General features: G+C 44.6%; 2 protein-coding genes and 1 pseudogene across 4 annotated transcripts; 2 read left to right on the plus strand and 1 right to left on the minus strand.

Moving 5' to 3' along the window:
* Nucleotides 1-1,372: 1,372 nt before the first annotated feature.
* Nucleotides 1,373-3,183, plus strand: LOC135897819 (uncharacterized; annotated as a pseudogene).
* A 6,666-nt stretch (nucleotides 3,184-9,849) lies between these two features.
* Nucleotides 9,850-60,538, minus strand: dbo (Kelch-like protein diablo). The gene is made up of 9 exons (XM_065426531.1): nucleotides 59,868-60,538; nucleotides 57,467-57,739; nucleotides 52,204-52,362; nucleotides 45,553-45,763; nucleotides 42,181-42,364; nucleotides 38,180-38,323; nucleotides 28,957-29,090; nucleotides 16,317-16,525; nucleotides 9,850-14,272 (listed from the first exon to the last, which is right to left on the minus strand). The coding sequence occupies exons 1-9, from the start codon at nucleotides 60,144-60,146 to the stop codon at nucleotides 14,081-14,083; spliced, it is 1,785 nt and encodes a 594-aa protein (XP_065282603.1). The 5' UTR covers nucleotides 60,147-60,538; the 3' UTR covers nucleotides 9,850-14,080.
* Nucleotides 60,539-60,748: 210 nt separating this feature from the next.
* Nucleotides 60,749-226,660, plus strand: alpha-Spec (alpha spectrin). 3 transcript variants are annotated; one of them, XM_065426522.1, is made up of 48 exons: nucleotides 60,749-60,847; nucleotides 70,673-70,956; nucleotides 83,144-83,269; nucleotides 86,103-86,243; nucleotides 87,213-87,296; nucleotides 87,407-87,511; nucleotides 95,557-95,648; nucleotides 97,475-97,619; nucleotides 100,272-100,388; nucleotides 101,260-101,433; nucleotides 101,531-101,632; nucleotides 108,564-108,812; nucleotides 108,976-109,053; nucleotides 109,149-109,304; nucleotides 113,571-113,713; nucleotides 116,196-116,370; nucleotides 123,779-123,847; nucleotides 126,804-127,047; nucleotides 133,017-133,207; nucleotides 135,298-135,447; nucleotides 139,297-139,389; nucleotides 150,750-150,884; nucleotides 153,486-153,746; nucleotides 157,672-157,863; nucleotides 158,327-158,563; nucleotides 159,370-159,551; nucleotides 164,633-164,732; nucleotides 165,625-165,666; nucleotides 176,653-176,801; nucleotides 178,234-178,423; nucleotides 179,345-179,448; nucleotides 181,446-181,608; nucleotides 186,417-186,686; nucleotides 189,987-190,300; nucleotides 192,659-192,887; nucleotides 198,050-198,196; nucleotides 202,872-203,130; nucleotides 206,216-206,292; nucleotides 208,961-209,097; nucleotides 209,752-209,824; nucleotides 209,925-210,221; nucleotides 212,354-212,466; nucleotides 212,562-212,579; nucleotides 216,213-216,267; nucleotides 216,439-216,635; nucleotides 217,360-217,413; nucleotides 221,859-222,153; nucleotides 226,041-226,660. In XM_065426522.1, the coding sequence occupies exons 2-48, from the start codon at nucleotides 70,714-70,716 to the stop codon at nucleotides 226,167-226,169; spliced, it is 7,296 nt and encodes a 2,431-aa protein (XP_065282594.1). In that variant the 5' UTR covers nucleotides 60,749-60,847; nucleotides 70,673-70,713; the 3' UTR covers nucleotides 226,170-226,660. The 3 variants fall into 3 exon arrangements, with proteins under 3 accessions (XP_065282594.1, XP_065282593.1, XP_065282595.1); XM_065426521.1 differs by having other exon boundaries at nucleotides 60,756-60,874; XM_065426523.1 differs by lacking the exon at nucleotides 165,625-165,666 and having other exon boundaries at nucleotides 60,756-60,874.
* The last annotated feature ends 47,758 nt before the right edge of the window (nucleotides 226,661-274,418 follow it).

A 274,418-nucleotide genomic window follows, 5' to 3' on the forward strand; every position in this document is an offset into this window, starting at 1 on the left:
TGGCTATATAACGCCCGGCGCGACCCTGAATTTCATAGCACCATGTGTGCCGCCACCACACCGAGGCTTTAGCCGCCGCTATCATCTTTCCATCGCAACGCATTTAACACCTGGCAGTTATACCTCAGCCTTGGACCTACGACCGAGACAGGCCCGATAGGCGGATGTTGTTCGGATCTCGAGTTTCGCGTGTCGTTTTGCAGGCCTGGTAGACGGTGGGGTCGTTTTCTGTACTGGCGTGGTTTCTCTGCGCTCGAGGGCTCCCACGACAAGCATACTTGGTATCTCAGTCTCGGCTCATACGCCAGACCGAACCAGCGTCAGTGTCGATGGCAGGCAGCCTGTTTTAAAAATCCATCCATCTGTCCATCTTCTTTTTTTGGAAAAGCACCCCTGGGCCCTGCATCCGTCACCTGCTCTTCTGTCCTACGATAATCTTCGGAAGCAGTGAGCTTTTGCATTTATGAAGAGATTTTCGCGGCAAAGGTTTTGTGCTGACTACTCAAAAAGGCACAAACAGAGAATTGAAAAAGGACGTAATTTTCGCAGTGTAAAGACCCTCAATGTCGCAGCTCTCAAAAAAGTCCTACTTCCTGAAGAAGCTCTCCGAGTACGAGAAAGTGACTTCATCTGTCAGAATTGTTACCGTCGGTTCAAGGAAGACATAGATAATATGCAGGCAGAGTCAACCAAAACATTCGAAGAATTCCGCCCTAGAGAAGAAATCGTAGAAAATTTAAACTCCAGTGTCAGCCTTACCTCCGAAATCTCGCCCCTAAAGCCACTGAGCGCTCTAAAAAAACGCCTCAGACTTTCCTATGCAAAGCGACAGCAGGAAGAGGTGGCAAGAGCTATGGTGACGAAAATACGATCAGGGATACAGGCAGCATATAATATCCCAGAGACTTCGCGTGCGTCACAAGAAAAATGTGCGCAATGCACCAGCTGGGAAGACAACCTACATGCTACCTACAATAGGTGTATGTCCTTTCAGGAGCGTTGCCAGCTGCTGACACTGCTACCACGCAACCTAACCGTGAAATATGTGCAGGAAGTTATTCCAGAGGCAACGAGGTACGTTATTAAAAAATCTAAGAAGATGGTGGATGAAGAAGGCGTATGGTCAACACAGGAGCGATATACAAAATGTAAGCTACTACACGAAGACATTACCACCGTTTTAGAATATTACACCATGGATGAACTCGATTGCTCTAGACAGACACCGAACAAAGAGGATGTTGTGAGAATAGAAAAGGAGGGAGAGAAGGAATGGGTACCTAAATGGTTCATGACGCGGTCCTTGCGAGAAGCATTCCGCCTCTACAAGCAAGCTCACCCTGCCTCCCAGGTTGGCCTCACAAAATTCATATCTTTGCGTCCTAAGTGGGTGAAATGCTCGCCACAGTGGCAAGTGTGTGTTTGCGTGTGCTGTGCAAACTTTCAGTTGTGCCTTGTGGGACTGCATAATGCCTCCGGAAGGTCGCTTTCTCCCGATGATATGCAGAGTCTCTGCATATGCCAGGAACCTACTGCGTCATGTTTCCTCAGGAATTGTGAGCACTGTCCACGAGATGGCATTTTCACTTTGGAAAATTTTGATATGAGCAGCGAGGACGAGGTGTTGATTGCTTCATGGGAATACGGTGAACTAGTAAAAAAAACTCTGACCGCTTCATGATTTATGAGAGAATTTCTAAGAATGACCATGAAATGGATTCCCCACAACTATATCAGATCTGTGCAAGCAAAAGCAATACATACAGAAAAACAGAGCTGCGAGAGAGGTGCAATTGCTTTGCATTTTGATTTCGCCGAAAACTGGACAGTTGTGCTTCCAGACGCAGTACAAGCGTACCATTGGCAGAAAAAGCAGGTCACCGTGTTTACTTGCGTTGTCACGTCAAGAAAATCGACTCTGAACTACGCCGTTATTTCCGACGATATGTCTCGCGATTCAGCTCATGCATGTTTGGCTCTGTCGAAAATCAAAGCACACCTCGAAGACAACACACCAATCTACACTAAGGTAACACATGTGAGCGATGAGGCTCCCGCTCACTTCCAGAATAAATATCAATTTCATGAGCTACAACACAGTGAATGTCAAGAGACGAAATGGATGTTTTCGGCCACTGGACATGGCAAAAATGCTTGCAACGGCGTTGGTGGGCTTGTGAAACATCGAGCATCACACCACAACTTGCGGAAGCCTGTAAGTGAGGCCATACAAACAGCCAGTGGCTTCGTGGACGCAATTCAAGGAACGCTAAAGAACATCACCATTCTGGAGCTCCCACAGAGGGAGCTTGCAGACTTTCGCGAAATGAAGAAGGAAGAATGGAAAACGGCAAAGAAAGTGCCTGGAGTTCAGACGCTCCACATGTGGGAGTACGTTCAATCAAATGAAGGCAGTGCATCCTACGTTGCCTCCACCGCTGCTTTGGAATGGAAGAGTCTGTGATCTGGTTTTTGCTTCGGGCTGGACCACGGTGGAAGAAGTTTATTCTTCCACCGTGGGCTGGACAATATACTGTGCGCATACTGAAGTCAACTGCTGCCGTTTATTTCTTGCTACGATTTTCTGAATTGCAATCTGCACATAAAGCGTCATACCATTTGTAAACTGTGTCCCGATAAAAATTCCTGCTGATTAAAAACCTTGCAGATAAATTGTCCCCCTCAGAAGACAACGTTTTGTCTCCTGACAGTGCCCTGTAGAACCATTGAACACAGAGATAAACAGATGCAGGTGCGGACACGTCGGCTTCATAAACACATTAATATTCATTTTTATATATAAAAACTTTTCTAAGCACCGATAAATTATCTAATATTTTTAAAGAATCGATTACATACCAATGTAACTTAGGATGATAAATTAGGCAATACAAAAAACGTTTGACCACCGCCAACCAGTTCTTGAAACATAAGGTGAAATCGCGAATTTATTCCCATTTTGACGCATCAAGAACGCCGCTAACAAGCGAATAGACGCTCTACAAACATATAGGATCGTTCGGATATTGTGGTAAATAAAATGTAACCAAGTTCAGTGAGTGCTAAAACAAATTTCTGAGAGTTACTATTTCTAAGAGGCAGTAAAAAGCAATTCTAGATAACAAAAACATGAACTCAGTTTTGTATTCATTTTTATATTTTAAAACGATATAATGCAACACCTTTTTGGTACCTTACAATTAACGATTATTGAGGATTATTCAGGCAAATTTTAATGAAATTCGAGGGTGATGCTTTTTTCTTAATCGAATTCAAAGTTGTCACTTTTTTGACGTTTTTGATCTTCGGCCAAATTTGAGGCCATATTGAAAAATATCTGTAAAGTGTAAAACTACAAAACTTGCCTAAAGTGAGTAAAAGTAGCTGGAAAATACTGAGAAAAAGATTAAGTGTGGAGATATTTACGCATCTTGCCCTGAGGCTGCCCTGAAAAGTGCCTTTTTTGCACCGAATAGCTCCGGAAGCAAAGTTTGCGATTTTTTATTTAGAAGATTGACACAGCGAAAAATTGTTTTTTTATTTGTTCATAGAGTACATGTTGCGAAAAGGTAGCGAAAAAATACTTAAAAGCAGAAAAAATTTATTGTGCATGCAGTGAAGCTCCAAACTTGCAACTTTGCGAAGTGGCAAGAACGACGTTCTCCACCTCTTGTGACATACGTTTTTTTTCCGAGAAAACTATGAAGTTTCTTGCAAAACTAAGGTTCATTCCTTTGTGTGGACACATTTGCCCATCGTATATAAAAATTTCATTGAAAACGAAAAATGGTCATGGGACCTCGATTACCGTTTTTATCTGAACATGCCCATATATATAATCTTTACATACATACATACATACCTCTACTGCATGACTGCCTTCCCACACGCACTTTTTAAAGCGAAGCTTTCTTTGTGTCTTCCTTCAACTTTTGCACCGCTGCTGCTGTTTCCTTGCACGCCGCGTCAGGCGGTGGTTCAGAGCGCATGGCCTTTGCCTTTCCTCAAAGGCATTGCAGAAACTGCAGTGCTTACTTTTCTACTAACGTGCAAGTACAGAAGGGACGTGGATAGAACTGTAGAGAGGAGTGGGGAGAGAAGGCAGAGAATGTGTAGAACTGACAGAGTTGCGAAATGAGTGAATAACAACCTTGCCTCTTTTGCAGTTCCCATACAGGGGGAGAGGGTGGGAGAGGGAAAAGATGGCTTGAGTAGTCAAGGAAATGGAAGTTGTAGGCAAACTGAAAGTACGCTATAAAACGCTTCTTCTATTTTGTAAAAATAAACACTGTGCAAATTTGTCAAGTGGACAGCTGACACGGTGTGCAGACACAAAGCTGCATTAAAACTGTAGGGTCTATTGACAATGCGGAAGCAGTCGCACGTCAAATGAACGCTTCTGTGCCTGCTGCGGTAGCTTGACGACTATGGCATTGCTCGAGGTGGCAGGTTCAGTCCCGGCGCAGCCGTATTTCGATGGGAGCAAAATACAAAAATCCTAGTGTACTTAGATATAGGTGCCTGCTAAAGAACACCAAGGTGTCAACAATAATCTGGAGCCTGGCACTATCGTGTGCCTCATAATCTGATCGTGGTTTTGGCACGTACGGCCCCATAATTCAACTAAAGTTTAACACTTCTGCCACAATGTGATGTGCCATGTGAGGCAATGATAATGCTCAACCCTCTCGGAGGTTATGAACAATGGTGAACAAGAATGCCTCCAGCAAAGACGTCTCCCTGTGTGTTCTCTGTACTACACAGACAAATAGCGGTGGTGCACGCAAGGTAACATTTTACATCAACTCGCCACTCTCGTATCAGACTAAATGCTGAAGAAATTGCACATTTGCTGTCAACATCATCGCTAATTATTATTTGTCAATCAAAGCAAACAGCATAGAAAGCTTCGTTGCATTGATTCCGTGAGATCTGCATATTTTTTCCACTTTGACACTCCTGATGCGAATGCATTAAAACAGTAAGCCGCACACTGGTGCACAAATATGTAGGTATTTTTGATGCAATATTACGTCCACAAGCTGTACTTGTAATATATGCAGTTATTCTGTACAAAGTGCTACAGATCAAAAGCAACTGCACTGTGAAATGCTTGGAGTGATTGCTTTCACTAGTGATTGACTTTTTGAAGGACAATGCTGATCGAGGCTTTCAAGTCTTCTCCGTCGATGTGAAGGACCTGTACTATTCTATTGGTCACAATGACCTGCTGTCAGCTATTTCGCAGACAATTGATGAATTTGATGTCACCCATTTTCAGAATCATGCTGGGCTGTCAGTAACCAATTTCTAGAACTTTTGAGCTTTTATTTGTCATCAACGTTCATTACATGGAATGACACCATCTATTTGCAGAAAAATGGAGTATGCATCGGTTCGTGCATTGCCCCCCTCCTCAGTGATTTATTTTTAGCTCGCCTAGATGTCGCCATGTCAGTGAACCTTAATCAGACTGTTTTTAAAATATTTCATTATGTGGGTGATTTTTTGTTTTGTATTCAGTGTTCTCCGGCTGGTCTTGAGACTGAGGTTGCCATGGTGGTGCCAATAGTCAAAGAATGCCTTGCGCCCCTTGACGTTACTTACAAGCTCCCACAGAATCACACGATCCGGTTTTTGGATCTGCACTTAGCTTGTTCCGATATTCACACGTGTTGGTGCTATGAACCTTGTGCTAACAAACCACTTTTTTCATTTCATTCTGCTCATTTTAAGTTGGTCAAGAGAGGCATTGCTAACCTTTGCCTAAATAAAAAAGTCGTGCCACCATACCGTTTCGTCTAGCTTTGCCTCTCAGTGCGAACGGCTTTCGAAGGCTGGTTATCCTGTGTCTCTACAAGTGTCGGTAGCATAACGGATTCTAAGAGAGTTTAGAAAAGACAACCAGCACAGAGATAATCCTGCAACTAATCCTGCTAATTCAACTAATCTTGCAGGGGTAGGACAAGCATTATTCCTTATGTTCACACCGTCTCACATAATCTTAAGAAAATCGCCAAGTGAGCGAATATTTGTGTAGTGTTTTCTGCCCCTAACAAGCTTATGAGGATTTGCAAGCTCACTAATCCAAATAAGGAGGCTCCTCCTAGCTATGATAACAATCATAAAAAGAAGTTCGTTAATTGCACACATTGTGTTGTTTATTGTTTTCCACTCAAGTTTGAAAAATGTTACTGAGTGATAGGCTGTGCAAACATAGTTACAATGCTAAGAATTGTATTACAGCTGGGGGGTTTCTTGTGCAGCACTGCAAAACGTGTGGTTGCGAACCAGTTAGAGGAATGCGTCATTGTAGGTCATAGTCGTAATCAGCTCACAAGAGAAGTCATCGAAGCAAAGGCTGTCATAGGTCTGGGCTATGCATCTGTAAGCTCGCCTTCATTATCATTATCAAGCAATGAATTGGCGTATCTCAGACTGCCGCCACAGGCTGTCTGAATGTGCTTTCATGTGGTTACTTTCGGTTTTGTGTAATCTCGATGTCACATGGTTCGCTGAGTGTATAAGTAGCCTTCTGTGTCGCAAAATAAACCATCAGTTGGAAGTTAGCGCTCACTCTGTTCTCCGTTCCCTTTCATTACCCCTTCCACCTTCCTTTTTGCTCTTTCTGAGCTGCGCTACAAGCCTAAAACAGTCATGACATACCAACTCGCCCAAATTGCCACGCTTTTGACTTGGAGTGGCACTTCTACGACGCCTTGCTTTCTTAGCTTCCAAAGGCTTGCCTGCTATGTATGAAATAGAGTATGGAAGATACGCATACTGTGCAACTACTTCTGCACTATGTCACTTGCAAAGACATTTGCCTTGTAAAGAAAGCCTGAACACCTCTAAAGTGAACTACCCTTCACTTTTTGTCCAAGCCTCTTCTGTTTTCATGGAAATGGAATGAAATAAAAATAAAACATCATCTCACGAATAATGGAAGCTTCACCATATTATGACAAATTCTGCAATGGCTAAAATAAACAGGGCAACGAGGTTCACGCAGCCATGAAAATTCAGATTATTTTTCACTAACTTGTTATAGCCAAAAATGCTGAATCGCTTGGGGTGGAATGATTCTCAGCAACTGCATTGTAAACGTTTTCAAAAGATGTTGTGGGTTGTCTGTATGCCTGTACTTCTGTTCGTTTTTGTTTTTTCTCTCTCTACACAGCATAGCCGTCTTAGACTGAAGCACATCTTTTCCTACCTTTGACATTGAAAATTAGTCCTCTTTCACACAATTGTGCACACACAAGATAAGCACTGAAACGTCTCCCTGATCCTTACCACAAACTGAAATAAGTGCTCTATATGTTTAGAAAACATTTATGTAGAATGCTCTTTTGCTTCATATTCAAGAACTCTGCACTTCTACGAGTTTTAGAAACATTGCTACAGAAACTTCCTGTTTAGATGATGAATTCTGTTAATGATTACACATCATCCATGCATTGTTGTTTTAATCTGTGTTCATCATTGCCAGCATGTTTTTATAAGCTACTGCTGCTTGCAAAACAATGTGTAGCCCTCCTCTGATGAAACGGTGACCTCAATAATGAAAGAAGTGTGAACCAAGGAGTGGAAAGAAAGATGGTGGTGACAATGACCATAGGAGGAGGAAATGGTGTCATAAACAAGGGAAGAGAGTGTCAGCATTAAAGTATTGTGTCAAAGAAAGCATTGTGAAGGTACATCACCATGCAGGAAGGAGTATTTTATGCTCACAACCACTTTTAAGCTGGATATAAATGGGCTTTATTTTTTTTTGTGCATTTTAGCCTACCTTTGTTTTGTGTGGTTAGTAGTGACAGCAGGCATGACAAATTGATTACATACTAATAATCAGTTAAGTTGCCAGGCTGTATTTTCAGCACAAGGTTACTTCAAGTAAAGCAGATTTCTCTTTTCTGATAAAAAAAAAAGCTGTAATAGAAAATTTTGGGAACTTGCAGCAAAACCCTGTAAAGTGGCTGAGGTGCACTTTATACCGTTGGTGTCACTGCCGATGGTTGGTGGTGCTGTTATTGAAGTTGGCTGAATGGAAAGAGCACAGGCTGCAATTGTACACCACCAGAATGATGGAACACGCGTAAGGTTGCTAGATAAATCCAAGTCATTGATGACACTTGCAGGCAGCACCCATGCATGGCGATAGCTTTTGATGGTAAAGGGGCTGAAATTCAAGCTGTCTGGCACGTCAGGGTCAAGCTGTAAGAAATGTTGTAAAATGAGAAATGGTCAAAACAATGCAGTGAAATGTCAATATAATGAACTGCAGGGGACTGTAGCAAATTGTTATTCTGAAACGTCATTATAGTGAAAGCCCCAAAATTAACCATTCTACCCATCAGTTGTCACTGTACCAGTTATATATGAAAATGTTGCTTTTGGCTTGTGCCGTTTTCCATAGATTCTGCCACTATGCACCACCGAATAGTAAGAGTCGTACGTGTGAAAGAGACGCCGAGAAAACCATTGACAAAGATGATCTAGTGCCTTCATAGCGCAATGTTTCTTTTTATTTCTTCTTCACATTCCACGCCATGGAAACTGCAACTGTTGTCTCAGCAATCGAAAAAAAAAATCCCTTTCCGCATTTTTCTTCTGTGGCGCTGTCTCACATTTTCCAAACCCATGTGCCACGGTGTCCGCTTCCTGCACCTTGTCTCGATAGCCTGCTGTTCCAGCTGATACATGGAGATCAAATACCCAGATTTCAGAATATTAATTCATAGTACTGAGGTGTTGTTAACATGACACGGTAACTGAATAGCGATAGTAATTCTGAAAAGTTATTTTGAAGTTCGTAGTACTGAAATAATTTTACATTCAAACTGTAAGCAGTCAGCAGGGCATTTCTGAAAAGTTTGTTAATCTGGTGTTCATAGTAGTAATGTTTCACTGTATCTTGCCAGCATAAAGTTTTCACATAAAATTGTATGCCTTCAGCACCACACGCTGATTAGTATATCCAAGCAAGTGCACCATGAAAACTGAACTGGCATCTCGCCAGATCTGTAAAAAAAAAAAAACTTTGTTGTGAATGTACCCAATGTGAATAATCCACCTGAAGCACATGTGTGAACATGAAAATAGCAGCACAAGTTCAGCTAAAGAAGAAAATTTACTTTCTGTAGGTATGATTACAAGTGAATTCTCTTTTCCCAGCCTCTTGAAGAAAGTTTTGCTGCTTTTCCTTTAATTTGCTTAACATGCTAATGGAGTTCGCATGTGGCAAAGATGGGCTACTCTCCGTAGCGTAACACTGGAGCTATGAAATTTGCATGCTTGTTTGAAATCAGATTGCTACGCATGTTGATGGGATTCTGCACTACAGGGGCCACGATATTGTGCAGCATATTGTGCAACAATGTAAGGAGATGTGGTAATAAGAGTTTTTGTGAACACTTCTATCATTGTGCAAACCACATTTCACTTTATATACTTTTTTGTGGTTGCCAGCAATAAAGCTACAAAAAAAGCTGAAGCATTTTCTTTTCTTCAAGTTAACTGCTTTGCCCACACACTGCACTTAAGCTGCAAATAGCCTTGCAAAGAACAATGAACCAGAACGAATAATGCGATACATGTTGTATTAACCAGAAACAACAATGGTAAAGCTAGTGCTACCACACTGTTGCTGAAAGTTATCTTGAAATTCCTTGACTGGGTTTACTTCCTGAGAATGCATGTGGCAGCAGAACGTTCATTCTTTTTGCAGCTTGTCTAGAGTGAGAAAATGAAATATTTGAATGTTTGTCATCTGCTATGGGCAGATGGATGACAAACCTTGCCAAAGCCATTTTCAAACAATCCAAAAGAGTAACAAACAAAGACGCATCGTGTGAAACATGTTTAATTGCATGAGCCGATAAGAACACTAGTAAAATGCTAATGTTCTCTGATGAAAAGAGATTAGCTCTATAGTAATCTCCTCAAATGGTCTACATTGCCACACTAGTTCATGTCATAATGTATGTGAGCACGACACATACATTATGTGGCACGCATGAATCAAATGGATTAGTGCAGCAGTACTGTGAAGCCTTCTCTGTTGTGAGCAGCTAAAGCTTCATGTAGCATGCGCACGTTAACAATTTTTCTTTACAGTGAGAAAGCATTTGTAGTGCTTTGGTGCATTTTTTGCACAAGTTCCTCAAACAAAAGCCAATAATGGCACCTAAGTAAGTGCAACAAGTGATGGCAAGAAAAGCATGCAGGATGGGGAGCAAGAGGCACAAAACTTGGCAGCCTTGCAGTGAGCAACTTCAAAATGTGAATGCGGTGGTATACAGCATTTGTCCAACTTCCCCAAGTTTACACAGAACCACAGGCAATTATGTACACTGCAGGCCAGCCTAACAGAGCTCAGCGAGAAAGCATCACATTCATTTGCAGCCCACCACCCCATACATTTGGTTGCAACAGTTAATAAAAAGAAGTTCAAGCATACAACACGCCACTTGCTTGGTCATAGCACAAAGAGGAGACACATGCTCCACAGTCTGTGGCTCTCACTTTCCAAGTGAAACAGTTGTATTTCAATACAAACAGCAGCCATGATGTCTGCAGCTGTGTTCACCACCGGCAACAAATGTGAAGGGATGCCCAGAACTTTGGCGTCCCAGCTTCCATGGCTTTTTGTCACAAATAAGGGAGGCATAAATACAGTTCTTTGCATACACACAATTTTTTACACCAACAGTTCAGAATAAACGCAGTTTCTGCACTTTATGCACATTTCAATGACAGTTACTGGGGGAGTAGAAGGCTTTGTCCATTTCCAAATTTCACTACAAGATCACATTTTTTAGTCCGCATCATTCAATACAACACTTGTCATTGCTGCTTGGCTTATTCATAAAAAAAACACAATGACATAGGAGCATAAGCGAGTTGCTGTATGGACATGGACTGGTCTCACTGCCTGTTGGCAACTAAAGAAAACAGGAAAACTTCATGGGCTTGGGTGTTTCATATTTCAATAATGCGAAACCATTTTGTGATCTCGACTAAGGCAAGATGAAACTAAATTTTCACATCAACCGTGACCTTGCAAAGTTGCCCTACCACACCAATTATCCACACACTTTTTTTTTTTTTTTTCAAGTTGCTAAGAGGTGGTGATGCTAGTCCAATTTATGCAGCAGCTCTCTTATGCTCATATGACAGTGGTGTTGGTTCATTTTTTTTCCGGACAAACGAACCAAGCAGTGATGCCAAGTGTTACACCAAACAATTCCGAAAAAAAAAAAAAAAAAATCTATTTTGTAGCAAAATCGAGAGCAAACTGAGGGTAAACACAACATATTTTTTGAAATTAAAATAAACATGCAGATCACTATTTTCCATTGTTCATGCACAAGAAGCATGTTTCTCTAGCACTAGTTGCTCAAACACGGAGTTTTGTCTGCCATTTCTCCATTATTAAGGGGCTTGTCTGGCAGCAGTTCACGAGCTCTCAGCAATACTCAAAAATGTGTTACCACTGCAATTTTCTGGCACATTCAAGAAAAACTCTAGTGCTTCTACATGTGTGAGCTATTTCTTATATTTGGAAGCGAAAAGACACCTGGCCATATTTTCATTGAGCGCATAAGGAAATGAAAATATACCTGGTCTTTTCCTGTACATGCTGTAATGCAAGAAAAAAGTATTTTAGTAAGACAGTTTTTTTATCTCAACTAGAGCTTGAGAAGTGCTTGGAGGAAAATCAGCATATGCTTCCTCCAAGCACTGTGAAAAGAGAAAAATTGGCAAGCTTAACAGCAATTACATTTTACAGTGACAGCACAGTGAAGCTGACCTGAAAAGTGGGAGACACATGTTGCACTGTTTGACAAAGTGTTCAATAAAGGGTCGGAAGCAACAGTTTTGTATGTCACATCCATAGGCAACATCAAGAATGAGAGCGCCACAGTTTTTGAATTCTTCTGTTACTGCAGAAAAACAATTTTTTAGGGATCTATGAAACAGCAATTCTATTTTATCACTACAGACAATGCTTTCGCATATAATGCAGCATTATAACCTGTAGAAAGCTAATTGGCGTTTCCAAATACGTAAGTTGCAAGGAAAAATAATAAATAGATAAACATTTGAGCATCCGACATTTTTATGGCTGTTTGAAAAAAGATACTATAAATATTGATATATCTATATAAAAAAAAAAACTGATGTAAAAAGAAATTCAGAGTAAATACATTTCACAGATAAATGGATAAAAAGAACACTTTTCACAAAACAGACTGCACAGAACTGTTCTTTCAGTATGAAACACAAACAGGTTAGTCTTTCCCGTGGCCATGCCATGCGGTGAAGCAGTTCCTCTACTTCGTAGGTTAAAGGTAGACTGCATTTCTGATTGTCAACATTTGTTTTATGATAGACTTTGCTCCAGACAGTAGATGTCACATTAGTGCCGCTTGTACACCTTCCTGGGTTAGTATTGATGATCTGGTACTGGTTTTAGAGCAGAAAGGTCATCATAAATCTTCTCTGTTGGGGCTTAGCAGCTGCTATAGGAGCTCAATTCAGAACAACTAGCTGAAGTTGGGGCTTTCTGAAACTGCAGATATACTAACCATCATGAAAATGCCCAGTTCTGCATGTAGGACATGTGGCAGACCTTTTGAAATGTGCTTGAGAGGAATAAACCAGTTCGGGTTGAAACCTAAACTTACTGGCAGACAGCTGCCGACATTTACTTCGAATTACTGGCCTTCAGCAATGTGAGATCGTTAATCTGACTATGTAGTGTCATTCCAAGACTTGCTGCTTGATCTGCTGATGCTCTGATCACTAAAATTTCAGCACTGGGGGACCATAATCAAAACCTGCATGCATATTTTTTTTTTTGGAAGTGGCAAAGGGCAAAATTTTGCCAAACAGCTCTAAAAGCTGTGCCAAAAATCACAGTTCTACCACAAAAACAAAAAATCCAACATTCTTAAAGCCCTTTTACTAGACTACTTAATGAATATTGCTATGTATCTCGGAAGCTATTTTAACATGCTGAAATTAGTGGACAAAATCATCAATCACTAGTCACATATTCGAATAGGTGGGGTAACGAATGAGCTGAGTAAACTCAAAAACATATATGGATGGTAAAATAATGTTAAAAATTTGCTGCAGCTAAAAAAATCGAGCATCAATGAGCAAGTAATATCTCTGGTTCTAGACCAACATAGCAGCTTCACAGGTCTGTGCAATGCCACTGGGCTTCACACAGTTTTACATCATAGCTAATATGCATGTCCAAAATGGTCAACCACTAAAATAATTTCTTTGCTACTCATTCCTAATGTTTATGCAACAGACGCTAAAACAAGTGGCTTATTGTTCTGCTATTTTGTACAGAACTAGCTCTCCAAAATGCCAAATATGGGTAGTTAGTGCTGCAGTGCCTGTACTAGTGCAGAAATTACACCAAAATTGAGGAGACTGCATTTGTCATTGTCTGTAAAGTAGAGTAGGTTGTGCATAGCAAGGAAGTTTAAAAACATTTCCATGTACTCTAAAAACATTCATACACATTGTACACTGTTTTTGAATCCTCACTTCATAGGCACCAACAGCAGTGCAGTAGTGAGTATTAAAAACCGGTTGTCATGCCATACAGTCATACATGGCAATAATTGTGCAGGCCTAGCCATTAGTGCTAAAGCAGGTGCAACTGCTTTAAAACACAACTGCAAATATATAGCTCCCTGAGAGCTAAAACAAGAAAAAATACTTAAATGGTCTGTAGTCTCAAATACACACTTAGTTTAAAAATATACACTACTAAAAAACATATGCAGGTGTGGCACAAAAAAACTACCTTTTAGCAACTCAAGAGAGCATGCATCAATGCCTGTCAGTACCTATGAAACATGACCACATAGTAGTACACAGCAGAAGTGGCCAGTCAATGTTTGGTTGAGCCTTGTAGCTAACTTCAACTGCTGGCATGCAATTTAAAATCACCAAGGTGCCTAGTATGAAGGTCAGAACCTTTCAACCTATTTAAAGTCTCTGAATGCACAGGCCCACACAATGGTTTTTGGGCACCCCCAAAGATTTGGTTTCACCAGTAGTGCGCCTCATGCTGTGGAAGTCTTACAACACCGACTCCACCTCCAAGACGCCTGTAGTTCATACTTCCGCAGAGTTTCCACTGGTTCTGTTCAGGGTCGTACACTTCAATTGTCTTCAGGTATGTGGTGCCATCGAATCCACCGACAGCGTAAAGAAGTCCATTCACTACTGCCAGTCCAACCTGTAAAAGTACCACATTCCATGGTGTAGAGATTGTATAGTTTTAACGGCTCCTACAGTCCCTGAACAATAACAGCAGTGCACAGAGGTCAGTACCAGAACTGTGGACAAAACAATTAGTGTTGCCATAAACAAGAGGCTGCCCATAAAAGTAAATGCAGAGAGGCACATCTTGTAAGATCTCGCAATGTATCAAAGTGCACAGACTGAGAAAGTGCTAGGGTGCCACTATCACGGGCTTTCCATCCAACACAGTATTTCAGCCGATTTGAAAACATCACAGTTTTGAGGATGGCTCTAGCATTCCACAAATGGTAGAAAGTGCTAATCTGCATGCACTCATGCAATTTATGACAGGGATCATGGGATTGTGGGGCTCTTGGTACGATAAAAGTTTATACTCGCAAACAACCTTCTGCAACTATGCAGGCTAAGCTACAGAACCGAAGCACACGTGTGAGACAGCTGCTGAATATAGTCCCGAGTTTGATTGCAGCTCTTAAAGTAATAAATATAAAATGTCATTTAATATACTTCTTGTATTTGTTTAAAAATTATATGTTAGTGTTCACGTTTGTTTTTGACCAAAACGCAATGATGCTAAAATAACTTGCGCATCCATCCAAAAATGAGAATCTCAATGAGTATGGCAGTATCACTTCCTCCTGCCTGACCATGAATTTGACATTGCTCTCGGGGTGTGCATTACACTCACAACAAATTAATGGGACAACAGGCCTTTGCTCTCTTCCATCCAGCCTATACCATGAACTTTTGAGTGATAAGTCACTTTTGAAGAACACATTGCAATATCCAATGTCACTAAACCTAGTGACACTTGTCGCTATGAAAACACATGTAATAGCATTATGTAGTACACCACACTTTGTCTTTAATATTATTTTGCTTGGTACAATATGAAACAAATGAAACTATTGCAGTTTTTGCCAGAAGCTTTGATACCCACCACGGTAGCTTAGTGGCTATGGTGTCGTGCTGCTGAGCTCGTGGTCAGGGGTTTGAGCCTGGCCGTGGCAGCCAAATGAGGACGAATTGCAAACACTTGTGTGCTTAGATTTAGGTGCACATTAAAAAACCCTTCTATGACATGCTTCACAATAATATTGTGGTTTTGGCACGGAAAATCTCAGAAAAGCTTTGATTTTTGGCCACGGTGACGCTGTAGGCGGAGAAACCAAAACTATAAGTGACCTTAGGCAGATACAGACTACTTGGTGCTCTAACACAAGTGCAGAGCCTTCGTTCCCATAGCCTTACCTAAACACTGAAAGTTGTCCAGCAATTTATTTTTTTTTTTTGACGGTATTGGTAGTGCTACCATGAGAATTTGAATGTTTGAAATTGGCACACACTCTCTGCACAAGAGTTGTCTGCTAAGCTTGCTGTCTGCAGCACAGTACAGCTGCGATAAACCTTTTTGATAAATCTGTTCGATTGCCATGCTGAGCACATGATGGGTGCTCAGTGAAAACAATTTTCCTGACAGTACAGTAAACTTCTAACTGAGCGACAGAGGTGGCTGAAGATACAAACGGCGTAATTTTTTTGTAAGCATATGCCTATAAAAATATTCCAATGTACAAAACATTGGACTCCTTACATCAAGAACAAGGAGCACGCCACAATGAGAACTGACCATCTGATAGGTAATCTAACTAATCTAGCTCAAAAAACACATTCACACATTTCCCCCACCCTTCCCAAAAATCATTTGATTGGATAATTTATTTAAGCTAATCTCCTGATACACCATAAAAACTGAAGTCATTCTTGTGACCCAAGAGAGTATATTCATCTTAGCAACGCTAGTGTGTGAATGTCTCTTCTCGCTACAGGTGCACGGTACTCGCAGCAACATGTTTGACAGATAACACGTTGGAAGGCGTTCCCTTATCGTTATGTGGCCTATCATACAATGACTTCAGGTAGTAGTGCCATAGTCAGTGCATAAGCTAGCAGAAACATGGTCTACACACTGCTGTATGCAGACAAACTAATCTCAACCACCATCTGAAATTACTGACCCCAGACCGCCGTGAAGTCATGGCCACTATTGGTTGCCACTGGTTCAACTGTGGATTGTAGCGTTCTGCGCTGCTGAGCTCTGTAGTGTCATCACGACCTCCAACAGCATAGATCATGTTGCTGTAAACAGCTGAGCCCAGATGCTTGCGCCTAGTGCCCATGGATGCCACAGAACTCCAGCGGTTGGTCCGTGGGTCATATCGCTCCACTGAAAAAAAAAGGGCAAAATCCAAAATAGAAAAATGCACAGAAACATTACTGGCTTTCTACAGACATAGCAGTAGCAGACCTGCGAACCTTAATATTTAAAAAATACCACTGCCAAAGCAAAAAAATCATAAAAATTTGCTGAGAAGTACTTAAAACTGTTTTATAGATAAGGCGTACATTGTTTATTAGAAAAGAAATTAGCTGCATCACAGAAAAACAGAAATGTCTATGATGTCTATTCATGAAATATTCATGCACTGGCAGCCAAAACACCTGCTGTTTTACTGGGGGTGCTGCTGCCAGTAGGTCCGAATAATTGAACGGGTCCCAAAAGTGAGGCTCTGAAAAATAACTCGGTCACTGTATATCACTCGGTGACTGAAACTGGTTTCAACAGTCACTCGGTGACTGTTGAAACCAGTTTTGCCCTAAATAGGCCGCGAATGAAAAATCGTCAAATTAGTGGCATCAATACAACAATCGCAACCTATAGAAATAGATAATTTTATGATAAAATCGTAAATAGAAGTCTGCACAACTAAATATCATTGTTTAAAGGCAAGTTTACTAGCTCCCAGCTTTAAAGGGCCCCTCACCAGGTCTGGCCATTTTGAGCTGACAAGTGTAGAGCATACAATGTGCAATAACGAGTGTGTGTGCAAAGTATTACATCACTACACGCCGCGGAAAGATCAGAAATTTTAAACCGGATGCCATTTGCTTTTCTCCTCATGGTCGCCACGCTCCAAGCCGGAGGGTGATGTACACGTGCTAGTGCGCCTATGTACACATGTCTGTGCGGCGACGTCGTTCGTGGGGACACATCACTTCGAGAATTAGTCAAGAAAACATCTGTTATTTGTGCAATATGCTGCTTGAATAGATGAATTAAAGCTTAGAGAAATAATAAAACACACAAACCGAATGTATGCGTGTATTTTTTTTACTTCACACCACAGCAAGAAAGATGTACTTCCGTTTTGTCTGCTTGTTCCCGCGTTGTGCAGTCATGCGCGCAGACACCAAAACTATGTCATTTTCTACCGTGTTCCAGCGCACGATCATGCTCTGTGATCTGCTTGTGTCTGCCTCAGTATTCGTGTAGCACTGACTTATACCGTTAGTCAGGTGTCCTCATGCACAGCACGCAAAATTGTGCGCTGCGGGAAACAAGACAATCACAACAGCTCGCATGCGACGCCGTCAGCGGAAGTGCGCCGTGCTGCAAAAAAGCGAGGAGAAAAAAAAAAAAAAATTGAAGGCGGGGCCCGTGACGTATAAGTCACGCGATCCTTGAGCTCCGGTATGGGAGAATGCAGGGAAGGAATTTTGCTTGCGGAGGCTAGCCGGGGCAAGTGTAGAGACCGTGTAGGCTTGCGGTGTAGCTTGCCTGATGAAATCATGGGTTCGCGGCACTGAAATATTTCTATCGCAGCTATTAATAAGCCGATCTGAAAAATTTTTGAGGCAGAACGCTCCCTAGAGGACACGCAATAACTTCCAATATATAACCGAAGTTTGCTGCGTGGCCCGGTGAGGGGCCCTTTAACACAAAATTGCTATTAAGTGTCAACTTCCATTCAACTTAATAGGAGCTCACCGATGCCTGTATGCGCTCTTAATTTACCCTAATAAATTTCACAGCCCTGTATTGCCAGCACTATGATGGTTCATGTGCAACACATAAACTTGTGCTCACGGTGCGGAGTTATCCAGTGGGCCTCACTGGTGAACAGGGCCAGGACACGTGTTCTTTTCAAACATTGTGCAATGAACCACTCTTATAGCCATGGCTGATGAGCAAAAAATGTCAGCTGTGGCCGGTCCACACACACAAAAAAAGAAGGAAAACATGAGCATTTCTGGATAACATCAAACACATGGTCTCAGTCGCCATTTTAAATTTTGACAAAATTAATGCATATTGCATACACTGAACCCAGAAACACAATTCTGAACTTAATGTAAAGAAAAAGAATTTATTCACTTATTAAGTAAACATGCTACCAAAGGTAATCTTCAGTAAGTTTTTATGATTTCTCAATTTCAGACCTTTACAGTAAAAGAGAACTAGGTACATGGTCTCAGTGTTGTCAAGAATGGCGAGTTGCGCAACAAGATTGCCACCTTGCCACCCGATTACGACAAGGGGTGCAAGACGCGCACCTCTCCCTCTCCGTCGCTGCAGCTGGGAGGCGTTCAAAGAAGCGGCCTTTGCGTTGGAATCCGCCGCCTTCCTCCAGCCCCTTCGACATTGTGACGGGACTAGTTCGGTGCGTGAACAATGATTCCGGAGTTCCCCAACGCGGAGCTGATTTGAAACGCTGGACAAGCTGCCGTGGGGACGACGTATTTTGAGCGTCTCACGCTTCGGCCTAGCACGGAACAACGAGCGACCCTCGATCAGCGCCGATAGTTTCCCGGAACGGCACCCCGCGCGGTTGCCTCTGTGTACAGAGCGCGGTTGCCTTTGTGTACGTAAACTGATCTTCAGAGCAGCTGCGAGTTGGTGATGTGTAAACGAACAGTCGCCGCGTCGTAGGACCGGCGGATCGAGTGTATAAAAACTGTGGTTGTGCGAATGCTGAGGACACACTTCTCTTGAGCAGTCATGTTAGACTGAGTCACTTCTCTCATGCAGTCCTGTTGGACTAATACTCTTTTTCTCAAGCAGTCATGTTAGACTGATTTAATTTCTGTAAATAAACCCTTTTCCTCGTTCTCGATGAGAAGCAGTTCTTCACTTCATCAACGATCTCAGCGTAAATAAGTTGGACGACGGCATGGGCCAGCTACCTCCGAATTCATGCCGTACTCCAATCTTGGCAAAGGACCACGGACGATGGGATTGAGCCCCCAATCCTGACAACTGGCTGACAGCGGTGAGATGGACTTTGCGACATGGTGCTGTATCTGCGGTGAGTGCTTGGTTTTTGCTTTGACTCTCTAGGCTTCATTGTGTGGTTGTTCTGTTTAGAACAGTACGGAAGCTAGATTGTTGTGTGTTAGCTAGGTTGTGTTTTCCTAGCTAGATTTAGAGAGCAGAATCAAGGCAGTAAAGCAGCAGTCATGGAGTTAAGGACACTGCTGAGAGACGAGTTGTTGATTGTGGGTGAGGAACTGGGCCTAGATGTACGCAAGGAAATGCTCAAATCGGAATTATTGGAGCTAATTTCCAATCAGGCCAGTGAGCAAGATATTGAAATGGGATTGGAACTTCTCAAAAAGAGAGAGAAACGGGAAAGAGAAAGAGAAGAACGGGACAGAGAAAAACAAGAGAGAGAGGAACGCGATAAAGATCGCGAGTTAAGAAAAATGCAACTGGAACTTGAAAGCAAACGTTTGGAGATGTCTCAAGGAAGTGAAGGCGCTCTGGGTCGATCAAGTGAGGCAGAATCGTACCGCATGGACAGGCTATTAAAGCCATTTGAGGTCGGGACCGACATAGGCTTGTTCCTAAGCAATTTTGAAAGGACTTGCGAGAAGATGAACTTCGGCCCGAGTACATGGCCACAGCGGTTGCTGTCTATGTTGCCGTGTGAGGCGGCGGAAGTAACCGCCAGACTGAGTGTGCAGGATGCATATGATTATGCAAAAGTTAAGGCTAGTCTCCTGAAGAAATACCGCCTTTCAGCCGAAGCTTTTCGGCAAAGGTTTAGGAGCACAGGCAAGAAAGATAGCGAGGGCTATCCGGAGTTTGCATATAGCTTAAAGGCCAACCTAGTTGAGTGGCTTAAAAGCGCGGAAGCGTACGACAGCAGAGACATGATCATTGAATGCATGTGTCTAGAGCAGTTTTACAAAACCATCCCTCAAGCTGTGAAACTGTGGGTGCAAGACAGAGGTAATGTAAACACTGTGGAAAGGGCGGCTGAATTAGCCGAAGAGTACGCAACCCGTAGAAAATTGAACGCCGAGGAGGGAAACTGGGACGGTCGAAATGGACCGCGGAAACCATTTCCGTTCAAAAAGGGTGCGCAAACTAGACGATCCGAGCCTGTAGACATAGCGGAAAAGCCCGCAGAAAAGAGCGAGGAGAAACTTAACGGAGAAACCGCACAAAAAGAACAGAAAAGAAAATTCAAATCTGTTAGACCAATTCGCTGTTACAAATGCCACAAACTGGGACATATAGCTGTAAACTGCGAGAAGTCTAGCGTAGTTTTTTCCTACGTGGAGGAAAAGGATGAGAATATGGAACTTTTAAGTCCATATCTCCACGACCTGCAAGGTAATGGAAAACCATGCCGAGTGCTAAGAGACAGTGCCGCCACGCTGGACATTGTCCATCCGTCTTACATGATGGTAGATGACTTCACCGGAGAAGTAGCGTGGATAAAACAGGTTGTAGAAGAACACAGCGTGTGTCTGCCCATGGCCAAAGTCAAAATCAGTGGACCATTCGGGGAACTAGAGACTGAGGCTGCAGTTTCCAAATTTTTGTCACTGCAGTATCCCTACATCTTTTCGAATCGGTCGAATCAGTTACTGCGTGACAGAGGGCTCAAACTGGGAGAGGGCATAGTACAGGCATTGACCCGAGGCCAAGCTCGTAAGATCGCGGCGCTTTCGGCTGAAAATGCTCAAGCTCCTCCAGCGGAAGCAGAAAAGGGCATAACTTCAATACCCGAATCCGAGCTAGGCCCGAGGGACAAAAGAACAGTTGAGGAGAGCCTGCCAGCTGACCAGCTCAATGAGAGCGTAGCACTAGAGTGTCAGAGTTCTAGCCTGCAGGAAGAGCAAGTAGACGCGCTTTTGACAGTGTTTGCACGAGTTGGGTTTCCAGCCGAAATTCAGGCAGATCAAGGGTCAGTATTCACGAGCGCACTGACTTCCACATTCTTGCAAAAGTGCGGGGTAAAGTTAATACACAGTTCTGTCTATCACCCTCAGTCAAACAGTGTAGAGAGGTGGCATTCGGTGCTTAAGCGAGTTTTGCGTGCGCTCTGTTACGAGCACAAGGAGGACTGGGAGAACTGTCTGCCGGCAACTTTGTTTGCTTTGCGAACGGTTCCACATGAAGCGACAGGGTTCTCACCAGCAGAACTAGTGTATGGGAGGACACTCCGTTCTCCACTGAGAATGTTAAGAGAGATGTGGGAGGAAAGAGGGGAGAGTCCAACCGTGGTTGAATACGTGCTAAATTTACTGGAACGGCTAAGCGCAACCCAAGAACTAGTCGGAAAGAACATGGCACTAGCTCAAAAGAACGCCAAATTCTATTACGACAAGAATGCGAGGCTTCGTACGTTTAACGCCGGAGACCAGGTAATGATCCTCAAACCTTCAAGAAAGAACAAGCTTGAAGTTCACTGGGAAGGGCCCGTTAAAGTGTTGCACAAACTTTCAGATACCAACTATGCTTTGAGAATGCCCGGTCGCAGGAAGGAAGTGAGGATATATCACTGTAATTTAATGAAGCCGTATGTAGAGCGGAGCGGAGTCGTTAACTATACCGTCAAAGAGCCGGATGGCATTGGTACCAAGTTTAAGGAGTATAGGGCCACCTCCAACTCTGAAATCGGCCTAGAAGAAGTAGTAGAACACTCGGTAAGCTCGCATGCTCTAAGACCCGAGCAGCTAGATGAGCTAAAAGGGGTGTTAGGGGAATATATCGACAGATTTAGCGATCGGCCGGGTAGAACCGAACTGATAACGCATGAAATTGAGCTGACCTCTGCCGAACCAGTAAGATCAAAACCTTACAGGGTGTCTCCAAGACAGAGAGAGATTATGGAGGCAGAGATACAGCGCATGCTAGAGTTGGGAGTTATTGAGCCCGCTGAGAGTGACTACACGTCACCGCTAATACTCGTAGAAACCCCTAACAAGGACCCTCGTCCGTGTGTTGACTACAGGAAGTTAAATGCGATCACTAGGGATCAGCTGTACCCGATACCCAACATTGAGGAACGGATTGAAAGAGTTAGCGCTGCTAAATACATTTCAACTATAGATCTCGTGCGGGGGTACTGGCAAGTTCCCCTTTCAGAAAGTGCCAGCCGCTATGCCGCATTCATCTCGCCTGTAGGCACTTTTCGCCCTCTCGCACTCAGCTTCGGGCTGAAGAACGCGCCGTTTAGCTTCTCTAAGTTAATGGATATTGTCCTAAAGGACTTGCAGGAGTTCGCCTTACCTTATCTTGATGATGTGGCCATTTTTTCGGACAGCTGGGAACAACACGTATCGCACCTCAAACAGGTGTTCTCACGGTTGAGGGAAGCCGGCTTAACGATGAAAGCGGAAAAGTGTAGGTTTGGTTGTTCGCAGGTTACTTATCTGGGCCATGTTGTCGGTCAGGGCATGAGACGGCCGGCTGAGCTGAAAATAGCTACGATTGGAGAATTTTCTCAGCCGCGCACGAAAACGGACCTTCGTTCATTTTTGGGACTTGTGGGGTACTATCAACGGTACATTCCGAATTACTCGCAATTGGCAAGTCCATTAACAGACGCCCTCCGAAAGGGAGCACCGAGTAACGTACACTGGGATAAGGACAAGGAGAACGCTTTCCAAAGTTTGAAAACGCTATTGGTTTCTCGCCCTGTGCTTCGCGCGCCAGACTACACGAAGGAATTCATAGTTCAATGCGACGCAAGCGACAGAGGTATGGGCGTGGTACTTAGTCAGGTCGGCGACGATAACGAGGAGCATCCTATCCTCTACGCCAGCCGTAAACTAAATGTAAGAGAGGAAGCCTACAGCGCTTCAGAGAAGGAATGCGCTTGTTTGGTTTGGGCCGCCCAGAAGTTGTCGTGTTACTTGTACGGAGCGAAGTTCATCTTCGAGACCGACCACTGTCCTCTGACGTGGCTCAATCAAATGTCACACAAAAACGGCCGCTTGCTCCGATGGAGCCTCACTCTCCAAGAGTACAACTTCTCCGTTAGATATAAGAAGGGAAAGTTGCATAGCAATGCGGATGGTTTGAGCAGGCTAATTTGAATTCTGCGTTTGAGGGTCCCGCCTAAATTTTGGGGTTACTAGTGTTAGCTTTTCTTTAGGCGAAGAAAATCCCCTCTCATTTAGCAGAATTCCCTCCATGATTGCTGAATTGGTCAGCAGGAATTTGCTTCAGAAATTGGCATAGTGAAATGTAGCATTTTTTTTTTGTTTCTGCACTTATGTTGTTGTTGTTTTTTTTTTTGAAGCCTAGCGTGTCTAAAGTGAGAGCCAATGCACGTCATCTCGGCGCAGAGCCGTGTTGTGGGGTTCATTTTGCAGTTGCCTGTCCTTGTTGGATGTTTTGGGGCGGTGACATCAATGCACAAGTGGTCGCTGCGAGCCAAGACATCAATCCCCCCCTGACCAGCAGCCGTTCTCTTCCTGCCTAGCGGTTGTCAGCGCTAGACAGTCGAGACTTTCCGGCCCATGGAGGCGCTGTCAAGAATGGCGAGTTGCGCAACAAGATTGCCACCTTGCCACCCGATTACGACAAGGGGTGCAAGACGCGCACCTCTCCCTCTCCGTCGCTGCAGCTGGGAGGCGTTCAAAGAAGCGGCCTTTGCGTTGGAATCCGCCGCCTTCCTCCAGCCCCTTCGACATTGTGACGGGACTAGTTCGGTGCGTGAACAATGATTCCGGAGTTCTCCAACGCGGAGCTGATTTGAAACGCTGGACAAGCTGCCGTGGGGACGACGTATTTTGAGCGTCTCACGCTTCGGCCTAGCACGGAACAACGAGCGACCCTCGATCAGCGCCGATAGTTTCCCGCAACGGCACCCCGCGCGGTTGCCTCTGTGTACAGAGCGCGGTTGCCTTTGTGTACGTAAACTGATCTTCAGAGCAGCTGCGAGTTGGTGATGTGTAAACGAACAGTCGCCGCGTCGTAGGACCGGCGGATCGAGTGTATAAAAACTGTGGTTGTGCGAATGCTGAGGACACACTTCTCTTGAGCAGTCATGTTAGACTGAGTCACTTCTCTCATGCAGTCCTGTTGGACTAATACTCTTTTTCTCAAGCAGTCATGTTAGACTGATTTAATTTCTGTAAATAAACCCTTTTCCTCGTTCTCGATGAGAAGCAGTTCTTCACTTCATCAACGATCTCAGCGTAAATAAGTTGGACGACGGCATGGGCCAGCTACCTCCGAATTCATGCCGTACTCCAATCTTGGCAAAGGACCACGGACGATGGGATTGAGCCCCCAATCCTGACAGTGTGGAATCTGCAATCACCTTTATTTAACAATCTACAAATGCAATTATAAAAAGAAAATTGTAGATATACCACATGACACATAATAACATTAATTTAGGAATTTATTTCTCAAGCATTAAAGTGTGAATAATGAAATTTGGGTGGAAATTTATACTATATTCAGACTGATTTTCGTGACTCTGGCAAAGATCTTTCTATATTTAAATTCCACTCAAGTGTAATTTGGAAGGTGCCCCAGAGAGCCACTCATACTTTTCTTTAATAAATCACCTTCCTTTAAAGCTGCAGAAAAAATTTGGTAGAGTCGTCATTGCTAATATGGAAAATCTAAACTTGGTCAACTTTTGTTCACATGCTCCAATCACGGGTGGTTTCAAATTGTATTCAAAGAAAGCGGAGATTATTTTTTGCACTTTCTTAAGTTCAGATGCAAATTGAATCACTGTCCTCAAACTTAAGTTCTCTGCATAGATTTTCTTCAGTTGTTCAGTAGGCATCAGTGCCGCTGTCTGGGTGAAAACAAATGCTTCTTTTTAAGTTCGCAACTCACTCTGTGTACATGCTACACAAAAACCCAAGTAGAATATTTTGTAATGAGATGGTGATACTGACCACCCGCCGTGGTTGCTCAGTGGCTATGGTGTTGGGCTGCTGAGCACGAGGTCGCGGGATCGAATCCCGGCCATGGCGGCCGCATTTCGATGGGGGCGAAATGCGACAACACCCGTGTACTTAGCTTTAGGTGCACGTTAAAGAACCCCAGGTGGTCGAAATTTCCGGAGTCCTCCACTACGGCGTGCCTCATAATCAGAAAGTGGTTTTGGCACGTAAAACCCCATAATTTAATTTTTTTATGGTGATACTGACCCTTCTGAATGGACTACTTCTAAGGGTACCCTAGCATGGTGCATAAACATTTGCACACCATAATGTATAATAGTTGATAGCTTATTAGTCAGAGTAAATTAAACTGGTGACATTTCCATGCTTGGTATTTTCCTAAGCATCTGATTAGTTTATCTGTTTTGGGTGGTCCTTCATCCGACCTGATCTGTGCAAGATCCCTGTGGTAATAATAAACTAGATTGGACACATTTGTTGCTTTGAAATTTGTTAGATGAACAAATTCAAGACATTTTTTATAGGATCATGGAGCATGTCCATGGCTTTCATTTTCACCATGTATAAGAAAATTAAAGGCGCCCTTTTTTGAGGGGAAATGGCTTTCAAAATCTGACATATTCACTAACCTACTTAGATCTAAGTGGAACTTTCAAATAGAATATATATATATATATATTCTGGGGTTTTACGTGCCAAAACCACTTCCTGATTATGAGGCACGCCGTAGTGGAGGACTCCGGAAATTTCGACCACCTGGGGTTCTTTAACGTGCACCTAAATCTAAGCACACAGGTGTTTTCGCATTTCGCCCCTATCGAAATGCGGCTGCCGTGGCCGGGATTCGATCCTGTGACCTCGTGCTCAGCAGCCTAACACCATAGCCACTGAGCTTTTCAAATAGAAGGACATCTTACCATGGTCATGAAAACTGACCTGGAAATAGTATGTGTTCTTGCTTGAAAACCTCTGGAGAAATAAAGTTCTAAATTAATGCTATCATTTGCATGTGTGGCCTATTTGTGGGAAATTCTTTCTGGGAAATTATATCCATAAACATATAATAACCATTTAAATTCCACGTAACTCCTGTTTTGATCGGAAAAAAGATAGTGCTTAGAGACAGTATAGAAAATTGAAAAATTGCTTAATTCGCTGAAGAGGGCCTCTGGCGTTAACAGGGGCTAGATTTTCTTGTAGGCGAGCAAAAAAAGTTTTTTTTTTTTTTTTTATCAAGAGCCCTGATGCCGGGGTGCAACTATGGGCTGTCCAGAGGGCCCACGATGCGGCGGTCGGGCAAGGCCTGACTGTCCCAACGTGGGAGCGGCCCGCAGCGCGCTGAGTCGCGTACCTCAGGACCTTATTAAAGTTTCGCATCCATCCATCCATCCATCCATTTTGTAAGGCCAAGTTCAGTTTCGTGTTCCAAGGTTCAAAATATGCAACATCTGTAAACTTTAGCAGAATTGAAGATGGTTACCTGTACAACTTGTTCAATCTTATCTGAAGATGTCTTCATGCCTTTACAATTTCTTTTTAATAAATAATTGAATGACAAGAAATCTTACAATAACTCAGTTTTTCATTTCAGCAAAATAGAATGGTTAATACGGACATGCTATTGCCTCATTAAAGCAATGGCCACAGACTACCCTGCTTTACCTGCAACCTACTTATGAATGTATTCCCCTGCTCTTGCATTTTAACTGTGTGCAGTGGAATCTCGGTGAACGGAAATTGCTCAAAAACGAAACTGCCTCTTAAACGGAACACCATCCTCATGGTTGGTTGGTTTTGTATTCATGTAATTCTATTCAGCTTTGTCTCTCAGTAAATGAAACTCCTGATAAATGGAACCAATTTCCCCGGTCCCTTGAGGTTCCTTAAAATAGAGTTCACTGTAGCTCATTCCGTGGCCACTAGTGCATGCCCAGACCCTATGCAAGCTAACAAGAGGTTTTCTTTTCAAGTGCATCTTGAAGACAAGAGTGTGCGCTCAGCTCTCACACATTCATGGTGGGAATTTTTCAGGAGTCACATTATTACTCACTGTGCAGCAATGGTTTCTCCAGCAACTGGAAGTGTACTAGCTTCTAATTTTGTCAGTTATTGTGCACTTCCGGCCAATGTAGCTAGTGGATAGTGACTAGGTGTAGAGCCCATTTCTGTGTTGAGCATAATGCCCCAGTTTGAGGATTTCTTATATGTATGATTTACCATTCATATACACCCAAAACATATATATAAAAGAAACCTGTTCTTAACGAGTAGGTGTTTTCGTCAGCACACATGCAAAAGTATTGCTTGGAAAATTTATTATCAAGGATCAAGAAACATGACTATGAGCAAAGTAATATGCATGAGCCTCTGAATTCAGCTCCATGCACTGAAATACAGATATTAGCTGTTGAGTGTGATTCAGTCTTAGTGAATAAAGCATATACAACTGTGACTTGGACAAGTAGAACTTGTATTTTGCAATACAGTCAAACTTCGATGTAACGAAGTTGTACTTGCAGCGAGAAACTTTGTTAAATCGTGAACTTCATTAATTCGAGGTTTTAAAGTTTCAGCAGTGAAAAACAGCTTCACCAATTTCCAGAGCACTCTTGATGGATAGTATCTCGTCAGTAAGCACTTACGAACAAATTGCAAGTTAGAGCCATAGTAGCGCAGTTATGAGTGCCAGTTGTGTGCGGTGCAGATTGCACTGAGAGCAATGCATTGGCATGGCTCACGGCATCTGAGATTTGTATGTGTTGCATTGCACCAGCGGCATGAATAATTTTTTTTTTTCCGATGCCCTGACTGACTGCAGACATCATCAGATGGCACACACAAATTAAAAACAAAAGTGTAAAGGATACGGATATTTGTCCTGAGAAAAACAGAAGTTTGTGAAAGGCCGAGCATTGATGGCAATAGCAAAGACAACTACACAAAGTAAGGTTTGCAGTTTTGCGTCACATGTGCTCAGGCAAACATGAACATATCTCACTCAATGACTACGAACTCGCTGTCACAATGCGAGCCCCTCCCCCAGCATGTGTTTGAACACATTTCTGTGTGCTCACCCCGTCCCCATTCTCCTTCCACAGAAGGAATCATCAGCTCTTGTATTTCTCCAAGCACTCCAAGATGCCCCGTGTCCCACAGCCTCCGCCAGTTGTTTACCAATGCAACAAATGGCACAGCGGTGTTTCCTTTATACCGTGTCCCGGTGCGCATGCTTTCACAACGTTTTTGCTGCTCAAGGTTTTCATGCAGTAAGCCGACAATTTGTTTTTTGCTAGATTTACTAGCCATACAGGCTCCAAGTATAAGCTTGAAATGGCTGAAAACTTAGTTAAATCGAGATCATGTCACAAAATTACTTTGTTAAATTGTGTAAAAAGGTATGCAATTTACTATGGAACTAAGATCGGGAAATGAAAATTTGTGTGAAGTGATTAGGGTGAGTACAACTCAGGCATGAGAGATGGGGTCAACAATAGAATGTTCTATAAGTTCGAGTAGTGCAGAATTAAAAGTGGTTTTATGGGCATGCATACAGTATGCAATCATAAGAACACAGATCACACAAACTAATTTTTAAGCCCAATGTGTGATGAACAGTACTAGGTATAAAGTAGCAATGCAATATCTTACCCGTGTTGAGTGGAGATGTGCCATCTGAGCCACCCATGGCATAAAGGTAACTGCCCAACACAGCCACAGCCACCCCAAGCCTCTTCGTGCTCATAGGCGCCACTTTGGCCCATCGATTCGTCTGTGGGTCATACCTGTAATTGGATTGCAGTGTCTTCACAGCACAGCACACTTTGCCATCATGTATAACAATGAAGCAACGACGAATAAGGCAGCCAATGCTAGCGATATATAGAACAAATAAATTGCCTTGAAGCTGTAATTTCATCAAGCTGAAATAAATGTGACAGCCTTTTCTGCGCCATCATGCACAGTCATACTGATGATAATGATACTATATGGTTCTACACTTTGAAATTCTAAAAAAAGAAAAAGCACATTAAATACAACACTGCCATACACTTTTTCCTCTCATTACATGACTCACAGAGTCTTCCAATTCTAGTATGCATCTCAAGTTTATGCGGAATAGCATCAGATACATCAGCATGATGCACTTAGCTGTCATTTCATTTAGATAATGTGTAAGGAAGAAGAATGCACTAGAAAGTTCTGTCGCCATTGCGTGTCTCAGAGCCAGGAGAAGATCAGCACACTAGAAGAAGCACTGCTGCCATCGCGTGTCGCGTGGCCAGTTCGCCGATCCAGCTGAGCTATTGCTGCTGCCGCTGTGTTTCTGGCTGTTATTCAACAAGTCCAATAAACTCTGTCATAAATTCAATGCCAGAACACATACGATCCATATTTAAAGTCAATTACCTGGCACAAATCATATACTTGTTGTTCCAGAACTGCCACGCACTTTCTTTTTCAATACTTGTTTTCCCACTGAATTATTTAGCAAAGTTTCCATAAAGATGCGCGGCACAGCCACACCAAGTTTTGCCGGGCTATAAGAGGGGCTGCAAAGAAATTTCACTGCATGGCGGGTTGGCTTGGTAGAGTTGGGACATCAGAAGCAGAGTTACAACGAAGGTACCGAGATGAGCTGGTAGGGCTAAGTGTTATACTGATATGCTATTACGTTAATAATTTCCATACTTGTACAGGTAAGCACAGCTCTTCACGGAAGTTTTCTCTTTTGTGCAATACAGGATACATTTATCATTTGTCCACAGTTACAGACTCAGATATATGCACTACAAGGCTTGTAGATTGTGTCTGAATGAGCAGCTTTTTGGTGCTGTTGGCCTCACTGGTTTTCAAGAGAAGTATCTTCCACAGAAAGTAGCTGGTTTGTCCACATTGCAAGAGAAGCTAAAAAGTATGCAGGTGCATCATTTTTAGACAGTGAATGAAATGAAATTTACTTTATACTTTCTGCTCATCCCAGCATAGTGCAGGATGTAGAAGTGATAGGTAAGGTAAAGTGCAGTGATCATAGGTTAGTGAGGGCTAGGATTCACCTCAATTTGAAGAGAGAAAGAGTAAAATTGGTCAAGACGAAACAGGTAAACCAAGAGGCAGTAAAGGTAAAAGCAGACAAATTCAGGCTGGTACTTGCAAACAAATATGCAGCCTTGGAACAGAGAGATGATGATGACATAGAGCTAATGAATGAAACCGTAACTGGCTGGCTTCAGAGGCAGCTATTGAAGTGGGAGGCAAGGCACCAAGGCAACCAGTAGGCAAGCTCTCCCAAGTAACAAAAAACCTAATAAAGAACCGACAAAGAATGAAAGTGTCCGACTCAAGAGATAAGATAGAATTTGCGGAACTGTCAAAACTGATCAACAAGGCAAAAATAAGTGATATTCGAAACTATAATGTGAGAAAGACTGAAGAAGCCGTAAAAAATGGACGCAGCCTGAAATCAGTGAGAAAGAAACTTGGCATAGGACAAACCAAGATGTATGCACTGAAAGATAAGCAGGTTAAGATCATCAGCAATCTCAAAGATAGAGTAAAAGAAGCGGAAGAATTCTACACTGACCTGTACAGTACCCAGAGGAGTCAGGATACCTCCATTAGAAACAGTAATGAACAGGGTACAGAAACTCTTCCTATAACTAGCAATGAGGTCAGAAGAGCCTTGCAAGACATGAAACAAGGAAGAGCGGCAGAAGATGGAATAACAGTTGATTTAATCAAACATGGAGGAGACATATTGCTTGGAAAACTGGCGGCTCTTTACATGAAGTGTCTATCGACTGCAAGGGTCCCAGAAAACTGGAAGAATGCAAACATTATACTAATCCACAGAAAGGGAGACATTAAAGAAATGAAAAATTATCGGCCCATTAGCTTACCCCCAGTATCATGTAAAATATTTGCCAAAATAATCTCCAACAGAATAAGGGCAACACTGGACTTTAGTCAACCAAGGGAACAGGCTGGCTTCAGGAAGGAATACTCTACAATGGATCACATCCATGTCATTAATCAGGTTATCGAGAAATCCGCAGAGTACAATAAGCCTGTCTATATGGCCTTCATAGATTACGAAAAGGCATTTGATTCAGTAGAGATACCAACAGTCATAGCGGCATTACATAATCAAGGAGTACAGAACGCTTACGTAACTACCTAGGAAAATATCTACAGAGGGTCTACAGCTTCCTTAATTCTACACAAGAAAAGCAGGAAGATACCTATAAAAAAAGGGGTCAGACAGGGAGACACAATCTCTCCAAAGCAATTCACTGTGTGCTTGGAAGTATTCAAGCTATTAAACTGGGAAGGCTTAGGAGTAAAGATCAACGGCGAATATCTCAGCATCCTTTGGTTTGCCGATGACATTGTTCTATTCAGCAACACTACAGACAAGTTACAACAAATGATTGAGAGAGAGAAAAACTTTATTAAAGAGAACATTGACAAACTTGCAAAAAGCTGCCTGAAGCAGCCACATATTTTTCATTCTTTAAAGAATGATGACTTATCATTCTCTGGAGAACAACCAACCCTTGCTGTGTGCCTGTCACCAGTTATGCACACAAAGTACAGCACTGATGAGATCCTCTGTGGATAAGAAATGCGCAGCCCGACGTTTCTGCTTGCAAAACTATGTGCTGCTTGCAAGCTTATTTGATGTGGACAGAGAAGTGGCAAAAAAAAAAAAAGTGTTTGGCAGTAGAACACCCCCTTCCCTGAATCCAATGTTTAGGACCTCTATGTTTAGGACCACACTCCTTGCACCAAATGGGCACAAGGAGTGCGCCATTTTCGGAGAGAAAGGTAGGAGAAAGGTGCTGCTCGACGCCTCAACAGGCAGAACATTGTGGCCCCACCCAAAGCGTGCCTCTACCTCATTTCAGGTCATGTTAACCATAACTATTGATGGGGATCAGCTCTAAAAATTACAAGGGCAAAGAAAGAGGGGATGAGCACATGCTTGAAACTTGGGGGCATTACTACGCTCTACCTGACCTTTATGTCAAAGAGCTTCTCATTTGTGGTACTCGACCATACCGTTGACCACACCACGCTTCATGGAAGAAAAGGATTCCGAAAATATTGCGACTTACCCATCTATAAGCCCCTCCCCCCCTCCCTTTTTTTCTTCTTTCCCTTGTCTTTGACTCTCATTGTGTAAATAAACTTGAGGAGCGCTTGTGATTGGGCTGGTTCGTACACGTTAAGAATGAAAACAGCACAAAAAATGGGACAACAAAGAGAAACACAGAAGTAATGCCAGTTTACACCCAGCAAAATATATTAAGGGCAGGAGCACAGGGCCAAGGAAACTAAGAAACAGGTACAACAAACAGGTAGGAGGTGAGGCCGGTGAATGGCCGTGATATCCGTGGAGCAGCGCTGCCTTGAAAAGGTAAACAGAAATATAGGAACGTTAAAGGGACACTAAAGGTTACCATGAAGTGAAGTTAAAGTGATAAAGCAATGCTCTAGAACGTCTAAGGCATCAATATAATCGCAAACAGAGCTTTAGTAACCGAGAAATTGAGGTAAATGCATGACACAATTTGAGACCTCCCAGCGACATTCTGGTACGAGCCCGATGACGAAGGCACTCATCATAGGTTATGTCACTAGTACTCAGCTACTCGTATTAAAAAGATTATCTCATTAGGTTATAAGACGGAAGGAAATGCTACTTGTCTGCTTCTGTTCGATTCTAAGAAAAAATAACATTTTGACGTTACCCTTCAGTAGTAGTATGGGTGGTCGAAAGGTTTTGTTTTCGCTCGGCTCTGCACCGCGCGCGCTTTAGAGTTGCAGTTATTTCGTTACTGCGTCGTGCTGCGCTGGTTCTGGTGGCTTGCGAAACTTGCGTTTGGAACAAGCAGCGAGAATATCACGTCCATGTGATGTCGTGGGATGCGCGAACGGTCCGCGGAACTTGGCCAAGGGCAATTGCAGCGGGGAATCCAACGTTACTTATCACTGTGTGCCAACGAGTGAACCTCTCCGTTCGAAGTGGGTAAGTGCCGTACCTCTGCCACAGCGCGTTGGCAAAGAGCCGAAAAATTGCACAGTGTGCTCGCTGCACATTCGTCCAGAGGATTACGAGTTCAACGCCGACTTACTGAAGTCGTGTGGAGTGCCTTTCAAAGCAATACTTTCCCGTAGCGCTGTTTCGTTGGTCTTGCCTGCATTATCCGAAGAGCAAGAAAAACTGCAGGTCGAAGACGGGGTGGTGAGTGTGGCGTTTGGTTTTCATGAAGGAAAAGCTACAAATGTGCGAATATGTACAGCCATGACATACAGTTGCCGTCATAGTAGTACGCAACGACGCCGGCAGCACGAGCCCTCAGCAGCAGGTCACGTTCATCAGTGCTGAAATCGCTGAAGTCGAGCCCAGCATCGCGAGCCAGTGTGTCGTTGTCAGGGTCGTCCAGTGTGTCGTTGTCAGGGTCGTTTATTGCAACGAGCGTCAAAGTTGGTGTAATAAAATAAAGAACCAGCTTATCGTCGCATGCTTTCCTTTCCGCTAGCCACCATAGTTCCACTTTCGCGCTGCTGTCGGCTCTGTCTTGGCTCTTTTTCTGGCCGCACGTTTGTATTGTGCTCTGAAAAGCCGTAACGGCGTCTGCGGGCGCCGTTTTACACACCAACGGTGCAACGTCACTATGAGACCATGACGTCACCACTCCTCGATTGGAGGGCGGGTGATTTGAACTGTACTAGAGATAGTAAGCAGATGCTTCAGAACACATTTTCTCTTAAAATAAGTATTTTCTTCACATGAAACAAGCGTTTTAAGGTTTCTGGGATGGTATTTCAAGAGTCCACGTTGACTTAATATTAAACTTTAGTGTCCCTTTAAGGGCTGCTGCGCCTTTCAACCCAGTGAATGTTGAAGAGTGAGACAGTGACTGATGGAGACGAGTTTTAAGGAGGGGCTGGGGTTACAGATACAAGAAGGGGGGGGGGGGGGGGTGATCAATGTGCATAAATGGCGCCAAGAACGAAGGTGGTGAAAAATTGGGGACATAAGAAGACTGCCACATCACTGCCTGATCGCTCGACACCAGAAGGCCATGGCCAGTCGCTTAGCTGCGGTTCACCTAACCCGTCGTAATTGGTGCTCCTTGCTACTGAGAGCCAATCCTAACAAATCGTCTCTGCAGTCTTCAGAACAGCCAGGTGTCAGCAGATAGAACACTTTCAAATCTCTCGGAGCTGCTAGCCCTTTTTTTACCAAATAATGTAAGGTATGTAGCTGGGGCCAAACTACTCACTAGAAGATCTGGTTGGAAAACAACATTTATGGGCTGCAACAGGTCTCTTTTTGCTCTTTGCCTTTATTTCCAGCACCTTTGTTTCTCTTTGCTTTTTCTGTGTCAAGTTATGATTGAAGGAAATGCCAGTCCTTCTTTCATTCACAAAAAACAGATAGATGGCAGATTTTTATAGACCATTTGCAAAAATCTATGTTTGCTGCCTTGCCAGGCTGTTTGGCTTTTTATTCATATTGTTTATTTCATACATACAGCCGATCCCAATGGGGATTCTAGCTCTTATCTACAGGCTCTATTCCTCCCTTTAAGTGTCGTCTTTGAAAGGAAAGGAGTGCAAGCTCACAGGCTTTAGAATTTCTGGCAAAATTTGTTATCCTCATGGTTCCCGATCCCACACCTACCGTAGTTGCCAAAAGGGAATACAGTTGAACCAACTTATAACGATAACGGTTTTAACAATATATCAGTTATAACAATAAGAAGCTGCTGCACCATCAAATTTTGCACGTTTTCCATGGCGAAATAACCCACTTACTACAATGCCCCCATGCGGGATTATGGGTTATAACGATGAAGTCTGCCTGCTGGGTGTCCATGCTGAAAGGTAATGAAATGTGAAATCCTTCAAAAGAAAAAAAAGAGAAATTCGAGCTGCTGCATGATCACCCTCCACCCTAACAGCCGTCACGCACTCATTTCACAGCCTTCTCCGCATTGACAGCCTCATGTGCCTCTCTCCCGTCGCCCTTCCACCCCTCCGAACATGAACGGGCTGTGCCAATAGCTCTACGCTGCGCCGCCCTCCGAAACACGAATGGACCGCGCTAACTGCGCTGTGTTATGACTTTGCACCGCTGCACCACTATTACGACTTTGTGGTCCCGTAGCGCTCGTCACCCGTTTCGTGACAGAGCGTTGGTAGCGAAGACTCCGAGCCAGGCGTCGATGAGAATAACGAAAGGGATTTTATACATTATATACAGGTCATTGTACAGGACAAGATCGGATCGGCACTGGGGCTGAGAGCTCAAACAAACGCGACTGTTCCCGCACGGCGACGTCCGGCGAAAACGCGTGACACATCTCACCCCAGTCTCCCGTCGGCGGATCCTGTTTTTCAGGTGGCGCGTCGCGTCTTTTATAATCCCCGAGGAACCATTGTCACTCAAACGGCCCAATACAAAGTCACCACTCGGCGGTCGTCCGAGAGGTCCAACCAGCGACCGCGCTGGCCACCTGGTTCAAAGTTCGCGCGCGCGGTGACCTCCATGCAAGAGGAGGTGCGGCGCCGGGCTGTCTGGCACTCGCTGACACGTCTGAACACGTCGCCTGCCGATGCTTCTCCCGCAGGACACCGCTGCCTGACGGCTCAGCATCTTGACTTGTGAAGGGAGAATTTGGGCGCTCGCAGGATAAATTCTGCATCTTGCAGTTTCGGAATCCGGGCTTGTGGTAATGGCACAACAGCTGCTCCCAGATTGCTCATGAGCCCCTTATTCTGTGCACTTCTGTCAACGGTTCAAGTCACTTATGCTCCTCTTTGTTGGTTCTGGCCTCCTGGCCATGTGGTTTCTCAGCCTTGTTTGACTAGCCGCTGAAACGGAAGATGGCCGATCCGCCCACTGATTATCAGCAATGTACAACACTGCCGGTGAAAAAGTGCACTGCTATAGATTTGTAAACGAAGTGCTTCTAACTGATGAGGCGATCGTCGCGAATGCGCTTGCATCAGATAGTGACAGTGACAGCAACAACGGCCGTGATGACGCGGTAGGGCAGGCTGCCTCAATGCTGTCCTCGCAGGAAGCCCTGCAAATGATTCAGTCTTTCCAGGACTTTGTTTTGGCGAGAGACCTTCCTCTGCGCTATGTGGATCATCTGGTTGCCTTGGAGAAGGATGTCAGCAAGCTTCGTGTAAAGCAAGCAAAGCTGACGGACATATCATTTTTTCGTGCAAGCTAGAGAGAAGTACGTGGCAAGATGCTTGTGGTGATCTTGCTCCAGTGTTTCTTCCGGATTTCTGAAGCTGAGAGGCTGCCATGGCAACCTTCTAAAATTTTTTAAAAGGCCCCTTTTGAGGTCACCAAAGCGATGCCTTGGTGAAACTCACATGTCACTTGCCACCCGTTACCCCACTTTGCAGTTGTTATAGCAGTGCCATTCTTGAACAATGACAGCAGTGGCTTGTTACATGCGATCCAAGCACGCAGGAAGCAGAGTGTAAGCAGTTAAATGAGTCAACGCAGTCAGCAGCCGGATAGAGGAAGGTGGTGGGGAGGAGCACTGGCCTCCCAATCATTACAGTTTTTTTCACAACAGCTCTGTCATCCCCCTATGTTGATATTTTTCGTGCCACCCAGTCATAAAAATGGAATTTTCGTGGTACTTGGATATATTCATAAGTGGGTTCAACTGTATAATGTTGCCATTCAAGAGCCTTTGCTACCACTGAAACTAGATCGAGTAGTGGGGTTGGGAGTGGTAAAGACAAAGCTGTTCAATTGTAAGAGTACGTTGTTTGGCTAATTTGTGAACAAGATATTGGGGTTGAAAAATACATCTCGCGGATGCATAGAATGTATCCACATAGGGTGGGCGATGATGGGTTACTTTGTTCACTATATGTTTGTAAATGCTGCTGCTTATAGAAATGCTTTGAAAAACAAACAGCGCTAAAAATGGGGCTAAACAAGAAGACACAAGACAGTGCACTGTCTTGTTTCAGTCTGGTCCTGTTTTTAGCATTGTTTGTTTTTCCAAGTCATGGACCAACTAGGCCATCAACATGTGTTATATAAATGCATCAATTTGTAAACAAAATGTTATAGTCTCTTTTTTTAATAATTTCCAAAGATAGCATAAGGATGATAGTATAACTCATGCGAAGTGGCTGCATGCCCAAGTGGTGAAAAACTTTTGTCAGAAGTTAAGCGAAGTGTTCTTTTGGCAACATAAAAACGTGCATCCTCATTGTTAATGCATGCCTTTTCCGGGGAATGTTAGGAGTTAGTCTTTGCGTACTGTACAACCCGCGCGCATGTGCGTGCATGTGCGTGCGTGTGAGAGATTGAGTGAAGGAGGGGGAGGCGTCAGCGGCGAGTGAAGAACTACCCCCCCCCCCTTCTCTCCTCCAAATAAAATTTTGGCTATGGCAGTGTGTACATGCTTACCTCTTCCAAGGAACAGTGGTGCATTCTTGTATCTTGCTTTCCTTAATACTATCCTACCTGATGACACATTGTCTTACTGGTCTTATAAATGTACACAAATAGACGCTATGAATACACCTTGTATGTGTGAAAGTTACTCAGAAGCAGAAAACAACAAGTAAGAATGAAAATGGTGCTCAGTAAACTATCATCACATCGTAAAGACGAAAAGAACTGCGACTTCAGACGAAGAAGTGGACAGGACGAACGGTAGTCTTACGTCTCGTCTGAAGTCATGGCTCTTTACATCTTTAATCATGTCGGACCAAATGGCCCAAAGTTCACCCCTCTTGAACCAATCATCACATGTTTGTCACACTCATCAAGTTTATCAATATGTGTCATGCGAGCAGGTCCTATTAGCATACGCACCTTTCAACAAAATTGAGACATGACACGCCATCTTGACCTCCCACAGCATATAAGTAACCATCAAGTACAGCCACTCCGACACTTGTACGGCAGGAGCTTGTCGGGGCAACATCACTTGACCACTGATTTGTTTGGGGATCATACCTACACCAAAGTTGAAAATGCTGTATTAGCAGGATACAAGTAGAACTCTCAATGTAGATAACAGTGCAAATGAGAAATCATGACTGCTTTTCATTCATGGCCAAAGGGCCTGTCAAATATACTCTCAGCATAAATCCAAATGCAAACAAGCCAAATTACAGTAAAACCTTGTTGATACGTTCTGGTTACGTACATTTTCCCGGCGCCAATGTTCGCAATCGAGAACACAAAAAAATGACCCAATAGAGTTAAGCTCACTTTTTACCGTTTCCTGCGTTCTAGGAAAACATGATTTTCCGGCACCAATGCTTGTAGGTCACCAAACTGCGATTGTATAATACTGTTCCGACCGCTAGATATCACATAAACAAGAACATGCACGGGGCACGCGTGATCGAGGACAGTACATAAGCCACGTTTACATGAATGTGATAGTAGCGCATCGCATTTCCAAGCGCATTTAAGGCGATGCGACGCCGTTCACATGTATTGCATTAACTCTCGCGAGAACGCCGTGCCACACACATGAGTGGACTAGTGCCCGTAAATCTACCCTCACCTGATGCATTAATGCGATGCGCCTTCCTAGCGCACTACCGATGTTTACGTGAATGCAATGCACTAGAAATGCGATGCGCCACTGCCACATTCATGTAAACGCGGCTATAACTGCCCGCAGTGGCAGCTTCACCGCAATACTCACCCGCCCGTCTCACATGAAAATGCCGGCGCGCACTGAGTTTTTCATTTCGGTACCAGCAAATCTCCGGAGTCGTCGCATGTGGCATTCACAGCTATCACAGTCAATCCTATTGTGATAAGCATCTTCGCCTATCTGTTTCACAGCGCGTGGTGCTTTCGGAAGCGTTAGCGCATGCTTTTAATAGGCGATAACCAGAACGCGCCACCGTTCCCTGCTGCAGACTGCGATCATATACATTTTGAACCGCTAGATCCCCTGTGAACAAGAAAAGGCGCGAGGCGCGCGGCGCGTGATCGAGAACAGTATATAGCCGCCTGTCTCACATGAAAACGACAGTGCGCACACTTTTATATTCCAGTATCAGCAAATCTCCGCCCGGGTCATCGTACGCTGCATTCACAGCTATCGCCGCCAAACCTAATGCGATATGCATCTTTACCTATTTGTTTTATAGCGTGTGGTGTGTAGTGCCATTGGTAGCATACTGCACGCTTTTAGCAGGCAATATAATCCAAACGCGCCACCGTTCCCTGCTGCAGGCGGCGCCATGTGGGCATCACGTTTCGCTTCGGTAGCATCCGGCATCGCCCACCAGCTAGATTTCGTTTCGGTTTCCTGTCGCCCTCTTAAAACCACACGCAATAGGAAAACAAAACGCGTCTTGGGCCGCTGGAACACCACCAGCTCGATGCGCGTCGGTGTCTCATGCCGCAATGATCCGCGCGATGCTTCGCGTTGCATAGATGTCAACAACAGTTTAGTCCGGCAAAATTTAAAAAAAATTCGGATTATACGCCTTTCCCGGTTAGTACATTTCTCTCTCGCTGTTTAGATGTATGAACGAGGTTCTACTGTATTGCAATTTACAAATTGTAGCCGGTGACTTCTAAAGTGATATCCACTTGGAACGAATTCTGAGGGTAACACCAGTTTCAAGACATGCATTCCTAAAGGTTGTGAGAAAGTGCAGCGCTGTTACTGGCCCAACCAATTTCAGAGCAGTAAAATGGACTTTCAGAGCAGGTTTATGAATGCAATTGCAAGCTATATTATATGGGGCTTTTACAGTGGACAATGCATGTGAAAGCAGTAAGTGGTCACTGGTTCATAAAGTCAAACACTGAAAATGACCCCCCTCCTCCTCCTTTTATCGTAGTCCTTACTGTGGTCTGCGACGAAGTGGTGGTGTCCTAAGATGTGCTTAAAGAAGAAAGGACAGAAGCACTTAGACATACTATGTGCAGACTTCGGAAGCGTTTTGAAAATCTTCAGCGTGATCTTGCTCCTATAAATGTATCTTTAAGACGGAGTGCTCTTTTGAAAAATGGTACCACCAGTGGTGTGAAGTATTTACTTTTTTTCCCTGTGCTGTGATTTACTGACAATAATCTACTTAAAATATTGCGATGGTCAACACTGCCAGAATGGTTCACTTTCGCTCGTCACCGAGCTTGATGTGCATTCTGCACCATCATGAATTGCAGATATATGCACATGACCTTTGACTGAGCACATGTAAGGCTGTCAGACTGGGTTGTGATCAGCAAATTCAGATTGGAGCTTTCTGCCTACACACAAGCTTTCACCATTCCGTCCAGTAAGTGCAAAAGCAAACTTCGCAAAGCGTTCGCAGTAGTTGCTGGCATGTCACCCACAGTCCCAATCTCAGCTTCCGGCCGCCAATCTATCCCGTAATCCCAGGCCTAATCAACGTAGAGGTTTACTCATTCGAATATATAGGACGCCATCTCACGACGACGACCTGCCCGCCACGTCAGCTGGCAGCATATTTTTGTCACGGCCGTTTACGATACAGCAAGGCTCGACCAGAGGCACTTTGTCAGTATACAGAAGTGAAAGTTGTCGTTTCATGTTGAGTCGACCAAATTCTTGGTAGAGGCCATATACCACTATTCTAACGCCATGAAATCACCACACCAAGAAAAGTGGGAGATAGGCGACAAATTGAATAGTGAAAAAGTTGTTTATGGCCACCATGTCTGCGCCAATGTGCACGTTATGTTCGAAAAATCGAGCGAGACACCATACGTCTGAAGCTTCGGTCACCATTTTACATTGGTCACGCAGAAGCGCGGGATCTGGCTCAGCACCAGCACGTTTGCTCGTTCCTGACAGAATATCGAGGCTGTCCCGTTGCCTAAGCATCCTGCACGCATCAGGGTGGAAGGTATTGAATATAGACAGCAACTCACGGAAGAAGCAACAGTGCGATCCCTTGACTCGGCCCACCGCAGAGCTAATGCAGCCGCTGGACCACGTCATGCCACTTAAGGTGGTGCGGTAAAATGGCATTTGAGGGCATAGTTCAGTTTTTTGAAATCATAAGCAACCCTTTCGGTGTAGAGTGGGCGCAGATTTCCAATATTATGCGGAAATGTAGCGGGACGTAGCAGAGTTCGCCTCTCAGCACAGTTCAGTGCAATGAGCAGCGGTAGCATACCTGTGCAGAATTGGCATTCCAGTAATTTCTAAGCTTCAATGCATAAAATGGCATTTTGTTAGAAAAGCCAATGGAACAACAGTGCATTTTTAAAAGGTCCGTGAGACACTCTTTTTGAAGTCGAGAAATGCATTTGAAGTTAAAATAGACTATTTGATATATACTTTGCAGCAAAAAGCACTTCAACGTGTTCAGTAGAAGCAAAGTTATCAGCAATCAAGGATCACCTTTGATCCCCTTCGCGATGCTCCCGCTCTTTCTTCAATGCCTTGCACTGATGAGGCTACAGTGCAGTGGGGCGGTGCCCACAACACTCTGCCTACTGACCATAACTGCAGCACAGTTCAAATTTGGTGCTGTAGTGCTTAATTTTTAATGTAAGCATTAGCTGCAGCAAAAAAAATTTAATTATTGCTAGGTCAACATCAGCACAGGCACATTGCTGCAGTATGTAACATTGCTTTTAGAAAACCAAGTATCTTTTCTTACACACTGGAATGAAAAGTACAGCATTCACTGTTCAAAATTTTGTAATGGTTCATTCGCATGCAATTTGCCAATGCTACAAATTATGCATTTCATTGGGCATACAGACGACAAAAGCCATACAATTCCTTTCCTAGTCACTTTTTGTCCGTTTTAAGTCACCATGAAAAGCACAGACAATAATACAATAAACATGAATATTCTAACCGTTCAATGCTGTTAAGATATGACTGGCCATCGTGACCACCAACAGCATAAAGAAGGTCATTCAACACTGCAACACCAACACCACACCGACGTTTGCTCATGGGTGCCACCATTCGCCACTCGTTAGCCTGAGGATCATAGCGCTCCACACTGGCAATAGCATCGCCACTGCACCATCCACCCACTGAAAAAGAATAAATTACTTTAAATAGGCCAAAATAACTTCTAAGTGCTTTGTGTACTAAGACAAAAGAAAGCATACAACACTTAATTTTTAACCAACACTATTTTTCTGAACGATGGGCTGCTTCAAACTCTAATCTGCACAAGCTTATTTACAGAAAAGTCTCAGTTATATCAGATCACTGCTAACCAAATCCATAAAGCATTTGAGTGATGTTGTTAACAAGGACAAGTCTTGTCTACATGATAATACAGACAGAACTATTTAACTCTGCATCAATGCAAGCACCGCCTGAGGTACTGCCCATTAGTTACCATAACAGAGCACCAGCTGAACAATAAAAGTACTAATGAACCAACGCAGTTATAATGCTAAAGCCATTTTTATTGTAACTAGAAACTGCTCTCCTAAGTTACTTGACCATGCATTTAATTTGTGAATAGTGCAGCCAGGGTAAACGAAAAACATGTACTGCCCATAATGCTCATAAAACACACTGCTGCTTGTCTTATGAGGAAGACATAAAATAAGGTTACAACAGGGGAACGAAGACAGAGCTAGAGTGGGTGAGATACTTTCACAAAGTAATTGCTGAAAAGAAGATTCTGTAACTAAGGAAGCCTGCACTCAAGCAAGCGCAGCTTTGCACTGTGATAGACACTGAATGATCACCATAAATGCTGCTATGGTTCACAACACTGTCAAGTTTATAACAAACTACTGTGCCAAAGCGGTCTAAAACATGAGCAGTGGCACTGTGCTCAACAGCAGTACAGTTATATATGATAAAGAGGGTGCCTTTCAACCCCATCCTATTGCTTAAAGCCCAGCTGCACTTATCAGGTGATGCATACACTTCACGAATAGGGTAGCCTGGTTATGGCTGGCTGCACCACATAAGCAAGAGTACTGGTAAGAGGGAAGTGGTAAGTGCTCAAGTCGAGTTAGCCTCACAAAAGATGGCAGCAATGACCTCCAAGTGTCACATGGTGTATGTGCATCACATGGCATATGTGCTACAGTTCAAGTTCATATATGTTAAAAAAGATGCCACAATGTCATGAAGTCAGAACTGTCCATAAACTAGAGACAGATAGAATTTTATTATCCAGTGGCGGCCAGCAGCCTAGTGGCCTATGCGACAGCACACCATATCAGAGAGAAATATTTTTTTTGCACATCACAAGAATAAACAAAATAGGAAAAAAATAACATGATAAAAATAACAACAGCAAGAGTGTAAGCCACAATTGTACCACAAAGACATTATGTTAATCATAGGAAAAACAAAATATGTTTTCCATCAAAATTATTATTAATTAATTATTAATTATTATTATATTTATTAAAGTTTTCCATCCATCCATCCATCCATCCATCCATCCATCCATCCACCCACCCACCCACCCACCCACCCACCCACCCACCCACCCATCCACCCATCCATCCATCCATCCATCCATCCATCCATCCATCCATCCATCCACCCACCCACCCACCCACCCATCCATCCATCCATCCATCCATCCATCCATCCATCCATCCATCCATCCATCCATCCATCCACCCATCCATCCACCCACCCACCCACCCACCCATCCATCCATCCATCCATCCATCCATCCATCCATCCATCCATTCCATCCATCCAATCCATCCAATCCATCCAATCCATCCATCCAATCCATCCAATCCATCCAATCCATCCATCCAATCCATCCATCCATCCATCCATCCATCCATCCATCCATCAAAACTGTTCCTAGCCTCTGCCAACAAGACAACTTCATAATTTGAACCCTGCAATCTTGATTTTGACTTTCCCAGTCAAAACAGATGACTAATTTCTTACTAAAGTATTTGTACTTCCGAAATTCCTATCACAAACTAATTTTTGGTAACCTGCTGATATGAAAGCCAATTGCAACAAAATTTCACACAGCTTATAAAGCCTTTTTCTTAATAGTGTAGATACAAAAAAGGTTCTCTGCAAAATTTAATGTGGAAGGTGCAAGTGAATGCACCACAAGAAGCTAGAAAAAATTACATTTGTGATACCAAAACTGAAAAACAATGCCGGAAGTGAGGCAGAACCCAGACCCTCTCCGAAAGTGTCCGAGGTGTCTGCTAGTTCACAAACAGAGCAAGTGCCTGTTTTGTGTTCACAATGTTTTCCACATTATTAATGGTGATAAGTGCAAAGTAGTAGCACATTGGGCTTTGTAGATACAACATATCATCTCAATATGTACTATTAAAGGCTGGGTGATGGAACTTGTTCACATTTTTGATGATGTTATCACTACTCAACACTACTCTGGTCATACCAGTGCTTCTTCTTTCCTAGCAGGCAAATGCAGCTTCTGCATCGATGTGAGCTGCTCTCACTGGCACACCTAAACAGTTATGCCTGGCTCTACAGATCATATCTACCTTGTGCCACATAACACCTGGTACTGGCATTTTCGACTAAAGGGCTATTTAAATGCTATTAAAGAACTACAAGATTATAAGCCCGATAGATCTGCCACATGAGTGTTTCAGTAACTACTATGCTAAAATGTTCAAGTGCAGTAAAAGACACAGATGCACTAAGTTGTCACACAGAAGCACTTGTGTGTTCACACCCTTCATCAATGTCTTCTCTATTGCACATAAATGTCTTTGCATGTCTCACCGACAAAGTTAAACCCCTAGGTTCATAACTTAAACTACATTGTGAAACCTACACTGGATGAAAAGAAGACAAGGCGGACAAAGTGTTGAAAATCAGCGCTATGTCCGTCTTGTCTTTGTCTGCCACAAATCTGCCATCAGTAATAGGACAAGGGTTAGAGACGCATCCTCATTGTCTGTAGACATGCCTCCAGTGAGTGCTAGTGAGCACAGCACAGCTGCTTTGGTACAAGCCCGCTCCAGCCACATTCACGGTGGCCAGCAGGTTTTTGCAGATGGGACATGAACGTAACACTGGCCATGAAGAATGATGTGGTACACATAACTGACACGGCATTGAGCAAAGTAGCTCAATGCCTTGTCATTGAGCAAAGTAGCTAGGTTAATTTCAATGGAAAAAGTAATGCCTTAAACAAAGCAAAAAAGCAGAGGAAGAAAGAAAAAAATAACCAGAAAACAAGTTCACTTTTTTTTTTATAATTTCACAGAATAAACACAAAAGCTTTATTTACCTGCAAAGAGGACTTCACCTCTACGCACAGGCTTCCTAGGCCTAGTGCGTGGGCCCTGCATGAGTGGCCTTTCCTGGGGCAGCAACAGGTAATTCTTGGCTTCATCCACCAAGTCGCGACACACTTCATCGCTCTTAATGAGAAGATCTGAGCCCACTGTGCCCACAAGAAACTTTGGGCTGAGCAAAGGGAGCCGAACATGCTGAAGTACCTGAAAGAATTTGCAGCGCCTTCTAAAGTTTAGCGCCACTATTCAACAGGTTGCATCAAGGCCTAACCAATACACAGCATTTTTATTCTCTCAACCTTAAAAGAAGGTTTTACGCTTACTCCAGCTTTATTCATACTGAAATTTTGCAACAAGAATGCATCTTTTGGTCTACATATTCAATACAGTGAAAGCTCGTTAATTCGAACTTCGATAATTCGAATTTATGGATAATTCGAACTGTACGATTTGGTCCAGCCAAGCTCCACAGAAGTCTATGTATAAAAAAGTTCGTTAATTCGAACGCCAGAAGGTTCCCTCACGGATAATTCGAACTACGCTCGCCTGGCACACGGCCAGAGAAACGCGCTTTCTGCCTACACACAAGGCGGTATTGCCTCCGAAATTGAGAGAACGGCTTGAGAAGGCAAAATTGGAAAAAAATCTAACCGACGCGGGGTCAGCCAGAAGGCAGCGGCGGCTGCCGCCTCTCCGTTCTACGTATCCTCCGAGACTTCTTGCCCGTTGCGAATCTCGGAGGCTTTGCAAATCTTGTACAGCTGCTAATGTTATGCGGAGATGGCACGGCAAGCGCCAAAACACAGCAAATCAAGTACGTCGCAGCTGCGCTTGCAATCGAGAACCAACGAATCAGGGCCTTCGCCACGTTCACATGTTCAGCGTCTTTGTCTCGGCAGTCTTCATCAGTTGTGAATCTCTGTTTTCAGCTTAGGAGGTATTGGCCGTCGCTATTCATTGTGATGGTGTCAAGCCTCGGCTAACGTTCGTTTCGGTGGATATCGGTGGTGTGGCACAGTCGGACCCAGAGCTTCGACTTGAAGGTGGCGTGTGCCCGCGGCACACGCCATCACTTTGTGACAAGCCAAATTTCTGACATGCCCTACTGCTTCCAAATCGCAGTGTACTGTTGCTCTCCTTCACTTTCGTTAGTTCGAACTTTCGTTAATTCGAACTGAAGCGGCTTCCCCTTGCGGTTCGAATTAACGAGCTTTTACTGTATTACATTTGGCACCTCTGCTTGTCTGGTTCACACAGAAGAAAATGAAAAAGCATCATAAACGCCTTCACCATCAGAAAAGCGAGCTGTTGCAGAGCTGTGGAGTGGTTTTGCTATCCGCCAGCAACTAAGAGTCCCAAGCAATCAGGTAAACAATGATACAAAGTGTTCTACTGAACAATGCAGACCAAAAAATATAAAGTTGTTGCAATATTTCAGTGTAAACAAGGCACTGGTAAGCGTAAAATAAGTTGTTTGAATAACAACGCAGGTCATTGTACATGGCTTAATCTTATGCTCGGAGCTAAAGAATGCATCATCAAGTGTACTACTTAGAAACCAACTTGTTTTGCTAGGTATAAAGCCAAATGCTCTTGTGCGCATGCATAGTAGGTTAAAGCAACTCCTCTGACTATTATCAAGCTAGAACTAAAGATGCACTCACATTGACAACAGACACAGGTCGCACGACTCACTGTGACTGCTGAACAAGGAGCAACACAAGACTACAGACGTTCACACTGGCAAGCATGATCTATGAGGTGCCACCTCGGATGGGTTCTGTTCGTGCTCTTATGCTTGTTCATGCCAAAATATTTTGCACTTTTACGATTAAACAGCATGAAAGAAAACATGGGTCACCAATAGGGGCATGTTTGCTTGCATCTTGTTCACCTCCTGTAGGCAAACATTTTTGCCATTCACACCAACAAGCTGAGCTCAAATTTGTGCTTCTTGTTTCAAACATGCTTGGCTCGCTTCTTTTCACTTGTCATTCTCTGGCTCTCGTTGCATATTTTTATGATGATCTTACTGCACTGTCTTAAAATGTACCATGATGGTGCTGATTGCGCTGTAAGGGAGTGAGAAGCCAGAGCTGCTCACTCCCTAGCAAAGTAAAAGCAGCAGTGCTGGAGTGTCTCTGTACTCGGGAAGTTGTACGTGAAATTTTAGCACATTCCAATATCCTCTTACAACACACTGCTGACTGGTTCAGCTGTTTTGTGACTTACGTCGCAGAGCTGAAAAATTGAGAAGAGAGCTACTGCACAAAAAGAGTTGCTTTTCAACCAAAGCAACAAACTGCTACCGTCACTTTGTGACCAAGTTGGGCATGCGACATGTGCAACTCACTAGTGTGAATGCCTCATAAAGTATCAAACGCATGGAACATGTCTTTTACATGTTTTCAGTGTGGCATTGGCTGATCTTTGTGTGCCCCTTTTACATTTCACAATGACCACAGTATAATTTCAGGTGAAATGTGTTCGGTCTAGTTACCAGCTGAAGTGAATACATTAGATAGCCTTGAACACCCCATTGTGCACATTTTGGCTGTAATATAGCGTTCTAATCTTGTTGCAAGAGGTGGATGCATCAACATTACGTAACGCCACACTGCACATGTGCTAGAAATATTTTTCATGCTGTTGTCACTTTAGTGTTTTGAACTAAGAAAATTCTGAGAAGTCTAAGGAAAACCCTCATGAAAAACTTCATAAAAAAAAGTGTGTGTGCTAGTGTGGGGGGGGGGGGGGGAGGGAGGGGCAGGTGAAGGGGTATCAATACAGCTTAGAAAGGCCATATAGCATACAAACACATTTGAATACAAAGAGCAGTACAGAAATGCTAGTGAAGTAAATATATAACTTAGTATTTAGAGAGGAAACAAAGAGGCAATATAACTTTAATATGCAAATGTGATGCAAGCAAAAACCAAGTGCCATCATCAGAGCATATTAATTCTTAGAATTCAGAACAGACTTCCTTCCAATGCAATGTATATACAGTAACAGGCTACTCTAATCACCAACTGCATAAAAAATTAATGGCATTGCGTGAAAGAAACAAACATGTTACCTCCTTCATTATGTTAGCAATGAATTTGCATTGCGACATACAAGGTACAAGGAAAAAAGCAATGACACAGCGCTTGTGCTGTCCCTTCTTTCCTAGTCCCTTGTGTGTCATGCTACCAACTCGTTCAGCATTCCCTCACTTTATTAGGATGATTACTGCGTAAAAAGACAGTAATGGGCACAGATTCCCGCAATGAGAAATATGACAGTATGCATGGAAAGTGTGGTAGTACCAAAAAGTTCGGCGAATTATTTAAATGCTGCACCACAGGTTTGACATGAAATAGACTGTGCAGTTCCATTCTACACAAATTTTGTAATGTTTACCTCTGATAGAGGCATCAGAAGATGGGGTGGTAGAGTAGGCAATGATTGTGCTGCTAATCTTGAGGGGCAACTGTTGCTGCAAATGTTCAGGCCAGACAGTGCAGAAGCAGCTGAACCTCTGTACTACTACGTTTGTGAAGTGTTTTCAACGCCCCCAGAGCTTATTTTGAAGCCAGGACAGAATAAACATTTTGAAGCAAGCTTTTAGACGTCAACCATGTATTAAGTAACAAAGTATATGTCTCTAACCTGTATAAATATTTCTTTAATTCTGAAAATAGTTTCCTTTAAAGGTTCGAATACCAAAAGCACTGCCTGTCATTAAAAATTCTTTTTTTATGGGCCTCACACAAAAATGCTTGAACAGAAGAATGAGTAACATTGCAATGTTTTATGTGTTGGCTTAAGTTAAAATCACTTACTTAATTTCAGTATGTTGCGAAGAAAAGACAGCATGTAAGGAACCTTACATGCAAGGCCAGAATGGAAGACAGGCAGAATGGATGGTGGGGAGACAGGCGGCCCATCCATTGTCTCCCCCCCCACACACACACATTTGCTTTGCTAATACTGCCAAAAACACAGCTGACTAAAAGTTAAATACTTGCAACTACTGTCATTTTTGTCTTTATGTAAAGGTTGGGTAACTACATTCCGTTGGAAATGTGTTGATATAACAGAAAACACGACCAAATTCAAACAAATCCCATCAGTGATGGGTTTGTCTACTATTTTGTCACACAACTTCAGGAAATAAAGGGGTATTCACAGCAGGCAGAAATTTGACCTCTCTGCTGCAAGGATAATGCACCCTGTGACTCCCGTGCCACACCTTCATCAAGCGGTGCGGCCCCCTGGGTGTTTGCTCAAGATCTACAAATGCTCCCCCATCGCTGGGGATGGAGCAGTGCCCAGCCTTCACATGAGCATCTGCTCGGCGGCGGCAGTGCATGATCTTGGTGCTAGCGGGGGTGGAGGAAGAGAAGGTTTGCTGGAAACGACATCATGCATGATTCCTCCCCTGATCCCCGGGATAAGACTTTGGTGGGAACACTACCTAAGATGCTGAACACAACGCCACGCCATGGTGGTCTCTTTTCAATTAAAATTACCATTCATCAACTGAAAATGGAGATGCAGACTAAGTTAAATAATTTGCCAATACACAAGCATTTTCGTTGTTTCACTTTCAGGCTTTTGTAAAATGCTCATTGAGTATACTACACTACAGAAAGATATTACAGCTTAATTGAAGCAGCATGACGGCACAAGAAAAAAAAAATACAGAATTGGCTAGGTGTTGTTTTGCATGTTTTCTGTCTTAATCCCCATTCTGCTCTTTCAATTTACTTTCAACATGAAGTAAAGTTGTTGCTACTATAGAATGATGTTACTTCACAAGATATACACCTTGAGAGACTGGCAAGCTGATAGCCCATATCTAAGCACTCCTAGTAAATCAAAAGCCTATGCTCCTTAACTGTTCCTTGTATTTTCTTTGCCTTCTCTCAAGTGAAGAAGTCCTGGTGAGAAAGGAAGAGCAAAAACATTGACTGACCTTCAATGCCTAAAGTACCCTACCTTTATGCCAAAGTTGACTTTTCTGTATCTACATTTACTGAGCTATTAAAATGAATTAGCAAATGCTTAATGGTGTTTATAACACATGGTTAGTGCGAAGATAACAGGTTTCTACAGGATAAAATGCCTTCCCATTGACCTAAAAGAGACACTAAATGCAATGACTGAATCTATCTAGACTCCTGCATTAGTCTTCTAGAAAGCTTGCAACATTTATTTTATGCTAAGGGCTAACTTTAGCACAAGAAAAATTGTGACCAAAGGAGCCTAACAATTCCACAATTCAAATTGCCCATTACAAACATGGAAATTTACATGGGACTCTATGCAGTGCTGGCAACATTGAAGGTCATGCTCTACTGGGTTCTGCTGCTTACTTTGAGACAGTGCCCCAGGAAAATGGCACCATGCTGCCACAAATAGCACTGACAGTGCTATTTGTGGGAAGATGTAACACTACTGAGCTCTGTTATAAATTTCAGTAAAATTGCCCAAACTAGGTTTCCTTCTGCATTAAATACAATATATATATATATATATATATATATATATATATATATATATATATATATAAACAAGAAAAGAAGGAGAATTGAGGGGCTTGATTTTGTTAATCATGACCATGTAAAGCCAACAGACAATGAAGCCAAGGAAAGCACTGAGGAAATAAGCTGTAGTTGAAATTGAAATGTAGAAAATAATAAAAGAAGGGGAAATGAAAGTGGATGAAAAGAAAATGTGTCACTGGTGGGGGCCAAACCCATAACCTCTGTATTACACGTGTTGGACTACCAATTGTGCTACGGTGACAACTATCAAATCGTCCAGTAACTGGGTATTTGTGTTTACTAGATCTAGCCCTAGGAGTGTTAGCCAGTGCTACTCAGAGCCAAGGTAGGCGGATATCGAGCATCCCTTATTTTGCCAGATGGCATCAAGTAACACGTGATCTTAGGAGAACGGGCACGTGGCTAATAAACCCTTGCATGATACCTAATGGCATCAAGGCTGCCAGACCCGAGACCCTCACAATGAATAAACAAGAGAAGAAGGGGAACCGAGGGGCTCGATTTTGTTAATCATGACCATATAAAGCCAACAGACAATGAAGCCAAGGAAAGCATAGAGAAATTAGCTGCAGTTGCAATTGAAATGTAGAAAATAATAAAGAAATGGAAATGAAAGTGGATAAAAGGATAATGTGTTACCGGTGGGAGCCGAACCCACAACCTCTGCATTACACGTGTTGGACTACCAATTGTGCTACGGCGACGGCTATGAAACCGTCCACTAACTTGGGTATTTATGTTTAGCAGATCTAGATTCCCCTAGAAGTGTTAGCCAGCGTCATTCAAAAAATATATATATTTATGCACGTGGTCAGCTACAAATTGGCATTTATATATGGGATATTTATGGGGGCTCTTACTATACTTTCAAAGTGGCGATAAGAATCCTGTCCTATGTTTACGTCATTTTCCCACTTACAAAAGCTCTATTCCAGATAAAACTGATGCTTTGAACATCTCGTGTCACTAATCTACCATCATTGCTTGATTAAATGTATTAGTGTCCATTTAAAGGCAAATTCTATTCTTGTTATTAGCTTAAACCTTTGGGCAGACTGAAGAATGGCAAACGAATACTTTCAGCCTCACCTGTCCCAAGTTCTGTCTCCTTTCTGTAACATTGTATTTTACCCAAGACATGACTGCTGAGAAAACCTGTTCTTCACTCCGGACGTTGAGTTCGTCACTTGATATTATGTCTACCAACTGGTTGACTGGTAAAAGAAGGAATTCTTCACTTTCCATCACCTGCAATGTAAAACAAGGCACTGGTAAAAATAGTATAAAAATAAAATCAAACTTGCCACGAGACATTATAGTGTCAATCTAGCAGTAAGCTTAAAAAATACAAAAAGGAATAAAAGTCTCAAGGCAGTATAAGCGCGGCTGTTCTTTTTTTCATTTTTGCAGCAAGTTCTAGCATTTATCTTTGAGCAAACCAAGACCCATCAGTTAAGGGCACCAAGTGCTCTCATAAGTATACAAATCAACATCTAAGATAGAAATATGTGGTAATGCTGCAAATCCAAAGTTAATCTTTTTGGCAGAAATTTAAGTTACTTTTAGAATAAAACAAATCTGCAGGGACTAGAATAGCGCTCGCTGCAGGATTACACAGCAACTATTCTAAATGCACATGCCTCCATAACCCCATCTGTGTGCAAGATGTCATAAACAGCCATGTTGCAGCACATGCAAGTCCAGTGCAAAAAGAGGAAACAGTGGCTGAATGCTGAACTTGGTAGCTTGGTATGACTCATGTTAGTAAAAACAAACCATTCTGCTCCAACTTTTCTGACGTGCATAGTTGCATCCCTCAATTTCAATAAAATATTTTTTTAGAAGGTCGACCTTTTCCTTTGCAAGCACAGCAGTGCACTGAGAGTGCCACAGCACTGTGAGCCCCCTGCTTCCCGTCATCTGTTATTTGTATATTTAAAATAAATTGCACAATGCAAATATGCCCACATATCTACTCTTACTTGTATTTCGTTTTTTTTTTTCATGAAAAAGCTAAAGAAAACATGTTCACAAGCCTCTATAAAATAAGGTGAATGCTGTGACAAAGCCTGCTTCCAACAGCTTACCAACTATATTCACATTTACACAAACACATTTTCTTTGTTAAAACAGATCTAATCTCTGCTCTGCCCCAAACAGTTAAGTTGTTTTACGCTAAATTCCATATGAAAATACAGACATGGCTACTCTATTTATGGCCTACAAGGAGGTAGAATGGTTCCAGAGTTATTAGAACTACATAACACAGCTTTATAATCATAGTATGAAAGAACAAGCATAAGACCAAGTTCCTTCCATCAATATACTGAGAGTGAAATATATTTGAGAACACGTTTTAGTGATGAAAAGCTGTCAAACCTTTCGTGAAAAGCAATGCGATTGTACCAAACTTTGCCGTAATAGTTCTGCAAAAATCCGCAAGGTGGAGAAGTAATTAATAAAGAAAAAATGAGACATCCACCCAATTGTAGCAATCGGATGGATGTCTCATTTTCCCTTTATTAATGTACCAAACTTTGTACACAGCTCACCAAGACTCCTCTATTCAAATTCATTCGATCACACCACTATTTTCAGTGATGGCTTCGATACAGCCCCATGACCTCATGTAGACCTTGATAAGGTGGTCCTTTTGGCAGTTGGTCATTGCATCCAAAATGGAGTGTTTGCTGTTCTGAGGTTTTTAGTTTGACTCTCTTTTAACTACATCCCATATATAATGGTCCATCGAGTATAAGCCCAGAGAGATGGGGAGGGGGCACATAAAAGTGACGTGGCCATGGAAACTTTGGATATCCAATCTTACATCATTGAAGCCATGTGTGCAGTGTTTATTGTAAGACATGTCGTCATCCTTAGACGACATGCTCAATCCAAAGCTGTTTACAGAACTTCTCAACACGTGTAGTAGCACTGGCTCCGAGGCTTTGAGGTAAGAAGTGGAGCGACATATGGCCCTTGCAGCTGACAACTGCTAAAATCATGGCAGATTACGGAAACTTGGTTTTCATAGCAGTGGAAAATTCTTGGTGGCTAGAACAAAGCCATCTGGCACTGCTTTTCTCTTGACTACTTAATCTTGCAAAAAGCTATTTTCATCTTGATAGAACTACAGCATGTCTTGTTGCTCAGGGTGCTTGAGCTTGTTCAGCAGGAACTTTCTCCTCTCAATTATGAGCTGCCCTCTTTCTATGATTTAGGACTTGGTGGATGCCTGATGATATGCATATCAACACCTATTTTTTTTTTTAACTGTTCTAATTCATTTAGTGATGATCTTACTTGACCGACAAAGTCAGCTGTCCTGACCATTTCCTTGTTGACAATTCCCTTTTGGCCACAGAAGGCAGATACCCTTTTGAGTTGAGCAGGTATTTTTCACTTCGAAAACAAACTATCTTTCCATGTTTAAGAATGTTACAATTTCCAAATTTATGTGGTCGGCGGCAAGTATGATGAACAGAGCATGCCTTCTCATTTCTTGCTTGATGCTGAAAGCTGCCATCTTAATGTAAATAGACAAACGATATACAAAGGCTGTTGAAGTCTATGAGAGTCTGAATCCCCACAAGACTATCCAAGAGCAATAGATGAATGTATGCATTTTCACAGAATTAATGGTGCAACAAATTTTCTTGTGTTTTTGAATATCTGCTGCACCCCGTTACTAGCCAGTAAACTATACACAGGACAGCAAGCAATATGCACAAATTTACAACACTCCTTGCATGTTTCGACAAGTTATGAGAACTTAAACACGATCCACAGTGAAAGACAGTTTTAATGTCTGAAAGCTACGCCTGGTTCTGGGGGATTCCATTATGGAGAGCTCTGAACTAACTACTGGGAGTTCATCAATGTAGATTAAAATCATACATGGGTATTCTTGCATCACCCTCCAATTTTAATGTGGTTGCTATAGCCTGTAATCAAGCCTATGACCTCATTTTCATTAGTAAAACACCACCGAGTTACAGTAGCTAAAGGGACTCTAGATAGTATGTTGTATTTAATTTGTTTGCTTCCAAAAAGTTGAATCCAAATTTCCTACACAATGTTTTACAAGTTCTATGTTCATTCAAACACATATTTCTTGAAAAACACAAGTTCAAGAAAGATGATTTGTGCTTCTTATGCTCCCAGCGATGCAAGGATGGCAGCCAATTGTGAGCGAAGTGCTGGTGGTATTACAATATGTTACTGCAGCCAATGGAAGCCTTTGTTTTAGCTTTATGTTAGCTTAGCTGGGTACCATTGCTGAAAATGGAGATGGATAGTACTCATGCGAAGTGCTCAGCACATGGCTTCTTCCTTGAGAAGTTTGCCCCGAGTGCACACAAGAGACAAGAGTCAGAGACTGAGTGTGGTTTCCGTGTGTCAAGAAAGACTCCAGCAGCTTGCAGACTATGTTATTCTAGCATGCACAAATGGAGGCTGCAGTTAACATCCCTTCCACGGCACACTTCAACACACAATTTACAATTTATTATGACTATGATTGTCAACACCAACAGTTAATTCTCCCATTAGCTTTGAATCCCGGTGTTTCTGGAAGGTGGACGTTCCTCACAGTTCTGATTGGATCGACTGCACTACTTACAATGTTCCAAGTCATTTCCAGATTTTTTTTCTGCAGTAGGCACAGGTGTCATCCTGTTGCAAATATTTGCTTTTGTGATGTTTTTGTCTTCAGGCAGCCAGCTTGGACCTCAAAAGGCAAGGCGCTGCTCTCTGTGTTAGAAATTTTCTTTACAGAAATTTTATTTCTTTTGTCGTCTTTGTAAATCTTCATGGACAGTTTTTCTTTCCATTCTCTGCATCAAAGTTACCATTTCCGTTTCTGTCACTTGTATTTATTGCAGGTTGCCTACTTGTACTTCCAATTAGCCTGTACATGGTTACCAGCTTTCTTGATCTCTTCTGACATTTTGTGTCCAAGCAAAAGCTAGATATTTGTGCACTCCAGCTGCCTATCCACATTCCTGAATCTATCTTCAAATCCAATTTTGCTCTGCGCTTTTTTACTTCAATGACTTCAAAAGAGGTCCAATCCATGCCACGCTGCAATGTTTCGTTTGTGGTTTCATTTATTTTTTCATGGTATGGAAGTTGAGGTGCCACCTAGGATCCACACTGTACATTAAAGCAGGTACATTGATAGGGGCCAAGGCCAAATTTTGCACATGAAGCTGTTAATCAGGGTGCTGGTGCTGCATCTTCATTAGTCTATTCTTTTTAGAGCATCACAGATAAGTATGCTTGCATAAGTATGCTTTGTATGAAAATGGAACAAAACACGATTGAACTAAATGTCAGGACAATCAACAAAAATATGGTGGCATCAACTAATCACTTTTATGTTATCAACTTGTGGCTCATAGCAGTTCATACCAGCATCTATGGAGTCGCCATCTGTCTCCTCTCTATATTTGATAAATTAAAGCTCTGGAACACAGCAGAATGGTAAATTAACAACCTATACAATGTGACCTACGGCATACATACAAAACTGAAATTCACTTTATAAAGTCCGTCCAAAAACCAGTATCACAATCTTTCTACATATGTTACAACAAAGTTTACATGTCTTAACAGATGCAATAAGCATCAAAATAAACTTTAAAATAAACTGTCATCAAAATAAACTGTAAACCCCTTATGGACGAGTGCTGCCTGCAGGCAATGTACAAGATTTTTAAAAATTATTACTTTGCTTAGTTTCGGTATTGAGTACAAAGTTTAAGGCTAAATGTCTTCATCAAACACTGAATGACAGGCCACAAGTGTCATTTGTTGGTTTATAGCCGGAACACAGTACAATGAAGAAGTCTGGCATGGGCATTGCTTTGTTTTGAAAGCACGATCAGAGGAGACTGATGCAAGATATCCGGCTGCAGTGGTATCACATATGTGATGTAAAGCAAATGAAATGTACACCTATGGGTCACATATGATGAAAGGTATCTGTAAAAATTCCAAACAAGTCATAGGTGGCTTGGGGTGAAGCCTACTTCGTTTTCTGCCTGGTATTTTTCTCCTATTGCTGAAACAGTTTCCGCAAAATACTTTTTCTTAATTATGATTATTTTCAATGTGTTCTGCACATTTAAATAGAAAATAAATGTTATTTTCATGTATTTATATGTGCCATCCTTAAAGGGTTAACATCTGCAAATGCTGCACTGCATGCAACTTTTCTCAGCCATCTAGTAACTGTAAAGTGGGATTTCATAACGAAAGAATATTGCAGATCATATGCCAAGCCACACTTCAATTAAAGTGTATGCATGATAAGGGTATAGCGGCCACAAGCAAGAAACCATAAACATGCCTCTTGAAAGTTGTGCTGTGTAAACTTGTCCGCTATACGCAGAAGTTCACGACACGAATGTGTGTCAGCAAATGCACGGATGCCAAGGCAGTTGGTTGGGTCCAGTTGCCTTTTGAGAAACTCGCAGCAGACATCCTGAATCTCTGCCATTTGCAAGAGGCAGGCCGCTGGCAGCAGCATCTGTACGTTGCCTTCCTCCACCACAATGTGTGATGTGTAAGCAAAGTCCATGAGCAGCTCCATTGCGTGTTCATCTATATCTCGTATTGTCACCTAGATGAAAAGGAGTGAGGACATGAGCACAAGGAAGCAGTCGCTAAATGCAGCAGAGTTAGACCAATGAAAATTCTTAACTTCAGCTTCTATTCAGGAGAACACAATCAGAAATAGGTTTCAGCAATTCGGCCATGTGCATACTATTTTAAAGACTTCATCAAACATTTGCCAAAACTAATAGCACTTCTATAAAGCAACTTGAAAGAATGGCAAAATACTGCAATGTAGAATGGATGACCACTAATTGTATCAATTTCTCAACATAAAATAGATATAGAAACTAGCAACAAATATAGTTAATTTAGACTGGCCAACTTAGATGGGAACAAAATTTTGTTGGATCTGTGAGCATATGCCAAAGTGCATTCTTGTGCCCTCTGACAATGTGACCTCTTAGGAGTTGAGACATGTACTCGTACATGTGCATCCTTTGCACGCCTGTGCCTGCAAATTTACTCGCTTCTGGAGAGAGAGTTGTCAGAATTGAGAAAGATGCATAAGATACTTGGGGCCAAATGATGCTGAAAATAAAACTGACTGGTGAGTTGCATATAGTGGCACAGTTACGTACGATGTATTTAGTGCCTGAACTGTTTGCATGGATGCCCCTTTGGCTGTCCTTTTGACTTGTGGCCTACAGTAACATATATTTTCTTGCCAATATTCATGGTGCTTGAGTAACAATGCAAATAGAGGACATAGGACAAAGTAACAAGTGATGACAAATGTTGACAGAAAACTGGTGTGGTTTCTTGTGAATGGTACCCTTTATATGTCACAATAAACCAAACAAGAAAAGATACTGAAGAAGAATGGCAGATTGGGCGAGTTGGTGGTTTTCCATAATGTTTAAAAACAGCGCAAAGATGTATACCGGACAACAGAATAGAGTATGGGACACACAGCACCGTGTGTATCCCATCCTCTATTCTGTTGTCTGGTATACATCTTTGCGCTGTTTTTAAACATTATGGAAGAAACGGTAGAAGTGAAGTAAAAGCAAAATCACATGATTACAATCACCCCTAACACATGCTTGGTTTTCCAAAAACATCCATTCTTTGTCAGAAAAAGCTAGTAATCTTTTCACATCTATAGCATCTCGTCTAAAGTTATTTTTCTGCAAGATGTTTCTTTATTTTTGTGGACTGGCCCACATAAGAGGAAGTTGTTAAGTCTCTTCCACAAAGTGTCTTTCCCCCCCCAAAAAATGCAATGCACAGCCTGCTTACAGAAAGAAGACCTATAATCAATGATCAATCAACGGCCCCCCCCATGTGAAAACCGCCTCTCCAGCAGTTGCCTAGGCACTTGCATCGATGAGCAGACTGCAGCACATATGCTGCGCTGTCACGTACCGGAACAGCTGCACAACACCAAGCGTTATCTTATGCAGTGCTTGCTATTTTGATGGCATGCTGTTTGCATAAGTTCAATTGGAAAGCATGCGGGCACAGAAAGGCACACATCCACTGTGCCCTGCCTCGATGCCAAGAGCACAAGAATGCAATTAGGGATGCGCTCGCCGATCCCGCACAATTTCTTCACCATCTGTCCATTGGCAGCAGTGAAATGCTTATGCTTAGAATAGCTTGCCTATAAAATGAATTAATTCATAACAAATAATCTCGGGGATTAAGAACATGCAACTACAAAGATCAAGTCTTTTAACCTCTCTCCTCTTGTATACTTTTCTCAACTTTACACGTCGTAAGGGCAACTGGTTAATAAAATGACTATAGAATTCTCAGTTCAGCACTTCAGCTGTTTCGCGCAGTATATGGTTGTGAACGTCCTGTTGCGTTTTTGTGGGCAGGCCGTTTTCTCCATAAACAGCACTTGGATCCCACAATACTTCGCTCCCATAGTGAATATTTCCAAGCGGGCTTGAAGCATAATGCGTGATCAATTTAACTGGCCGTGTAGCAGCTCTCAATCAGAATTGAGCGTGTCGTACATTGGTTCCAACACGGTTGAAACTACTTGTGTGGCAGGGATATGTATTCAGATGTCGTATTCTGACGACAACGGTGAAAGTAAAGCCGCCTTTAAGGTAAATTTATGTGGTTTGACAATTCAACTAACTGCACATTTGTTGCATAAGTAACGAAACCGCAAGCCTTACCTCAGTCTGCCGACTTTCCGCCAATTCACCGGTGAACATTGCGTGAAAATATGGGCTGCATGCCGACAGAACTATTCGATGAGCGAAGATCTTCCTGTTTCCCACAAGCAAAACGACGTCGCAAAGCTCTCGATGTAGTCGAAGCAGATTGATGGCTTCGAGCGTGTGCCTAGAATGCTTTTCGGAAGTATACTCCAGCCTCGCGGGCGACGTTGAACTGTCCAGATCCGTGTGCAGTATTTCGCCCATGGTGCTTCGAAAGCAACGAATATCGTTCATATTCCTCAGGTCTTACATCGCACAGCGCACCCCTCCGTAGCCCTTTTGGCGTTCATTCGGTGACTTGAAAACACGACATCAAATAAAACCACGTCATATGTAGTTCCTACGCCCGAAAGGCTTTCCTTTCAGGAATAAAACTACGCCAACCTCGCTAGGACGGTTGCCAAAAGAGCAATAGGTCAACGCCTCACAATTCCGGTGGCCCGATGCATGGGTTGACACCTGAAACAAAAGCTGTACGTCCACACCTTAACAGAAAGAAAACTCGCGAGAGAAATCAGATAAATTTATATTGTGTTTGCCGATAAAACTGCTGTCGCGACATCCCTCACGTAAGTAAAAACACACGCATGACCAGTGCATTACATTGCTGGCAAGAAAACCAAAACTACAAAACCAGCAAGACACAGGTTGCCAATCGCTCCAGTTTGCAAGTTAGTACATATATATTTAAAAAATCAAATGCATGATATAAAAACCCATTTACTGCATTAAAAAATATAAGAATAAGCACTTCTCAAAAGGTTATTTAATCAAGTGTCATCGAAAGTAGATTTGCGAAGCTAGTGTCATCAAGCGGCGCATGCAAAAACAAAAAGTAGAACCAAAAAAGCTCGGCGCCAGACTGAGCGTCGTTGCACGGCCGGTGCTGCGGATTGACCTCGCCGAGTGTCGCCATTTTTCGGTGATCAATACCGGTGGGTATCTCACGTTCGCCCTCGAAAGTAAGTTTGCGCTGTTTGAGAAAATGTTCTGGGGGCTTGCATGAAAAATAGCGTGTCCCTCTGTAGTAGTAATTTGATAAGTATTGGTAGCGTGAAGCAAATAGTGCAGTTTGTAGAAATGATAGCAGTGCCGCTGGCAACGCCCTGATCAGGGATGTTCAACTCGAGCCTCCGCATCAAAAACCTGGCTTATTTTCCTAAAATAATACTGGCGACAGCTTGGCCGCACGGTGAGCTTTCCAGAGGTATTACTTGATCAGTTTTCCTGTCCGGGTGAGGTGCTGGGGTGTGTCAAATCCACGAGGACTCTCTGCAGTGACCTTACTCGCAAGTTACGGAGCTGTAGCTGAGCGAAGCTTCGCTCCTGGCGCTCCATTTTGTGAATCCTTATTTTTTGTAACTGTGTATTTTTCTGATGTGCAGCCTTAAGGAGCTATAGAGGGGGATAAATTAACAGCTGGTGAAGCTAAAGATTAGTTTGACAGCGTGGAGGGGCTATTTTGTACCAGAACCATGTAATGGTTCGTGGCCGGTCTTCCGGGATCGTGGTTGGGCGCACTGCAACTTACCCAGCGGAAATGCGGTCTTTGTGAGCACGCTGTAGTTTATCCGGTTTTAATTCAATAGCTGAAAGTTTTTTACACGATCTGCCCTTTGGAGCAAGGTCTAGTGGCAGTAAGTTTTGTGGAATGCATTAATCGCTTGCATCATCGCACATGCTGCGATGTTTGGGGTGTGTCTCTGGAAATACTCTTCCGCTTGGTTTGATAGTTTGCGCGCAGATTTATGACCATCTTATTAAGTTGCTTATGTGTGCAAACACAACGTATGAATTCCAAAGTATTTTCGTATCTGTAATCGAGCGCATAACTTGCGCTACTTATCGATGCAAAGTAGAGCGGGTGCTGCAGCTTATCGTAGTTTCCGTTACCCTGCACAGGGCTTTAATTTCAATGTTATTGGTTTTGAATCATTTTTTGTTATGTGTATAACGTAGCTTGAATAACTTATTCGCTTTTCTCCGCAATAAGGCCGGAGATAAAGCGATCGGTTGGAAACCCGCTATAAATCTGAACTGGCAGCCGACAGGAATGTCGCCGATGGGAGTATCCTCCTCGGCCTTCTCTCTCGTGGGTGTGTCAGTGCAGTCGTCGTGTATTCTGCGGTTGCTGGTGTAGGCAACGGCAAACAGATTAGGTGCGTTTCAACTGAAATATGAAAGTTGGTGCTTGTCTGCATTTTAATGTCTTGTAACTACTGTATTCAATGCAGTAGTTGTGGTGAGAGTTGTGTATTAAGAGGAAGTTTTATCTATGAATCCTCTATTCAAATACATGTGAATGGAGAAGTTATTTTGCTCAGCATTCACTGAACAAATTTGCTGAGGATTGTTAAATTCAAAAGAAAACATCTTAATCTGCCGACTGTTGGGAGCAGAGTTTACTAAGCCAATTAGTCTTTTAAAGATTGTGGAAATTTGAAAGAAATGGAGCATCAAGCTGACTATTTTACTTCGGCAGTTAAAAAAATATATATATAGATATCACAATATTGGGACAGTTTAAATGGATAAAACTAAATTGAGATGTTAAGCGGACAAAATTGAAATTTTATACACTTCTCTGAAATATGCCACTAATTTATTTATGGGCTTTTACAGAACTCATGTGATCAGTAATAATGTTCTGTAAACTCGCATTTTGCCACTTAAGATAAGCCAATGGATATAGTTTACAGAATTGATATACAGAGTTGGGAAACTTGATTCATTTTTCAACACTTTACCAGCTGTCGACAGTATTGAAAATAATTTGATACCTCAAATAAGATTTCTGCATTCAGCAGTTGGTAGAATATAACTTTCTTTTAAATGCAACAAATTTCATTCAAATCAACTTGCACTTTATGGCCTCAAACTAAAGTTGCTGAAATAAGATGAGTTTTTGGTATAACAACCAGTTGGTACAGACCTTGCAACTGCTGGTGAGCACTTAAGTGCATGAAGTATACATTAGTAACAGTTAAAGCTTTCCTTGTGAGCAGCATTGGGAGAAGTGAGAAGCAAGCTTGTGGAATTAGTTCAGTTAATGAGCTCTGATTGCATTGTGGTTACCACATATCTGTCGGCATTCTTTCATGTGATGCTTGCAGTATATTATAATGTAGAAATGATTCTAGACACTAGGTTTATTGGGATGGGGGGGGGGGGCAGCTAATAGAAATGCTGCCATAGCTTACTTGGTAATTCATAGCCTACGGCAGGACATGGAGTGTTCCTTGTTCACCAATGGTTTGTCTTGCCTTTTTGCTTTATCTCTATTCTGAATAATATGAATAGGTCACTGCAATTAAAGCACATCAGCCCTGTAGTGCATTCCTTGATACTCATATTTGCCAGGACCAGTTAATGTGCCGCTTATCAGCTTTATTTGCCAATGGTTCTGAATATGTTGAAGGCCACATGCTCAAGCATTTATTCGATTTACTGACTGTTACTTTTTTGTAGTATGTTGAGCATTTCACTAGGCTAACACCTCAAGCATTGTTACTAACAATTGTGAGGTCTATGCAGTATGTGCCCATATAGTCTAATACTGTTAGTTGTGGCGTGCTGGTACTGTTTTTAAAGGGACCCTGAAACAATTTTGATGATTTTGTACAAATGTACCGAGTCCTTAGGCTAAATCCGTCTGATGATTAAGTCGCATATAAGTACTCCACATGAGGCGTATAATTTATTGTAAAGTATTAAAAATGTACGTTGCTACCAATTGCAGTGGTGCCGCTCCCCTGAGTTTTCAGCTACCCCCTCACAATTGACGTCGTTAGCCAGATTGATGTCAGTAGGGTGAGCTATTCGATTGGTTACCCAGGCTGCACCATCAACAATTTTTCCAAATTTATGGTGAGCAAATGTTTGCAATAGTTGGAATGTTGGGTAATTTGTTTCTATAAACAAAATTAACAGAAAGAGAATATAAAGTGGCAACTTATCACTACACTCAAGCACTTCCGGCACAAAGCAAGTGTCGTCTGCTTGTGTTACAACGTTCTCAGTGTTAACGCTAGCTGCACAGTCAGTGTTGGCCTCAAGCTTTCTTCTTGTGAGCACCATGGTTCGCCCGTGTTGCATTGTGGGCTACAAACATGGTTATCGGTAATATGTCAAGCTGCGACATGTGTCCCTCTGCAAGGCAGCGCATCGGACTGTCGGTATCCAATCGGCGCCAGGATCTACGTGTTTGCAGCCATCACTTCACTCAGGAGGATTACTACCACATAGAGGATTTTAGCATGCCCTGTATTTGGGTAAACGCAAGCGAATGTGAACTGGGCATTTTACCGTATGAGCATAGGCGCATAGATGAACAGCTTGCACGGTGCAGCCACCTGGTGGCACAGAGCTCAACCAGACACACGCGGAGCTAATATAGCATTAACCAAGTGTATTCTACTTTGTTGCTAGCGTAAATTTTTGGCAGGAACGTAATCATGAACACATTTTCTTTTTAAATGTTTAAAATGTTTTACGCTTGGTTACAGCAATAGTAGCTCTGTGTTTGGTTGGTTAAGCTCAGCGCCACCAGGTGGCTCAGGCCACTCACATTTACGCTAAAGCCGCTTCACCGTAGCAGTAGTAGTATGGAGGGGCTTTAGTTTACACCTCTGCCTATCTGTCAAGATGCCCAGCTTGCCTGCAATTACCAGAATACTGGACACGCTCGACGCTGCGACAGAACATCGCAGCGTCGATCTTGTGGATTGATGATCTTGTGGGAGATTGACGGCTAGGGGAGAGGTTTGAGAGGCTTCGCGGGCTGTCTCGAAGACAACCAGAAGTAGACGACACAATGTCGCATCATGGTGCAAGCCAGTGAGGGTGGAGCTTAGCCCCCATCACTCGGCGAACTAGTTGAAGAGTGAAATCATGGCTAGAGAGGAGGATAACTTTTAATCTTCTGTAGCTCTTCATATAATATGCTTCACTAATACCCCTGTCACACGGGCACTTGAAAGTCTTTTGAACAAAAAGACTTCTCCCGAAAAGGAGTTTCACCTGCAGACACACGACAGGGAGTGATCTTTTTCAGAAATGTTTTTTTCTGGAAATGGAGTTCGTCATTCTCTTTTACGGCCGCCGGACTTCATAGCTGCCGCCATGGACAGACCTCCCAGACGACTTGCGCTACTCTGGCGCCGTCTTGTAGCCATCACTGCTGCACTACGCTTTTTTTCTCACGCTTTCACCATACCCTCCTCCTCCAATTTCCTGCTTGTGTCCTTCATCCCCCGCTGTGTTCCACATGCACTTCGTATTTTGCTGCTCGGTTGCGCCGATGCTCGCCGCTGAAACAGGTGCCTTATAGCTGCGCTCTAAAACAATTTTCTGGCATATTTCCAGCTTTAATAATTCCATATGTTTAGTACAATTATATGTTGTTTATTCTATGTTTAGTACATTATTATAGCATATATTGGTTGTTGCATTTCTAATTGGCCATTTCTCCATCGCAGCCAGCAGGCTTTTCGCTCGAGTTTGAGAATTGAAATTAATTGCATGGCATATAACATTTACCTCCTTAATATGTGCTTGTTTGCCTTGTTCAGATACACACAGAGCGTGCCATAGTTCGCAACTTATCACAGAAATTTTGGTGCTGTATGTTCTGGTCATGGCAGTGGACATCGGCTAAATCCTCCAGTCCAGTTAAACTTCATTTCACAATATATTGCCTGGCACAGACTGTCTTGTGCGGCATGTTTAAAACGGAGCAAAGTTTGGTGTCACTGCCTCACTAATTTGGAGATCGCGAGAGGCAATGCGTGGGTGACGTATGGGCGTTGTACAAGGAATGCTGAAAAGGAAATCTTCTTTTGTGGTGTTCTTGAAATTTTGAAAAATGGTAACAAGAAGTAAGCGTGCAGCCTTGCTTAAATTTCTCTTGCAGTAGGAAATATGTCTTTATACCATTTTTGTACTTGTTAACACCCTTAAAAATCTCCCTTCAAACAGCTAGGTAGATGTTTGACTATAGTGGAAAAGTGTACACAATATCGCAACAAAGTAAAGGCTGGCAATGACCAGCCAGCCTTCACTTTTTGGCAATGGGCTGTACATGTAGACGACCAAGGGGCTGCATCTTGCCCAACAAAAGTTTTTGTGTGTCGTGCTGTGTGATCATTTTGACTGCCAACAGGTCGGCGGTCAAATAGTAAAATAGTTCACAATATGATGCGTTGCCTGGGCCTGCTATTTGTTTTAATTGTGACCTCAGAATCTACGTTGCCTGTGCGAATGTGACTAAACTGCTTTTAGAGACATGCATTTGAGTACCTCTTTAGCATACTCTTGGTTTCTTAACCAGCTGGGGTGTAGAAAAAACTTCCATGCAGTTCAGAAGATTAAAATTTCCTTCTTTTTAATGTAGTAGCAGATATCAAATACTTGTATTTATAGAAATTGACCTTTCATGAACAAATGTCAGAAACTATGGAAGTCTATTCAGGCTGGATACATTGACAAAATTCAAATTCTCTTTTGGAAGTACAGTTGAACTTTGATTTTGCTTAGTGGCTATGGTGTTGTGTTGCTTAGCAGGGGATCAAATTCCGCTGCATTTCGATGGGGGTGAAATACAAAATGCCCATGCACCACGCATTGGGTGCACATTAAGGAAACTTAGGTGGTCAAAATTAATCCTGAGTGCCGCTACAGTGTGCTTCATAATCAGTTCGTGGTAATTTGAACCTTGATATTGTGAAATCCAATTTTATGCATTTACAAATCTTGCACATTTTGATCCTCCATTTGTATGTCATGCATTGTCATGTCATGTCACTTCAATGCATTGACCCTTTTCGCGGAGCAGTTCTAGGAAAACGAGATGGTGCTGTGCCACATGTGGCCTCAGCAACAGCACATGAATATGAAACCATTACCGCATCTACCTTGCTTCTATGCGATATTAAGGCATAGAATAAATCTATGACCAAGCTCATAGACTGCTGCTACATAAGGACAGCCTGTGTTGCCGGCTCTTCGCGATGCACAACTTTCCCCGAGAATAAGACTTCACTCATCCGCCAGCATTGTATCACTAATCTCTGAAGAAAGGACTTCAACCTAAGAATGTCAGCAAGAGTGAGTACCGCTCGTTAAACAATGACAAAGGGAGTAACGCTGCTTCTTGTCATAGTAAGTTGCACGTACGTTATCTACACACATCTGCCCTAACTGGCATGCAAACTTATTCCCACTCTGTCACCAACTTATCAAGAATAAGTGAATGGGTGCACACTTTAATATATGCGCACTCTATATGCACAGTGAATGACAGGCTACACCGACGGCAGGCAAATAGTCGAAGCTGAATATTTCATGACGGTCCACAAGAGTAGGCGAGTTACTAGCGATAATACATATTTGCTACAAGGTATTCCAACACACACCCGCCGTGGTTGCTCAGTGGCTATGGTGTTAGGCTGCTGAGCACAAGGTCGCTGGATCGAATCGCGGCCACGGCGGCCGCATTTCGATGGGGGCGAAATGCGAAAACACCCGTGTACTTAGATTTAGATGCACGTTAAAGAACCCTAGGTGGTTGAAATTTCCGGAGTCCTCCACTACGGCGTGCCTCATAATCAGAAAGTGGTTTTGGCACGTAAAACCCCATCATAAAAAAAAAAAAATTCCAATACACAGAACAGCTACGTTTCAAGCCTTGTGCGCAGTAAAAAAAATCTATCGGAACTGAGCACACCCACGAGTGATTGGGCAGAATATAATCAGATAGTGACTGCACCGAGAAACTTGACTGAGTTGGAAATGTGGCAAGCCACTGCTTCAGAGTGTTTGCCAAATAAAGAACGAAGAGCAAGACATGCTGATCCTGATTCAATTCATAAGCAGAAAGTTTAGATAGCTTGGAATACATATTTATCCCAGCATTTAGAACAAGCTCCATATAAGCTGTGTGCTGCTCGTGCCATTTGGACATAACTTAATTAGCTCTGAAAGCGCTTTCATATGCTCACTGAAGCTGTGGCTAAAGCTTCTTGTCGTCCACCCAGTCACTGTCTACGATACCTCCCTAAACAGAGGCTGCACTGGCGTCATACACATCACATTGTAAACACAGAGGCAGCTGAGGCAAGCAGTCGACGCGTCACCACATCAAACATGGCAGTGCCCATGGGATCGCTGCGAAAAGGGTCAATATTTGCAAACTCATTTTTAAATATTGCTCTAAGGCAATGCCAATAAAATTTGTAAAAAACAAAAAAACAAACAAAAAAAACATAGTAAGGTGCATTTTCTGGTTAGTCATGTGCGATGTAGGGCCACGAGACCCTATATAAAAACCCAATCCAAACCTGCAAATCCAATGATATCTAATTGACTAGCATTTTCTTGCATTTGGCTTTGCCTATTGCTGTTTGTCTGCTTGACTTGCTGCCTTGTGTGCCTGTCTTGCCAAAAAAATATGGGCCACCTAAGCAAATGTGGTAGAAAAAAGCTAAAATTACTCACTGTGATGGGCAGATAGAAGTTTGTTGTGGCTACAGAACATGAAATTGTGTTGAGTAGTTTGACAATTGTAAAAGGTAAGAACTCCATCCTTGAACCTAGTTCAGATAACAAGTGCACTGAAGAAGTTGCTCAGGACGGCTCTGCATTAAAAACTGAAGCTCTCTTTACCTAGTTCCTAGACATATGCTTAAGAAGCCTTCCCTTTGGTGGAGAAGTGTATCGGCAAAAAGCATGTTCATTGTTGGGTTACAAAAAAATTAAAATGTAGCGTGGGGTCACCTGTAACTAGAGGTGGGCAAATATAAACTTTTTGAGTATGAATAGTAAGTATTGAATATTGAATCAAATGTTGAATTGTCAAACACGCACTTTTATTTACTGCAGTAATATTTATTTCATTATATTTAGGCATCATGCTTTTACTGACTAAGGAAAAAAAGGCGGGTAACTATCAGGGGCAGTTAAGATCAGATTTAAACAGATCACTAATTGTCAATTAGAACTGCACTAATAGCCTATCAACATCTTTAGGGCCTGGTTGCAAACCAGCTTTCCAAAAACACTAAATAAATGGTTGGCAAGAAAAGATTGGAAGTTGTGAACTGAACAGAAAATGCTGTGGAAGGACTTCTGTGCTGTAGACACATGTAAAATGGTCCATTGCAAGGAAAACATCACTGGTTATAGTGCAAGAGATAAATTTGCTACGGACATGACTAGACTGCCAAAAACACTAAATGACATATTACAAGGAAAAATCATGGGTTGTCATGTATGCTTCTGCTGCGAAACCAAAAACAAAGCTTGCATTACCCATTTTATTTCTGAATAGTTTGGAAAACTTTTGTTGTTGTTTCACTTCTGATAATTGCGATTCGAATACAAATGGCGTGTAATATTCGATTTGTATTTCAAAATATTCGCCCAGCCCTACTGCTAACCCATTTGTGACAGGATGAGCAATGTGAACTGGCTTGCAACAGGTGCCTGATTGCTGGAGATGGTACATTTTTGTTTCACGATGTTGTAAACTAATGTGGGGTCTCGTAGAATGAGTAAAATATGAGGTTCAACTGTATTGCACAAGTAGCAGCTTGAAAGAAATTATTACAATAAATAAAAAAACTTTTCCATCACCAATGGGTGCTGTTAGCCTTTGGTAAAAGTAAAATATAATTTTAATTGTTTTGACATCACACCTGACACATTTGATACTTGCACCAGTACTACTTGTACCTATAACACTACATAGCTGCACCAATAAAATCCGGCACTGTTTTATTTGGCAAATGAACAGTTTTGGCCACATATAATTTCATTTTTTAAAATTAATTTTTATTACTTTTTTGCTTTCCTGTGTTTGTGCTTTACACTGTTCGGTGCACGTTGCCTTTTGGCTTTTGTTAGGACACCTAATCGGGTCAAACTGTTGTTCGTAGCACCAACAAATAAATCAAGCTAGTTTCATCTTGTAAAGTACAAATATATATCTTGCACATCTTTTTTTCTTTTTTTAAAAACTTGTAGGGCCTTGCATACAAATTTTCAGTCATGAGCTTCTGTACTTTGGAAAGAAAAAGCCACTTGGGTCAAATCCATGCTTGTAGTCACTAAAGTCCGGTTGCCTTGATGGAAACTGAATAGGTGATTCCAGTGCAATTTTCAAATGTCTATTAACTAAGATTATTCACCAATACTGTGCCTTGAAAGCTTTTGATTGCTTATAAAGGACTTGTGAATCTTTAAATGCTTTTGTTTGGCAGACGATATTGCTTACTGAGAGTCAGATAGAATGCAAAACATTTATTGTGAATTTTGTGCCCAAGCTGTGGTGACTGCCAAATTTGAGATGCTGAAAGACACCGCAGTGGTGTTTGTTTTCATGTATGTCAGTCTTTCTTCATGCAGGGATAGTCTACAAGGATTGTAAGCTTGTCATTTATTATGCTTTTCCTAAACAAAAACAAAGTTAACTGGACTTGGCTAGACATTGCTGTGATAAACATCACTGGTGTCAAGATAGTGTCACGAACTGTCTTCCACTTAATGTTGTTTTTTGCCTTGCCAAATGTCTTCTCTCGCTAAGTGTTGTCTTGTTGCTATTCCAGACATCCAGTCTACCTAGCTTGCCTAACTATTTTCACTCTAGTGTCCCTTTAAGCACAATGTGCTCTTCACTTTACCAGTGTCACTGGTTTCCTTCAGTCAGTATCTGTTGCAAGGCAAGCCTTGCTCACTCTTCTAGTGAATGGCATTCTGCTTTTCAGGCTATTCCCTGGCAGGCTGAAGCCACCAGACGCAGGGAGCCATGGATGTCCAACCAAGGGACATCAAGATTTTGGAAACGGTGGATGACATCCAGGAGAGGCGTGAGCAGGTCCTGGGTCGTTATTCCCAGTTCAAAAGTGAGGCCCGCCACAAAAGGGATCGACTTGAGGAGTCTCGCCGCTTCCAGTACTTCAAGCGCGATGCTGACGAGCTCGAGTCTTGGATTCACGAGAAACTGCAGGCAGCCTCGGACGAGAGCTACAAGGATGCAACAAATCTTCAGGTTAGCATCTGGGCATGGCATACTTGCCATTGTAGTATTGTATAACACGAGCACTTAATTCAGGCATCAGCGTAGTTTACAGCCTGAAGCGAAAAACTCGGTTGCTCCTTGGTAAAAGAAAGTTTGTTGAAAATTGTTAGCTGCTGCATAAACTCTATCATACAGCTAGGTTAAAGGGTTGTGCTGGAGGCATGAATATTCAAATTAAGTTCTCGGCAGATCTTTGCATAGGCTGTTATATTCTAGATTTGTATGGCCCTTTGAAAACTTTGGAACTCCTTGGATTATAGAAAAATCCATACAGGCTCAAGTTATTTCAGCCGTAGCAGTGTGCCTTTCATTTCTTGAAATCTGCTAATACATGAACAATTGTTGTGAATTAGGTGTTAATTAGGTGTTTTGAAAAGCTTGCGCAAGACAGCCATAGGCAAAAGGCATATCTCACGGATGTCGTATCTCACAGTTGTCATAATGCTAGGATTGTATCCCATGTTTGCACTTTTACATCTGCTACAGCTGCACAGATCTTTTCAAAGTTGAATAAATTGGCACCCTTTGCTAAATCGAGTGTTACACCTATCTATTATAATTTTTGCTTTGTATTAGCCTTTAGCTCCACCACTGGAGTAGCCAGCGCTCTTGCCAACATGGCGTTCTAGGTAGGATCACAAGATGATAGCTTGTTTGTGGCATCCCTTACAGTGGGAGCAAGCAACGAATAAATCTTTGTTGTAAAGCTGCATTCTTACTGCATTTTTGTTTTTCTTGATTCCATTGATCATGGCTGATTTGTCGCTTGGAGGTTTGTACTACGCCTGCTCGTCAAGTGCTGTCCAGTTCAAGCTCGAGGAAACAATGGCTGACAACCACATGCACACTATGGAAGCGTTTATTATGCTTGCAACTAATACTTTGAGCAGGCCAGTTAGTAATATTTAACTTCACTGAAGAATTTTCTACAAAATTATGCTTGGTAAAGAGGGGTTTCAGACTTGCCGTCTGGGGTGTAGGTGGCCTTGGCATCTGCCACGGCAGAAACAGCTAACAATGTGCACAGAAACGGGAACGTTGGTGGTAGTAAAAAGCATTTATTGAAAAAGAGAACGAACGTTGAAGCTGGTCAAGTTTCTTATCTCGTCATTGGGTAGGCTTCTTAGTCCACACACTCTCCAGCAGCAATTGCCTGCTGTACCTGCCCTACTAGCCGGAATTGGTCATGTAGATCTGAGCCTGTCAGTGCTGCTTTCCACTGATAAGTGGTGAGGTTGAGAATGGGTAGAAGGTTGAGTGTATGTGTGCACGCCCGCACTGTGTGATACAAGGAGGTGTATTCATTACATTGTGGACATCTATATGAGTATAGAGTGGGATGGATAGCGTGGTCCATATAGCCAAGATGGGAATAAGTATTAGTCTGAAGTTTTTGCCAGGTCACAGCCTCTTCACAAGTTTTTTTTGTGGGAGTGGTAGGGTACGGTGAGTTAAGCGATAGTGTAGTAAGAGATGAGTATAGGTAAGTGGTAAAGGCCCCAGGTAAGTCTCGGCCAGGAACTCTTATCTGCTGTGTCTGGTTGACATGAACTTGGGTGCAGGTATGTGCCTGCTTATAGACTTGTGACCCGGAGTCCATAGGAGAACATAAAAGGGGGTTGGTGTTTGTAGCGAGTTATGTGGTGAGCATTGTTAAAAAATCTTGCCGCTGGTGCAGTGGCATGGTGCTTGGGAGCCCGAAAATACGATAACGCAGTCCTGTTGCAGCTGAGCCACTAATGCTAGTGCAATGGCTACCTCCTCTGCTTCCGTGCAACAATTTCTTTTCCCTCACCATCTACTATGCTCAGCGTGTGCTGAGAGTGGAGAAATGGTAGCGGCATCTGCCTAGAGGAAGTTGGGATGGGTTCCATATTTGCGAGTCAAAGCTTACGCCCTAGCTTGTTTATGACCAGCATGATGCGTGGGTGCATTTTTCTTGGGATAGTTTGGATATGCATTTGGCTGCGGAGATGAGGCGCAATCTTCAGGGGCTTCAGAAGTGTGTAGAGGATATCTTAGTTGTTCAAGTATGTGTCGTCTAGTGGTGGATCACTGTAGGCTCCTTTTGATTAACAAGGTGAGCTTTGATAAGTTTTTGGGTAGTATTGTGAACTCCAGCACTTCTAGTCAGAATGTTGCCGTTCTGGGTGGCAGTCAAAGTGCCTGCTTGTAGGCTGTTCGCAAGAGTACGTTGAGGGCGTTGAGATATACTGTCTTCAGTGGGAGATAGAATATGGAATATACAAGGGGACGGATAATGAGGGCTTGTATGATTCGCAGGATGTCGTCCTTCTTGAGGCCACATATCCTGTCAGTGATGTGAGATACCATTCTAAGGACCTCCATGGTGGAGTGTTGTGGGTATTGGAGAGTATGGCCGGCTCCCCCATCGGGCTGCATGTGCAGACCAAAGATACGGAATTTTCTCACCAGGGGGATTGGGTTGGTACCATTGTAGAGTGTAATATCGGTTGGTATAGGGCTTGCTTTTCCTCGCGGTTTGCACATTAGGATAAGAAGTTCCAATTTTTCTGGAGCGTACTGTAGTCCACTCGGTGTGGCATAGTTCTGTACACTGTTGACTGCATGTAGTAAGAAATCTTGTGCACCTACAGAGCCACCAATTGACAACTGACATTGTCCATATAGTAATGTCATCTGCGTAAAGGGAGTGTTTGATGCTTGGGATGGCATTAAATTGGAGTAGTAGTCCAATGATGGCGATGTTTAGGAGTACTGGTGAAAGCACTGCGCCTTGAAATGTGTGCTTGTTGGTTGTGTAGACAAATTGCATCTGCAAGTTGTCGATGCCAATGGTGGCTGCACAGTTTGTAAAGAAGTCCTTGATGTTATGTGTGTTCTCTGAAGTTAGTATTGCTCAGGTTGTCTGTAATTGTATGGTGTACCATCTTGTCAAAATCTCCCTTGAGGCAAGAGTGGCTTTTGGGCTATTGGTTGTAACGTGGATTTCTTCCTTCAGAATATCTTGGGTGGTAAGATGGGTCGAAAACCAAACATTGTGTCTGGGAAGAGATGCTGCTCCTCTGATGTAGAATTCTTTGTGGACAATGTGCTCAAAGTGCTTTCCCCGACATGTCAGTGATATGGGGTGTAGGTGGCTGAAACGGGGCATTTTACTCAGTTTGGGAATTACTGATTTAGGCATGCTGCTTGTCTCCCAGTGTTGGTTAAGAAGGTCGATTATGGCCTCCAGGGAGTTGTCAAGGTTCTGAAGGATGTTATTGCAGATTCAATCGTGGCCAGGCGTCGTGTTAGCAGTAAGCTTATTGAGAGCTTGCATAAGTTCGGATGAAGTGATTGGCTGGTTCAGTGTCTCGTTTGGAGACCCTGTATATTCGGGAGAGGTTTCAACAGTTGTGCTTTGATCTCTGATCTACTTGTCTTAAAGATCTTGAAGGAGTTGGTTGTTGGTTCCAGGGTAGTTGTGAAAAATTTTCTTCGTAGTGTGCTAGCTCTCCCGCTTGTTTTGGGTGTTATCGAGAAGGTGCCATAGACGTGCCATGTCATCACTATGTGCAGAGTACCCTGTAGAGCAGTGCACATGTGACCCCAGCTCTGGTGTGTGAGATGGTTGGGGTATTTTTCAGTAATTGCAGTGAGGGCCATGATGCAAGTAGGTGACTGTTGTTCTTTACCAAGCTTAGCCACTTTGATTACTCTGTTTGTGTGAATTCCTACAGGGATGCATTTGGATTAAACTCTGGGTTTCTTGTGTCTTTAGTCCTTAGCCAGAAGTGCATTGTCTGAGTGTTGCAATCTCCTGATGAAAGGTGTCAAAATGGGAAATCATTTCTTCACACAATATGTACACTTCCTGTCCTTGGGAGCTGACAGTTAACTCAATTTTGTCTGCTCAAGCTCATACAGCAAATCTCGGAACAGATGTGTCTGTAAGTCGTCGCTAGTAGTCATCTCAATGGAAATGGGCTCGTTTCCGGTACTTCCAGCAGCTGGTGTATCAGGAACGTTTACAACAGAGGTGGGTGAATGCTGAACTGGTTATGTGCGGAGTACTTGTGTGGGTTAGTTCGATGATGTAGTCCTGTACGTAACTCCCTTATCTCAGCGCAAACCTCTTGGACATTGTTCCTCAAGGCCTGCTCTGTTGTGGGGGCACTACGCATAGATGAATTAATTGGTGTTGCAAGTTTGGGACATTTTGGGAGTAGTTGTGGAAAGCAGCGTTCTGCCCAGCTCACCTTGGGAGCCCCAACTGGGAACATTGATCAAAGTGCGTTTGCGGTCTCTGGGAGTGGCTGTTGAGCATGTCTGCTCTCAACGAGTGCTGGCAGTGTTCCAGCGGTGGCGGAGACTTCTACATGCACTGCTTGCAGGGCACCATAAAGTCTCTGGCGACGTTGGGTGCATCTCGCATGACATGCCTAGCTGGCCTGCATGGAGTATTGTGAGCGTAATAAATGCTTTCCAAGTGTAGACGTCATTGTCTACCATTGTTCCCTCAAACTGGAGTGCAGTCTATATACCAGGAGAAAACTGTCTACGAATGTTTCCAACATGTAGTTTTAGTATAAGACATGCTATGTAACCAGAGGCAGCATTTCACAAATACTAAATAGTATACTCCATTTCATACATAGCAGGCAGCGCTGCAGAAGCTATGCAAGTAGTAGTGTGGTCATAGATTTCTTGCATGTGTTTTGCAGTGCAGTTGTTTTTGATCTGGATTCTTTCTTCGAAAGTACTTCATATATTATGACTACAACTTGTAGACACAAGTTGGTCAAATTTGCATATTTGTGCACCTTTGTGCTTCCAGTATGTGGCGCACTATGTTTTGGTCACGAGTGGAAATAATGCACTGTGGTCGCTGGTTGCAGGAACATTTCGTTCACTCTTTTCATGATAAATAGGTGATGTTTGATGCATTTCATGGGATGAATGTGATATTTTGCTACATAAATGTATGAGGCTTAATTTAACATTAAATTACAGAGATGGTGTGCCTTTATTTTTCTTTCATATGTGGTGCACTATTTTTGGTTGGGGATGCGAACAGCGAGAGGTCTCTTTAGCCTTTGTAGCATTGCCTGCTATGTGTAAAACGGAGTGTAGGTGCCATGATAAGCTTGGCTATTCAATCTGGTAAAGAACTTTGCAGTACAGTTTGAGGAAACCCTTGCATGAAAATACTTGTGCTACACGTTAGCTTCTAACATTTATGCAATTATATCAATTGAACCCTATTGCATTGGCATTCCTATGTGTTACGCAGCTTACAGAAGCCAGGGTGTCTGCCAACTAGGAAAACCGGGAATTCTCAGGGATTTTGAGTGGTCTGGAAGAACTTCGGGAAGACACAGGGAATTTGTGCTTCTATCAGGGAAAATTAGCTATAATTTTATTGAAAGGGAACGAAAGTTGCGGTAATGCTGGCTTGAGTAACAGACAGGAATTGTAACGAATCATCTTTGACGCTTTGTCGTCGGCTGGTGAAGTTGCCAGCATACAGTCAACGACCAACTTTCCGGATGCCCGATAATTGGGACGGCTTCTGGGATGCCCGATAATTGGGACGGCACTATCGAAACGTCTGAAATTTCGGACACGGGAGCCCTTCGCTGTCCAATTTTCCTGACTTTTTGCCGCGACCGCAGGTCCGAAACGGCATTAATCCAAGCCACCACCACTGCCGTTTTGATTACCTTGCCGCCTCGAACCGGTGCTCTCACACACAGATCCTCTGGAATCCGTAGCCACCACTGTGGCAATGCTAGGCCTAGCTGCTTTGACCTTCGCTATTGAAGGGACACTAAAGGTTACTATTAAGTCAACGTGGACTGTTGAAATACCATCACAGAAACCTCGAAACGCTTGTTTCATGCCAAGGAGAGGCTTATTTTAAAGGGGTGGAGACATCAAAATTTTCGTTCATGCGTTTGTTGATTCAAACGTTGCATCATGCTTCAGGGAGCACGATACACACAGCAGGATTCTTATATATCCGATAAATAATTTAATAATAGCATTATTATACCGAGCGATTTTGGTTTCGGTTTTTGGGCTCCGGAGGATGCTGTGACGTCACAGAGGAGGAAACGCAACATGGCTTGGTCACGTGGGCCACAAAAAATAGTGACGTAAAACTATGCTGCGTCGTCTGCTTGCGCATACGCGTGCTCTGCCAGCAGAGGTCAACTGGCGATTCGAAGTGCATGTTGCGATTATTATAAATATTGCGAAGAGCGACAACAACGGTAAGAAAATATTGCGGCTTGTGAGAGTCGGTGATTCATTCCGAAGTGCCGTAAGCTTTAGCTTCGAAGTGAACCGAAAAAGGCCTAGCCACGATATCGGTGGCGCCGAACAATCAGAGGCGGTGAAGCTGCCGTCGGTGCATAGAGTGACGACTCCTCGGACGCTGATTGGCCGCTTCGCCGTACGGCTGCCGCACAAATGGGTCCAGGGCCCGTGCTTTCTACAACTAGGAAATCTCGCCGTTCGCGAGCAAAACCGCCGTCGCACGGGGGCCCGCGAAATGGCAAACGGCGTGCGGCGAGTTTCCGTGCCGGTAACGTGGACGGGCCTTCACATTGAGAAAGGCCAAGCGAAGGAGAGACCGCTCCGAGCTGCCGAACTATGCGACTATGTGAGGAGAGAAGCGGACAACACGAACGCCGCATATCCTGGTCCCTTTTGGAGTCGGCCGGCTACTGTTTTACACTCAAACGGGACTTTTACGGGCCTTTGAGTGTTTTACACTCAAAGGCCCGTCGGCACTGCAACTCGCCGCACGCAGTTTGCCATTCGCGGGCCGCCGTGTGGCGTTCGTGTTGTCCACTTCTCTCCTCCTGTGTCCGTGTCTGCACGCCTTACCCCTTCTTTGCATTAAGAAAGGATTTCTATATGCCTGTAGCTCGGTCATAGTGGAGGCTATGCTCGGTCGCTCGGCTCAGCAGGCTCCGTAATCGGCATTTCATCGCTACTCATCATACGTCACGTTTTTGTGCTGGTGTGCTATGACGTCAATATTTTCGTTCCTCCTCTGTGACGTAGTAGCTGCCGCGCTAGCGATGGGTCTGGACAACGAGAAGGAGTTTTTAATGATTTTTTGGAGCTGAATTAAAATTATTTTGAAATGTTTGCAGCGTCCGATACCTCGTTCTGGGTGTCCTTGCATACGGAAGCAGCCTACAACATGCATTTTATAGCCTCAAAATTTGGTGTCCCAACCCCTTTAAGAGAAAATGCGTTCTGAAGCGTCCGCGTACCTCTAGCGCAGTTCAAATCGCCCGCCCTCCGATCGAGGAGTACTGACATCACGGTCTCATAGTGATGTTGCGGCATCGGTGAGTAGAACGGCATCCGCAGACGGCGCTACGGCTTTTCTGCGCAAAACGCAAACGCGCGGCCAGAAACAGAGCCAAGACAGAGCCGACAGCAGAGCGAAAGCGGGAGTATGGTGGCTAGCGGAAGGAAACGCGCGACCATGGGGCTCTTGCATTGCCCAGGGGGCGCTGCGAGAAAGGTGCTAAAAAGCGCCCTCTGTCCTAAAATGGGTCGTACCAAGCTCGGTCGTCTGCTTCGGAAAGCACGTTTACAATATAGACCCGCCACTTTCGGTTGTGTTGTAGCACGGCCTGCTGCGTATATCGGGCGCCGAAAATTTTTTCAGGGGTGGCACGCTGCGTAAAGGCAAGAAATTATGCAGTGCCGAATACGTGTACGCTGTTCAAGAATTAGGCGGCGAAGTTTTAGCACGGTGTCAATCGCAAGTGAAGCGAGTCGCATACGAAGTGGAACTACAGGTAAGGTTTGCACGCTGCTAGATAGATTCAGGCGTACAAACGCGAGGAAATGCATGCTATAAATGAATCCACAGCAGCGATAAGCAGACATCATGTGTATGGAACTGCTCGAGCACACGACGGTACGCGCCGCGATGTACGTACTGCTCGAGCGCACAATCGTACGCGCCGCGACGGCAGCGGTCTTTCGACATGCTGCCAAACGGCGGGCCTCCTGCAATCTTTGTTGATTGCATGCCGCTAAACTGATGCAATGCATGTGAGCTCGCACGTATGTGCGAATCGCGCTGCAGCGCGAGCTGGTGCGCTCCTCGCTTGATGTAGCTTTTAATGACAGCGCTCGAACATTGATGTGCTGCAATCAATATTGCCTTGCTGCGCTGCCTCAACATGCTGGCTTGAGATCAAGGATGAGCGCATTTAACTCTTAACCTGTGCTGCTCGTAGAGTAGTAGTGAATTGTCATCGAATGAGCCCGACCATTTGTGCTCATTTGCATTTCACCACTTCGCATCGGTCGAATTGTTAATTGTCGCTGTGGCCGGGTCTAGAATCGTGAATTACCAGCCATGCCTGCTGCTATGTCGGTCCGCTGTCGGTACTGTAGGTGCAAAAGACCGAAGTTTCGAACGCACATAATCAAGCAAGCTTCAAGACAGGCGAAGCAGTCAGCATGGCACGAAGTTTCGCTTACTCAGCGCGACGAACTGCAGCTATGCAGCGCGCCCGACGCTCCACTTCGCGAGGCCTTGAAGGAAAACGGTAGAATCTGATGTTGGGATTCAGGCCTTCTTGTTCACGGCAGCCCACGACGCAGAAGTAATGACGGTGACGCCTTTTCGAGGCTGGGCTAGGTCTCTCCTTATCGGCACCACTGATTCCTTCTGCCCCCAGCATTACGTCCCGCGGCACACGGAGAGTCCGTTTTCGTTAAACTATAGGCTGCGGCGAGCTCGCGGCGTGGTCGGCGTGGTCTGTGAGAAGCGACGACCCTTTTCGCACTCGCAACAGGGCAAAAAAAAGTGCGAATCGACGCAAAACTTGGCCTAGAAACGTGCTTCGCCACAGCCAGGGCTCAATACGACCCAAGCTGGCACGACCAAGATGTTGTTTCCCGCACCGCCACCAGGCGCCGCTACTATACCTCAAACTCCAGCGCAAGACGCCCATTAGCTGGTACTTCATTCTATGACGCAAACTTCGACGCTCGTCGCAGTGGACCCTGACACCGACAGATTGGCTCGCGAGGGTGGGCTCAACTTCAGCGATTTGAGCACCCACGAGCGCGACCTGCTGCTGAGGGCTCGCGCTGCCGGCGTCGTTGCGTACTACGACGGCGGCCTCGACACTGGCTCTCCGGAGCGGGAAAGCAACGAGGGCTTCCCACGACATCACCCGGATGTGGCATTCTCGCTGCTTGTTCCAAATGAAAGTTTTGCGAGCCAACAGAACCCTCTCAGCACAACGCGATAACGAAACTACTGAAACTCCAAAGCGTGCGCGGCACAGAGTCGAGCGAAAACGAAACATTTCGAACAGCCATATTACTGAAGGGTAACGTCAAAATGTTATTTTTTCTTAGAATCGAATAGACCTAGACAAGTAGCATTTTTTTTCGTCTTATAATCGAATGAAATTACATTTTTAATACGAGTAGTTGAGTATTAGTAACACAAATTATGAGGAGTGCTTTCGTCATCGGGCTAGTACCGGAATGTCGCTGGGGGGTCTCAAATCGTGTCATGCATTTACCTCAATTTCTTGGTTACGAAAGCTCTGTTTGCGATTATATTGATGCCTTAGACGTTCTAGAACATTGCTCTGCCACTTTAACTTGAGTTTCTGGTAACTTTTAGTGTCCCTTTAAGCTTCTTACCGTTAGGTGCCGTGATTTTCATTGAATTTGCCACTGTCAGCAATGGCACAGACTCCGCCTTTGAGGTCCTCGCGATTGGCTTCGAAGCTCGGGAAGCACGGTGCGTTGCATAATGCCGGTACTGACAGGCCTTCAGAGCTTTTTTGAATACGCCTGTGGCTGTTTGAGCCCTTAAGGGCAGTAAAAGACATACATTCATTTTTTCCAACTGACCGATTTTTCGGACGTTTTCGCTGCCCTTAGGGAGTTTGAAAAATTGGACGTTGACTGTACAACTGACCAAGATGCTTCAAATGGTCCAGGGGGCGAATGCACGATGGAAGGAGGACAAGAACAGAAGGGCCTTACGCATTGAGAAATGAACGGGAAAGGAAGTGTGCTGCCACCACTTGGAAAGAGTTTGAGCTCAAAAAATAGTGTTGGCTGACGCCATGATGCAGGTGTCCCTCATCCAAACCAAATAAACTGTTCAAAGCAGTGAAACGTGATACTGAGGCGTCGTGCCCGGGCTGAGAGTATGTCGGGACAATTGAGGTTGGCTTATAAGCTGTTGAGAGAGAATTTCAATTGTGACAAAGTTCGGGCCTCTTACCTCTGAGCTTGTTATCAGTTAGAAATAGCTCATATTTGAAAATATTTGCTTTGTATGCATCTCCTTTTTATATGTATTTGAGAATGTCCAACTCAATTTGCAATTTTTTTTTGAGACATTTTATTTGCTGTGCCTTTTACTAACCCCTACCTTCTATTCTTTTTTTGAATAAAATAAAGGCTACTCCTTAGTATTCAAACTGGATTAAATAGTCTTTGTTTTCAAATTTTTTCACATGCTTACTAGGGAGTGACAGCATCGGGCGACAGGGTTTCAACTCATCCTGACATTAAACATAGACCTACGTCACTGGGAATTTTGCAAAGGCACCCAGGGAAAACGCGGAAAACTCGCGGAATTTGGAAATGCAAACTTAGTAGACACCCTGTGAAGCTAACTTGCATAGAGTAGTAAGGATTAATAGCAGTTTAGGTTACTTCTTCGCTTGTATTGGTTACTGTGACTCAGCTTTGAGCATAGCCTGTTCATTTTATGAGCCCATTGCAAATTGCAAATTGAGTGGCATAAAATTGGTGGATGACTGTTATAGCTCATGAATTCAAGATACACAATTATCTATAGCATCTGTAAAGAGAATGGTTGCTAAGAAAGTTAATTAACCATTGGGATGTGCTTTATTTGGCAGAGCCTTTTTATAAAAGCAAATATCTTTTGTGGCCTGTTTAGTAATCTGTGAGCCCCCTTTCTCACTCGCAGCACAATGAGCATTTTCAATTCATATATACTGCACATCACCCTTGTGTACACTGCAGTTTTTCTCGTGAATCGGTACCAACTAGCTCTGCTTTTGAGTCCTATCACCTGTTGCATGCTAAAAATCGGAAGTCATTCGGAAGTGCTACTAGAAGATAGCTTTATTAAACGACTGGTTCAGTCATCTTTGTTTGTTGATATTCCACTTCATTGCTCAAAGTTGGTCAAAATTATTGTACACTTAAACTGTATGCCAAGTGCTTGTTGCAGCTTGCACTACCACTGAAATGAAATAGCTACTTAGGTGTGCAAACGATGTGCAAGTATTTCATATGGCAATAGTGGTCGCCTCCTTTCCACAGAAGCTAGACGTTCATGGAGCTGCACTGCTCCAACAGGTTGTGGATGCTGCATTGTGACTGCTCAGTGCATGCAATGCACAGTTTGTACTGTTCATGACAGGTAATTGGGTAGTGAGTGATTTAATGGTTGCGCAAAAACTTGCAAATGTCTAAGAATTCTGCTACCCCTGTGGGATCAAATTGAGTTCACGATGTGGAGGCACTGCATCCTACCTACTGTACTTTATTCTAGTTTCAAATTTACCAATCCTAAACTGGATGGAGAATGGAAGGTGAAGAGTCTGTTTAGACTTAGACTGTACTGTTGCAAGTTTTTTCTGCGAAGGATGCTGAGTTGTCTTCTGACATGCTTAAATTCTCTAGGATAGTTGTGCTTTGGTCCAAGATAAACGTTGAAAATATAGATAGACCTGAGGAACCTTGTGATAGGCATTGCTGTCTGATAGATGTGACCCTGCTTCTTATGTGCATGAAAGATGTGGTTGCCGATTACTGCTTAGTGTTGCCTGAACAGTAGTTTCCTCCTACTATAGCAAGTGCATGTAAAACTGATCAAAGTGATGCGAACCATCGGGTGGGGGCTTTCTTTTTCAAACTCAACAACGATGTTGCTGAATGCTACTTAATGTTGCCTGAGCAGCAGCTGCCTCATGTTATAGTTAATATATATCTAAAGCAGTGCATTGGGTAAAGCCAACTGCATGTTTATTGTCTACAATGTGTATTCAAAGTCCTGCTGAAGCACAGGGCATTAGGTAGGACGTTGTGAAATATTCATTGTATTCCTATGAAACTGAGTACTTGGTTGCTTTCTTTTTTGCAGGCCAAAATTCAAAAGCATCAAGCTTTCGAAGCAGAAGTTGCTGCTCATGGCAACGCCATCGTGGTACTCGATAATACAGGAATGGAAATGATTGGCTATGGTCATTTCGAATCGGAAAAGATCAAGGTATGATGTGCTTTACAAAGAGCTAGTGATATGCATTATAACAGACATGCTTGTTTGCAACAAAGTTGTAAAAGTTGCCCGTCCTATGTCAAGTTCATACTAAATATTATGGCGGCCATAGGAGTGTAATAACCTGTCTTCCAAGAATTGTTTTGGTCTATATAGGCCAATTCCTTTAAACCATGCTTTGTTTCATATGGCCTTCTCAATGTAAGTTGCTGAGCTGTTATCATTGCTTGGAAGTACTGTGCCGATATAAAATTTTATTTGCAAAAGGCTTTCTTCTTTTTTTTTTCCTTTATATCAGCATACTTTTACACTTAAACATCTTTAAGGACCAATATGCTGCAGAATTTGAAAAGGCTATAAAGTCGCCAACCAATAATTAAGCATGTTTGAATTAACCGGTCTGTGGCACTGCCACTGGCCCCATAGACCTAAGTTATAAGGATGAGCAAAATTTCAGGCACCTTACATCATGCTGTGCGATAATTAGGACTCCGACTGTACAACTGAATGCTAATCATGCTGTTGACTGGAGTAGAAATACTGATATTTTCATTTTGATACATTGCTAGCCTGTTCACTGGTGCATCCTTAAAGCTGAAGCTAGTGAAGGCTAGTTGATTTATACTGTTTTGCAACTCCTTTGCAGCACTGCCGAAGGTACGAGGCATACACAGGCAATATCCTTGCACAGCGGTATATAGGTCTGGGCATAACTGATTGGTGGTGTGCTTAGAGAGTTTTGCTTTTTCTTGGTACCTAATATCTTAGATCAATACATGACGTGTTAGAACCTTTGCGCATGTACATCGTATACTGCGAATTACTGTGGCGATGACTGCCGGTAACCTCAATAGCCACCCTAACCGTGATTATGTAGTAACGTTTCAGGTGCCCATACAGCACAGACCGCCCACTTTGATCTGAATACGCACTTGTTACTGGTTCTCCGCGCTGACAGCAAGAAATAAGTGGTAAAATCGGTCATCACTTAGTCTCACGCTGAGGGCAAAACGTTATGTATGTTTAGCTATAATTATTGAGATCAGCTGTTTGTTTTGACATTGCTAGTACAGTCGAACCTACTCGTAACAATATTCAAGTGCCACGAAAATTTCATTGTTACAACCAATAATTGTTATAACCGGGTTAAATGAAAAAAATCAAAATAGGGGGATGGCAGTTCATTTGAAGTTCTCAGTAGATAAAGTGTCATTCATATAAGCAATAAAGAGTAGGGGCTCAAGAATGTTCCCTTGTGGCACACTGTAAGGGATAAATTTATATTTTGTGTTCAAACTGTTACGGCTAAATACTGAGACTGATGCTGGAGATAGTATGACAAGAACCTATTTGCATGGTCACATATTTTGTTGCTCAAGCTTAGCTAAGAGTACAGTATGGTGAACGCTTTCAAATGGTTTTTTGAGATCTAGATATATGCCTAAACTGCCTCTTTCGCATAAGACCTGCACTTATAAATGCCTTTTGTGTTGATGAAGCCAGTTCTGTTGATTTGGCCTTCAGGAAGCTGTACTGTGCTTTATAAATAATCTGGTATTAGCACAGAAAAGTGTACAGTTGCTTGTGCATGATTTTATCCCCAGTCCTTTGAAAAAACCGGTAAGATGGAAATCGGTTTGAAATAATTTTGTCGCCAGCCTTGTGAGTTGCTATCACCTTTGCAAGCTGCATTTCCTTTGGAAAGCGACTGTGTTTTAGAGCTAGGTTATAAATTGCAGTTAAAACAGGTCCAATTATGTCCTGAACAAATTTAATTGGCCTTATTTGCATATTATTGCTTCATTTGACTTGTAATTTTTCAGGCTTTGCTGGATTGTAATTTCTAGACTTTCAAACGGCTACAAAATGATCATTTGAAACATTGGAAAGGTCTGTGCTGTCGACAACTGTGTTGTTTCAGAGCATGCTATCAACATTTTATATATGTGTTGGGCCGCTAAGCACAAGGTCGCGGGATTGAATGCCGGCCACGGCGGCCACATTTTGATGGGGGCGAAATGCAAAAACACAAGTGGATACTTAGATTTCGGTGCACGTTAAGGAAACCCAGGTGGTCCAAATTTTCAGAGCCCCCCACTACAGCATGCCTCTAATCAGATTGTGATTTTGGCACGTAAAACCCCATAATTTAATTTTATATTTACCTTTTATATATACTGGTATGTTGTATGAGGCTGTTTAGTCGCTCCCAGAACAGAGCAGCATTATTTACCACATTGTTCAAATAGGCTTGATTATACTCTTAAGGAAGTTCAGTTCAGGTAGCTCAAGGAAAAAGTTGCAATATCTTGAATGACATTGTGGTCTGACTGCTGCACATAAAGGAATATTAGGCGCAATTGTTTGTGACAGTATTGTATTGTGACTAAGCAGGTTGATTACCATTTTTAAAAAGCCCACTGTGGTGGCGTAATGGCTTTGGCATTGCACTGCCAAGCTTGAAAGCCTCGAGATCGAATTGCGGCTGCTGTGACCGCATTTAGTTGGGGCGAAATGCAGAAGCTCCTGTGTACCTTCCAGAGTACATGTTAAAAAAAAAATTACATGGTCAAAATTAATCCGGAGTTGCCCAATATGCGTGCCTCATAATTGTATCGTGGTTTTGGCATGTAAAACCCCACAACTTAATTTACCCTTTCAAAAAACTTTTGTCCGCGAAGGATTATGTCAAACATAAAAAGGCTGTCTGGTGTGGCGAGCTGGGTATAGTGTGAAGGGCTGGGCTAGAATTTTTTTATGTCAAATACTGAAGTCATGGGAAGAGCAGGTGTATGACTGTTTTTTTTTTCCCCCAATGTGCTAGCAATGCCTTGATGAGCTTCATCGGCTCTGGGAGCTTCTCCTGAGAAAATTGGCAGACAAGGGACAGAAGCTGCAGCAAGCATTGGTATTGGTACAGTTTCTGCGCCATTGTGATGAGGTCATGTTCTGGATCAACGACAAGGTGAGTGTGTGTACAATGTGTGCTGCACTATTCCCCTGTAGTGGTTGTTTTTCTGATGGCCTGACTATTTAAACCCCAGACAGCACGTATGCTTGCCAGCTTATCGCTATTCGCACGCCGGGCCTTGCGAGGAATGGCAGTTAACACCTACAATGCCAGGACGTGCTCACTTCTAGCTAGGCACCTTAGCAACATCGCTTCATATTGAGCTTGTAATATACATGTATAGTGCTTCTAAATGTTTATCAGACCCATTAAATTAATTTTTTATTTAACTTGGCATAAAAAAGAAAGTGCTTCCACAGCCAATGAAGGAAAACGTTGGTCTGCACCACACTGCAGCTACGTAGCTACCGTGGCGAGTCTTCACCTTGCCCTGGTGAACCTTCTTGATGGGGAGATGCTCCGACAGTTGTATTGGGCCTGTCGGTCACAGGCTTTAGATGCGCAGGGTGGCGTGCGCTAGCACAGGCACTTGTATCTTACTGGCTCAGGTGTCCACGCATGTACGCGCTCCTATGCTCATGAGCCATCTCACATTGCTCACGGACGCACATGGCATAGAGGCGCAAGTTAATGCATGCTGGCAAACATGTGTAGCCTTGCCCTAACTCTCAAGGATGAAATAGGTGGAATGAAATTATTCACAGCAGTAAAGCTGAATCTCGCTGATAGTTGGAGTGAAAGTGAATGTCACCGACACTTAAGAAATGTGAAGTGGCTTGAAAAGGCAATTTAAACGTATAGTTACTGCTGCTTAGGAGTGTAGCTGTAGTTCAGCAGCACTTGCAGTCATGCAAGTGCCAGCCCATGTTGTTTCTGTGTTCCTTTCCTGTCTCCATTCTTATTGCAATCCACAAACTTCGTAAAGTTCTTGCATTTCTGTTCGCAGATAAAGAGCACCATAATAGGGAAGTTGTTGTTGCAGAATTTGCTTGTTGCTTCTGTACCTGATTGGGGTGTGTGCAGGAAACGTTCGTGATGGCTGATGAGTTCGGTCAGGACTTGGAGCACGTTGAAGTCCTTCAACGCAAGTTTGACGAATTCCAAAAGGTGCTGTGTGTGTTTCTTCTTGCAAATTATTTCAGTCTACAATTCTCGTGTTGTTTCTTTGTGATATTAATTTCTCAATGCAAAATATCCATTTTCTTCAATTATCATAGGACATGGCCAGCCAAGAGTTCAGAGTGACTGAAGTAAACGAACAGGCGGAGAAGCTTATCAACGATGACCACCCCGAACGAGAAACGATCAGAAAAAGGCGAGAGGTAGGAATGTCTCTTAGACAGATTTTACTTGCACTTGTATTGTGAAAGATGGATTTTATGAGATGTTAGCTTTCTGTTACTATGGTTGTTCGTCTATTGTTCAGATTTAATGCATCTTCCTTTTGAGACTTGCTCGAGTGAGCTATTAATTAGTTTAGGCTCTGTCCCATGGCCTGACAATAAAGTATTTGATTTCAAAGGTTTTTGTTTAAGAACTGGTGAAAAACTTCACTTGCCAAGGGTGTACAGTTGAGCAGAGATCTGTGAAATCAACAAAACCGAAGGGCATCTTTATGTGTAAGGTTATGTTAATGTATTTTTTTTGTATTTAATGGTATTTGAAGCACTAGAAGCAAGCTTCATTACACAGTATTGTGCTACGGTCGACTTCTATTAATTAGACCCTGGTACAACCGACGAAAGTGATAGTTATCTGCCAGGTCGAATTAAACAAGGTGCAGATAAAGCACCAAAACGCATTGTGGGTTCATTTGGCAGTATTTACCTGATTTTAACATGCCCTCGAATCAAATTCACGTCTGCTGTCTATGTGTCCAAAGTAGAAAACTCATGTAGAGATGACATTAAAGTTGCTGAAGAAAGCAGAAATCTAATGTGTACCCGATATTTTAGCAAGCAAAATGGGAAAGGGCAAATATGTATTGTACGGTGGCCGTTTTTCTAAAGTAAACTTTGCTGCACGGTTTAAGTCAGCTTCACTGCAGTACGACTGTGTTATGCAGTAAAGCATACAAGCTACAACGCCATTCGGTTTCGTACCTGATTGCACCGTGAAGGCGATTTCTGGCCAAATTTTCTTCGTAATAAAATGCGCAGGTTAGAATTGAATAAATACTGGAATCGGATGTCATGAGCTAGCGTTATCGCTTCAAAATCTTCCTTGGGCAGGCCTAAAATGGGTGTTTTGAGGGGAAATGACAAGCGTTCAACACATTCACTGTCTACTAGGCTCCTTAGACATACTGCCATTAACCCCACAGGGGCATCTGCATAAGCAGGCGTTTGGCATGTTGTGACTTCACGTACCCGAGCTCATGAGGGTTGGACCCACCTGCGTTTAAACGTGCGTGGCTTAGCCATGTCTGGGGTAAAGGGGATGCTGGGGGTTGAGCCTATGCTGAGTGTTGGGACCTTTAAGGCTCCTCGGCGGAGACAACACATCCGTTTGGCCTCGGCTTCACGTAGACAGCACCCCTGGACTGACCCACCCAGGGGAAATCGGCAGTTGTCTTTTCCTGTCTCTCTCTCTCTCCCCCTCCAACCTTCGTCTTTCTCTCACATTCCATCTTTCCTGTCTTCTCCTGGCTTCCCTTTCCTTCCAATTTTTCCAGGCAGCAAGGGTTAACCTTGTGTGAATAGCCAACATAGGTTATTTCATATATGGTTATAGTGATAACGTACAGCTGGCGTTTGTGGGACATGTTTTTACAGTCCCTGTAGCATCTCCTTGTAGGGCTCCACAGTGGGTGGCTGGCGTTATTGCCGAAAATTACATTCCTCAATGGCAAGTTCTTTCCCCCCTCTCCCTGATCTCCCTCAGAAAAGAGGGCGCACCGAAGATGTATTCCAGTTCTTTGGACGTCAAAGACTCAACTTCCCACGATTTCACATCATTCACTCGGAAAGATCAGAGAAACAAATACGAAAAATTTCCCCATTTCTAGCCTTTAACTGAGGCTCTTGGTCCCTTATCCCTGCTGAAATATGGATCCATTTCCTTGTAGGTGGTTCTTGCAGCAGAAGCAGATTCTGCATAGAACTTGTCTATGCACTGTGTCTGCGGTTCCCTGAATTTCTTCAAGTGCTTATGAAAAGTCTTATGATGCAGGCCACGATGGGACACGTTCATCGCTGCCCAAAAGTCATTGAGGGCTGTTTGTCCCTTCCCTATCTGTTTTGTTGCCGCAATGGCTCTTATATTCACGTCAAAGGCCATCGAGTCATCCTGACGAGCAGAACTCCACGAGCTTGCAACTACTCCACGATGTAAACATGGCAGCTCAAGCTTTGTTACAAGTCCAAGTTGGGTGCCTCCTTGAACCTTCATCCCAGTTGTAAAGCACTGCTGGCACGGGCTCCCGGATTGCAGGTCGCCTAGGGCATCCATTTGCACAAGGGGAAATTTTTCGCTTTCACTTGTAGCAGGGGCAGCTTCAGGATCGCGCTTCCATTGCTTGAAATTTTCACTTCGTCGCTGACATAGTACGAAGTCCTTGTTGCACAGCAGCGCGTTTCTTATCCGCCGCCTCTTTGTCCTCACACGTTCGGAAATGTGTTTTCAAGTGCACAGTGGACGACGCGATCCGAGGCACTGTCCGAGGCAGATGAAAGAGAGGATGTGGAAGCTGCTGTCACTAGGCGCACTCGTCACGACAAATTCTTGTGCCGGTGCAGCAGGAGTCGCGTTGCTAGAAGCGTCGACGCAACCACGCTCTTGCATAGATGAAGCAGAAGCTGCCCCACAGGAACCATCGGTGCGATCATCTTCAGCGTGCGGGCGAGCTTCATAGAACGCTTACTTACACCAAACACGTGTATGTCTTGAGTTTCTTTGGGCGCATCGTCGCCGACCGCACAACAATCAGCAGGCTAAACACAATAACCGTCTCGTAAAGATGGTTGAAAATCGTCTTGTAAAGACGGTAGAAACTTGGAAAATATGTGAATGGCTGCAAAGATAGATGATGGCAAGCGGAAAACACAAAGGGTGCTGGCGATGGAGGAGCCGAAGCAGATGACAGCCGGACGCATTATGCAGGAGACCACTACGTCATTGCACGCAGCAGCCAATGGCAGTCGTGGGCTCCCCTGTGTCCCCCGCATCCTTGAGGAGCGCTCGCGCGCTTCGCCCGATCTCAGCTTCGCGTCTCAGCCGCGGGAAACTTGAAAGCTCTCGTGAACCCTCCAATCATGAGTGGTTTATGCCTCTCTCACGCTGCCGCCACCGCCGCGGGTGGCGGGGGAAAAAAACTACAAGAATGCACGAACAAAACAATACCAAAATGGCGGCGCTCGGGAGAGCAGTGGAGAAATGGCGTTCGCGCCAAGTAGGGGCATTTTGAGCGCTCGCTCGCCACTCGAGGGCTGCCAAGGCTTGTATAAACTTTATTTGAAATGGTTTTGCGATGAATTAGGTGTTGATATTTGCAGAAATCGTTGCTTTTAAGACATACTGTCCGAATATGTGGTTTTCAAATAATCGACTTTTTCGCGATTTTTCGGTTTTCAAAGGACATGTTGCCTGGTGGAATGAAGACTGTAGAGATACACAAAAGAGGCAGAATAAGGCATGGGGCATATGGCATAGATCACCGAATACAGAAAATCTAATTGAATTTAAACACATAATCTTAGGGAAGGCGGATACGACTTCAGACGAAGAGAGAAAGCCGGGCGAGGTTCCTTTCACGTATCTAAGTGGGCAGACGAAAATGGGTTTAAAGTTAACCCCCACAAAAGTTCATGTGTTTTTTTCACAAAAAAGAGGCATGGTTCCAGATCCAAGCTCAGAGCTGTTTAGAGAAGAAATACCTGCGTTTTTAGGCGTAATACTTGATGCGAAATTGACTTTCATACCACAGATAAAATATCTCGAGGCAAAATGTTTGAAGGCAATGAACTTACTGAAAATTTTATCACGCACAACATGGGGCAGTGACAGAAAGTTCTTAATGAACCTCTACAGGAGCCTCATCCAACCACGACTGTATTACGGTTCCATGGCATATCGCTCTGCCACGCCAAGTGCATTAATGATTCTAGATCCTGTCCACCACCAATGTATTTGCTTGGCCACTGGTGCCTTCAGAACAAGTCCTATTGAAAGCCTGTACGTAGAATAAAATGAGTGGTCACTTAATCTGCAAAGAACATACACTAGTTTCACATACTTTCTAAATTTTACTGCAATCACGAACACTCTTGCTATGCTACAATTAATGATATCTCATATGCCACAGTTTTTCACAATCAACCCTCTGTGAGACAGCCTTTCTCACTGCATGTGAGAGAGCTGAGTGAAGAAAGGGAAGTCCCACTTCTCGAGCACCGCCTAATGCCTCCAGCAAGCAGCTCTACCGCCTTGGGAGTGGCGGGTGATAGTGTGATATATCATTCGTAAGAGTTGCAAAATATGCACCAGGGGCCATATAACGTAAAACTATTCCAATATGTTTTTACTCCAATCTCCTGATGTCAAATTTGCGTAACCGCGACGCAAGCATTGGGCGGACATCCGCAGGGTTGTCTTGACAAAGCAATCAAATGCGCGCCTCGTTCATAGGTCACTTTTGTTTGCTTGAAGAATGAATAACATTGCCTGCACTGAGTGGCTTGTCTTATCTAATTGGCTCACAAGAGGCGAGGAGCATGCTCAAGTGGAGAGGGATTCGATGGGGGCCGAGCCACTTCACTGAATATCGATAACCAGATGAAGAGGGTGGTGCCGGCGTCTGCGATTGGTCCGCTTTCTCTTACTTGGCTTGTGGTGGTTCGTCGACGTATGGCGGGGGCATGCAACGGAAGCTTAAGAATGACGCTAAAATGCATCCTCAGCAAAGAAGAGTTGGCAGAATGAGGTTGTAAACGTGCCGAAAGTTCTCAAAAATGTTACACGGCCACGCAAAAGGTTTGATTACATGCAGATAAACCCATGCTCTCCGGCAGGGGCGAGTAGCGAGTGCCGGGGAGATCGGCGGCAGCCATCTTTTATTCCTTTCGGAACGGGGCAGCCTGCGGCTATTCAGAAAAAAATTCAGTTTTGTTCGTCATATTAATGCATCTGTAACGCGTACGCGCCGCTTCGACGCGGTAAGTTTTTGAGTGGGTGCAACACGAAAACTCTTGACCAATAGCCGATGGCTAATGGCAAAAAGGTGTCAAATCAGAAATAACTATTTTTGTTTTGTTCGGTCAAATTATGCATAATCAGTGTGTGCACGTCATATCAGATATGGAGCCATCGCTGTTTTTGTGAAGACCCGTGACAGGTGAAGTGGGGGTGGTCCAAAAAAGTTTTTGACCAATTGCGGTGGGCTGATTGCAGAATTGGAATAGAAAAGTTTGGAATAGCTTAACGTTAAGCGCCCCACAGCTCGAAATTCGATTGCATTTCCATGAAATTCAGTCGAAGTATTGTCGTCCTGAATTCTACACCGATGCATCAGTCTCATGCTGGCGTATCTTATGTGGCTGTTGGTCCCTCTTTCTCTGAATCGGCTGTATTGAGCCCTCATACAAGTATCTTTACTGCTGAAGCCTATGCAGTACTGTCTGCGGTTAAACAGATAAAGAAATTAAAACTACAGAACACAATAATATTCACGGACTCATTAAGTGTTGTTAAAGCAGTGGTGTCCTTAAGGAAACGCAAAAATCCTATTTTCATTTAACTTTACTTCTAGTTGTGCAATATTTATTCATCTCGTAGACATGTGACAATATGCTGGGTTCCTGGCCATAGATGCATCGAGGGTAATGTGATGGCAGACCAAATGGCCACATCAATTACATCGCAAGCTATTAATCCTACTGCTGCTATTTCTACCACAGATCTTAAGCCTTTTTTTTTGTGAATGAAACTGCGAAGCCACTTGCAACGCTTGTGGGACAATGAAACAAATAAGCTGCACTTGATTAAGCCAAAGTTAGGTTTTTGGCCCTCCACAACAAAATCACGGCAAAAAGATGTCCTATTCTGTCGTCTCAGAATAGGACACACATTTGGGACCTATAATTTTCTACTTACTGGAAATGAACCTCCAAGCTGTGGTAGATGCGGAGAGAGTCTGACCGTCCTCCACGTTCTACTGGAGTGTTGGAAAGCCGACGCTGATAGAAAGAAACCTTTTCCTCTGGCATACCGCTATTGTGTCCCACTTCACCCGGCTATGTTTCTTGGTAAAGAACTGCTTTTTAACAACAATGCAGTCCTCGGTTTCTTGAATGATGTCCTACATGTTATTAGTCCCTTACTTTCGTAGCGCTTCCTCTCTTCAGAGGATGCCACTGCGATATCAGTATTATATATAGCACATGCCTCCAGACCCTTTTGTCTGAAGGGCTCTAATGAGGCAGTAGTGCTCTAGTCAATTTTAGCATCTGACATTTTTTGAATATTGTATAATTCTTTTGCAATGCATCTTAATGCTCATAGTATGTACACGTCATTTGTCATCGCCATAATCTTATTACACATAGATTTTACGCACTTTAGAGTGACCATATTTAAGGCCCCTTTACAGCCCTGTCACATCAATTTCATAGAACTTGTAACTACACTGCCAACTCATTACCACAGACATGGTGCTCTTTGGCCATACCTGCCCCTTGCACCATTAAACATCAAACATTCATTCATACATACTGCCACTAATCATCATCAGGCTATTTTATGTCCACTGCAGGACGAATGCCTCTCCCTGCAATCTCCAATTACCCCTGTCCTGCGACAACTGATTCCAACTGCCATATACTAGTTGCTATATGGGTCAGGCACATTCATGCTGACTAGTCAAGTTTGGATTGTCCGGTGAAGGCCAATTTTAGGATTGAAATAACAAAAGTCTGGGCCCATAGAAGTGCATGGGTGCCAGCCAAGATCTTCGATGTCGCAGACACTTGCTCGCGCAAGAAGTGCCGGCAGCCACGCGCTCCTATTATTGCGTTTCAATCGCTGGGCACTATTCGTTGGCCGCAAACTGCCAGCATAACATGTTTCTTTCGCGGCAGGGTGGTTCGGTGCGATCGGGCTTGATCGCCGAAAATTCACCGTGTGTCAACCATATAAGATTCGCATATAAGATAGCATTCTCGTGGGCGGAAAGGGGTCACTCCTACCCCTTTCCCCCTGTTGAGCTCTTTCTTTCCTCTTCCGCTAGGTCACGTGGCCCCGTTTTAGCGAAGTCTGGCAAAGATGGCACAGGGTCCGCATAAACAGCTTCGCTGTTAAAGGAAGTGGAGTAAATGCTGCTGGAAATGGAGAATAATTCCGTGTGTTTTGAATGACTCTTCTACAGTTGTCAGACTAGCCACCTGACATAGCCACTTCCCTGCTGTGCTTATTTGGGTGTTTTTCTGACCTTCCGCGGTGGGCACAGTATGTCTAGAACCGCGGCGTCCCGCGCTCTACACAGTTGTACGGGACATGCGGCCACACATGGTTACACAGCTTCCCTAATAACAATACGAGTCGGTTTTGGCACTTGGCAGAGCAGTAAACTAGGGATCCAAAAGAGCTGTGATTGTTCCACAAGTATGTATTTCTTTAATTCTTCCAGAGCTAATTCAAGAAATGCTACTAGAAATATTTTTTTACACTTTCGCTTGTTTACTTGTTCTTGGCAGTGTTCTTGCTCTTCTTTCCTGCATGAGTCCATTTAATGTGGTTCCTTGTTTGCCAAGTAAAGGAGACGTGCATCTCACAGGCGTACCTGTGAGATACACCTTATTTCATTTCTCTTTTATGTGTTTACGCATCTTTATGGTGAATGGTGGGAATTATTCACATTTGCATTGAAAAGTTACCTTGTGTTGCCCCCCTGAAAAAAAAAAAAAAAGCCTGGGTACATGCCTGGTAAGCATGCAATGTTTATAGATTTTTACAGTACTGTGCAAAATTACGTCTTATGTACTTTAAACAAATCTACTGTTGATACATAACATTTGTCTTTGTCATAAGAAAGCAACTGTGTAGCAATACTCCATGGAATCATGTAGGAAGACTTCTTTTTGGAGAATGGCTGTCATGTGTAAGATTACATGCAACATTAGAATTCTTGAATACAGCTTTTAATTGTGAACATATAACTTTGCAGTGGTAATGTCACTACTTCTAGACAGCATACTAATTTGCTGGGTTATTTTTAAGATTGTCTTGGTTTCTTTCTATTATTATTATTCAATAGCTTTTCTAGAACTTTCACAGCTTTTCAGTATCTTGTGCCTCGAGCAGTACCAGATTCTATCAGTTGCAAAGTGCAATGCACCTGTTGTATTAAAGCTTTACGTTCTACCATTGCTTCCAGGAGCTAAATGAGGCTTGGAACAAATTGAAGTCCCTCACTTTGCTGCGGCAGGAGAGGCTGTTTGGCGCGCACGAGATCCAGCGCTTCAACAGGTTAGTGCAGTGTCTCACGTGGACTGTGAAGAAATACTACATGCATTTTTCATTTGTATGTTTCTGTTGTACAGTAACATTTATGGGATTTAATGTCCCAAAACTGCACAGTGTGCTATAAGGAATGCTTTAGTGGAGAGCTCTCAAATAATTTTCGCCACCTGGGGTATTGTTAATGTGCACCCAAAGCATGACTCGCAAGTGTTTTCGCATTCAGCCCACGTTGCGATGCATCCACTCTGAACCCTCAAGCCCGCTACCTCATGCTCAACACCAAAGCACCATACCCGTTGAGCCATCACTGTAAAAGTTGCAACTGTTAGATCTTACACAGTCTGTGCTGGATATACCGAATTGTCTGTATGAAACATTTGCAAGATACCCTTGGAAATCCCTTGCAAAATTATAGCACTATGCTATGTGTATGTTGACCTCCGTTCATTGCCACATAAAAAAAAAAAATTATGGGGTTTTAGGTGCCAAAACCACAATCTGATTATGAGGCACGCCTTAGTGGGAAACTCCAGAAATATGAGCCAACTGGGGTTCCTTAACATGCACCTAAATCTACGTACACAGGCGTTTTCGCATTTCACCCCCATCGAAATGCGGCCCCCAGGACCGGTATTCAATCCCGTGACCTCGTGCTTAGCAGCCCAACACCATAATGACAACAAGATGACACCGTTTTGACAGATAGTGTCAAACAAGGCATTGAGTCGGAGGCCAGTACATACCGATGAGGAAAACTTAGCAAGGTGTATGTAGCAAGTGTTATCTGCGCTCCATTATGACGGATTTGCTTTAGTTAGCTTCAATGCAACGCAGTTGTGTAATGTGGGGAAGCATATTAATAAGGAAAGAACTAATTGCCATGCAGTGAAGCATACTACCTGCAGCCAATCGTTATCAGAAAGATCGGGGGCCACGCTGCTTCAAGAATGTAAAAGGCCTCCCGGTTTGATACGCGCATTCCACAAGAAAGCATGGATGGCACTCGATTTTTTTACTCAGTGGCTCCAGGCATGCGATGCTCAATTGGACATATTTGCACTGCCAGGTTTGTCTTGCAGAGTTTCTGTGAACGCCGTTTTAGGGTTCCGTGTGCAGTCAAAACGACTCTGACCCCAGCCTCCACTTAGGCTGATTTTTTACATTAACTTAGATTTGAACTGTCTTCCTGTGTTTAATGCTTCAGGTTGTGTAATCTCGAGTTTTGGAGACACATTCAAGCGAGAGGCAGACGAAGCATTCGATCGCCGCTGCAAGTGACACTATTAATTGCAGGGGTGGAGTCGACACAAAAGCATGGCTAGCTTTAGTACTTTGTACTACCAATGTGAAGTTATCGTCTGTATTGCATGAAACCGTATCTTTCGTCGCCTACTCTACAATTCAGCAAAATTTTTTTCTCATTCATATTTGCTTTTTCTGATTGCCTGATAATATGAAATTTGCGGCCTCTTCCACGTAATAAAAATTCATCGGCAACTGTGCTTTTACATATGTTGAATTTTAATAACGAAATTTCGATATTACGAAGCAAATTGCCTATTTTAATGACTTTGTTATAGTGAAGTTTAACTGCATTTCGAATTATTGATACATTGAACTATTTTGCTATCCCTTTCGAGTTGATATATCCATCGTTGACTCTATTGTAAAATTTTCATAATGTATTTAGCACCACTCCTACTGTGGCTCTTAGAACATTTCATTTTTATCTCCATCTGGAAGAGGTGCAAATACTATTAGTACTTTTGAGTGCTTTCACTTTAATTATCTCTAGATACTGTTTTTCACTGTGCAAATGTTGATGCTTGCAGAGATGCTGACGAGACAATTACATGGATAACCGAGAAAGATGTAGTGCTGTCATCTGATGATTATGGCCGGGACCTGGTGAGCGTGCAGACTCTCCAGCGCAAGCATGAGGGCATCGAGAGAGACCTTGCTGCCTTGGAAGACAAGGTATGATTGACACATCTTTTCTGTAATAAGTCATAGGATGTAGTAAATACAGTCAACATCCAATTTTTCGGACTTTCTAGGTGCTGCAAAAATGTTTAAGAAAGCGGGCATCTGAAAAAATGAATGCATGCCTTTTACTGCCCCCAAAGGCTCAACTCTCCTCAGGCACATCCCGAATAGCTCTGAAGGCCTGCCCGCACACGTAGAGTAAAAGCCCGTTAATTGACAACTTGTTAATTTGACATGTCAAATAATTCGAAGTAGCTGCCGCAGTTCGTCCAACACTGTATTGAAAGCAGTATGTAATGCATCCCGCTAATTCACACTGAAATTTGCACAGTCGCCGATAATTCGAACTCCGTGAGTGCTAATGCACCGAAGCACGTTGCCGACATAGCAACTACGCTGCGCAGCTTTGCTCTTTCCATCTGCGGCCCTTTGTTTAGGCCTGACTGCAGAGACGCATTTGCAACTTGCCAGACATGGCCAACGCCTCTGTTGCAGGTCTGTTCTCTCCCTCTCTCAAGACCTTCAAGATAAAACTCTGACGTGGCGCTGCATTTTTTTTTCTTTTTTCATGTTGCATCTTGGAGGCTTCGCTCTTTCTCCGTGAGGCGTTCTGCCGTGAAGCGGCACCAAGTAATAGACAGTTTTAGTTTAGCGTACGTAACTATAGCATAACGCTATACGCTATGATATAGCGTACGCTAAGCAGCGCACATTATCTACAGCTTTAGTTGGCCGGTGATATCTTCGGATCTCAGAGACCATATGCCATCGTTGTGGCTATTTCGCGCCTGTAGCGATAGGTGGCGCTGACATCTCGAACGTTTCTTTCGTTAGGCTTCGATTCGTTCGAAACGAGAAGCGATCTGGAAAACACCACGACGTTATCCATAATACTCTGTCGTCGAAGCGGCCTGACACTAAGCGAAAGCCATTTACACAGTCATTTGCTACGAACGAAGTGCATTTTACAAAAGCAACGCCAAATTCGGTTCGAAGCGGGCAGCCGGGACCGCCGCCATGTTTCCCGCAAACTCCGCAAACCCCGCAAAAACGCTAATGCTAACTCGTTTGCGTTGCGTACGCCCGCTATACCTGCTATTTCGTTTAGTGTTCAACGCATGCACAGTGACAACCCGCTATTTTTTAGCATACGCAATGGTATAGCGTACGCTATACTAAAACTGTCTAATGTCTGAAACATAGCGGCTTTGACGTTTATTGGCACTTGCAGTACCAAAAAGCATAGCCTTTGAGATTCATAGCTATTACTTTAAGGGAAAAGCATCCCTGGGATGCGTGCTTAAAATGCCGCCTATACGTATAGTGGAACTCGGCAGCCTGCAGGTGGTGCAGCTACGAAAGTACAACGGAGATCACTATCGCAGCAGGTTGTGGTGTGTTTCGCAAATCGATATTATAAGCTTAGCTCTTGTTCCTGTGGCAAGCGTTGGTGGCAAAAACGCGTGTTTTTAGTCTGTTTTCGGCGCTATCCCGCTTGTGCCGTGCCGGCCGAAATGCTGTCCCCTCTAGACTTCGACAAACGCGCCGTCAGCTGCTCTCTTCGAAGCATGCGCAGAGCGATCCCCAACCGGCATGCTGCTTTGAACGGCTGTCTGCGTACGTAACGTAACGGCATGGGCACTTTTTTTCCTCCACGCCATGCATTGTGGGTCAGCGCAGTCGGCGACGAACGCACGGATGGAGCAAGAGCCATCTTGATGTCGGACCGTGTTGGCCACCTCCAGTTACGTTGACCGCCCGCTTACGTTGGCTACGCCAGCACTTGTAACTATAAACATTGCTGTTCTTGCAAACGTTACGTAGCGTGCGTGCACACTCGTGCTATGTCGGATTACATAAGCACCTTAACCCAGCGATATCTTTCTCTGACTTTCATTAGTTCAAATTTTCTATAATTAAAATTTTTGTAGTATCCCTGTGGGATTCGAATCAGCATGCTTTTTTTTGTATTAGGCGTATCGGTCCTTGTACTGCGATAGGAAACGGTGGATGCACATGTGTGTAATTAAGGAATATTTATTCTGTCCTGTGACTGTCCCTTTTTGAACTGAATATGCTTCACCGCGTAACGCTGTTGTATTGTGGGGAAGCTGAATTTTTGGAACTGGCATTATGCAACGCTTAACCCTTGCTGTGTGTTCCAAACTTCAAAGCCATCAGCGAGTATGACAAAGGCAAAGTCAGCGCCATTGCTGACAGTGGCAAATTCTTTAAGTGAAACACGCTGCACCAAACAGCAGCAAAAAGTGTAGTAGCGAACGTCGAAGCAGTTAGGCTTAGCATTTCCGCGGGCTGCTACGACTGACAACAGATTGGTGTGCAAGAGCATTGGTTCTAGGCTGTGAGATAATCGAAATGGTGGTGCTGGTGGCTTCGATTAATGTCATTTTGGATCTCTGGTCATCGCAAGAAGTCCAGAAAATTGGACAGCAAAGGGTTTTGGCATACGAAATTTCAGACATTCTTGTACATTAGCTCTATGGGGGGTTACGTTGCAATGTCGCAAAGGCGTCGGGTATGTCCAAAATATCTGTCGTTGACTGTACTGGAACACACATACTTTTGTTTTTCACATCAATTACTTCGAAGTGGTTGGTGCAACTGGTATTACTTTTATTATAGGTGATGACCTTGGGCCAAGAAGCTGACAGGCTCTGCAGCATCCACAGTGACCATGGGAATCAGATCAGGGGAAAACACGCTGAAATCATGGCCACTTGGGAGATGCTCAAGAGAAAGGCAAGTACAATCTCTGCATTGCTCACTAAAACAGTGCTGTTTGCCTGTTAACTTGTTCTTCTACATGCCTTTAGAATTAGTGCTTAACTGCTAGTAAATAGAAGTCAGTGTAACATGCTTTGCTGCTTTTTGCAAAGTAGCAACATGACCTACTTGCTTTAGACAAGGTATAGTACAATGAAGCTTTGTACAGTAAAATATTGCTATTGTAAACTCATACTTGCTGCAAAAATTTCACTTGATCATATATTTTGTCAAGACTAAATTTCTAAGCTTCAGCACTCAACATTGCTTCATAAGTTCCTAGAATAGCTGTGGTGGGTAGTATATTCTCGTTAAAAATTTATGAACTAAATTGTGCAAGAAACTAAAACCTAGAAATTATTTTTAATTCAATTTGAATGAGGTGAGAAAAGGCAGAATTTGGACTGTGAATTCTTGATGAATGCAGTGCTTAAATCTGTTGTAAGCAGGCAGCTGGATGCTTTCTATCATTGTAATGTTTTTCTGGCTGAAACATGGGACAGTTTTACACCATCATTCTCCATTCCAATGTTTGTGATAAAACAATTTGTGGAGGTTTCAGGATTCATTCTCAAGACACTGACTGCAAATGAAGGGCAAGACTAGTAATACTCCATGCAGTTCTGTTCACACATTTTGTATTGGCATACTGAGTACAAACTACTCAGTGTGCCTGTTCTGTCCCACCATGGTGAGATTCATTTCAGGTTAGACTGTTCTGTATTGAACAAATTTTAATTTCCCCTCTGATATTGATTAGATGCAATGTTTTGTGGATCATTTGTACTTCTAGTGTGCCACCCTGTTGTTTGCCATGTCTGCCTGAATTGTTAAAATATTTTTCTAGGCCCAAGAAAGACGGCGACGTCTGGACGAGTCTTACCTGCTGCACCGTTTCCTGGCAGATTTCAGAGACCTTGTGTCATGGATTCATGACATGAATGCCATTATTTCAGCAGATGAATTGGCTAAGGATGTTGCTGGTGCAGAAGCCTTGTTGGAACGTCACCAGGAGCACAAGGTGCTTTGTGTTTTTTAGTATTTTAGTCTCCTTTTAAGCGGAGCATGTGACGGGTGTAATTGCCCATGTCAATGTTCCATGTGCTGTCTGGCTGCAGGGTGAAATTGATGCCAGAGAGGACAGCTTCCGTTCAACTGCTGAAGCTGGACAGATCCTGCTAGACCAGAAACACTATGCAGTTGATGAGGTAAAAGAGAAGGTAAGAAAATTTTTTTTTTACCCTGTTCACATATTGCTGCTGCTTTTGTGTTTCATATGCAGTAGAACCTCGTTCATACGTTTTGGAAAAAAAAAAAACTGAAAAAAAACCTACTTACCGGGAAGACAAACGATCTGAAGTAACTAAAAAATTAGCAGACTCAACTACTGTTTACATCTACGTAATGCAAAGCGTCACGCGGATCGTTGCGGCACGAGATGCCGATGCACGTCGAGCTCATGGGGCTCCGGTGGCCTGAGACACATTTTGTTGTTTTCCTATTGCGTGGGTGATGGGAAACCGTAACGAAATCGAGCTGGTGGGCGGCGTCGGATGCCGCCGAAGCGAAACGTGGTGCCCATATCGCACCGCCTGCAGCAGGGAACCACGGCACATTTGGATTATTGCCTACTAAACGCATGCAGACGCTGCCAATGGCACTACGCACCATGCCCTGTAAGACAGATAGGGGAAGATGTTTATCACAACAGGGTTGGCGGCGATAGCTGTGAATGCAGCATGCGACGATCCAGGCGGGGATTTACTGGTAGTGGAATAAGAACATGTGCGCACCGTAGTTTTCACGCGAGACGGCTGGCTATATACTGTTCTCGATCACATGTGCCTCGTGCCTTTCCTTGTTCACATGGGATCTAGTGGCCAGAAAATGTATAAGATCGCAGTCTGCAACAGGCAACGGTGGTCCGTTTCGGTTATCGCCTATTAAAGGCGTACGCTACACTTCTGACAGCATCATGTGCTGTGAAACAGATAGGCAAAGAAGCGTATCGCAGGAAGTTTGGTGGTGATAGCTGCGAATGCCGCGTGTGACGACCCCGGAGATCTGCTGGTACCGAAATGAGAAACTCTCGTGAAAACACCGGTGCGCACTCAAAAGGGTGGCCGAGTATTGCAGTGAAGCTTCTGTGGCAGTCAGCCGCTATATACTAGTCTCGATCGTGTGTGCCTCGCGCGATCGAGAACAGTACATGGGGTCTAGTGGCGGAAAATGTATCATACGATCGCAATTTGGCGACTTAACTGAATGTTGGTGGCGAAAAATTGTTTTCTGGTAAAAAATTAGTGCAATGAGTGCAACCAGTAAAAAATGAGTGCAATTTTATTGGGTCATTTTTTGTGTTCTCAATTACGAACGTTGGAGCCGGGAAAACATGCATAACGGGAACGTGTCAACGAGGTTCTGCTGTTTGTCGATTGCCATGGTAAATTTCATGTGCATTAGGCTTCAAAGGTTTGAGCAAGTACTATATTACCATAGTTTCTAGATTATGAATTGCACCTTTGTAGAAGTTGTACCCCCACTTCTTGCAAGTTTCAAAGAAAAAGATTGGCATACAAGTTGCACTGGTATATAAGATGCACCTATATTTATTCGGTCCACAAATGAGCCACAAATTACCACAGAAAAAAAAATTTTCAACCAACACTCCGCTTAGGTGCAGTAAACGAGTATTTATTACACTTAACTAGAAGCCATTGAATGAGTCGGCCTCTGACGCAGTGTAAAAAACTTCAGCCGCTTTAGCCAGTAGCAAACTATCGTTGGCCTCTGAATAACTCTCGCACGACATTGTAGGCACATTGCTGGCATTGCCTCTGTGGCTTGGCATTCTCAGGATGAACATGCGAATGATCTCAACACACCTGAACCAGCCTGAACCCACACTTGCAAAGTGAAATGGTGACTGGAAGCACTGCAACATCTCACGCGTGCAATGGATGATGATGATAGCCAAGTGGTTCTTTTTTGTAATGGGTATATTGGAAGCACTGCAATATCTTGCGCCAGTAACTGATGATGATGATAGCAAAGTGATGCTTTTTGTAATGGGTATACCTTGGGTGCCACAATGTAACAGTAAAAAAAATTATTCCACCTTTTAGGTATTTATTGTCTGTTTCATTGGTTGAACTTTTTTTTCAAGAAAAACTAAATCGTATAAATTTGTGTAGTGAACACACTCGCGTAACAAACGTACCCCTAACTTTGCTCTTTAAAATTTTGATTTTGTTTTTCTCTACATGATATTCACAACCCCAATTTGGTTCTTTGCCAGTCCCACGATCGAACAGCCATGCTGTAGTTATTCGGAGAAACTAAATATTTTTCTCTCGCACATGTGTTTAGAGTAAGTGCACTTATTCTTAATGCCTGCCACTGTGTTACAAATACTTTATAATACCATGTGAGAAACGCTGAGATCACGTAAACCAAATTTTACAGCTAACTCATGTCGGTTGCACGTCCATGCTAGTGGCAACCTTGGCGGCACATAGTCGGGGGCGGTGGGTTTGATAACGGAGAAGCTCACGGCAAGGCCGTGACAAGAGAACACTGTTGGCAAGCATGGTGTAAGAACAGGCTGTGCATTATCACAGTCACTTGGGACCTGACAAAAAGAAAGATGGCAGTAACGCTTAACCTCTTCTTACTGCATGCTTGACGCCAGTGTTGGCACAAAGGCACCTCCCAGACTTGAGGGAGTAAAAAATGTCCAACCTCTGCAACAGCAACTTTACTCTTGTGTAATAGGAGACTGCACAATACACAGCCAAGCCAAGCCGGCCACAGTGCACAGGAGATTCCAAGTGAAGGAGCGGCTTTCACTTGGTCAGCATAGTGTGCCTAGTTCGGCGTGGTGTTGAATTTGCGTGTCTGATTCTCACATTTGTGCCTGTCTTTGGTTTTACTCTGTGCGATGGGCCGTAAGTCGAGTTAAACACCTGCTGCCAGACAAAGAGCTTATATGCTCAAAAAACACACTGATCAGACGTTATAAGGACCGAGGTTAGGTGCACTAGAACAATGTGTGAGTCAGTGAGCAAAAGACCTGAGAACCACTAGGACCGATGGCGAGAGCCGAAGAGGTTCTTCTTTTTTTGTTCTTTTTCCATTTCCTTCAAATCTCGCAGCATGAGGCACAAGACACACGCGCCAGAGCGCACCATTTATAGAAGGCAGTGGAGGGAGATGATGATGGCTACTAGAGCTATCAATAAACTTTGACATGCCGAATAGCAGAATGGTCAAGGATATAGGTGCGCACAAGCATGCTTGTCAAAACAGCAGGGGCCAAAAAGCAGCGATTCAACGATATGCTTGCGATTATGGCAGACGGCGAAAAGCAGCTGGGAGAATGAGCTGTTGTAGAACCACGATGTCATTTAAGTAGCCAGAGACCTGGACGACAGGTCTGGCAATTCCGATGCAGAGTGACTTGCAATAAAAATGCTCTTACGGTGTGCAAATAGTATATGCACTTTTATTTTCGCGGCAAAAGTAAATTGTTCAATGAATTTTCCAAATTATTACTGTCTTACATTTCAGTTTTTGCTATTTCAAAAGTTTTCATAAAATTTACCCTGCATACTCAACTTCGGTTTGGTTTTTCGAGAAATAAAAGTACATTCATTAAGCGAGTATATATACAGTATATTTATTATTTGTTAAGTACTGCTGACCTGCTGTACTATTTCAGGCCTTGGGCAGGAGTGGGTATTGAATACGAATTTCTACAATACTGTAATATGCACTTTGCAACAGAAAGAAAAGATTGCATGCAACCTGCAAGAAAGGCATATCTAATACAAGGCGGACAAAGCACTCTGAAGAATGCACATAGTGTATATAAGAATTTACAACACAAATAACAGTGAATTATAGCGTGACTTCCAGTCACAGAGGCATCTGCATCACGGAGGCCACGCTGGCAGCCTTCACTGTATCTACCCTACTACAGCCACTGCGCTGCCTACACGGCGAACCCTGTGAGCTATTCGTACCAACGGTCACTTTATTGTTGAAGCTTGTATTAACAAACAAAGAAAATGCACATACAGTAAAGCGTTGTTAAATAGACACTGTAGGAGTTGAGGGTCTGGCATGTCAAAAGGGGTAGCTGGCCCACGCCGTCGTCCGACTCATCCAAACCAAGGATGCTGTTGAAGGGAGGAACATGTTCTCATCGAGAACGAGGAGTACTGGCTTTATTTACAATACCTACATGAAAGTAGAGAAGGCTACATCTCAATAGCCTAGCATGTCTGAATTGAAGCACCCATGACGAGCCAAAAAAGCCCGCTTAAATCCCCTTTGTCCTCCCTAGATCTCTAGGTCAGGGCAATCTGCCGTCGCCTTTGTCCAATCAGAGCGTCCAAAGTCGCCGAAGGATCTGCGTTTGAGGGCGAGGGTGTGTGCAATCACTCCGGCACCTTTGTTTACTGAAGACACAGAAAGGGGAGGAGTTTCGTAGATAGGGATCGTCACACTTGACTCAAATTGGCGCATCTTGGTTCCTGGGATGACCTTGCAATTAGCTCGAGCGTCTGTCAAACGACCTTGGCGGCTAACAGTGGCGCTGAGGAATCTGCATAGAATGCCCTTCTGCAGGAGTTTCTTGCTTCCATCGTCTGAGATGGCAGCAGTAAACCATCCATGAACACTCGATCTGCCAAATGTCTCGCCTTGTTGTTGCCGCAGGTCTGTCTGAAGGAACACACAGTTAGCTTCACAAAGCGATTCTTCGCTGAAGGGCAGGAAAGGCTAGAAGGTCACTATCCCGCTGACTGATCATAACAACCCTCGCTAATTAGCAAAATTGGATAATTTGTATTTATTCTCTGGTCCCGGCACATGTATGCATTATTTAATGGAATCAAACTCCCTAACTCTGACATATTTGGCCATACATAGGTTAATTCGGACAACTCTTGGAGCGCTGCAAATGTGCCACACAAAAGCAGGAGCAGCGCTAGCGTTCAGCTGAAACAAAGCGGCAGAGTTCGCATCGCCGTGCATAACACCACTGCCTGCGTGCCTTCATAACTGTAGTCTCCATCCATGATAGTGTTGATAGCGACCACTGTTTCATCCGCATTGGTTGCAGAAAACAATAGTTTCTTTTGACTCTGTGACATTGAGTGCAAAGCAATTACACAAACACGGCAGAAGCTATCAAGGATGAAGAGTGCCGGCTACATTGCAATAGACAATCTGTTGGTGACCAGCTCACCGACGAAAAAATAATTAAGACATGCAGGCAGTAGTGAAATGCATGTCTCTGATAAAGATGTGTGCCACGACCACACTGCAAAAGAAATTGTGAGGCCTTCACCGTTTCGAGAGCTAATCAGTCATGAGATGATGAGAATCCCAGCTTCAGCTATAATAGAAACGAGGTATACCAATTCAGTAAATAAAAGTGTGTTGGTATAGTAAGCGTTTTCATATTTTCTTAATACCCTCTATAATTTGACATTCAGTTAATTCTAACATTTTTTTCTATGCTGTGAAATGCGAATTAATGAGGTTTTACTGCATTGGTTGCACTAACATGCATGGTTTTTGTATACTATATGACTCGCTGGCGAAACTATTTTGGGGTAAAAATGCAACTACATCTTCAGCAGCAGCAGCCTATTTTATGTCCACTACAGGACGAAGGCCTCTCCTTGCGATCTCCAATTACCCCTGTCCTGCGCCAACTGATTCCAGCTAGCGCCTGCGAATTTCTTAATTTCATCACTTCACCTACTCTTCTGCCGTCCTCTACTGCACTTCCCTTCCCTTGGCACCCATTCTGTAACCCTAATGGTCCACCGGTTATCTAACCTATGCTTTACATGACCTGCCCAGCTCCATTTCTTTCTCTTAATGTCAATTAGAATATTGGCTATTCCTGTTTGCTCTCCGATCCGCACCGCTCTCTTCCCGTCTCTTAATGTTATGCCTAACATTCTTTGTTCCATCGCTCTTCTCGTGGTCCTTGACTTGTTTTCGAGCTTCTGTGTCAGTCTCCAAGTTTTTGCCCTATATGTTAGCACCGCTAGAATGCACTGATTGTACACCTCTCTTTTCAGTGATATTGGTAAGCTTCCAGTCAGAATCTGACATTGTCTGCTGTATGCGATCCAACCCATTTTTCTCCTTCTGTGAATTTCCTTCTCATGATCAGGGTTCCCTGTGATTAATCTACCTAGGTAAACGTACGTCTTCAGACTATAGAGGCTGACTGGCGATTCTGAACTCTTGTTCCTTTGCCCAGTTATTCATCATTATCTTCTGCATATTAATCTTCAACCCCACTCTTATACTATCTCTGTTAAGGTCCTCAATATTTGTTGTAACTCATTCCCAGTGTTGGTGAACAGGACAATGTCATCTGCAAATCAAAGGTTCCTGAGGTCTTTGCCGTCGATCCTTACTCCTAAGCCTTCCCTGTTTACTAGCTTGAATACGTTTTCCAAGCACGCAGTGAATAGCACTGGAGAGATTGTGTCTCCTTGTCTGACCCCTTTCTTTATAGGTATCTTCCTACTTGTGCAGAATTAAGGTAGCTGTGGAATCTGTAGTTCTTTTCGAAGATATTTATGTAAGTGTCCTGTACTGCTTGATTACGTAATGCCTCTATGATTGCTGGCATCTCGACTGAATCTAATGCCTTTTCGTAACCTATGAAAGCCATATAAAGAGGCTGATTGTACTCTGCGGATTTCTCGATTACTTGATTGATGACATAGATGTGATCCATTATAGAGTATCCCTTCCTGAAACCTGCCTGTTCCCTTGTTTGACTAAAGTCCAGTGTTGTTCTTATTCTATTGGAGATTATCTTGGTGAATATTTTATATGATGTAGGAAGTAAGCTAATGGCTCTGTAATTTTTCAATTCTTTAAAGTCTCCCTTTTTGCGAATTAGTATACAACTTATCACCAGAGATTAGTTTGCATAATTGCCTAAGCTCTTTGTTAGATTATCTTATTCGTCATTTATGCTCGAGGCAACATGAGTGTACAAGGTTTCAGATGAGGCAGCAGTGTGGTTCCTGTTTGCTGTTGATATTGTAGCATGATTGAGCTGATGCATGTTGTCTCCCAAACTAAGTTGTATTCTTGGCTTCTCACATGCAGTTGGGCGTCCTGGAAAACGAGAAGAGTGTCCTCCTGGCCCTTTGGGAAGAGCGGCGCATCTTATATGAGCAGTGTATGGATCTGCAGCTGTTTTACCGGGACACAGAGCAAGCAGACACATGGATGGCTAAGCAGGAGGCCTTCCTTGCCAACCAAGACCTTGGGGACTCTCTCGACTCTGTTGAAGCTCTCTTGAAGAAGCACGAAGATTTTGAAAAATCTCTCAATGCACAGGAGGAAAAAATCAAGGTTTGGGTTGCCTTCCTGTATTTGTGCCCTATTGATTATGCTACATGTATGCATATTTTTACATGGTCACTAGAGCCACCTGTAGCAGTACTAATTAGGCAGCCTAGACCATGCTAAAGTGCGTTCAAAAAGTATATTGACTGGCCTTTCTGTTTTCCTTCAGGCATTGGACGAGTTTGCAACCAAGCTCATTGAAGGGCAGCATTATGCCGCAGATGATGTTGCTCAGAGGAGAGCAGCTGTAAGTGTTTCATTATTTTTGATGACACTTCGTGCATATTGAAAACTCTCATATTTAGCAGCAAACTGCTTCTTGGTACTATTTTCTTTTTGTAGCTTTTGGAGAGAAGGAATGCCTTGCTGGAGCGCTCTCACACTCGCCATACCATGCTGGAGGAGTCGTATCGTCTGCAGCAGTTTGAGCGGGACTGCGATGAGACTAAGGGTTGGATCAATGAGAAGCTCAAGATTGCCATGGATGAAAGCTATCTGGTGAGATGTGATTCCCTGCCCCATGGTACACCCAATTTCATGCACGTATGTTTTCCCTTATGGTACAGAATGCAGGCTTGCAAAACGCACACAAGAACAAAAACAACACACACAGACTATCAACCGAAAGGTTGCACAGTTGACAGTCGAAGTTTGTGTTGTCCTTCTCGTACTTGCATCCATGTTTTGCATGCTTGCATTTTTGTACCGTGCATGGAATTAGTGAACTGTTCATGAATTATGAATTCAGAGGGGGAGAAAGTGATGTCAAAAAAAGATTCTAAGCAGAATGAAATGTCCACTAAACCACCAACAAAAAAACCTTGCAGGGGCTGAAGAGCAGTAAAAAAAAAAAAATTGTTTAAATGAGGAAACCCGCCATTCAAAGGATCAAGGGGTACTGACATATTTTCCAACTATTAATTTCTTACGTTAAATGAAACTCCTAGACCTCTAAACCCAGAAAAAGAAAAGTGACAAGCCTTGGAATGCCGTTAATAATTTCATATAACAGTTTTTCTGCAGTCAGTTTCGGTTTCATTTCCAGGTGGATACTGGGAATGATGTCGCGACACAGTATGTGAGAGTTGGATATTGCGACACTTTGGCACTGGCTCTGACTCGCTCAGTTGCCTCGTATGCTGCCACTCAATGTGAGGGCTGATGTAGCAGCATAGCAGATGAGCAAGTATCGAAATTTTCGAATGTCCTGCTGCCATGTGACACCATACTCTGTTGTAGCGTCGCGACACAGTATCCTGCAGAAAAATGAAATCAAAACTGGCTTTGGAAAAGCTATTACAGTAGACTCCCTTTAAGACGAACTCTAAGGGACTATGAAAATTTGTTCGTCTTATTAGAAAAATAATTGGCAACATGACCAGGTGCATCCAAATATCTTACTTAAAAAAGTTAAATGAAGTAGACTTAGAAAGGGGGAAAATGACATAGGATAGGAATAAACTTTATTTGACCAACGGTTATTGATGATTGTGCCCGGGGCTAGGCTGCCAGGGGTCCATCGCCTGAGGAAAATCTTTCGAGATCCTCGGCAACGGCCCTCCCCCGCTGGACGGCCCAATCCTGGTCTTCGACAAAAAGCATTTATTTAGCTGAACTAGAAAACCATCTTCAAGTGGTACTCTTGCTTGACTTCATTGTCAGTGATGGATGTTACGCGCTTCTGTACAAATCTGCGAGCAGCCACAAACGATGTCATCTCACCTAATGACATTTAAAATCCTTTTGTACCTTTGTGCTGCTGGAGAAAGTTCACTAGGGAGTTCAAACAGGCATCTGCTGCCTCACAGCTCATCGGCGCAGGCTCTGAGCTAGCGAAAGTACGAAGGAGCGCACTGAGCGTGAGGCAAAGTAGTGCCACCTAGAGGAACGTCAAGGTGATGTTGAGCGATGTGGGGAAGGAGAAATGAGGTGAAGCGTCGCGGAAGAAGGTAGACAGAGGCGTGCTGGGTTGACCTCCTCTCGCAGTTGCCATGGGTTTTCTTTGCGATACGGACATACCAGGTTTGTCTCGTGATAACATTGTCCTCGTGCGCTGTGCACTGTATATGCGAGTGAAAGTGTGCAATGGTGAGCAGACGATGGTGGTTCAATCTTGTGTGTGCGAGGAAGGAAAGGAGAAGCGCGTGGTCTGTCATCGTGCACATGGCGCAGGGGGAGAGAAAGGGGGTGGGGGATTGTACTTTGGCCACGTGTGGTTTCCTGGCTTTATCTTTAAAGTGATCTGCTTTGGGGGGCACAGTCTAGGTGGAGTGATGGCTCGCAGCTTTGCATGTGCTGTGTTCTTGCCACTCAATTTGCATTGAAGAGATAACAGCATGAAGGTCACTTCACTCGCTGCTGCTGCCACGATTCCTCACATCAGCGTTATGACAGTGAGTGTACTCAGTCATCGATTGTGATTTGTTCATGTTTACCTGTACATGCTGACACCATGCTTGTCAATGTAGTTACTGTATTTACTTGCATAATTAATCGAATTTTTTTTGTCAAGAAAAAATTGATGCAAATTTCGGGGTGTGATCATTACGCTGATTAAATTTCCCGCGAAAAGAAAACATTTTTTTTAATCCCGTGTTTACTGCGGGATGACAACAGGTCAACAAATAGGCGGCTGCCGCTCTAACAGTCCGTGATACCAAAACAAAAATGGCGGCTAGTGGACCAAGCCGAACATGCCGAACGCGATTTTTTTTCTTCTTGTGAGCACACTATGCCCATTGAAAAAGTTTCTTCCGTATCAATAATGAATAATTTCGATACTATCGGCAAGTTTGCAGCAATAACGTAGCCATGACCACTTTGAGGGGACAGAAACAGAAGAGCGCGCTTAGCTGCCAGTGACGGGAACCTGTGGCAGGCATACTGCAGAAACTGCAGCATTTGTCTTCACCACTATCTTAATACGGCACGCTTCCGCTTTGGGTGGGTGAATATCTTGGCTGTATTACAAGTGTCGGCGTACCCGCCGCGGTTGCTCAGTGGCTATGGTGTTAGGCTGCTGAGCACGAGGTCGCGGGATCGAATCCCGGCCACGGCGGCCGCATTTCGATGGGGGCGAAATGCGAAAACACCCGTGTACTTAGATTTAGGTGCACGTTAAAGAACCCCAGGTGGTCAAAAATTTCCGGAGTCCCCCACTACGGCGTGCCTCATAATCATAAAGTGGTTTTGGCACGTAAAACCCCATATATTATTACAAGTGTCGGCGTATGAATAGGGTACACTTCTAACGTATCAGTGTAACGTATCAGTGTAAAGCGTTGCCGATCACGATTTGTTGCGTGCCTACGAGTGCAGACGAGAAGAATCGAAAAGCGTCTTTTTTGTTGTTGTTGACCACAACCATTATAAAGCCTACAAATAATAAAGCCACGGCAAGTTTGGTTGTAGCTTTTTTTTTCATGGAAGTACGGAAAGTGACGGAAGAAACCAAATGGGGCATCTGCTTAAGAATGTTCGGTGCGTGCAGACCACTTGGTATGTCTTGAAGAGTCGTTCGCCTAGCATTCGACAGCATTCAACAGATAGTAAGCATGATCATCATTAGCTAGACTTGGCACATGACATATCGCTGTGGCAAGTTCGGGGGGTGATCATTACACGGGAAAGGAAAAAAAATGGAATTTTGATGACAAAATTCAGGGGTGCAATCATTACGCGAGTGCGATCATTATGCAAGTAAATACGGTAGTAAGCGAACATTTACAAGGGGGCATTCTACTCTCACGACTGCTGCGTATGGTGTAACCACGCGAGCCTAGTCTTGAATATGATCTACGATGCAAATAGTATAGGTATCTAGGCACACTGAGGGCCGATAGCTTCATGTGTGCTATAGCACCCATGAGCTATAGCACCTCAATGCGCCAATCGAGCCACCCTAGCCTCCAGGATCAGCAATGGTGGCAGTCACTGCGAATGGTCGTCTTAAACAAAGAACGTCTGAGGTGGTTCGTCCTACAGATTTTTTTTGCATTGAGTCTATGGAAAACCAAACATTCCCATGTTGTTTGTTACATGTGAGAATTCGGCTTAACCAAGTTCGTCTTAACAAGAGTTCACTCTATATTATAATTGTGGTTGTGACGCGCAAGGGCTGGGGCAAGCGAGCCCAAGACCTGCGACGAGGAGCCATGGTTCTCGGAGGCCGGGCGTGGGATCAACAGTAGTTGGCTGAGCGGTGAAGAGGTGGCGTGAGTGCGGGGAAGACAGCGGTGCGAGCGTGCGAGTGTGCGAGGAGAGAGTGGCGAATGGGAGAACTCTGAGTGTGGTTGTGTGGTGGGGAAGGTTGGCATTCGGGAAATAAAGCGGAAGTTTGGGACAACGTGTGGCGTGTCGTCGATCGTGACATGGTGCTCTGAGACTTGTCACTGTGGTTTCTATGGTGCAGATCTCTCGGTCCTTCATTTAAAAAAAATGAATTGTTGACAATATTTCAGTAAGAAACAATTTGGAAATTACCCCTTCTGTTGTCCATGCTTGCTTTTGTGAGCATCGTTAAAAATAATTGCTCCAACATGTAATGATTGGGCATGCTTCCCGCTGAAATGTTACCTGTACCCATTGACAGCATTGTTTCAGCAGCATGACCGAGTGCAAAAAACAGCTTTATATTTGAATTTTTTAACCTCAGCTTGTAATGATGTATAGTTTGAAACTTGGTCATGCAGTGTAACATGGTCATGGGAAAAGTTTTCTTGCTTTTCTGCATTCTTCATTAACATGTTTGTTTAATCCTTCCAGGATCCCACCAATCTTAATGGAAAAGTTCAGAAGCACCAGAACTTTATTCAGGAGTTGAACGCCAACAGAAGTCGTGTGGAAGACATCACAAGCACTGGCCAGGAGCTGGTTGATGCAAACCATTATGCATCAGACCGTATCAGGTTGTTGCTTTGGGCAGTTTCACACTCGCTTACATTGTCTTTTATGCCATAAACCTGTAATTCATTTCTGTGCCTTTTTCTGGGAACTTTGCTGCTAATAAGCTGACTTAACAATAGTCCTCGTTTTGTTTTAAAAATTAATTTGGAGTCCCTCACTACAGCGTGCCTCATAATAAAATTGTAGTTTTGGAACGCAAAACCCCAGAATCCATTTCATTTTAAACTCGAGTGAGCATGCACTTTGATTGCTAAGTATATGAACTATGGGTGTTGTCAGATAACCACTGCAAGAAGTATGATCACACATGAGAGCTTCGAACTGTAGCCTGTGTTTCACTATTGGTTGAATTTATGTTATTGATGTGCTGCCTGTGATCCTCAGTACTTATTGTGTTGTTTCTGCAGTGTGTTAATTTATATTTAGTTTGGGCTGCTTCTTTTAGCTGTGGCACCAGTATTCATGGGTCTCGTAAAGTACTAGAACAAATTTTGCAGGAACCACAGGAAATAAGATAAATTTTTCTATTTATTGAAGCATAGAAGTTGATGCATATCTCTGACGTACAAAAACACGTCACCACCAAAACGTTCTCTTGTGTGTACCATAGCGTTTGGTGCATTGTAGCATTTGGGGCCATAATTCAATGATTCCAACTTCTAAAAATACCTTCACCAAAATTTTATCACAAGGTCCTTGAAGTTTAAAAAAACAAACAAAAACTCTTATTTTTCTGTTTACAGAAGCATTCACCATGTTTATATCCATCTGCAGTTTGCTTTGCAGATTTCTAAGTGTTCATTTTAACTGAAGGGCTCCATGCTTTCAATGTTTTTGTTGCACACAGCGTTTGATGGCCAGAATCATTAAAGTAAAAATCCTGTTGAGTCTTACATGTAGACATAAAGAGCGAAGAAAATTGCAAGGTACCTTCTGAAATTTGTGAAGCCAGTAAAATGCAAATAAATGAAACCTACCAGCCTGAAAATATCTGACGTACCTTGCCTTTCTGTACATAGTGTTATTGTACTGTCAAGAAAAACCTTGTTGGATGCACATATTTATGCTACTTTTCTATCACTTTGCTTCAAGACAGCCTTGCAACACTTTTATAAAACCTTTTGAATGTGACTAGTATTAAAGAGCATCTCTTTGGGGATCTTGTTCTACAATGTTTTTGGATACACCTTTTATTACCAATGCAGTTATGTATTAATGGCTGCTACCATGCCCTTGCATCCTCCCCCTCTATTTTGTCGTTCCTACTGCACCTGAAGCTGTACACTGCAGCAGCATGGAATGATGTCCACCACAAGCCACCTGATCTTGCACCGAGCTTTCTTATTGGAATGGCTATAAGATCATGTAGCATGAACCTCCATCGCATTGCGCCCAATCTGAAGCTATGATATTTGTACAGTGTTACTGTTCTCTGCCACATATGTTGCTACCACCCCACCAGTGATTAGACTTACCTGCTCTTACTTTTGCTCCTAGCTACATGTACAGGAGGAATAAGTCTTTGGCTCAGGTATTCATGGTACTATTGTCTATCAACTATGCAAGCTTATTTACCATGTTATAAAAGGGTCGCAAGGAACCTTCAATTAGCGTTTGCATTTTGTATGCACTAAAGGCACTTTTGTGCTTTTTGAGAACGTCTGGCTTGTGCGAGCGCCTTTGACTCTGTAGTGCTGTTCGTGCACGGCTCTCTACCCCCATTTCTCTTTCTCTCCCTTTCTGTTCCCCTTCCCCCAGCACAGGGTAGCCAACCAGACTCTTATCTGGTTAACATCCCGGCCTTCATTTTATATATATCTTTCTTTGCATTTTGTAATCATGCAAAGTGTAATACTTTCCTCATAAAGTATGTTAACCTGAGTTTTGGAAGAAAACTGTGTTTCTAGGATTGAAGAGAACTCTTTTGCACATGAAACACTCAAATTTATAGATTAAATGTTACGTTAAACCACTCGTTTGGAACAATGTTTTCTTGCATAGTACCTGGTGCTAGAAACTCAAGAATTCTGTTGCAAGCCACTTTCGTGCTCTAGTTATCTCTTAATCATGATTGGTTAGGCTACGTCTGAAAGTTTGGGCATGTAAGACAAAACCTAACGTAATTTTTTCATGTACTACCTGTATCGAAAATTTAGAGGGTGCAGAAAAGAAAGCTTAATTTCCTCAAATTCTAGGTGCAATGCGTGAAATTCAGATTCGCAGACAGTAGTAGTATATGTGACAAGCCTGCTACTCATTTAGGTGGTGAAAGCAGGTGTCAACATTTAACATTTACTTACAACCAAAATGTGATGCTCAAAATACAAAAATTCTGAGGCCGCATGGCTCACATTGTGCCACTGTTTGTGATGTGTGCAGCAACAGCTGTGCAATTGTTCTGTAATTGCTTTGTACTGTAGTGATGATTGGTGTATTTTTTTAGCCATGTATGAAAGTAAAAATTGAGCATTCCTCTCATCACAGCCACCGGATGGAAGAAATCATTACCCTGTGGCAGTCTCTGAGCAAGGCCGCAGATACCAAGGGAACGAAGCTGAGTGAGGCTTCAGCTCAACAGCAGTTCAACAGAGGAGTCGAAGACATTGAGCTTTGGCTGTCCGAGGTTGAAGGACAACTTATGTCCGAAGACTGTGGCAAGGTACTATAATTAGTTTCCTGTGACCATTCTGCATGTACAGTTAAAGCTCAATACAGTTGCCGACCAATTTCCCAGACCTCACGGGGACCAAAAAATAGTTAAAAAAATCAGTCCAAAAAACTCGTTAGCCAAGAAAATAAAATTTATTAGGCTTGGAGCGGCTTAAAAAAATTTCTACTAATTCCCTTCCTCATACTATGCGTGGAGGCGATCAGACTTGCTTGGATTTGTGCAAGAGTGATGTCTGCATATACAGGCGACAAAGCGGCACTGTGTTCATCTCTGCCAATGGAGTTCGCTATGGAGATCAAGGAAAGTAGTCATGCTTCTTTGCAATATTTGGCTTTCACGAATCGCACAAATGCAAAGCCACACAAACACACAAAAACGCAACATCTCCTAGCCGCACCTGCTCAGTGGACACACCACATGCGAAATAGCAATCAAAACTTTGGGGGGGGGGGGGGGAATGGATCCTGTATGAAGTGATTATGATGATAGTGCAGACCGAAAAAAAGAAGGAAAAAGGAAGTGCCATCCCCTGGACCATTTTGTCAGCCAAGGAAGAGCAAGTGTGGCCTTGGAGATTGGGGGATGGCCATGCTCTTTGATAGGTGCATTCGATTCGCCTACACCACTTGAACCGGTTCACGAGGTGCTGCACCCTGCCTTTCGTTTCAGCAGTGCAGCAATGGTGCCCTCTGAACCACGCTGCTTGTTTCAAAAGGTGCAGGACTGGTTCATAATTTTGCTGCACCCACTCTACTGTTGGTGCCGTCTTGGTGCAGACGTACAGGTGCGAATCAGCTGTGCAGCAGACACAGCACACAAGCCCAAGCGCCATGCCCTGCTTACATGCGCCTGCTGTGTGCATATATCTGCCGTGTAATACATCTGCAAGTGCGGATGTACTTAAGCCTCGGAAACCGATCATGCTAGCATTTCAGAACCTCCCAAACTTACGCACTTCATGTGCATTATACTCCATTCCATACATAGCAGTCAATGCTGTCAAGGCTAGAGAGACTTGCGATGTCTTCGTTCGCACTTGGGTATAGTTCAATGTTTTTTTACCGCAATTGTGCGCAACCATTTTATGTAGGGTCAGTATTGAATGAAAGAAGTTTTAAACCTCGGAAACAAACACACTGTGGTATATGGCTGCTAATGCATTGTTTTAGAGCATTTTTATTTTTGTTCCTTTCGGGTTTATTTGCAACCACTCACGAGGAGCCTCCACGTACATGTGCTCGCGTAAGTGAACGCTGTTGGCGTACAGTGCAGCATGGATGGAACGCACGGAGTGATGACTTTTCTTGGCCGAACTTCTGGCATAGCTTTCAAAGCGTTGACTGCTATGTATGGAACGAAGTATAGTCGGACAAAACATAACACCTGCACCACCTTTGCACCTTGGCATTCATTTCGAGTGTTGCGCTGTGCCTGCACCTCAGAAATTTAGATGCACAATTTCTGCACTTCTCGTGAACCACCATGAACTGGTTCACAGTGGTACAGGCGAATCGAACTGTCCTAATAGCGTAGGCCTCCCTATCTTGAAGGCTATAGAGCAGGCTACTGGAAGCCAAGCCTGGCCAAGCCACTGGAAAATCCAACATGGTGGTCTCCAAGATTGGGTAGTGCGTCTCGGAATGAGGAATTTAGTCGGGAAAACTTTAGGGCCTAAATTCGTCTGAAATATCGGTCGTGAAAATGCATCAGCTCTTTGGGAGCCCTGACGGTGCATTTATAAAGTCCGGAATATCCAACAAATATAATTTTTTAGTCCAAGAAATCAGTTGTCTGCTGTATTACAGACTTCAATACAACGAAATCCTCGATATAACATGTTTTACTTTACATTTACTTCATATAACTTAATGTCCACAGAACACTATGTATTTTTAACCTGAATATAAGCATGTTTATCCACAATTTCAATATAACGAAATTTCACTGCTGCTGCAAAGTAAGATCGTGGCAATAAATTGAAACAACTATGGGTCTAAACAACTGTCTCCCTCAGTTGTACCAATGGTGTCAGTGATGGTATCCACGTTTTCACAAAAGAACACGGCCTATATATGAGCACTTAATTTATGCGAGCACAGTTTTCTCTAATAATGTTTGTGGCACGTGCAAAACTGCAACTATGATGGAGTTAAAGAAAAGTGAGAGTCGGAAATAAATTAACAGCCTGGTAATATGTTATCTTTATCACAGTTGCCGTTGTTCAAATGGTTCGTCTGCTAACATTGACTCGTCTCTGGGTGGAACAACATGGCACATATGCGCAGATATGTATGTTTTGCTATGTTTTGACATTATTTCATATCAGGATACACCTTTTCCACAATATTTCGCGCTAACAACGATCTACGTCTGTAGACCTTGATGTAAACAAGTGCATCGCTTTAATAAATCCCGCATGGAAGGCTGCGCTCGAAGACTACTTCAATATACGAAATGTAAAAATAATGTTCAGAAAGAATACAAAATGCGAGCTCCAAGTCCAGAAATCGGCAACAACAAACTCCAAGGCAGCTGTGTCGGCAAAGGGAACTCGACGTGCCTTTATCGGCCGCACTGTTTGCACACAGCGCACTCAGGCCTGCTCACCCAGTAGTCATTGAGTGCTTCATGTCTGCCAGTTACGACATCTTGCCCCGAAGCCATTAATAATGATTTGCGATCCACAAAACGCACAACTGACGCGTACTCAACGTGGGTGCAGGTACACAAATCAACCGGCGAAAGCCCCGGCACCTTTCCAAAACGTTTCCAGCAGTATGTGGCAGAGGGCAGCACAGGAAAATGAAAAAGGCAGATTGCTCCTACGATGTTGAAGTGAAGCTTTTTGCAGTATCCGACGAGTTTTAATGCTGTGTTCATTGGTCTAAGTTGAGAGCAGCAGTTCGGTTTGGGGGGGGGGGGGGGGGTGAACATAACATTCAGTGTTGCACCGCTCTGGGCGACACCCAATGGTTATGTTGGCAAACCACGGCGGCTTCGCTTGCACTTATCACAACAGTATGGTAGACTTGGCCACTGTGAGGGAAATCTTAGTTTGCACGGCATCAAACCGTGTGGTCATCTGCTCTCAAATTAATCAAAATTGTTTCTTTTTTATTATTGAAATTTGTTTTAAGACTGCCCGATTATTTGGACATTTTTTGTGCCCCCTTCCATGTAAAAAAAAAAAAATCTGTCTGCACTTGTACTTTAATAAAAGGTTTACTTTCAATATCTTGAAATATCAATATAAAGTATAAAAAAGTGCTAATTTTACAGACTTCGTTATATCTTGAGGTTTAACTGTATTATCTAGTGACTGTATGTTTAAGGGACACTAAAGGGAAACACTAAATCAGGCTGAAATGACCATACTACTAATTCCGAACTTTTTTGATTCTTCGGCAGAAAGATAGCTTATTATGGAGAAAGTAGAAGCCAAACTGTAAGCCCAAGCTTTAGTGCTGGTTATGGCTGGTTATGTAGCATTTCTGCATATTTGACAACGTTGTGGACAGCAGGAGCTTACGGAGGTTAGCTAGTCAACAGGGGTGGCATTGCTGCACCAGCCTGTGCCAAAACACTAATTTCAAATGAAGTTGTCAAATTTAGCAGGATGTACTTGTTCAGTGGGAAGTACACTGCCATAGACATGCATTGGCTAGCTCTTAGCCCTGCAATCCAAGCCTAAGCAATCCATTTCAGCATTGGAGTCTTTGAGTGTGGATGTGTTCGGTGGCATAATTGTAAGTAGGCCGCAAGAAAATGAGAACCATTTTGTGTTCTACGATGCATTACGAATGTTTTATAAAAGTGTTACGCATTTGCGTATATGGGGACCAACTAAATATGATTTGAACGGGTGCTCATTTCATTGGGCAGTCGGGAAGCAGTCACGCTGAATGAATAAGGTTGTACAGTCTGCTCAGCATGTAGCTCATCAGTTCTGTTATACATTTTAGCACATGACTTCCCGCCCTATTGGTGCATTTGTGTCTATTCATGGGCAAATGCCACATGTGTGATGTTCTAAATCTATTTCACATGTGCACCACGTCCGGTTACCGGCATGATAGTGAAGCACGCTGAAAAACGACTTGCTTGCTTTCATGAAACTTCTTGGACACAAATGTCCAATAGCAACCTTTATTGTAACTCAAATTTGCACTCGGGCAACGCTATTTTCTGCCCCGCCACACCACATAAAATCTGGCTCTTGCCGCCGCAGATTGCAAGCCAAGGATGTCAAGTTCCATTTTCAGTCAACCTTAGTGGCCAAATTGTGGTTGTAATTAACCCACTGTGGTTGCTTAGTGTCTTTGGTGTTGCGCTGCTAAGCACGAGGTCGCGGGATCAAATACCGGCCATGGCAGTCGCATTTCGATGGGCGCGAAATGCGGCCGTGTACTTAGATTTAGGTACACGTTAAAGGACCCCAGGTGGTCAAAATAATATGCAGTCCTCCATTATGGCATGCCTCATAATCATATCGTGGTTTTGGCAAGTAAAACCTTTGTGTGGGTGTTTGTGTGTGTGTATTACACGTTCAGTGGAACCGCTAACCTCTGAAATTGTGTTCACAGCAATGATGTTCACGGCTAGACTTGCACAGATCGAGTCCAAAAATTTTAATGAAACATCATTCAACGCACGAAATATTTTTGGCTGTTTTACAGTGCCTTTATGGTGCCTGTGGTGGAACCACGAATAAGCCCGAATAATCATAATCAAGTTAATTCAAAATATTAGTCAATAACTTACACACCTGCCGTGGTTGCTCAGTGACTATGGTGTTAGGCTGCTGAGCACAAGGTCGCGGGATCGAATCCCGGCCACGGCGGCCGCATTTCGATGGGGGCGAAGTGCGAAAACACCCGTGTGCTTAGATTTAGGTGCACGTTAAAGAACCCCAGGTGGTCGAAATTTCCGGAGTCCCCCCACTACGGCGTGCCTCATAATCGGAAAGTGGTTTTGGCATGTAAAACCCCATAATTTAATCTTTTTTTATAATAACTTACATCTGAAAGCCAGGGAACATTTTTATCCCTTTATTGTTTTCAAGAATGTCTGAGCTTTTTATCGACAGGCGATGTGAAATACTGGCAAACATGCAGTGACCAGTATGTTACTTCACACCTTTATTCTGTGGTATTCTGCCATCTTGACTGAAGCTCGCTATGAATAAAAAAATTATGTGAGGGTATTACGCGAACAGGGTTCACTGTACCTTGATAGGTGTTGTTCATAGTTGCCACTGTGAATATTTCTCATTCATTGTGCACAGATATGTTTGATTAGATAAAATTTAAATTTACCTAATCGATGAGCTATCAATGAAAAAGTTGTGGGTGGTGTTGACAAATGCCCAATAACAGCATTTAAAATAACCTAGGATTTGTGAATACTTTTTTAACGAGAAAGAAAGCTCTTGAAATAATTAAAAAAGATAGTAAAAAAAAATGCTGCAACCATGACAATGCTCCTGTGCCGCAAAGATAGCATCTCTATGCAAACCTCATCAAAAAGAGACACTAGGACCGAGCTGCCATGCTTTTTGTCACTGTGTTGGCAGTTTTTGGCGCGCATCTTTGGTCCCTATCAAATGCAAAGGAGTGAGATCTTGTAACGATTTGCTTTCCGAACCGTTGCAAGGCTGTGGCCCAGGTTTGCACGTTCGTAATATACACAATTCACTGATGATGATGTTTACGTCTGAGACCACTTGTATTACTGGTATGGGGACGTGTTGTCGCATATCTTTTAAACAAATTTGCAGGTAGGAGGAAGAGGAGGCATTTTCTTGTTTTTATTAGTTGGAAAAAAAAGTACCACACAAGACCTAGGTCGCTGTATATGCTGTTATCGGTAATTTATCGACATATTCCACAACTTTTCCCGTAGCACCATGAATAAGTAAGGTAGTACAAGTCAGTTCATTAAAATTAAATATTAGTTGTGTGCTCACGATAAAAAAAAAAAAATCGGCTAGCAATAACACAAGCCTATCAACATAAAGTGGGCTCTGTCACTGAAAACCCTCGGTTAATTTTTTCTTGGCCACTTCATGCTTCATGCTACAGTCAGGTGGACGACAACTTTTCCCTGTCATGAATTTTGTTTGCCATGCAGGCTTCCGCAGAACTGATCTGCCGTAACCTAATAGTGTTCTGCAAAACCAAATAAGGAACATCTTTTCTTCATATGCCTATATGTCACTCTTATTAACCTTTACCAAGCTGCTCCAAAATGCATATTTACTGCTCTAAAACACAATTCCTGCTCCAAACCTGTTCCAAAGTGCCATGTTTGCTGCTCCAAAACTTCTTTGTCCACTTCCATCCCCATTCAAGTTCTTACTTATTTGAAATGCTTTGTAATCATTTTGAATTGTTGCTACAGTGTGACATCATAGGGAGTTGGCCAAGTCAGCGCTGTTTGTACAGTTAACATATTTGCTATCCTAAAAATGTGATCTGTAAGTCCGGCTTCACATTTTCATTTAGTTTCCTGTCAAGAAGGGTGTCTCGAAAACAGTACGGACTGTTGCTAAGGAAAAGCTTAGTGGAAATGAACTATTGTAGGCTGTGAGTTTTGCTCCTATGGACAACAAAGTTGTCTTTCAGTTTCCCTTTATATTAGAAATTAAGTTTATCAGAAATATATGTATTTCCCTCATCTACTAATTATTCTGCAGGTCTGTTTAAAAGCTGACAAGGATGGCAATGTGGGCACGTTGGTACATATTGACCAAAGGTGGCTGAGTGCAGGGAAACACGTGGACAATTGAAGCCACATTGGACGCACAAGCGCTTTGTCACTGTGCTCAACCACCTTGGTCAATTTAAAAGCCTTTGCTGTCCCAGTGCCTCATTGTCTGCTCGCTTCATATTGTGAATAAAAGCTTTGTGCACCCAATGATTATTGTAACATATTGTACTCGTCCTTATTGGTAAGCTTGAGCAGGCTTGTTCTCAAGTGCTACTGTGTTAGCAGAAATGTAACACATGGAGGGGACTTTTACGTGTGAGAGTTTTTTTAGAAGTAATTTTTATTAGACAGTTCTGTTGGGATGCTGCTGTCCTGAGAGTCATTTAGCCGGGGAGTGAGGTCATAGCAGAAGTTGCTATGATTCATGTCATGCGAGTTCCATATTTATGGATGTGGTGCATGTGTGGGGCCGACATGGTACTCAGTTTTTAGTTTTTTTGTTAATATATAATATACATTGAAGAATATGCAGTGTGCAATTATGATCCTTTGCTCATGGACAGCAGACAAGGGTTGCTGGCAACATGTTCTATTTTATGCTAAAGTTATGTATGCTAAGATTTCCATATGGAAACTTATGGGAATGCAGCAATGTGCAGTGACTGATGGCTTTGGTATTTTCTTTTAGGACCTTACAAGTGTTCAGAACCTTCTAAAGAAGCATGCACTTCTGGAAACTGATGTCGCTTCTCATTCCGTGAGTAGCTTATATTTCAACTTGTACTTTCCATCTATTTGCCGTTCTATAAACCCTTCTTTTGCTTTTCAGCCTCCTTTTAGAATGCAAGTATTTGTTTTGAAAGCTATATTAGATTGCACATGGGCTTCTTTACCTCCTGTGTTGTAGACTATGTTGATTTAGCTTTTGAGCATTGCAGTCATCGGTGTTTGGGCAGACGCTTTCAGAGTCTGCTGCTCAATAAGTCAGTCAGCCTGCACACTTATTTTGCATGGCCAAATACCAAACTAACATTCCTGCGCACAGCAATTGGAGAATTTTGAAATGGCCATGGATAACTGCATTTTTGTCTTTAGAATATAGATAACATTGGTATGAGTGGAACAATAGCCTTAGTGGCTTTAGTGGAATTCCATGCATTAACTTGTCAACCAAAGCTTCTTTCCACCATAAGATTTTCTGTTTCAGAGAGAAATACTGCCTTCTGCTTGAGCAACACGTTCCTTGTCCAGGCATTTGCATTGCCAGGTGCACATGATGCACTTTCAGAGCACTGCAGACGTCGCGAGCGACTGATCGTATGGCTGAGACGCCGCCCCTATGTCATTGTTTATGAAATTGACTAGAAGCATGACCCCAAAGCCAACTTTAACTGATGATGGACCCTTTGCCTAATGCATTGTTTTCGAATAAGTTCTTCGAATAAGGCTTTTTTTGAAGCGACATCAGCCCATCTAGGCAAGTACAAAAATTCATTTATATGAACTTCTATATTTGGAGAACATACTAAAAAAAACCCGCCATGGTGGTGTAGTGGCTAGTGCATTGCGCTGCTGAGCACGAGGTTGCGGGTTCGGTTCCCAGCTACAGTGGCTGCATTTTGACGAAGGCAAAATGCAGAAATGCTCATGTACTGTGCATTGGGTGCACAAGAACCCCAGGTGGTCGAAATAAATTCAGTCCCCCAATACATGCGGCATGCCTCATAATCAGATAGTGGATTTGGCACGTAACACACCAGAGTTTAATTTTAAATTTAACATTCCAAGAAAATAAATTATGTTCATGGAAAAAGAATGTTGGCTTCACTGCATGGCTTGTCGGTATTTGGAGCGTTGTTGAAAGAAAGGATCTAGAAAAACTTTTTGAACGAAATTCCCTGTTCCCGGTTCATCACCAAGCAATAGGCTGTCGTCATTGGCATGTTTATTTTGGAAGGCTTGAGTTTGTGCTACACCTTGTTTTGAAGTATATTACATGGAAGTGTCTCTTCAGTCTTGACACCACACTCAGGTTTCCTTTTTTGAGTTTAGAAGTCCTTTTAGATCTTTTTGAACACATATAGCAGCATTTTGTAGGTTTTTAGCATTTATATATGCGGAAGAGATGCAACTTGAGAAGCGATGAGTCACTGTTAGATTGTCCGACTTATTCAGAAAATTTTCCACCATGAAAAATGACCGACCAAGGATGACGCCATTTTTCTTGTTGGCATTGAAAATAATGTTAAATGCCTTTTATAGTGCCATCTATTAATTTAAAAGAACATACCTAGATGCATGGAGCTTATCTTCGGTGGCAGGAATGAGAGCAGAGCATATGAGCTCAGCTTGTCTGTGGCAAGTACAGGGTTAAACTGCAGCTGCACAAGAAGTTGATCCTAAGGGAGTTTTACAAATATGCAACTATGTATGCCATAGACACGTATAGGTTGCCTCAGTTAATTAGATCAGACCCTCTAATTGACACTCATTTTTTAAGAAAAGCAAAAGGTCAACTTATATGCAGTGGCATACAACAGCAATTTTAGCACAACTATATTGCAGTTGTGGAATATAATTATGTTTAGCACCAGTTTTAAGATGTTTGTTTCAAAATTCTATGACATATCTTGCAGTTCTATATAGTTCTGTCCCACAGTGCTTCAGAGATGTTTTCTGAACATATGGTACCTGGAAGGATAATGCATCTTGCTGCTGATATGAAGATCGATATCTCGGAAGTGGTGCTTCTTTCAAAATTCGTATTTTGTTTGCATGCATCAAGCACTGATTGGCTTAATTCTACAGTTGCAACATGCACATCAAGTTGCCCATATCATGTCAGATTTCACTTTTATAGTGCAGCACAGTATGAAGAATCAGGTGAGTTAGGATGCTTTCCCGAAATCTTTGTTCACCAGGATTTGTTTAGCACAGGCAACTCAATTTATAGGTGGTTTTGGTTGGCTTCCGAGAAAGAGAAAATAAATGGAAGGCAAGGAGGTTAACCAGGACTGAGCCCAGTTGGCTACCCTACACTGGAGGGAAAGGAAAAGGGTGAGAGATTAAGAGAAGGGAAAGTCCACTGTGGATATTGCTGATGCAGTAGCAGTTTTCCGTTTATATTACTGACGGTCACTCAGCCTGGATCAAAGACGGTCACTCAATCTGGTAGCTTTCAAAAATTGCCACTGTGTTTATGGCTCATTCTCTCGACCCATCTATTCAACTGTGGCTGTTACCTGGGCTTCTGCAAAGTGAGGAAACACTGCTGTGCTGCTTACACCTGGGCATTGCATTCACCAATGCATATAATGTTTGATTGGAATGGCTGATAGCACAGAGTGCAATGACTGCGCTGTCAAGGAGACTATAGAACACAACTGTGCTACTGCCCATCTCTAAAAATGAGACATGACCTCTGCACAGCTCCAAATCGGTTGGATCGAAAACCATTCACCTGAACAAGATTCGGGTACCATGGCCTCGCATATTGCAGCTAGAAAAGGCTTCCGAGAAGAGTTTTTTTATTTGCAAGTCACAGCTGTACATGGAATTCTCATACTGAAGCTTTTTGAAGAGCATCTTAGTTGCAGTAGCTCCATGTGTAGATACACCTTATTCTTGGTAAAAAATTTTTTTATGAAGGCAGACATAGTAAGCTTATTTATTAGTCACTGCAGAAGTGCTGCATATGGTACCTCTGTGTGCAGGATCGTGTGGATGGCGTGATGATCCAGGCACAGCAGTTTGCAGATAAGGGCCACTTCGATGCACCAGCCATTATGGCAAAAAAGGCAGCCCTCGTGGACCGATACAATGCACTGCAGGCACCCATGGCGACGCGACGCCAGAAGCTGCAAGACTCCTTGCGCGTGCAGCAACTGTTCCGTGATGTTGAAGACGAAGAAGCCTGGATTCGCGAGAAAGAGCCCATTGCTGCTTCCACTAACAGAGGTACCTTCTGTAAAACAAAAATCCACTTTTGTGAATCGCATGCCAAGAATTTGCCCACTACCCGCAGCAGGGGCTCACTGGCTAATGTTACTGTTGAGCATGAGGTTGCAGGTTCGATTCCTGGCCACGGCAGCTGCATTCCAAAAGGAGCAGTATGAAAAAATTCTAATTTTCTGTGCTTTGGGTGGGCCACCCAGCTGGTGAAAATTAATCCTGAGCCCACCGCTACAGCATGGCTCATGGCCCCTACTGTGCAGCTTTCAATTTTAACTGGCCTACTTTGTTGTTTGTTGCTGATCTTGGTGTATGCTGGCTACTCTTAACATGTAGCAAAGGGTTAGGTCAGAATAAAGTAAACTCTTGCAGTGAAAGATTTTAAAGCACAATGCAGAAATTAAGGATGCAGTATCCGAACTGCCTGTTCAATTCAGTATGAATCTCATTAGGCAATCATTGTGTTCTTGTATGACCCAGTATCCTCATAAGAATTGGTAATGCCTATGCACAGGTGTCCTAGTACTTGCAAGCGCTTCCTCCGAGGTGCTTTAATCTATTTGAGTATCGTTCTTCATAGTTTCATTGTGCAGTTAAACTTACTGTAAAAACCGGACTGTAGGTCGGACCGGAATATAGGTCGATCCCCAAACTAACGAATTCTAAAAATGAAAAAAATCTTTTTCAGTGGCAAAAGTACCGAAAGACATGACACCCTAACCTATAAACAAATGCAACTCAGCGGGTTGCATAATGGTGACAGTATTTATTTAAATGCTGCTCGCATGTGCACCTGGCCAAGTTTTTAGCGATATTGCGCGACCATCGACCCGCGTGCTTGTCAGCACCGTATTAACGGCGCTGAGCAGCGAAACAAACGAGATACGCGCATGTGTACACATGCCCTTACTTTCGCTATTTCGACGCTCCGTGCCGTGATGATAAAAGGTGCTGACAAACACGCGGGTCGACGGTCGCGCGATACTGTTAAAAATTCGTCGGGTGTACAGTACACAGAAGGGCACGAAGTCTGCAAGCGCTACTCCGAGTCAGAGCAACACGTTTGAACAGAGTCGGATTACGAGTGCTTCTCGCTGTCCAGTCCATAGGCGCGTGCGATCGCTACCGCTTTCAAACGAATGCATTCGACAACAGGCAGCGATCTTACACGCAGCTCTCGGACGGACTCCGCAACCTTGCCTTCCAGTTCTGCAGTCCACTGCGATCCGGCCACGAAATGACGTTTTCTTTTGGTTGCTGCAAGTTTTAATACATTGCTTTTGCCTCCGCCACTACTGAATGCTATTTTCGGATACTCCAATTTCGCGCTGTGCCGCCAGGTTGCCGTGGGCTTCCGCGTACTCAATCGCCTTTTTCTTGAAGGCGACGGTGAATTGTCATCGGCTTCCGTTCATTTCGAAACAAAATGAAAATGCAGCCTTTAATTAATAAAACTTTGCGACAGTGGAAACGCAAAATGCTGGTGCCACAATGTCGCCACGCCATAGAATAAAGAACCAACGCCGCGCTGCTGATGATGGCGATGGCGAAGGCGGCTGTTTACTTCATCCGCCCATTGTTGCAAGACTTACGTAGTTTTTCCGCCAATGTCCGGTATAAAAAGTCGAGGGTCGACTTTTCGCGATGATTTTTTGAAAAAAAGTTCGACCTATATTCCGGTTTTTACGGTATATGTATTGAACTTCAGTATAACGAAATTCTTGATGTAACAAAGTATTCAACTTTCAGTACCGTAAAAACCTACGTATAATATGAATCCGCATATAGTACGAGGCGAAATTTTTGGGATGCGAAATGGAAAAAGTTTTATCCGCATATAATACAAGTTAGAAAAACTCGAGGAAAACATTTATTTAAATTGCGCTCTGCACTTCAGTCACTGTCTTCCTCAGCTGCACTCTCTTCGGATAGTTCCTTGTCGGACATATCTTCCCAGAGGTACTCTTCCTCTATGCCATCGAGCACGTTGAGATGCTGCACTTCTTGATTGCACGACGCACAAGGTCCTCTGGTATGCTGGCCCATGCGTCCACAATCCACTTGCGTAGCATGGCTGGCGAAGCCTGCTACAGCTGCCCTGTCCGCGTCACTGCAGGTTCACCTGAGCGCATCCAATCTGCGTAACACCGCTTGACCGCGTCCTTGAACGGCTTGTTCACGCAAACATCTAAAGGCTGCAGCTGAGACGTCATCCCACCCGGGATAATGAGTTCAGTGCCGTATTCACGCAACAGCCTCTTCACTGAGTCGGCCAAATGGCAATGAAATGCTTCCAGTACGAGGATGGACGGGAACGACAACAGTGTGCCAGGCCGCCTAGACCAGACGGACTTTATTCAGTTGAGCTCAAGATTCTCGTTCATCCAGCCTTTCTCATGTCATCTCACGACCACATTTTTTGGCAGCTCCTCACCTTTAGGCACTGTCTTGCGCTTGAAGATGACATAGGGTGGGGGCTTGCGTCCGTTTACCGTGCACGACAACATGACGGTAACTCGGGTTTTCTCGTTGCCACATAAACTTGTTTAGAGCCCTTTTCGTGCACGGTGAGAGGTGATGGCATGTCCAGATGTCCATGTCCGGCGTTTGGTCGGCATTGCCGATTTGCCCTAGCATGAAGTTCTTAGACTTCCACAGCGAAATACGTGGCGCTGGAAAGCCATGAGCGGCTCTTTGAATGATTCAGGCAGCTTTTGCAAAATCGAAGTTTGGCGGCGTAAGGAAAGTCCAGCACGGCACATGTAGCAATAAATTCAGTGCGTGCTCACTTTGAAGGCAGAGCTCAGTAGCCCTTTTTCTCTTGCAAGCTCCTCAACATTTGCCTGCATAAGCTCCGCGCTCACAGCTAAATGCGCGGCTCGCTGTTGGCATACGAACTCCGTCGGGGCGAGTTCGATTTCCGGGAATATCCCACACTTCGGGCCGCCAAAGCTTCTTCGCGCTCCGCTGCACGCGAAAAAGGCTTCCTTCTGTTGATGCCACCCGCCGTGGTTGCTCAGTGGCTATGGTGTTAGGCTGCTGAGCACGAGGTCGCGGGATCGAATCCCGGCCATGGCGGCCGCATTTCGATGGGGGCAAAATGCGAAAACACCTGTATACTTAGATTTAGGTGCACGATAAAGAACCCCAGGTGGTCGAAATTTCCGGAGTCCTCCACTACGGCGTGCCTCATAATCAGAAAGTGGTTTTGGCACGTAAAACCCCATAATTTAATTCTTTTTTTTCTGTTGATGCCAAACTGCCTCTTGGCCGCACTGTTGCCGATGTCCTGTTCGGCTAAAATAACCTTTCTCTTGAAAGCAGCCGAGTATTGTTTTCGTGGTCCGGACATCTTGGTCTTTCAATGTGGAATAAAAAGGATGCACATCGCAAAGCGTAGTTTGCACGTGTGGGGATAAGTGGGGATAAGTTCGCGCATACCTCGGCTGTGGCTGCGCATGGTGGTAAGCACGGCTGAATGCAAACGCAGCCGCACCCCCTGCGTAGTTAGAAATAATCTGCTGCATGTGCAAAGAGTGGGCTTGCCCAGACTGCTTGACATCATGTTAGCTGCCTCCCTGTGCATTGAGTATTGGAGGTTGCAAAATCTCGAGTTTCGGTGACCCATTAAAGCAAGAGGCAGATGAAGCATTTGCTCCCCACAGCCGGCTGTTTTCATGATAGCGTTGTCCAAGTACGGGCGACGCTATCAGCCGTGGTGGTGGAGTGCACATAAAGGCATGGCTGGTTTCGCTGTGGAGGTATCAGCGACGTGGCATGAAACTGTATCATTCGTCGCCAGCTCCCAACTTAATCAAAATGAATTGTTTTCTGACTCAAATTTGCTTTTTTCGATTGCCCGATAATTAGGATAATTCTGCGGCCCCTTTCTATGGAAGAAAAATCGATCGGCGACTATTTGCATTAAAGGTCCAATTTTAATACAACTAAATTTTAATATAACGAAGCAAATTGCCAATTTTACCGACTTCGTTACAGTGAAACCTCGTTAAACCGTAGTTGGCCAGAGCTCGGACAAAGTACGTACGAAACGGTAGTACTGCTTAACCGAAATAGCCTGAGATTGCCCACTTACCTGTAAAAAACGGAACTCTGAGAGAGTGCGATGAAAGGGGAAAAAAACATGCAGTATTTATTCACTTCGCGTGACAAAAGCGTTATTTTCGTTTAATGCCGCGGCGGCCTAGCAGCGACGACAACAGCCTCAAACTTACTGAAGCTGCGAGCCAGCTTTCCAGCCAGCCCCCTCTTCTCAGCAAACACTCGCATGGCAGATTCCTCGTTGGCGTTGCATGTTTTCCGTGCATGCGGGCGGTAGCGCTGCAGAAGTCGTGAGGCGCCTTTTTCGTTGCAGCTGGCTGTTCTCGTCGCAATGATTGCATTCATGAGGCTGACGTAACGTGCAGCTTCTGCCACTGCCGGGCCTGAATTGCCCGTGCTGTCGCTTTACGTGTCATCCTCATCATTGTCGCTAGGTGACACTTCGGCAAAAACAAAGGCAACGATGGCGCAAACCTCGTAGCTGGCATCTCTTCGCAGTCGCAGCAGCGCTGCCAAGGAACTGCTTCACATTCCAAATACCACACACCGTGGTCAACAGCAGATCCCTGTCGCTTGCCAGCACCGACTTCTTCGTGTCAGGTTCGATAGCGCGAATGATGTCTAATTTTTCTTCTATGCTGAGCACTGTGGGATTCTCACACCCGTACTCTTGGGACAAAGGAACAAAGCACAGTAGTGCAACCAGTCACAAGGGCATTTATTGCACCTTTCATAGATCAACGCCTGCTAGCCGAGTTGCTATCCATAAAACGCGCCATTGGGCGCGCAACAAATCTAGGAAGTCTGACTCACTGCGACCGGATAGCGAGCGTGTTCGCCCCATGCTGGATCCCAACGCCTGGTCGTTCGCGTGTACAGTCACGCGAATGGTGGCGCGTTCGAAGGCAGCCACGCGAGGCGGTCTCGCAGAAGCATGTGTCGGCGCGTGCACGGGACGTCCACGCTGTTCCCCGACCCGCCGTGAAAGAGCCAGCCTGTTCTCCCCTGCGCCCCCAAGTAACCCTGCCGTGAGGCGGCGTTAGCAGCGCAACACTCGCACCATCTCTCGCACTGCACTTGTACCACTCCGACCGCTGCGGGCGCCAGGCCACGTGAGCCGTGCGGGAAAACAAGATATCAGGGGATGCGTGAGAGTCGCGCATCCCCACAGCACCCAGCGTCTTTTTTATCCGAGCTTCGGCATGATGCGAGTTTTTGGTCGTACGACGCCACAATGCTGTCTGGCACAGTGCCAAAATGATTTTGGCTTCACGCGCAAACGCACAGGGCGCTTGGAGGTTGTTGTTCTGATCTCTGAGGCTTGTTGTTCTGCCAGGCTGCCTGATGGAGACGACGCACTGCCGTGTTTGTGCGACGAAAAGTGGAAACACTACGTGCTAACCAATACGTACGCAATAAGCTGGTATGGTTTATGCGGATACAAAACACATTATGTTCAATGGCCGCTGAGACGGGAATTTGACTTCTTAAGCGGGTATGGTTTAACGAAGTTTTACTGTATATTGAAGTTTAACTGAATATTCAGGCCCTATTTTCTGCGGCCTCTGTACTTTTATTGAAGGTTAAGGTGCAGCGGAACATTGCTGTTTTCACTCTGATTGCCAAGGTCCAGCAAAAATTGCAAAAGGTTATGGACTCGCAAAATCTCTTCCAGGCTGGCTGCACTACATGTTCACTGGTATTGGGCTATGCTCTCTAAAGAGCTGTAGAAAATAGTGCCCATTTCTCTGCACAATTTTTCTCTCTTTCTTCCTCCTAGTTTGTTACTTCCTCCATGATAGCCTGGCTTGATATGAATTGCTTCATATGGTTTACCATATCAAGGTGTTTAATCTGAGTCACTTACGACAAAGCCATATTGTGTCAAAGCAAGCCCTAAATGTTTCTTTCAGGACGTGACTTGATTGGAGTGCAGAACCTTATCAAGAAGCACCAGGCAGTGCTTGCAGAAATCAACAATCATGAGAACCGTGTTCGCAGTGTCTGTGAGGCCGGGGAGAACATGGTGGCAGATGGTCACTTTGCACATGATGAGATTAACAAACGGATTCAGAACCTCAGTGAAAAATGGCAGCAACTCAAAGTGAGTCTTTCAGCCCTATTGTGTAATAAAAGCTTTTATATGTCATGTGTGTCACCGTATCATGCTCCGTTCTTTTGCACTCAACAGCACCTGCTTCTGCAAGGTAGTGCAAAGATGTCATTATGCTGTAGTTATTTACATAAACAGATTGTGTTTCTTGTGCTTAGAAGTGCATTTTTTTGTAACTAAACATTTAACATGAATGGTTAGTGAACTTGTTCATTGAAAGAGCTTTGGAACTGGGGTGTATATTATGTCGGGAAGCAATGTTGGCCACAGCCTCCACACTTTTGTTTTCTTCAGTAGTGAACGTAATGTCATTAAAGGAAACTGCTGACAAGTTTTTTACTAAATAGTCACATAGATCCAGTATATTAAGGGTCTGTACAATGTCCTCGCATCATGCATTTTCTTTGTGGCCATATGGCAGAGGTGATTAACTTTGACATTGTATAGTGGGCTGTTAACAGGTTGTTTCACTTGAGCCAAACTTCAAACACATGCAAATGCTACGTAGCTGGACAGAGCCAAGGTAATGTTGTTCGCTGTTGCTAGGACATACTCAGATAATTTGTTGCACTCTGCCTAATTAGATAATTAGTCTTAATTAACTTTTCAATTATTATAATTTGATGAAAAGTGTCAATGAGAAAATTGTAGAGCAACATGAGAAATTCCCAATACAGCTTTCTGTGGCTCAATACATGCTACATGGTGTTTTTTTCTAAGCATCAAAGAAGCCCGCAAATACACTGGCAGTGGCTCGAGCGGCCAGTCGTGTGGCAATTGCTGTCCACAGATTGATGTTTGCTTGTACAGTATTTTAATTCTAGTGTGCCTCTCTCCTAAACAATAACTTCCGTTGATTTGACTCTGGTTAATTTGATCTCGACTGAAGGTGCCAGCCGGCACCCATGCATTTGTATGGGCCCGAACTTTCGTTACTTCGATCCTAATTAGCTTTTGCTGAGTAATTCGTACTTGACCAGTCAGCATGCATGCACCTGACCCCATAGTAACCCTATGTCTTGACATGGGGCCACTATAGACAGACCATAGCGTCTGTTTGGAACAGCTTACAGGACAGTGAATGCATTGAACACATACCATCTCATGTCAAAAATGTCTGTTTTTGGCCTGCCCTAGGAGCATCTGCAAACAATAATGGTAGCTTACAATGTCTGATGACGGTATTTATCCATTTCTAATGAGCACATTTTTCTCCGTGCAAAAATTTAACCGAAAACCACATTCATGACGTTCATATGCTTTGCTGCATAACATGGCTGTATTGCGGCGAAGCTGACTTAAGAAACTAGCTGCCACTGTGCAACATGTATTAGCCCTTGCTCATATTTTTCAGGTGCGCGTTAGATTTCTGCTTTGTTGAGGAGCTTCAATGTTACATCTACGTTAGTTCTCTACTTTGGACACATACAGTGAGTGCACATTTTATTGAGGGTCATGTTAAATCAGGCAAATACTGGAAGGAATCAGTGGTGTATTTTGATATTTTTTCTACATCTTGTTTAATTCGACCCGCCGGATAAATCGATTAATTTCGTCGGTTCCGTCAGGCTCGAATCAACGGAAATCGATAAAACTTCGGTTGGGGCTGGTTGGTACGTGGTAATTTGAAGATAAAAAACTCTTTGCAAAACCCAGGACAACCCACAAAGAAGAGACGAGACAAGCACTGGTTCTGTCTCATCTCTTACGCTTCTCTTCTTTGTGGGTTGTCCTGGGTTTAGTGCTGAATTTTTCGTAACAAAAATTGGCAGTATTTCAATTCTGATCTCGACATCTCTGAAATACCACCCTGCTTGAAGCTGATGCATAGTGGCTTGCTTAGAGTACCTTTCTTCTTTTCCTCATCCAGCATTTGTTCGCATGGAAGCCATTTTCTGGACTTATTTTGGTCTGCCACTTGCAGATAGGTACTCATACTACATGTGATTGATCTGTAAGCTACCTTTTGCATTTTCATGTGCATCATGCAGAGTCCAAAATGCGTGACATTAGTGCTTCTGATACCGTTGTAAAAATGTTCCAATTTCCTATGTTGTATTGTCTCTTTTGTTCTTTTGCAGGACAAGGCTTTGCAACGGAAACGGGATCTGGAAGACTCACTCCAGGCTCACCAATATTTTGCCGATGCCAACGAAGCAGAGTCATGGATGAAAGAGAAAGAGCCCATTGTTGGCAGCCAGGACTATGGCAAGGATGAAGATTCGGCTGAGGTCTGCTTCTGTTTGTAAACACTGTCCTTGTGTTTGCTTTCGCAAACGGGAAAACTTGTCATACACTTTAGAGTAGCAGGAAACTACAAAGGTAACCCATATGAGATTCTTCGAAAGCTTCAGTTGAAGGATTTTTGTCCTTCTCCAGGGACCAAAGGGAAAAACTCGGTGTTCCTGCACTTTGAGTTATTGATTAATTTGACCTCGCTCTGCCATCTGCTGGCCTCCTGGTTAGCGCAGGTGGTAGATTGAGCACCCCGAATAGGCTTTGGTCTCAGCTTCAATTCCCAAACAGTTTCTGGTGCTCTAAGTTGACTGCTACTTCCGTCCTGCTCCTAAAGGTAAATGAGCTTTCATAAATTGCGTTCATATCTCACTTTGCGCTCAGGGCACACTGACTTTTTATAGTGAATAGTTTTCTTTGGCTATTTTGTCTGTTATTGTGGTTGGTGGTAAGAATTTCACCGCCGATGCAAAGGGCACAGGCTCTTATGAAACAGTTTTGGGGTGTGTTCATAGCCAGCAGTAAATACATCAGATTAAAGGGGCCCTGAACGTCTTCTTATCAAGAGGAAAAATGCATTTGAAGGTAAATTGGGCTATTTCAGAAATACTTTCCACAAAAATTACTTCCTTGTATTCAGCAGAAGTGGCGTTATTGGCAATCAAACATCCCCTATGCAGTTCTTCTGCTCTTATACATGCCTTGCACTGCGAAGGCTATGGTGGAGCAGGGCATGTCCACAACGCTCCTCCTACAGAACATCACTGTGGCACGCAGTCCAAATTTGATTTTGGGTGTTCACATGGATGCGACCATTTCTGATTTTGGTGCATACGAGGTGCCAAACGCAGTTGTCCTCACCGAGCCGCAGTGCACTTAGCCAGCGGACTCGTCGCGGCACCACGTGCAAGCCGCGCTATCTACCGTATAGTGCGGAATATAGGTCGAGGTTTTTTCCAAAAAATATTACTAAAAGTTCACCCCTCGACTTATATACCGGCTCTTGGCACAACATGAATAGTCGTCTGGCAACATGTAGGAGCGCAGACCTTTCAGCATCCGCATTGTTATTGCCCCCTCTGTGACTTATGCGGCCCAACTCGCGGGCGCCGCGTGGTTCTTTATTCTATGGCGCAGTGCACCTGGAGCTCAAAGACAGGGTGACGGATTTCGTCCGCGAGCATCATGCCAGATCGTTGCCAGCGACAGCAGAACCCATCTGCATCAAAGCTATTGAGATCGCCCGAGAATCCGGACTGCCCAAGGAACAATTCAAGGGCTCCATTTATTGGGTTCGTCGCTTCATGCGACGCAAGGGATTCGCAAGGGATTCGACGGCGCACAATAATCTGCCAGAAGCTGCCAGAGGCATACGAGGACAAGCTGGTCGAATTCCAGCGCTATGTTACCCGTATCCAGCAGCCGCATGGCTACATGTTGGGACAGATCGGCAACGCGGATGAAACGGCGGTGTGGTTCGACATGCCGTCGCCCACCACAGTGTGCGAATGCGGCGCAAAAGAAGTAAAGCTTCTTTCTACGGGGAACGAGCATTCGCGCTTCACGGTGATGCTCGCGTGTACTGCAGACGGCAGAAAGCTGCCCCCATACATAATATTCAAGAGGAAGACGCTGCCGAAAGAGGCTTTCCCGCGGGTTGTCGTTCGCGTGAATGAAAAGGGCTCTATGGACGAGGCCCTCATGCTCAATTGTATTAGAACAGTCTGGAATCGGCGACCCAGCGCACTCCTGCGGTGTCCGAGCATGCTCGTTTTGGATGCCTTTCGCGGGCACTTGACCGCAGGTGTGAAGCAGGCACTCCGCGACGGGAGGGCGGAACTCGCCGTCATTCCGGGAGGCACGACGTCAACACTTCAGCCACTGGACGTCGTGCTCAACAAGCCCTTTAATGACCGTGTCCGGGAACAATATAAACACTGGATGGCCGGCGACAACCCGACGACCCCAACCGGCCGGCCAGGCAGGCCGCCTCTCGCCACTGTGGCCACATGGGTGTCGCAGGCTTGGCGCTCGCTGCCCGACGATATGGTGGTGCGGGCATTCAAGAAGTGTTGCATTAGCAATTCCTTGGACGGCACCGAGAATGACATATTGTGGGACGCAGCCAGTGAAAAGCACTCGTCTTCGGACGAGAGTTCAGACAGCTCAAACGAATTAGCAGGTGACGAGTCTGGTGGCACCACTAAATAAAATGAAGTTTTGTGCCTTATAATTTTTATGTTGACTTCTTTGCTTCAATGTTAGGGGGTCGACCTATATTCCGCCTCGACCTATATTCCGCATTGTACAGTATACTACGTAGCAGACCACAGCTACATGCAACTGTAGTGTATATGCGCAGTGTTTGCTTTGTGCACAACAGGGCTTCAGCGGGTGCTTGCACTCGTATGCTCCAGTGTGGCCGTGCTTCATGGTGTGGTCCTGCTTTTTCCTGGACCAGCTTCACCAGCCAGCCACATCCAACTTGCAAATTTTGAAGCACTGTCAATAGCTCATTATTAAGCAAAGTCTGCCAAGTCATCTAACCAAGAGTGGCCAGGAGTGAGCATGCGCTGTCAAGCATGCATGTGGTCTGAGCTTAAGTTTTGCATGGTTTGAGGCTATTGTATGTTCAAACTAGTCTAAATGCTCCAGACCCAACGTCTATGACATCAATAAGCAGGGTGGCCAGTTTAATTCCTACCTAGGCGGCTGTGGCCGAGTGTGAGCAGACAATAGTTAGTTTCTTCCAGAAGTATGTATGTAATTCTTACCAAAATTTGAGATTTTCGCTTACTTCAATCAGTTTATTAAACTTAGTCAATAAATATGCACATTAACAGTAGGAAGAAGCATACCGGTCCTACCACCCTTCTTGATTGGCCTCAGCTGTTGACCAATAGCAGTCGCGCATGGGGATCTGCTGTATTACGAAATAAAGTATAGAGAAAAGCGAGGAGCAGGCTTTTGTTGAATAGAGATTGTTTGAAAAAAAGTGACCTTGTGCTCCGCTTGTGAGCTCCACGTGCCGCGCACAACTGCAAAACTTGGCTAAGATGTTAACAGCAGTGGGTTTCTATCCATGGGTTCTTCTTTAACCAAGTTCAAGGGGTCGTTCAAGGCCCCTTTAGAGAACCTTTGATGCTAACATAGTTCTCAAACTCATGAGTTGTAGATATGGAATTTGCAATGGCAAAATAAATATTTAGTCAAATTTTATTAAACTTTCAGGGCTATTCCAATGATGTGAAGATAGCCAATGGGTGACTGTGGGAAAGTAGAGCTTTGGTCCTTTGAGGGCGTGCCTTGGTAACATTGTTGTGTATATAAGTGAATAGCTGTTTCTCTGCACTTGTTGGTACACCGCCTCATCATGATAGTTTTGGGACCTATGAAGGTTTAGATGTTGTGGTGGAGCGCTTGGAAAGTATTGCGCTTATCTTGTTCCGCCGCCCTCTCCCACTGTGTTTGGTGCAGGAGAGGGCTCTGGAACCACTACAAATGTACTGGCTAACAGTTCTGTTCTATACAGATTTGTGCAATGGGACAACAGACACTTCCTAAATATCCTCACTGCAACAAGAATATAGTACCTTCAAGTGCATAATTCCTTTAATAAAGTGAATAGCTTTCTAAAAGCGTTCAGTCATTCGCTGACATTAACAATTGTCGTGGATGGTTTCTGCGGTTTTCTTAATGCTCGCTATTTGCCCAGCCTCAGCTTTCAGTGTTGTGTATGTGGTAGTTTTTAAGAATATTGGATGTTCGCAGGTTGGGGGGTATGCTGGTGTTTAAAGATAGTTGATTTTTTATTTGTTTGTTCCTTGTCCTTTTTTTTCTCTCAGGCCCTTCTGAAAAAGCATGAGGCCTTGATGGCTGACTTGGATGCATTTGGCAACTCGGTGGAGGCCTTGAAAGAACAGGCTCAGCTGTGCAGGGTAAGATAAGAACATGGCTGATCTTTAATATATTAATCTCAGGGGATTAATGTTGATCCTGTCTTTTTCTTTTTTTTGTTGAATACAATGTCCCTGTGTTTGACTGAAGACCACAGGAATAAAATGTAGTAGTTCAGAAAGCATGGTATCCTTACAGTGCTTTAAGTGGTAATTATTAGGGGTGTGCAAATACCGAATAGTAGATTTCGAATCGAATCAAGAAACAAATGCTGAATATTGGATCGAATATAAAAAATTCTCGCCATATTTAATACTACTTACAAAAAAATTTTGGCGCTGCACCTGCTCAGAAGTCTCCTAGCATTGCATAACAAGAATCTAGCAAGCTATCAGTGACACAGGTTCATAGAAATTAATACATACAGCACGGTCTAATCTTGCTTAAGGGAACACCAAATAAGTATGCCAGAACTGTTTAAAGCTTAGTTGTAGTATATGAAGGTCTGGGTAATGTTTTGTTTTATCTATAGAATTTCTGTTCAATAGAATCGAGTGCTTTCTTTCCCCTCCTAAACTAATGAATTGGTGACGATCCGTTGTACTGAATACCAATGAGGTTCTGTTCAATAGTGGATTTGTGTTTTGAAGCAATCTTATTTATTGCATAGAAAGTTTTGCTTCCCAATTTTTTTTCTCCACAATGTAGAAGGGCTGTCACAACTTTGCAGCAGGTGGGTTAACGTGAGGCCAATTTGCAGCACAGACTAAAGGATCGCGTGTCACGTGACTCGTATTGCCAGCACCGACAGCAAAGAGCAGGCACCCATCCGCACCATTTCATTGTCAGGTTTGGTGTGATTTGCCACCGGTCAGAGATTCTACAATCTGCAGGGTCACGTCAAGTTCACATGGCACCCCCTGCCTCCACCCCATTCATGTTTACCCACTGTCTTTGCCAATGCATGCAACTGGGCCATGACACTATCGTGCCCGCTGTGTAAATCCAAAGCTAGTTTTGTGGCGAGTTGCTCAAAGCTACAAAAAAAGGGGGGGGGGGAGGGGGGCTACTGTGAAAGCACTAAAGGGAAGACATTGAGAAATTATTGATTCACTTTTGTTTTCTAATGTAGTTTCCCAAAGTAGTCCCCCATGTGGTTCCCCAATGTGTTCCCTTTAGTGCTTTCACAGTAGCCTCTGGAAGTGTTGTAAAAAAGGGGGGGAGGGGGGGCTACTGTAAAAGCACTAAAGGGAACACATTGAGAAACTATTGATTCACTTTTGTTTTCTAATGTAGTTTCCCAAAGTAGTCCCCCATGTGGTTTCCCAATGTGTTCCCTTTAGTGTTCCCCAATTTTTTAGCGGAAACACACACATTTAGAATCATCACAATCACTTTATTTACTCCATTGACGAACAAGGTGATGGTGTCGCTTCTTCTGTTTAGCTTTGGCCTCGCGTTTACAAAGATCGGCGTCTTCTTGCCACTTTGCATGCCGAGCATAAAACAAGCAGTACAAACAAGTACAAACAAACAAGCAAAGGGCAGAAAACATGCATTATTTGTTCACTTCGCGTGACAAAAGTATGTTATTTTCGCTTCATGCCACGGCAGACTAGCAGCAATGACGGCAGCCTCAAATTCACTCAAGCTACGAGCCAGCTTTTCCGCCAGCCGCCTCTTCTCGACAAACACCCGCATGAGGCTGACGTAACGCACAGTATCTGCCACTGACCGGCCTAAATCGCCCATGCTGTCGCTTTCCTTGTCATCCTTATCACTGTCGTTAGGTGACACTTTGGTAATAACAGAGGCAACGATGGCGAAAAGTAGAACCTTGTAGCTGACATATTTTCGCGGTCGCAGCAGCATTGATGAGCAACTTCTCCTTCGCATTCCAAATGCCACAAGCCGTAGTCACCAGTTGATCCCTCTGGCATGGCAGTACCGACTTCGTGCCACGTTCAATAGCATGAACGATGTCTAATTTTTCCTTTATGCTGAGCACCCGGTTTTGTCCTAGCTTGAACACCACAACACTGGCCACAACGCTTTGGCACGGCACCGAAATGATGTCGATGCTGCTTCACCCTTCCAAGCACCCTCTCAGTTTGCACTTGGAGGCCGTTCTGACCTCCGAGGCTCGTTGTTCTGTCGTGCCAACGTACTGCCATGATTTCGCTACGAAAAGTGGAAGCACTAAGTGTTAACCAATACCAATGCAATAAGCTGGTACGGTTTATGCAGATACAAAACACATTATGTTCAATGCCCGCTGAGTCGGGGATTTGACTTTACTACTTTTAAAACGAAACTGCTGTTTAAGGGGTGACACAAGTCTTAAAAACCAAAAATCGCGCAAAAGAAAACTATTTTTGGGAACTACTTGTTTTGGCATCTGTAATGCCTAATCTACACTGTATCAAAAAGATTTGCCCAAAAACGCACTCTAAGGGTCTGAAAAAAATTATTTTGTCAGTGTGCACGGCGAGAAACGACGTCAAAATCTCGCAGAAACACCGGAGTGCACGACGTTGTTTCTCGTCTTTTCCGCCGCTGAGCGCCGTCACCTTGGTATTGTTCGAAAACTCAAAGTTCTGCCTCTCAGTTCCCTGCATCCTCACCCACAATGGCTGCATAGAAAAAGCACAAATGTAAAACAATTGGGGGCTGGTCTGACGAAGCTCGCGATGCACATGTCCCTCCTATTAGCTCAGCGCGCCAGTGCACTGAGAGGCGCCTTTTGATTGGCTGTTGCTATGGCAACCAGGCCTAGCAGACGACCTCGTCTAACCGCCTCCCCTTTCTTGCCGTAGGAAGAAGTAGACTACTTCCTACGGCAAGAAAGGGGAGACGGTTATCCCAAGGTTCAGACGAGCCGACAAGATCGCGCCGGAGATAAGTCGCTGCATCGCGCAATCTCGTACCGCATCGGCAACAATGCAACAGCGAAGCTAACCATTTTCCTCAGTCCCCCCATGTAGGTTTACTTTGGAGACCGCAGACGATGTGCCAATGCCTATTCCCGTGCCTCTCGCACATACGTGGGTTTGTGTTGGTGCATTCTAGATTCTGTTACGAGCCTCTACGTGTGCTGTGCCTAATGTGTACATGAGCAGAATAATTTTGCATTGCTAATTATATTGTAATTATTATTTTCCGGTTTTTAAGCTTCAGATTTATATTTTCCCTGTTTTTTTTCAAGTATAGCTTTTTTAATGTCTAAAATTTTGAGATCAGCACTGTGTTCTTTCTACTCATTCAATTCTTGTCATTTTTTTTCCTGAATGCGTGCAAGTCAGAGAGTGTACAAAAAGTGTGACATAGTGTCTTAGCACTTAAATATTTTGAAATCCTGTAGAAATCACCAACAAGAATTCACATTCTTAAAGCTGCAACTTTAGAATTCCATAACTTTGGCTAAAGTACAGATACAAACATCCAAGTACTAACTTGCAGTATTTGAACATCCAGGAACACACCTGCTTCATTTTAGCTATGTTGTTGCAGTACATTTTTTGCAACTCACATCCCAATTTTTTAACGCAGGAAGAATTGTAACTACTTCCGTTATTAACCTCAGAAAAAAAATCTAATTAAATATCTATAAGCAGCACACAAGATTGGATGTGTCCTGAAAGTTTCATGTGTGTAGAGCGAGTATCAAAAATGGTTATTCTGGATTCCATGTTCGCTCATATTTAATACTGTTTGTTTTTTGTACTTTTCTTAAAACACAAATTTTGGACTCCATGTAATATCCTGGCCTCGATATCTTAACACCAAGAACAGATAGCACTAAAGATATTTTTGCAGAACAGAGCCTAATGTATACTCTATGCAGTATACAGTCGACTCCCGTTAATACGAAGTTCACGGGGACCGCAAAAAACTTCGAATTAAACGAACTTCCAATTAAGCACAAAACACAAAAAACAGCACTTTATTTGTGGCGAAATCAAGTATTTTCTCTAAGAAAAATAGTCGGTCATCTTGCTTTGCTTCTTCTTGCCGAATCGCGCTGCTGAAAGCAAGTTCTGCAGGCTGTAGATGTGGCGGAACGCTTCTTCTGCGTTACCTTCAGCGGCAAAGAAGCGCTCCGCGAGAGCAAGGCCCGCAGCTACATCGGCAGCCTTATGTTGAATTTCAATGGCAGATCCAGATCAAGTTTTTCTGCTCTGTATGGAGCAATCTTATTCCAATGGCAGAATGGGAGCGTGAGCTGTGTGTTCCAATGGCAGATTGGGACCAGCCGCTGATCCCGGATTGCTCCATGAAGCAAAAATATTTTCTCCGCCGAAATCGGCAGATTTGACCGGAAGTCCTCGTAACGTATTTCCTTCACCCGCCTCTGCTTCATGTCACAGTCGCCTGTTTCCGGTCGCGGGCAGCTATGGACGACATGGGAAACGTGGACGCCGCTTCGCGCCGTGCGATTTTGTTTGCGCTCCTAGACAGCTCCGACTCAGACAGTACAATTTCCAAGTCGAGTGATGATTCTTCTGACACGGACAGTGAAATGGGGTGGCAGGTTGCGCTTCCAAGCGCTTCCAAGCGCTTGTTCCTCTCTCTGTCCTAGCGCCCTCTCACTGGATTTTCCTGTACTAAGTGCCCCCGCGGGAGCACACGCATTCCCTTCGCAGATAAGGTGTGAGCAGATGAGAGCGATCTCAGTCGGAGCGACGCGCTCCGTTCGTGATCCGGCCGAGTGCTCGCGATCTACCATTGGAATTCAACATTAGGTTGCGGCTCGCCTTCAACATCATCGTCGCTTTCCTGGGTCACTTCCTGGGGCTGAATAATCTCTACAATTACGATATCTGTCAGCACACCGCACGTTTCGACCGCCTTGTCTACGGTGATGTAATCTTCAAAATTGACGTCCCCAAGAGCATCACCAAAATCAGTGCCGTCAAGCTCGCTTGTTGACGCTTTCTCCGCTGAAATTTCGGAGGCATCCTCCGAAGAAGCTGCCACAATACCGCAAGCCCTGAAGCAGTTTGCGATTGTTTCTTGCTTCACACGATCCCATGCTCGCGCCAACATGTGGATGGCACTAAGCAGGCTCACTTCGTACTTTGTGGAGCTATCCATACACAAAATCATGCGCTCGAGGAGATGCCGCCTGTACAGGACTTTAACATTCTTGATGATGCCTTGGTCCATTGGCTGCAAAACAGCCGTTGTGTTTGCAGGCAAAAATGCGAGGCGTATTGCACTCAAGGCTGGCACATTCACGTGAGCACTGCAGTGATCGACAAGGAGCAACACCTTGCAGTTCGAAGCAGCAAACTTGCGGTCCAATTTGCTTATCCAGCTCTTGAAGATTTCGGCCGTCATCCACGCTTTTTTGTTCGCCTCATAGTCCACAGGCAGCATCTTCACGCCTTTAAAACATCTCAGCTTCGCGGCTTTCCCGATCACAAGTAACCGACATCGTTCCGTGCCAGTCATGTTTGCCGCGATCAGCCCCGGCAATCTCTCCTTGCTGCGTTTGCCCCCAGCACAGTCGTCGTCCTTGAATGTCAGGGTCTTCTCTGGTAGAAGCTGATAGAAGAGTGCAGTCTCATCCGCATTGAAGATGTCTTCCGGTCTGTATTCGGCGAGATATTCACGCAGCTTTCCGTCCTTCCACGTGGCGCATGTTTCCTGGTTAACGGACGCCTTTTCACCACACACGCTCTTGAAAATCAGGTCACGGCGATCTTTAAAGCGCGTCAGCCATCCATCTGACGAAACGAAGTCATCGATACCCAACATTGCTGCAAGCGTTCGGGCTTTCACCGCAACGATGTCTCCGCTGAGAGGAAGTTTGTTGCTTCTGGCCTCCCTAATCCAAACCAGCCGAGCCTTCTCCAACACTGGGTAAGCGCCAGTGCGCATTCGCTTCCGAGAAGTCTTGAACTTGTCGTTCTGAAATGCATCCATTATTGTGCGCTTGTTCTTGATGTAGTTTGAGAGCGTGTTCGGCTTGATCCCGTACTTCCGCGCTATGTCTTGTTTGGCGGCACCTCCCTTCTCAACTTCCTTCAAAACCTCGACTTTCGTTGCCAGGTCGAGCGTGCGATAAGAGCCACGGTTTGCCATGGCTATAAACTGTGCGACCAGGTACAGTCAATTCCGAATCACCCGTGGAACAACCTAGCCTACGAGCTACTCGCACAAAGGCGCTCGACCAACACACGCCTCGACATACGCTGCGCACGCTGCAAAACTAATCTCGCACAATCTCGCTACTGCCAGTATGCAGCGCTGTGTGCACCTATGGCACCCGCGTGGCCTCCGCGATCAGCTCCGGCCACGTGCGGCAGCCGCGCGTGGCCTCCGGCGGGAGCCGCTTCGCCTCCCGCCGGAGTTGATCGCGGAGGCCACGACAGCCGTAGCAATGAATAATCGCGCCGCTCCAAGAAGGATGGCGTTGCGGGCGGCTGCGGTGGCGATGACACCAACGCGGAGCACGGAACTGTTGCAACACTTGAAAAATTGCACATTCTACCAAAGAATGACGGTCACCTTGAGGATCCTGGCTGAAAATTAACTTCCAATTAAACAATATTACTGGATGAGGACTTAGAATTACCGAGTGATTTCTTCTGTAGGATTACATGCAAAACTGACGGGACCAGCACTTCACTTCTAATTAACCGAAAATTCCAAAACGGCTTCGAATTATCGGGAGTCGACTGTAGCAAGCAAATTTTTTTGTTTTCACTTTGGAAATTATTTTGCTACAGTTTCTGCCACATAGTCGCCATATATTGTGGGTTTGTATTCAATAGGCTGTAAAATATCTTTTAAGGGTCAAATAAAATATGTGCTTTTATAGCTTTTATGTGCTAGATAGCATTTATGCTATCTAAACATGCCTTACAAATGATCTTTTATTGTGCCATTTATTTTACATTGTGGTCTTAAACAATGGAAGTGAAATGTAGGTCAATTAGTTTCTACAATAAACAACAACAAAACTAATTACATATTTGAAATCAGCTCAGAAATCTTAATAAGACTGCAAAGTTTCATTAATATTGTTATGCGAACAAAGGATTAAGACTGGAGGCTATTTACAAAGTATATTTACAAAAGGGAACTGCAGCGCTGGCCAGTTCAGCCGACAGCCAGAGAGCATTCGTCGTCTTCGTCCGAGCGCCCATGTGCATCGGCCACAAGAAACACGCAATATGCATGTATAAATATTGATGAAAAAGAGAATGACACATTATTTCAATAGCAGTATCCCCCCTTAAGCGGGTAAAGGTTTAACGAGGTTTTACTATAATGGCCTAGGCAGTGTGGCCATGACAAAACTATGCCACTGGCCGTTGTGGTAACGGGCCGCAAGCCAACGTGGAATGCTCGTCGCTAGTATATTTATACAGATGACTCATTATGCGATTGGTCCTGAGGTCACCCGTGTGGATCAGATTGATGGCTGCTGAAGCGCCGTGAAATTCTTCGCTGCGTATCCAACATGATCTGCATGCCTATCGGCGGCAATTTGGCTGTTCTTGGCTTTACAAAATATGCGCTGCTAATGTTTTTGATGTTGACCCAGACAAAGCTTCTAACGGCCCCGGCCGACGTGATGCCAGGGGTTGTGTGTGCTATTCCCGCGTCAAGCTGATGTCGGGGAGCGCTTGCAATGACAGTCCACTACAGCGTCAGCCGGGGCGATCCGTCGGCTGTGCATTCAATGGTCTCTGCAGGGAAAACAAAGGGAAACGCTCGCTTGGGCGGCATCGACCACAAGGGGCTCCGCGGCACATGCGGCATGTGGATCTATGATAATCTATTTCACTGAATATGTTAAATATTTGATAAATTGAATAGTAGATATTCAATTCGTGCATTGAATTAGTCGAACGTTCACTGTTCGATTTGATATGGGGATATTCGATATTTGCACACATGGCATCAAGAAAAGATATTTAACGTAATTACTAATTATAGTAAATATCTTTCTTGATGCTATGATTTTCTGCAACTCTATTTTCTCTTGCACAATATCATTCTCTAGCTTAGGCATTTATAATAGATTTCATCATTCTTAATTTATTTGTTACTTTGTAGTCAACTTTGTGATACTCATTTGCATTTTGTAATGTTAACCCTTTGACGGTTTTTGCCGTACATGTACGGCGGCAGTTTTCTGTCCCGCAAGGTCTTCGCCGTGCGGGTACGGTTTCGACCCTCTGTTTGAAATTTCGCGCCATAATGACGATGCACGCTTACTGGGAGGTGCTACCTTCTTGGGGAGATAAACAGAACTGACTTCAAGCTTCAGCGCGTCGCGTAGACTGCGGACACACCCCTTTTGCGGTTTCGGTTTCGCCGCGTGATCGCAACGGAGGCACGCGAAACGTCATTTTTCTCTTTGTCGGCACTCTTGCAAATGCTGTGGAAGTTGATTTCTATCTTGATTGGCGCTGCTCTTAGCTTGTTTATAACCGCCGCTCGCGAGGTATTCTCGCTATCAGCGGCAACGCGCTTTCGCGGTTTCGGTTCTGCCGCAACGGAGGCGCGCGAAACGTGATTTTTATCTTTGTCGGCACGCTATCGCAGGGGCGGCGGAAGTTGATTTCTATCTTGATTGGCACGGCTCTTAGCTCGTTTATCGCCGCCGCTCATGAGGTATTCTCGCTCTCTGCGGCTGCGCGAAGACTCGCGTTTCAAGGAGTACCACACTCTGAAATACTATTGAACATATTGCAGTTCTGAGTGATGCCGACATCAAAATACTGTTCCCTAATTTTTTTTACTATTTATTCCCGACTTTATACATCTTGTACATTCAATATCCGCAAAAAAATAATTTGACCACCCGGGAAAGTTTTTTTCAAAATAATTCGACCCTCAGAGGGTTAATTTGTGCTGCATAGTTATACGTAACATCAAATATATTTCTGCTCTTCTCCCTTGTAGTATCTACAGTCAGTCCAATTTTTCGGGTTACCTACTGCGAAAATGCGTGTAAAATCGAGCAGTTTGAAAAAATGAATGCATGCGTTCCACTGCCCCCCATGAGCCAAATGGCCACAACCAAGTCCAGAAGAGCCCTGAAGGCCTGCCAGTACAATTATTAGGCGTCTCTGTGCTCATACTGTGACAGGCGACGGCGGGTGCATGCATGTATAGTTAAGGAATAGGTTTTAACCCTTTGAGAGTCGAATTATTTTGAAAAAAACTTTCCCAGGTGGTCAAATTACTTTATTGCGGATCTTGAATCTAGAAGATGTATAAAGTCGGGAATAAATAGTAAAAAAAATTAGGAACAGTATTTTGATGTCGGCATCCCTCAGAACTGCAAAATGTTCAATAGTACTTCAGAGCAGTACTCCTTGAAACATGGGTCTCCGCACAGCGCCTTATCGCAAAAACCGCAAAAGCGCGTTGCCGCAGAGAGCGGGAATACATCGCGAGCGGCGGTTATAAACAAGCTAAGAGCAGCGTCAATCGAGATAGAAATCAACTTCCACCACCTTTGCAAGAGAGTGCCGACAAAGAGAAAGATGACGTTTCGCGCATCTCCGTTGCGATCGCGCACCGAAACAGAAACCGCAAAAGGGTGTTACCGCAGTCTGCGCGACGCGCTGAAGCTAGAAATCAGTTCTGTTTATCTCCCCGAAAAGACAGCGCAAATTTCAAACGCTTCTTGTAAGCCCTAAGAGGTGGCAGCACCTCCCAGTGAGCACGAATCGTCATAATGGCGCGAAATTTCAAACGCAGGGTCGAAACCGTACCCGTATGACTAAGACCTTGCGGGACAGAAAACCGCCGCTGTACATGTACGGCGAAAACCTTCAAAGGGTTAAGTCCCGTGACAGTGGTCCCTTTGCACTCTTGGTGTGCTTCACTACAATATATTGCACATGCTTGACCACGTAACACAGCTATATTACGGTAAAACTGACTTTCGGGGACAGGCATTGTGCAACGTTTTAGGGATCTCAGTGCTCATACAGTGACAAGAGAGAAACGGCAGGTGCACACATTTATAATTGGAAAAAACATGTCTCATGACAATGACTCCTTTGCAATCTTGGTGTGCTTCACCGCACTACATTTTGTAACCTTGACTGCTTAACAACGCCGTATTGCGGCGAAGCTGACTTTCAGGAACTGACATTGTGCAATGCTTATAGACCCTTGCCATGCCTTCCGCGCTTCGACGCCATCAGCATGGGTGACGAAGGTAGAGTCAGCGCCATTGCCGACAGTATTGAATCCTTAAAATGAAAAGCACTGCACTGAATAGCAGGAAGCTTGATAGCAAATGGCGGAACAGCTAGGCTTAATGACAGCACAAAGCGACTACTATGGCTGCCAGTGGATCGGTGTGCAAGAGCGCTGGTTTGAGGCTGCGATATAATCAAAATGGCACCGGTGGTGGCTTCAATTAATGCCGCTTCGGACCTGTGGTCATGGCAAAAAGTCCAAAAAGAAAAAAAAAACAGATGATGAAGGGTCTCAGCATCCAGAAATTTCAGGCGTCCTTATACATTGGCTCTATGAGGTGCGTGGCAGTGCCACAAATGCATCCGAATTATCAGGCGTGATGTCCAAAAAAACGGGCATCTCCATGACTGTAGTCAATGACAGATTATTTATTTATTTGTTTCATTTTTTATTTTATTACATTAGCTTTGTCATTACATTCTATTCCACTTTAAATTTTTTCACACGAGGTCTTACAGACTAGTGCTTTGACACTTGCTTTTGTATGTTGTGAATGTTCATTGTTACAAATGTATGAATGAACTGAAACATTATTGTGAGTACGTTACCAAGCACAGTTCTACTGTACTTAGTCGTTATGCTAGCAAATCAATCATGTAAATATAATATGTTCTGTTGAAGATGTACCATAAAAATAATGAATTTCCTTACCACCAAAACCAACCTTAAAGGGGTCCTGAAGGCTGAAGCACTTTTTTGAAATTCAAAAAACATGTTCAAGTAAGTGCTGTACCTGTCAAGGAATATCTTACAGAAGGAATTTCTTTAAATCGCCTATACGAAGAGTGCAATGTTTCTTATCCCATTCTCCCTCAACTCATTTATTCTTTGGGGGTAGCGTCAGTAACCATGTCCCACCTATGATGTCTGTCACTAAGCTTCAACTTTTTTTTCCACATTGCATTCATGGTAACCTCTACTTCGGGTCATCACGAGCAGTGCCACCTGAAATGCTGAGAGTGGGAGCTACACTGTGGTGTTGCTCCCACCAACATTGAGAATCTGTGGTCAGGCCAGGCATAGTTTCCTCTAAAAATAATTAGAGGGAACTCTAGCGCTAGTGTCTACAGAAGCTGGAAGTATTGAGTATGAGAATAATGGTTATCCAGCATGGGAATGATGTCTTGGAAAACAAGCTTATGTTTGGGAGGGGGGTCTCTTGCAGCAGCAAGAAGCCCCTATTGTAGATCAAGCAGGAAAGGAGTTTGTCATGGCCTTGTACGACTACACTGAGAAGAGTCCCCGTGAGGTGTCTATGAAGAAGAATGATGTCCTGGCATTACTGAACAGCAACAACAAGGTTAGTACGTCTGATTCAGTGTAATGCTTAATACCAGGAGACTACAAGGCAATTTGGGCTATCAGTAGTATATCTCAGTTATATTTAAGTATATGTTTTGGCTGGGGACGGGCTGGAATGTCGAATTAAATGTTTGCAAGTCAGTAGGAAGCAGTCAGCACATCACTACATTCACTTTTTCATTATATTTGCCACGGTAACCCAGTGGCTATGGCATTGCATTGCTGAGCTTGTTTTCAGGCTTGATCCCGGCTGTGGCGGCTGCATTTTGATGGGAGTAACTGAGCATGTGTTGGTGGGCTAGTTGGTTAAGCATAATTACAAAGACGGCGCCGAACAAAACACACGAAGAAGGGGAACACGAGACAGCACGTAGGCTGTCTCGTGTTCTCGTGTCTCGTGTTCGTAGGCTGTCTCGTGTTTTGTTTGGCGCCATCTTTGTAATTATTGATGGGAGTGAAATGCAGAAAAAATGGCAGTGTACCATGCATTGTATGCCTAGTAAATAAACCTAAGTGGTCTAAATTAATCCAGTGCCCCCCCACTACAGCATGCCTCATAATCAAATTCGAACCCCGGATTGCGAATATACATATTTTTTTTTCAGTTACGGTATCTGAACAGTCAGGACAGCTGAAAACACATGTTAGCCGCACAATTTCTTTTTGTTTGTTCCCCCCACTCTCTCTCCTTCCTTTTTGGGGGGTTTTTGCATGAAATGTGGGGTATCGTTTAAGAACATTGGCCTTCATGCCTTCACTTTGTGAGCCTAGTTCCAAGTCAGAATCTATATTCATCAATTACAGATCAGGCTTTTGGTCATGTCCTCTGCCTATAACATCCCTGATGCCTCCACCGTTGCTTGCAAAACTCGTATGTTTTTTTCCTTGCTTTAAAGCACGGAAAATACTAAATGATGAGAGTAGTTAATTACTTAAAATAATGTTGTGATGTCCTTCCACTCCTTTTCCATTTAACTTAAACATTCCAGTGCAGTGATCTTACAGAAGCCAGGAGTAGCTGCAGACATGCTGCAGGACCTTACAATAGCTATGTTTTGGTAGTTTTTTGCTGAGCATTTGTTCAGAGCTCAAGAATTTGGCAGATTTCCTTTTTGGTTGTTGCATTGTCTTCAATGCATCTAATTAATTTATTGAGCTTTCTTGATTAATCTCACACCTTAATTGCATTGAAAACGCGTATATCAAAAGGACAAGTCATCTTCATTTCTTCTATTCTTAACTGCCAAAGTGGCTTAGTGGCTATCGCATTGCGCTGCTTCTGGGGTCTCATGTGTGTCCTCAGGACAAAGGAACAACAACACAGTAGCACAAACTCGCAAGGGCATTTATAGCACCTTTTATACACCCATGCCAGCTAGCTGTATTATTACCAATAAAACATGCCGATCCAATTTTTTGTGGCAACGTACATGCTGCATGGTGATATTTTTCGGCGTTTGAATAAAGCCCGCGAAATATGGAGTAAAACCATGTGACTGTGCTCGTGCACTATCGTATTGTAGCGCTCTCAACTGTGTGTTGAGCCTATCACTTATCAGGCACGATGGCACTTCCTTTCTGTGTGCCACCGCCAAAGGTGCTGACGCACTGTGAAGCCAATACCTAGAGCCGTGGCCACTCACTTTGCCACAGTCCGCGCGCATGGTTCTTTCACACAAATCACAGTTGAGAGCGCTGCAATACTATAGTGCATGAGCTCAGTCACGTGGTTTTATTTCATATTTTGCGGGCCTTCTGCAAACGCCAAAAAAGATCACCACGTTGCCACAAAAAATTGGATCGGTCATTTCTGAACTACAACACAACAAAATGCACTTGGTCCTACAGTGGATATTAAACATTTTGCATAATTTATCTTAAAGTATTTTTTATATTCCACTTGATCAGTTAATTAACTAAGGAACGCCACGTGATGGGCCATCTATACGCTGTTGGTTTCATTCAGCTGCAGCTAACCACTTCTTTGAAATCCTTTGCACAAATTGCCTGAAACACCCTGTAGTTTATGTGTGTGTGTGTGTGTGTGTATATATATATAATATATATATATATATATATATCTCAGTTGGTGGTAAATGTCATATTCACTCATGTAAAGGTGTAGGGTATGGATTATACACAAGTCGGGCCTATGCCGAATTGCCGATGCTGTGTACTGCAACTGCTAACTACTCATAAAATTTTTATAGCATTAATATATTAGGAGTGCTTGAATAGTCAATTTTTAAAAATATAAATTTGATTATTAAAGAAAAATGACCTTCAGTGATCAGGTTCCAAATATTTTCTGATTTCTTAACAAAGTGAAATATAGTTTGTTTGCAGTTCGTCTGGGAAAAAAAGCTTATTTACATTATTTGATGCATGCATGTTAATGTTCAATGCATACACTATTTCGATCCTGTCGTTCCTTCATATCATTTCACATCTTATGGACCATAACTATATTTGGCAGCTGTGTTTTGTGATGCTGACAGTTGTAAAATGTGTGCCAATGCACTATTGTAAAAAGCCAGCACATGCATTCCTGCTAAATTGAGTGCAGATAATGAATGTGGAGTGGCTTGCTTCTATACAGGACTGGTGGAAGGTGGAGGTGAATGACCGGCAGGGCTTTGTGCCAGCAGCCTATGTGAAGAAGGTCGAGGCTGGCTTGTCGGCAAGCCAGCAGCACCTAGCAGAAGGCAACAGCATCGGTGCACGCCAAGCACAGATTGAAGCGCAGTATGGCAACCTGATGGCCCTAGGTCGCAGTCGTGTTGACAAGCTGGCTGAATCCTTGCGTGCCTACCAGCTGGTGCGAGAGGCTGCTGAGCTTGCCCAGTGGATCAAGGACAAGGTATTTTTTTTACAGGCTTAGTGCAGAGATAACATCTGATTTTATCTTTAAGCTGAAGATATTTCTGGCTGTTTTCTTTTGCAGGATGCCAGTTCCACATAGGTGACCTGCATTGTGATGCCATATATGTTGTTGCCTCTATTGTCACAGACTTAATGTGGATTGAATAACTTGGTGACAGAAAGGGGCTAGAAAAAAAAAACAAAGCTATTGCTTTGTACAATCATTGCTTTATACTTCAGGCATTACCATAGCTTAGCCACCTGCACTAGCATAAGCAGTTGGAGAAACACAGGCATTTGTTGGCACATCTTGGTTCTTAGGGAGTATCATGGAAAATTTGTCACCAGCTTTTTTTGCAAACAAAACGAGAAAATTATTTACATTCACAAAATTAACTTCACAGACACTTTCAAAAGTTTGGTACTTTGCAGTTATGTGACTAAATGTTTCTTTACTGCAAAAAGCTTGTTTTCTTAATAAAGTAAACATCAACTTATCCGATTCCTCCAAATTTGATTTCTCTATTAATTTAATCCCCATCAAATTTCCCAGTTGGCCATTTGTTTTTTCTATCGTGAAATTGGCTTTACAGGATAATTCAAGCTTTACTGGTTGGCGCAGATGCATGTGATTCAAATGGTGACCATAATATCTGCAGTGTCTATCATAGCAGTGCTAGAGCACAGTAAATGCACTGGAAGGCACGTTTTCTTCTGCTGAAAACACCCGTTTTCGGTCTGCCCTGGGAAGGTTTTCATGCAGAAATGGCAGCTCGCAATGAATGATTACCGTATTTACCAGATACTAATGCAAATCTTTCTTCCAAGAAAATTTGTCCAGTACTGCTTCCCTGTGTGGTGCGGTGGGATATGAAGCCAAAACTGCATTTCCAACAGCCTACCATCAGAGACAGCGCCATTGCCATGAAAAGGTGGCAACAGAACAAGTTCTCATGTAGGATGGCAACAATTATGCACAACCTTTTCTCTTTGATAAGAAAAGCTGCTAGTAATCCAGAAAACCCGCTGTGGTTGCTTAGTGGTTATGGTGTTTGGCTGCTAAGCACAAGGAGGTCGCCTCATCAAATCTTGGCCACGGCAGCTCAATTTCAGTTGGGGGTCAAAAGCGAAAACATCCGGGTACTTATTAGATTCAGGTGCACGTTAAAGAACCCCAGGTGGTCCAAATTTCCGGAGTCCCCCACTATGGCGTACCTCGTAATCAGAAAGTGGTTTTGGCACGTAAAACCCTATAATTTAATTTAGCAATCCAAAAGATGCTTAGTTTATGGGATAAGCCAGTGGAAACAGTCATATCACATGTTTTAGGCATTACATAGAATTGCATGCATTGCAGGGCAGGCTAGTGAAATTGTTAGTGTAGGCATAATCCATGATCTCATTTGCAATTATTGTGGAGTCATTCAATAAACGCTGATTATCAAGCGCACAATGGATGGTACAGAGGATGACATGTGATCCATATTCAGTGGTAAAATGCCGTCAGAGGGTGACGATGATGGACATCAGGCGTAAATAAATTTCCATTTTGTGAATGTAAGCTTTGCAGTTTTTTTTTTTTTTCGGAATTAAGGGCATCCTTGATTTTTCTTGTTAAAAAAATGGGGTTGGCATTATAAGTATACTTTTAGTCTAGGAGCTCTCATTTCATCTCTACATTGTCATTAGGATCTCTAATGCCATTTCTATGTTAGTAATTTACAGTGAACGCATAAAAAGTGGGTGCATATTGGATTCAGGGCCTTTTCAGAATTGGGTAAATAGTGAAATTAGCAATAATGTGTCTGGGTATGTTTTTTTTGTTTTGCTTTCTATTTAATTCAATTCACTGGATAACCTTTTCAATCACAAATTACATTCTACTGTCAATAAATGTGTGAAATTTACGTACTTTTATGCCAAGGTGCTGGAGACTCCATAGAAAGCAACTCAAGGTGGGATGAGAATAACTCTGGATTTTATAGACAGCTATCATAATTACATAGGAATTAATTATTCATTTATTGTACAGTCTGTCATGCTATGTTTCTTCATTAAAAATAATGAATCACCCGCTCGAATTACAAGCACAGGTTAATTATTGGGTGGAAGCATTGCAACGATGGAAAAAGTTTCGCACTTGCTACCAAAACGCCCCATTTCAAATGTCCCGTCAAACACGCTAGTGCCTTCACCAAAGCGGTCGTCTGAAGCAATAAAATTCACTCAGTAGTGAAATGAGTGTACTTTAGGAAAGCAGAATTTTCAGTTTACTCAAAGCTTAATGTTCGTTGTCTATTCCTTGCAACCACTGCACAGTAATGGCAAAAGTGGCATCCACAAACGTGTACGCCGTGACTGAAGGGGTTAATTCAGTCACTTACATCTGTCCCATAAAGGTCGAATTAATGGAAGTTGACTGTACTGGTATAAACACATGTTTTTCTAGCTTTAATTATTCTGCAGTTGACAGACTTCCAAGAGCGAAATGTGAAAATGTTAGAGATTGGCCTTTGATGGGAACCACCTCGACTGGCATAGGCACTACAGTCCTAACTTCCAATACGAATGGTTCTGTAGCATGGCAAATTAGGCCTGGAGAGAAGTCTGAATGTGACATCTCAGAATGCTGTCTTAAACTTTGTTGTGGGCTTATTATAGGTTAGTATACTTGTTGCTCTGTTCTTGTACTTTTCTTGTCCCAATTCAAAAAGTGTGAAGTGTTGTTTTTGTGACATTTGGCAAAGTGTGGTACCAAACCGTTTACTCCAATAACTTGGCCTCAAGAGACAGTTGTGTGTGTGTGTGTGTGTGTCTGTACACACACACACAGTTCACTCTGGTTACAACGAACCATGATAATCTACAAAACAAGTCTGTTTTATCCAAAGTCCGTAACATCCGAAACGCCTCACTTCCAAAACTTTGGTTGCAATGTGTAACAACGTTATTGCAAAAAGTGAGTGACGAACGTCCAAATTAAAAAAAAGAAAACAACAAAAAAAGTCGCAGTTTCACTCTTGGGACAAAGCATCAATTGCAATAGCAAATTAGTAGACAGCAATGCAAAGTAAGGATAGTAGTTTTATCAGCCGTAGAAAGTTGCAAATATTCACCTACTAACTAATTTAACAACCACGGTGTCACACACGCACAGGTAAACAGATGAAAACATCTCACTCGATGACCGCGGAAAGTTGCTGTCAAAATGTTTGAGTGAGGAAGCGCAGTAGCAACAGTGAGCCAATTGACCTTTGCGCTGTCTTTTGCTTCAACGCAAGCTAAATGTCGAAAGCACAGCGCATACGAAGCTACCGGCACTGGGCACACTTTGTCTACATTGCAGATGGCTTTTAAGATATGGCGCACACGCGGCTGTGCCGTAAGCAGCAGCCGCCAAAGTAGAACCCCTGCCTCTCTTCTCCGACACCTCCTCCTGTGCCTCGAGCACAAAAGAAGACTACGCGCTCCCTCCCTCCTTCCCTCCCTCCCTCGCACGCGATATTGAGCCGCGATCGTCGGCTGACCCTCGCAAGTCACTTCAGCATATGTCGACCCGGCAAAAGTCCGTTTTATACGCCTGATTTTTACAAAAGATTGTTTATAATTCTGTCCACTGTAGCTGATAGTTCGTTGTAGCACGGTCTATTGAAATCAAACTTCGTTGCAAAATGAGAATAGGTAATAAAATAGGTAGGTAAATAGGTAAAATAAAATAGGTAGAGCAAACTAAGGTTGAAATATAGTCCGTTATATCCCAAAGTCTTTTGTATGCGGGTCCGTTGTAATGAGTGTAGACTGTATATATATGTTTACTCCAGACTGATAAGCCAAATTTGTAAATTCTCTTTGAACCTAAGGATTGTAACTTCCACTGTGCTTCGGAAGTTTTCTTGATGAAAATGGTCATTGTTTGAATGCAGGAGCAAGTTGCCCAAGTTCAAGAAGTTGGTGAAGATCTTGAACAGGTAGAGGTTCTGCAGAAGAAGTTTGACGACTTCATGTCTGACCTCAAAGGCAACGAGGTGCGGTTGGGAGAGATGAACAACATTGCCAATAAGCTTATGACCCTGGGCCAGACAGAAGCTGCTGTGAAGATTCAGACACAAATTGAGGTAATCCTCTTTCAGAGATGAGTGTCACAATTATTGTGTTGTATTGTGGCTATTCAAGAAGAACGAAAAGGCTGTTGTCATCTTTCCACTGTGTTGCATTGCTCCATGTGCTATGAAATTTCAGTTGTGTTTAGATAATGGTAGATGAACACACAAAAGTGCGAAAATAATAGCATACTGCAAAGGTAGCGTTACTAGCACTGAAGTCTCCTGTTACATATCCCAATGCTATCTTTGCTATCTATGTTTGGGGTTGGCGTAGATGTAGCCTTCTGGCTGAATGCCTGCCTTGGCTGCAAGAGGTCATCATGAGCTGAACACCCCTTGCTTTCTTCAGTTATGAATTTTGAGCCACAGCACTTTGACCAGCAGCTGTCTAAGCTGGAGAGGCAGGCTCTTATAATGCTTCGAGAGCCTGTTGTTAATATGAGAGCTTGTGCTAATGGCAAGCTTGTCATTTCAGGACCTGAACCAGAAGTGGCAGCACCTGCAGGAGGTGACGCAGGAGCGTGCTCAGCAACTTGGCTCTGCCCATGAAGTACAGCGCTTTCACCGTGATGTGGATGAAACAAAGGACTGGATCCAAGAAAAGGATGAGGCCTTGCTTGCAGACGACTGTGGCAATGATCTTCGCAGTGTCCAGACCCTGCAGCGCAAGCATGAGGGCCTCGAGCGCGACTTGACTGCTCTGGGAGACAGAGTGAGTTACTGAGCCTTCCCGTTTCCACACGAGTTCGTGCAGTACAGCTCTAACAATTCGCTAGTCTTGTTCAGGGCTGTTAATGAAAGCATAAAATGTTCTGTCTTTTTGTTAGTCTTGTACAGCTTTCATTGCTGTGTACACAAGAGGACGAGACTACTGTTTTGCTTGCCACGCAACAAGTTTTTTGTGTATGTTGGCTGTTAGATGCCATTTTAGTGATCTTACTTAATAAAATGAAACTGCATTGATTGTAAATGGCCATAAACAAGCTTAGACCGCATGCAGTCAGCAGGTGAGAATCTGAGTTGCAGCCCTTAGAAACATGCTCTCACACAGGGGGTTTATCCCATATTTTTAATTTTTTTTAACAGTCTCACTGAACACTTATCCTCACACCCGCATGTGCTTAGCCTCCACAACCCCCTGCAGAAATGCAAATGGATCGGAGCCCTATGCCACAGCAGTATTGTTGCCCGTTTTTGATTTTCAATCGCTCAACGCCCAAAATCATGGTGTCTCCGTATGCCAGCTTGCAAAGGAATGCCTTACAGCCGGTGGTGTCTGGTTAAAAGTTCATATCGCAGAAAACTAGTGACATTTGTGGGCAGTAAAGCGACAGGTTTGATGGCACCACCAGGAAGTGCAGGCACAAAATCTTAACGCTTGGAGCCATCTTTTCCACATAGCAACAGTTCTATACTTCCGTTGTAAAATTGTGAATTTGAGGAATTGATTGGGGAAGTAAGAATCCATGGGTGTGTAGCTTTCGGAAATTACAGCTGTACTGCTTTCTTCTGTTGTAGATTCACCAGTTGGATGACACAGCAGCACGCTTGGTGAACACACATCCAGAATCTACGGAAGCTATGATTACCAAGAAGCAGGAGATCATTCAGGAGTGGACCAGGCTGACTGCCAAGGCCAAGGCACGCAAGGAGAAGCTGCTCGACTCCTACGACCTCCAACGGTTTCTTGCAGACTACAGGTACAGTAGCTCGTCAGTCTGACATACCCTGGACTCTTCTGCATTATGCTTTATCCATAAAGCTTTATGGCACTGCTAGCTTGTGTCCATCAGTTCTTGCTTGCTCTGACTTTTGACTGAAAACTGGAGTTTTTTGCAGCGTTTCTGTGTAAACAAAATGAGTATGAATTTCGTTGTTTCATTTCATAGGATATTACTAATTTAGCCACCTTTCAGCTATTTTGGTATAAAATTTTCTTGTTCATATATAACTTATCCTCTTCTGGCGAAGACATTCAAGCAGCTTGTCGGCAGACCTGGCGAAAAGGAAACTAGAAAAATAAGCTAGCTTGCCCTTCCTTTTCTAAGTGAATTTCATTAAACTTTGTTTTCATGTCTTAAAGTACAGTTACTATAGCATTAGAATCCAGAGGAATGGAATGAGATAGAAAGAAGGCAGGCTCTGACTGCTGTATAAGTACGGGCCTTTAACATAGTAATTACAAGCTAATTAATGAGACTTTGTCAACTTCTCTAATAGCTACTACAACTGGTGCAGCACGACCTGTGTCTGCCTATGAGGCCTAAATGCAAAGTCAGAATGGACTTGTACTTGGCAGGCTGTACATGTACTGGCAGGTACTTCGCAAGTGAATTGCATTGTATACTTCAGATGAATTTTAAAGCGATACCCTGTGGCGCAGAAAATCCGGCGGCGGCAGGGCTGTTCAGGTGTTGACCATGAGCAAACATTTTCTACCAATCATAGTGCAGTGCGGCACGTTTCTACCAATCGCAAAGTGGTGCTCGGTTCCTTGCAGCCCCACCAGATGGCGCTCAACTCCACGGCAGCGTAAGCCCCCTGAAAACTCAGCTCCAGGCACAAAAAGACTCCTGCAAACGCCAATGGGCCGAGCACTTCTCAAACGCCTTGGCTATACCGAACAAATTAAGACAGTGGCAGCAACAGCTAACATACGGGATGAGATCCGCAGGCAGCTCAGAGTGAACTCGATACCGAAGAACATGGACCCGAACTTGCACGAAGGCAGGCGGGCAGCACGTGCAGATTACAGTCGCCGACCGATTTTCCGGACTCCAAAAATTCGGACATGCCCGATTATTCAGTCAGCTTCGCGGCACCGCCATTCTCCCCATAGACCATAATGTATAACAACTGCCGAAAGTTCGGACACCTCGCAACCTCTTGTCTGATTTTTCGGACACTCTTTGACCCAACTCGGTCGAGAGCACCATGCACCGACTCAACCCGGTACATGGTTCGACTGGCTGAACGCCATTTTTGTTTTGAACGTAGCTTCCTTGGTGCCCCACGAAGTGGTGCTACTGGAAATTCCCGCTCATCATCGTTTCTGCCTAGTTCGATAGAGTGGCTCTGCAGCAGTTCCGGTTTCAGCTTAGTAAGCCATGTCAAGACAATCCAGCAGCTGTTTGTTTCTTCGCGCGCGACGCTGCGAGCAGGCCGCGTTTTTTCGTTTGTGTGACTGGTGTCGGCGCGGTGGTGTTTGCTTTGCGTGCTGTGTCGAGGTTTCGGTGATTAACGCGGCACACGGAAACATCGCGTCAAGTCTCCAATGGCGCCGACAGTGCCCGCGCAGACTGCGCTGCGGAATGCCGGCAAGCGGGTGCCGGGAGGCCTAAAAGATTTGTCGCCTTCCGATGTGCTCCCTACCGACGCGGAAAATGTTCTGCCGAGACTTGCGCAGTGGTTGCATTGCGATTCCGGACACCGTCTCATTGACAGTTTCACAGGTGCCGACACTGCTGTACTGACATGCGCAGAACTCGACGACGGCTATATCATTCGTCAGGTTTCTGCTGCACCGCCGGACGATGACCGAGTTGGAAGTTGACGCACCATGTGCTACGCTGCCGTCGCCTGCGGAGCGTGTACAAGCAGTGACTGTGCTTTCAGCCGCCTATAGTGACCGTACGACCCTCTCCGAGATTCAGGCTTGTCTGACTGCGCGTAAACGGAACAGCGTGCAACGGCGCATTCACGATTTCTTCAAGCCTACTGCCGAGCCCGAATAAGTGCGTGGAAATAAAGGATTTCATTTTTTTCCCTTAATCTGCTTTTTCGGACACCTGTTTATTCGGACATTTCCGCAGTCCCCGTGAGGTCCGAATAAACGGTCGGCGACTGTACATCCAAAAATGACATGGTGTACGTAAACACAGCCGTCCAAGATACTAAACAAGGATGCAGAGTGACCACGGTCATCAACGCAAACCATTGCGAAATCACAAGCGGCTCAATAAGCCAAAGCACCATGACTGAAGCTGAGAAGCTGCCTGTTGCTCTAGCAACGGCAGAGGGCTTCAGCGCCGGCAAATCTCTAACCATTCTGATTTTCAAGATGCCTGCCGGCATTTCCTGAACGATAGAATAAGCCACCACGCACTCTGTGTACTCCTCAAGATGACAAGTGGCGTATCACATCGCACAACACAACCACAGCCAATCCAACACAATATACTGTGGGTGCCAGGACATGCAGGAATAGTGGCCTCATAGCCGACGTCTCGTGGTTTTCAGAATTGTCGATATCATTGACTGCACAAGCTCGTACTTTGAGTCTTGCAAACTTTGCAGCTTCGTCTCAAGCGACACAGCTATGCCCTTTGTCGGCGCACCTACTGCTGCTTCCATGGTGCATTTCCACTCTTGCTGAGGAAGAAAGGGAGATTGTAGAAAAGGAGGGCAGGCACAGTTCGCTTCTCACTTTTTCTTCCCTTTTTTTTTCTTCCTTTCTTTTTTCTCTCTGGACCATGGCTGTGGACGCTTATCAATGACGCGGACGCAAAGTAGCAGTTGCCATCTTGTGACACTCTGTGCCAAGTTGCGATGCTCTCTCTGGCTTTCACAATCAGCGCTCTGGCGAGAAGCGCTGGATGGTAATGGCGGCAGATACGAACTCGCATAGGCAAACTTTTCACCCCATCTCAGTTAAGGGTAACTTAGCAACACAAATTTCACGATTGTTCTGCATGGAAAACACTGCCCAAAAGGCAGAATTTCGATTGCTATATCTGATATGCGGTGAATAACATATCATTGTGTTTTTTTTTCTCATAGCCCTAAGGCATAAGTTGATGCGCTGAAGTCGACTCATCGTTATAACCAATATATACCATATTTACTCGCATAATGATCGCACTCGCGTAATGATCGCACCCTGAACTTGCCGCAGCGATATGTCATGTGCCAAGTCTAGCTAATAATGATCGCGCTTACCATCTCTCGAATGCTACGCGAACGACTCGTCTGCACGCACCAAACATTCTTAAGTAGATGCCTCATTTCATTACTTTCATCACTTTCCGCACTTACATGGCAAAAAGAGATACAACCAAACTTGCCTTTATTATGGGTAGGCTTTATTATGGGTAGGCTTTATAATGGTTGTGGTCAACAAAAACAAAAAAGGCGCCTTTCGATTCTTTTCATCTGCACTCGTGAGCACGCAACAAATCGCGCGCGGCAATGATAGTAGCCGCGTTTACACTGATACTTTAAAAGTGTACCCTATTCATACGCCAACGCTTGTAACACAGCTAAGATATTCGCCTACCCTTAGCGGAAACGTGCCGTGTTAGGATAGTAGTGGAGACAGATGCCGCAGTTTCCGCAGCACGCCTGCCATGGGTTTCTGTCACTGGCAGCTAAGCGTGCCCATCTGTTTCTGTCCCTTCAAAGTGGACATGGCTACGTTATTGCCGCATACTTGCCGATATTAACGATATTATTCATCACTGATACGGAAGAAACTGTTTCAATGCACGTAATGTACTCAGGAGAAGAAACAAAAAGATTGCGTTTGGCGCGTTCGGCTTGCTCCGCTGGCCGCCATTTTTGTTTTGGTGTCCCGCACCCGTATCCCGCAGCAAACGCGGGATGCGGCAAATTCAGGGGTGCGATCATTACGAGGGTGAAATTTCCCGCGAAAAAAAATTTTTTTTTTTCGCGGGAAATTTCACCCGCGTAATGATCGCACCCCTGAATTTGAGTAAATACGGTAGTTATGTGGGGTATCGTTAGAAGTGGACTGCACAATACCAGCGTCGTGATGAAACGACGAGAATAGTTGAGATGCTACGCATTGATCACGCACGTTTCTACTTAACGCTCGCAATATTCAAGTGAATATGTCATGTGCTTTACGTTCAGTCATTGTGGTACTAAGATGATTAAGTTATGAAGCTGCACATTCTTGACATACGGCAGTCAATTAGGTACATGCAAGTGCAGTCGCCGACCAATATATCGGACACCGATAATTCGGACATGCTCGGTAATTCCGACAGCTTCGCAGCACTGCCAGTGACCCCATAGGCTTACTGTATAAAGACAGCCCATATTTTGCACAGCCGCCAGCTCTACATTCAGGTGTCCGGGCTCTGTCCATGGCTGTAGCATACGCCAACTCTACCTCCACTATCTCCTTTGGCAACCTTGACGAGACGTCAAGTATGGTCTCGAAGATTAGATGCTATATGGTAATCCCCAAGACCTTGGGTGGGCGTTGGTCACAGCACTGCACCTCGGAGATTTAACTGCAAATGCCAATTTTGGAGGCTTTGCCTGAAATGTGAGGTCGCATCAACATCGCACTCATCCATTCTGGCACCACTGCACAAGGCCCGCTCTTGTTTGTTGAATCTGCCTTCCCAACAGCATTCCGCCACTCTGTGATTGTTTGTTTAGTATGCATTCCAGACAGCGCTCTGCTGGTTCTAAGAAGTCTTTCTCATGACGTTATTGGTAGTGCACTTCAAATGGCACCAAGTACTCTCACAATCCGACTACGCAACTGAAGAGCCTGAACTGCCGCCTACCACAATGAGGTTAAATGCAGACATCATTGATGACCTGCTAGGCTGCGGTGTGCCGATTCCTGCCATCGTTACATTTGAAGACTGCAGACGTCAGCAGCGCAGTGCCGTCGTGTGTCAAACTGAACAATGACAAAACAATTGAGCAAGTTCTGCCATTGTCAAACTGCGACTTTAACTCAGATGATGATGTGCCTCTGCACAAAAGCAGTTATAGCTTATATGTTTGGGCTTTACATTTGCAGAGACCTAACATCATGGATCAACAGCATGATGGCTTTAGTGTCCTCTGATGAGTTGGCAAATGATGTGACTGGTGCTGAAGCGCTCTTGGAACGACATCTGGTGAGTTTTGTATTTACCACCTCCATAAGAGTGCTGTAGGAATTTTTTGCTGAGACATGCCATCTAAGGAACCTGTAGGTTAATTAATTGCCTTGATTTCATTCAGTATTTATTCCTTTCATGGACTGTAGTATCAAGGTGAACCGTTCTTCAGCATGCATGTGTGATGGAGTTCAGCTTTTTTTTCTTTTCCTCCTCAGTGAGGTGGCATTTATAGCACTCATGTCAGTAAGATTTCTGCACAATTTTTGTGTAACTGCCACGAAAAAGTCATGGCAAGGTCTTTCGAACTCCTGCAAAAGCCTGCAAAGAATAGTCATCTTAATATTGATGCTTCCTTGCTTGTACAAAATACTGTTGCGTTGAATGCCCCTTGGGCTATTTAGGTTACCTGCCATCTGCCTGCAAGCATACTTATTGAATAACTGGGGTTTCATAGACATAGCCAGAAGATTCTTATTGAAAGCATCTGCTCTGACCACAGATGCTGTCGCTTAGAATCTTCTGGAAAATAGTGACTTTCCTTCTTTGCTTATGATTCAGCAATACTTGGCCGATTCTTCAAGTTCTGGTTGTGACACAAGACGTGTGCAATGGTCATAAAGAGCTATTTTCGTTTGTATGCAGTTTACGTGAATTGTTAAAATTTGTAGTACTAATCTATGATTAATTAGTTTTCCGTTATCACTGTTGCATTCCTATGCAAAACTGTGCTGCTTTGTTTGTTGACTGCTCTGATTTGCAGGATTTGGGAGGTGTTCAGTGCTTTTGTTGGTTCATGTCCCACAGCGACGTTCCTGTAGCCTTACTGTTCTTTCTTTTTTGTCACATTCCTTTATTCTCTTCTTTTTTTCTTTTCGTATTCGTCACGTCATTTTCTCTCTCATGACAGACGTACCGCTCTGAAATAGACGCCCGGTATGGCATACCTCAGGTACATCCACTGCTCTCTTCAGCATTCTCCGCAGAGGGTGAAATTTTTTACAAGGAGTGCCTTTTCGATGTGCTTACTTACCCTCTTGTACTTAAGTTCAATGTCGTGCTCTCTGCAGGATGGGCTGTCCCATTGCTTTTCCTATAAAAGGCTGTGCTAAATTTGTCTCTCCGCTATGGCTTTTGTTCCCCAGAGTTCCTTTCTTTGTTTATTCCTAATGTGTGTGTGTGTGTCAGCTTTCCTTTATTACTGTGTGTGCGGCCGTCGTGTGCTTTACTTACTACTCTTGGCTCAAGTTGTGTTCTCTGTTGCGCTGAACTTGCGGTCATGTGCTGCATGAAAACTGGCCGGCCCAACTGGAAATCTGCTGAGCACCACATCATCAGCTGCAGAAGTGATACCTTTCTGTGGAGATTTTTGTGAACTGTTGATCTTGCTTTAGAAAAAGCATGGTCATGTTATATTTCCTAGCCCTGTTTTTCTTAGCACTAATTTGTAGTGCAAGGTATTGCTGTGTGGAAAAAAAGCTAATGAGTCATTCTATTGGATGATTCCCACCATCTGCAAAATAGAACTAATATAGTACAATGTGCTGTAACATTTGTGTAGGTCATATTTTTGTCTTTTTGCTTCAGTGCACCCCATTTTGTTACAAAAGCTGTAAGCTGCTAGTAGCATTGGCTGAATGCTTGAGTAGCCAATTTTAATGAGTAAGTGCTTCAGATACCTCACCCTCATATTCTTAAATGTTGTGCCAACTTGATGCTCCATTTTTCAGAATGTAGACAGCAGAGCTGTTTTTCAACTGAAGTTGCCACTGTGCTTCAGTAATGTGCTGTGGCAATTGCTGAATTTAGTGACCATGCACTGTCTGAAGCTACTGGAAGGCACTGTAGTGGAGGGATGTTTCTCGAATAACTTCATAATTAGAATTGCCTGGGAATGTCGTTTTTATGCAGTGTCTACTTTAGTCCTGGTGCAGTGCTGTCCTACATAGAACTTTGAGCTTAGAGTTAAGGCCCGTTTGTGAATACGGGAGTTACTCTCGAAAGAAATGTTTGTGTTTTGTATTAACGTGCCATGCTCAGGAACGATGCTACCAAGCTAGGTGTTCTATGCATCAGATATGCATGAACTTTTTGTTTGTAGCTTCTGAAGTAAGAACACTTGCAACATTTTTTGCAGCACTGTTTTCAATTGTGTACTTCTGTAACATACTTCATCGGTGCAAGACATTATCTGTTAATGTTTCTGTTTCTGCTGCTGCTTTTATTGTCGGTTAACATTTTAACCAGAGTGGCATGTTTGTTGTCTGGCTTTGTACCACATCTGCACTGCTGGCAGTGTTCACAGCCCTTCAAGTCTGCACAGCATGACTGGAGTTGTGCCATTTTGCACTGCATTTTATGCTGTCAAAACCACCATGAGACACCTCAGGGTGCTTGCCTCTAAATGCACCTTTTGAAGGACTTTAATTGTGCATTTTTGTTTGTTCTTCACAAACACCCTAAAAGATTTTAACTTTTTATTTCTTTACGACATTGTGTGTAAATTAACAAGCTGCACAAGGTCACAGTCTGGCTTCGTATCTTTCTAAATTGTTTTTTTTTTTGTAGCCATGCCAATTCTTCAGCTTTGTATGTTAGATATGGTTTTTCACATCATAAATATAACATAGTTCTCGACATACCATTGGCATAAAGCTTCCACATGTTGCAGTACAAGTGTACCTGCTGACTTGAAATAGAAAGTCTATATTCTGCTGCAAATGGGTCGCAAGCCCCAAGAGTAGCGTTGGCCTGGCGGCCTGGGGCACAACTGGAAGCATCCGAAGGTCCTGGCAAAGCATGAGTCGACTGCTAACAGAACAACTTGTTTATTATAGCATCGCAAAAGAGCGGCCGGTCAGGTCGACCGTAGTGGAGAGACGGGAGAGCACGTTACTCGACGGAAGAAATCGGAGCCTCTCTCGACGTCCGGGGGCAGCTGCTTTTATACTCTCGGCGTCGAGGGCAAGAAGGAACGGCTCAGGATGGGACGCACGTGACGGCGGGGCACGGACACATTGAGACAAGTGACGCATCCGCTGGGCCGGCGCCGGTCAGGCCTCCTCGCTTCACAGTTGGGGAGCTCCTTCCCCGGCTGCCGCGCTTTGACAAGCGTGGGCACCAACATGCACACACACTCACACACACACACGAAGACACGTGGCATTGAAACATGCCTGGACGCGCTTGGCAGGAAGCGTTACGGCAGCGCTGAACGGGCCAAATTGTCCGCCGCTTTGAATGAAGCCCCGGCATCTGTTGCATCCGCGCCGGCTATACCGTGCGTTGTAGGCGAAACGTAACAGACCGCCCCGCCGGGAGAAGGAGATCCCGATGGTCAGGGGACTGCATCCGCTGTCCGGAGGGATGTCGCTTGATGATGCTCATAACCGAAGTCGGTCGTCCTTCGGAGTTTCTTGAGCGCAGCGCACAGTGAAGGCCTCGTTCTCACGTTCAGGTTCACACAGGACACTGCAAAGTGACTTCGGGAGAGTTGCCATTTTTGTTCTCGTTCCCAGCAAGCGCTAGAACTACGCCGAAACTCAACCGCTCAGTCAGCAAGCATGACACAACCCTCACTAAGCCCTGCCAGGCTCTTTCCCCTTTTATACTACTGCCTAGTTCCTTACAGTAGTCTAATAGCATTCAGTACGCATCCACAAATGGGAAAATTGCACTAGAAAGCACGTCATCACTTTGAAACACTAAACAAAAGCAATATGTTAAAAATCCTGCCTCAGGAAGAAAACATCAGTAACAAACAACTTTGAGGCTGATTCCTACGTTAGGGGCCTCGACTTAAGCCATCGGCATTACCGTTGAGACTCCCCTTTTTGTAACACACCTCAAAGGAATGTTGTTGCAAAGCGAGGCTCCAGCGCAGGAGGCGGCCATTTGTGGAAGAGATGGTCTGCAGCCATTGGAGAGGGCAGTGATCCGTCTCGAAGCATGTGAAGCGAAGACCGCAGCGAGCGACTGTACACCAGCTCAGCTGGCGAAAACCCCGTAGCCGCATGCGGCGCGGTCCATAATGCAAACATCACCCCAGGCAGACACAGCTCCCAGTCAGTTTGTTGTTCAAACCACAATGCTCTCAACACGCGCTTCATGACGGAGTGGAGCTTCTCAACGGAATTCGACTGTGGGTGGTACACTGAGCTGTGTAACAGCTTTACACCACACCTTTCAAGAAAGGCTGTCGTCTAAGCGCTAGTAAACTCTGTGCCCTGATCTGACTGGATTTCCGCAGGAAAACCAACTCGCGCAAATATGGACAGTAGTGCATTGACTATCTCAACTGAGCTGAGTTCTTTAAGCGGCACTGCTTCAGGGAACTTTGTCGCTGGGCAGATCACAGTCAAAATGTGTCTGTGCCCCGTGGTTGTTACCGGCAGAGGTCCCACTGTATCCGTAACGAGCCGTCTAAAAGGCTCTGTAATGATAGGTACCAACTTCAACGGCGCCCTCGATTTGTCCCCTGGTTTGCCCACCCACTGACAGGTGTCACATGTCCTCACAAAGTCGTCTGCGTCCCGAAAACACCCTGGCCAATAGTACTCTTGCAAGAGACGGTCTTTAGTCTTCTTAAACTCCTAGGTGTCCGGACCACGAACCCCCATGCGACAAGCGCAACAGATCCTGACGGTAGCACTGAGGCACGATGATCGAACTCCACTCCCCTGCGGTCTAGATACTACCGGTACAGGACCCCACCTCTTTCCACAAAACGAGCATATTTTTTGGCGATACCTTCCTTGACATTGCAGCGCATGTTTTCTAGGCTGCCATCCTTTTTTTGCTCGGCTATCAAAGCCGACCGGCTGATTTTAGCAACCTATTCAGTCCATCTGACGTAGGCGCGATGAGCAAATCTGCAGATAGCTCTTCTAACTTTCCCGTGTCGGGCATTTCCTCTCCAGTATCTGGTGCCTTCAATGCTACAGGCTTAATTTTATTCAGTTTGGACGTGCTCTGAATATCAGCTTGCTGCGCCTCCGACCCTTTCTCATTGTTCGACGTCAGCCCCGCAACTACCGCCTTTGCAGCTAGCTCCCGAACTCTCGATCTGGTTGAGGTCTGAACGCTAGTCTCATCAAACAAAAGCCCCTTCTCGCGCAGGAGGTGATCAGACCTGTTCGAAAATAGGTACGGGTACTAGGGGGGCAGCATAGATGACACTGCGGCCTCCGTCTCAAGTGCTCCGAAAGGTCCTTCAATAAGCACTTTTGCTACGGGCAGACACACGCTATGAGCTTCCACGGCTTGCTTGATCCATGCGCACTCGCCCGTGAACATATCGGGTTCTACGTAAGAGGGGTGAACTACATCCATGGTAGCTGCGGAATCACGAAGCACTCGGCACTCTTTCCCGTTCACGAAGAGGTCTCGCATGTAAGGCTCGAGAAGCTTCATGTTCTCGTCAGTGCTGCATAATGACAAAAACACTACTTTTGTTTTTGTTTCTGGACACTGCGCCGAAAAGTGACCCGGCTTCTGGCACGTATAACACACGCGCGCTTGCCTTGTCTCGAACCGCTTTCTGCGTTCGGCTTTGGCTGCCGCCGTCTCCTTACGTTCGGTCGGACTGCTTTCACTCGCATCCGCACTACGTGTGTCGCCCCTTGCTCTCATGGGTATGAACTTCGGCCTCTGAAACTTTGGAGCCCAATTCACCCTTTTGACCGTCTTTAGCTCCGCGAGCCCGACGCGTCACAAACACTTTGGCTAGCTCGGCGGCTTTAGCCACCGTACTAACGTCTGGCCCATCCAAGACTCAGTACCGCACGTTCTCAGGTAACCGACTATAAAACTGTTCCAGCCCGAAACACTGCAGAACTTTCTCGTGGTCACCAAACGCTTTCTCTTCTTTGAGCCACTACTGCATGTTTGACATAAGCCTGTAGGCAAACTCTGTATATGACTCACTTCTGCCTTTCTCATTTTCCCGAAACTTCTGACGGAACGCCTCCGCTGACAGCCTGTACTTTTTTAGCAGACTCAATTTCACTTGGTCGAAATCCTCTGCCTCCTCTCTCTCCAAGCGGGCGACTACGTCGGCCGCCTCGCCGGGTAACAAAGTGAGCAAGCGCTGTAGCCATGTTTCCCGAGAGAACCCCTGCTTCTCGCACGTTCGCTCAAAGTTAACCAGGAACAAACCAATGTCCGCTCCAAGTTTAAACGGCCGCATCAGGTCAGTCATTTTGAACGATACTCATTCTCCTGCACCGTGTGTCTGACTTCCATTACGAGCGCGTTCCATCTCTACCTCGAGACGCTTCATTTCCAAAGCGTGTTGACGGTCGCGCTCCTCCTTTTCTTTCTCTTGTTGCTCTCGCTCTTTCTGTTCTTTACGTTCGCGCTCATCTTTCTCTTTCTGTTCTTTACGTTCGCGCTCCTGTCTTTTTGCCATCTCCCTCTCCTCAATGGTCTCAAGGCATTCCGACAGCTCGTCATCCTCAGCTTCTAACTCAAGACTAGCCCTTAGCAGTTCTGGTTTTCTGAGTTTGTCTGAGACATCCAGACCCAACTCTCTTGCAAGCTCCAGAAATTTCGGTTTGCGCAATGACTTCCAATCCATGGCTGCTCTGAATGCTGCTTTCTCTACTGCCTACTATTGTCTTGCCGCAAACTAACCTGGCAGCAACGACAACCACAATTACCAGCCTGTTTCTGACACTAACAAAAGTCTGGCAAAACTCAGAAGAAGAAAGTACCCCACTCGCCAAACCTCGCAGCCAAGAATTCAGCGCAGTCGTTCTGCTGCAGGCAACCAGTCATCACACAGGGCTCGTTGCACTGCTCCCGGATGGTCGTTGTGCTGCTCAGCATACAGTCAACCGCATATCTTCGCTGCTGGCCTCCGTTGTCGCGATCTCACCGCTAGCAGCCAGTTGTTGCAAATGGGTCGCAAGCCCCAAGGGTAGCGTTGGCCTGGCAGCCTGGGGCACAACTGGAAGCATCCGAAGGTCCTGGCAAAGCATGAGTCGACTGCTAACAGAACAACTTGTTTATTATAGCATCGCAAAAGAGTGGCCGGTCAGGTCGACCGAAGTGGAGAGACGGGAGAGCACGTTACTCGACGGAAGAAATCGGGGCCTCTCTCGGCGTCTGGGGGCAGCTGCTTTTATACTCTTGGTGTCGAGGGCAAGAAGGAACGGCTCGAGATGGGGCGCACGTGACGGCAAGGCACGGACACGTTGAGACAAGAAGTGACGCATCTGCCTGGCCGGCGCCGGTCAGACCTCCTCGCTTCACAGTTGGGGAGCTCCTCTCCCCGGCTGCTGCGCTTTGACAAGCGTGGGCACCAACATGCACACACACTCACACACACACACACGAAGACACGTGGCATTGAAACATGCCTGGGCGTGCTTGGCAGGAAGCGTTACGGCAGCGCTGAACGGGCCAAAATGTCCGCCGCTTTGAATGAAGCCTGGCGTCCGTTGCATTCGCGCCGGCTGTACCGCGCGTCGTAGGTGAAACGTAGCAATTATTTTTTTTAGCTGTTTTTTTATGCGGCGTCCTCTTTGGAAAAATGGCGCCCACACTGCAGACCTTTTTACATTGTTGGTGTTGAACATTTGAAGCACAAGAATCCTTCAGAAGGTGTATTTTGTAACATGCTTTCCTTGTGACATTAACTTTTATGTCTGGATATTGCATAAGTTGTGCTTTGAATTTGATGTGTCCACAATGCTTAATGCAATAATGTGTGGGAGTGCTGTTCATTATTTTATTAGTCAAGATTAAACAGGGGCATTAGCATTGAGAAAACAGTGGCATTAGCATTTTCTTCTTTTGCTATTTATAGACATTCGCACTGAGCATTACACCTTTCTTTTTTTTTCTTTGTGCAAGTTCACTTGCAAGTGTTACTTTTTCTGGCACTTATTTTTATTGTTTCTTCAAGTTGTCAAATATATCTTTTTTTATGTTGAAAAACATTTTATAGCCCTTTTGAAGTTGGATTTTGTTTGAATAGTTTTACTGACCTTGGCAAGACAAGCTATAGTTTTCTGTTCGAGACCTAGACTTGCCTAATGTTTATCTTATACGGTTGAACCCACTTATAACACTACTCAAGTGCCACGAAAATTCCGTTGTTATAACCTATAATTGTTTAAATCGGGTTGCATGAAAAAATCAAAATGGGGGATGGCAGAGCTGTTGCGAGAAAATCATAATGGCGGTGCCCCTCCCCACCACCTTCCTCCATCTGGCTGCTGATTGTGTTCATCCGTTTAACTGCTTCCTGGGTGCGCCGATTGCATGTAACAAGCCACGGCTGTCAGCATTAAAGAATGGCACTGCTATAACAACTCCAAAGAGGGGTCACGGGTGGCAAGCGATATATGAGCACCACCAAGGCATCGCTTTGGTGGCCTTAAAAGGGGCCTTAAAAAATTGCAAGAAGGCTGCCACGACAGCCTGTCAGCTTGAGAAATCCAGAAGAAATGCTGAGGCAAGATCACCACAAGCATCTCGCCACGTACTTCTCACTGGCTTGCACGAGAAAACCCCACGTCCGTCAGCCTTGCATGCTTTTACGTGAAGATTGCCTTCATCCTTCTCCAAGACAACCAGGTGCTCCACGTAGTGCTACGGAATGCTCCTCGTGAAAACGAAACCTCGGGGGGACGAAATCGTCTGCCGGCCCTTCTGCGAGGACATTGAGGCAGCCTGGCCTACCGCATCATCGCTGCCGTCATCGTTGTTGCTATCTGACGCAAGCACGTTTGTGATGATCGCCTTATCCGTTAGAAGCACCTAGTTTCCAAATCTGTAGCAGTGTGCTTTCTTTTCACCGGCAACGTCGTGCATTGCCGATGATTGGTGGGTGAATCAGCCATCTTCAGTTTCAGTGGAAAGTCAAGCGAGGCTAAGAAACAGCGTGGCCAGGAAAGATTTAGACGCAAGAAAGATGAACACAAGCGAGTAAGCTGCTGGCAGAACTGCGCTGAATGAGCCAGTGAGCAACATGTGAGCAAGCTGGGAGCAGCGCACTTGGCGCGGCCCATTCGTGTTTCGGAGGGTGGTGTGGCGTAGAGCTATGGGCGCAGCCCATTCGTGTTGGGAGGGTAGGAAGGGGGATGGGAAAGAGGTGTGTGGAGATGGCTGGAAAATGAGCGCGCAGCGGCTGTTGGTGGTGGTGGTAAACTTGAGCAGCAGCCCATCTTTCAGCAGCTCGAATTTCTTGTTTTCTTTTTTTTTTTTCAAGGATTTCACGTTTCACTACCTTCCGGCTCGGACACCCAGCAGCCAGACTTCATCATTATAACCGATAATGCGGCATCGAGGCATTGTAGTAAGCGGGTTATTTCACCATGGAAGCAGCTTTTCATTGCTATAACCTATATATTGTTAAAACCGGTATCGTTATAAGTGGGTTTGACTGTATACATAAAAACCTCACTTTCTGCCTCTGTCTTGTAATAGCAGAGTCCAATTGCCCCGCTCTGGTTCTGCAAGTTGGTAATCCAATTGGGTGTTTTGGGAACACGCAGTAAATAAGTCCAGCTAAAGTCATAGATTGTGTTCCTGAAAATATCTCGGTACTTCCTGTGTGCCAAAAGCTAAATTAGTTGCTGCAAAAATGAAAGTTGCAGATTGCACATCTCCATCTATGTACTGTATTGTAAATTTTTCATGAATGGTCCACATGCACATAGTCTATTCTACATCGACACATTGCAGGAATGCACTACACTGATGGTCTTGGTGCTCGTGCTCTGCTGTCCATGATAAATAAGAGACCATTGCAAAGAAGGCAACACACTCCCACAACTAGTGTTTGCAGACCAGTGCTAAATTCATTAGTTCGTCCTTCTGTGGAAAAATCCAATATAATTGGCAAACTGCATTTTCTTTCACATTCAAGTGCAGAGCAATTTGCTGTCTACTGTGCTAAGATGTTACAAGATCGGAACTTGTCCATCTCTAGAAAACCATGTCACATAGCATGCAATTCTGATACAGTACACTTCCATTAATTCGATTTTTCAGTTAATTCAATCCCTACCGAAGGCTGTGGCCAGTGGTCATGATTTTATATAGGCCCAAACTTTTATTTCGATCCTAACATTGGACTTCGCCAAAAAATTCGAACTTGGCAGGTCATCAGGCGCACTGCCCGACCAAAATGGTGACTGCAATAGCGGCAGTATCCGTGTTGACAGTGCTTAGGGCACAAAGAATGCATTGAACACTTATAATCTACTGTTTAAAACGCCTATTTTCAGCCTGCCCTGGAAAGCTTTTCAAGAATTAACCATAGCTCGCAATGTCTAATTAAAGTATTTACCAGATTCTAATGTACCCCCCCCCCCCCCCCTTTTCTCCTACCTCCGAGAACATTGGGCTGAAAATTGCCTGCGCTGTGCAGTCGAATATGAAACATAGTCTCTGAGGTGTTCATACTCTTTACCACCCGCTGCTGTTGCTTAGTGGCTGTGGTGTTGGACTGCTAAGCATGTGGTCGCGAGATCGACTCCTGGCCATGGCGGCCACATTTTGGTGGTTCCAAGATGCGAAAACACCTGTGTGCTTATATTTAGGTGCACTTAAAGAACCCTAGGTGTCCAAATTTCTGGAGTCCCTAACAACAGCATGCATCATAATCAGATCGTTGTTTTGGCACGTAAAACCCCAAAATTTAATTTTAATTGTTTTTTGTATTACAGTGAAGCTGAATTTAGAAAACCGGCCACCATTGTGCAACACGTATATTTTTCTCTCTAAATAACCAAAGTGCGTGCTAAATTTCTGTTATTTTTCTACTTTGAACAACTAGAATGTGGGTGCACATTTGATTCAAAGGTGTGTTCTCTCTGTCAAATATTGCGAAATGAATTGGTGGTATGTTGACATTTTTTATGCGTCTTGTTTATTTCGACCAGCCGGATAATTAGATTGATTTCATCGGTCCCATCAGGGTTGAATTAATGGAAGTGAACTGTGTTGCATTTGATGCCAATACATTTGATTGTTAACCTTTCTCGTTCTTTAAAAAAAAAATTGAAATTTTTATTGAACATATTCAAAAAATCATGTTTATGCTATTTGACACAACTAATTTGTATATATAATAAGGGCAACAGAAGCTGAACAGGATTGTTATTCATTGCTGGATCAAGTTCATGCTTTGTAGTGTCATTTATATTAGCACGTCCACTCGGATGTCTCCCCACTTTTGGAAGTCATTCTAAGTCTCTTCCTGAATGCAAAGTCTACTTCAGAGCCCTTGACACCAACCCAGGTTTGATCCATCGATTAATATTAAAAGCAATTAAATCAGGTAAAATCAGTTATCTTTTGCATGATTGCACGAGACATGAGGTATGGCAGCTCAGTTTGTGTTGCAACCCGTTCGGGAATAAGTAGTGCGATTGATAACTAAAAACGAAAGTAACATTCTTGCGAGGACTACCAATGTTAGTCATTAAGAAAGGTGAGCTTTCTGTGATGTCAGTGCTAAGGGGTGTCATGAACATGCATTGCAAACTAAAGCAGGAATAAGTAGTGTTATTTCACTGCTAAGCTGTCATGAGCTCAGAAGCAGACTACCTGGGAAACACTGCACGTTAACGTGTGTTTGCTGCAGGCAAATAGGAACAGATGACTGGTTTCAGCAGGAGTTATGTCGGCCGGGGTTGGTTTCACAATCTAAAAGCGCAAATGTTTTGTAAATGCAGATCGAGTCATGTTTGTTAGTCTTTTCATTTACAGAAGCTCTGTTATGGCCAACAGTGGCACAGTTGTTTTGGAACACTTATCTCCAACTATGACTTTAGTTGGACTTAATTTTTGCCAAATGTGTCCCTATAAAACATTAATGAGCTTTAAGATAGCTTTTCTTATGGTTTGTGTAGTTACACTGACTTTTCTTGTTTGGCTGACTAAACTATTACTGCAGCATCTGATGGAAACAATATTTCTGCAGGAGCACCGCACCGAAATAGATGCTCGTGCTGGAACATTCCAGGCCTTCGAGATGTTTGGGCAACAACTGCTTCAGAATGGCCACTATGCCAGTGTTGAGATTCAGCAGAAACTTGACATGATGACTGAAGCTCGCAAAGAGTTAGAAAAGTAAGTAGTGCCTTCAGATGAGCTTACCTTTTGTTTTGCAGAGACCTTTTGTTGTAGCAGTCAGTTACAAGCATTTCTAATTACAACATAGCTCATTATACACACATACAGTAAATGACCAATTTTTCGGACATGCCTGATAATTTGGACACCTTCATGGCACCACCACGTATCCGTAAAGCCAATGGGTAAGGAAGTCCGAAATTTCGGACCCTGAAACCATTAACTATCCAATTTTTCAGACTTCTTGTAGGAACTGCAGGTCCAGAACGGCAGTAATCAGTCACCACTGCTGCCATTTTAACTACATTGCAGCCTTGAAGCAGCACTCTTGCATGCCAACTTGCTGGCAACTGTAGCCAGCCATAACCACTGCGGCTATCTTACGTTTTGCAGTGCTGGGCTCAGCTGCTTCAACACTTGCTATCAAGCTTCTAGCTGTTCATTGCAATGTTTTTCATTGAAAGGATTCGCTGCTCTCAGCAAGACATTGATTCTGCCTTCTTAATACTCGCCAGTGGTTTCAAAGTACAGGAAGTACAGCAAGGGTCCAAGAAATTAAACTGCATAGTGCCGGCTACCAAAGTCAGCTTCGCCGCTATGCAGTGGTGTTACGGGGTCAAGCATATACACTGTATTGAGGTAAAACATACCAAGAGTAGAAAAGGGCTACTTCACAGGACATCATGCTCCTCAGTTATATGCATGTGCACCTGCCATCTCTTGTCACAGTACGAGCACCGAGACCCCTAATAATCATAAGGGCAGGCCTTTAAAGCTATTTCGGATGTGACTGACGATTTGAGCCCTTGAGGCCAGTAAAACGTATCCATTCATTTTATGGGGGGCGCTTTCACGGTCCCTAGGGAGTCCGAAATAAAGACGTCCACTGTATATATATATGTATATGTATGTATAAATATATGTATGTATATGTATATATGTATGTATATATATTGTGCAGAAAAATATGGTTTAAATCGGTCATAAAGTAATGGCAAGGATGCTAGCCATAAAGCTTGTATAAAGTAAAATTGTTGCAGCTTATTAGCTTCCTCAATGTTCATCGGAACTTGAGTCAGAAAAATTGACTCTTTTTATTGTGCACTTCTACCAACAGAATAACTTTTTGGCAACAGTGCTAGTTTGCAAGCTTGCTTCAATTGTGTAGTACATTGCATGACATGAGCAGTGTGCAGCCTTCTGATGACATCTTTTTGTCACCTGCTGGGTATTGCTATTGGCTGCTTTGTCCTAATTAATTCTCACTTCACCTGAAGTTTGCTAATAAAAGCAAGGCCATGGTACTGCAGCAAGAAAATTACTAAACTGTTCTGATGTATTAGTAAATGGCTCATTATGTCTTGTGTCCAATCCTTGTCAAGGTGAGTAAAGACAAGTTCTGTACTTTTTTTTCTTTTTTTTTTTTTAGAGCTTGGATTGCACGGCGAGTTAAGGTGGACCAGTGTCTTGATCTCCAGCTCTTTTATCGAGATTGTGAGCAAGCTGAGAATTGGATGGCAAGCCGTGAAGCCTTCTTGGGATCTGATGATATGGGTGGAGACAACGTGGAAGCCCTGATCAAAAAACATGAAGACTTTGATAAAGCCATCAGTGCACAGGTGAGGTTTTGCTCGCTGCTAAGGATAGAACTTCAGGGACATTCGAGGATTGCCCAAGCCTCTGTGTGTTAGCTTTTTGTCTTTACACACATAATCTTCCCACATGGTGGTATTCACAGTTTTCATTCTTGTCACAGCTGCAAGTATGTGGCCCCGTTGCTGACAGAAACAAATATTTTTAAGCATCAGCCATAGTAATAAAAAAGAATCTGAATCATACATTTATTACAGTGAATTTTGCTGCTTCACTTGTTACGTCATGATTGTATTTTTTATAACATCTTGGTAGTTTTTAAAGCCCTTCAACTTGCTGGTGTGGCTTTGTAAAATATCGTACTGCCAATATTAGGCACAATCCAAAGCTCGTTCCTGCAAGTCTTTTCAACCTTAGTTGTTTTGTTGCACTTCGTATCATACTGCAAAGTGGCCTTGCTATGTAGTACCAGCAAGAACAAAATGATAAAGAAAAATGTGAAAAAAAGAATTTACAGTGCTAAGACATTAAAATACAAACTATTCGAAAACTACTCCATTGCATTTGTTTCCAGGTTCACTTGCGTTTAACAGCAACCTAATTCAGACTCCAAAACATACACTTGAAGCTACTCCATGCTTAAAAACTGGCTTATGCAAACGACATTTGTTGCCATTTGTTGCTGTTCATTGCTGTTTGCATTTATATTTTTGATCACTGTGCATATGACTATGAAAGTTATGCAAGCTTGGAAGCATTTTTTTCTGGCCTGGGCATCCACTCTGGAAAATTAGGTGTACACTGAATTGCCCAAGAAATTATTTTCATGAATCCAGTGATTCTTGAAATTTCCGGCTAAGATTACACAAACTTAGCTGACTTGCGGAGTATACTTGTCTCTGTGAATGTAATGGGTGTACAGACAAAGCATTTAAAATGTATTTTAGGAGGAGAAAATAGCTGCTCTGGCTGCTCTTGCTGACAAGCTGGTGAGTTCTGACCATTACGCAGCCAATGATATCAAGGACAAGAAAGATCAAGTGCTGAACAGGTAAATGACCTTTCTCTTCAACAGCAGTTAACAATTGAACTCACTCATTTAACAGCCAGCAGTACCATCAGTGCACTCTGCAATGTGCAGTTGTGCCAGCTATTTGGAGTTCACTGTCTGCTTCAGATGCGTGCAAGAAATGCTACTCTTGCACTGTAGCCTCTTCTTTCTTTTTTTCTTTTTCTGTTTAATTGTTTATTCTGATCTATGGGATGCATTGGACTGAAATCGTACTGGCCCCATTATTATTTATCGTTTTCTCGCATCCTGTGCATTGTCATTTCGTACAAAGCTCCCACTTATATCTTTAAAGAAGTGCCATGTATTCATGGGGCCCTGTCCATAATGTTCTATGCCTCCCCCCCCCCCCTCACCCCACCCCCCTTTTTGCTAGTATTCTTCTTGTGCAAAGGACTGCACCTCATGTTTGGGGTGAAAAAATTACAGGGTCTCTAAAGATCTCTGAAGAGGTGAACGGCGAAAGCCTAATCTTCCTCCTCTTATCATTTGCCTCTTTCTCTTTGCCTCTTCTCTTTCTCTTCTTTTAGTCATTACTGCTCACTTCTAAGCATCTTTAGTAGTTTTTAGTCAGTTGTGGTCATTACAAGCCGTCATTAGACATGTTGGTCATATCATAGTCATTACAAGTCATTTCAGTTACTAGTCATTACTAAGCATTTTTAGTCATTTCTAATGAATTGTAGTCGTTGTAAATTGTTGTTAGACATATTGGTCATTTCGTAGTCATTACAAGTCATTATTAGTCATTACTGCTCACTACTAAGCATTTTTAGTCATTTGTAATCAATAGTGGTCATTACAAGCCATCGTTGGACATGTTTGTCATTTCGTAGTCATTACAAGTCATTTCAGTCATTATTAGTAATTACTGGTCATTAATAAGCATATTTAGTCATTTCAAATCAATTGTAGTCGTTACAAGTTGTTACGCATATTGGTCATTTCGTAGTAATTACTAGTCGTTACAAGTCATTTCAGTCATTATTAGTCATTACTGCTCACTAGTAAGCATTTTTAGTCATCTGTAATCAATTGTGGTCATTACAAGCCGTCATTAGACATAATTTCGTAGTCATTAATTTCATAATTTTGTAGTCATTACAAGTCATTAGTAGTCATTACTGCTATTACAAGATATTTCTAGTCATTTCTAATCAATTTTCATTACAAGCTGTCATTAGACATATTGGTCATTTTGGAGTCATTAGTAGTCATCACTAGTCATTATTAACCTCTACCAATCTCTATTATAACGTTATTCACTAACTGTCACTACCATTCTTCATTCTTTAATCTTTCTTTAATCTGTATTCATATGGCGTGATGACGGTTCGGCGGACACTCTGGCGGTCAGGTCTGCTGACACAAGCTTCACCATAAACCTAGAAAGGCTTTTGCCTTTTGTCGTGCCACTGCACTAGCTGCACACTGTATTGGTGTGACACATGACATGTATGTATACAGGGCAGTGTATTGGGCTTCTCCTTAGTCTGTCGAGGGAAGCTTGACTTGTAAGATTTACATTGTCATGAAGCTCTTATCCCGATGCACTACAACTTGTCTCATTGTACTTTCCATCATGTCGTGAGCATGTGTGTGAATACTTTCCACACGTCAAACTACTGGGCAGCAAGCTTTTTTTTTCACTCTCGTGCCGCCCGAAATGTATGGGTGTAGGTTTTTCATGGCATAACTACACATGCAGTGTAATGTTTGTGCATGCATCAAAGCTCTGATTCACATTTGGAGAGTGCACACGACTGATGATACAGAAAATAAGATAGCAGTCCACTTGAAGCCGTCTGTTGTTGGACAGTTCAGCTGTCCCAGTGTGGAAGCACAAAGTTAATGAACGTGTTACTGTTCTCTTTGTGACAAAAGCTACCTTGTATATAAAGCTGCAATGCAATCTTAGTGCTTTAAACCTTAATATTTGTGCATCATATTACGCACTATGCACTGATATCTTTTTGCAGATGGAAGCACCTCAAGGAAGCCTTGATTGAGAAGCGATCCAAGCTTGGAGAGTCTCAGACCCTGCAGCAGTTCAGCAGAGATGCTGATGAGATCGAAAACTGGATTGCAGAGAAACTGCAAATGGCAATGGATGAATCCTACAAGGACCCAGCTAACATTCAGGTGAGCTTTGAACCTTGCATACAGTGATAGGTAACGACAAGAAAAAGCACAATGTAATGTTGCTCACTAATGGTCACATCTGTTGCTACAGAGGCGCTCTCAGTAAGATACTTAAAGGGTCCCCGAAACGGTTCGGACAAATTTTGTAGACGCATAGGGTACAGCTAAAGTTAATCATTTGCACCACAATTTGTTTGAAGCTACGGACGATTACAAGTTACCCTCCTCCATAGTCATGCATTTTCTCCTCAACTCGTTCGCTTGAGTGATCGGGGCTAAGCTCCGCCTTCACTTGCTCTGCATCATGATAGCACGTCGTGTCGACTTTCAGTTCTCTAGGAACGAGCATGCGAAGCCTCTCCAAACTCTTTGCCAGCTACTTCACGGTCGACCCCAAGCGAGAGCTATCGAAGCAGCGTGCATTGCAAGCTTGCTGTCGCAGCGCCGAACGTGTCTGGTATTCCGGTAACAACAGGCAAGCTGGGCGTTTCGACGGATGGCTAGAGGCATAAACTCAAGCTGATGAAGGATCTTTAGCGTAGACGTACGTGAGCTGCCTGATCTGTCTCCATGGTCCAGCCACCCGTTGGCGCAGAGCTTAACCAGCCAAACAAAGAGCTAATATTGCTCTAACCAAGTGTAAAACATTTTAAACCTTTCCAAAAACGTGTTAACAATTACACTGCTGCGAAAAATTTACACCAGCAGCAAAGAATACATTTCATTACTGCTACTGTGTGTGGTTGAGGTCTGTGCCACCAGGTGGCTGCACCGTGCAGACCATTCACATTTGCGCTTCTGCTCATCCCGTGAGACTATGCAGTCAAGCGGCCAGGCCCTGTCCCCTTGCGCTTGCGTTTACCCGAATACCGGACTCGCGAAACGCTATTGTGTTCGTAATCTTCCGGTGTAAAGTAACGGTTGCAAATGCGCAAATCCTGGCTCCGATTGGATAGCGACAGTCCGATCTGCTGTAACCAGTCCGCTCGTCTGCTGCCTTGCAGAGGGATGCTATGTCTTAGCTTGACATATTGCCAGTCGCTACATTTGCAGTCCACAACGCAACAAAGTCGAATCGTAGTGCTCGCGAAAAGACAGACTGACTCTAACCGCAGAGCTCTCGTCAAAATGGAGCATGTTGTAACACAAGCAGATGACGCTTGCTGTGTGCCAGAAGTGCTTAAGTGTAGTGATAAATTGTTCTTGTGTATTCTCTTTCTGTTTCTTTTTTATAGAAACAAATTAACTAACATTCCAACTATTACAAACATCATTTGTTCACCATAAAGGTCGAAAAATTATCGATGACGCACTCTGGGCAGCCAGTCGGATAGCCCGTCTTACTGACGTCAATTGGGTGATTTATGTCATATGGGTAGAGGTCGCTGAAAATTCCGCCGAGCAGTGTGCTGCGATCGGCTGCATTGTACATTTTGAAAACTTTATAATAAATTACACGCTTTAAGCAGAGCAGTTACATGCGTCAATTAATGATCAGAAGGACCTACCCTAACGACTCAGTACGTTTGTACAAAATCGTCAAAATTGTTTCAGGGTTCCTTTAAGGGTAGAATTTACAATTCTAAGGATATACTGGGGAACATTTGTGAATTTTTCACCAGTAATGAAAGGTTAGGTAGGTAGTTGGGTAGGTAGGCAGGTAGGTAGTGCAAGTCTACGAGTATAAGGTAGTACAACTACAGATTACAGCTACTACAGTGAAACCTTGTTAAACCGTAGTTGGTCGGAGCTCGGAAAAAGTATGTACTAAACGTTAGTGTGGTTTAACCGAAATAGCATGAGATCTACCACTTCCCTGTCAAAAACAGAACTCAGAGAGAGTGTGATGGAAGGGAAAAAAACATGCAGTATTTATTCACTTCGCGCGACAAAAGTGTTATTTTCGTTTGATGCCGCCGCGGCCAGCTTTTCAGCCAGCCACTCTCTTCTCGGCAAACACTTGCATGACAGATTCCTCATTGGCTTTGCATATTCCCCGTGCATGGGCACGGTAGTGGTGCAGAAGTCGCGGGACACCTTTTTTATTGCAGGTTGTTGTTCTTGTCGTGACAATGGCATTCATGAGGCTGACGTAATGCGCAGCTTCTGCCACTGTCGGGCCTGAATCGCCCATGCTGTTGCTTTCCATGTTGTCCTCATCACTGTCGTTCGGCGACACTTCGGCAACAACAGAGAAAACAATGGTAAAAAGTCAAACCTCGTATCTGACATCTTTTCGCAGTCGCAGCAGTGCTGCCGAGCAACTTCTTCGCACTCCAAAAACCATACACTGAAGTCAACAGTAGATCCCTTTCGCATGCTAGCGCCGACTTCTTCGTGCCACATTCGACAGCACGAATTACCTATGTCCAATTTTTCTTCTGTGCTGAGCACCCGATGTTTTTTTATCCGAGCTTTGGCATGACGCGAGTCCTAGCTTGCACAACCCCCGCTCCTTCCCACTCTCTCTGGCACGGCACCAAAATGATGTGGCTTCATGCGCAAGCGCACAGGGCACTTGGAGGCCGTTTCAGCTAGCCTCCTCTTCTCGGCAAACACTTGCATAGCAGATTTCTCATTGGCGTTACGCATTCTCCATGCACATGTGCGGTAGCGTTGCAGAAGTCGCGGCACGCCTTTTTCATTGCGGGGTGCTGTTCTCGTCGCGACGATTGCATTAATGAGGCTGACGTAATGCGCAGCTTTTGCCACTGTCGGGCCTGAATCGCCCGTGCCGTCGCTTTCCATGTCGTCCTCATCACTGTTGCTAGCCGACGCTTCGGCAACAACAGAAGCAACGATGGCGAAAAGTCGAACCTCGTAGCCGATATCTCTTCACGGTCGCAAGAGCGCTGCCGAGCAACTTCGCATTCCAAATGCCACACACCGTAGTCAACAGCAGATCCCCGTCGCGTGCCAGCGCTGACTTCATGTCATGTTCGATAGCACCAACGATGTCTAATTTTTCTTCTGTGCTGAGCATCCGGTGCCTTTTTTATCCAAGCTTTGGCACGACACGAGTCCTCGCTTACGCGACGCCACAATGCTCTGGCACGCCGCCGAAATTATGTTTATGTTGATGTGGCTTCACGTGTGAACGGACAGGGCACTTGGAGGCAGATAGCAGATAGCATAATTGTTCTTGAACTGTATTATTCGGGGAAGCGGACATCGCTAGCAGGAGAAATTGAAACACATATATAACTAATTAATAGAAATTCACTAATGAACTTCTTAACTACAGTAGAACCTCGTTCATATTTTGGGGCAGAAAACGCGAGAAATTGAAACACATATATAACTAATTAATAGAAATTCACTAATGAACTTCTTAACTACAGTAGAACCTCGTTCATGTTTTGGGGCAGAAAACGCGAGAAAACACGTACTAACCCAAAAAACGTACCACACGAAGTAGGTAAAAATTTTACTCTACCATAGTATGCAAAGCTTTGTGGCACAAGGCACGAGACACTCATGTGTGTCAAGCTGGTGTGGCTTTGGCGGCCGGAGACAAGTTTTGTCGTTTTCCTATTGCATAGTGTTTCAAGACAGCGACAAGAAACCATAACGAAATCGAGCTGGTGGGCTATGTTGGAGACTGCCAAAAAAAGTGTGAAACGTGACACTCGCATTGCACCGTCCACATCGCGTGGCCAGCAGCAGGGAACGGTGGCGCATTTGGTTTGTCGCCTACTAATAGGATGCAGTATACACTTCCAACAGCACTAGCCTCGCATGCTGTAAAACAGATAGGTGGAGATTCTTATCGCTCTAGGGTTGGCGGCGATAGCTGTGAATGCGACGTGCGATGACCCGGGAGGAGATTTACTGGTACCGGAATAAGAAGCAGTGCAAGTGGGTGTTTTCATGCGAGACGGATGGGCAATTATTGCGGGGAAGCAGATGCGGCTAACGGCTACTGTTCTTGACCATGCGCCTCACACATTTTCTTGTTTACATGGGAATCTAGCAGCTCGAAAACGAATGATGCGATCGCAGTTTAGCAACATACTGAATGATGGTGCCAAAAGATCACGTTTTCCGGGAATGTATAAACCCGTAAAAAATAAGTGTAACTTAATTGCACAATTTTCTCTGTTCTCGATCGCGAACGTTGGCGCAGGGAAATCGTACGTAACGGGATCGTATCAGCGAAGTTCTACTGTACTTTACCGAATATATCAGCTTAAGAAGTGTAAGCTAGTTTTTAAGATGTATCCGCTTGAAATAAATTACAAGGGCACCAGTTGGGACAAAGTGTGGGACAAAATACATGGGTTTCAATGTGTAAAAAAGCATTTTGTTAAAGTGAACAGTGCATTTTAATGGTGAGTTTGATGGTGCAGATCTCCATCCAAACTGGTGTCATTCTGGAAATTATTTCCAAGTGGATACGCTTTCAAGCTCACCAACTTCAATTGATATATTGCAATATGAGCCTTAAAATAAAGAAGTTAAGTAGTGAATTGTTGTTAATTAGTAAGAATTGTGCTTTTTCTTTGCAAATAATGTGCACCTCTCTGAATAATCCAGCTCAAGGACTAGAATTATGTTGTCTGCAACAGGCATTTTTTTTTTATTCTGTAAAACTTAAAAATGATCACCTCTTATTTAATCAGTCACATCACTTCCACATTCAGGAAGAACTGTCGAGGGGTAGAAAAATTTCCTCAAGGCCCACAAACCCACAGGAGTGAGGTGATAACAGTACTACTCATAATTAATTGCAACAGTGCCATCATGACATATTTCTACAGTTGATCATTTTCTCATCCTGAGTGTTTTTTGTTCTTTGTGCGATGTAGAGCAAGCATAAGAAACACCAAGCCTTTGAAGCAGAGCTGGCTGCTAATGCCGACCGTATCCAAGCAGTTCTTGCCATGGGTCAAAACCTCATTGACAAGCGCAAGTGTGCTGGCTCTGAAGATGCAGTACAAGCACGCCTTGGTTCTATTGCTGACCAATGGGAACACTTGACCACGAAGTCATCGGAGAAGAGCATGAAGCTCAAGGAGGCCAACAAGCAGAGAACATTCAATGCTGCTGTTAAGGACATTGACTTCTGGCTTGGAGAGGTAAATATCATAAAGGTGGAACGGTGCTTGCAAGTTCTTCAGTCTTCTAAACATTCAAAATTTTTGCTTGATTTATATTTTTTGTTTATCGGTTACAAATTTCAAATGTTTGCTGCTTTGAAGAGGCATTATAAGCAATAGTGACTGCAACATATTTAGAAAACTAAAATAGAGTGCTGATAAGTGCTAACTCCATATTACTAGATTAAACTCCATATTACTTGATTACTGTGCATCATCATTTATGCATTTTGGATGTGTACTAACAATATTAATTACAAAAATAATCAGGGAAGTTTTGTTACTAACTAACATCACTCCACATATGTGTCCACTTCAAGTAATCTGGCTGATGTTAATGAATTCCAGTGTCTGCCACAGGGGATCTTTAATAATCATTTTTGAAAGGTCTTGACTCGCACAAGCATATGCACCAAAAGTGAGGGAACAGAAAACAGATAGGGCAGTGCTGCAACCTCACTTTTTTTCTAGCTTCTTTGTGTGTGTGTTCTTTAGCTTCAAGATCTTTCAAAAATATCAACCAACTTGCCTGACCTCACCGTCTTGATGGAAGTTTCTTTCCATTAAATTAAATAGTAGTGTGTCTACCAACTGGGAAAACCGGGGATACTCGGGGATTCTAAATAGTCTGGAAATATTCAGGGAAAACTCGAGGAATGCGTGCTTAATCAGGGAAAATTAGCTGTAATTTTATTGAAAGGGTATGAAAGTTGTATGCTGGCTCAAGTATCGTAATTCTTTGGTGCCATGTCATCGGCTGGAGGAGTTGTCAGCGTCCAGTCAGCAACCGATTTTCTGGACGCCCGATTTTTCGGACATGCCCTATAATTTGGATGGCTTCGGGGCACCACCAAGTACCCCACAGAGTCAATGTATAAGAATGGCTGAAACTTCCGACACAGGAACACTTCGCCGTCCAATTTTTCGTACATTTTGCCATGACCGCAGGTCCGAAATGGCATTAATCAAAACCACCACCACCACCATTTTATCTCGCCACCTCAAACCGGCGCTCTTGCACACAGATCCGCTGGCAGCCGCAGCCACCACTGTGGCAACACTAGTCCTAGCTGCTTCGACGTTCACTATTAAGTGTGCTGGCAGGCCTCAGAGCTTTTGCGGACATGCCTGTGGCGATTTCAGCCCATAAAGGGACACTAAAGGCAAATACTAAGTCGACGTAGACTGTTTAAATACCATCCCAGAAACCTCGCAACGCTTGTTTCATGCCAAGAAAATACTTAGGTAACGAGAAAATTGCATCGGAAGGGTTTGCATACCTTCATCGCAATTCAAGTCTCCCCCCACCCAACAAGGGGAGTGGTGACGTTGCATGCACCATCACCACACTTTACTGCCGTCTGTGAGTAAAGCGGCGCCCGACAGACGGTGGTACCGAGCCAAGACAGAATGGCAGATTCGCCGCTGCAACTGCTTTGGTCAAGTGGCGTAGACCATTCGGGCAACCCGCGACATAAAATGGAAGTTGAAATCTCTGCTACTTGCAGTTTGTGCGAGTTTCACAACCCAGTAAAACCAGCGCAGCACTATGCAATAACTGTTGAAACGCGAAGGCGTGGGCGGCGCGGAGTTCAGCGAAAACAAAACCTTTCGACCACCCACTTCGTTGTCAGGGTTATTTCAACGAGTTCTTTTTTCTAAAAGTGAAATAGGACTGGACAAGTAGCATTTTATTTCGTCTTATAATACAATACAAGGATATTTTGTTTATTGAGTGGTTGAGTACTAGGTACAGAATTTAACTGAGGAGTGCTTTCATCATCGGGCAAGTACTTGAATGCCCCGAGGGAGTCTCTAATCATGTCCTGCATTTACCTCTATTTCTCGATAATTAAGGCTCTGTTCACGATAATATTGATGCCTTAGAGATTCTCGAGGACTAATCTATCACTTTAGCTTGACTTAATATTTGCCTTTAATGTCCCTTTAAGGATGTAAAAGACGTGTTCGTTTTTTCAGACTCCTTGATTTTTCGGACGTTTTCACAGCCTCTAGGGAGTCCGAAAGATTGGACGTTGACTGTACAACTGACCAAGGGGATGCTTCAAATGGTCTGTGGGGCGAACGTTTGGCGGAAGGAGGATTAGAACAGAAAGCACCAACGTATTGAGGAATGAATGGGAAAGGAAGCGTGCCACCTCTTCTTCGAAAGAGCTTGAGCCCCCGCAAAATAAGTGTTGTTCGACGTCGAGATGCAGGTGTCCCTCATTCAAACCAAAATAAACTCATTAAAGCAGTGAAACACAACACTGAGGTGTTCTGTGCGGGCTGAGAGTATGCCAGGAGTGTTGAGGTAGAATTTCCAGCTGCTGAGAGACTTGCGACAAAGGTCAGTCCTCGTACCAATAAGCTTGCTATCAGTTGATGGAAGTAGATCATATTAGAAAATATCTGCTTCTGTATGCATGTTTTTATCCATGAAGTTGAAGATGTTCAACTCTAGTTGCGATGGGTATTACCATTTTTTTTTCGAACATATTCACTGTACATTTTACTAACCCATCCCTTCTTTTTCTTTTGAATTAAACGCTACTCGTTACTATTCAAACTGGATTAAGTCATTTTTTTTTAATTTAACATGCTTACTAGAGAGTGACAGCATCAGGCTGACATGGTGTCAGCCTGGTTTGACATAAAACAGTTCTGTGTCGCCTCTGAAAATTTTGCAAAGGCACTCTGGGAAAGCCTGGAAAACTTGGAAGAATTTGGAAATGTCAACTTGGTGGACATCCTGGATAGCCTTGTATAAATCCTGCCAGTAAAAGCAGCTGTTAACCTGAAGAATAGGCTCTGGGCTGACACTTCTCTTCTTTTCCTGCTGTTGATCACTCATTCCCATCTTTCTTTGCTCATGTTTGATTGTTATATATTTAGTGATTAATTAATGGTAGGGACCTCATTTGGTTTTCTAAATTCAGTCATTGGCATAGTTTATCTTGCGATTGCTGTTAGGATAAAGTGTTTTTACATGAGCTTTCAGAAATCATTTAATATATTTTAATATATGCATCTTATATGTTTAATGCACATCCTATGAATGGTTTCAACTTTCTGTTTGCACTTATGAATAGTGTGCAAATACTTGATTTAAATTGCCTTTAGTGTTTATAGAATGTGCTGAAAAAAAAAGGAGTTCTCATTCAAATGTGAACAGTGCATTAAGGTTTCGTGTAGATGAAATTCTCTGGTCACTACAAAAGGGAGTATACAGGTATTCTTAGTTGTATGCATTGATTGATGCCTGCTATCGTACTGTAGGTGGAGTCATTGCTGAAAAGCGAGGACAGCGGCAAAGACCTGGCATCAGTGCAGAACCTTACCAAGAAGCACCAGTTGGTTGAAGCAGACATCTTAGCCCATGAAGACAGGGTCAAGGACTTGAATGCGCTTGCGGACTCTTTGGTTGAATCTGGCCAGTTCCATTCGGGACCTATACAAGAAAAACGGTCATCAATCAACGAACGCTATGAGCGACTGCGCACATTGGCTGCTTACCGCCGCTCCCAGTTGCATGAGGCTAACACCCTACACCAATTCTTCCGCGATATCGCAGATGAAGAGTCCTGGATCAAGTACGTTACTTGGGCTTGATGTTGTGCTCTTTGAATGGCTTTTAAGGGGGTTGTTGTTGTGGGCTCTCCCTTGGTTTGAAACTGTGTAGAGGGCTTAGGGTGATCAATCACAAATGTGATTTGCTGCCAAGGTTTGTGCGCACGCAGTGATATCAGGGGATTCACTCAGATTAATGACAAGGTTGTCACAATGTTTATCAATCTTGCATTAAGATAATGATAGATACACAAGGTTCCTATAAGGTACTGCAGCAGTGATAATTCATTTTAAGCACGTATGAGGCCACTAGCATTGCTTCATGAAAGTGCCTTTTCTTGTGGTTCTTTTAAATTGTGCACCCTTTCTTTGGAGTTCAGAAAAATTTAGCCTGTAACAGATATCTTAACCTAAACAAAACTGTTTAGCTGCGTCTCAATATATTTGTTAACTTATGAATTGGAAGCTTGTACATTTAAGTCAGTGGTTAGTTAATATTTACTAATTGTAATTAGTAGTAAAATTTCAAGAGAGCTGCTCAACAGTGAACAAAACCACGTTGGTTGTGCTTGCGTAGCACACACCTACTTTTTTTTAGTTTAATGTTTGACACGAATTAGGTGAAGCGCTTTGTATGTGTAGAATAGGTTCCTTATCGCCTCGTAAGTTTGTTTCCGATTGTATTTATTTCCTTTGCCAGCACTCAAACGTATAGATACAGAGCATCTTTTGCATTGTCTATTGATCATCTTTGCTTGGTGCATACTTATTACTTAGCTGATTTTGTTTCAGGTTTTGTATGTGGGTCAGACATAAATGGCATGTGTTCTTTACACTACTCAGAGTACTGACCGCTGCAGTATTGGGCGCAGTGGTTCTTGGGATAGTGCTAAGCCATTGCTGTGTGTAATCTCGTGTGCTGCTGCATTCACTCCGGTGCAAACCAAGCATGGCACCACAAGAAACACTGTATGCCTAAGTTAACAAAGGAGAGGTTTATTTACCCGCCGTGGTGGCTTAGCAGCTATGGTTTTGCGTTGCTAAGCACGGGGTAATGGGATCACACCCTGGGCGTGGTGGTCGCATTGCAACGGTGGCAAAATGCAAAAAATGCCCCTGGTCCCATGCATTGGGGAAATGTTAAAAGAACCTCAGGTGATCAAAGTTAATCCGGAGTTCCCCATGCCTCATAGTCAAATTGTGGTTTTGGCAGATAAAATCCCTGAATTCAGTTTGAGAAGTTTACTATACCCGTTTTCTGGTGACACCAGAACCAGTTCCTGATACTGGGCAGCACTGGAAGTGCTAGGCACCACTTTTAGGTTGAGCGTTTGGAAAAAAAAAAAAAGAAATGCTAGGTATACACTAACTGTAGGTGGGAGATGCTGTATACCAGCTGAAGTCCAAGCAATTCCCAAAGTTGGATGAGAGAAAAAAGTGGAAAACGCACTTTGTGCTATACTGGACACCTGTTTACTCACTCTTGTGGCTGCGCTGTGTAGAACTGGATGAGTGGGGACTCCATTCCCATCAGCAGTGGTTCAGTGGCCACTGTCCACTGGACCTTCTGAATAGTGTGACAGATGAGTGACAGCCCAGCTATCACCCCTGTCCTGCCACAGGAGGAAAGGGAAGAGGGTCATTGGCAAAATAGGTGAATACCTGCTCAAAGAGCACAATTCCTACACGAGGAAAGCATAGGGGGGGGGGGGGCACTGGCATTGGAAATTAGTTATTTTATTTACACATTTTCATGTCAGACGTAGCATGATTTGTAGTACCAATGCAGAAAGTTCTCAGTGTGTGGGATTTCTGAGAAACCTGAATTTTAAGACTGCGCCTGTAGCAGGAATTTGAAGGTAGCACATGAAATACTACGTGCAGTCAATATTCTTCTTACCCTTTCGCAGGTGCATGCCCAAACCAAATGGAAATAGGAGTGCTATTCTAAAGTCTGTGCTTTCAAACTTTTAGAACCAGTAATGAATACATAATAATAGGATATAACACACGAAATAAGTTAGCAGTTCTTGCAGCTTTAATGCCATTTCTGCATGAATGTTTTCAGCGCATATTCAGTGCTCTGCTTTCATACTGCAACTGTGCTTGTAATAGCTGTAGAATGTCATAAGATGTTTTGCAAATATGATCCTAAATTGGTATAGCATGGTGGTCTCAATTTACTTGTTCCTTTTCAAGACTGTCCTTCTTTGCGAGTTTCTGTGACTTTCCACAGTACCGATTAAATTGCTCTTGCATATTGAACATCTGCAAGGTATGTGGGTACTTGGTGGGTGTTGGTGTATGGAATTGGAATTGGTAAAGATGAGAGCAGGTGTTCCATTATGCACTGAATAAGCTTGTTTCTTTCCTTCTTTTAGGGAAAAGAAGCTGTTGGTGGGCTCGGATGACTATGGCAGAGACCTGACTGGAGTGCAAAACCTGAGGAAAAAGCACAAGCGCTTAGATTCTGAGCTTGGCGCCCATGAGCCAGCTATTCAGGCTGTCCAGGAAGCTGGCCATAAACTTATGGCAGAGTCTAACTTGGGTGTGCCTGAGATAGAACAGCGTTTGCAGGCCCTAGAACTATCGTGGCGTGAATTGAAGCAGGTAAGTAATTTGTACACCACGTGACTGGAGATATTGGGTTCTAAAATTCTAGGCTTTTAGAGAACATCATTTTTAAAGAGAGGTCAGATACTGCTGATTAGCTTGTCCTTTGGTTACAGTGCCTAAGGTAAAATATGAAATCTGGGGGTTTCTGCAATACTGGCAAATACTGTACAGTGGAGCCATCTTATTGCCGTGTCACTTATGTTTGTTGAGCATAAATAACATCCATGGCCACTGACATGCAAATTTGCTCAGTATGCAGAAAAGGGAGGAATAGAACCATTATCACTCGCAAAAAAGGAAACCTTTATTGTGTCAGTCTGTTGTAAATACCTCCACATTCCCTACCTCCTTAAATATAAATATGCTGATACTCGTTAAACTTTATGATGGCAAACAAACTTTGAGTGCCGAGTTGGCAAATTTATTTCAACAGTTGAAAGTAAGAGGAAATTCACATTGGTACAACTTGCAAGCACAGTGTTGGACATGGTGTAGTGTGATAAGTACTTGAAGTTGTGCTTCATTCTTATTGTTGTAGATAGGGAAATTTTTTTAGTGATGCTGCAAAGTGTAGACTAACTGAAATGCACATGAATAGTAAGTCTAATGGAGTGGAGGTTTCAGCATAAGCCACATCCTAGGATTAAGCTTAGGTATGAACAGCTAACAGTGAAATTTGTGGTAAGCCTACTTGTAGTAAGTTGGGTATAATGAAAATGAACTATTCGTTTGCCCAGACAAATTTGTGTATGACTAAGTTATCAATTCCAAGAGGCTTTTTGGCAGCACACAAGAAGTCAAACAAAATTGTATCGTAAATAGTGCAAATGAAACAAGCATTTTGTAAACCTGTGGCTGGTTGTTGCTCAAGTTAACCTGGTATTGTTGTGCACACTGTCTTGTCACATCTGTTGGTTCTTTTTAATATTCGATACAGCATATTCACTGGTGTCAAGAATTTCCTCACTATAAGTGGTACCACACATAACCAAAGCATTTTTCAAAGGTTGTAGATTTGCAAAACATGTAGGCCAAGCAGCCGTGCGTGTGCGGGAATCAAGCATTTTTTTTTCACTCTGCACCAAACTGAAACTTAGGTTACCGACTCCCAATGAAACTATGCTGGTTAGGCCTGGCCAACAGGAGCGTTGGGTGGCATGCCGTCGCTGGAAAGTCGTCTTTGATAAATGTTTGTACCTGTAGACGAATACACAGTGCTCTGGCATGACATCACGTGCGCAGGCTGCACTTATGGCAGCACACTTGAAGAAGAGCTAGTGAGGGATCAACCGGCAACTACTACAAACACATATAGGAAAAGTTTGTGTGTGCTTGTACCGGTAGGAATGGCAAAAGCTTGCGTGTGGAAAACATTCTAAACTGATGAGCTTGCGGAACAGTTTAATCTGACAGCGTCGAAGAGTCAAGGTCGCATGCACAATATCAGCACTTCATAAAGACCCACATCGCCACAGGCAAACGCAAAATGCACTTGCTGCCTCGACCGATTTTTCAACAGTGCTGGAGTTGTAAAAAGATGACAAATTGGTTCTACCATCGAAATTAGTTTTTCCGACCTGCCTGATAATTCAGACATTTTCACGACCCCATCTGTGTCAAAAAAAAGAAATCATTCGTCCACTGTGTTTACTTTCTGCATGCAAGTGAAGAGCCGAAGAGCAATGCAGTGCACGGGTTTGGTGCAGACCGTGCACCGCTGACACGTGGCCGGAGCGAAAGGCTTCTCCATCGCCTAGGCAACCTCCGCACGCCCGCTGAGCCAGCACGCTGCCGCAGTGTTGTAGCAGCAGCTATCCGCGACGACTTACGGCCTATTATCACATAGGCTTATGGCAAATTTTCATCACGAGCATGCTGCCTAGGCCATTAGGCCTAATTGGGGCTGCTTTATCGGGTGTCTGCAACTCAAGTTATGGTTTGCCGCTGAATCGATGCGGATGTATTTGCAGCAGCCTTACAACACTCAGACAGCTCACAAACCACTTAGCCAATAAAAGCGAGTGCACAAATAACCAACGTTGTTTGTGGCCGCTGCCTTTGCAACACCCCGGTGGCCTCTCGTACCAGACGCCTTCATGCACACATTGGTCTCCTTGTATCTTTGACAAACCCTCACACAAGACTAGCTTTTGATTTACACAGTGGGTGCGAAGATGTCATGTGACTAATGCACAGACCGTCTTGCTACAGACACATTTGCACTGACTGCGGCAGACGTGGACAAAGTGGGGCCTGTCACACGAACATTCTGTAGCCCTCCCAATTTCAGAACCTTTGATAGGCAGTAAATGACAGTGAGCTCTACAGTGAAAAGGCACGTGCCTTTTTCCGTCGGTGATGACCGCAGTCGGCCCCACATTGCGGACACAATGTCTATGGTCGAGGCAAATGATCCACAGCTTATACTTTTGTCTGCCGTGCAAACTGAGCTGACGATAACCCACAGAACTCACCTGCAATAAATACGGGAAAAATAAAGCTTTCTGAGAAATGGAAGACCATTAAACTGAAAATATTTAGGACAGCATAACTTGCTATTTCTTCAGCTTCAAACGGAAAATGCACTTAATTGTATTCAACAGGCATTCTGTTGAATAAAAAGTATATATAATTACACCAGAGAACTCTTAGAGGCTTTTGAGATTAACCGTTTAAATTTTGATTGTGTCGGCATCCTGTATCGTAAGCTGTCCAAGAAAGAAATCAATTTTCTTGAAACTGCATATTAACAAGAATGCGCTTGGCGCGAGGTCTTTCCTTTTCACCTTTTTCACCCAGGTCTGCTTTCTTTTCATGGTCTTGTTTGTAAAAGTTCTCGACGCGCACTCGGCTGCCTTACCACGCACTTGGTTAAGCCCGGAATACATGGAGCGTACTTTCATGGGGAACGTCGCCCGACATAAATAGATGGGGCGAGACGACACCGATGGTTCGCTGGCATCGCTTACGTTCAGTGAAAAACAGGCTGATGCCGCTGCATGTTTGTCAGTGTTGCCAGACTCTGGAAACGTGTTCTTGGATAAGAAAAGGATAGTACGTAAATAGGCTTTTTATTGTATTATTTGTTGTTAACGACTAAACAGCTTTGAAAAAAGTTTCATAGAGGTGCTTGCAAGCGATTTCCACACATTTCATTGAGCTGTAAGCACTTTAGCAGGTTGGCTTTGCGCCATCTAGCTACATTGAGCGGTGGTACCACGAAGTGCAGGCGTTGCAGAAGGTTTTGTGGTTCTCCAACAGTGACGTTAGTTTACTTTGTGTATAAAACACTTTGGGGTTATTCATGTTTACTTCAGTTTCAGTTACTGTTTTAAAGCCTCCTCCAACATCAAGCGTTCAGTACTGCAGCCGGAGAGGATAGAATTTTCTATACTTGGCGTGAAATGGGCCTCTCAGCAGCTCTGGTTCTTGATGCCCCAGGCATTCCGTGCGGCGCCTGGTCCCACACAGATGCAAACAGCCAGAAGACCAGGCATGGTCGACTTCTAACTATAATCTGTCGTCGCTCTTTTCCCTCAAGGCATTCGAGCAGAAGGGACTTATTGTTGTAGTAGAGCAGGGGTGATTTCTGAACGAAGAAGCACAAAAGCAAAAGTTACGAGCACGCTTGCCGACAGCGAAAAAAAAAAAAGAAAAGCAGCTTCGGGCACTGCGAACGAGAAACAGTTTCATCCACTATACCCGAACCCATATGGGCGCCACCACACATACAAAAACGGCAATAAAAAAAAGCAGTACAATGCATACACTATTTTGCGCCATGGAACCTTCGATCAGGTTGGTAAGAAAATTGCACTGCACTTCTAATTATTATCTGTTTTGTGAGCACCTCGTTTGTAGCCAAAAAATAAGTTTACACAAATTTTTACTGTTATTTTCATGCTCTCAAACATTCAATATTCGGCTGTAATGATCAATGGTGTCCCTTTCACGCGCTGAGAGCCGGAAAGTGCGCGGCCAAACTAGCCCAAACGCCCGCATTCCGTCGCTTCGGCACAGCCGCGTGACGGACGCTTTGATAGAAAAGGAAAAATACACAAAAACCAACCAGCTCTGGAAGTCGAGGGAGATCGACCGTCGCGACGCCTGGTGAGCGCGCGAGGCATTCCCGCCACTTCCGATGGCGATTTTCGCCGGGCGGTGTTTTTCCTATCGTACCAGGTAGCCGGTGGGAGTAAAATTTATCGACCCCGAGGGGCAAGCGTTCGCCGCTTGGACGCCGAGCTTTAGAAAAACTAGGTCTGGTAACAGTGACCCACGAATGTGTCACTGTGGACCAGGAACATGCGACGCAAAGTAAGGCACACGCATGCACTCACCCCAAGTGACTACCACGCAAGAAGGGCACCTCGCGAACTTTGGGGAGCAAGCAAACACAACCTTCCTTGTTGAAACGCAGTTTTTCTCTCTCAATGACACAGGCTACCATACACAGCTAGGGTTGTAAAATGTCGGGCTTGAGGTGGAGGGAGGTGCCTGCGATCTGTGAAGTGGTCGAACCGTGGGTGGCGGCGATGCTGCAGGCATGCAGACGGGCCCCTTGCGGGACTGTCTCTGCGATGTGTTCGAGTCACCTCGCTTTCTGAGAAAAACAGGGCCTGGGCATCGTGCTCATTGCTTACATGTTGGTACTGCCTTAGTTCTCTCTACAAAAGGCTCAGCAAAATTGTAAACATGCAGTTGTTACTCAGTGCAGTGTGTGTGTGATTCCTTCCTTGTGTCCAGTCTTCAAATATTGTTCTTTCTGTAAAATATTCCAGACGCCTTAACAATGAAAGTGAAAAACTGAGTTGGGATCAGTGGTCGCATACTAATTTGGCGTTACTGGTACCGAGTAAAATTTGTTATGCAATGAGAGTGGAGTCCCAAGTGTGTGCACTACACCTGGTTGTCGTAAACAAAATTTGTCATAAGCATTACACTTCGTGTTTGCTGGCATTTGACATTAGATTTGATACTCAGCTGTATTCTGTTTATTCGATTTTGTTTCAATATTTAATTCGAAATTTAATATTTGGTATTCACACACCTCTTTCATGTGTTATTTTAGCTTGCATCTGACTTTGTAACATTTCTAAGCATCAGTCGCCTGCTAACTGGCACAACTCTTTTCCTTTGGCCTGCTGTGGACTTAGATGGCTGGTGATCGTGGCCATAAACTGGATGAGTCTCTGGTGTATCAGCAGTTCCTTGCTAAGGTGGAAGAGGAGGAGGCGTGGATTACTGAAAAACAACAGCTACTCTCTGTAGAAGACTGTGGAGACACCATGGCTGCTGTACAGGTTAGTGGACTCTAGTATGGTTATGAATTTGCCAATCACAGAGAACCTTTCACTGTTGATGACTTTTTTGCAATTTGTTCTTCATAAGTTGTCCCAGTTGCATTAACAGCTGCGGTTGGCTTGCCCAAGTGACTTCCCTTTTTAATCCATTCTGCAATTTTGCTTGCGTGCATGTGTGAGCAACAGTGATGTTAAGAACTGTGAAATTTGTGGGTACATTGCAAAAGGTTATCTGAACTTTCTTGCTTATCCATGTGTGCAAGCTCAATATTATGCAAGTACTAGGCATTTGCAAAGTTAACTTACATGCTAAAAAAGTAACTTACTGTCATAGGTGCTCACTAATTTCTTTTCCAAATAAAAATGTTACATCAGGACTCAGTGAACGGCCAAAAAAACTGCTTAGATCAAACCCTATTTCAGATTGTGCCTGCATAATATAAAGGCTGGAGATGTGCACACAGGTTTCATGGGACCAACCTTACTAGTGCTGGCATACTGAGACCATCTTGGTTACCCTTGCTTTGAAGGCAAAATAGGGATTTTCTTGGCAGCTTTCTTATTGCGATAGTAATTACAGTCCAACTCGGCTATATCAAACTTGCAAAAAAACTCCTATTAGTTCGATATTGGGCACAATTCGATATAAGCCTGCTAAAGAATTGGACGTCATAAAAGTACATACCATTTGTAAAATCACTTTATTGATGAAGCTGGCTTAGTTTCGCATGAAATAGTTTTGTATTTTCTTCTTCTTGGGCAGTTTCACTGCCTGCGACGCATGCACTTCTCCACATCGTCTAGAGTCAGAGCAGCTGAGGCCGTAACCTTCTCATTCGCGCAGAAGGGCCGGACTAGTGTGAGTGCACGAGTCACCACAGAGGATGTGGACAAAGGATCGTCGTTGCTTTCCTCATTGTGCCCGCTTTCACTTGTGCTCAGTATGATGTTGGCATTGTAGTCTTCGTTTTCCGGCTCTCCCGTGGTCGTGACACCATCATCCATATTCACAAACTCGTTGACTGTTGATTGACTGTTGACGCATTGAGCACCACGGGGACCAAGTCGCGAGTTTGTCCGCTTTAGCCCTAATCTCCCCCTTATTCAAGATCGTGCTGAGAGTGCTCTTTGGAATCTTGCATGCTGCGGCGACTTCACACTTCTCACCACATTCAACTCTATTTATGATTTCGAGCTTCACAGCAAAAGGTAAATTCTGCCACTTCATCACACCAACACTGTGGGAGAAGGTCCACAAGGCGCAAGCACAAGGAACCAGAAAAGCAGCGAGACAACTCGCACTTGTGCCATCTTGCACAACAAGGGCACAAGAGCCTCTGATTGGCTGTTTGAGCAACGCAGCGGTTGGACCAGGGTCATTTTTTCCATGGTGTGTCCATGGCTCGCCTGACATAGTGCAGTCACGGTAGGGAGAGGGGTTGGATGGAGCCACACCGCCGGGTTTTCCCACCGCTGCGAGGGAAAGCCAACTTCTGGGAGCATTTTTGCACCGCTTCACATTCAGTATATCGGGAGTCGCTGCTATTTTTGTTCGATGTAAGCGTAATTTTTACTATACAGTAAAAGTTTAATTCGAACTGCAAGGGGAAGCCGCTTCAATTCGAATTAACAAAAGTTCGAACTAACGAAAGTGAAGGAGAGCAACAGTACACTGCGATTTGGAAGCAGTAGGGAATGTCAGAAATTTGGCGTGTCAGAAAGTGATGGCGTGTGCCGCGGGCACACGCCATCTTCAAGTCGAAGCTCTGGGTCCGACAGTGCCACACCACCGATGTCCACCAAAACGAACGTTAGCCAAGGCTTAACACTATCACAATGAATCGTGACGGCCGATACCTCCTAAGCTGAAAACAGACGTGCACAGCCAATGAAGACTGCCGAGACAAAGACGCTGAACATGTGAAGGTGGCGAAGGCCCCGATTCGTTGGTTCTTGATTGCAAGCGCAGCTGCAACGCACTTGATTCGCTGTGTTTTGGTGCTTGCAGCGCCATCTCCGCACAACATTAGCAGCTGCACAAGATTTGCAAAGCCTCCGAGATTCGCAACGGACAAGAAGTTTCAGAGGTTATGTAGAGCGGAGAGGTGGCAGCCGCCGCTGCCTTCTAGCTGACCCCGCGCCAGTTAGATTTTTTCCGATTTTGCCTTCTCTCGCCATTGTCTCCATTCCGGAGGCGATGTAGCCTTGTGTGTAGGCAGTAGGTGCGTTTCTCTGGCCGTGTGCCAGGCGAGCGTAGTTGGAACCTTCTCGCATTCGAATTTACGGACTTTTTTATACATAGACTTCTGTGGACCTTGGCCGGACCAAATCGTACTGTTCGAATTATCCATAAATTCGAATTATTGAAGTTCGAATTAACGAGCTTTCACTGTATATACTCATCGTAACTATACCATGTTCAGAAAATGTTTGATATACAGAATAATTCTATGTAAACGGGTTCGATATAGTCAGGTTCGACTTTATATATGGACACTTGAGGCGCATTTCTGCCTTCGGTGTTGCCGTGAGTTTCCGTATAAAGTCTAAGTGCAATAAAATTGTTGCCACCTGCCATGTGCTGTATGTACAAGTGAAAGCATGCGAGGGTGAGCCGGTGATCACGGCTCAATCTCGCGCATGCAAGTGACGAGAAAGTGCGACGTCTTCCGTCGCGCGCAAGGGAGGGAGCATTCTACTTTGGGCGGCCGCATGTGGCCACCCGGGCCGTTGTATATTGAAAGCCATCTGTGATGGGGACAGAGTCCGGCTGTCTGCTGTGTTTACACGGCTTGGTTTGCATTGATGTGAGATGCAGCACGAAGGTCAATTCGCTTGCTGCTGCCACGCTTCCTCGCTCAAGTGATTTGACAGCGAGTTTCCACGGTCTACCAAGCGGGTGGAGGCTAGGATGATTTTGGGCCAGAAACTGCACAGTGGCCGTCGCGTGAGCAAGCCTCCTTTCCTAAAACCAGTTTTCCGAGTGGCACACATCGCTGTGATCACGATCAAAACATTTGGAAAAATTTGCAAGCGGTGAGTACGGCAACGAATGGCGGAGCGCCCATAAGCAGTGATGTTAAGATCATGTGACAGTGCCGTGGCCAAAGTGCAGGCGGCGCAGGGAACTTGTCCGCTCAAGCAGATGGTTCTAGCAGACATCTGCTGCCAGTTTGCAATGTCTCGCATTGTCTTTGACGAGCTGTTCATCACTTAAGTTTTGCAGTGTTCGCTTGTTTGGAATGCTAAAATGAAGGATTTTCTCAACAAAGACAAGAGGATTCTTCGAAAAGATGGACTAAAGCTGAAGGTACTCATCGTCGCAAGTGACGCATACTTACATAAAGTAAATGTCGGCATCGCTCAAATCGGCCGTGTCCATTGGTGTCTCAGAAGTGGTGTTCATTTCCATGTGTTAATTTCGAGCTCCATTCTGTGGAACCAAATTGTCCACACATGCTGTTTTCTTCTTTTTGCCACTTTTTTTCCCCCAATGGTGACCGCATATGGGACAGATGGGACGAAACGGCACTCTGCACTTTTTGTCCACAGCGCATGTAGGTGTCCTCATTTTTCTTCTTTGCAACTTCGAGCTAGCGTGTTCGTAATTTTGTTTGGTCTTGTTTCTTCAGTTTAAAAATTGTGTGCGCCAAGCTCTGCAAGGGACGCCCCCTTTCTACCCGAATTCCTAGACGTGAAAAGGGACTTGGGCTTCCTTGAAAACCATCCATAGGCCTCTTGCATCCGGGAGGCTGAGACGGTGCCTGAATGCCCTGCAGCACTTGAAAATAATAGCCATTGGCAGATGTGCATGTGCCTCAAGCCCAAATTGCAGAAATACAAACCAACCCATTCCTTTGCTTCCATATGGCTAATTCTGTGTGCATGTGCTTAGCAAGACCTTCAAGCTGTTGCCTATATAGAGCTAAAAGAAACGTAAATGTGAATAAAAAGTTCTATGAGCCGTCCGACTTGCAGCATTTTTATTTTCTACAAGGTTTATAAGCACAAAAGTGGAGCACCAACTAAATACATTGATTAAACCGGCAGCTCCACTGAAACCCGCGGCTCATGGGCGCTTTCTGCAAGCAACACCATGCATCACAGCGGCATGCGTCGTGCCATAGCGGAGCATGTGAAATGAAGCTGTCTGCGCACCGCGGTGGGACTCGGCCGCCGCGACCACCACTTGCATGTGAAACAGGCTTTAGAGAGGCAAGCGGCTCCTAACTGCATGGAACAGAGCAGGTCTGCGATGCCCTTGGATATCCGAGGCCGCACGTGCGCTCACTGAAGGAAGCAACGTGTCTTCATCCCTGTCTGAAAAGACTGGGTAACCTGTGGAACTTTTCATGATTGAGATAGCGGCTTGCAATTTTTCTTCTTGAAAGAGGAATTCCTAGTAAGCATGGGTCGTAAGCTCGTGTTGATTATGACCCTGCTCTTTGTACACACCGTCCATCACTACTACCGATCTAATCATTTAGCAAGGTCTTCGGACTGGTGTTCAGCACAGCTTTTCGGTTGTCTCTCTGTTGGAAAGATAAACAAAACTTGATCGTTTAGAGCAAGTAAAAGTCATAACAAGCCTGTCCTCTGTACCATGTGGTACAGAGGACAGGCTTGTGTAGAGGCTATTGTTTCAGTGATTCATCTCTTGCACATTTTGCTGCAGGGGTTGCTGAAGAAGCACGAGGCATTTGAGGCAGACTTTGCAGTTCACCGAGAGAGATGTGGAGACACGGTGGCAGCTGGCCAGGGCCTAGTTCAGAAGGGAAATCACCACAAGGAGAGCATCCAGCAGCGGCTGGACCAGCTAGTGCAGAGGCTCGATGCCTTGGAGGCAAGTGCCGCCCGTCGTCGAGCCAAGCTCCAGGACAATTCGGCCTACCTGCAGTTCATGTGGAAGGCCGATGTCGTTGAGAGCTGGATTGGTAAGCAGTCACCATTATGTACCACATTTCTCTATGACAATGCACACTCACACTGCTGTTTAATGAAGTGTTGCATGTAGCCAAGAATTTTTTTTAAGTTCTGGTTATCATGTTGATCAACACAAATAGTTTAAATATTGTGCCTTCAATGTTAAACTGTTATTCATTTTTTTATGCTTTAGGCTCTTCGACACTGTGCATAGAAAGATGTAGTCAGGTGTACAGTAAAACCTTGTTCATTCAACCCTCGTTAATTTTGACAATCGCATAATTCGGACTTGTTCATTGGTCCCTGCAGGTGTATGCATTTTATGCAATCAAACTCTAATTCGGACACATTTCGCCACACATCCATTAATTCGGACAACTCTGGGAGCTTGGCGAGCGTGGAGCGCCGCGAAAGAGCAAGAATGTCGGAGGCATAAAATCGGAATGAAGTGGCAGAGTCCACATTGTCTTAGTCATCAGTGGAAACCGTACGTGTGTGACCACAACGCTGGGACACTTTGTGCCTATTTGTGCCTTTAAAGCTTTTATTCTTGCGTTTAGCACCATGCATAATACTGCATTGGCTGCATTCCTTCATAACTGCGTAGTCGCCATCTACACTCTTAGACAAAGATACACCCTTTGGGGCGTATATCTGCCGTACAACAATAGCCATCTGCCTTTCTTGAAAACGCCATCCCCGCTGCTTTCTTTTCGGGAATGCTGTCATGCTGATAAAAATGCTGTTCGTTACTGGGAAGTACCGGGCTCGCAGCGTTAAAGAAAGGAAATGTAGACAACACAGATGACGATTATTGTTATGCGGCAAGATACGACCCAAAGGGTGTAATTTTGTTTGAGTGTATGATCGCGTCAATAGCCACCACAGTTTCATCCACAGCGGTCACGGCAAACCTAGCTTTGTTTTGACGCAGTACGCACATCAGCCATGTGCCTGACGAGTGACAGCATTGGGCGACATGGTGTCAGCCTGTCTTGACATAAAACAAAGTTCTGCGCGACTCGGGAAATTTTGCAAAGGCACTCATGGAAAACCTGGAAAACTCTGGGAATTTGGAAATGTCAACTTGGTAAACACCCTGCGAGTGCTCGTAGCCTCTGCCTTACGGGGCCATGAGCCATTGCATTTTTTTGCTTGCTTACAAGAGTACGAATGCTTATGGGGGTATGAGCCATTGATAGTTTTTGTTCACTGTGAACAAAAATGCACAGAACCCTAGCCATATACAGCTTTGCTGTAAAAAAGAAATGAAATAAATAAAAGAAAGGCATCTATTCCTAAGCATTAATATGTGTCGTGTGCAATTATAAACACCGTTTGAGCAGTCTGAACGCATAGACCAGCGCATGAAGTAGTATGAATGACCTTTCTGAGAAGTATCGCCAGCAGTGTCCAACGGCGTGACCTTGGCATGGCCCAATACACTTTGATTACAGCGTCGCCACAATATTTTTGTCTTCGCGCACCTCACTGCAAAGCATGCACCACCTCAGCCGCTCATCCCACCTCAACCATATTCTAATACACTCTACTTCTAACTGATGAGGTGATTGTCGTGAACGTGCTTGCATCGCATAGGGACGGCGATGACGGCAATGACGTGGTAGGGCAGGCTGCCTCAACGTTGTCCTCACAGGAGGCCCGGCAGATGATTCAGTCCTTCTGGGGCTTCGTTTTCGTGAGGAACCTTCCGCTGCACTACGTGAAGCACCTCGATGCCGTAGAGAAGGATGTCAGCAAGCTTTGCGTAAAGCATGCAAGGCTGACAGACATAAGCGTTTCGGGTGCAAGCCAGTGAGAAGTATGTGACAAGATGCTTGTGGCGATCTCGCCTCAGAGTTTATTTCCGGATTTCTCAAGCTGTCAGGCTGCCGCGGCAACTTTACACCTTTATTAAAAGGCCCCTTTGGGGCCACCAAAGCAATGCCTTGGCAAAGCTCTCATATTGCCTGCCGCCCGTGACCCCTCTTTGCAGTTGTTATAGCAGTGCCATTCTTTAACGCCGACAGCCGCTGCTTGTTACATGCGATCAGTGCGCCCAGGAAGTAGTTTAACAAGTGCACGCAATCAGCAGGCAGATTAAGGAAGGTGGTGGGGAGGGGCACTGGCCTCCCCGCCATTATAGTTATCTCACAGCAGCTCTGCTATCCTCCTATTTTGAATTTTTTCTTGCAACCTGGTTATGACAATTATTGCATATAACAAAGGAATTTTCATGGCACTTCAATATTGTTATAAGTGGGTTCAACTGTTTACATGCAGACAATCTGTTGTCAACCAGCTCATTGGTGAAAAAAAATAATCGGGATGGGCATGATGTAGTAAAAATCATGGAATGAAAGCGCACATTGACCATGCTGCGAACGAAGGAAGTTGCGAGAGCCAATCAGTCACGAGATGACGAGAATTGGAGCTTCTGCACTGCTATTGTGCAGAATAGAAACAGGATTTAGTCATTCATTCAGTAAATAAAAGCGTGTTGTCATGGTAAGCACTTGTTCATCGTTTTCTTGATGCCCTCTATAATTCGACATTGGGATAATTCATTCTTTTTTTCGGTCCCATGTAATTTGTATTAACGAGGTTTTACTGTATATACTAGTTAACATTGTTAATTCAGGTTATGGTGTACGTTTAATAGACAACTTTGGAACAAGTGAATCTTAAGTCAATTTCATTTCATTTTTCTACAAGTCCCGTCCCTAAAAATAATAATCCTTAAACTTGTCACTCCATGTGGCTTATTATGCATGCTGAAGGAGAAATTTCGGCAAATATTCACCGCAGAGGGCTACAACTCGTTGCACATCGCACGCCAGTCTCAAAGCAGGGTAAAAATATTCGAACTGTAGCTTGGCAGAGTGAAGAAATGACTACGCAGAAAGCTGCATTACTCTGGGGTACATCTTTGTGCTGAGATTTCTGTCTCGCAATGCAAAATTAACTGCCCAGAGTGGCAAATTTAGGGATGAAAGTACCAGGAGATTAATGCAATGGCCTTTTCATACCAAAGACATTTGAAATTTCAGTATAATGGGTTTAAAGCTGAAGATAACTGTTCTGCAACTTTTACAGCTGACAAAGAAGCCCACGTGCGCTCCGAAGACTTTGGTCGGGACCTCTCATCTGTGCAAACTTTGCTTACGAAACAGGTGTGCTACCCACTTATAGTAGCTGCATGTGTATTAAGAACCTTGTTATTGTTGATAGTGGACTGCAATTGTTAATGCAGCAAATAGATTAACTAGGGTCTCTTCAAATAAAGTGCTACTATTGATATGCACTGTTCAATATTATAACACTTTGGAACACACACCTTGTGCTTAAAACATGTAGCGCCACCAGCACTCTATTTCTTGCAGCCTGTGAAAAAAAAAAAAAAAAGTCTGGTAGTTTTTAGGGTATTCTTAGTCTGTGCTTTATTTTGCACCTCAAACCGTTTATATTATCACATGCAAACAAGCCCAACAGCAGACGTTCCTGAGTGTGGCGAAGGAAGAAAAACACAACTGCATGAGCTATAGCCTTTGACTGGCATTTCAGTTTGTGTTCAGGCATTGTACTTACACAATTAGTGAGAAGTGGGAACAGGAATTTTGCTTGAAAGAACCACCTCATGCCTTTATTTGTTCCAATACTCGGTTTTTATTCATTGATACATCTGCTGCCATGACCGGACCCAAAATGCAGTTTGAGCTATGTCTGTTGAAATATTGGCAGTTAGAAACATCAGGACTTCGCTCTATCTGATAAACACTAGAAAGCAGAAAACAGTTGTTTTTTTTGCACCCTCTGAAGTTGGTTCTGTGACAGCTCTAAGGCAGTTGTTAAAAAATACTGCAGGAGTTCATCCAAAAAAGGACCAGTGTATAAAAATCAGGATCATTTACTCTATTGCTCCAATTTGCACTTTGCAACTCCAAAAATGTCCTCTTTTTTTACTGTTAGTCTGCTCCAAAAATTGCCCCAAATCAAAACCCAAAACTTGCTGCTGTGAAGTAGGAGACGCATGGCTTCCAACGCACTGAAATGGCAGCCAGATCTGAGGCATTTTGCTGTGCCATAGCTCCGAATCGGACACTTGGCGTGCTAAAAAAAGTAGGAGACGCACAGTACGATTAGGTTTCCAATACAGCAGCTGGATCTGAGGCGTATTGCTATGCCGTAGCACCAAATCGGACATCTGATGTGCGACAAAAGTAGCAGACACGTGGTACGATTCGGCATCTAATAACGGTGTCTGACGTGCCGGGAACAGAAGTGGGATACAAGGTGTTTTGTCATGCTGTGGCGCCAATCGGACACTGTATTGTACACCAAATCGTACCGTGTGTCTCCTACATTTGTTGCATGACAGGCATCCAATCTGGCTCTGCTGCACCGCAAAATGCGTTGGATGCCTAATCGTACCGTGTGTCTCCGTCTTAGAGGTGATCACGTAAATGTATCCTCTCAAAATCTTACCTCTCATAATGTATGCACCCCCCATTTTGCGCAATATTTTCAGAAAAAAGTGCGTTCTTAATGTGAGTAAATATGGAATGGGTAGCTTGGCTGTTGTTGTTCCACATGGCCACAGCAGTACTCCCTAAAAAAAAAAAAAGTACATTCTTTGGGGCATATCTGGTCCCCAGACAAGAATTTTTGTCCGTCTTGCTTGCATTTTCTTTTCTTCTTTCTTTCTTTAAAGCTCTCTGCTTCCTACTTTCCTGTCAAGTATGCTGTGTCACGGAGATATGCACTTGCTGTTTGTGACCTGAACATACTGAATGAGTGCTTTATTTCGCATTGAACATAGAGGAGGGTGAGAAAAAAAGCTGTAAAGAGATGGTTTGAAAAACTCTCAACCCCCTGACAACACATGGCAGCAACAGGTCAGCACAACACGCAATAAAGAAAACTAATAGTAAAAATGAAAGACTGGGTGTGTAGCATTAAGGAAAGGAAAAGTATGCAAGATAGATAGCGACTATTGTTTGGGGACAAGATATGCCCCAAAGGTGCAGGCATTTCTTTAGAATGTACAGCTTTGAGCATAGTTTGTAACATTCCCTTCTTTGTCATCATTCAAAGGCATGACGATGGCAGCATTTGATTGCCAGGCTTTGTGCGCAGAGACGCCTGATACTAGACACGTTCATACCTTTTATACAAGGTAGTGCAGTGCAACTTTATGAGCCTGATTTCCGTTAAGGTATTTTCAGATATATTTATCAGTTAGCATATGAAAATGAACAGTCAAATTAAATCGGGTTGACCTAGCTTCTCATAGTGGTATTTATCGTGGCACGCTACGATTCGTTCCAATTTGAACTTCAAATTTTTTTCAGTAGACGATATGTGAAAATTCGTAAGCAGGCTTTCCCGGAGTGCTAACTCTCCCAAACCAAGGTGACCGTGTTCATGCTAGTAGCACTGTTAATGCAGAGATGCACATTCTGAAACCTTGGATGGTGTGGAAAACTGACGGTGCAAAAATGTCATTGACCTGCATGTTAATACTTCAGTTAATATTCTAGCCCGAAGTCTGCTGTCTTGGTTATGTCAAAGAAGGGGTATGGAGAAGAGCACTTGCAGGTTTTGTATGTCTGTTGCTGGGTAGGGTAAGCCAGCACTCCCAAACTGGAAGGTCCAGTTCTGGGGTAATTGAATGAGGACAAACATGTGCTTACCTATTTGGAGCACAGGGTAATATTATGAAAACCACATCATATAATATTTCTTAAAGTCCCCTACAGCTATTATATTTATTACTTGTATGTATGTGTACAGTGTGTTTTCACAACGAAAATTCGGAACAACTTGGATTTTCTTCCTTAGGAAACCTTTGATGCTGGCTTGGGAGCCTTTGAGCAAGAAGGCATTCAGAGTATAACACAGCTCAAAGACCAACTTGTTGCTGCTAATCATGATCAGACGGCAGCCATAATGAGGCGACATGACGATGTGCTTACTCGGTAAGTTTTGCATGGAAAACGTAATGGCTAAGATGCGTTTAACCATGCATTAATTTTACATGCATTTCTCCAAGGGTGTTTCTTCTCTTTTTAGCCTAGTCCCCTCCCCCCCCCCTCTATGGATGTTGCCACATTCTCCATGTATGATGCACAATTAAGTATCCCAATAAACTCCAAAGCAGCAGTTTGCTTTGTTTGTATTGGCATATGGCAGCATATTTTAGCTCAAATCTTTGATGGTAGGATAAGGCAAAATATGAGGTCCTGCAATATTATTTAAGCTCTAATAATTGATAGCTTTCGTACTATTGTATCATTTTTAGCTACATCGCAGTAGGGTTATAGTGAATGCCATAAAGAAATTGTCAGTGTCGACTTGTTGACACGGATCGACAGTTGTCAGTGTCAGTCAGTGTCAGTGTCTTGAGCACTTTTACCACTGACCGATACTGGCAATTGTCGGTCAGGGGTAGAAGTGCTTGAGATTTATAGGTAGGGGAAGGAGGTTTCTAGCGTTGTTAAAGGTTAAGGCTGTACAGTCTTCAGTTCAAAGTGCACTTGTTCTGGTAAGCAGTTCACCATCTGTCTTTCACCATTTTTCAAGCTTTTTAATCTTCAGTACATATGGAGTAACCACGTCACTTAAATTTTCAGCTGGAATAATTTACTGGCAGCTTCAAATGCCCGTAAGCTTCGCCTGCTGCACATGTTGGACCAGTTCAAGCAGGTAAGTTCACTACCTGTACTGGTCTCGTTTTGTTCCTGGGTTGCCATGAAGTATTTGTTCTTATGCCAAATACGATTTTCTTCTCCCCTTATCTCTCCAGATTGAAGACCTCTTCCTCACATTTGCCAAGAAGGCATCTGCCTTCAATAGCTGGTTTGAGAATGCTGAGGAAGACTTGACTGACCCTGTGCGGTGCAACTCTGTAGAAGAGATTCGTGCCTTGCGAGAGGCTCATGCACAGTTTCAGAACTCCTTGGGCTCAGCTCAGGCAGATTTTGAAGCCCTCGCTGCTCTGGACCGACAAATAAAGAGCTTCAATGTTGGTCCAAACCCTTACACGTGGTTCACCATGGAGGCTTTGGAGGATACGTGGCGTAACCTGCAGAAGATCATCAAGGTGCAGTTTGTCTCTCATAATTTCTATTTGTTGCTAGACTAGTACCACGTGTAAAAGAATATCTGCACAATCGGGAGTGTTCTGTAAATCTAAGGAGAGGCATGACTGAGTGTGCATGTGTGATATCATCCTTCAGTGCATGCAGATGTGAAAGTGGTATGCCGGCCTCATTGATCTCTACTCACTGGCCAGCCTTGATGAAGCCGTAGCATGGCACAGTATCTCTGTGTCTGTGAAAGGCAAGTAATGCTCCAGCCTAGCTCAGACACGCGCCATATGCGGCGCATTTCCACTATGCCAGCGAAAAGTTGACGCTCATATAGTCTAGCATCTGGTGCAGTCTGCCAGACTGGCGACATTTGCCATGCTTTGGTGCGACCGTCACAGGAATAGAACATCTCCAATTTCACGCCCTAGCCGCTAGACCAGAGTGCATCACACACTAGCTTGGCTGGCCAGCAGTATGTTGGCCTACAGTTTGGGTGCACTGAAAAGAGCATGCCGAGTTTGTGCCTTCCCCAAACAAAAGGGCTCACTCACTGCACTCTTGTGTGAAGCTACGTCAACAGCTGATTCCCGGACAACTGTGGGCTATTCAACGTGTCGAACAGTGCAGGGGAGCAATCTTAGCTGATTCTGACTTCTCCAGCATGACGTTTTCCCACATTGCCAGCTACTGCCTGTTGCACTGAAAACACCAGACTATAATTTGTCCCTAAGGGATTTGTAACAGCAACATGTTGCCATATCAAAAGACAGCTGTCGACACTAAATAGAGGAAACTTAAACACGCTGAGGCTGCGCACATTCAACGGGCCAATGAGAATCCTGAGGCGCGTTAAGTATGAACCAGCCATGCTAAGACCTCAAAAGCTCGCAATGCCCGCCTTGCCCAAATGTGCAATTCGTATTGTGCCCGCCAGGAGCTGCAGGATGTTGAGCAGCTTTTGGGGGCCTTAACAGAAGCGTGTAGTCCAACAGATGTGTTGCTGCTGAGACTTCTGAAGAATACGAATGTCTCCTATGTTACAGGGTGCCCACGGAGACCCAATAGGCATCATTTTAATTGCACGCAAAATGATACAATTAAGATGCGAATTAAGTTAACAATAAACAGGAAGAGACAGAATAGGGACATATAATCAACATTTAATCATTAAATCGCTTGGAACAACCATGCATGTCAACCTTGTTTTCTTTAGTGTCAACATTGACACTTTCCTTTCTTTTATAGCTTCAATGTGAACTATGGTAGAAATTACCTTACAGCACCTAAACAAAGCGGAAGTCTAATGCGCACCCGATATTGTTTTTTTACATATATCATCATCACTCTCAGACAGCACTTTGTTGCTGTCCATGGACCGTAACATGTCAGCCGCCATATAGTACATAGCATGTTTGATTTTTCCAAATTTATCATAAATCTCTGCAACAGTTGCAGATGGGATGGTGGCCATTGCCTAGACTAACAACTTCACTAGTTGGTCCTGCAATGCATGCAACTATCTGGAACGCTGAAAACATGTGACACGACTTGCTGCCACTAGCTTGGCTTGTAAAATAAGTTGCCTTTTGAATAAGCGTTTGTAATCAGACTAAAAGTGGTGCATCATCTTCATACTACGCACAAACTTGTTCTGTTGCTGTCCTGTGATGGCAGTAATGCTCGCTAGGCTGACTCTGATAGTAGGCTGTCACCGATGCTGTGAATGCAGTTTTGGTTTCATGTCAGATTGCGCCATGCAGGCATGAGCAATTTTCTTTAAAAAAAAAAGCTTTCATTAGAACCAGGTAAATACTGTTATCACTCATTGTGTGCTGCTGTTTTCACTCGAAAATCTTTCTAGGGCAGACCTAAAATGGGCATTTTTTATGGGAGATGACGTGCACTTGACACATTCGTTGACTTGCCCCCAAGCGGCGCCAAGACAGACTCTGCTTCTATTAGTCACCGATGGGGTGAGGCGTGCACAGCCTTGCCAGTCAAGTTGGAATTGTCTGGCAACGCTAAAATTCAGGATCAAAATAATGAACTATTGGGTCGATAGAAATATATGGGTGCCGGCTAGGATCCTTGCTCAGCTATGCTTGCTTCGCATATATAGATATTTATTTTTGATTCCACACAGGAACGTGATATCGAACTTTCAAAGGAGGCCCAGCGCCAAGAAGACAATGACCACCTTCGTAGAGAGTTTGCCAAGCATGCTAATGCATTACACCAGTGGCTTACAGACACGCGGTAACTATTTTGAAATATTTCATTGCAGAATGCTTTTACCTCGGTATGTGTCTCTAATGTGCACTTTCTCTTTTTCATGATATCCCAATACACAGGATGTGGCTACTAGATGGGTAAGTTTTGTTCCAAAATTGCTGTTGCTCTCAGGAGTGCCGACACTCGAAGTTGTGTGCTCTTTGAGCTATAGAGTACCTAATGTAGACATGCGGTTGAATTTTGCAGTATTGAAGGGATGCATGGATTTGCAACTGGTATGCGCAGTTTATGCCCATAAGCCATGCATAACTGCAGAAGTTTGCACTGGTTTTTCCAAGTTGGGATGGCATTAAAACATGCCAGTTACTGTCCACAGTAATTAACATGAAAAGTGCTTACAGGTTGTTACAACCTTATGAAACATGCCTGTATGGTTTTAACATTAATCATTTCTTGAAAGATATCCTTTTTAGGGTCTGACTGATTAGGCTAGAAACAGTGTCTACCAACTGGAACACCGGGAATTATCAGGGATTCTCGATATGTCTGGAAAACTTGGTCAAATTCTTTTTAATTTGCCTGACAATTCCCCAAGTCGGGGAATGTGGCCGGTGAGATAGATGGAGCGATGAAAACTATCTACGGCACAATCTTGGAGGCCGCGTTCAGCAGCGCCATTGCTGCGCACAGCGTCCGAAACCGGCGTGAATACTGCGAAGATCTCCGAGGCTGTGTGTAACAACGGTGCTGCTGCACATGGCCTCTGAGATTGAGCCGTAAATCTCAGACTCCGTGCATCATAGCTCTCAGCAGTTTAATTGCCACTAAGTGGCGCCAATAACCAGCCAGCAGCAAGCGATCTAAAAGGCATCGCCATATCTGCATTCTGTGGTAATATGCGACGTACTTCGGGGTGCACTTGTGTATGTTGTGCTTTGTTCATGGCTGGGGCATTTTGATCGTTCTGTTTTGTGGTGAAGTTATTCAAGCTGCTTTTAAAGATGCTTGAAATCGACGCTGTCACAGTCAACGAAGTGCTCGTTTAATGCTGACTGGACCAACGCCAACGTATCCGACGTTGTGAGCTGGATTAAGCCTGTGCCCAACGATGTATACAGTGCACAATGTGCAGTGTGCTGCAAGATCTTTTGCTTGAGCAACATGGGAAAAAACCGTGGTGTCTAGCCGCACTGCAAGTAGAAAGCATAAGAACGTCATGAAGGCACTGGAAAGTGGCTCCCAGAGACGTGTGCTCTCATTCTTCAAGCCAAGCAGTGCAGCCCTGTCAACCGTGATGACTGTCGACAAAGGGGTGAAGAGAGCAGGCCTCTCATCGATGCCCCCTGCTGCATCAGCTCTTGCACACGTCATGGTACGTGGTTTTCTATTGAAGAAAGATGTTGCAAAAGCTAAGATCTTATGGTGCATGAATGCTGTAATGACTCGTGCATCTTTCCGTTCCGTGGCATCATCAGCGCCACTCTTGCCGTTGATGTTCCAGTCTTGTGAAATTGCCAAGAAAATGCAAATGGGAAAAGACAAAGTTGGATATACTATCTGCCATGGCATCGCGCCATTCTTCCAAAAGGAGCTGCTATCAGCTCTTGCTGAAGCACGATACATCGCTATAGCATTCGATGAATCACTAAACAATGTAGCACAGAAAGAACAAATGGATGTGCTGGTCAGATACTGCAATTTGGCTGATGCTACTGTAAAAAACTCGATCGCTGACTTCATGTTTTCTTAGCCACACCTGTTCTGAAGACCTGACACTTGCCTTCGAGAAAGCCACAGAGGACATAAAGCACAAGATTATGCAAGTGTCAATGGATGGACCAAATGTAAACTTCAGGTTTCTTAGATAAAAGGAAGAACTCAATTGTCATGACAGTCAACAAATCCTGGAAATTGGAAGCTGTGGCCTGCATGTGGTTCATGGTGTCTTCAGAACAGGCCATGCACTAACTGGCTGGAATTTGGTAGTATTTCAGTGGAGTGTTTATAGCCTTTTCAAGTCTGTTCCAGCACACTGTGCTGATTTCATTCGCATCACAGTAAGCACATTGTTTTCTCTCAATTTCTGCGTGGTTTGATGGCTTGAAAACAGCATGGTGATTTCAAGAGCTCTTCAAGTACTGCCAAACTTCGTAAAGCATGTGGAGTGTTCAGCTAAAGACAAGAGCAAGCCAAAGTGCACCAGCTACACCACAGTTGAGACGCTAGTCCCTGACACAATGCCGCCGGCAAAACTGGCTTTCATGCTGTCAGTGCCTGAAGAATTGAAGCCATTCTTGACCGAATTTCAAGCGGACAATCCAATGGACCCTTTCCTTGCCGCAGCATTGGAGGCTGTCTCACGATCACTGTAGGGAAGGATCATTGAGCAAGAAATTTTGCACAGTGCTGACACACTCTTCAAGTTGCCTAAAATAGATTTGGCGTAGCCAGAGAACATTGTTTTTGTCAACGCTTTTGATGTTGGTTTTGCTGCCAAGAGCGGACTTCGGAAAGCTGCAAAACCATCTCAACTTGCACTGCTTACTTTCCAAGAAGGAATGCATTTCTTTTTTGACGGTGTGCTCGCAAGAGATTATGGAAAGGTCGCCTCTGAAATACAGGCTAACGACAGGAGTGAGTTGCTTGGATCCGGTCTGCACATTGTCAGTGGAGGTTGGCAAAAAACAATGTGCGATTGCACTGGAAATACTCGCACAGCACCGGTTGCTTGACTGGCTTGGAAGCAGAACGGGTGCGCCGATCCTACGTGCAAGTTTGTTCACTAAGGTCTGCGCAGGTACTTATGAAGAATTTTGATAGGACAGCAGAGAGACTGGACACCTTGTGATTTGAGCTGTGCTCACGGAACCATAAGGAGTTGCTTATCTTTGGCATGATCATCCTTGCCATGTCCCATGGCAATGCTGCTGTCAAGAGGTTTTTCTGTAAATAAAGAGTGCCTCATAGAGAACCTGAAAGAAGAATCTGATTGCATAGAGAATAGTGTATGAATGTTTCAGCAGCAGGTGGTGTAGCCAGTGTTGACATTACAGACAGTATGGTGGAAATGTGCATGGTGCAAGTGTTTGGTGGAAGGAGGACCTCAAGAAAAAGAAGCAAGACAGGCTTGATGCATCTGAGGCTGACCAAAACAGGAAAAGGGGTGCCACCCGCATCAAGCAGCTCCAACAAAGGAAGCAAAGGCTCATCAATGGAGCACAGAATGAGGCTTCTCTTCTCCAGGTGGAAATTGACAGTTCAAAGTGAATAAATCTGCTCATAATCTCGCTTTGGCGCTGCAATAAACTGTTTAGTCAGTGGAATCGTCTATGTGAATCGGGCCTCTGTTAGGCTCTCAAACCTTCTTTTTTTAATGTTCAGTGATTTTTATTGACATTATCAGGGAAAACGTTGAAAATTTGGGGAATATCTATAAAGTAATTTAGTAGACACCATGTCGAAATATTGCTTGAGATGTTTCTTTAATCATTTCTGATTATTTCAGTTTAGCATTTGTTTTTCACAAGCAAAGCATTTGTGTGTTTATTGTTGAAAATTTAAAAACATTGTGCACTTTGTGTGTGCATGCGCATGTGTGTTGCTCATTTTTCTTAAACAGATACATACTTCAAGTGGTCCATTTTCAGCATCTTTTGGGCATATTCACATGCTATTAATAATTTCGTTTATGTATTGCTATATTGAATTTCCTAGTGAACATTTGAAGATACTGAAAAATTGCTTAAATGTATTCTTACCACTTCTTGCAGGTCTTCAATGATGGAAGGATCGGGTTCACTGGAAGCACAGCTTGAAGCAACAAAGGTCAGATGTTGGGTAGAATCATCGTGTTAAAAAAGGTCGATAGTCAGTTGTCTGGTCAAGTAGCATATTAGTAAAAAAAAGTCTTTGAAACCTGTTACAAAACATTTCATGGCTTGATCAGTAGTAGCTTAGTATATCAGTGATCTGAATGCATTTCCTGTGCCCTTTCAGCGTAAGGCTGCTGAGGTTCGTGGCAAACGTGGTGACCTGAAGCGCATTGAGGACTTGGGCGCTCTGCTAGAGGAGCAGCTGATTCTTGACAACCGGTACACTGAGCACGGCACCGTGGGACTGGCCCAGCAGTGGGACCAGCTTGACCAGCTTGGAATGCGCATGCAGCACAACCTGGAACAGCAAATACAAGCAAGGTGCGCTGTTACTCTTGCTTTAGGAGGGGGGTTATTTGCCTGAGTTTGACAGATGGCAGAACTAATAAAAATTTGGAGGACGCTTAAGCTTCGCCTTTAAGAGTTGGACGCGATAGCATTAAAAGATCCCTGACTGCTTTTCATGCTTCCCAGCAACTGCAGCATATGTAACCGCAATGTTTACCGGGAAACGCTCATGGCGAACACTGTGCATGAAGGCAGGCTTTCTGTGAGAAACGCAGCCTCTTGCATGGGCCGCGATGCTGCGGAGGCGAGTGCCATCTGGCAGTGTTTCAAGGAAGCGGGCGCACCGCTCTGTGGACTCCGAGATATTTACAAGCCTGCGTGCGCAAATGGCAGACGTCGCCTCCGGTCTATGAATTTTAGAAAAGCTGGAAAAGGGGTTTGAGTTTTGGCATAACACAATTTTTTTCTCGTCTATTCAAATTACAATCAGAGTGCTGTCGTGTCTGTAGGTTGTGTGTAAGTCGTAGTTTATTTTTCCACGTATTTTAACTTGAGAAATTCAGTTCAGTCAGTTCTTTCTGTCACATGGAAGGCCTGGGTATGTGTGGTTCGAAAATCTTTTTGTCAAAACGATGTTCAAGGAAGGTTTAAATAAGGCAGAGTTCTTGACATTTTGAGACCATGAAAAATGTACGTTTCTCTTATTCCACTTTTATGCCTTCTCATGTGAGCATCCCATTTTTTCTCATTTATTTAGAAACCAAAGTGGTGTTACAGAAGATGCCCTCAAGGAGTTCAGCATGATGTTCAAGTGAGTAGCACTTCTCTTCCTTTTTCTTTCTTCCTTTCTTTCCTTCTTTCTTTCTTTCTTTCTCTTTTTTAGTGCTCTAATTTCCCTGTTGTCACGTAGTTTAGAATTATGCAGACATTTTGCACTGTTATGTTGCAGATGTCATTGTCACTTGAGGCTGCCTACCTTTTGAGTGTGATGTGCCTACTTAAAGCATTTTTTAGAAATTCGAACAAACCACAGTAGTCCTGCAAAGTTGCACAGAAGTTAATATGTAAAATAACTTATTAAATAATTTAGAAATTGGTTCTGCCACTGGTAATTCGAATCGTACACCCGTGAGAAAAAGTATGCAGACCAAAGGCTCGCCGGAAAAACTTAATTTCTTTGTAATTCAGACGCACAAACCGAAATTGACGAGTTCACTGGAATGTTTACAATGCCAAGCTTGTACTGCACTCCTCAATTTGAATTTGCATTCACAGGCGGTGAAGAAAGTCTGCTTTATTGAGGAATCCCTGTTCCATATACTTTTGCTCAAGGGAATACGTTGCTTTGTGCCTAAAATAGGTGCACGTTGAAGAACCCTGGGTGGCCAAAATTAATCCGGAGCCCTCCACTACGACACCCCTCATGACCACTGTTCAGTGTTGGGATATTAAACCCAGAATTGAATTTTGATGGATGTTTTTCTGAGCTAGCAATATGTGGCACAGGTGATGTTAAGTAGCTGTGAGCAATCTCGGAACACCAGGGCTCTTGCGCAGCCATCTTACGGGAAGGTGGGTACAAAGCACCAGTGCATGGAAAATAGCCAGTTTACACTGCTCAATGCCTTTTTGAATGTTCTCATCCACAACTGATCCAACACAGTGACAATTTCAATTCGGGCAACGCTTTGAAAGGGCTGCAGAAAATTTAGCATATGTTTTTGTTAACGTTAGTCATGTTTCCGCCACAAGCATTGCGTTTGCACTGATCACATGTATTTGTTGCCAATTTATCAAGCAGACCCAGGCATCAGGCAGCTGATCTACTTCAGCATTATCAATTTTAGTTAGTAGCGTTTCTCTCCGATAAAAAGAGGTGTGAATGCAGGGCCTATTTTAGTCTGCTTAAGTGGCATTTTTTGCACAAGTAGTGAAAACATGTCAGCCTCTCAGCAACACAAATCCTAATGGAGTTGCTCTACCATGCGCAAGGGGCACGATGTTAGGCCCAAACGAGGCACGTGCAATGTGTGCAGGGGGGAAAAATGTAGGCATGTCAGGCATGGTAGCACTGAATGTTGCACATCTCACTTTTGAAAAGTGGAAAAAGATAGTCGAACCTCGATATACCGAACAGCGCGGTGATCGCGAAATAGTTCGGTATAGCCAGAACCCGATATATAAAATCGTGTAAAAAAAACTTGTGCACATCAATCGCAGAACCACGGGCGCGATCGGGGATCGGCCGGGAGCGTGCGTTTGATTGCGCTGCACGCAATTATCGTAGGGCGCGCCTATCTCGTCAGCCGCACGAAGTCGTTGCAATCTAGGCCAATCGTATGCGGCGCAACCGAACGCGCGCTCCAAACAACGATCTCCGATCGCGCCCCGATCGTGGCGCAGTAAATACTCACTTGAAGCTTCACACAAAGTATTTATTTGGCTGAAAGTACTGTAGCAGCTTCTTATTGGCAGCCACATGCTTAAACACGGAGAGCCCCAACATAGTCTAAAATGTCCGCAAGCGATAGGCCGGTAGCGGCGTAGACGGGCAACAGCAACGCTTGCGGAATCAACTTCCGCAAGCGCTGCAAGTGCAGCACGAATAAGTCGGTGCGACAAATGCAATGCGTCGTTGACAAATGTTGTTGACGTCAACGTTACTTGTAGCGATGGTTGACGTCTCGTGTGTACGCCGCTACGTTCAAATAGCACCCTCGGCACGATCGATGTGTGCAGCTATAGTGCGCAGCAGTCGGGAATGCCCATCGCGCCCCTGCTATCTTTGAAGGTGTTGTGGGAAAGCTCAGCGCCTGTCAACAGAGCGCACGTGGTCTAGAGTGGCGCAGTTCGATATATTCATTTTACGTCCGACCCCGCTCGCAATAAAAAATTAAAAATACAGTATAATGCGGAATATAGGTCGACCCCCTTACATTGAAGCAAAGAAGTCAGCATAAAGATTATAAGGCACAAAACTTTGTTTTATTTAGTGGTGCCGCCAGAGTAGTCACCTGCTCATTCATCTGAGTTGTCTGAACTATCGTCCGAAGACGACTGCTTTTCGCTGGCTGTGTCCCACAACATGCCACCCTCGGTGCCGTCCAAGGAGTTGCTAATGCAACACTTCTTGAATGCACGCACCACCATATCGTCGGGCAGCGAGCGCCAAGCCTGCGACACCCACGTGGCCACAGTGGCGAGAGGCGGCCTGCGCAGCCAGCCGGTTGGAGTCGTCGGGTCGTCGCCGGCCATCCACTGATTATATTGTTCACGGACACGGTCCTTCAAGGGCTTGTTGAGCACGACGTCCAGTGGCTGAAGGGTTGAGGTCATGCCTCCCGGAATGACGGCGAGTTCCGTCCTCTCATCGCGGAGTGCCTTCTTCACACCTGCAGTCAAGTGCCCGCGAAAGGCATCCAAGACGAGAATGCTCGGACACCGCAGGAGTGCGTCGGGTCACCGATTCCATACGGTCTTAATCCAATTGAGCATGAGGGCCTCGTCCATATAGCCCTTTTCATTCACGCGAACAACATCCCGTTGGGAAAGCCTCTTTAGGCAGCGTCTTCCTCTTGAATATTATGTGCGGGGGCAGCTTTCTGCCGTCTGCAGTACACACGAGCATCACCATGAAGCGCGAATGCTTGTTCCCCGTAGAAAGAAGCTTGACTTCTTTTGCGCCGCGTTCGCACACTGTGGTGGGCGACGGCATGTCGAACCACACCGGCGTTTCATCAGCGTTGCCGATCTGTCCCATCATGTAGCCATGCTGCTGCCAGAGACGGATAACATAGCGCTGGAATTCGACCAGCTTGTCCTCGTATGCCTCTGGCAGCTTCTGGCAGATTGATCTGCGCCGTTGAAGTGCAAATCCCTTGCGTCGCATGAAGCGACGAACCCAATAAATGGAGCCCTTGAATTGTTCCTTGGGCAGTCCGGATTCTCGGGCGATCTCAATAGCTTTGATGCGGATGGGTTCTGCTGTCACTGGCAATGATCTGGCACGATGCTCGCAGATGAAATCCGCCACCTTGTCTTCGAGCTTCGGGTGCACCGCGCGTTGCAGGCAGACAGCTTGACTTTCTGCGTTCGCCAGTACCGGACGCTTTTTTCCGACACGCCGAATCGCCGCTGCGCAGACATGTTCCCATGCATTTCAGCATATTCGATTACTTTCTTCTTCAACGCCGCGGTGAACTGACGTCGAGTACTCGCACTAATTTTGCGGGTTGTCGAAAAATTAGCTACGCCAGGAATGATCGCTGCACAAAAGGGAATATGGCATCGGTCCAACTGCGTAGGCCGCGTCGGTCACCAAGGAGGCGATAACGATGCGGATGCCGAAAGGTCTGCACTCCTACATGTTGCCAGATGACTATTCATGTTGTGTTAAGGGCCGGTATATAAGTCGAGGGGTGACCTTTTAGTAATAGTTTTTGGAAAAAACCTCGACCTATGTTCCGCACTATACGGTACATGCGATTTTCCAGGTGATATAGAAAGTGTTCGATATACGTAATAATTCGATATATCCGTGTTCAATATATCGAGGTTTGACTGTATTTGCTTCTGGTACCATGAAGTCGGTGCTTTCTAAGAAGAAAAGGATTGTCAATAAACGGGATCTTACAGGCAGTCCCTGACACTTCACTACCAAATGCAAATTTTTCCTTGACTTCATCAGTTTGAATTTCATTTAACACAAACTTTTTGACATCACCATAACATTCAAATTAAAGGGCTTTTACTGTATTGGATGCAGAATTAAAACTTAATATCTCAAAATTTTTTCATGTTTAATTTTACGTTCCACAATCTAACAGTAGACTTGTTACGAATTTGTTGACTAGAAGAACAGTGTGTACCCAATTTGTAAATACTATTAGCTGTGTAAAGTTTCACATAATTTGGCTGTATATTTCAATGTCTGAAGTATATTCACTAGTTGTGGCAAGTATGACGAAATAAAAGTTCGTGTATGGTTTTGTATGACTGCCAGACCGTTGTGGTCATTGCACTAGGCCAACTTCTGTACCATACAGTGCATCTGCAATGACAAGAGCAAAGGGAAAGCCTCTGAAAGAGACTGCATGTTCTTCAGTTGCAGCATCCATTTAAGCCTTGCATGCTTCTGGTTTGAATCAAAATGACCAGAAAAGGTTGTTGGACTGCATTTTACTGCTTGTAATTTACAGCTACTCCATGATAGGCTGTACAAGAATGCTTAATTTGACCCACAATGGATACATGCAGGCACTTCGACAAAGACAAGAGTGGCCGGTTGAACCACGTGGAGTTCAAGTCATGTTTACGGGCTTTGGGCTACGACCTGCCTATGGTGGAAGAGGGCCAGCCAGACCCCGAGTTTGAGGCCATCCTTGACCAGGTGGATCCCAACAGAGATGGCCAAGTCTCTCTCCAGGAATACATGGCATTCATGATCTCACGAGAAACTGAGAATGTGCGATCGTCTGAGGAGATTGAGAATGCCTTCCGCGCCATCACCTCTGGCGAGCGGCCATATGTCACTGCCGACGAGCTCTACGCAGTGAGTCTTTTCAGTCTGTTTTCCTTCTACCTCCAGCCAAAGGTTTAGTGCATGTAGAAGTGTTCACACTTCCATGTTCTGACAGAAGGCGTGGTTTCTTTCTGTGCTAAATGTTGGTTTTCTGCGCAGTCACAATGTAGGCAATACAAATTTAATAATGCATTCTTTATTAAAACAACCTCAATTGAATAGCCCCTCACCAGGCCACATAGGAAATTTTGGTTATATGCTGGAAGTTGTTACGTGCCCTCTAGGTAGCATTCTACCGCAAGAATTTTTCAAATTGTTTTATTAATAGCAGAGAGAAATATTTCAGTGCCGCGAACCCATGATTTCAGGGAGCGAGTGTCACCACCAACATAGAAACTCTCTCCACTTTCCCCGTCTAGCTTCTGCCAGCGAAATTCCTTTCCTGCATTCTCCCATACCGGAGCTGGAGGTTCGCTTGATATATATATGGCACGGGCCCTGCATTTCTTTTTTTTCTTAGCTTCTTTGCTGCATGGTGCACTTCCGCAGCACACGATTTTGTGTGCTGTGCACGAGAACAAGCTAACTAGCAGTCTGTCAGTGCTACACAAACACTGAGGCAGACACAAGCAGATAACAGAGCATGATGGCATGCTAGAACATGGCAGAAAATGAGTTTTGCTCTCTATTCATGCAACTGCACGACATGGGAACAAGCAGTCGAAACGGAAGTACATTTCTCTTGCTGCAGTGCTAAGTAAAACAAGGACATGCAGACATTTGATTTGTAGGTTTTATTAGTCCTCCAAGCTTTAATTCATCTATCGAAACATCAGATCAAACAAATAACTGCTGTTGTCTTGAATAATTCTGTCATATGTCACTGGTAGTGACGTCACTCTCTGGCTGGGAGTGCGGCGCCCGCGAGTAGGACAAACAGCATTTTGTTTGAAATTTGAGCTGTTTCCTTGGCGCGCAGTGATTCAATAATACTTAAGACACAATTGTTAGCGCGCACTGTATGCACTGCGCTTGTCAGCTCAAAATGGCCAGACCTCGTGAGGGGTTCGTTAACTGGAATTGCCTGCTGCAGCAACTTTGTTATTGCCAAGTAGCATGTTGATATTAAAGGGATACTAAAGACCAAGACTAAAGGGATTTAGATTGGTGAAGTATTCTTTTGGAAGCTTATTTTTGTTTATTCCACAGAAATATTTTGGTTCCTAGTGGAGAAATCGAAGGCTGATCGCTGAAATTTTCTTTCTTGAAGTAAGAACCACAGCACTGATACATCAGTGCAGTATCAGACTTCAAGGTATTTTGTGCTTCGGTCGTTTTTGAGCAAAAGAAGGTATTTGAGCCCTTGGTTTCTTCAGAATGCAATATGACCCTTGTTTATCAATAAGTAAGTCCTCAGCAGACACTGCCAAAATCTATGACATCATGGAGAGAGCTAGTGTTGAAGCTTCAAGGTGGTGTTGTCACCAGTCTGTTTTTACATCTTTTCTGGTGTACCAACCCTTTTGATGTCTCAGAAGTGCCATTTACTGATCCAGCTTAGTATTCCTCTGTAGTGTCCCTTTAATGGACCTCATTGTACATACTCCCAAGTTAGCTTTCCTGCTTCCATACTTTCACTTATGCATATATTCGAATGTCAATGTAAAAGTGAAGTCTGTTTGCTCTAGAAAACTTATTAAATTGGAGGTTTTCATTCCGGCATTAAAAGTTGGCTATACAGCCAAAGTTAGTGTATGTGTCAGACCACAGCTGAACGTAGCCCCAAGTTCGATTGCTGCTCTTGAGACAACAAAATGCAATTTCAAGTGTTTGTTTTTAGCATTTAACAAAAACTATATGTTGGTGCTCGTGTTTGTCTTTAGTTGAAACCCAAATATGGTAAAAGTGTGTGCACTCAAAAACAAGTTTCTGAGGAACTATGGTGATGCCTGTCCCTCCCACCTAACCATGAATTTGCTATCACACTAAGGCTGTGCGTTACATTCACAACAGACAAATAACACCACGAGCTGTTCTTCTTCCGCCTAGCTTCAATCACAGCAATAAAACATTCTTTAAGATTGCATTACGAATTTCCAGCAACCCTTGTTATTCCTAGCAAGATCTAGTACAACTTATTGCCATGGAAACATTACTTCAGAAAATGAGGCATGTTCAAATATGTAATATATTTTTTCCCCTCAAGGCAAAGGAGTAGTGTAACATTATACCTCGTCTTTTTTACAGTTTGAAATGGGCAAAACTAATTTGAATGTTTTTGCTGAAAGCTTTTGTTTTTGGACACTGTAGTGCTGTAGGTGGGGAAACCAAAAATGAAAGCAACATTAAACTTGTCACTGACTACTTGGAAGTGTAACACACATACATAAACTCTGCCCCCATAGCTGTGTCTGCAGCCACAAAAAGTTGTCCGCAGCTATGAAACCATACAAGTGGCATCTTCTCTGGGAGAGCTTGTGAACAATGTCCCCATACGAAACTACCAATAACAAAATCAAAAGCATTAGGACATGCCGTAGAAATAGCATTGGGAGCAAAGCTTTGGTGCAGACCCCACCTAGTGGTAGCAGCCGCTGTCAAATAACATTGTGTGTACTGTGCGAGTGTGGTATCTCGCAGGAGTACCGACCATCACGGGTTGGAGCTTAACAATCCAGAGGGCCATGTCAGCCGTCACCTCACATACTCTAGCGCACCGCTACACACTCGCTTGGGCTGCAAAAGAGGGCTACCGAGCACTACGCATGCAGAGAGCACGGTATTGCCTTGAGTTAGCGGAAACCGTTTGTCTCCGGTGGCACCAAACAGTGCACAAACGCCCTCGCGAGGAAAAGTCCCCGCAGCTATGCTGTTCGCTCTCACAATAAGCAGTGGGCCCACTTACAAGAACTTGGCCAACCTCCTTTGGCTTGAGCCTCCGGTAAGTGCAGCTTGGCACAGTATGACCACATGCGAGCACTAGGTACCACTCTTCAGCTTAGCGTCTGGAAAGGATCAACACAAGGTATGCTCTCTGTACGTGCAAAGACACCGTAGGCGAACTCAACTTCGAGACACAAAGGGACCCGCAGACAAGAGGAAAACGTGTATGTACCCAGTGCTGTCCCAGAGAGATCTCTCCCTTGCTCGCTCTGCGGACAGCAGCGAGCTGCTGCTGGCAATGCAAGCATCACTGCCGACAACCGTCCGAGCGGAAAGGGGAGAGGCGTAAGAATGACGGAACAGGTGAATGCCCGTGCAGAGGCGCCACAGCATACCTCAATCCCCATGGTACACATGTATATTGTCCTTATCAAAAATGCTAGGCTGCCATTTTGTATCTGTCACCGCAATGTCATTTTCAATATTCGTTGGCAATAACATGTAGACACAGCAACATGATGCGACGATGCAGGTACAAGTGGATTCTTATCTTGACTTTGCACGCTCACTTCCAGTTGGATTTATTCTGTTCCAAGTGGCTACTGACACATTCATGAGCTTATGTGTAGGCTCCTGAACAGTGCCTGTCGCTCAATGGTCTGTGTTAATCGCTGCTCGCCAGCAATATTTTCACATGAAAGGGTACATGCAGCTGATGAATTTTGTCATCCGATGCTCTTCTTTCGGTCATCACCAGTGAAAGAGGTACATGCATGCAGTGAAAGTGGACTCCAATAAATCAAAACTCTGGAGTTCACAATGGGTTTACAATTGCAAACTGAGAATTAGTTTTATTGCAGAATATGTAAAATCAAGGTTTAAATATGAACTTTTTAATTAAAGAACATGCTGAAAGCTCGATAATAATTCCAAATAGAATGTACTAGCATGGCTTTCGTTCATTTATGTATGGCACATATGTCAAACTACATAAAGAGGTAGCTTCATTTTTTATTTATTTTATTTTTTTGCAGAATCTTACCAAGGACATGGCCGACTACTGTGTGTCCCGCATGAAACCCTACGTGGATCCAAAGAGTGGCCGATCCATCTCTGGCGCCTATGACTATATTGAGTTCACCCGCACTTTGTTCCAGAACTAAGCACTGCCTTTTATGTGTTTCCCACATTTGTCTTTAGATGGAGCTGTGCTTCTGATTATGCTAGCAACAAGCTCTGGCCTAGAGTACAGAAGACAGAATAATAATACCTGCCTCAACTGCCTTTTTAAAGACTGTTTCACAGAAAGTTCGTTCAGCTTCTTATTTGTTCTTCTGTTGTCGTTCTTATTTCTCTACAGGGTTCACCAGATGTGTAAACCATTTTTTTTTATATATATATATATACATATATATTATAAAAGCAGCTTTTTCACTAGCATAGTGTCAGGTCCTAGGTGTACTGCATATTTTTTTTTTTAGTTGCATAGGTGGGTACTGTGCTTTTATTTTGCTTTTTAAACCTTTTACTTTCATGCCGCATTTTGGAAAGTGGTGACATGCTTGTGGCTCTGGCAGCTATCAGAAGTAGCATTATCTGTTGGTATTTATGTGTAACAGGCCTTTAATAAAGCAAGCTATGTTTTATTGGAAAATGTGCAGAATTTCATTGTTTAAGGGTGCGGTTGCTCAGTGGCTATGGTGTTAGGCTGCTGAGCACGAGGTCGCGGGATCGAATCCCGGCCACGGCGGCCGCATTTCGATGGGGGCAAAATGCGAAAACACCGGTGTACTTAGATTTAGGTGCACGTTAAAGAACCCCAAGTGGTCGAAATTTCCGGAGTCCTCCACTACGGCGTGCCTCATAATCAGAAAGTGGTTTTGGCACGTAAAACCCCATAATTTTATTGTTTAAGGGTTGTAGGAGGTTATCCGGTGGTTGAAATGTAATGTTTGTTGTAAATACTTACTATAGTCGCTGACAGTTTAAGAATTGCAAGTTTGTATGTACACTGTCCAATTAAAACAAAATTTGCATAGATGTGCCAGCCAATTAATTTGCTTACCTACCTGACATCAAGTGGTTTCACGTGTTTGAAACATTCGTTTTCTGCGTAAAGATCAGCCTTTGTGTCACTGGTTTCAAGATGAAACTTGATGTCTAGGCACATTTTATAGGTGACCCTGATATCACTGCTCAGCCAAAAGTAATATTTTAGCTTGAAACAATTAGCTTTCATTTTCTAATTCGCCTAGCATTTATATTAGCTAACCAAAGTCATTAATCTGTGTGGATGGACTCCTCTGGTTCAGCTCGTTCAGAGGTAAAGAGAACGTGCATTGTTTTTGTGGGTGGAGCTTCTTTTTAGTAGCACGAGCATCGAGTGACACTCTTGTTTCTTGCGCAGCACTTCTGGTTCACCTCCTGGGACGACCAGGGAGGAAATTCACAATCTGAAAAAAAAAAATAGAACACTACAAAATTCATGGGTTTCATTACAGACATATTGGCACACAGCTTAAGTTTAGTTACAAGTTGAGTTACTGATGTCTATAATAATTACACTTGGAAATCGAGATGACCGAGGACAACATTCAAAATAAATCAGAAAAAGATACAAAAACAATAGTACAGTATAAAATTCGTGGGTTTCATTATAGATACGATATCAGAGCATAAGGTTAGTTACATGTTGAGTTACTGCGAAAACACCCGTGTGCTTAGATTTAGGTGCACGTTAAAGAACCCCAGGTGGTCTAAATTTCCGGAGTCCTCCACTACGGCGTGCCTCATAATCAGAAAGTGGTTTTGGCACGTAAAACCCCAAATATTATTATTATTATTACTGAAGTGTCTGGAGTAATTAGAAATTGCTGATTACTGCGCACCAAAGCACAGAATCGCCACGTGAGCAAGACTTTGACGAAATTCCTGGAAACCCGGAAGTAGAATGCGGAAGTAATGATGTCACTAGTGGCGTCACACACAAGAAGGTGGCAGGATATTTAACCAGCTAATTAGTGGAAAACAGTTGCCTCAGAGTTCAGTTCGTGCGTTGTGTTCAGGGCCAGATTAAGAAAAATGGGGGCCCTGGGCTAATGCACATGCAGGCCCCCTTTCCCTACACTGACCTCCCCACCCCACCCCCTCCCCCCTGTCGCCTGCTACGCTACTGGAAATATGACATGTTTCATTTTAATTCCGCCAAATTAAGAAGAACGAAGTGGATCAACAGTATTATAACACATATGTTCACTTTGTAATTAATCTGCATTCTGTTTTCAGCAAAAGCTAGGCTTTAAAGACAAGTTTAGTGCACTCAAGACGAACAAGAACGTAGAAAAGACAACACGGCTCAGATGTCGATCCTTCTGAAGCTGGGCTTTGTTTGCATCACTAAGGTTAATCCCATGAGGAGACGCGTGGTTGTATCCGAAACATTCTTCATTAAAGTTCAAGCATCAGACTGCAGTAATCGTTATACACATTACTCTATAAATATGCAATAGATACATGCAATACTTAAGGGAATACAAACACCGTAAAAATTCACTAGAATACAGATAAAAATTGCCCACTGTAATTGCAAAACATTTGAAGATATTTTCGTTAAAGGTAAGACAAGCAAGGACGACGCCAAATAAACGTGGCACTGTCAAAAACAGCAAAGATACAGTTCTTTATAAGCACGCAAAATATCGCAAGAACAGTGAACAAGAGATGAACAACGAAGATTTGCATATGTTGAATTGCACTGCTCAGTGTTTCATTGACAACGTGGAGGCTGGGAGGCGACACAATGAACTTATTGGAACTATTCATGTATAGTGCAAACAGTCCTCTTTTAAAATGACATCTTTCGCACCTTCCCTTTGGCGAAATCGGATTTAGTCTGTTCGAAGGATAGATCGCAGAGGAGGTCGCTTTCAATGGACATGATAGCGGGTTCACCTTGTCGTCAAGGGGGCTCGAACGAAAGTGATTTTTTATCAGCGACAACTTGGAAAACGATCGTTCGGTCTCGGTTTGCGATGGGTATGCTTAAGTACATTCGCAAAGCAATAGAAAGGTTCGGAAATACATCAATAAGCTTTCTTTCGTGCAGCAACTCCATTATTCCCAGGGGACTCATGTCCTGGCACGCAGAGTTGTGCAGAAAGTTCGCAAACTGAACGATTTCAGCGGAAAATGCTGGCTCCAAATCATTTTTGTAGGTTTTCACCAACTTCTCAGCCTGCTGTGCCAGAGAGGTCTCACTCCCAACTTCTGTCAGCAATTTTAAGAATCACCTCCTTTCGTTCAGTGTAGTTCAGTTCAGTGTAGGCAGCCTTTCGCACTCGCAAAGCAGAGCCTAGACTGTCGAGTACAACATTGTAGGTCTCTACGATAAATTTTTTCTACCTTGTAGTGCACTATCACTTTTTCCGTCTGGGTGCTTACTCAAAACGATGCGTTTGCCCGCATCCTGGTAACATTGATTGGTACTTAGCGTGCGTGCTCTCTCTTCGAAGGTATCAAAGAGAGGTCGCAAAGAATTAACAAAGCCTTCTAGAGAGCTCAGCAGGTCTACAGCAGTTGAAATGTCTAGGCCTGGTTTCTGAAGTGCTACGCTCGTTTTGTCAAAGCGCTCCAAGATTTCACTCCAGAAAACCGCCATGAATGCAGTCTCTAGTTTTGTCATATTCTTGAAGAGAGAGTGCTCTTCGTTCCTAGTGTCACCGTTTTCTTCCTCGTTCTTCGATATAGCTTCAAGGCAACAAAAGACCATAGAAATTTTTCAGAATGACCTTACATGATTCAGCATGCCTTGACCACCTGGTCTCGGAGAGACTTTCAAAACAGGCTGCTGGCCAGTTTCGCCCATGCTGTCCAAAAGATGTCTCCATCGCTTAGGTGAGGCAGCAAAGAACACATACAATCTCTGAATTGCAGTGAAAAATTTGACTGCCTGAAGGCAACTGTCAACGCTACACGCCCCAAGTAAGTTCAGTGTATGACCAGCACACGGGACGTAGACTGCCAATTCATTCAGGTGTTTGATTTGAGCTTGCAGTCGTTTGTATTTTCCTGTCATATTACTCGCATTATCATAAGCTTGGCCCCTACAATTATCAATTGAGATGCCATTGGTAGTCAAGAGGGACATCCCGGTATCGAAAAGATACTAGGCAGTATGCAATTCAATTGGAACAAATCCAAGAAAGCGTTTGCACACTTTCCCATTTAAATAGTATCGTAAAACAACTGACAGCTGATCAACGTGACTAAGGTCTGGAGTCGAATCGGCAATTAAAGAGAAGTACTTTGCGCGTTTCACTTCGTCAACGAGACGTTCTTTGACAGCCTTTGCCATATGCTCGATAAATTCATCACAAATGGTTTTTGACAGATACGATGGGTGACCTTTTCCTTTGCTCCCGTAGCGTTTGATGTGCTCCTCTAGATAGGGATCAAACTTGGCAATGGCCTCAAGCACTCCCATATAATTGCCATTTCTCTGTGAACCAAAAATCACCTCACTGCTCCTAAACGCTACGTTGCGTTCAGCTAGAAGCTTAACTAACACGACTACGTGCTTCGACACCTCTGTCCAGTAAGCGGTCTCAATGACAAGATGCTTAACCAGTTCCTTGTCAATTGTGCTGGTCGAGTTAGAGTGGGCAAGCCATGCTGCCACTTAGTTCCAGTGCTCGACGCTATTTCCATGTGCGCAAAGCTTTTCTTCTGCTGTTTTCCAATCAGAAAAGCCGTGCATGGTGAAAGCACAGGGGTTGCTTGAAATCGAAAATAGTTTGCACATGAAACAGTAAATGGAACCTTTGGACTCCGAATATATTAACCAGTGTCGCTGGTACGCCTCCCCATTAACAGCTTTTCGCACGAAAAGATGAGGTGACATGTAGCGTTTCTGAATTTTGTATTGCCTTTTTGAAGACGAAAAATTTTCTACCTGATTTTAAAAATACAATGGCCCTTTCTCAAGGCATACACTCCGAAAGCTGTAAGTAATAACGTCTCGCCACTTAGCAGGGTCACTTTGGAGAATCTCGCAACGTACCTCTTGTTGCAGGGGTGTCTGTACTTCTGTTGCCGCAACGAGAAGCCGTCTCATTCATCCTCTCGAGGCACACTTTGTGGGTGGGAACATGATTATTTGAAGCCAATCTGGAAACAAGTGAGTCGGTTCTTGGAGTGTTGTTTCCTGGCGCTCGTCAGTAGGAGTCTCATCAGGGAGGTTTGGCACCTGTTGATCAGCAGTCGTAGAACTCGGGCGTGGTGGACCGGACACCTGGAGCTTGCCCGACTGTGTCGCAGGGGCCCGGCCGAGTAGCATAGACGTTGCTGACTCAGGAACAGGACAGGGCTCGGTTAGTGTCGGTTGCTCAGAAATATGGACGACCGAGGTTGGCACCACTCACAGGATCCAGACAACCAAGATGAGTCAAATCTTGCTTCTTGCCAGGAAACCGTGGTGATGGAGTTGGCAAGTCCTCCACAGAAGCACAGTCGGTACTATTGGGAGTTTGACACGGACTCTGGGTAGAGCGATCATACTGCTCCGCGGAAGCTGCATTCAGTAGGTACTTTGTCATCTTTGGTAGCTTCTTTTCACGCTCTTCTCTTTCTAACTTCGCCTTTCGTTTAGACGCACCACTGCTTCCGACCGAGCATTTTCGCATGAATGGATGCTAATTGTTCACTGAGCACTTCGTCAGTCCGACGCGACCGCAGGTATCCAACGGTCGCCGCCCCGATGACTGGCGCACGCTGCCAGGACGGTCCGTGGCTGGCCAAGCGTGGTGCGTCCCCCAGGAGCTCCTCAGCGGGCGGGCTTATGCAAGCTTAACCGGCGGCTCGGGGCTGAATCGCAGCCCGCGATGAACTTCCTTTTATAGACGCGCGCCGCGTCTGTCTTACTAGCGCCAAAGCAGGCGTTCACATAAGCATAGAGTTCCTTGTACAAATTTCCTCCTCCCATTCCGGTCTCGTCTTCCTATTGGCTAGGAGCAATCGTCTGTTCTGGGAGGTTCTCGATTTTTCTTTCGCCCCGTCGACACCGAGCGCGAGAACAAAGGGGAGAGGGCGACTCCTAGCGCGGGCGAAGTTACGCGCCATCCGTCACCTCTGAGTAATCTCTTTCTATAGTTCTTTCTGGTAAGTTTGGCGGCCAGTCTGACCTACTTTTTCCTTCGAGCGTGCGTGGGGGTGCGCAGCCACTAGGCAGGAATGGGCCCTGGAGACAGGCCTTTGTGTCCAGCTCTCGAACTTCACTCTTCCACAACCCTAGCCCGAACAGTGAACATTCCATGCCCCACGGCACGCGGACAAAAGCACGTGTGACGTCTTCTTTCCTTTCCTGCCTAGACTTTGCTATCAGACTCATCTGCTATCTATCGGACTCATCCTCCCCCACCCAAATTGCCATCACGGTAAAGAAAAGTCGAATGGGAGGCACTGTTGGGTACTGCAGCCAGGCACGTACCCAGGGGGGGCCCGGGGGGGCCCAGCCCCTCCCCCGAAATCAAGTGGCATACCCCCCCCCCCCCTCCCCACCCACGCCACCACTCCTCACACATTCCTAAAGCGCCGCCAGATCAATGTTGAGACTTGGCAGCTATTAATCGGTCAGCATTATGCTGCCTTTTTCACTCCTTTTAGATGGCGGTAGTTCTCGGCATCTCTTGTAATGTGAAGGACACTTTTCTCATAGATTCCGCACCCGTGCGATTAACTCGATATGCGTTCGGTTGTCACCATCTATTCAACCGTCACGCGCATAGCTGTTGCTTTTGTTAGTTCAACCTTCTTTGTTTAGGCTGATCCTGGGACCAGGAAAGGGATGCGGCTGTTACTGAGCTGGTCTGTACTCTCGTGAAACGAGTTGCGGCCGGAGAATACGCCAATTGCGTTTAACTTTTCCCTTTGCTTCATTATTTCCTTGAGTTACGGCTCGCCGCGAGGCTGTCAGATGCCCGCAACCATATTGTCACGTGGTGGTGACGTTGAATAAGACAGTAGCAATACTGTGAACAAGAAAACTAACTTTTATTGGGCGAACCTGTGCCCACAAAACAGGCTACACTTATAGCGCAACGATAGCGGCGAACACGCTCGGCGATCGTCGAAAATCTGATCAGCGGGTCAAGCGCGTCGGCTTTTATAGATCAGTCATCGAATGTTCCAGATTAACTGATGGGACCCGCGTGTCTTCCACAAAGTTCTACACCATTCGTGTCACGCGATGAAATCTGATAACACAAGGTTCGGCGACAACAGACACGCGGATAGAAGCGTCGATAACTTTCCAGAAACGTCGGATACATGCAGGTGCGTCCCTCGCTCTGCGATTACAGTTGTTAAGCGGCGAAACGTGGTTGCCCGATAAAGATAAGTACACGTGTCATTACCCCCCTCTTAAAAAGCATCGACCCGATGCTGCAAACAAACGAAAGTAACAAAGAAAAGCACTCGTATCAAAGAAAACAACAAACTAAGGAAGTTCATCAGCGTCCGTAAAATGGTTTAAGGCGCACCACGTGGACCACTTCAGATCGTGCGCGGCGCCGCTGTGAGTACGAAATGCCGTCTGGCACGACCTCATAGTCTAGTGCGCCAATACGTCGGATGACCTTGTAGGGTCCGAAATAGCGTCGCAGCAGCTTCTCACTGAGTCCTCGCCGGCGTATCGGGGTCCATACCCAAACACGGTCGCCGGGCTGGTACTCGACGAAGCGTCGTCGTCGTCGGAGGTCTCAGGCGGGCGAGCTGTCGGGCTTCTTCGGCGCGCTGGAGATAGCTAGCGACGTCAACATTCTCTTCGTCAGTTACATGCGGCAGCATGGCGTCAAGCGTCGTCGTCGGGTTCCTGCCGTAGACCAGCTTGAACGGCGTGATCTGTGTTGTTTTTTGTACCGCCGTGTTATAAGCGAATGTTACGTACGGCAGGACGGCATCCCAGGTCTTGTGTTCGACGTCGACGTACATCGCTAGCATGTCGGCGAGGGTCTTATTCAGCCGCTCCGTAAGACCATTCGTCTGCGGGTGGTAGGCCGTTGTCCTCCTGTGCCTTGTCTGACTGTATTTCAGAATGGCTTGGGTGAGCTCCGCTGTAAAGGCCGTGCCTCGGTCGGTGATGAGGACTTCTGGGGCGCCATGTCGCAGCAGGATGTTTTCGACAAAGAATTTCGCCACTTCGGCTGCGCTACCTTTCGGCAGTGCTTTTGTTTCAGCGAAGCGGGTGAGGTAGTCCGTCGCCACGACGATCCACTTATTTCCGGTTATTGACGTCGGAAAGGGTTCCAGCAAGTCCATCCCGATCAGCTGAAATGGTCGGCAAGGAGGCTCGATTGGCTGTAGTAATCCGGCTGGCCTTGTCGGCGGTGTCTTGCGTCGCTGACAGTCTCGGCATGTTCTGACATAACGGGCGACGTCGGCGGTCAGGCGCGGCCAATAATACTTTTCTTGTATCCTCGATAGTGTCCGGGAAAATCCGAGGTGTCCAGCGGTCGGATCGTCATGTAGGGCGTCCAATACTTCTGGACGAAGTCCTGACGGGACAACAAGAAGGTAATTGGCGCGGACTGGTGAGAAGTTCTTCTTCACGAGTAGACTGTCTTGAAGCGTGAAGGAAGATAATCCGCGCTTAAATGCCCTGGGGACAACGTCGGTGTGCCCTTCCAAATAATCGACGAGGCCTTTAAGCTCCGGGTCCGCTCGTTGTTCGGCGAAGTCTTCCGCGCTTATTATTCCAAGGAAGGCGTCGTCATCCTCGTCATCTTGCGGCGGCGGGTCAATGGGGGCACGTGATAGGCAATCGGCGTCTGAGTGTTTTCGTCCGGACTTGTATGTTACAGTGATGTCGTATTCTTGTAGTCTGAGGCTCCACCGTGCCAGCCGTCCAGAGGGATCTTTTAAATTCGCTAGCCAACACAAGGCGTGGTGATCGCTGACGACTTTGAATGGCCTGCCATATAGGTAAGGGCGAAATTTCGCTGTAGCCCAAACGATGGCGAGGCATTCCTTTTCGGTTGTAGAATAATTGCCTTCCGCTTTTGACAATGACCGGCTAGCGTAAGCTATCACGTGTTCATGTCCATCTTTTCTCTGGACTAGGACGGCACCGAGGCCTAGGCTACTGGCGTCAGTGTGGATTTCGGTATCGGCGTGCTCGTCGAAGTGCGCAAGTACGGGCGGCGACTGTATGCGTCGTTTGAGTTCTTGAAATGCGTCGGCCTGCGGCTTTTCCCACTTGAACCCGACGTCACATTTAGTTAGCTGCGTCAGCGGCTCAGCGATGCGCGAAAAGTTCTTGACAAATCGCCTGTAGTAGGCACACATGCCAAGAAATCTACGCACTGCCTTCTTGTCGATGGGCTGCGGGAACTTTGCTATGGCCGCTGTCTTCTGCGGGTCGGGGCGGACTCCAGATTTGCTGATGACGTGGCCTAAAAATAGAAGCTCCTCGTAAGCGAAGCGGCACTTTTCCGGCTTCAGAGTAAGTCCTGATGACCTGATGGCCTCTAGTACTGTTGCAAGCCGCCTAAGGTGAACGTCGAAATTTCCGGCGAAGACGACGACGTCATCCAAGTATACGAGACAGGTCTGCCACTTCAATCCTGCTAAAACCGTGTCCATCACGCGCTGGAACGTTGCAGGCGCCGAGCACAGTCCGAATGGCATAACCTTGAACTCGTACAGGCCGTCTGGGGTGATGAAGGCGGTCTTTTCGCGATCTCTTTCGTCGACTTCTATTTCCCAATAGCCAGACTTGAGGTCCATGGACGAGAAGTATTTGGCGTTGCAGAGCCGATCCAATGCGTCGTCTATCCGTGGGAGGGGGTATACGTCCTTCTTTGTGATCTTGTTCAGACGACGATAATCGACGCAGAAACGCAGGGTTCCGTCCTTTTTCTTCACCAGGACAACAGGGGATGCCCACGGGCTTTTCGACGGCTGGATGATGTCGTCGCGCAGCATTTCGTCGACTTGTTCTCTTATAGCTTCGCGTTCTCGCGGCGAAACGCGGTAAGGGCTCTGACGGAGTGGTCGAGCGCATTCCTCGGTGATTATGCGATGCTTGGCGACTGGTGTTTGTCGAATCCTCGATGACGTCGAAAAGCAGCCTTTGTATCGTCGGAGCAGACTTCTGAGCTCCTGTTGCTTAATCATAGGGAGATTTGGATTAATGTCGTAGTCTGGTTCGGGAACCACAGTCGTCGGGGTAGATGCGGCGGAATCCGAGAGGACAAACGCATTACTTGTTTCCAGAATTTCCTCGATGTACGCGATCGTCGTGCCCTTGTTGATGTGCTTGAACTCCTGGCTGAAGTTTGTCAGCAACACTTCAGTTTTCCCTTCATGCAGTCGAGCGATCCCTCTTGCGACGCAAATTTCACGGTCTAGCAGTAGACGTTGGTCGCCTTCGATGACGCCTTCTACGTCAGCGGGTGTTTCGGTGCTGACCGAAATAACAATGCTGCAGCGAGGCGGGATGCTCACTTGCTCTTCGAGCACACTCAAGGCGTGGTGACTACGAGGGCTCTCCGGCGGTATCGCATGATCTTCCGACAGTGTTATTGACTTCGACTTCAGGTCGATGACTGCGCCGTGTTGGTTGAGGAAGTCCATACCGAGAATGACGTCTCGTGAACACTGTTGGAGGATAACGAAGGTGGCAGGGTAAGTCCGGTCATGAATGGTTATTCTTGCCGTGCAGATCCCAGTCGGCGTGATGAGGTGTCCTCCAGCGGTTCGAATCTGAGGGCCTTCCCATGCGGTCTTAACTTTCTTCAACTGGGCGGCGATGTGTCCACTCATTACGGAGTAATCGGCCCCTGTGTCGACTAAGGCAGTGACTGCGTGGCCGTCGAGAAGCACGTCGAGGTCGGTTGTTCTTTGTCTGGCGTTGCAGTTGGGTCTTGGCGTCGGATCACGGCTGCGTCGTGTTGAACTGAAGCTGGAACGTTGCGTCGTCAAGTCGTCTATCGTCGGGGTAGTCTTGGCTTCCCGACTTCTTCGGGACGGCGGCGTGTCGTCATTAGGTCGTCGAGATGGTCTCTTCGTCGTCTTCGTCGGCGGCGGAGGATCTTCGTCAGTTCGACGAACAGCAACCGCACCTCCATCGGTTGCTGCTTTTAGTTTTCCGGATATGGGCTCGCAGAGCGGCCCCGGGCTGGGCCGGTGTACGGTCGGCGCTGCGGTGACAGGTAGCGGCCTGGTGACGGCGAACGGGACGGTCGTCGAGGGCTCCACTGAGTGGCGGCGAGGTAGTCGGCGATGTCACGTGGGCGCTCTCCAAGCTGTGGACGCGGCGCGTTGACGGCGAAACCTCGCAGTCCCATCTCTCGGTACGGGCATCGTCGGTAGACGTGACCTGCTTCTCCGCAGTGGTAGCAGAGCGGGCGGTGGTCAGGAGCACGCCAAACGTCTGTCTTCCTCGGGTAGCTGCGCTGGGCGACGGGTGGGCGTGCTGGCGGCGGCGGTGGTGGTCGACGGAATTGCGGCGTTACGGGGTCCTGGCGCGGTCGTGGAAGGGGACCTTGACGGCGGGCGACGGCGGCGTAGCTCATCGCTTGCGGCTGAGGCTGCGGCGGTTCTGGTTGCACTTGAGGAACTCCTAGCGATCGGTGCACCTCTTCTTTTACGATGTCGGCGATCGAGGCCACTTGAGGCTGCGACGAAGGCAAGACCCTCCGCAGTTCCTCGCGCACAATGGCCCTGATGGTCTCGCGCAGATCGTCCGTGGCCAGCGATTGAATTCCTGCGTAGTGGGTAGAGCCTGTACGGCGGTTGAATTGCCGGTTCCGCATTTCGAGTGTCTTCTCGATGTTCGTCGCCTCAGAAAGAAACTCTTCGACGGTCTTCGGTGGGCTTCTTACCATCCCGGCGAAAAGTTCCTCCTTTACCCCACGCATCAGTAGGCGGACTTTCTTCTCTTCGGCCATATCCGGGTCGGCGTGGCGGAACAAACGGCTCATTTCTTCTGTAAAAATGGCAACGTTCTCGTTTGGTAGCTGCACTCAGGCGTCCAGCATAGCTTCAGCCCTTTCCTTGCGCACGACGCTTGTAAAGGTGCGTAGGAAGCCGCTACGGAACAGGTCCCACGTTGTCAAGGTCGATTCCCTGTTCTCAAACCAAGTTCTGGCGGTGTCTTCTAAGGCGAAGTAGACATGCCGCAGCTTCTCGTCGGAGTCCCAGTTGTTGAATGTTGCGATTCGTTCGTAGGTCTCCAGCCATGATTCCGGGTCTTCAGTCGCTGCTCCATGGAAGGTTGGTGGGTCCCGAGGTTGTTGTAGGATAACAGGGGACGCCGGGGCAGCCATTGGCGTTGTCTTGACCACGATCTTCTTTGTCGTCTCAGGTAGAAGTCCGTGCTCTGTGGGCAGTCCTTTCAGTCTGCGGCTAGCACGCTGGTCTTCGGCGATGTTGGTTCTGTCCTCGGGCTTCGGGCTTGGGTCGCGACTTTGCGGGGGCGTTCGGTACATGAACGCACAAGCACCTCCACCAGATGTCACGTGGTGGTGACGTTGAATAAGACAGTAGCAATACTGTGAACAAGAAAACTAACTTTTATTGGGCGAACCTGTGCCCACAAAACAGGCTACACTTATAGCGCAACGATAGCGGCGAACACGCTCGGCGATCGTCGAAAATCTGATCAGCGGGTCAAGCGCGTCGGCTTTTATAGATCAGTCATCGAATGTTCCAGATTAACTGATGGGACCCGCGTGTCTTCCACAAAGTTCTACACCATTCGTGTCACGCGATGAAATCTGATACCACAAGGTTCGGCGACAACAGACACGCGGATAGAAGCGTCGATAACTTTCCAGAAACGTCGGATACATGCAGGTGCGTCCCTCGCTCTGCGATTACAGTTGTTAAGCGGCGAAACGTGGTTGCCCGATAAAGATAAGTACACGTGTCAATATACACGTGATATGGGTTAGATAAGGTGGGAAATAAAATAATGCGAAAGTGCGTCTATCATGATACCTTGCAATAACCCTTAAAACCATAAGCAAGATGACTGTCACCCGTCACCTCGTCTGTTTTTCCCTAATTGTATAACACTTTTCGTGCAAAATTGGCAACTGGAAACCAAAATCGCAAGGAGTTGAGAAATGAAGCGATCTATTAAGGGAGAGAGCCAAGGAAACAACCAAACTGCAAGGAAAAGCGAATAATAAAAAAAGTTAACCGTTCTTTATGAGAATATTTATGGATCAACATCTTTTTATTTAAAAAGGAAGTAGAGAAAATGCTGCCGGAAGTGGAGAACAATTACTTGCTTTGAATGACGCTTGTATACAGTTAACGGTCGAACCGCCTCACGTAGCCACTTCTCTGCTGTGCTTATGTGGGTGTTTTTCTAACCTTTCGCGGTGAGCGCAGTACATCTAGAATCGCAGAGTCCTGCGCTCTACGCGGTTGTGTGGGACTGGCGGCCGCACAGCGTTACGCAATTCGCGGAGCTGTCAAAACTGATCAACAAGGCGAAAATAACTGATATTCGAAACTATAACATGAGAAAGACTGAAGAAGCCGTAAGAAATGAACGCAGCCTGAAATCAGTAAAAAAGAAACCTGGCTTGGGACAAACCATGATGTACACACTAAAAGATAATATCATCAGCAATCTCGAAGATATAGTAAAAGCAGCGGAAAAAATCTAAGCTGACCTGTACACAGTACTAAGAGGAGTCACGATACCTCACTTAGAAACAGTAGTGAACAGGATACAGAAACTCTCCTATAACTAGCGATGAGGTCAGAAGGGCCCTTCAAGAAATGAAACGATGAAGAGCGGGAGGAGAAGGTGGAATAACAGTCGATTCAATCAATGACGGAGGAAACATAATGCTTGGAAAACTGGCGGCTCTTTATACGAAGTGTCTATCGACTGCAAGGGACCCAGAAAACTGGAAGAATGCAGACATTATACTAATCAAAAAAAAGGAGACGTTAAAGAACTGAAAAATTATAGGGCCATTAGCTTGCTCCCAGTGTTATATAAAATATTTACCAAAATAAACTCCAATAGAATAAGGGCTGGAGTTGTCAACCAAGGGAACAGGCTGGCTTCAGGAAGTGATACCTTATAATTAATAGATCACATCCATATCATCACTCAGGTTATCGCGAAATCCGCACAGTACAATAAGCCTCTCTACGTGGCTTATATAGATTACGAAAAGGCATTTGATTCAGTAGAGATACCAGCAGTCATAGAAGCACTACGTAATCAAGGAGTCCAGAACGCTGACGTAAAAATCTTGGAAAATATTGCTACATGCGTGTGGTATTTGTTTATTTTAACGAGGCGCGTGGGCGCCATCACTCCAGAAAAGAGGTGGAAGAACGAACTGGGCTCGCGCTGTGAATCTAACCGGTCAGCGCGCTGCAACCGTTGTTGTAAATATAATCTGTAAATAGTTTCTCGTCTTACTGACTTTTCCTTCGCGTAAGAATATCTACAGAGATTCTACAGCTACCTTAATTCTACATAAGAAAAGCAGGGAGATACCTATAGAGAAAGGGGTCATACAGGGAGGCACAATTTCTCCAAAGCTGTTCACTGCGTGCTTAGAAGAATTCAAGCTATTAAACTGGAAAGGCTTAGGAGTAAAGATCGACGGCAAGTATCTCAGCAACTTTCGGTTTGCCGATGACATTGTTCTATTCAACAATGGTGCAGACAAGTTAAAACAAATGATTGGAGACCTTAACTGAGAGAGTGTCAGAGTGGGGTTGAATATTATTACGCAGAAGGTGAAGATAATGATAAATAGTCGGGCAAAGGAACAAGAGATCAGGATCGCCAATCGGCCACTAGAGACTGTGAAGGAGTTCGTTTACCTAGGTCAATTAATCATAGGGAACCCTGATCATGCGAAGGAGATTCACAGAAGAATAAAAATAGGTTGGATCGCATACGGCAGACATTGCCAGCTCCTGACTGGAAGCTTACCATTATTATTGAAAAGTAAGGTGTGCACTCAGTGCATTTTGCCAGTGCTGACATATGGGCCAGAGACTTGAGATAAAGTCAAGAACCGCGCAAAGAGCGATCGAACGAAGATTGCTAGGCATAACGTTAAGAGAGAGAAAGAGAGCGGTTTGGATCAGAGAGCGAACGGGTATAGACGATATTCTAATTGACATCAAGAGGACAAAATGTAGCTGGGCAGGTCATGTAATGCGCCGGTTAGATAACCGTTGGACCATTAGGGTTACCGAATGGGTACCAAGAGAAGGGAAGCGTAGTAGAAGACGGCAGAAAACTATAGATGGTGCGATGAAATTAGGAAATTCGCGGGTGCTAATTGGAATCGGTTGGCGGCAGGACAGGGGTAATTGGAGGTCGCAGGGAGAGGCCTTCGTCCTGCAGTGGACATAAAACATGATGATGATGATGGAGGTGGTGGGCCCCCCCCCCCGAAAAAAAATCCTGGGTACGTGCCTGACTGCAGCGCATCCTTTCTGTGGGAAGGACAGCGGCGGAACTATTTGAGAGGTGGAGGGTGGCGTGGTGGTGACGAGGGGCAAGGGAGATTTAGGTCCTCATCCCACATTACATGTTTTAGGTGTTTCCCCCTTGCCCCTCCTCTCCAGACAGCACTGGACAGACGGACTGACAGGAAACCACGAAAACTCTTCCAAGCAAACGCATCTCGCTTTGTAAGAAAGAGGGCCCCGCCGGGGCGGCGGGGGATTCCTGTTTTCGCAGCTCGACAAGCTCTCCTCAAATGACCAGGCTAAATGCATGCTGTTGCATTAGGCGGGGGACCCCGTCTGCTCGTTCGGGTTTTCTCGCTTCATACGTGTCTCTCGAAGTTCCGTTGCCCATGGTTCCATATACTAAGCAGGTTAGAATAAATAGGTCCCCTTCTCCTACATGTCCAAAGTGAGGCCCTAGGCTGCTGCCCCCTCAACCCCCCCCCCCCTTTAATACAGCGCTGGTTGTGTTTGCCTAATGTAAATGAAATAAGGAACCCCAATGCCGAGGTGCGAGTGCCACTAAGTGACACCTAAGTCGGATTATATGTTTGCCTACCATTTTTTTTAAGTTCTTCGCTTGTCACTGACTTAGAGACACTAAAAAGGCCCAAATCCTAAGATTATTTATTAGACATTATCAATTATTCTGTCAGAAAACCCTTGGTTAAAAATCCGGGTGACGATTATGTGTTACACAATATTAGGCCCATCGTGTTAACTACAGATTTCATTAAATTCAGTTATAAGTATTCGTCTGGTAAATTTTCTTGATGAACAATCAATCGTGAGTTCGAAACAGATTGGTTTTAGATCACAGTGCTTAATATGGCAGGCTTGTATTGACCTTGAAAGTCGTATTCAGTTGGCACGGGGCCAAAGGCAGTTTGCAGCATTAGTCATTCTAGACGTATCAGAAGCATATGATAGGGTCGAGCATGTGATATTGCTCAATCATCATAGGAACATTAACTTCCCAAGTTATCTTCAAGCATGGATTGCAAATTTTTAAGGAACAGAATTTTATTGCTTCCAAAGTGGCATTTCTTCGGCTAGGTACACGCAGATGAGAGACGTTCCACTTGGAGCAGTACTTTCTCTGGTCTTAAAGTCCTAATGAGCTCCATCCAATGTAATCGTGTACACACTTACGTGTATGCTGATGACATAGCATTTTTCTCGTCGCCAAAAGATATCCAAAATCTTCATAAAATATTGCAGACATATTTGTCTGTTATATGAAGATGGCTTGATGTGATGCATCTGTTTCAACGTTAACAAGTGCTCAGTGCTCGCATTTCCATTAAAGGACCCCATATAATTATCTCAATGTCGACCCACCGTCAAGTAGAGACTGTCAGGTATCTTGGTGCGATATATGACTTCTCTGTTTTGGAAGGTGCACAATGACTATTTTGCAGCAAAGGGTGTTCGTGCGGTTGGTTTGCTATGTAGGCTGAGCAATAGTGAATCAGGAATGTGAAGAGGAATTCTGTTAGCAGCAATATACCGAATGTATATCTGCCTGGTATTGAAGTTTGGGTGTGTGTTATATTATTGTATTATTGTATATATGACTCTGCTTAGCTTGGTGTGTACCAAGCTAAGCAGAGTCATATGTTCAAGAAGCGAAAGTCGGCACATTTCCTCTCTCGCAACCGCTCTTACGTGCGCATGCGCGCAAACAGCCGCCGTCTCCGCAAGTGCCACGCCCCGCTGTCATCATCATCATCCGCCTGTTTTATCTCCACTGCAGGACGAAGGCCTCTCGCTGCGATCTCCAATTACCCCTGTCCTGCGCCAACCGATTCCAACTAGCGCCCGCGAATTTCCTAATTTTATCACTCCACCTAGTCTTTTGTCGTCCTCGATTGCGTTTCCCTTCTCTTGGTACCAATTCTGTAACTCTAATGGTCCAACGGTTATCTAACCTGCGCGTTACATGACCTGCCCAGCTCCATTTTTTTCTCTTGATGTCAATTAGAATATCCTCATATACCCGTTTGCTCTCTGATCCAAACCGCTCTCTCTCTGTCTCTTAACGTTATGCCTAGCAATCTTCGTTCCATCCCTCTTTGCGCGGTCCTTAACTTGTTCTCAAGCTTCTTTGTCAGTCTCCAAGTCTCTGCCCCATATGTCATCACTGGTAAAACGCACTGATTGTACACCTTCCTTCTCAATGATAATGGTAAGCTTCCAGTCAGGAGCTGACAATGTCTGCCGTATGCGATCGAACCTATTTTTATTCTGTGAATTTCCTTCTCATGATCAGGGTTCCCTGTGAATTATTGGCCTAGGTAAACGTACTCCTTCACAGACTCTATAGGCCGACTGGCGATCCTGAACCCTTGTTCCTTCGCCCGGCTATTTATCATTATCTTTGTCTTCTGCATATTAATCTTCGACTCTACTCTTACACTCTCTCTGTTAAGGTCCTCAGTCATTTGTTGTGACACGTCTGCATCAATTGTTGCTGAATAGAACAATGTCATCGGCAAACCGAAGGTTGCTGAGATATTCGCCGTCGATCTTTACTCCTAAACGTTCCCAGTTTAGTAGCTTGCATACTTCTTCCAAGCACGCAGTGAATAGCATTGGAGACATTGGGCCTCCTTGTCTGACCCATTTCTTCATATGTATCTTCCTGCTTTCTTTGTGTAGAATTAAGGTAGCTGTAGAACCTCTGTAGATACGCATTTTCCAAGGTTTTTTACGTTAGCGGTCTTTACTCCTTGATTACGCAGTGCCTCTATTACTGCTGCTATCTCTACTGAATCAAATGCTTTTTCGTAATCTATGAAAGTCATATAGAGAGGCTTATTATATACTCTGCGGATTTCTTGATAACCTGAATAATGACATAGATGTGATCCATTGTAGAGTATCCCTTCCTGAAGCCAGCCTGTTCCCTTGGTTGACTAAAGTCCAGTGTTGCCCTTATTCTATTGGATGTTATTTTGGTAAATATTTTATATAATACTGGGAGTAAGCTAATGGGCCTATAATTTTTCAATTCTTTAACGTCTCCCTTTTTGTGGATTAGTATAATGTTTGCATTCTTCCAGACACGATCCGACTCTTGCGTCGCATCACGAATAGACGCAATGGTATGCGTGCAGACTGCGCGATCCGTCTCGTGCAGGCGTACGCGATAAGCCGCATAACGTATGTTGCCCCCTAACTTAAGTGGATAGGGTGCGAAAAAAACAAGGTCGAATGCATGATACGAAAGGCTTGTAAGAGGGCGGTCGGCGTTCCACTCAACGCGAGCACCGACAAGTTTCTGGAGCTCGGGCTTCACAACTCACTTGACGAGTTAATCGAGGCGCACGACATTGCGCAGTACGAACGATTATCTAATTCAAAGACAGGTCGATGCATCCTCGAGACACTCGGCATCGCGTACCACACTCAGCATGGAGAAAAGATGGCGGTTCAGGCCTCGGTCCGCGACCGCCTGATCATCCCGCCGCTTCCCAAAAACATGCACCCGACGCACCACGCCGCGAGGCGCAACAAATGAGCCAGAGACCTTCAGAAGAAGTTTGGCAACAACAACGAGGCGGTGTATGTAGACGCTGCGCGATATGAAGGAGAGAAAAGTGCACACGCGATTGCGGTTGTAGACCGCACGGGTAAGTGCCTCGCGAGCGCTACAGTGACCACAGGACACACGGAGGCGGCCGAAGAAGCCGCAATAGCCCTAGCACTGGCCACGGTGCCTAGCGCTGCGATCGTGATCAGCGACTCGCAGGCGGCAATCCGCGGCTTCGCTCGCGGTCGCGTCTCGCGGGAAGCGGTCCGCATACTCCAAATTTGTGACGACGGCGGCTCGTCATCGCCCTCGCAACCCCAAAATTCTACAGTCTTCCTCCTCTGGACCCCGGCACACACCGATGTCCCGCTCGCGGGCAACGAGGCGGCCCACGCCACGGCTCGAGGTCTCACACGCCGAGCCGCCGCTGATTATGTGGCCGCCTCCGCCCCCGAGAGCGGGGCATCGGATATGCCGGATCGGGACACTACAACAGAAACACAGCAACAAGAATCACAATGGGCGTGGGGCGATCGCCTGACCACGTTCAGAGATCTCACCCAACACTACAGACTCCAAAGACGCACATTCCCGCCACCACACGACAAGTTAAACAGGAATGAGGCCGTAACTTTACGCTTGCTCCAGACGCACAGCTACCCTAGCCCCGCGGTCCTACATCACTTCTACCCAGGTTTATATCCAACAGATGCCTGTAAAGCTTGCGGACAGCGAGGAACGCTGCGACATATGCTCTGGGAATGTGCCGGCAACCACGGTAATGGGACCACATCCGTTCGCGACGCGTCCGTAATCGCGGCCGTTACCACAGTACGGGAAGCCTCGAGCTCGCTTCTCCCCGACGCCGCCCCAGCTGCGGGTCCCGCCGGGGACCTTCTCCATCGGCGTCGCCGCCGCTGGGAGGCGGCTCTCAAAAGTTCAGAGTTGGCAGACCCACTCTGGGCCGTCCGGCAAGCCAAAGATGCCGCCCGAGTCCAAGGACTTGGAGCCGCCACCTGAGGCCACCACAACGAAATTGCCGGCCATTCATTAATAAAGTTTCTTCTCTCTCTCTCTCTCTCTTCCAGTTTTCTGGGACCCTTGCAGTCGATAAGCACTTCGTATGAAGAGCCGCCAGTTTTACTAGCATTATATATCCTCCATCTCTGATTAAATCGACTGTTATTCCATCTTCTCCTGTCGCTCTTCCTCGTTTCATGTCTTATTGCAAGGCCCTTCTGACCTCATCGCTAGTTATAGGAGGAGTTTCTGCATCCTGTTTATTACTGTTTCTAATTGAGGTATCCTGACCCGTCTGGGTACTGTACAGGTCAGTATAGAATTCTTCCGCTATTACTGTATCTTCGAGATTGCGGATGATATTACCCTGCTTATCTTTCAGTGCATAGATCTTGGTTTTTCCTATGCCAAGTGAGTTTCTTTTTCACTGATTTCAGGCTGCGTCCATTTTTTACTGCTTCTGTAGTATTTTTCACGTTATAGTTTCGAATATCACTTATTTTTGCCTTGTTGATCAGTTTTGACAGTTCTGCGAATTCTATCTTATCTCTTGAGTTGGACACTTTCATTTTTTGTCGTTTCTTTATTAGGTCCTTTGTTACTTGGGAGAGCTTGCCTACTGTTTGCTTTGGTGCCTTGCCTCCCACTTAAATTGCTGCCTCTGAAGCCAACCTAGTTACGGTTTCATGCATTAGCTCTATGTCATCATCGTCTCTCTGTTCCAAGGCTGCATATTTGCTTGCGAGTACCAGCCTGAATTTGTCTGCTTTTACCCTTACTGCCTCTAGGTTGACCTGTTTCTTCTTGACCAATTTTGCTGTTTCTCTTTTCAAATTGAGGTGAATCATAGCCCTCACTAACCTATAATCACTGCTCTTTACCCTACCTATCACTTCTACATCCTGCACTATGCTGGGATCAGCATAAAGTATGAAGTCAATTTCGTTTCTTTTTTCACCATTAGGGCTTTTCCAGGTCCACTTTCTGATGTATACGCTTCCTGAAAAAAGGTGTTCATTATTCGAAGCTTACTACTATCTGCGAATTCTACCAGCATCTCTCCTCTAGCGTTCCTAGAATCGACGCCGTAGTTGCCAATTGCTCGTTCATCAGCCTGCTTTTTCCCTACTTTTGCATTGAAGTCGCCCATTACTACAGTATTGGGGGTGAGGAGTTACGGAGTCGCCATTAGAATCACTGGAAAAAATTTCAGAGTACCGCATTCGTTTTCCCCGCGCCGCCGACGCGTTCATTGGCTCAACCGTACCACGTGAGTTTGGGGTGCCATATACCTACCAAGCGCCGGGCGACACGGCTGAGTTAGAGCGCAGGCAGCGCAGGTTCCCTACGTTTTTTTGGTTTCCGATTGTCGCGCTCGCATTTGATTGCAAGGAAATCATGCCTGGCTGCTGCGTCTTCGGACGCAGCAACCGAACCGAGTCTGTAAAGACTTTTTACTCGATTCCGACCGAGAAAAAATGACCGAGAGCGTCGATCTGCGTGGTTACACAGAATCGGCCGGGAGAACTTGAAGCCAGTGGCGTAGCAACAGGGGGGGCCGGGGGGCCGTGGGCCCCGGGTGCACGGGGCCAGAAGGGCGGGGGGGGGGGGGGGGGTGTCATATGCGTCTGAAGACACCCGAAAATTGTCGATATCCTCGCCTTCCTCGACTACGCCCGGGGGGGGGGAGGGGGACAGAAGAGCTAAGGGCCCCGGGTGCCAGACGACCTAGCTACGCCACTGCTTGAAGCCTACAAAAAACACCCGCGTGTGGGAGGTATAAGTACACCTTGCTTGTGCTTTTCGGCACTGTTTTAGAATATAAGCGAAGTGCACGCGGTGTTAGCGATGCTACGAAAATAGAAGTTCATTGCAGGGATCGTTCGCGTCTTGCGCGCTTGACGCGGGTACACGTGTACTCGTTTGTTGCTCAACACACGCGGTTATTCCGTGCTCGTGGCACGCGAAGGCACACTTGCCGCGCGAGAATTCCGTGTCCGCACGTGCACCAGGTACTCGCATGATTTCTCCGCGCACGTGAGCGCGCTCTGGCCTCGAGTCACTCGACCCATTTAAAGCACTTGTTTTTCGCAGATCGTGACGATCGCAGTCAATAAAAACATGGTCAATACGAGGCCCACGATATTTCCTTTTTTCCACTTATCCTTTGCTCATTTATACATACGCATTTCGAGCTTGAAACCAATGGCTAGGTGATATTCACAACACATGCTTCAAATTTTCAGCTTGTAAGCCGAGCACACGCAAAGAACTGAAGTCAGCATACATATTATGTTCCATGTTGAAATGCTACGGCGCATACCCAAATAACGTTGTGTTTGATGCATAACAAGAAATACAAAACAACAGAACACCCAGTAGCTTTAGTTTCACCCTCACTATGCATGTTATATAAACCGCTCTAAAAGCACAAGAATGTTATACATCGCCTATGTAACTTAGAAAAAAGGTGTTGCGTCACCAACGGGTGTTCCTGCTTTTTTATTTATTTACACAGGCATCAAATCTTGGCAGTCTAAGAAAACAGTCATAAATAAGTTGAGAAGAGTAGCCGCTGATGCACGCACTAGACAGCGGCGTTCATAAATCGCAATGTAGCACACTCTCGCTCATTATCAGTGTAGAGAAGTACATATACGTTGCTGTAATCACGCAAATGCCTCATATTGGCCTTCCACAAGATTTAGTGCTCAAAATGGTCATCCAAGTTGGTTTTTACGCCTGCTGGGCACAGATCGTCTTACGATCACGGCGGAACACGGATCACGGAACACCAGTGCGCACACGGCAGTCGCAGTGTGTCGTGCGTATACGGCCGACGAAGTCGCCCGGCAGAATCGAGAACGTGCGGTATCCGTTTACAAACTAAATTAAATGTATCCGATTTAGCTTGCGAAATTATACAATGAACGTACGTGCCTGTGACACTGTCAGGTGTTAGTTTCGTCCTGCTTAGAAACATTCAATAGAAGCCGACGGCGGTCCACGATGTTCATGCCCAAAAGCATAAGCTTGACTCATTCCGGCTCGAAGTGACGAAATGTTTCCTTCGTAGCTTGCTCCGCGGAAGGAAAAAAAAAAAACGCGTGCATAAGCTCCCGATAGCAGCGCTAAGCTGCTGTCCACAGTCGTAGCACAGTTCCAGCAGTAAACACGATCAGCGTGCAAAACAACCACTGGCTGCATTACTTCGCACAAAATAACATTTTATTTTCGTTCTTAGCAACGATTATCTCCGGGCACAAAGTATTTGTACTTCAGTAAACACTCAACCCGATGTGTCACCGAATATCAAGCTCTTCCAACACGGCGGCCTTCCCGCGACGCAGTCCGTTTGGAAGGTATTGGCCTCGAGCTCCACCACTGGAAAAGCTGGCGCCACCGTCGGCGTGACGTGCTAGGAGGGATCACGTGGGCATAGCGGCCGCGTCGTCTGCTTCGGGCGCGCCGAAGCGAGCTGAAAACGAGCTTAAATTCCCTCGTACGCTGCGGTTTTCATTTAGTGGCGAAATTTTCACGCTTCGAGTGTCTCCTCTACAACGCTTGAAAGCACTACAATAGGTAGTGGCTGCCTTTGAAGGCGCGCGACATGGTAGGCTACTGCTCGGTGCCGCAGAGCCGGACGCACGTAACGGAGGCCGGTGTCAGCCTTATTCGCACGTAGCCGCAGGACAAGAAGCTGTGTGAAGCTTGGCTCGCGAAACATAAAACCGGCAAACAGTCATCGGCTACAACTCGGGTATCCAGCAAGCACAGACGCAAGGAAGATTTCTGCTACGGCGCCGGGCCTGCGATGTTCTGGAAACGCGCACTGAGACGCTCGCCCGAGTCCGCTGCCCGACTAATGTCATGACGGTTTAGTCTATGAACTTGTCGATACTATAGATACTGGCAAGTTCAGTGGAGTGGAAAGGCAGCGGTAAGAAGCACATTTAAAGAAAGCATGGCATATGGTCATGTTTGTGTTATGAATTAATGCACTGGATTACAAAAAAAGGAGCAGCGGGAAATTGCACGCTGAGAACGCCGATAAACATACAGTGAGACGCAACTAGAGAAATAGTATTGAAAGGTCAAAGAATTTAGAAGAAAAAAAGATTGAATCGTCGCGACGGCACATCACAGTCCCGTAGGCGTCGAAGTCTCTGCAATGAAATTATTTTTGAACAGCTCTGATAGCGCCCACGCAACAATGGTTGCTTGTATACTGTCAAATGCTCATATTCTGCGGCCTTAAGCTCATGGCACGGTGCGAAAACGCGCGCGCGCAGAAAGCGAAACAGTGCGCGGACAAGCATGCAGACGCGCAGTCGGTCGCTGCGAATCTGCGCGATCGCTGCATTGAGGCTTCATTCTATTACGCTCCATTTAGTTATACAAACACTATAAGAACATATTTCACATAGTTTGCTCTCAGCGTTTACCTACCTTTCACGCAAGAAGCCGGTTCGGGAGGCTCCATCGCGGCGACCGCGCGCAGTGGCGTTCACTGTACGTATTCAGTAAAGAGATAGCGGCTGTAAACGATTGTGTGTTTTCAGTTTGCCCAAGATTATTATTTGGACAGTAAGAAACTTCTCTCGTTTCGAAAGTACTCACAGAAATGTCCGGGAGAGCTCACGCGTGGTGTTTTCAGTGAGCGCTGACAGCAAAACCTATGAGGAGCGCGCCACGTGATCCCTCATACTACGCCAGCGAGGCGCTTCCTATAGAGGGCGACTCCGTAACTCCTCGCCGCCAATATGGCGGTGGCCGCTCAATGTTGCCAGTCAAAATCCCGACCTTTGCGGTACTCTGAATTTTTTTTCCAGAGACTCGAGTCGCCATGTGTCGGAAGCGCCTCCTTTGCTACGCGGGATCACGCGGCGCGCTCTTCATAATTTTCGCTTACGGCGCTCAATAAAAACACCACGCGGCAGACCTCCTGGAGATTTATGTAGGTACTCTCAAAAGGAGGGAAGTTTTTGACTGTCGATATAATAATCTCGGGCAAACTTAAAGCACAGAATCGTTTACAGACGCTATCTCTTTACCGAACACGTACAGCGAACGCCACTACGCGCGGTCGCCGCGAAGGAGTCTCCGGAACCGGCTTCTTGGTTGAAAGGTAGGCAAACGCTGAAAGTAAACTATGTGAAATATGTTCTTATTGTAGGCTGTCTGTATAAACAAATGGGGCATAGCAGAATGAAGCCTCAATGCGGCGATCGCACGGTTTCGCAGCCACCGACTGCGCGTCTGCATGCATGTCCGCGCACAATGTTTTGCTTTCGCTGTGAGCGTGTTTTCGCACCGTGTGGGTGTGTGCGTGCCGTGAGCTTTAGGCCGCAGCATATGAGCATTTGACAGTACACTAACAACCATTGTTGCGTGGACGCTATCATAGCTGTCCAAAAGTAATTTCGTTATAGAGACTTCGACGCCTAAGGCGACTGTGATGCGGTGTCGCGACGATTCAATCTATATTTGTCTTCTAAATTCTTGGACATTTCAATATTATTTCTCAAGTTGCGTCGCACTGTATGTTTATCGGTCTTCTCACTGTGCAAATTCCCTCTGCTTCATTTTTGTAATCCAGTGCATTAATTCATAACACAAACATGACCATATGCCACGCCTTTCTTTAATGTGCGTCTTACCGCTCCCTTTCCGTTCCAGTGAACTTGCCAGTATCTAGCATCAAGAAGTTCATAGACTAAACCGTTCTGACATTAGCCGGACAGCGGGCGCGGGCGAGCGTCTCAGTACCGAAAGCGGAGCGTGTAAGCGGACAAGCGGATTTTCAAAGGGGCCATGCTGCGAGCGCCCGCGCCTGTTCAGACCAGCCGCGTTGTCTGGCTGTCCGCGCCGCCGGGAAGGCGGGGCATCTCGCAATATCATTAGCAATTTCAGGAACGTGGTGTCATCTCGCGGCGCTTTGGGTTTGTACGCGCACTTTCGATATTTTTTTTCGTCGTGGGTTGGCGCGCTTCCGTCCGCTATCTACTTCTGCAAAATGATGAGCTCAGACGGAGAAGACGAGATCGTTGGCATTTTACTCACCACTTATATAATCGCTTTTCAACATTTGTTACAGCTCAACACAAGACAAGGACAAAAGAAGGTATAAAGCGACGACACGGCGCCATGTCGTCGTGTTATACCTTCTTTTGTCCTTGTTTTGTGTTGCGCTTTAACAAACTTTACTATAAATCCCAACCAACTGGCCCAACTTGCCGTTTTGACGCTATTCAAGAACAGAAGCGAAAAGCCCAGAGAAAGACATTCGTTTACATACGTTCACCAGCGCTTCCGCCGTGTCGAGTTCTGATTGGCTGCGGCCAAAGCGGCCAACTTGTCTGCGCGGAAAAAATCGGTCCGCCGTGTATTTTCCGCAAAGCGGAAAATCCGCGGCCGCTTGGCCGGATCCGCTTGGCCACTTGTCCGCTCCGCCTTCGGTGTGAACGTGCCTTGAGTGTTTTCTGCTACTCACCGAACATCGCGCAATCCCGGCGCCGTAGCAGAAATCTACCTCGCGGCTGTGCTTGCTGCATACCCGAGTTGTGGCCGATGGCTGACGGCCGGTTCTAAGTTTCGCCAGCCAAGCTTCACGCAGCTCCTTGCCCTGCGGCTACGTGTGAATAAAGCTGACACCGGGCTCCGTTGCGTACGTCCGGCACTGCGGCACCGAGCAGTAGCCTACCATGCTGCACGCCTCCAAAGGCAGCCACTACCTATTATAGTAGTTTCGGATGTTGACACCCAAGACGGTAAAGCCTCACTACTTAATCAGAATTGCGGTGCAGGTGGGACTTGAAACTTTCGTTTTCAGCTCGCTTAGGCGCTTCCGAAGCAGCCGACGCCGCCTCTGTGTCCACGTGATTCCTCATGCCACGTCACGCCGACGGTGGCGTCAGCTTTTCCAGTGGTGGAGCTCGCCGCCAATACTGAGTTTGCACTTTTCTGATTGCTAATTCAACATCTTCATGAAACTGATCTACTTCCTCATCGTCGTGGCTGGATGTCGGAGCGTAGGCTTGTACTACCTTTAACCTATACCTCTTATTAAGTTTGATTACGACTAAAGCTACCCTCTCATTAATGCTGTAGAATTCGTCAATGTTGCCATCTATGTCCTTAGGCATTAGGAATCCTACCCCCAGGGGCGTAGCCAGGGGGGGGGGGCTTATGGGGCTTCAGCCCCCCCCCCCCCCCCGAAATTTTTTCGTGCTGTTCATGCACCGCCGACCAAAGTGACCTCCGGTGCCGGAAATCACTCTGGATTTTGTCTAGAATGTCTTTTTGACGCTCGAAAAGACATTTAACCGCGAAGATTGCAAACTCGGGCTGGATTTCGTGGCAGCGCCCATACACCGGGAGTCACATAACGCCAAGCAGTCCCATCCGAGCACCAAGTTTCAAGGGCGCTTTGATGGTGAGCGGGCTCACCGCGGCATCTCACTGAGGCCACGGAATCTATGGAGCGCATGGATATCAATTGCGAAACTTTATGGGTATAAATCTCATAAGCTCTTGATGTGAAAGCTGCATTGACATTTCCAAAGTTGTGCTTTAGATTTTCAATTGCGGAACTTTGTGGGTTTAATGTTGTTATAAACATTTGACGCCAAATGTCTATTGACTTTGCTAAAGTCTTACATCGGAACATACAACGAGACAAGCCAAATCAACACACTAGCAGACGAGTTGACAAAGCAGGCAGCGAGGTTCAATGAGACGAAGCGTTGGGGTGGTTCATTTGTGCCGTCATGTCACATAAAAAATATAAACATTTTTTTTAACCTACGCCAGAACATCCATGTCAAGACACTAAAGCCAGCCAAAGTAAATACGTTCTCATTTATTTTTTCTACTTTGACTTTTATTCGCGAGGACACATTGAGCCTCTTCAATTTTTTTTTTGTTCTCGCTAACCTAACCGCGGGCTGCCAGAGCCAACCAGAGCGCATACGTTTTTCTCGTATGGCCCCGACCACCGTGCGGTACACTTCGGTGCGCTTTCGGTTTGCTCTGGCCGAGTGGATTTTCACCGGACAGAGTTTTGGACGCTTTCTGGCTAGCAGACGAGAAAAAAAAAACAATGGTCGCTCGCCGCCATCACTGTGGGGACTCGAAGGATTGCACCGCATTCCTTGAGCGGAACCTTTCCGGAAAGTCTTCTTTCGCCGCTGTAGGATACTGAGCAGTATGCGTATGGTTCTCAGTTGACCAAACGTCTCATGTTATCTTCGGTATTCCTTCCGTAGCCCCATTAGGTGCCCGAAGTAGGCATTAGATTCTGGCCAAGATACTTTCCTATGCGTTTCTTTTTCCTTTCGGTGCCTCCGCCTCACAGAAAAAAAAAATACATTGTTGCGGCGCAGCGAATTGTCGCAGGGTGAAAGTTCGATTTTGATACTTCTTTTGCGGAAAGTAATGGGCGACGGGACGCTTCAGTTGCCGGATAAGTTTATCATATTATTGCGAAAGCAATTATATGGACACTCCAGGCGCATTCCTGCCATCGCCCTCATGTTTCGTATAAAGTCCAAGGGTGATAACATTGTGACCACGCGCTACATGCTGTATGTGCGAGTGAAAGCGAAGGAGGGGAGGTGGAATGGGTGAGCCGACGATGGTGGCTCAGTCTTGTGTGCGCAAAGGAGAAAAGCGGGGAGCAAGCGCGCCGCCTTCCGTCGCGGGCAATACATCGGCGGAGTGGATGGAATGGGGGCGGAATCTAGGATTCTGTGAATCTATGATTGTGCAACATGTTTATTTGCCTTGTTTGACGCATTATATACAGTTACTTCTTTATTACAGTATTATATACGCATTATACAGTTATTACAGTTATACAGTTATTAGACGCATTATATACAGTTAACTTATACAGTTACATACATAGACTCATTGGAGACTTATACGTATACTTAAATATCTTGTTGCGAGGTTTTGTGTATACATGCAGTGAACTTTTTTCAGTAACACTTTTTTGTCCTTTATCAAGCCGTATTTTCGCATTTGCATATCCCATTGTACCTTTGCATTTCTAATGTACGAGGCCGAGTCAAATGAAAGTGAGCCTACCCTAACCGCGCAATAATGGTTCGGTTCATTATCTGCGAGGCATACGCGTAGGAGAACGGCATGTCTCATTTACAAAAGTGACACGCAGGTGTGAAGATAAATGTTCTTTAATGCTCTCATACACTGGGTTGAATATGGTTGCGTCACATAATGGACACTTCAAAAGTTGAACAACTCGGTGTCGCGAAGTTTTTGACAGCTGAAGGTGTTTCCAAAACAGAAATTAATCACCATATGACTGCCGTGTACGTTGAACACTGCATTTCATTGACCACTGTGAATCGTTGGAGCAAACGGTTCAAAGGACGTTGCAAAGACATTCCAAGACCGGGCCAACCTGTCAGACCTGTCACCTTGCGACTTCTACATTTTGGGGCAACCGAAAAAACAGCTCAAGGGAACCAGATACAGACTTCTTGAAGCAGCAACCCAAGGAGTTTTATAAGACGGGAATCATGCAACTCGTTAGTCAATATTACAAATGTCTAAATTCTCATGAAGACTACTTTTAAATAAAGTACCCCGTTGTTGGCTCATTCATTTGACTTGCCCTCATATATCTTGCAGAACACCTGCTTTTTATACGTGCTCTCTGTCGCGACTATAACTTCGGTGCAATTACTCACGATACACGACAAGGGACAGCTACTCCTGCGTAATACAATGGAACAAACGACAGCGTCATTGAGATTTTTCACTGGCCATTGCATATATACAAGAATGTAAGCACGGTTCTTGAATGACAAAGTTTTATTAAAATATTTGTCGTCAACTTGTTCAGTTCATTGCCTTTTAATTTTTCATATAAGCGGCATGCACTGCTTTCCTGGTTTCGAACTGATATAGTTCTAAAGTTTGTGTTATATTTTCTTTACTTAATAAATAGACAAAAAACATGGAAGCATTGACGTCAGTTTTGTTGGGCACAATTTTCGGCACATACGAGTATAATATTTTATGAAAAAAATACATATTTTACTTGTATTTACAGAGCGTAGCTTTCAAGAATTCGTTTGCAGCATCTTTGGCAATGACAATGCAGTTATTATTCATGTATTTGATCCCTCGATAAATTGTTTAAGAGGAAGCTTTAGCTCGGGCCCAATCCGACGCGGCCTATTCAAATACTTGTAAAACACAGAAACGCTTTTCTGAGATAATCCTGCTAATCGCTTTTATTGAAATTGGTTGCATTTGAGAGAGAAAGTTAAATCCTAGTGTCTGTTGGAAACAGAACTTCGATTTAGGGCCTGAATTTTGTTTAAAATATTTTGGAAAATTCAAAAGTTTGAAAAAATAGAAACATGGCGTTTACAAACTAATAGCTATGCATGAAGAACAGATATTGTGGTTCTGTAAACGGCATTTATTATAACAGTCAAAGCGGACAAGTTTGCTGGGTCAATTTGTATCTTACGTTAATTGGTTACGTTGTGTACAAGGGTTCTGCAAAAGCCGTATTTCCACAATACTAAATTTTTTTGAGATTCCTGTGTAACATATTTATTTTGTCCGCTGTAGATGTACTATTAGATGCAATTCACAGAATTGTGATATCATTTTTCTTTGTTTAGTCACGGAGCTTTAAACTTGATAGTTTCGTTTCCTGGAAATTTTCAATTTTGACCAATTTTTAATAAATAATTGACCTCCTAAATGAAAAATTCGAAGCCAGTAGTCACTAGAATTAAACTTTTTCTTTTAAATGCCACAAACCTCCTCAAATTTGGTGAAGTGGTTGCAGGGAAAAACGAATTCCCCTTCTACACGTACTTAAATAGGAGCACCCGAGCTAAAGCTTCCTCTTAAGGAGGAGGCTGAGCTGCAACGTGCAGCTACACACACACACACACACACACACACACACACATATATATATATATATATATATATATATATATATATATATATATATATATATATATATATATATATATATATATATATATATATATATATATATATATATTGGGCCAGTGGCGTAGCCCCCCCGAACAAAATTTCTGGCTACGCCACTGCCTACCCCGTATTGCTTTTTATATAGGAGATCTCTATACTACCAGAGGACATGTCCATTATTCAGCAATGTGTAGCCTCACCAGTTCTACGCGTGTTCAAAAAAAGATTTTGCGCTCACCGCTGCACTGTTCTTGCTCAAATTTTGCAGAACGGTCGCATTTTGGCGTCGACTTCGTTTAGTATAGCGCTTCGTGCAGTTGATTGCCTTGTTTCTAAGAAAAAAGTGGAAATTTGCCTGCGCTTATGGTGATGCGAGCGCAAGCATAAATTTTGTCGCCACCTGTCGTCATCTGCAGAAAGTAGCGTTTCAGGGAGGGTAGTAGCCTGTTCCAGGCATAGAGTTTCTCACTATGGTTCCAGGAGCATACACCCGGCAGATCTCCCTGAAACGCTGCCTTGTGCAGACGACGGCAGGTGGCGAGACAAGTCTGCGCTAAGGCCGGCTTTTCAGACGACATTTTTCCCATAGACGAAAACAGTTTCTCATATTTGTCTTAAAAAACAGGCGACTAATCCGGCCAAGTGTTATACTAAACGAAGTCAACGCCAAGATGCAATCGTTCTGCAAAATTTCAGCAAGAACAGTGCAGCGGTGAGTGCAAACTTCGTCACAAACGTGTGTCTTTCTCGTATAACACCGGGCGCGTCCTTTCTGGCTGCCGACCGAGCACACGTGTCCACTCTGCCGTGGCGCGTGGTGGCCTCTAATGGCATGCACCCTAATCACTACAGTTATTATCGTGATAACCATGATATCGACACTCTTGTCGACGTCGCTGTGAGGTTCGGTATTGGGGGCGAGGAGTTACGGAGTCGCCATCTGTCGGAAGCGCCTCCCTTGCGTACTATGAGGGATCACGCGGCGCTCTCCTCATAGGTTTGGCTTACGGCGCTCAGTAAAAACACTGCGCGGCAGCCCTCCTGGACATTTCTGTGTATACGCTCAAAACGGGGGAAGTTTCTTACTGTCGAAATAATAATCTTGGGCAAACAGAAAGCACAACATCGTTTACAGACGCTATCTCTTTACCGAATACGTACTGAGAGCGCCACTGCGCGCGATCGCCGCTATGGAGTCTCCCGAACCGGCTTCTTGCGTGAAAGGTAGGCAAACGCTGAGAGCAGACTATAAAATATGTTCTGATAGTGGGCTGTCTGCATAACCAAATTGAGCATAACAGAATGAAGCCACAATGCAGCGATCGCACACCATCGCAGCGACCGTCTGGGCGTCTGCATGCATGTCCGTGCACAATGTTTCGCTTTCACTGCGAGCACGTTGTCGCATCGTGCCGCGAGCTTTAGGTCGCAGAATATGAGCATTTGACAGTACACGAGCGACCATTGTTCAGTGGACGCTATTAGAGCTGTTGAAAAATAACACCGTTATTTCTGTCCTGCCACCTATGTAATTTTTTTTTTCTTATAATTACTCAACGAGGGTCCCGGTTACAGTCTTCGACTTTGGGACCCTCGTCTGTAAAACAAAAATGTAACCGTTTCTTTGTTTGTAATGAATAAAGTTGATTTTATTTGATTTGATTTGATTTGAGAGACTTCGATGTCTATGGCGACTGTGATGTGCCGTCGCCACGATTCAATCTTTATTTTCTTTTTTCTAAATTCTTGGACGTTTCAATATTATTTCTCAAGTTGCGTCGCACTGGATGTTTACCGGTATTCTGCAGCGTGCCATTTCCCGCTGCTTCTGTATCGCAATCCAGTGCGTTAATTCATAACACAAACATGACCATATATGCCATGCTTCTTTTAATGTGCTTCTTACCACTGCCTTTCCATTCCACTGAACTTACCAGCATCTAGCATCAAAAAGTTCATAGACCAAACTGTTACGACATTAGCCTGGCAGCTAGCGCGGGCGAGCGTCTCACTGCGCGTTTTGTGCTACTCACAGAACATGGCAGTCCCGGCGCCGTAGCAGAAATCTTCCTCGCGCCTGTGCTTGCTGCATACCCGAGTTGTAGCCGATGGCTGTTTGCCGGTTCTAAGCTTCGCGAGCCAAGCTTCACGCAGCTTCTTGTCCTGCGGCTACGTGTGAATAAGGCTGACACCGGGCTCGGTTGCGTACGTCCGGCACAGCGGCACCGAACAGTAGCCTACCATGCTGCACGCTTCCAAAGGCAGCCACTACCTATTATAGTGCTTTCAAATGTTGTCAAGCAGACACCCAAGGCGGGAAAGCCTCACCACTTAATCAGAAACGCAGCGCAGGTGGGACATTAAATTTTCGCTTTCAGCTCGCTTGAGCGCTTCCGAAGCAGCCAACGCAGCCGCTGTGTCCACATGATCCCTCATGCCACGTCACGCCGACGGTGGCGCCAGCTTTTCCAGTGGTAGAGCTCGCCCCCAATAAAGTCCAAGTGCGATGAGATCGTGGTTGCGCGCCGTATGATTTAAGTGCAAGGGTGCGCCGAGAAGGATTGTCGCTCCAAACACACTCTCTCTCTCGGGCCCTAGAGGGTTCAGGGAGCGGGGAAGGGGACAGGTCAGCGCGCGTCTCCTCATTGTACCTCTTTGCATGATGTGGCCGCGCGCGCGCGCGCTATCTTGGAGGTAGTCTGCGGTTGGTGCCAAAGTTACGCCAGTCGAGGCGAATTATTGCTTTGAGTTCACCGTGTTCTCGCGCACCTACCCGCGTTGAAGAGGGAGGTAGTGCGCAGGATAATCACGCCAGCGTCGAGACAGCGAGTGTTCGCAGTCATCGAGTGAGATCTGTTCATGTGTGCCCGTGCGTGCGTGACACCATCATTGGTAATTTAATTAGTAAGCGAATGTTTGCTGCAATTTACACAGCCGACAAATCTACGAACCTTGCTTTGTGCAGTTGTCTAATAATTTGCTATTGTTATCAAGGCTTCGCCTTTCGGGTGATACTGCAACTTTTTTCAGGTAGTCCCGGAGTTCTCAAAGACTAGGGAACGGTTTTTCTCAAAATCACATGTGGATTGCTAAGCACGGTTGACAAACCGAGGGTTCATAATTGTTTTACAGAGTAGTTGGCTTTAGAGAAATGATCACTTGAGTGCGAGGGTAGTTTCTTTCTCTCTGCATTTTTTTATGCGTTAGCATCAAGTGTCAAAGTGTAAAAAAGCTTATGTGTGAAGTGTGGAAGAAGGTCACGTGGTAGAGGTATTGAAGGGATGGAAGATATTAGAAGTGCGTGTACGTGTGTATCATCTTCATCAACAGCCTATTTTCATGTCCACTGCAGGACGAAAGCCTCTCCCAGCGAGCTCCAATTACCCTGTCTTGCGCTAGCTGATTCCAACTTGCGCCTGCAAATTTTCTAATTTCATCACCTCACCTAATTTTCTGCCGTCCTCGACTGCGTTTCTGACACCCATTTTGTAACTCTAATGGTCCACAGGTTACCTGTCCTACGCATTACGTGGCCTTCCCAGTACCACTTCTTCTCTTATTGTCAACTAGAATATTGGTTATCCCCATTTTTATTCTTCTATAAAGTTCCTTCTCATGATCTGGGTCATCTGTGAGTAATTGACCTAGGTAAACCTATGCCTGCACAGACTCTAGAGGATGACTGGGGATCACAAATTCTTGTTTCCTTGCTAGGCAACTGAATATTACTTTTGTCATCTGCATATTATGCATCAACTCTGCTCTTACACTTTCTCGGTTAAGGTCCCCGATAATTTGTTGCCATGCATCTCTGGGGTGGCTGACCAAGATAATGTCATCTGCAAACCGAAGGTTGATGATATATATATATATATATATATATATATATATATATATATATATATATATTATTGCTGATGATATAAGGTTGATTGTTGCTGATATATAGGCAACGTCTCGACTATCGACGCCATTATAAAAGAATGCCGTCGCCTTGAACAGGCTAAGAGCCGCTGTATCTCACACCACATTGCGCGGCTACCCAACACTGCTGCTACCCAACACTGCTGCTACGTCGACATGTGAGGGTCGACCGCGTCAGACCACCACCTGTGACGACGTCACCCGTATTATTCGCCGCGAACTCGAGGCCGCCTGTTCGCCAGCCTTCTCCACGACGCCTCCCTATCCGCCAGCAACCACCATTTCGATGATTCAGGCCGTCGTCAGACAGGAATTTGGAAACATGGGTCTGAACATCGTGTGTTCCACGCCTCGACCCAGCGTTCCCCAGATATCTAGCGGCCCTCCTCGTCCTCGGCAGTCCTTTTCTGCCACATCTCGCCACAAACCGTCCGAATGGCGTACCAGGCCTGATGACAGGCCGATCTGCTTCCACTGCTGTCGCATCGGCCACGTCGCCCGTCACTGCCGCAACCGATGGCCACCACCTCCTCGGACTTACGCCGCCACTTATTCCCGCACCTTTGGACTTTCTGTACCCTATATATGCCACCCGCCATGAACCCACCACTGATCTCCACTAGGGGGTTCTGGATGGCGCATCGCCGCTTTCGGGGCCGCGCGCTCACACGGCAACCGGAAGTGACCGAAAGTGTGCGTGCTTGTCCCGGAAGTCGGCGTCTGCTGTGGTTTTCAACGGCGGAGTTGGCATTTTTGCTTGCGCTTTGTTGCAATTAGAACTGCACAGTTCAAATTGGCTATTGGAAGAACACGTAGTGAATGTTTAAAGGCGTAAAATATAACGTTTTCTGCTTGTATATCGTAGCAGTGCTCCCTAGAAATAGTAGCAGCAGCTCGAACGAAATATAACACGATCTGGCGGGCTTGTTGGACCCAGTGGTTGGACCGTCCTGTCCGCCTTCTGTCCTTTTTCCTAACCGTGCTCGCGCTGCTGAAATCGTGTTGATAGTTCAGCGCTCTGTCCTGTCCGCCTTCTGTCTTTTTTCCTAACCGTGTTCGCGCTGCTGAAATCGTATGGATTCCCACCAACTAGCCCGCCAGATCGTGTTATTCTATCGTATGAAATCGTATGTCAGCGCTCTGTCCTGTCCGCCTTTTTTCCCTAACCGTGTTCGCGCTGCTGAAACAGTATGGAACGAAATATGGGTGGTCCTGTCGCTAAGCGGCTGATCAAGGCAACCAGTTCAACAGAATTTACTTTAAGTCGGAACTAGTTGGCCGATTGTAAACGAAAATTCATCGCTTTTGCAGCGCGTTTAAGATAAAAATAACCTCAAACTCGCTCTGATGCTTGTTTCTAGGCGGTAACTTAGTACTAAATGGCATTTCAAAAAGGGACAAGAGACCTACGCTTGAGCTAGCACAGCCGGGCATTATTGCTGTTTTCAGAGTACACAGCACACATGCAGTATTTACCTTTCCTTGAAGGGTGGAGGGGTCTTCCAGAGAAGTCTGTTGAAATGTTGGATAGCAGACTGAGGCTCCTCCCTCAAATCATTTGTGTGTTGTTCAACTTCCCAACCTCTATGTGCACTGTTAGCTCTTTTGGAGGTTTCATAACTTAAACCAACCTGCCACAGTGCCGTATCAAGATTTTAATATGCGTTGCAGAGCAGGTGGTCAAACACTTTCTGCAGCCCTTAGCTACAATATGCTGTGCTGTTGGATCCACCTTGGAAATGGTAACCTGTAACGAGCTCCAAAACCTGATGGGTAATGGCTGCAGCCTATGAACGTATGTTATGGTTTTCTAGGGACCAACAACTATCTACATATGGTCATCTCTTTACCAGTCATCATTCAGGTCTTGAAAAACAACTAGAAGAAAACGTCAACGCACTTAACTTACATGTGCTTGAGGCCTTGACTAGGAACTAAATAAGTACACAAATAAAACATGGTTTATTTCAATCGAAAATTGGCAGTTTTCTCACATCACATATTACATTACCGTATTGGTGGTTGAAAAGTACCAAATTCGTCAAGCGCTTGCGGATGTTTGGGCCGTTGATCTTTGCTGTTGCTTGCTTTGCAGCGTGATGCATTCTAATCTTGATGTAGCATCCAATGACACATTTAACCAGACGCACAAAATGATTTGAGTCAGCAGCTGACTCAAACATGTGCTCGTGCAGTTCTGGATACAGCCGGCCGAGCCGAGTTGCCGAGAGCTCACCCATGACCTTGGCTGTCAAGGCGCTATCCACATTTTGTCTCTTTGAAAGGCTACCGCCATTAACTTTTTCCTGGAGACGAATGACCTTCTCGGTCATCTCGCAGATATACGAGGTGGATGATGATGGCTTGGCAAGGCCTCGGCGGTTCTTCCTGTTCAAAAGCGCTGAAGAACATGCCTCTGCAATAGTAGCTGAGTGGCATAGGGTGCATGGGATCTTGCGCTCTACCATACGGCACACAAATCCAGCAATGTATCGTACAACATTTCCTAAGTAGGGAGACAATACAGGGAGCTTTCCAACTTCCGCATCAAGTTCACTTTCACTTGGAAAGTCAGCGTGTTGCATGAGGTCTTCGGTGCCATTCAATTTTGCTGTCGCCATGTCTAGCTCATCAGCACAAATGTGGCTGGACACGTACAGGATGCGTGTCTCATCAAGAGATGTGCAATTGCCTGCACCGCCTTTGATTTGGTTGCGGGTGACGAGTCGCTTGTATGCAGATACAAATTGTGCCACTGTGGAATTATTGTTCCATCCCCCTCTGGCTCGCACAGCAGCAAAGAAGAGTTCAATGTGATCCTGGGAAAGCTTGTAAGTCAGCAGGTAGCGCAACAGAGGAGCTTCACTCAAGAGGAGAGTGGATGCCAGGCATTTTACACTCTCAATCGTAATAAGGAAGCCAAGAAATTGAGTTTTTCTTGGTGTCTTGAAGACAGGCGTGCCTATTACATCAGTGAGCCCCTTTATGTAGCTGTTTACTTCTTCAAAAAAACTCATTCATGTTCCCTTGTTGGCAGGTCGGAGTGGGGCCTTGAAATTCTTGGCAATAGGGTTGCGTGAATTTAGGTAGTCAAAAAGCCTGTCAAACAAGCGAATAAACTTCACTGTTGCTTCGGAGTGTTTGAATTGCGGGAGTTTTAAATCTTCCCGACAGAAATCTAGGGCGTCAGCAACACTGGAGCTCAAAGTTTGAACAGCGAGGTTCACCTTCATTTTCTGCCTATGCCACTCAATGTGAGCAGCACGAAGTTTTGTAGCAGCATGGAGGCCTTCTTTCTCTTGCACGTCGTGCAGCTGGCGGATATAGTGCCATTGCACCGATCCTCCCTAGGCGTCTTTCAGGCACTGAAGTGAAGCCAGAGCGTTTCTGACCAACTTAACCATGTGGCATGCATCCAGAAGACAGTACACCTTTCCACTGGTCACAGGGTAGGGGAATGATGTGCACATTGCCGATTCGTCCTCAAGTTTGGCACCCAAATCTTTAAACATAGTGAAATTGCATCGGAGGCCATCACAAGTGATGGATGTGACATGCACTCCTGTGTAGTGCAACTTGGTAAGACATAACTTCACTATATTTGCACGTTCCTTTCCCGAGAGACCATTGATTAGGAAATAACCGCAGGGTATCTTGCAGTGAGAATCCAGAGATACAAGCATGAAAACTAGTGCTTCAGATGCAACTGCATTGCTGTGATCATCTACCTCATTTCCAATATCAACGTAGCCTCTGAACTTCTTTCCGTCCCATTCAAGATGCTTCCTGATGGCCATTTCGTCGACCACAAGATTGCATAGAAGTTCTTTGTTCTTGTTCTTGGCCTCATTGGCTTTTGATTTGATGGCATTTAGAGCTTCACCAGTGAAACCAGCTTCACCATTTACAGAACTATACCACTTCGTAATTGTTGATGGATGCGGCAGCGCACATTCAAAAGTTTCTCTCACATAGTTGTAGGCTTTTGCTGAGTAAAATTGCAGTGTAAGTGCAAACATGCGCAACATAGGGGGGTATTTTTCTCGGCTGTACTTGACAGACTTATCTCCTGCTGGTGCATGTTTCAAAAGTCGTTGCATGATCTCTAGAGGCGCGCCTGAAAAACATCTTTCAAGCATTGCAGAGGCATCTTCTGAAACAAGGTTCTTCTCTTTGAGATAACTAATTATCTCAGTGAATGTGCACACCTTTTTTCTCAGTCGGCGCTCTCGTTCAAGGCTCAGCTTCAGCTTTTTCTTGACACCAACTACTGAGTCCACACAGAGATCCATTTTCCTCTTTAACGTCTTGGGAGACTCGAACACGGCGTAGTTGTGATCAGAGAGCTGTAAATAAACCACAGGGAGTTAAAGCTTTTACAGGTACAATGTGCAGAAAATTATGAGAGCTGAAAGCAGACATCTAGCGACACACAGACATCACAGCCAAGTAGAGCTAGTATATTTCAACCTATCAAACAAATTTTCAAAATACTTCAACTAGAATAGCACTGTGGCTTTTGCGTAGAATTCCTTTTCTTTGAAAATGTGAAAATACACTAAGATAATTCTCGTTTCATAGAAATGCCACAATAGTAATGCCTTAGGGAGGCTAAAGCATATGAATTTGATTATGGTGAGGTGACAAAGACTTACATTAGCTGAGTTGTCCTCAGTTGATGTACGAATGCTAGTTGTCGGCTCATTCTCTGGTGTCGTGTCCTCAGCTGGGGTTCTTTCTTTTGGTGGTTTCCTCCCAGCCGTTTTCTGAAACAGCCATGTGAATGGTGCTCAGTTCTTACCAAGACTGCATAACAGTAAAAAAAAAAGTAATGCTGGCCACAACAGCACAAATGTGGGACATAGTGTGAGCATGGTAACACCATTATTTGCCTACCTACGGTACAGCTCAGAGTATGTAAAAAAAAAAAAAACTTGGCGAAATGAATAGGATACACTAGCAATCTGGATCATCAGCACTGTAAACATCTCACTAAATTTCTTTCTTCACAGTGTAATGCCGGTTTAGTTTAAAGTGGCCACCCAGTGCTCTCAATTTAGTTCGGGCCATTCGAGATAAGACTGCCAAGGCGGTCGCGCACAAGCCTCTGCTATAAGAAAGAAAATCTATTTTTAGGGAAAACCTCAGGTGTACTCATCCCCATGCTTGTGCAGAGCTTTGGAGAGGTGTGCCCAGCTGCTCTTAGTCTGGGAAAATGAAACTAACCAGGCACTTTGTGCGTTTGTGCACTCACTATAGCGCAAGCATTGTCTTGGGAAACCAAGTACCTGAACAAGGATGTCATTTCTGTGCGGCATCGAGGAGTTCCAGCGTTCTAGGCAATTGTTCTGACTATACCCCGGACGAGCGAATACAACGGCACAGCTTTATTCTAGTTTGATATGTTTTAGGGAACATCAACTCAAAATCGTGCTACCTTCTGCAGATGTTTTGGGAAAGAAAACAGCGTGGGAACTGCGTCACGTAGAAGACGTATCCTTGCGCCCGTTCGATCAAAGCAACCCTCCTCGAAGTGGTCACTACAGAGTCTGCTGCCAGGAGATGGTGTCCATTTGTCCCTCTTTAGGTTCACGACCCACCGCTGATACAGCTGAGGGTTTGAACGTGGAAACCTGCATAAGACGAGAAACACAACCTCTATACATGACAAGCGGTCGCGTTTTCGCCGTGTGTCGCATAAAGTCAACATGAATGCGTAATACTTACGCATGAAATGTCTTCCCAGATGTCTTCTCCGGCCTGCTTGTGCAGTTTATAGCGCAGCAAGCAGGCATTTTCTCGAAAAAAAAAACAGAACAAATACCGGCGAAACGGCGCAACGGCAGCTACTACCATGTAAACACGGCGGCCATTTGCCAGACTTCCGGGACATGACTTAGAACTTCCGGTAGCCGTGCGAAGGCACGCTCAAAGCGCCATCCAGAACCCTAGTGGAGATCAGTGGAACCCACTGATGATGCCCCTGCTCCGAACCTTCGCCACAACCGCTCGCCCTCACCTCGACGCCACCAGTCTTGTTCGCCCCAACCCAGCCGCTTCTCTTCGCCGCCTATCTTCGTTCGGGATATTGGCAGGTTGCTGTTGACGATATGGACAGAGAAAAAACCGCGTTCATCACACCTGATGGCCTATAGCAATTTAAAGTAATGCCGTTTGGATTATGCAACGCCCCTGCCACCTTTGAGCGTATGATGGACTCCTTGCTCCAAGGTTTCAAATGGTCCACATGCCTCTGCTACCTCGACGACGTCATCGTCTTCTCGCCAGCGTTCGACACTCACCTTGAGCGTCTCACAACTATAATTGATGTATTTCGAAAGGCGAAGCTGCAACTTAACTCGTCCAAATGTCGTTTTGGCCACCGGCAAATTACTCTTCTGGGCCATCTCGTTGACGCTTCCGGAGTACAGCCTGATCCCGACAAAACTCGCGCTGTCCGAGAGTTTCCGTTTCCGAAGACAGCCGCAGACGTTCGAAGTTTTGTAGGGCTGTGCTCGTACTTTGGTCGTTTTGTTCCAGATTTTGCGACAATTGCTAGGCCCCTAACTAATCTTTTGAAGAAAGGCGTACAATTCTCGTGGGGTACTGCAGAAGCCGCCGCCTTCTCTCGTCTCGTCAGTCTTCTAACCTCACCACCCTTTCTCGCCCACTTCGACCCTGAGGCCCCTACAGAATTACGTACAGATGCCAGCGGTCATGGCGTAGGTGCCGTCTTAGCCCAGCGTCAGCGTGGCAAGGATCGCGTTATTGCTTATGCGAGCCGCCTCCTAGCACCATCGGAGCGCAACTATTCCGTTACGGAACGAGAGTGCCTTGCTGTTGTCTGGGCGGTTGCAAAGTTCCGTCCTTATCTTTACGGTCGCCCTTTTCCCGTAGTCACTGACCATCATGCTCTCTGCTGGCTCTTATCGCTAAAAGATCCTACGTGCCGGCTTGGTCGATGGGCTTTGAGGCTACAGGAATTTTCATATACCGTGATGTACAAGTCTGGCCGCCTGCACCAAGACGCTGACAATTTGTCGCGTTACCCTGTTGACGACTCTGACTCCTCCAATATTGCCAGTGCTTCTTGCGTATTCTCTGTATCCCAGCTGCTTCATTTCGCCGACGAGCAACGCCGTGACGCCTACATCAGAGCACTCATCGACCATTTTGAACACTCTCCGGCCGATGCTACTCTACGCCTCTTCGTTCTCCGCGACGGTACTCTGTACTGTCGTAACCTTCATCCCGACGGCTCTGAGTTCCTAATACCTAAACACCTCCGCTTCACCGTTCTAGAAGAGCTTCACGACGCACCAACGGCAGGACACCTCGGCGTATCTCGAACCTATGACCGTGTACGTCGCCGTTTTTTCTGGTCGGGCCTTGCCCGTTCCGTACGACATTACGTCGCCGCTTGTGAACTTTGCCAACGACGCAAGAAGCCTTCCCAGCTCCCCGCTGGTTACCTGCAGCCGCTCGACATCCCTGCCGAGCCCTTCCATCGGGTCGGCTTGGATCTTCTCGGCCCTTTTCCGGAATCCACATCAGGAAACAAGTGGGTTGCAGTCGCGGCGGACTACGCGACCCGCTAAGCCGCAACCCGTGCTCTTCTAACCAGTTGCGCAACTGATGTTGCGGACTTCCTCATACATGATATCATTTTGATGCATGGTGCTCCGCGTCAATTGCTTGCAGACCGCGGCCGCACCTTTTTGGCCAAAGTCATTGACGACATCATGCGTGCCTGCTCAATACAGCATAAATTTACCACCTCCTACCACCCCCAAACGAACGGCCTCACTGAGCGTTTGAACCGCACCCTTACAGACATGCTATCCAAATACGTTTCAGACGACCACCGTGACTGGGACCTGGCTCTACCTTACATTACCTTTGCATACAACTCTTCCCGTCTCGAAAATGGTGGCTTTTCCCCATCTTACCTGTTGTATGGCCGCGAACCAACGCTATCATTGGACACTGTGCTTCCGTCCGCCACAGCTTCAACTAGCGATTATGCCCGTGATGCAATCGCCTATGCTAACCATGCTCGCCAACTTGCGCGCGCTCGTCCACAAGTGTCTCAAGACAAGCAGAAACAACGCTACGACCTCCGTCACCGTGATGTTCATTTTGTGCCCGGCGCCCTCGTGTTGATTTGGTCACCATCGCGTAAAGTCGGCCTTTGTGGAAAACTGCTTTCTTGTCACACAGGCCCATATCGCGTGATACGCAAAGTGACCGATGTCACCTACGAAATCGTTCTAGACACGCCCATTACGTCCTCCGCCGTGACAACCAGTGACATTGTCCACGTTGCCCGACTCAAGCCCTACAACTCTCCATGCACCTTGGATATTTAACAGCACCGTGACGGTGCTTTTGCCGCCGGGGGGTAATATTACGATATCATCGAGCGATGCTCAAGAGACGAGCCGCCGCGAGAACGACGAAGAAGTTGGTCGGTGCTCTTGGCACCAGCGAGTGTCAGCCTGGCTGCCTGGCTCCAGTGTAAATAGCGTGTAAATAACATCTTTCGTCTGTGTCTTTCCACACGTAACAATATATTCTGTGTCTCTTTGTCTGACCTCTTTCGTGATAGGTAATCTTCAACTTTTCTTGTGGAGAATACCTAGGGCTTATTTTATCGCACGATCTTTCATGGTCCTCTCACATCGCTAAAATAACTAACGAGGCGAACCGCACCTTAGGCTTTCTCCGGCGAAATCTGAAATTTGGCCCTCCTTCGGTAAAAACTCTTGCCTACAAATCTGTGGTAAGGCCCAAACTTGAATACGCATGCTCAGTTTGGGACCCTCATCATGCTAATCTTTCTAACATGCTTGAATCTGTCCAGAACCGCGCAGCCCAATTTATCTGCCATGACTATTCTTCATATACTAGCGTCACAGCGCTAAAATCTAATGCGAACCTTTCCAGTCTATAAACAAGACGTCAAGTGTCCAGACTCATTCTATATCACAAGTTTTATCATGCCCCGATTGGTAACAGCGTCATATCACCCGCTCACCGTCATTCATCCCGGACTAATCATTCAAAGTGAGTATACCCCCCGCATGCGCGCACATCATCCCATCTGCATTCGTTTTTCCCACGTACAGCGAGAGACTGGAATGATCTGCCTGAAGAAGCAGCGCACCACTCCAGTGCGACTGAGTTCAAGACTGCCATCGAACACCTTCTTTTAAGCTGCCCACCCCTCATGTAAAACCCCTCTCCAGGGGCATTTGAGGAATAAATAAATAAATAAATAAATAAATAAATAAATAAATAAATAAATAAATAAATAAATAAATAAATAAATATTCGTCGTTGATCTTCATTCCTAAGCCTTCCCAGCCTAATTTTGTGCCGTCCTCGACTGCGCTTTCCTTCCCTTATAGCACCCATTCTGTAACTCTAATGGTTCACTGGTTATCTGCCCTACGCATTACATGACCTGCCCAGGTTCATTTTTAAGACGAAAGCCTTAAGTGGCTCATACCCCCCGATGACCGTGAAAAAGACGCGTCGTCCGGTCGAACGGCAAAAAGAAAAAAAACTATCATCATCAGTAAGTGCTCATACCCCCCTGAGCAAGCAAACATTGCAATGGCTTATCCCTCTCGTAATGCATAGGCTACAAGCACTCGACAAAGTGAAGCGTACAGTTCACACATTCATTGGAATCGTGTATACAACGTACAGAAACGCTGCGTGTAGTCGAGTGGCAAAAAAAAAAATGGCTCAATGGCTCACTCCCGTAAGGCTGAGACTACAAGCGCTCAGCAAAGTGAAGCGAACAGTGCATACATTCTCTGGAATCACGCATGCAACACGAAGAACAGCATACGTTTCAATCCCCTGCTGAAATTATGCAACGTGAAGTAGAAGAAAAACGTCGTTGGCGCCAGATAGGCCGGCCCCGAAGCCGCTGCTAAACGTCGGAAACGAGCGGAAGAAGCCGAACTGCGAAAGCAGCAACGCAAGGATGCGAGACAGCGCATTACCAGGTGGGCAGCAAGCTTTCGCTTTCACGTGTTACAAGAGTGTACCATGCTGCCGAACTAGAATATCGGCTATCCCCGTTTGCTCTCTGATCCACACCGCTGTCTTCCTCTCTCATAACGTTACTTTAAAAGTAATGAAGCTGAAGTTAATGCTGGATTGAATACTTCTAAGCACGCAGCATTGGGCAGATTGTGTCTCCTTGTCTGACCCCTTTCGTGATAGGTAATTTTCTACTTTTCTTGTAGAGAATCAAGGTGGCTTTAGAATCTTTGTGGATATTTCTGAAGATATTCATGTATGCCTTCCATATTCCTTGATTACGCAATGCCTCCATGACTGCTGATAAATTACTGAAACAAATGAATTTTCATTTTCTAAGAAAGTTATATAGAGATGTTTATTGTACTCCGCAGAATTCTCAATTATCTGATTTATGACATGGACGTGATCTATTGTAGAATATCCCTTCCTGAAGCTAGCCTGTTCTTTTGATTGACTGAAGCCAAGTGTTGCCTCGTGTCTATTGGAAGTTATCTTGGTGAATATTTTATATAATACTGAAAGAAAAGCTAATGGGCCCATAATACAGTTCTTCAACGTTTACTTTCTTATGGATTAGAATAATGTTGGCATTCTTCCAGTTCTCTAGTACACTTGAAGTTGTGAGGCATTGCGTATAAAGAGCCGCAAGCTTTTCAAGCATAATATTTTCTCCATCTCTGAATAAATCGACTCTTATTACATCTTTTCCTGCCGATTTTCCCCGGGACATGTCTTGCGAGGCCCTTCTAACTTCATGGCTAATTATAGAAGGAGCATCTGTATCCTGTTCATTCATCACTGCTTCGAGTGAAGGTTACGTGCCTGCTCTAGGTACTATACAGGTCAGTATAGAATTGTTCTGCTGCTTTCGCTATATCATTGAAGTTGCCGAGGACGTTACCCTGCTTATCTTTCACTGCGTACATCTTGCCCTGTTCTATGACAGTTGTGTTCTTCTCATTGATTTCATGTTGCGGCTATTTATTACTGCTTCCTCAATCTTTCTATCGTTATAATTAATATCGCTTACTTTCTTCTATAGTTTATCAGCTGGATTTGACAGTTCAGCGAATTATGTCTGATCTTTTGAATTAGACACTTTCAAGGGGCTTTGTCGTTTATTTTTTTTTTTTGGTCCTTTCTTACTTGGGAGAGCTTACCTACTGGTTACCTTGATGCCTTACCTCACACTTCAATAGCTCCTTCTGAAATCAGTCTAGTTACGGTTTCATTCAGTACCCTATATGTAATCTTCATCTCTCTGTTGTACCGCTTCATATTTAGTTTCAAGTACCAACCTAAACTGATCTGATTTTACCCTTATCGCGCCTAGGTTGGCCTGTTTATTCGTGACTAATTTTGCTATTTCTCTCCTCAAATTGAGAGCAATGCTAGGCCTCACTAACCTATGATCACTGCCCCCCTTTACCCTACCTAACACTTCTACATCCTGCACTATGCTGGAATCGGCAGAGAGTATGAAATCTATTTCATTTCTTGTTTCTCTATTAGGATTTAATTCTCCAGGTCCACTTCCTGTTACTGCGATTCACGAAGAAGATATTCATTATTCGGAGTCTATTCCTTTTTGCGAATTCCACCAACATCTCTCCTCTACTATTCTTAGAATCGATGCCCGTAGTTGTCAATTGCTTGTTCCCCAGCCTGCCTTTTGCCTACTTTTGCATTAAAGTCGCCCATGACTACAGTATACCGAGTTTGCACCTTTCTCATTGTTAATTCAACATCTTCATAATCAATACTGTTCTATTTCTTCATCATCAATACTGGAGGTTGGAGCGTAGACTTGTACTACCTTTAATCTATACCTCCTATTTAGCTTTATTATGATGACTGCTACTCTCTCACTAAAGCTGTGGAATCCATCAATGCTGTCCGCTATGTTATTATGAATTATGAGAACTTCTTTTTGGGAATGGTGGCATTGATTCATTATAGGTAATTTTAAGGCGCCAAAAAACAACGCACAGCCCACAAGAGAGGACAATGGGACATAGCCCCACTCACTACTACTTTATTTTTACAGAAGACACGTACATATATATCCTCAGTCAGCGCCTGCGCAACAAGCGCGTTCAAGCATCAAGTCCGGTAAGATATAGAACTTTTCACAAACGTTTTTTTCGGACCTATACAATGATAAGGAGGATTCACTAACACAGAAGCTACCTTTCTTACTGATATAAAATGCTTCCATTATTATAGCTTTCGTATTTTTGCTTCTGGCAAGAATCCGCTCGTCGGAAAAGTGTGCTTCACAAGAGTGCAATGGACCGTTTCTAACATGCTTAAGTGTGTTAGGGTCCTCTTTATTTTGCTCAACGTTTCGTTCATGTTCCCTGATCCGCTCATTTACACAGCGCCCAGTCTGTCCTACATAGGAACAACCACAGGAGAGGGGAATTTCATAGACTACCTCTACGGTAGATTTTATGAACTGCAGCCCATTTTTGGTTCCACAGCCTCTTTCTTTTTAGCAGTGTGTTCAATGGGGCTGGTTGGTTCATCTGTCCTGTGATCTTTACTCAATCGTCCTGTGTTGCGCTGTTCCTGTTTTTATTCTCTTTCTTTTCCTTTTTCCTTTCCTTTTTCTATCCTAGAGCAAAGGCTTCCGAGCTTCCTAGGAGCTGTAAAAACGAGAGGAACACCATGCCTGCTTGCATCCTTCTTTAAACTGTGGCCAACTTGTGCACATACGGCACGGCCACCGGTCTCACCTCTTCTTGAGGGACCTCTGCTCCAGCTCTCACAGCCCTTCTTTTGCAATAGGCTTTCCGCAACCCCAGTTACAAGCGAACCAGGGAACCCAGCTGAAGCCAACCTGGCCAATTGGTTTTCTAAAATAGACTACATCTTGGGAATACAAGTTTTTCTGAGCGCGGATTCAAGGCACAGGGAAGCAATTCTTCTTTTTACCAGTTTTGAATGAGCGGAGTCGAATGGCAGAAGCCCTTTATTTGCACGGAGAGCATAACGTGGCAGTGCTGTGGCGTCGCTCATAGTGACACGCGATTTTGCGAATTATTCAAGGCAACATCAGTCATTTGCTTAATCTGTTGCTTCAGTAGACGAATTTAGAAATAATAAAACATACAAACCGAATGTTTGCGTGTTTTTGTTTTACTTCGTACCGTACGTAGCAAGAGAGATGAACACTTCGGTTTCGTCTGCTTGTTCCCGTCGTGCAGTCGCGCGCGCAGAGAACGAAACTATGTCGTTTTCTACCATGTTCCAGCGTCGCTATCATGTTCTTTCATCCTCTCACGCCTGCCTCAGCGCACTTGTTTGTGGCACTGGCTTGTACCACCAGCCAGGTGTTCTCGTGCAGAGCGCGCAAAATCGTCCGCTGCGCGAAACGAGACAAACG

Source organism: Dermacentor albipictus, chromosome 1 (assembly GCF_038994185.2).
Source record: "Dermacentor albipictus isolate Rhodes 1998 colony chromosome 1, USDA_Dalb.pri_finalv2, whole genome shotgun sequence".
Taxonomy (NCBI): Eukaryota; Metazoa; Arthropoda; class Arachnida; order Ixodida; family Ixodidae; genus Dermacentor; species Dermacentor albipictus.

Coding starts and splice junctions, on each gene's coding strand:
- dbo (XM_065426531.1), bottom strand. CDS start 60,146: ATGAACGATATTCGTTGCTTTCGAAGCACCATGGGCGAAATACTGCAC. Junction 52,363..57,466: donor CACAGCACAACTTTCAAGAG/GCATGTTTATGG, acceptor TTTACATTGCAG/GTGATGGAAAGTGAAGAATT. Junction 38,324..42,180: donor TATCTTAACAGCATTGAACG/GTTAGAATATTC, acceptor ACTTTGGTGTAG/GTATGATCCCCAAACAAATC.
- alpha-Spec (XM_065426522.1), top strand. CDS start 70,714: ATGGATGTCCAACCAAGGGACATCAAGATTTTGGAAACGGTGGATGAC. Junction 101,633..108,563: donor TTGATGAGGTAAAAGAGAAG/GTAAGAAAATTT, acceptor TCTCACATGCAG/TTGGGCGTCCTGGAAAACGA. Junction 179,449..181,445: donor AAAGATCAAGTGCTGAACAG/GTAAATGACCTT, acceptor ATCTTTTTGCAG/ATGGAAGCACCTCAAGGAAG.